Below are 288,358 nucleotides of genomic sequence, written 5' to 3'. Positions count from 1 at the left end.
GGTGTTGAGCCGGCATCAAAATCATTCATTTATAGTGGAACCTCGTTAGAGCGGTCCCGTTAATCCACAAATCTCACAATTCCGGACTAAAACTATTTCGAACGTCAACGTGAATACAAAGTGACACCGCTCCGAAACTATTGCAGAGAGTGTTGTTTTACCCCGCATTCAAAATGTCATATAAACAATCAGACTGGAAAAGTTAGTGTTAATATGTCATATAAACAATCAGGCTGGAAAGGTTAGTGGCTTATAACCTAACCCTCCAACTCGCCGGGTAACAAGCAGGTCACATACTGTAATCACTCAATCACTATTGTGGGGCGGTAGGGTAACCTAGTGGTTAAAGCGTTCGCTCGTCACGCCGAAGACCCGGGTTCGATTCCCTACATGGGTACAATGTGTGAAGCCCATTTCTGGTGTCCGTGTCCCCACCGTGATATTGCTGGAATATTGCTAAAAGCGGCGTAAAACCATTCTCACTCACCATTCTATAGCGGACTCTCACAAGTTTATGTATTGGGTCCCATTTCACAAAGCGAACTTAACGTGAAGACTAAAGTAAATCTATGCAAGAGTAATGGAGTAATCATCATCGTATTGCTAAAATCGCTTTGTGAACGCGTTCCTGAAACCTCTTCTGTTCCGGAATAAACGTAGAGTGTTTACTAATAAGTATACTTTCCTTACGATAAACAACTGTTTAATTAAGTTTTTGCTTATTTGTTTGTTGTTTAACGCCGCACTCAGCAATATTCCAGCTATATGAAGGCGGTCTGTAAATAATCGAGTCTGGACCAGACAATCCAGTGATTGATATCATGAGCAATTGAGATGTGATGACATCAACAAAGTCAGCGAGCCTGACTCAATCCCATTGATCGCCTCTTACAAGCATGAGTTGCTGAAGACCCATTCTTACCTGGGTCTTTTATCCAGTACTCTTATCAGACTGAGGTGACATCGCTTACTGGGTCCAGTGATTGTTAACTAACCAAGAACGGATTCGAATCCTTTCAGTTAACGTTATGGTCTCTTCTGGGGCCCGTCCCAACGAGATATTAGAGTTCAGACGATGGTTACTCCCATACATTGACATAGACCATAGATAATCGTAGCGCTGAGATTGCTTATAGTAACGGGAGCCAATGGTTCCGTTGCACAAAGCGGTCTTAGCCTTAAGGTGATCGTAAATCCCACCCCTTAACACAGATTTACAGCGCTAAAGTTGTTTTGGGAAACGGCACACACGGCCCCAATCCAGCTCTGGATACAATCAAAACTATTGGCCCAAATATTTTTCTTCTAAAAACACATCGCACCCCCGAATGTCAAATTGTGGGGACCCGTGAAGATCCAAGGTAGAAGAGGTCATCATCAACCCACGCTTGCCGTAAAAAGACTATACTTGTCGTAAGAGGCGACTAACGGATCGGGTGGTCAGGCTCGCTGACTTGGTTGATGCATGTCCTCGATCCCAGTCGATGCTCATGATATTAATCACTGGATTGTCTGGTCCAGACTCGATTATTTACAGACCGCCGTCATTTAGCTGGAATATTGCGGCATTGCGGCGTTATACAACAAACAAAACAAACAAAAAATCAAATGGTCGGCCACATAGCATTAAGACGGTGGTATCCCAATACTTTAACACGGACTTACGACAGTCGTTGTGTTAAGATCGCTTCGCGGAACGGGACCCTGTGGGTACGCATATTTCAAATATGTGGCATTGAAAAGTAGTAAAAGGAGTATGTTGCGGTGTATGTAGTACAGTGGGACGCTACATAGGAATGTATCGGGGTCAACTAAGTAAAATATGGTGTCATTACGGCGTGAATTAAAACCACTTTCCACACACTGCAGACAGATTTGCACGACTGGATGTCATGTTTTATTCAATTTCGTTGCGTGGAATTATTAATTCGGCTCTTAAAATAATTGTCACATTAACGTGAATTGATCTTATGCGTCTAACAATTTTATTGAAAGAATTATTCAATATTTAGTGTGAGCTAGCTGGAAGTAATTAGACTAATTCAAAACCAAAGTGAGTGTTTTACAAATGAAATGATTTTGTAATTAAGTAACTCCTTAGAACAACTGAGCAATTTGCTCGAATGCATCACGGCTCTTTAGTCCTTTCAGCGCTCTGGGAGATTTATGGGCAACTTAAGAACGTCGCATATTCGAGAGGTGTTATTGATTCCACGCCGACAAGTTTTGCATAAAACAATACCGTAACTGGTTGGTCAATTTAATTAAGTGAGTTACGTCCCTTGGGGGAGGATTTAGAAAGACCCCCTCTGTTTAATAAAATGAGAAAGGCTGTTAAGAAATTGGTGATTAAATTCATAGGTTTTAGAGAAGGGTAGAATAATGGATGCGTGATTCAGATAAATGCTATTTGGTTAAAGGAGTAATTTTTCTTTAGGTTCGGAAATCCTTGACAATGACCTAATAATTACCTTTTGAATGATAATATTATAAATAATATAATATCCTATTTGTAGTTTTAATGATGTTCTCGCAAAGAAATTCAAAATATATGTTCATGTGTATGTCCTTTAAGGAGTTTTGATATATGTTTATTTGTTTACTTGTTGCTAAACGCCACACTCAGGTATATTACACCTATATGATGGCTGCCTGTACATAGTCGAATCTGGACCACACAAACCAGTGATTCATATTATGAGCACGAAGCCGTACTAACCGATCCATTTAACCGCCCCGTGAGAGTTGTAAGTCGATGGGAAACAATTCGAGTAAGGAATCCAGTCGAGGAGAAACAAACAAGGATATGTCAAATTAGGATTATGTTTCTGTCTGGATTGTCTGGCCTGGGTTCCATTATAAACAGGCTGTGTACCAGGTCCATATTTTTCACAGAAAATGGATCACACGGCCATTACATACCAAGTTCAAACTGTTTTATTCAATTTGTATACAGCGTTTCCAGTATATTACAAGGTCGATGTCAATGTATTAACTGTGTAGTTGCTGTTCACGTCGACTTGCCGTCATTGCCTCCGTGTAAAGTTTGATGTATTTTTTCAACCACACAAAACAAGTAGATAGAAATAAACCAGTCAAGAATTTAATTTCATATGCCGAAGTAATTATATACATTTTCATCTTTTCAAAGTTTCGCGTTCACGTTTTCAGCACGATTTTTGCTGAAAACGTGACAACTTTGTCTCTCACATCTAACCCAGAGAAAATGTGTCATTTTACAAACAGCTTCAATCCAAAACCCGAAATCCTGTACACCTGAAAAATAAAAAAGAGCACGTGCGACAAACGCTTTGAGTAAACACCCCCACACGAGGGGTAACGTCACGTGACAATGATTCACGTAAGCATACTCCCATCGTCATGTTTGACCTCCACGAGTACCCATTATCCCCAGTACTAGGTCGGAAAATTAGCTGAAAATATGTGATAGTGATGATGATTCGCAAGCAGAATGGAACGTGTCCCTCGTGTACTCGGTCATGGCTTGAGGTCCATTGACTCGCCATTGCCAGCGTCCATTATCCCCGCCGAATCTTTGACGACCCCTTCATAAAACAGGGTTTATTGCAGGATCTGGGTCCAGGTGGATTTGTGTGAGAGAAAGCAACCACGGGTCACCAATGATAATGTTAAGTAGTGTTAATAACACACGCAGGCACTCCCCATCCCTCCCCTTTGAAGAGGGCCAATCACAGTGAGTCAATCTTTCACTGAATTCCCCCTGTTAGCTTGACAAAGGTATGGTATATTTCTAAAGCACGACAACTTTGCACAACGTTTGATACGAATAAAGCTACTTCCGCGCAGTTTCATAAAGTTGTTTTCAACCTTTCGGCGCCAGCGTGCCGTATAAACGCTCACGCAGAACTCTTTCACGTTGGAGGAAGCTTTTCATCTCCTGTGTGACGTTGTCAGGGAGCAGTCATTATTCCGCCAGGAATCCGCTTTTAAGCTTGCAGCACTCTGTTTGGCCATTTCTCAGTCTGGACGGTTGGGGCACTCAAATGCTCTTAAGAATAGTACGTTTTGATCAGGTTCTGATGAGGTGTGAGAAACACGACACAATCAAAGGGCGGCGCCACGTATGTCACAGATTCACCCTTTGGTCGACTGATTCATAGTCTCAGATTTGTAAATTACTTGGAATACACACTGAGGTATTGATGGCGACATGGAGTGAAGTTGCACGCAAAACCGATCACCTCATTTATGCATTTTTATGGCATGGATGTGTTTGTGTTCAACATATGCGACATTGACGTGTGTATGGCGAGTGTTCGTGCGGCACAAAGGATGAAAAGAGCGGGTAAAAGGCTACGTTTGTCGTCGAATTTATATACGCTTAGATGAAGCAATATCCTTTTTGAATAACAGTTTTCGTGTTTTGTGTTGGTGAAGAATTCTATGGCTTAGAGCGTCGGACTTAGTTTGAAAGAATGATTGTTAAATCAGGAGACCAGAAACAGGCTATACTGTGAAGGAGTGCTGAATGTATGGCCCCCGTGATCAGTCGTACAAAGCAACGTCAGTCTGTGAGGAGTGCAAATCTCCATGTAAACCCGTCCACCTTAAAGGGGGCAATTGTGGTTTTGAAAAAAATATCACGTCATGTGTCAATCAGGAATTGCTGAATCATGCTGTTAGCATGTGTATTCATTTGTTATCCTTCTTTTATTTATTCTGTTTTCCATCCCAGGCTATGATGCTTTAAAGAACAAGCGTGGCCCAGTCGTCTGAAGCGGCGCATTTCGTTATGCAGAGTTGCGCCCCTTGCGTGCCAGACCTGATCATGGTTACGATTTGTTTGTTTGTTTGTTTGTTTTGTTTGTTGTTTAACGCCGCACTCAGCAATATTCCTCTTATAAGACGGCGATCTGTTGAATATTCGTGTCTGGACCTGACAATCCAGTGATTGACACCATGAGCATCGATCCACGCAATTTGGATCGATGACATGTATCAACTAAGTCAGCGAGCCTGACCACAAGATCCCGTTAGTGGCCTCTTACGACAAGCATAGTCGCCTTTTACGGCAAGTATGGGTTGCTGAAGACCTGTTACGAACCTCAAAGGTCGGTAGCCTTGTGATTTAAGCGTTCTCTTCAGAGTACTTATGCAAAACGTGTGAAGCCTTTTTCTGGTGTCCATGGTTTCCTAATCATTACAGATGCTTCATTTGGTGACTGGGTTAATTGTGTGTCATTGTACCCCGACGGCATGGCTCCTGCTCATAATATCAATCACTGGTATGTCAACACACAAAACATCGTATAATTGGAAAATGGTACGGATAACAGTCGACCATTTTCGTTATCATCAGATTGTCCAACATTTCTCCATGAGAACCCTTGAGGATGCAGAGAGAGAGAGAGAGAGAGAGAGAGAGAGAGAGAGAGAGAGAGAGAGAGAGAGAGAGAGAGAGAGAGAGAGAGAGAGAGAGAGAGAGAGAGAGAGAGAGAGTGTATTGGACAATCCACAATAACTCTTTCAGATTATTCAAACAAGTAACTGCTACGACAGTTTCCGAATGTCGAAACGCTATATCTGGATGTGGAATGTCGCTGTAACTCTCTGACAAAAATATCCAATCGACCAAATGCATTTTAGTCCAAGCATAAACCCCCACTTACCCGAAATACACAGAAATAACGAACCTTCGTAATCGCAATCAATAAGACTGCATAAACGGGGCTCTCTTTGCATGCCATTCATCGGGCACTTCCAAAACCATGCATTAAAGCGTCTAGGGGCAGGAGCGAGATTGCTGATTCAGAAGCGTGTATCATTACTTTCGATTCAGACGCATTGGTTAAGCCCGGACCCCGAATTACAGACCCTTGGCAGACTACGGGTTTAACTTCCTATATATCACCCCCAAATAACTTATATGGCCCAGAAGATGTGTATGGAAGATAGGTACTGCCATCCTCGTTGTTAATAGCTTCACGGTGACAAATAGTTGCTTTCAAAATCTAAGCGTCATGTTTGACATAGTGTTTGGTTTAATCTCGCTCTCAGTTTTTCAGCTATATCACGGGATGTGGGAGTAAAACCCGAAGCGATGCAAGTGTTAGACGTTTAGCCGTTTGGTTAAACCATGAACACGTTTTGGTGCTAATAAACGTAGAAACATAATTAGGGGGAATCTTTCGAACCCAGGTCCATCAGTTTTGGGCACGCCAAAGGGACGCAACTCTGCATGGCCCCATGGCAATGGCAACTATTCAATGAATTATGCTTCTTATGTTATGTTAGACTAAATGTGAAGGCGATTCGGTGTCCTATCGTTGTTTAAGAGTTGGCTCCTTTTGTCGAAAATCCGGCTTTGAATCCAGGAATTGGAAGGGTCAATATATGAAGCAATAATGCTTGAATGTCAAGGGCGTGAACTATTCTCAATCTATGAAAAACATCGACGAAAATATTTTTATAAATGTCGGTCCCGTCACTTTCTATCGACGTTTTCAAAACAATCATTTTGACGCCCCATGAGTGTTTGGGAACACCTGGTGTCATCAGTGTTGTTCGTGATCCTTACACATAATTTTCACCACTTTTTGCCCTTTACGACCAATGGAATCTGTTTCGGTGGATAATCGAGACTGGTTATTCTCTGGCCTTGACATTAAATGTGTAGAAGATGGATTCAGCTAAATATCTTTGAAGATCACATCACAAACTCGTTTTGAAATTTTATCAAATTGGACCAGACAATCTAGTGATTGGAATTATGAACAACATTCCACGCTGTCGGTGTACGTCCACATGCTAGTAAACAAGTCACCGAGCGTGACCACGCGACCAGTATAGATTGCAGTATAGACCAACTCTAATCCGGAATCCCCACAGAGCCGTTTGTTTGTGTATTGGTTGTTTAACGCCGCACCAAGCACTATTCCAGCTATATGACGGCGGTCTGTAAATAATCGAGTCTGGGCCAGACAACCCAGTGACGCAAGTTTGATCGATGACATGCATCAACCAAGTCAGCGTGCCTGACCACCCGACCCCGTTAGTCACCTTTTACGGCAAGCATTGGTTGCTGAAGACCTATTCTGCCCCGCATCTTCACGGGTCTCACGGGCCTGAAAACGATAATAATTAGAATGGTAACTCAAAGATACCATCTTGAACGGAAGCCAAACGCATGTTCAGCACATATTAACCCCAAATCCATGATCCTCCCCAAAGTAAAGCGAATCTTGGACCTTTGCACCAGGCACAAACAACTTAAGAAACATGGCCTCGGCAATCATCCATACTTTTTAGCCGCAGCGATTTTCCAAAGAATAATGGAGAGTGCTTGAAATTTCGAAGCCGGGGTCTTTAATTTTATTTGTCTACGGTAGTCTGTACTTTGTGTCCAGCACAAGATACATCAGATGTTTGCAAAACATAATTAGATTGGTCCAGGGCGAATGCGGACCATTACCGATAAGGAGTGTGTACATCAAAGACGGTTCCCGGTCCCTTAGAAGGGCACAATCTCTTGATAGGCACTGCCGTGTTTGCATTGAGTTCGAATTACAGATTCACGCGTTATGGCTGAATAATTAGACGGTTTTAAGCTTCTTTGCGGCTAAGGAAAGAAATGAGTTGGTAAGATTTCTGTATAATCATCGTGTGGCTATTTCTTGATATCCTGCTTCGCCTTCCATATAATCCTTGTATCGCCCCTTCTGTCGGCTTTGAGCGAATATCCAAGGTACAGTTATGACCAACAAAGGATACATACTTGATAACAATAAATGAATCTGATATAAATTTATTAAGTGATGGCCGCTAACGCGGGCTAGGTATACATTAAGGTCTGAGAATGCGGATGCGCAGTCATTTGATAACACTGATCAAAATGTGATTAGGAGTGTTTAAAATTACAGTGGATTTGGAACGTGATGAAAATGGGTGGTTTTGGGTGGTATCGAGGGCGGGTGGGGGTGGGGGTGAAAGCTGTGGGGTTGCTGAGAAGGCGGAAGGGGTGTGTGAAAAGGCGGAATGCGTGTCGAAACAGTGTGTGGTTATAACAGAACGTGACAGAATGAAATTGTTCGAGCGTCGTTAAAAGACGCGAGACGTTATGCGAGACAACGACGTGAAGAGGGACTGGAATGCTTTTAGCGAAAAAAGGTAACTCCGCACTCGTTTAATGCAAACACCCGAGTAATGCGGGCATCGTGGACATATATACAAAGGGACATAACTCCACACCGATGACCCTTAATACGATATTTGTAAACGGGTACCCGTGAAGATACGGGGTAGAATAGGTCTCCAGCAACCCATGCTTGCCGTAAAGGTGGTCAAGCTCGCACACTATGAATAAAAACATAGCCTCCAGTTGCACCTCCAGTTGTTTGAACGAAACAATGAAGACGTTTTTACAGTAGATGACGATTTAGTGTGCCAAGATTCGACCGATTCAAATTATTTTCGAGTGTATTACATAGTTATATGCTTCTATGAACGTGTGAGTGAGTTAGATAAGGTATAACGCATGAGGAACAATGAGGAACAATGAGGAACAGTGAGGAACAATGTTACTATCTGAAGAAATTAACCAAATGAGGTGACCAGTCGGATGATGCACTACGTGATCCCTGATAACACCAGGGCCCGAGTTCATGAAGCGATCCTAGCGCTAAGATGATCGTAACTCTCATTCTTTAACAAAGGCTTACAATAGTCTTAGCACTAAGATCGGTTTGTGCAAGTTGGTCCAGGGCCCGGGTTCACGAAGCGTAGAGCTACGACTGTCGTAACCCTTATTCCTTGACATGGACTGACGACAGTCGTACAGCTACGATCAATTTGTTAAACGGGGCCCAGACGTAAAAGCCGTCACGTCACTCGTCGAAATGCACTTTATATTGGAAATGTATGTTTAATTTGCAAGAATGCTAATTACTGAATTTGACATATACATCTTTTTTTCGTTTAGAAGAATGTAAATATTTGTTTACGCTAAAATTGAGGATTCTTAAGTCCGAATATCGTCAATGTTTTCAATAATCTCACAAGTTACTCACGGTGTTTTTAAATGGAGGCGTTTATGATAACAAGGATGATATTCCAGCGGACCTTACATTCATCATCGTTCCGATTCAGAGATGGTGTTTCAGATGGCAGACGGTGATTGTCGGCCCTGACACATAGACACATACACTGTGTCTTTCTCGGGAACGTGAAATCATTCTTGCAGTCTGAATCAATTTACTGGACGCAAATGAAGATATACACTTCATCTGTTGTGACAAAAACAAATGGTAAACAGAGACAGGGCCTCGGTCGAATCTCCTTCGCGCGGCGGTCGCCATTTTGACAAGTGCGTACGTGCTCCATTCATCAACGTCGGAAGGAGGCGTCGCTTAATGCAGTCCGCGCTGTTGGGAGCACGGGGGTGACAAGGGGGAGTACAGGGACCCTGCCTCTTGACAACTCCTCGATTAGGGGTGAAATAACATCGTATTACATTTACAATTGATTCTTCCCGTACTCTCGTTTCAGAGTCTCGTCCACGCGAGATTAATGTGCACGTTTATGTTGCGAGATCCTATACCACAATGCTTGTATATGGCTTATCACTGTGTAATTGTCCTTCGGTGTATCTTTTGTCTAAATTACCGGTTTCGATTTCAGTCACGGCGTTACGTGTTTTTCATCCCACAACTGTTATAGATGTGATAAAACGTAGTTTCACGCGAGTTTTATTAAATGTAAACATATCCGAAATGCAATTTGTACCGCCACCTGTTTGTAAAGTAAAAATTCACGAAGATCGGGACCATAACAGTATCAGAAACGTTTAATAGCGAAATAATCGAATTGGATTTACTTTTATCGTCCTCAATTTGTTAGTGGAGGCTTTGTTACGACAATCGTTAGGCAGGACCTGTCCCCTTTGTGTTAACGACAATGGAGACGAGGATGTGGCATCACGTTTTAAAGATGGCGGCATCTTTGTACGCGTCTCTTGTTACAGCGCATCGTCACATAAATCCCGCTCGAAACGGGTGAAATTACACTCCATAAAGGATATAGCTAATTTTATGAAGTTCCTCCGACTTTATTTACCAGCTAATGTTCAATTATCGAGTGGCTTACTCGACAATAAAAGAATCCTACTGAAATAGTTGACATGTTACGCATCTGATGCAGTAACGCAATCCCTATCATGCTACGTGACGTCATGACAGCAAGGTAACATCTATCAATGGTCATTGTTAGCAGATTTTATTTCAAATGTTTACAAACACCTTTTCCGGCATATTCGCCAAGGAAGAAAAGTTTTGGGGTGAATGTCGTTTTACGCCGCATTCAACCATATCTGGATAGGGAACACACGTTATACCCACGTGGGGAAACGTAACGTGGCCTCGACGTGACGAGCTAATGGTTTAACCACTAGGCTACCTCACAGACCAAACATATGTTCAAGTACTGTTCATAAAACACACATGTCAGAATGGACTCCAATTACAAAGATGGGACCCGTGAAGATCCGGGGTAGAATAGGTCTTCAGCAACCCATCCTTTCCGTAAAAGGCGACAATGCTTGTCGTAAGAAGCAACAAACGGGATCGGTGGTCAGGCTCGCTGACTTGGTTGATGCATGTCATCGTATCCCATTGCGTGGATCGATGCTCATGATATCAATCACTGGATCGTCTGGTCCAGACTTGATTATTTACAGACCGCCGTCATATATGTGGAATATTGCTGAGTGCGGCGTTAAACAAACAAACAAAGCAACAAACAAAACAAAACAAAGATGGGATGAAGTAATGTTACTGTATCCCGCATCCTTTCATTATGTATTTCTATATTAGTTTTTGTTTATACTTTTTGTCTTTACTGGTGGCTGCGGATCGACCCGTTAGAAAAGATTGCCAGTGTGGGATATAGGATGTACAGCTCACTTCCACATCCTCCGTTAACCCGTTTCCAGCAAATGATGAACCTTAAAATATATATATGTCTATATCTCTTCCGTATTCACATACCTTGAAAATACGTATACTTCCACATCCCCCGTTGCGCCGTTTCCAACAAATGATGAACCTTAAAATATATATATGTCTATATCTCTTCCGTATTCACATACCTTGAAAATACGTATTCTTTACTTAAACGAAAGCGAACTTAGAATAAGGATTCAGATCGAACACAAAAGCCGGTTCGGGTTTTTGAAAACAAGATAAAAGGATACGTTAACAGTGATGTATGTGACTCTATTCAATCAGTGTGGTCGGGAGCTTGAGTATCAATAGTCCTATTTCGATATTTTCGCCCTTTAAGCCCCATGGTCATCAGGACAAATTCGTACTCTTGGGTTTTACACCATACATCCACCTTGGCTTTCCTGTCACATTTACTTGACACAGCTGATGGAACGGAAATACTCAAGACGTTGACCAAGACGACAAACAAACATTTACTTTTTTTATGCAAGTTGTGCGAGTGGCGGTGCTACCGATGGGGCGGGGCATACTTAGGTTTTAACGAACACCGGGTGTCATCACTAAGTTTTAGCTACACATTCCGCGATATAGTTTTCAGCGCTGTTATGGCATTTGGTCCCAGTGGAATCTGTTTCGGCGGATAACCGAGACTGGTTGTTTTCTGGCGTTAATGTATTAGATTCTAGTCACTAATCGCAGGTGATACATGAACACTTCAATGTTGTCTTTCGATTGAATTTTGTTCACGTGACCGGGAAACACATGCATACTAATGTAGACGAAAAGGTTTATTTTTTTTTATCTAGGGCGGGTCGGGATACGAATACAACATAGTCATAATTTTAAAACATGTTTTTTTCTAACAAAACAGCAAAATACATAAATGTATAAAGACGCTTAAAAGGTGGTTGGGGCGGTCGGGTAGCCTAGTGGTTAAAGCGTTCGCTCGTCACGCCGAAGACCCGGGTTCGATTCCCGACATGGGTACAATGTGTGAAGCCCATTTCTGGTGTGCCCCGCCGTGGTATTGCTGGAATATTGCTAAAAGCGACGTAAAACATACTCACTCACTCACTAAAAGGTGGCTGATGCATGTCATCGATCCCAATAGCGTGGATCGATGCTCATGATATTAATCACTAGATTGTCTGGGCCAGACTCTATTATTTACAGACCGCCGTCATATAGCTGGAATATTGCTGAGTGCGGCGTTAAACAACAAACCAACCAACCAACCATCATTACGTTGAAATGTTATTTTATAACATGCACAGTTACATGGATACGTAAGTATATTGAATTTTATAAGTTGTATATATATTATATAAAATAGTTCTATTGACATTCAGCATTCAAAGAATGACAAAACACGTTTTAAGGAAAATACATAACGAATAATCCAAGCTTCTGCAATGGTCACCTTTAACGTCAGGGGGCGGTCGGGTAGCCTAGTGGTTAAAGCGTTCGCTCGTCACGCCGAAGACCCGGGTTCGATTCCCGACATGGGTGCAATGTGTGAAGCCCATTTCTGGTGTCCCCCGCCGTGATATTGCTGGAATATTGCTAAAAGCGGTGTAAAACCATACTCACTCACTCACTCACTCACTCACTTTAACGTCAGACACTTCAACACCTTCACCCGTCAACGTCTTTTCTAAAAGGCAAAGGTCCTGTAATTTTTAAGATTTATACAATTTTGACTAAGAGAATACGTTCACGTGAAAGCACATTGTCATTTTGTTGATTTGTGTTAGCATGGCATGAAAACACTACTGCTATGAATATATGAACCCCCACACAAGTAAAACTGTCAAAGTGTAATTTGTGTGTTCTGATGGCCGCGGAGTTTACATGTACATTTCGTAAATAAAGAATCTTGATCAAACATGTGACAATGAGAATTTATAATGTGATAGAAAATGATAATCTGGAACGGTGTTGAGCCGGCATCAAAATCATTCATTTATAGTGGAACCTCGTTAGAGCGGTCCCGTTAATCCACAAATCTCACAATTCCGGACTAAAACTATTTAGAACGTCAACGTGACTACAAAGTAACACCGCTCCGAAACTATTGTTGATTTCACTGGAAATGTGTTAATCCGCACAATTTCAGTGGGAGGAACGTCCGGTATAACGAGGTTTCACAGAGCTTTATGTGCAATATGCGTGTGAAAAATGTGGAAAGGCATAAAGCATTATCACCGTTAGTGTGATCTCTCCGTGGTTGAAATGTTTCTTGACCAGATACCGCGTATTCTTGTTCCTTTCACAGAACCTGTCATTACAAGGTACAACAAGAAGTTGAATACGGGTTGAAAAGCCTGGATCTAAAACATGTTTTGCTTTTAGACTTAAAAGGTCTTCCGCTTTTGACGGATCATATTTACTTACAAAAAGCAATACGAACTGACATCAGAGACAAACAGGACCCTTATCCTAAAGACATTGAAATCCACTTCTAATTTTGCTGGTATTAGTGTAAAGAGAATTTATAACCAAACTAAGCCTTTCTTTGAATACAAAGATACAATTGATGGTGGAAAACGGAAATCTTGTGTTTTCCGAGCAGGTGCGTGTTTGCAGGTTTTGTTGAGAGCCACTGCATAAGCGCTTCGCTCAGCGTCCCTCTTCCTTTAATTCCTCTAATTGAAGACTGTGGGTTTAGAGATTAAGCGATGGCCAATCTTGATGAACGTCACCTGTCCAGCACCGTGTCTAGGTAGGGATAAGACCGAGACCCTATTATTACCTTTTCGCTGGGACAGAAGACAACCCGCAAGCATTAACCCTAATGACGTCAACGAGAAATGGGCGGGTACCTTTAATGGGACAGCTCGAAGCGCGCGTGTCTCCATGACAACACGCCCGTGCTTTCTCGCGGTAGACGTTAAGATAATTGCGTGTTGGGGCTCACGTTAACAGCTGGCGAAGTCAAATCTGTTTAATTTTTGCTTTTCTAGCGTTTTTCCCTGGCTGAAATTAACACCTTAGCGAAACGGTCTCCTTTGCGTCGCTAAGTTTTGGGTTTAAACCGGTGTTTCTAATAAAGTTAAAGCGGAATGAGGTTGACGCAATTGCAACGCACTTTACATCATCTGTTAATCTTTCAGATGAAAGGACCGCCCGCGTCATGACTGTGCGTAAGTCAGCGCTGAGGAGGTCAAATTGTTTCCGTAATTGTTGATGAAATAGGTAGCAAGAATATCATTAACGCCATTACTCATAGCCCAGTGACGTTACGTTGACGTCAAAGCTTAAAAGCACGTGCCAAACATATGCAGATACAAACAGAGATATTAAGCGAAATTCGAGAAATGTTTGGCATATGTTTGAATAGGGATGTAACAATTCCCCCGAGGCATTTCTGGAAATTACAAGGACAGAGAGTGACGGCCTTGGTTCAAAGCTATCGCGAATGATTGACGTTGAATTTGATGCATCTCCTCAAAACAAAGTTATAGATCAAAGTTCAGATGAAGTAACGGTATACCCAGAGGTGAATCAAGGCAGAATCACATAATTCTCTAAAATATAGGCGAGTTTTTGCAATGTTTCTTCCAATCCTCGATCCCAGACAGGATAATGATAGCACAAGAGAGCATCCTTGACGCTGATGGGCGAGCGAAACAGCTGTGAATCGCAACAGCAATCTGGTCGAGAAAAGCGCTATGACCACAACGCCCCTTAAAAGAAGCAAACCTTGTCTTATTCAATTTACAGAGCTGAGAGAAAGTCCAGACTTAAAATTATCGAGGTATAACTCCAAGTACCAGTCCGTCTTGACGGGAGATGGAAAGAAGACCTCATGCATTGCCTATGATTCGATCGTAATTACAGATGTGTTCCAACCAAACCACGGCAGAGCCACGAACTAATGTGTGTGCTTCGAAGCGGTGTAGTATGGAATATGTCACTGCTCAGACACGGGCAACAATCAGCCGTGCACCGCTCAATTTCCTTGTCCTTTGTCAAAGATAGTCGAACGTCTATGCTAAAAGAAAGCCCTCTTCGGTCAAAAAAGTGAGAAAATTTGCCCGTGATTTTTGCGGAGCGCGATTTGAGATTTGAATTTATAATACGATAACGAAAGATAACGGCCAGATTTCTTTCAATAATCTGTTTACTTCGTGCAATACACAAAATAACTTTCACTTATTAATGCAAATCGTCAAACTTTCGAAGGTTCTGAAATTTGTTTCTGAAGAATATTGGCCGCATTTACATATGGCGTTATTGTGACAGTCGGCAGTTTCGCTCAAATCTCCCCAGTTGCATTTTAAGCAGACTCGCATGACACAGTTAAGTTTTGTAAACTAATAAAATATCGTTCTTGACTGAATATGTTTGAGAACATTCGGAACCACATTAAATGTTGTACTACTTAGTTGATAAAGTTTCTTTGAAATGTAGATGAAAGAAGATGCAAATTTATTGATACTGATTAAGGAATTTATATAACCTCAGATATATATTATTGTATTGACCTTTAACTATTGGGTTTGAGGTTCTCAAAATTAGTCGTCCGGAGGAATGGGGCTTCCCGACCAACGCGGTTTCACTGTATATTGAACATGATTCGAACTTTCAAATTCGTCAGTTCACAGAAAGAAAATTGGAACGACATGAATCTGGCGAATCTTCAGAAATGTTTTTCCTATATCTTATCAACTATTACAAATAAACCAAGCAGACAAAAACCTTACACAAAAACAAATACCAGCAATGTTTGAATAAAACAACAAATAAACCAAGTAGACAAAACTCTTAGACAAAAACAAATACCAGCAATGTTTGAATAAAACAACAAATAAACCAAGTAGACAAAACTCTTAGACAAAAACAAATACCAGCAATGTTTGAATAAAACAACAAATAAATCAAGTAGACAAAAACCTTACACAGAAACAAATACCAGCAATGTTTGAAAAAAATCTGTTTGGATATAACTAAATCGAAAAGAAAAAAACTAAAGCAACCTATTCTGGCGTCCATCTTGACCAGGGCGCCGCTCCATTCAGCGATGTTAGCGCTACAACGATTGTAACTTGTGCATCCCCTAATATAGACTTACGATTGTCGTAGCCCTGGTTCCGACTATTGTTTTGACAGCTTTGTGGTCGTCGCCTGTAGATAGTTGAGTCTGGGCCAGACAGACCAGTGATTGATATTGTGAGCAACAATCCACATCGGTGAGGTGTGAAACTGAGTGACAATTCTCTCTGAGAATAATGATGACTGACCATGTAAATTTAACATCAACGATATACAGTATTTGTATGTCCGCGGGATCAACCAAGTCATCGAGTGGGACCACCCGATTCATTAAGTTGTCTCTTAGGACAAGCATAAGCTGCTGGAACTAATTCTAACCTCGAATACCCACGGACAACCAACATCTGTTTTCGGTGTACATGTATACGACTGTCGTAACCAACATCGTTTAACATAGGCTTACGTCAGTCGTAGAGCTAAGATCACTTTGTGAAATCGGGCCCTGGACAGTCAAAATCTGTTTTCGGGGTTTACGACTGTCGTAACCAACATCGTTTAACATAGGCTTACGTCAGTCGTAGAGCTAAGATCACTTTGTGAAATCGGGCCCTGGACAGTCAAAATCTGTTTTCGGGGTTTACGACTGTCGTAACCAACATCGTTTAACATAGGCTTACGTCAGTCTTAGAGCTAAGATCACTTTGTGAAATCGGGCCCTGGACAGTCAAAATCTGTTTTCGGGGTTTACGACTGTCGTAACCAACATCGTTTGACATAGGCTTAAGTCAGTCTTAGAGATTAGATCACTTTGTGAAATCGGGCCCTGGACAGTCAAAATCTGTTTTCGGGGTTTACGCCTGCTGTAACCAACATCGTTTAACATAGGCTTACGTCAGTCTTAGAGCTTAGATCACTTTGTGAAATCGGGCCCTGGACAGTCAAAATCTGTTTTCGGGGTTTACGACTGCCGTAACCAACATCGTTTAACATAGGCTTACGTCAGTCTTAGAGCTTAGATCACTTTGTGAAATCGGTCCCTGGACAGTTATAATCTGTTTTCGGGGAACATTTTTTTTGTATTTCATCAGTGCTGGAGTAGCGTAATGTCGATGTGTTAATAACGATTTTAAACGTTTAGATGGGTGACGGCAGCCGTTGTGGATTATCTAACTCGGTAATAAACATATGTTTTACGTTACTTGCATCTTTATTCCGTCATATTAAAGCGAACTAGGGTTCATTAAATAAGACGAGTCCACATACGCTTCAACCTTGTTTTTGACACTTCTAACAAAATAGTTAAAAGTGTGTTAGACGCAGGCACCTGCGGAGACTTGGATCCACTCAGAAGGCGTGTTGATGACGTCCAATTAGCAAGTTTAAAGAGATGCACCTTCCATAAACTAAGTCCTTGATTAACCTCAGCGGTTCTACACACTGTCATAAATTAGACGATGTTGAAGCCAAGAGCTTGCTACTTTTGGCAATTATCTCCTTCAGGAACAAACGAGGCGAAATATGGCGAAGAGGTGTCAGCAATGCTGGAAAAATGGGTTGGCCATTTCGGGGATGTTTGCGAGGATGAAGTGTCATGAAGGAGGGAGGGGGTCCTTTCCCTTGCGTTATGGGGGTGGAAGAATGGGGCGGGAGGGTGGAGAAGCTTGAGGAGGGGGGTGGTTTTGAGGGTGGGTTATGTCTATGAAACATAGAATTATTGACTTTCAGTTTTAAATTGTTCGCTAGTTTCACAATGTCTTCATATGGAGTATCACTTCTAGTATATTTTTATTTGTTGCTTGTTAATTTTGACGTGTTACTAACGTGTTCGTAAATATCGTGCCATTTCACCTGTTATAAAATAAATGTGATTAAGTCTTACATTAGGATCATTAACGAAGTCGTATTCTACTAGATACAAAATTATATTTTACCGTCATCATATTTTTCTTGTGAAATATACTTTTACACATTTAATTTCATGAATGAATTGTTTGTAAACCGAATAAAATGAATATAAGTGCTTAATATTCTATATGCAAATATCACCTGATGTGAGATGGGGAAATTGACAACAATGGGTTTAACAGACGAAAGAGACCCTGTGCTCCAAATCTTTTGTTAACTGTCGATTTACCATCGGAACGTTAACAGTATAACAACAACAGTTTACCTAGTGAAATCCGAGGTTTATTTAGTCAACAAAGATCAACAATGTCTAAATTCGGGCCACGGAGCGCATTGAAAAACTAGTACAGGGTGATCGCACGTCATAGTCCAGATACTCCACGAGGTAGAAACCACAAACTGATTGTGTTCCTATTATATCGCGTCTCTTATCCAAATCGCCCAAGGTATGTCGGGAGACGGAACAACACATGAGACCTGGCTCAGTTTGTTATTCAATCTAATGAACCAGCTTGCTGAAATGTCACGCCTATTCTTGTAGTTACTGTCCATATTGCGGAAACTTGGTGAAAACGATAACCATTGATGCGAAAGAGAGACAACCTCTACAGTTTCTTCATAATGCCGCTAGATGGCACTGTGCCGCGGGGTATGATGGGATCGAGTACCAGACGCAAAGTACTTCCGCTCTGGTTCACAAGCCTCTGTCCTGGACTGTAGCGGCATGGGTGAGAACCTACCCTGTTATGGCACATTTGAGCTGTGATTGTGAATTCCCCGCCCCTTCTTAGACGCGAAAGGATTTCCGGAGACTCACCGGTCATTATCACACTCATCCCCACCCCCCTCGTTACGACGGTTCCCACAATTGCTGTCACCCCTGGCGTCATGTCATAGCTCTGGTCAATCATAATTATGGGGGTTAATCTGTGTGTCATTGAAACCAGCGGTTAACTTACACAAGCAGCTCAACGCCATCTACTTGCGCAGGGGATCTGTTACGAGACTGGGACGACGTTGCTTGCTCGACATGGCCAAAAGCAGTACAATCAGAATAAAAAGGATGAATCGCGACATCCTGACGCAGCTAAACTTTATTAACCGGACGCAGTCCTGAACTGCGCTTTTCTAAATATAGATGTTTGTGACATCCATTTATAGTTAAAGGGGTGAAGTTAAGAAGGGTTTAAGTTAAAAAGGGTTCAAGATTATCGAACTTGTATAGCAACGTACATGAACACGTGTGTGTGTGTCTGTGTGTGTTTGTATGTGCGTGCGTGCGCATTTGTGTATGTGGCTGCTTTTACTGGTCCTAGTCCAGAATTTGACCGCCTCCGTGGTCTAGTGGTAGAGCGTCCGCCCGGAGAGCGGAAGGTCCGGGGTTCGATACCCGGCCGCGTCATACCAAAAGACGTTAAAAGATGGTACTTGTTGTTACCCTGTCTGGCGCACGACATTAAGGGGCTAAAACAAGGACTGGTCCGCTTCGAGTCTGTATACTGTGTCTGAGTGGGGTATCCATGTTAAACTGTGGCATGGTATCTCAGTGAGATAGCACTATAAATCGGCATCAGTCCGGACTAGTACAAGCAGCCACACAAACACATACACGTACATGCACGTCGCTATATAAGTGCAATAATTTTGGACGCGACATTAAACCAAATTTCACCTCACCTTCACCAGAATTTGGTTTCATAGTGCTAGCCTACTGCGGTACCTTGCACCAGTTCACATGGACACCCTACTAAGACACAGTACACTGACTCCTAGCTGACCAATCCTCGTTTCACCCCCTTAATGCCGAGCGCCAGACAGGCAAACAACAAATACCAATTTTTAACGTCTTTTGGTTTCAAAACTACCGACCTTCCGCTCTGCGGGCAGACGCTCTAGGTAAGACTGCCCGTATCCCTCTAAAAATATATATACAAATAAAAGGATTGAGGGGCAATGCATACATATACAACTTTTGGAGGGGGTGGGGGGATACGGGCGGAAGTCTTGCCAGGCTCTATCCACCAGACCACGGAGGCGGTCATATAATTAATGAAAAAATACTGCCGAGTTGTAGGGTATATCACTGTTTATCACATATACCAAGACATTTTGTTTTAAGTAGTAAGCATGACCTATTTATATCTCATCCTCGAGTATTCTGTGTATTCCCATTCTATTATCAATACCCATGACCTTTCGCTACCATGTCAATCTTCGTTTTGAGCCTTATTCCAATGGGACACAGTGGTCCAATCAAATAACACATCCGCATAGGGGAAACGTAGTGTTTGCAAATGACATGGGGGATGGCATGGCTAAACAACCTCACCCAGATTTACTTGATGTGTAAAATGTTGTTTTCTAGGCACATGTGAACTTATGCACTTGAAAATTGGATTTGACCACAAAATTACAAACGTCATCAAAACGTTAATAGGCGAGACGAGGAAACTCTTCCAGTGAGTGAATATGGGTTTACACCGATTTTAAAAATATTCCATCAATATCACGGCGGGGGGACACCAGAAATTGGCTTCACACATAGTACCCATGTCGGGAATGGAACCCGGGTCTTTGGCGTGACGAGCGAACGCTTTAATCACTAGGCTACCTGACTGCCCCGGAAACTCTTCCAAATTAAACCAAAACACAACTATGACACCCGTATCAAATACATCACCATCGAATAACCATTTCTGGTTTGTTTCACTTTGTACTTGCTTCTACCCGGTAGTTTACTCCAAATATGAAACTGTTCACAAAAACAAGGAAAGTGAAAACTATTTTTAGTTATACTTAAGAAAAGGCGAACACTAAATGTTTTCATTCTTTTTCAAGAATGGTGATGCTAATTGCAAGGTCAACGCGGTCAACTAACTTATATGTAATACTAATGATAAGATATGCTTATAAATATCCCCGGCCACGTCATACCAAAAGACGTTAAAAGATGGTACTTGTTGTTACCCTGTCTGGAGCTCGGCATCAAGGGTCTAAAACAAGGACTGGTCGGCTCGGAGTCAGTATACTGTGTCTGAGTGGGGTATTCATGTTAAACTGCGGCATGGTATCTCAGTGAGCTAGCACTATAAATCGGCATCAGTCCGGACTAGTACAAGCAGCCACACACACACACACACACACACACACACACACGCGTGCAATAATCTTGGACGCGACGTTAAACCCAATTTCACCTCACCTCACATGCTTATAAATGTTTATGTGCTGACGTGTTGTTTAGAATAATTCTAAATCTGACAAAGTAAAGTTATTGAATAAAACAGTTCTAATATCGGAAACCTTGTCCCTTCACAAGACGAGAGCTATGCATGAGAACACCAAGTGTGAAATTAGTATTTGCTTGAAGCGCTCAGTCAATCGTCAAGACCATGTCCGTCCGAACTTTCCTGTTGTGGTCATTTTCAGGATGGGTATGTCCCCAGTATCAGACAGGGGTTCGATGCCCGGCCTCGCCATACCAAAAGACGTTAAAAGATGGTACTTGTTGTTACGTTGTGTGGTGCTCGGGCATTAAGGGATAAGACTGGTCGGCTCGGAGTCAGGTTGCTGTGTCTGAGTGGGGTACTCATGTTAAACTGCGGGAGTGTGGTGTGTCAGTGGGCTAGCACTATAAAAATAGCCTTAGTCCGGACTAGCGCGCGTTCATATACACACACGCACACACACTTACATTCACACACACGTACATGCACACACACACACACGCACGCACGCACGCACGCACACACGCACTCACGCCCGCCCGCACGCACGCACGCACGCACGCACGCACAAACACTTCGCTGTATATAAGTGCATTAGTCTTCAACGCGATGTAAAACCTTATTTCACTTCGCAACCAATTCCTTAAACCCCAGTTCCACTCGCATCCAATTCGTTAAACCCCATTTCACCTCGCATCCAATTGAGGGATTCAGCTGTGTGATCTGTCTGAATCGTTGTTGACAGGGTCAGGAGGCGGCATATTTATAGATGATTTGCTGTTATCCATTATAGCAATTACTTATACTTTATGGGGCAGTCTGGTTATTGTCGAATGTGACTGAGCTCATTGCACGCTACTAATCACCGATCGTAGCCAGAATATCGTCGGGGTTCCGGGATAGAATAAGTCCAAGCAATGCTTGTGTGAATTGACGATAGATCAGGTGGTCAGGCTCGATAACGTGGCTGATAGCGTACATCGACGGCGTACATGTGTGCTCATAATATCAATCACTGGTTTGGATTATTTACAGGCCGCCGTCAAAACGCTGGGATATTGTGGCGGTAAACAACAAACATCCGTGGGTCTAGCTTCCGTGCTTTTTTCTTTTGAGGGAATATCCTTAGATCAAAATGATGCGTGATTTACATGTACATCCCGTGAGCATCCCCGCACATACATGCTCGTTGGAGTCATGCATTCCACTGAACATATTGTGTGTTCCTTTTATAGTAAAATGCCGTCATTGCAAATAGATTTATTTTAGATGTTTTTGTTGTTGTTGTTAAACGTCGCAATATTTCAGCTAAATGATGACAGTCTGTAAATAATCGACTCTGGACCAGATAATCCAGTGATTGGCACCCAGCATCGATTTACGGAATTGGGATACGGTGACATGCATCAACCAAGTCAGAGAGCCTGACCCATTAGTCGCCTTTTAAGATACACATTGGTTGCTGAAGACCAAATCTACCCCGGATATCATCGTGCCTTGCGATACGACACTTAAAATAAAATTAATGTGTCTCACTAATTTGAAGTCCACAATTTTCTGCAAGTCCCGAAAATTCATTAAAATGCATATTCACCATTTTGGCCACTCGAACTCCCAATTGGATTCTTGAGGTGAGTCAGGTCTGTTTGATGATTCGGGACAGGGATTGTACAGTCGTTATTCGCCCTGTAGCCTACTGATGCTTACCTAAAACCTATGGTCGCTGGTTCGAATCTTCCACGTGCCTTGACAATGTGTCTGGACTTGTCAGCACCATATCCGAACTCGTGATATCCAAAGGGTAAAGACATTCGTTACAATGGCCCTTCGACCTGAAGCGTACTGTTGGGGCGGTGAGGTAGCCTTGAGGTTAAAACTTCGCTTGTCACGCAAAAGGCCCGGGTTCGATTCCTTACATGGGTACAGAAGGTGAAACCCATTTCTGGTGTCCCCCGACATGGATTATGTCTAAAAGCGGCGTATGCAGGATGTCGGATACGAGTACCAAATATTACATATCTATTTTCATGCGTTAAGTAAGTTCATCACTTCCAAAGGAAACGCCTATTTCTTATCACGCTATAAAGAAAAATGGCTCCATTTATCAGTGACAGATGTATCGTTTGTCAAGATAGGACTTACTAGAATTATGAATTTGAAGGTATATGGTAGACTGACATTTAGTTTCAGAAATAAAATTATCTTTTTTAAAAATTCATATTTACAAAATATAAGAAAACAAATGGAACCCAGAACAATCCTTAATTGATGCAATCTAGACTTGAGTTTGTCTCCTTTTTTTATTTCGATACCCCGCCGCGTCATACCAAAAGACGTTAAAAAATGGTACTTGTTGGTACCCTGACTGGCGCTCGACATTAAGGTGACAAAACAAGGACTGGTCGGCTCGGAGTCCATATACTGTGTCAGAAATGTCTCAGAAATGAAAATATTTTTACAGAAACAAAGTTGTTATTCTTTTCTTAAAAAAAGGAATAAAAAGGAGCCAACAGACTTTCTTCATGTTCAATCTGTCGTAATGTAGACTTATTTGGTACATTACTTTCAGGCAGTGTATGACAGACTAACACCCGCTTAAAAGTGCACTGATCTTGAACGCGGCGTTAAACCCCATTTCGCCTCATCCTCTGTAACCCTTGATCATAGGTGTGGGTTCAGTTTTGATGTTTCCATTTTTAACCACTTCATCATCATTTTCCACGTCATAGCAGACAAACCTCCAAATGCGCCTAATGGAGAACTATCTTTTGAGTCGTTCCTTAATGAAAACAAATTGATTTTGAAAGCACCTAATTGGCTCATCCCGACGCGAGTCTGACCCGCGACACAATAACGACTAAGCAGCTATGTGCTTCTTATTAAAGCCAGGCTGCAAACAATTAAGACGACATGTTTTACAACCCTCCCTGCGTGGAAGATGGCGCGCCCGGGGGTCGGGGGATGGGTAGGGGGCACATTACGTGTCGCCCGACAGATGGAAGATATCTTCCACAAACCGGCAAATAATTGACAAAATTTTTCAGAGGCACGAATTCTCTCGGCAGACGCGTTACATTTTTTCTGTCATGCTGATCTTTAAAATCCATGCCACGAACTTTTGAAAGCACGGACGATCAACAGATGTACCAATCAGATTCGTGTTTACAAAAGGTTTCAGAGCACGCGCATAACAGCTTTGCATTTGACGGACCTGTTAATCCATGGCTTCGGCGACAGGAGCGATGGCTTGTTCGCTATTCATGACACTTTACCAGCCCTCTTAACGCCGCGCATTAAACTCTTCACCATTATTCTACAGCACGGAATAGCAAATCTTCTATTACAACGATTTGCACTACAAATGTGGCACATTCTCTCTCAAGTAACCTCTGATGCGCTTTAGTCCTTTAAAAGTCACCATATTAAGCTCGGATATTTGCAATTTGCATTAAGAAGCAATAAACTGAGATACGATCTTCCTAGCTCGGACATAGGGATCCCATCTCTAGATTTGTCCCTGTCACAAAATTCATGCTAATCAATTGACGGTGCTCATTTTTCGTTTCGTTTGATTACAGTTCCTAATTCTCGATGCTATCTGAGGTGTCTTCTCCGAGGTCCGCTTAAAACCGTAGTGCAAAGAAAGCGGTTCAATTCCATTAGAAGGACTGCAATTGACTTTCTTTGACGCAGGGGTAATCTTGGAGATGGCATAAGACAGTTAAAGCTACCACTAATGGTATTGGCTATAAAACTGGATAGCTGTATCTAAAAACTGTCTAGTTTGCGACAAAAAACAATGACGGAAATTGATTTTAGGAGTAGGGAAAAAATCTGGAAAATAATTACAATGTCAAAAGACTGAAGTAATCGACAAGGCGTGTGTCAATCATGTAAGAGGGTGAACCAGAATCTGGTACTCTGTTTATCTACATATATCTCATACTGAGCTTCGGTATTTATTACGTCCATGAAACGTGTTTTATTTACTGTACATAAGGCGTTTAACATCTGTCCTGTGGCTACCGGGTATTGCTAATTAACGTCTATCGTGATCAGTATGTTGTGATTTACAGAGATTGTATCATTTGCTATAAATAAATGTAGATTGTTGTGATGAAGACGCCTTGTTACCTCGTTAAAAAAGTGTTTGATAAATCTAACAGACGATTCTTATTAACTGCAAGGGCGTTAAAGGTCCAGGTACGAATTGTCTAGTCATCTTATAAGCAACAGAACTGTAGATTAGATAACGAAGTTTCCTTCTCACATATAATTTTTGTTTGTGTGTGTTCCGATGATGATGATGATGATGATGATGATGATGATGACGACTGCAGTGGCGATTTGTAACCGTTTCGCTTTAATGGTGATATAAGGGGCACGGGTTGCCCAGTCGTCTAAGGCGCCGCGTTTCGCTGTGCAGAGTTGCGTCCCTTGGGCATGCCATCAACCTATGATTGTGGGTTCGAATCCCGGTTCGACCCAATTATGTTTTTTAGTTTTGTCAGCACCATACCCGTGCTCGTGGGTTTCACCAAAGTGGTAAACGTCTAAAACCTGCATCACTTGGGGCTTTCCTCCCACATTAAGCTGATAGGCCGCGATATGACTGGAATAATATTAAAAGCGGCGTTAAACCCAACTCACTCACTCACTCACTCACTCACTAATGGTGATATAGCTTCCGTTGATACCATCATATACATATAGATCATTAGGAGAGTGTGTTTTAGAATAGTAAATGTCATATGTTAGGAATGCATATGTCTTTTCCCTAAAATATGATATTTACTGTATTGATCTACACAAGCGTGATGATGTAGACCGCCTCAGTGGCCTAGTGGATAGAGTGTCTGCTCAAGAGCGGATGGTCGATGGTTCGATCCCCTTGACGTGTCATACAAAAAGACGTACAAAGATGGTAATTATTGTTTCCCTTCCAGGAGCTCGGTATTAAGTTGATAAAACAAGGACGGGTTGGCTCGGAGTCAGTACACTGTGTCTGAGTGGGGTATTAATGTTTAACAGCGGTAAGGCATCCCAGCGGGCTAGCACTAAATAAAAGGCATTAATCCGGACTAGTAAACGCAGTCACACACACACATACGTACGCACGCACGCGCGCTCTTAATCTCTTAAAATATACAATTTTGATAGAAACAAACACCACCATTTAAATTGAAAAGGAGACTTAGTAATTCTCAGAGCTTGTGGGAAATCTAGACTTGCTTCCGTTTGAGGCTCAAGCATTACAGTAATGGCTGACCGGAACAGCAAATAATATTGGTCAGGAACTGTGAGACAGACTACTAGTCCCTCAACGGTACATAGTTCTATGGGTAGCCCAGTGACTCCAGTGTTCGCGAGTAACGCCGAGAGGCCCGGGTTCGGTTGTCCATGCCATATGGGTACAAAGTGTGGAGCCTATTGTTCTCGTCCAGTTTAAGATACACTGAAGTAGCCGCGTATGAATACACTGCCTGAGTAAACCAGCCCAGGTAGTATAGTGCCAAATGACTTGCGGCCATGTGCTTGTTTACAAAAACACACCCACATCGGGGCACCTTTCATCAAACATTTTTCCAACGTATTGCAGTAGCTTATTGAGACAATTGTCAAGATGTATGGATCTTAACAAAAGTAGTTCCTACCAGGTGGACTCATTTGCATATATATCCTTTCGCGATCCCAAGTTTATTGTGTTGCTTTGTGTCATCGATAGCACGTTCCATTAGAGAATCAAACAATTTATGATAATTTCTTTTCTTTAATTCCAGACAAAAACATAAAAAACGGCGAAACACCCACTTCACTTCACGGTATAAAGCCATATGTTGTGGATATTATTTTTCACTGTATATTTTTTGTCGGCATTTGGTTATGTGCCATTTCTTCAAAATAAAATAAAAAAGAAGCTTCGTTTCTGCCGATAATTCCACAAGAACACACCATATGTGAGTTCCGACCAGGTTGAGGTAAAACTTCAAGACTTTGAAATATCCCACTCATCCTGAACGGCGCTCTCACTTCACGACCGCTACCAACTGTAAAGGTATGTTTGGACAAGGCACGTGCTCAGCGCATTCTGTTGACAAACTGATTAACATTTAGCGCCTTTCTGTTGTGACGGGTAATTTGAAAATTATCATGACGATAAATTACAAGAAAGGTAGACAATGTATGGAGAACAACAGATTAAACGGTGCAAAAGTAATGAAATTAGCCTGTATTATGTGGGTACAAGCAATAATAACATATATGTGTTTATAGGGGGATTTGCATATTCTACCTCCTCACCTGCGTGTAAAGTGATACTGTTTTCCTATTTTTCGAAATTCAGATTTGCAGTTTTTTCTACCGTGTGTCGTTGTTTTCTGTCCTGGAGCAAGTTTTCGGATCACACGCGAACTTGGCGCGGTGTTTATTTTTTTTAAGCTTCATGTTGTGGCAAAATGGCCTAATCGGTGGTAATTTAATGTTTGTTATAATAGCCTTCTGACAGCTTAGACATAAGAAAAATGAAGGCAAAGTTTTCATTACAAATTAGTCCATCCTTCCCCCTTCTGTTGGATCCGCTTGACAGGGCACATTGATACGTAAGGGTGATGAAGCGTGCGTTTTGGCGAGGTAACAGAATGTGTCCGAGAACGGTTCTGTTGCGCTTGCAGTTGGATGCTTGGGGGATGTTGGGAACAGATAATCATTATGCAGTGACTCACGGTTTGGGGTCTTTAGTTCTTTATCAACAAGACTGCCACATTAAGAATGTTATACATTTAAAAGAAACGCTACTTAATTGTCAATTGTCACTTGATAGAAAAGAGGTGTTATTTGTCGTTTGAAAATGTGAGGTGAAATGGAATTTAACGTCGCGTCCAACATTGTTGCACTATATAGCGACGTGCTGTGTGTAATTGCTTGTAATAGTCCGGATTAATGCCGAGTTTATAGTGCTAGCCCACTGAGATACCATTCTGCAGTTTAACATGAATACCCCACTCGGACACAGTATACTGACTCCGAGCCGACCAGTCCTTGTTTTAGCCCCTTAATGCCGAGCGCCAGACAGGGTAACAACAAGTACCATCTTTTAACGTCTTTTGGTATGATGCGGCCGGGGTTCGAACCCCCGCTCTCCCGGCAGACGCTCTACCACTAGACCACGGAGGTGGTCTGTCACGCCCAACATCCCAATTATTAAGAAACGTGTTTGAATGATACTGAAAACACTTCTCTTCACATATTACAGACCGAAGAATTTTGATTAAATAAATTCTTAATAATGATAGTTCAACTGTCTTCAACAGACGTTTACTACCCAAGAAATAATTTTACCTTAACGTTAGCAAAGCGCTTTTTAAGTTTATGATCATCCTAAATTAGCCATTAAGCCTTTTCTCTTGAGTAAGGCATATTACATCAGAAGCCCCGCCGTGATAATGCTAGAATATGGTTAAAAGCGGCGTAAAACTCACTCACTCACAGCTTTGAACCTATTATACCGGAGACCACGTCTACCGCGGGTGATATTGTTCGCAGAGAGTCACACACAAGGGTACATTTCTTCTTCGCATACCGCATGATGGGGTCCTTTGTCAGTACCAGAAAATTCAAATTGTACAGAAACTTACAGAAAACTTGCGTATCAATATGACAGACAAATGTTTTCAACATACTGTAAACAGTGTAGCAAAACAACCAAGGCTTGATAGTTATAACATAAACAAGTAAAAGGGTTCACACAACGAGTATGTTTACAAATAAACCACATCAGTCTTAGTGACGCTACACGGAAGTAACAGCAGAAAACATCCACAGATGGAAACATACTTCGTTTACATAACATCAGCATGTGATAATCTTCCTCTTCGTGTAAAGTATGGTTAACATGACAGTATAAACATGGTCTCTCAGAATATCCAGTTTTCCTTTTCCACCGACAAACAAACATTATTACGTCTAAATTTAGCAAATACATACATGTATGTATAATAATGACATTTTGAAGACAAGTCAGTGTTACAATTCCAATCGTGAATGGAACCTATCCATGACGTGCTGGAGAACTATATTTATATCTATAGCACTCATGACATGCCATTTTACAGAAATAAATGTATTTCTTTAAAGAATGATAAGGCCATTTTTATATGACAAACAACGGGCCAAAAGAGAAGAGGAAGCTGTTGAATGTCTTTCAGAGTGGGTTAATCACTGCCTCATGTTGTGATTGGTAGAAATACAAACTAAAAAAAGAGGAAACAGAGTTTAAATAAACCCCTCCTGTCCCAGCTAGCTGTCATCCGGAGTCTGGCTGCCCTACATGACATGTTTGTAGTTGTTCCCGCTTACATGGCCTCAAATAACATAAACATGCCATGTAAGCATCACTACATCAACAGTTTGATCAACGAACTTAGTAGATGTGACATATCCGATAATGTCACCTATACGGCCAGTGTATCAAAGGAGCGCTGACCTACATCAATTCCCCTGGGCTGTTTGATGACTTTGTTATTGTTTTCACCCATGAGTACCCGTATGATATCCCAGAAATATCGACTAGTTCCCGACCTGTGTTGCGCCAACAGTAAGCGCATGTATCGCTTTTAGTGATAGTATAAGGGCGTAGCATCGGTAATGGTGACGACGTTTTGATAAGTCAATTGCTTGGTATCGTGCGATTTTAGTTTACACTATTTTGACTTGTAACACAAACTATATATTTCACGTGAGCATTGCTTATTCTATCGTGTGTATATGTTGTACTCAAAGTGTAAAATTACCAAAATTAACATTTTGGCAATTTATTAAACGCCTAAATATTCACTTATTTTACAAATTGACTGAAAATCTGTCCATTTATTATATAATGATAACGAATTTAAAACATGTTCAAGTCTTAGAACGGCATTTAGAGTGAGTGAGTAAGTAAGTGAGTTGGGTTTAACGCCGCTTTTAACAGTATTCCAGTCATATCACGGCGTGTCAGCTTAATGTGGGAGGAAAGCCCGAAGTGACGCAGGTCTCAGACGTTTACCACTTCGGTGAAACCCACGAGCACGGGTATGGTGCTGACAAACCTAGAAACATAATCGGGGCGAACCGGGATTCAAACCCACAACCATAGGTTTCTGGCGTGCCCAAGGGAGGCAACTCTGCACAGCGAATCGCGGCGCCTTAGACGACTGGGCCACCCGTGCCCTCTCATTTAGAAGTCATACGCGTAAGGAGGAGAATGTATTGATGTCAGCTTCTTAATTATGAGGAACACAACGTTTTAGAGTATATGCTTACTCCTTCATCAGGTGAATGAATGCCATGAGGCAGAGAACATATATATTTACATGTAAGGACAAAAACAAGTGTAAGAAAACAACGGTGGACACTTAACAAGGGAAGCCAACAGATAATTGGTGCTGATAGGTGATTAGCAATGGAGAAATGGAAGCCAACACTTACCAGTTAATTAGCGTTGACAGGTGATAGCGATTGATAACTAGGAGCCAGGACTTGTGTGATCACTGATTGGTGATAGGCAATGAGCAAACGGGAGGCAGGGCGTATTTAGCACTGATGGGTGTTAGCATTGGAAATGGACAAATGGACAAATGAAAGCCAGATGATAATTAGCACAGACAATAATCAAAGTAAGAGGTTCATGGCAGACAGGTTACGTGATCACGGTTCATGGCTGGCTGGTGTCTGCTGATGTCAATGGCTTCTTGTAGTTTTCTTAACGCCTGATGTTGGTGGTGGGCACGACTTTGTGGCTTCCCACATGATGTTATAGTTTTGGTTCTTGAGGATGTGCATGGAAATAGCGGATTTTAGGTCTAGTTTGTTGAAAGAGGTCTGATGTTCAATGAGTCTAGTGCTAGGAGGTCTGAGGGTTTTTCCAATGTATTGGTGGTCACAGTTGCAGAGGATCTGGTATCTACCTCCTCTGGGGTTGGGATTTGCGCTGCTGGTGCCTCTGCAATTGGCTCGCAGATGGGTCTTGATGGTTTTGCCGGTAGAAAAGGAGACATCTATGTTGGCATTGTTCTCGATGAGGCGGGAAATCTGATGACTGACAGGGCTTTGGTAGGGTATGGTGATTCTGAAGGGCGATGGGGTAGATTGCGGTCTGGGTTTCGGAGTTCTTAAGGGTTTTGCGGATTGCTTTGGAGACTAGGTGGGCAGGGTAACCGTTGAGGGAAGTGGAGGTTTTCTTGCGATGGTCCAGTTCACTGCTGAGGGGATCAGGATGGCAAATGCATTTGGCAAGTCGGGTGAGGCGGGCGACGATGGCTTGTTTTATCTGGGAATGGTGGCAGGTGTTGTAGTGGATGTACCGGTCTGTGTGTGTAGGCTTGCTGTAAACTGATGTTCTTAGTCCATCATCTGCGGTTTGGAACGTTCTAGGAAGGGGAGGGTGTTAAATGGTTTCGGTCTCCATGGTGAACTGGATTCTCTGATGCTGGGCGCTGAGATGTTTTAGGAGCTCCGTTGGGCCGTTCCGGTGGCCAGTGGTGGGGAATGTGTCGTTCAAACATGTTGGTGGTTAATTTCATCACCCAGTGACTGAAAATAATAGGATAAAAGGAAACTGAAAACCAAAGTACATGTTTATGTTCTTTGGCTTCTAATCTTAACGTAATTAGTCAAGTGTGATGTCTTAAGCCCTTTTACACTTCTAAATAATTTTGAGACAGTCTGTTACATAAATAGACAGATTTTTCAGTAAATTTGTAAAATGACTGGACTATTAAGTCATTTTATAAATGGCCTGAGTGAACCACATTTTACATATTGACTGTCATATACACGCCTACAAACGAAAAGGCTTGTGCAAACTTAATGTTGTCTGTCTCGCATCGAAGAACTTCCCAACGAAAACGAATGATTCAGTCAATGCGACAGCAAATGAATGGCAACAAAGTGCAAACTTATATGTACAATATTAGGCAGCTACCTTGTTCGAGGAATGTGTACGTGATTATCCACATATAGGGACAAAATCCTATACAGTCTACAGCTGTACAAATACACTTGTTTGATGCCATGTGTCTTTGTAACAATCTAATATTTAAACATATATAATTGCGTTTCTGGATATTAAAACTGTGTTCGTCTCTCTAGGTTTGATCACTAAGTTTGTTTCATATGTTTCACACAGGTGTGGATAGGACACGTGACAACTATTTTTATGATGTTCACGGAAAAAATCAATTGAGTTAGATAACAATGAGCAATCAAACAACGTATTATCGGCTAATCCTTTGAACAAAATATGTTTGTACCTAGGCACTTCACGCCCAGGTATGGATTGGGGCCTGCTTTAGACACATGTAAACCCTTGCATTTGACAAATCCACTGTGCAAGATAACAGAGAATAATCAATCAACGTATTTTCGGTTAATCCATTGGTGAATGTTTTGGTAACTCAACTGATCGTTCATTTCATGCTGGGCTGCCATGTGCATACTACACAAGACACATTTCACCTCACTTCAAACCTGGATTTAGATTGAATAATGACTCGAGACACAAGAAATGCTATATGGAACCTTTTCCAGGTAATCTGAGTGGTACTACCACTGATTATGATTGTATTGGCAAAATCAAACCAAGGGAATTTGGCCAAGAAGTTTAACCTGAGCTTCAGTTATTTCGATGATCTGATATCGTTCAGTAATGGTCAAGTAGCCAATTTCCTCCGACTGATTTACCCACCGGAGCCAGAAATAAAAAGACCAGCGAACGGCCTCATCTGTTTCATGGTAAGATCTGTGCATAAATATTCAGAAAAAACAGACTTCCCACAAGACTGCAGGTAAAGACATAACTATCATACATATAATAGTCAACTTTCCCTTCATGTCGAGAAATATTCAAGTAGCTCATAGCATCAATGTAGGCTTCAGTAAAACTTCCAAAACGTTTTATTGTTGACATCTCCAAATATGACGCATCTGTCCTTATTTGTTCTTGTACCATATGTTCCTGTGTTTTGTTAGTTGTGCAGGCTTGACTTGCCTTTGCATGTGTTGTGACGGGTGCCACCGGTGGGATCGATAGTGATTGATATTCGATAGTGATTCATAAACACAAACATTACACACACACACACACACACACACACACACACACACACACACACACATCCACACACCCATCCACACACACACACACACACACACACACACACACACACACACACACAAACACACCCATCCACACACACACACACACACACACACACACACACACACAAACACACCCATCCACACACACACACACACACACACACACCCCTATCACTCACTACACATATTCACACACACCGCAGACACAAACCCTGCACATGCCACACACACACGTACACACGCGCACACTGAATTAATTATAAACTTTTCAAATACTTCTTACATGTCCTCAAACCTTTAGAGTAGTTGCTACGGACATTACTATTCTCCATCAAATAATACAAATATTAGTACTGTGGATCTGTTGGCACCCGATACGCATAAAGTCGCTCTATCGGAAAACAAAATTTAGTACAAAGATATATGTACATATAAACGTTATGAAAACATGCTGTCAAGAACCCCAAAAATATGGGACACAAGTTCAATCGCCAAAACGCAGCATGAGTACTGGCGTCGACAGAGATCTCCCCCCTGGGGGTAAAGGGATGAACTCGGAGGGGGAGGGGATGGGGGGTAGAACTCGAGTCCCACAACAAGAAGCTGATGAGGTTTAATACAAAATCGAATTACGTGGCTATTTCACCCCAGCTTCTCTCGCATTTCGCCTCTTCACAGCAAGAGATTAATGCGCCTGTGCGGTTTCACCACGGGTCACGTGCGCGCAAAGAAATAGACCGTGTTCCCCGCGGGTTACAGTAAATAGAGGCATAGGGGATGAGAATACCCGTCTTAGTTTTCCCCATTCTTCCGATGTGTTTAATTTGCCGCCCCGGGCAGAGAATGATGAATGCGACAAGCTCACAGTCCTCGGGTCTCATCCGTCCTAGGGTAGCGAGGTGATCCCTACTGGCCCCTGACGTTGTATTTCTCTCTTATTTCACAACTTGGATCCTCTCGGATAATACCGAAGCATCTCATTAAACTTTGAAAATCACTTTAGCTACTAACGATATGTTAATATGTGTGAAAGGGTGGCCCACTACAAGGCAGGGTGAAACAGAAGCCGATAGTCTCGTAACGCCCGTGTACTTCGTTGTCTTTTGAAACCTATAAATTGAATTTCTGCTTCAGTGTGTTAAGGGATATAAAGAACGGACACTGACGTTGGAATTTTGAAAATTGTTAAATATGGGAGAGCGCAGGTTGTTTTTATTTTCGAGAAATTGGGATCGGTTTTTTTGTGTGTTTTTGTGTGTTTTGTAGCAGAGTGATATATAATCCAGAAACAAAGAACATTTAGATATCTTTCGAATAAGGTGTTAAAGAATGTTTCTTGCTTTTTTTCGGGCGTAATAATGGTACCATTTGCGAAAACGTTTGGATAATGAAATGTTGAAGTGGGTCAATTCAATGTAATTTGTCAGAAGTGGAGCCGTGTATATTTGAAGTATGTCAATCTGTTTTTTGCTTTAAAAGAGGATTGAGAAAAACAACGTTTGTTACGAAAGCGTGAGTCTTACCATGCCGTTTCAATCTTAACGTAAAACGTCATCAAAGTACTGCAAATCCTCGCTATATACATGTTAAGGTTCACTAAACGTTTTTTACACAAATATCTATCACATATGTAAATATGTAATAATCATTGTTTATTATTGAAGGAAAAGACGTTTGAAAACATTTTGAAATTAACCGCTTTTTTATTCAAACATATATATTTATATCAAAATCGTCTCTTATTTGATACAAGTATGTAGAAAGAGATATTTGCCAGGCTGATATGTGGACGGCGCGCGGAAATGATGACTGACGATAATAGGGTTATTTTGTTCAAATAAGTTAGCATTCCACTCCTAGTCAAATCTCGATGGCACTTTAATTTGACATGAGATGATATCTATCAGGTCAAAGATCATCACAATCTGGTACTGACGTTATTATCGAGCGAGAACGCAGGGTATCGGTAGTGTTACCTTAATAAATCTCACCTCCGAAAGGCAGTGTCGGAATTGGGTGTCACGTTACCCTGTCTGACCCCTCCGTGTTGCGGTAACAAGATGGCAGTGTAAATGTTAATTAACGCCACACAGGCGTCGCTCCTGGTAAGAATGGCTGACAGTTAGTTTCGTTTCAAGACCTCAATTTTGATAACATTTCCTGTCGGCGTATCTCTCTATCATGTCGTGGCTACTGAGACGGGGCGTGTCATGTTTCACATGCGGTGTCCCCCAACGTTGTGAATTATAACCCATTTTGGATTACAAGAGCGAAAAGTTTACCGTCAAATCACAGGTAATTTAGCTTAGCGCCAGATCGCTCGGCAGGTAGGGTTTTTGATTATTTGATCGCCTACCCACCCCACTCAATCCAACGTGGACAGGTCTCCTGATTTAATCAGTGACCTTTGACAGTGGGAATTTCTGACTGTGAGATCATTTCCTGTAGTCGACATTCCCACAGGGGAGAGAGAGAGACAGATAGAGAGAGAGAGATAGAGAGAGAGAGAGAGGGAGAGAGAGAGAACGTGTGTGTGCAAGAAGGGGGTAGAAGGTAGAACTAGAGAGTAACAAAGGGTAGAAAGAGAGAGAGAGAGAGAGAGAGAGAGAGAGAGGGGGGGGGAGAGAGAGGATGATGTAACGAAGGGGGTAGAAGGTGGAACGAGGGAGTTACAAAGGGTGGTACGATAAAGTGCGAGAAATGAGAGTGAGAAACGAGAGAAAGCGAGCGGAGCATCTTCCCTATAGTCAGTTATCTCCCTTGTCTCGGGAAGATGCGAGTGAAGAGGAGAAAGAGGAGACTAAAGTATCCTTGTGAAAGAAAGGTGATAAAGAAAGGAAGAGATAAAGAAAATGAGAAATAAGGACCACGAGTGAATAACAGAAAGAGAGAGGAGGATGTAAGAGAACGAGATGATATGCAATGGTCGGCGGTGAGGACATCAGAGAACGCAACCTGTCTTAGATTCTAAGTCTTATAAACTTGTCCAGTCTTACAGCAGACTTGACTAACATCTGAAATGAACATATCGTACAGAAAAAACAGTTGTTCAGTTATCTTAATAAAAATATAATAAAAAGGGAGCCCAGTGATTCTGTTCATTTTCAGATACTGCAGTAATCTAGACTTGCCAAACAGTATAGACTTGCATGGGCTGTAGTTGATATATTTGTATCAGTAGACCTGCGTGTCAAAATCAGTTTCCAACAACAATGCGTTCTATTATATTCACAACAGTGTACTCACCATACTTACAGGAAATTCGCTATTTCGTTACATCCCCATCCTCATCATTTGTCAACAAAATACAGTCAACAGATAAAACGAAATTCGGATTAAAGGCCCGTTGAGCCACTTGAGACGGCTGGGGCGACCTAGCAGCTGACACGTACAACCGTGCATGTTGAGGAAAGACGTGTTTGCATGGTGACTTATGTTTTCATGGTATTTCACGAACAAAATACTTGACTTATCTCACATAGCCAGTGATCGATGTTTTGGCCATCGATAAAGGTTAAAGGTCACCACACAGTGTCGTTTATACACATAAACAAATGGATTTTTATCACCAATGCCTTATAGGTATCTCAAAGATAAAAAACCCACATTGTTTCACAAAACAGTATCATTTGTCCTCATGTTTTACCCCCAATCATAAATTGTTTGTTGAACATTCTGTATGTCCTGAAAAAATAATGTGTTGTGGGTGATTTTTTTCGGAGGCCCTTGTCCCATTTCACCTAGAGACCTAGAATAGATCCCGTCACTAACAAATCGCCCATCGTAGCCTTGGCATTTTATCAAAAAAAGAAAAGAAATCATTGTTGCAAGGTGTTTTTCCTTTCTTTTCTTTTTGAATAAAACGTACCTTGAATTAAAGCTGATCAAATGGCCGTTTTCCACCATATGTGCACATGTTATTTGAAGTTGTGGCGTGTTAGTATTGGTACAACGGAGCTTCTTTAATCTGGAAACCCTGTTTTGGGGGCTTACAACTGTAAGGGACGGTTGCGTGTGCCCAAACAACGTCATTCCCCAACAATGGTCAACATGATTGTGTTTAATCCGAACATTTTTTACTAGTAACGATACCGTACGGATTAATGGGGTTGCACTGTACATACATTTACATTGTACTTTATTTGTGTACGAGGACCGCCTCCGTAAAGGACTGGTCGGCTCGGAATCTGTATGCTGTATCCGAGTGAGGTATTCATGTTAAACTGCGGCATGGTATCTCAATGGGCTTGCACTATAAAATCGGCATTAGTCTGGTCTAGTACAAGCACCACACACACACGTGCACGTACGTCGCTGTATAAATACAATAATCTTGGACGCGACGTAAAACCCCATTTCACCACCACCGTGTGTACGAATAATACTCACACCGAGTTAGGCTTCTGTGAATGGTTTGTGGACATGTTAAATGCATATTAGGCTATCAACAAGACCATGGCTAAACTAATTTCAACCCCTTGTGACTCTCATACTGCTATTGCCGGCCCCCGGAACACCCTGTCCAACCCCCGGAACACCCTTTACAGCCCCTACCTTATTCCCCCTTCTCAACTACCACTTACCCCTTCACGACCACCCTCCCGACCCTCCCCTGAGCGTTAACACCCTCTCCATCCCTCCCCCTCCAACCCCTTCCTTCCTCTCACAGCCTCTTCCCTTTGACGACGAACACAAGACATCTCTCCACAAGCGTACCTACGGCTCCACAACAACGACAAGATGAAACCCCGTATTGTGGCTCGCTTGATATACCGCTTGTACTGTCAAAGGAATTCTTTGGAGAGAATGACATTATTTATATAAGGATGCATGGATTTAAAAGAACATATCCTATATTTTTAAAAAGTATTAGTACCTGAATATATTTGGACGTTAAAATAAAATAATCGTTTATTCAAAACATTGTATAACTAACAGGCATGATGTTCGGATGTTCTTTTGTGTTCATATGTTTTAAGAGATTTATTGACAACGGCATTATATGTGTTGTTTTTGTCGCGATACGTGGCTTATGTCTGTTATGAAAATACTTGTTTAAGAGAGTTAACGTTTTACGTCGCATCAGCGTTATTTATGCCATATAGTGACAGGATTTAATTTTAATATCTACATTACTTCACACAAAACATCAAAATTATATTTAAAAGGGAATTTGTCTAAGATTTGTAAACCTAGTTTTTTTTGTGTGTAACATTTTCCATAGCAATTTAGATTTCGTTCTCATTGTTTGAGGTGTTGGCTGAATAACCTTACCAGGCTCTCACTAAACAGAGAATAGTAGAAGTTCAGCTGATGACATTAGGATTTATGCAAATGCACCTTCTTACCTCATTATCATGTATGTGATGAATGATACATTAGGTTTGGTTATTTTCCTCGAGGCATTCTTGAAAGAAAACTATTTCTAAATCACAGTTATCACAAGGCCCCAACTTGTGCACCACAAAGTCTGCATAATTCAAGATGTGAGAAAAATGTTCAAAAATTGCTGTGGATGTGATCAGGTCTGTTCCAAGTAGGAGAACACGACTTTGCTCTTTTCAAAACCTCCTCACGTAGAGGTAACACTGAAACATTTCAAAAGGCTGGTTCTAAATTCAGAGAGAACTTAAGCACATTTTTATCACAAGGTGATTTGTTTAAGGAAATGTACACAAGAAAAACGTCAGGTAAACATTTCATCTTTGTCTTTCTCATAGCTCGAGAAATCTACTCTACGTTACTCGTTTAAGTCTTACCCCTTTACGTCTTTCCGTCATAAACGTTTACTTTACAAGTGTAAGATGAAAAGAGCTAGTTGTCAGCTGTATACTTATTTTCCATAATAATATAACAATATTTAACAAAAATTACATTACGTTTAAAATGATTATCTTTTATTTTTTGTATCTTTCCTGTCGACCAACATATTCCTCTGCCTCACCATTTCCTACCTGTAATTGCCGCGTTTATTGCTACAGCTGTTTTATAAGACACATATAATCATATTTAGCTTCTCTACCATGGGGTGAATATCATCCCATGGTTCTGTATAAGGAAACAAAAGCTTTTCCTTTAAACATTTTACGTCGCCCATTTTAGTACAAGTATTAAAATGCTTACCCGACGCAAGTAAAATTTACGTCTTTATTGTCGTTTGTTTATTTCTAATTCGTTTTTTTGTTGCAATTATAAGAGTTTTATTTGTCTTTTATTCAATTTTATTTTGACAAGCGCGTATTTTATTTTTACATGGAAAAGGTTCACATTCATATATTTTTTCTTAATATATTTTCAATCAGAATACATAATGTTGTTATGAAATATTAAGGTATTTGTTCCCATCACGCTTATCCCCAAACTGATACACAGTGTGTCAGAGGTAAACTTTAATACACATTTCAAATTGAACATTTCCACAAATCCCTTTCCCAAATCCCCCCTCAGCATCCTTTCATTTCACAAAACTGGACAGGTGTGAATGGCTATCAATTTTATCGCGAGAAGCTAATTTAACCTCGTGTCCGACAGGGTATATTGTGGAAATTTAAATTGATTGGATCTGTGATTCCTAATTTCATTCATATCTTAGTCCGACAGGATATTTTTATGTGTAATACACACCCGCTACCCGCTCATTAAAGGGGCAGTTCCCGACGACACACAGCGAGGGGTAAAGGAACTACAAGATGAGGTATGGATGCATGCTTTTTGTTGTCACTAGAGGGCACAAAATGCGCGTGTCAGCCCAGGACCGCGACTTGAATTCGCGTAGCATCACTGATGGTAATTACACCCCACTCCCCCGTCAAGGCAGCTGTCTGCTTCAATGTTTTATGTATCTCAGACCGAGAATTTCGCTCCCAAATTAACACTTTTCTAAGTTACTAACTGACATCGTGATTTAGCGACGGGGTTAAATGCTCTGAAACCAGTGTTTTCAATAAATTAGAAAATTGAGCTCATGTGCATTAGGGTAAAGCTTGATCGGTTCATTTACCCAGCAACATTTATCAGTTCCACAGAGAGAAACGATTACCGCGGGCCCATGACTAACGTTACAAGATAGGCCCGGTCAAAGGGGAGGTAACCCCGCTAATGAAAAACTCGTGGGCTAAATAAGCTAATTTGCCGTAGCGTTTGATACAGATTTAAATTTCCGCAACAAAGGAGTTGAAAGCTGACAACATGAATTTGATACTGTGCTTACTTTCATGTTGTCCTGTCTTTAAATCAGAGAGGGTGACAATTAAAATGGGCAAATTCTCTATGATAACACTATTAGCTTGCAGTGTTTAGCTCGATGTAACCTTTTGAAAAGAAACAACATCACAAGTTGTCGGGGGAATACGATCGTGGACGTGGATTTCGGTTACCTGAACAGTTGGTAAATACGTCCCTAGGCTGACAGTGAACGATAGTCTTAGGAATATACTACGCTGCTCTGTATGACCTCGGGGTAGGAGAGTACAGAGGAAAAAACAAACCATCGACGAACAAAAAACAAAATTACAAGAAAACACACCACCATGACATAATCATATATAAATCAAATTCTTTCATATGAATACATCGGAGAAGCATAATTATGAATAGAAGCAACAAACCCATTACCAGAAATCATAAGAAATCTCTGTTGAAGGCAGATCCCAGTGGAGATTCCGACCAGATCATTAGCACGTGTTTCTGGAAACACTGAATGCTATAGAATACGCAAAGAAATAATGAACAATATAAAAAATGAGACACAAAATAGTAATAGATGAACGAATAAGATAAGCTTAGAGCAATAAATTGTCCAAAATTACAATACACACAAGGAACGGAAATATATGTTATGAGCTATGCAGTCTTCAAATGCAAAAATCAGAAATTAAAACCTGGAAACTATTTTTCACTTGTTATTGATAGCAACCAATATGTATTGTCCTTCCACATACACTTGTTTAAATAAAACGTAAGTATGCACCGTGATGATATTATACACACAACGCCCATTTGAAAACCACAATTTCAAAGCGCCTGTTTGGTCGGTTATTTCCATTATTAAGCCATAATTTGCGGAGCCGAGTAAATACGACCGTTGTTGTCTATAATATAAGTAATCTGTACACGAATAGGCTTGTGGAGTTTTTGAGGAGCGCATGATACATAATATATCACCTCATATGGTTTGGGTTTTCATTCTTAAATGTTTAATGACAACCGTGATACGCCGCTTAAAAGATTGCATTGCCAAATTACCTAAAATGCGGGTATTTAGGACGTGATTGAAGTCTCAAGCTTGACTAAAAAAAGTTTGCAATTTTCTGATCACCTTCTCTGCAAGTGATCCTGTTAACGGCAAATTCTAGGGTTAGTTTCGTAGCCTGGGGCCCCTGTCACATAGTGAAATGAACACACTATCGTTAAAGAAATTACAAAATTCACGAACAAAGAAAAACCGTTATTAAATCTGATAATTTTCCCGCTTCTTCATCTGGACTGTTTCATCCACTGAAGATAGACCGAAGACGAAGACGAAACCAGTGGTTATCGCTCCTCTTGTTCGTGTCACGTGACACCTCGTGCCAGCATGATTTGCACGTGTTGTTGCCAAATGGTGATCCCAAGAGAAATTGGAAAATCGTCTTGAAATATTTCCTTCTCGGTTTGAAGAAGCATAATTTGGCAACACGTGTAATCCTATATCAGAGACGTTATATGTTATTCGACGTCTCTCCTCCAATATGCCGCGTAATTTGAGAAAATATTATCAATCATTATTTTAGATTTAAGCGTTGCGTCTCATACCCCTATTGTAATAAATACGTGGTTTGGGTTTTCCGCATTTCTTGTGTTTCACCCATTAAAGAACAAAGAACTCAAATTGATATAAATTGCTGGAATAGCCACAACTCCTAGAAGAATACATTTCCAAATGGCGATCTCCATGATTAAACAAAGTATACCTTTAGCTAGTTCAACTTAGCCCAGAGTCATTAAGTGATCGATATGTAGATTCTTCGTCATATTTGTTTCTAAAATGCCTATTTTTATAAAATTGAAAGCGGGAAAGCGCCACTTGGATGCAAGAAGTTACCAAACCTATATATTGTATTACTATCATTTGAATATAGACAAGCATAAGGGGAGTTTTGTTTATTATGCAAATTGGTAAAGCCACTTCAATTTACCGTTAAACAAAATAACAACAACAACGAACCGCTTCGTGTGTTCACGAGAAACTAGTTTTTGCTTGCATTTAATCACCACGTAGACCCCGACATTCACAAAGAAACGTCATTTTAGAACTGAGTTTTGAAATTAATAAAAAATGTACCGTCAGAACATATAAATTATTTGTTTGACGCAAATATGAATTTTAGGTTGCAAAAATGAAATATTCCGGATCGGTGTGTATGGTTTTAAGCAGCTTTAGCACCATTCCAGCAATATCACGGCGAGGGAAACAAGGACTGCCCACGCTGTACCCATGTCAGGAATCGAACCCTGGCCTTAGGCGTGAAGAGCGGACGCTTTGACTACTAGGTTACCCCAACACCCTAACCCTTAATGCAATGATACCCGTATCAACTCCATCGCCTTCGAAGAACCATTTCTTGTTTGTGTCATTATAAGCCACAAACAAACACAGGTGTATGCTTTTATGTTCGCCAGGTTACATTTTTAGTGAATGGTACTTAGTATTACAAGTCATATTTTGTACCGGCAAATATCAGCACATTGGTCGATTTTAATTGCTTTTATTTAAGTTTTAATGTCCAAAAATATTTGTCAAGTCCTGAAGGTTTCTTTTGTCGTTTAATGCAATTCTGTATTGAATCTTAAACTTTACAGTTTATCAGTAGCCAAGAATCACGATAGAGACATAATTACATGATTAGTGTAAACTACTAATACCAGCTTACAATAAACATTTTCGTCAGACAGACAGATTGTTTATTTAAGTGTCATCCTACAAAAATATTTACATATATATACCTGAAACTCCTGTTAAGGGTTACGAGAGACTTAAAATATATCACAGTATGGATAGCCTAAATATATTAGTGTAAAATTAGTATATAAAATATACTACCGGTCACTAGCCATATGAAATATTTTTTCTTCGTCGGAAAGGTAAAAGGCAGGTTTTGGCTGTAAAGTATACATAGTATTTAAAAAGTAAAATAATTTATCAGTATTACATAACACTAGGAAGTTGGGATAGTTAAAACTGACCTTTTCGTTTAAACTTCCACGCAAATCACCATCTCTATAGAGAAATATGCCAATGTGACTTATCTACTTAGCATTATGAATGCGAAAACAATTCCATAAGCTAAAGTTTAAAGATGCTATACTTAAGTTTAAAGGGATCCAATGGTATCGTTTGATGTACGTGTTCCGTGATCCGGCGTATAATGGACACATACGTACCGGGTGTAGCCTGTCTCACAGGCCTTGAACCATATTATTTCCCCCTCCGATCAGTCTTTACGTAATGCAAGAGCCCTAAATGAAGTAAGTCTAGATTTTCGAAAGCTTCAGGTTCTGAATCTCCCATTTCACTGGAGCTCCTTTTCAATTTAAATGCAGTTGTTTGTGTGTATCAAAATGATATATTTTCTGAGACAGAGTTAATCACAAAATGAAACTCGCCAGCCTAGAGTAATACAGCTAGAATGTTAATCGGTATAAGCTTGGCTAGATTCTTCATCCTTTGCAATAAAAACACTTCCAACGATAGTTCAGATTGTCATTTCACAGCCGGTGATTCTTCATCAGGATTCGGTAAGAAGATGTGTTGAATACTTGAATCAACTGTATAATCAACAATCGATACCTCCACCACCGTTGCCCTCATCATTGACATGATGACAAGCTTGTCATTCTGTCTGAATTGCAACAGGCCATGTCATCGAGACACCGCCAACTAGGTGCACATGCCTGGCCACTCGATACACTTCAGTCGGCCCTTGAGACAAGCATTGAATACTGGAGACGTATTCATCCCCGGGATAGACAATGGGGCTCTGTCAGTAGTGTTCCATAAGAAACGGTTACAGAGAAAGGTCGCTACTCCGGACCCCGTTTATCTAGTATTTGTAAATCTGGACGATTTATTACTACTACTTCTACTACTACTACTACTACTACTACTACTACTACTACTACTACTACTACTACTACTTCTACTATTTCTACTACTACTACTACTGCTACTGCTACTGCTACTACTACAACCACCACCACAACTACTACTACTACTACTACTACTAAAACCACCACAACTACTACTACTACTACAACAACCACTACCACCACTACTACAACTACTACTACTACAACCACCACCACTACTACTACTACTACTACAACCACCACCACTACTACTACTACTACTGCTTCTTCTACTACTACTGCTGCTGCCACTACTGCTACTACTGCTTCTTCAACCACCACCACCACCACTACTACTACTACTACTACTACTACTGCTGCCACTACTACTACTACTACTACTACTACTACTACTACTACTACTACTACTACTACTACTACTGCTACTTCAACCACCACCACCACCACCACCATTGTGAATTCTCATTGCGCTACGTTATAGTGGCCCTACAAATGGAACAGGGAGCACTCGATTTTCATTCTCAGCTCCATGGGCAGTATACAACCCAAGCTGGCTGCGAGGCGCTTGAAGCTCAACTGTCACAAGTAGGAATGACACAGTACAGGTTTCATTGAAGAATACTAAACATGAGTAAATTTAGACATGCCTTGCAACCAGTTCCCTTATAAAGATGAAGTTGCCAATTTATTTGCATTAATTAATTGTTAGTCCAGACTAGATCATTTGAGGGCTCTTTCACGTAAACTGAATATTGCTGAGTTCAACGTTAAACAAGGAAGAAACAAACACAATAAAACACGTACAACGACAGCAGTACACAGCTCTCTGCACAGTCACGGTCAGTAGGAACAAGGAGTGATGTACAACATTAACAAAACTATACTGACAACTTCAGAGATTCTTTTAAAAACAAGGGAATTTTGACAAAGTATACTCAACGCTAAAAAAAACCATACCATACGCGAATACCATACACGTTAGTTAATATATGAAGAATTACTCATATCCAAGAGATATTAGATTGGCTCGATGCATAAACGAACATATCATTATGTTGGTTGAACCAAAGCACATACGCACATGAATGCATCACATGTGACGTCATAGATCCATGACTCAAGATGCACCATTTGTCTCGTGCAGGATTTGCGCGTAAAGCTTGAAAATCACGTGCAGCACATCGTGATAAGAATAACGACACTGTGGTGACACTTGACTGATCGTTAGTTTTGTCACTAAGTGGTACACATTAGAACCATCTCTTCTTAACGTACATACATCTCTACATGTTTCTACGGTTCGCGTTTCTTTTAGCGCTGAAAGTATATTTTGATCACCATAAGATATGTACTATTTCGTTGTAACTCGAAATAATGAAAGCTCGAAAAAAAGATTTAGTCAGGAGAATGTATCATTTTCAGATCATGTCATGTCGTTAAAGGTTCACGAAATTATATTTGAGAACTGTGGGCTCTGTGAAATAACAATGTGTTGTAACAATCCCCACCATAGCTAATTAGTGGTTCCCACCTAAACATGTGACATTAAACATCACTCAAAAACTGGAGATCATCGTTTGATTTTTCTCACGTTTGCTCGGCTCTCTGGTGTGAAGAATGTTTTTTTAAGTCCGCTTTTCGCACATGATATATATGAGAATTTACTCCCCTGATAGATTCTCCAACAAAGTCAGCTGTTCATTTGTAAAATAAAGGCTTTATTTTTAAACTTTATCATTTCATCTACAGTAAACTATGGTTATTACGAACTCAAATGGACCACTAATTTAAGTTCGTTATAACCGTAGTTCGTTGTAAGCATACATACAACATCTATACAGCAAATGGCGGGGACCAAAATTAAGTTCGTAATATCCGTCAATTCGTTATAAGTGTGTTCGTTATAAACGTATTTTACTGTAATTGTTGTTAACTGCAAGGCAAAAGAAAGTATACACCGATGTTGGATGGTGGCTGAAGAAATAAAAACAAAAACTAGTTATTCGATGGTGATGTACTTGATATCGCATGCATCAGATCAGTGAGTAGCCAAAACCAGGTCAGATTCGTAACGTCAAATCCATGTTTCAAGTAAATACTTTCTTTTGTCCGGATGTTTATTTCAAAACATGAAAGTCAAGTTGCCGGTTAAATCTTCGCTGCCGTTTCGCGTTCAAAGGGAAGTAAGTCAAATGGAATCGCTTTTTCTACAAGAAGCAATTCTTTAAACCGGGTTTTGAATAGCCAAAAAAATATCTTTATTGTTTTGTAATAGTCAATTAAATAAATAGGTCGTCCTAACAGCTAGAAATAGTAATTCATGACGTGACACTTTACTTACACATATGACATTGCAGATGTCAGTGGCGAGGTCATATTTATGTTTCAAGGATGCAAGAGTTGCTTCCCTTTAATAGATTATGCTGATTTTACGGACGCTTTATTGAATATAATTTATTTATTCACTGTACAGGTTACACAGAACCAAATGTTTTCAGTCATCCAATCACAGCCTGCAGATGTTTCTTGATCTGCACTGAAGGCTCCCTACGAAAACCGCACTGTCAAAACCAGTTCTGATTTAGTGTAGTAGAACCTTTAACTACATGTATTTTGGTTTCCGCGAGCGTTAGATAGTTGCAAAATGATGTAAGAGGATTGTGGGTTATGAAGATAAAAAAACATTTGTCAAGGAAACCACTTGCCACAAAACCCACACCTACTGACGGGATCGGGTGGTCAGGCTAAATGATTTGGTCGATGCATGTCATCGTATCCCAGATGCTCAAGATATCAATCACTGGACTGTCTGGTCAAGACTTGATTATTTACAGACCACCGTCACATTTCTGGGTAGGGGATTAAACAACAAACTAACTCACCTACAATACCATTGCAAGCCTCGGTGTCTTGTCTTCCTTGTTGAAGATATAGTTCTGATCTAGGACTAACGACTGCAATGACTGGTTGTTCGGAACGCTCTTTCGTCCAATATAGATATTTAATCACAGGAAAACCTGGTGATATTCACTAAATTCATGTCATCGTCTTAATCTACAATTTTAATTAACTTAAAGTTATATTATATTTTTACGTTTAGCATTTTTATACGTATTTACATGTATGTAAATAGTCTGTCACACTGACCCTGAAACAAATATATCCCACACTGCCCATAAAGGTCCAAAATATTTGGAAAAGTCCAGATTACTGCATTTTCAGGATTAATGAAATGTTCAGCAGGCGGCCATACTTTGTATAAATTATAATATTTTTGAAAATGAAATGGGTTCCTTTTTAATATATTTGTATTACTATAACTGTTTTTATCTGTAAAATATGTTCATTTCAGAGACTAGATGTTATTCTAGCATGTACACAATATATTTCATCAGCAGTGCCTCATAAGCATATTAAGGCTTGATGGCAGGAAACTTTGAAGGTAATGTTCTATTTTTGTTGTTTGTCACGTGACACTCAAATATAGTAATTCTATCTGTTTGTCTTTGGATCGGGCGATCAGTCTCAGATTGTTAAGTGATTGCATGTCACGTGCTTGCAAATGCTGGCTTGCCCAGGCAGGACTCGATCTTTATCGGCCACCATGATATACGTGGAGGTGGAATATTGCTGACCGCGGCGATACCAACAACGCCAAATTCACATGGAATAGGAAACAGCTCAGTAAACTGTAATACACTGCAGGGCAAAAGAAACCATACATCTCAAAACTGGTTGGGCCTCAAAATGACAAAGGTTATCAAAACTCTACCAGGCTGAAAACATTCCCCGAAACACTGACAACTTCAGGTTCTTAGCATCTTCTCGAGGCAAGAGAGTTAACTAACTATAAAAGTCCAGTTTCCACCCTTGCCGAACTAAGCCGGTATCATGGCTGGACTAACGAGTGTATGCACAGTCCAATCACAATTACGCAACGAAATCGAAATCCTGTTCGTTAACAGTCATTCAATTTTCGGTCGATTGCAGGATTTGCAAAGCACGTGCACCGCCAATTCGTTGTCAACAGATTTCCAAATATTTTCATTTTTTAATCAAGGTGCTCACGTGATTTGATGCACTTCGCGATTTATCCCCCTTTTATCACAATATAGATCTTGATTATCGATCAGATCGTCTTGACTGGGGGCTTCCATATTGTTTGAAGCAAATGCAGGTGATACCAGAGGTGGAATCTGATTGGTCCACGGGAGAGGCATAGAAGGGACATAACTCGTAATAGCCACTGTTGGCGCTACAATCGAGCCCAGGAATTCCAGCCTAGTTCGGCAATGGTGGAAACTGGAATTGTAAATTCAGTCAACTCTCGGGAAGACGGGTTCCAAACACGACTATATGCCCTTATCAAGTACATCACCAATCGAATAATCATTCCTTGTTTGTTTCAGTTTTAGACACCATCAAACATGGTGTATACTTTCTTTTGACCAACAGTTTATTTCCCCTCTCACACTCTTATGAGACCATGGTTATTCCGTAGCAGTATGGGCCTAAAGTACCCAAATCTCTTAGATTCGTAAAACCAGATGTATGTCATCTTCCAAGGGAGATAACTGGCTATAAACGTCTCGTTTTCCACCTTTGCCGAACTAATATTGGAGTTATATTATAGCTGGACTAACGATTGCATCGTGTAACGAAATCGACATCCTGTTCGTCAACTGTCGTGCAGATTTCGGTCGATAGCAGGATTTGTAAAGCATTTGTACTCCGAACTCGACGTCAACAGATTTCCAAATTTCAACGTTTTCTCAATCTTTTCATGTTTCTGATGTGCCCACGTGATTTGATTCACTTCCTGAGGTAGAACCCGTTTTATCATAATATTGATCTTGATATCGATCTGATCGTCTTGACCGGGCGCCGCCATTTTGTTTGAAGCAAATGCAAGTGATACGAGAGACGGAATCTGACTGGTCAATAGGAGGTAAATAGAAGGGAGATAACTCGCAATAGCCACTAGTGGCGCTACGATCGAGTCCAGAAATTCCAGCCAGGTTAAACAAGGGTGGAAACTGGACTTTTAAAGTCAGTTAACTCCCTTGCCTCAGGAACATGGACGTGATCGGTGCTTATGCTGTCAAACACATTTTAATCTTGCCCAAACAACATGAATTAGCAAAGATGGCTGTTGCACTCTGATGCACACTGCAGAGAACATGCAAATTGAATGAATAAATAATGATCACATCTGAAACTAACGACACGGCGAGAGAGCGTCTTTCAGAGACATTAGCACATCACTCGATGCTTATACTAGTTCCGCTCATACATTATATTGTACAGCTCATGTTACCAAGATCATGTTGCCGGCTGATTACGTGAATGTATGTCGATAAGTATGGAAGGATTGTGTACGTCGCGCCTAGCAATAATCCAGCAATATAACGGTGGTGGGCACCACAAATAGGCTTCACATATTGTACCAATGTGGGGAATCGAAACCGGGTCTTCGACGTGACGAGCGAACGCTTTAACCACAAGGCTGCTCAAAATCTCGCGACGTTATGAAAAGATGGGATATGATTCGATGGCCATCAAGTCGCTCAATCTTCGGATGGTCAAGGTCATAAAGTCACCAGAAAACGCCCTTTGACTGGTTTCATGATAAAACAAATTGCCTGTACTGTCGCAATTGGGCTTCATTCAATTAATGTTACTGGTTACTATAAACACAGGTAACGTACGATGAACAAGGAAATTGTCAAAAAGGTGAGATGAGGTGAAATGGGGTTTAACGTCGCGTCCAAGATTATTGCACTTATATAGCGACGTGCATGTACGTGTGCATGTTTGTGTGGCTGCTTGTACTAGTCCGGACTGATGCCGATTTATAGTGCTAGCTCACTGAGATACCATGCCGCAGTTTAACATGAATAACCCACTCAGACACAGTATACTGACTCCAAGCCGACCAGTCCTTGTTTAAGCCCGTTAATGCCGAGCGCCAGATAGGGTAGCAACAAGTACCATCTTTTAACGTCTTTTGGTATGACGCAGCTAGGGGATCGAACCCCGGACCTTCCGTTCTCCGTGCGGACGCTCTACCACCAGACCACGGAGGCGGTCTTGTCAAAAAGAAATCAATGTCTTTTTCTAATGAAGACAAAATATGCATTAAACATTTACAGTAAAACAACTTGGTAAATATCATAGATTCGACATAACTCGAGAATGAAACTGAAAATATCTCGACATAATATTAACTATGCTAAACATGAATAAAACACGTTATTTCAATTTTCAACTTCAGTTGATAATTCATGAAACAGATTTTAAGATCATAGAAAATCAGATGCCCTTTTGTACGGAAGAAACAGGTCTGGTAGGTTCGTTGCTTCACAACCAGTATCCATTGCGATTTCAAGTGCACGCATTTACCTGGGCTCCTTACCTTACCTGGGATCATGACATTTATATACTCTGCAAAAAAGAAACGCAAAACTGATTTTAGATGTATATTTTACATATCATATAAATAATCAACATATGGTAATCGTTTGTTCAAAATTGGAAGACATAATTGTCTTTGACCCAGGTTTCATATGGCGTACATGGAACACTAGATTTGCAAGGTTAAGGTCAGCTGTTGGCCACCATTAGAGTCCAAAACTGACAGGCATCTTCGTCAGTAGCAATCAGATCACGAATTGTGGCCAGGGGAATGTTCCCCCAAACTGCCTGCAGTGCTTGTGCCAGCTGTCGGAGTTTCTGTGGTTGTTGCTGACGTGCTCGCAGTCGTTGATCTAGTGCATCTCCTCAATGTTTGATTGGGTTTAAGGCTGGAGACCCCGAGGGTCATGGCAGGACCTGGATGTAGTGATTCCTGGCAAAATGCTGTTGTCAGTCTTGCTGTGTGTGGTTGGGCGTTCGCTTGTTGCATAATGGGAAGGACCAAAGGTCCCCCAGTGACCTAATGGTATAGCACGTTGTCCGCCTGCTTCGACTACGTCTGCAGCCGACTAGATTGAACGGACGAGCCAAATATACTCCTTGAAGATGCCTATATGATTCGGGCTTCTTTGTGGCGTTAAAAATATAAACAATAACCAAACAGCCAAAACACAGTAGGGTTCAGATTTATTACTGCTAGTAAAACAAAAACAACAAATGCGACGATACTATTACCATACTCCATTGTACTATCAAAAAAGACGAATTCCGACGATATCATGAGCATATGTCTATGAATCACTATCAACTATAGGTGAAACCAGGTGTTCGCGAAAAAGGTAAGCGTGTCCTACCCAACCGGTGGCATACAATGTGTCTGACGTTATACGCTGTGTCTGACGTTATACAAGGTGTCTGGGGTTTTACAATGTGTCGAATGTTGAACGTGGACGTATACAATATATCAGACGTCATACAATGCGTCTAACGTTATACGCTGTGTGACGTTATACAAGGTGTCTGGTGTTTTACAATGTGTCAGACGTTATGAACGTGTGACGTATACAATATATCAGACGTCATACAATGCGCCTAACGTTATACGCTGTGTGACGTTGTACAAGGTGTCTGGAGTTTTACAATGTGTCAGACGTTATGAACGTGTGACGTATACAATATATCAGATGTCATACAATGCATCTGACGTTATACGCTGTGTCTGACGTTATACAAGGTGTCTGGGGTTTTACAATGTGTCAGATGTTATGAACGTGTGACGTATACAATATATCAGATGTCGTACAATGCGTCTGAAGATATACGCTGTGTCTGACGTTATACAAGGTGTCTGGGGTTTTACGGTGTCCCCGATGTTATTCAACTTGTCTGATCCTGTACATCACAGCAACAGACGTATGTAAATCATTCAGGCTGTTATTGATTCGTATTACAAGGTGAACGGAAACGCACTGCATTTCTAGGTTTCGACATGTATTAATAATATAAGCTAACAGCTAATACTGTGAAATGGAATAATTGTGATGTTCATTGTTATGGGTTTGAGAAAATTACCTGGGAGCATGGGGGTGAGTAATCGTTGGAACGATGTTACCAAAATTTTAAAAGAAACTTTATCTTTGTCTCACATGTGTATAATGATATGCGCACAAATCCATAAATAATAATTATTATGAAAAACGTTCTTAATACATTCCTAAATGTAAATCATTACACTAAACATGTTTATGTTATTGGGCACCAATCATAACAGGGAGCCACGTTCTGACCTAGACTGGTGTATCTGCCCTAGAGCGCTTGCGCTGCTCGCCTGTAGTCGCTAGGGGGCGAAGGTCAGGGTACCAAGCAAGTTCTAGCCGACCCCGTACAGCATTTCGCTGCAGTGAAACGTTGCCCCATTTCCATGAATCGGGTCTGTCTGTCGAGAGGGACGGAGACAGGCCTACAGCATATCGCTATGCGGGAGACATTGACCCGGTTTCCGCGTTGTGAGATATTTGGACTTTGGGACAGTATGAATAATTGACTTGTCAGGCTACACAAGTAAACATATTACCATTAGGGAGGCAACTCTCATAACAAAGGCTCTCACAACGTTGTGGGTTTCAATTTTCACAATATCGGCATGTCTCCAGTATAAAATAATATTACAACATTGTAGTTATTACTTTAAAAAGATATATTATGAAACAAAACAACCTTTACCACTGTAGATATACTTGTATAAATGTAAACAGTATCATGTATACCTCTATGGTTGTGTCAACTTACTACCCCATGTTCCTCGACAACAAAAACAAATGTTTCAGGAAGTTATTGTTGTGAAAATATATTACTAGCTTTGTTTCCATAACATGTTTGTTTTCTACTTTTATATTACATCAATATTTAAACTAAATGTGCCATATTCTCATTCCTGATTCTGAAGGTACCACATGCAAATTACAATTTGTTTTATCTTCTGGGCTACATTTGTGCCCTTAATGACAGTATAGGAACGTGCATCGATAGGCAGGTAGGCTACAAACTCTCTTAGCGCTGTGTTGATCGTCTGGATGAATGTTATCTTGTATAATTTCTGTGAGTGTGATGAATAAGTTCAGTAAGGGAGAGCTTTTTAGATAAAAGAAATGTTCCTTATCATCGTGTGCGTCAACTAAGGTATGATGTGCGGACTATTTTTGCGATTAATAGGAATCAGTAGTAATACAAATAAAACAGTAATGTAGTATTATATACTGAACCGCAAAAGAAACGTCATCCCATGTAACATTGCATGAAAAGCTGTCATTTTAATATCGGGGTAATTAAAGTTTCTAAAATTACCTTGTGCGGAAAAAAATAAATTTGATTAAAAAAAACAAATACAAGTGGAATACAATAAAACCGACCGCCCAAACGCATCACGGCAACGGCCATGGTAACCCGATGCACGTGAGTTCCATGCAAATTGAAATGCACATGCGTTCCCCTATTTCTTGCCCTATAAAAATCCACCCAGATCGGATAACATTCATTCCTTATTGAATTGATACCACATGCCAAGATTGACTAGAAATCAGCGACATCAAGCCCTTGGATAATTGCAAGCTGGACAAACCGACCGAGTAACCAATGCATTTCAAGTCCACGTGAGGACCAAATACAGGCTCCAGCAACGGTACCAGACCAGCAACACTACAGATGACCGACGTAGTGGAAGATCAAGGGTCACCACCCGACGTCAGGATCGTTAGACTGTGCGACAGCATCTTCAAGGTGGATTTGTTACTGCTGCGGAAACTGCTCAACAGACCATGGGGACACACCAGCGACACATCAGTGCGGACACGGTGCGTCGACGACTGACGAGCAGACACCTCTACCGTCACAGGCCACACCGAAGACCCATTTTGACACCACGTCATCACCGGGACCGTCTTCAGTGGGCAACACAGCACCACCATTGGCGCCACCAGCAGTGGAGAAAAGTCTTCTCACACGAGAGCCTTTACTGATCGAACAGGTCATCTGCGATGTGGTAGTTATCTTTCTGAAACCATTCGAAATAAGAACAACGATTTGATCGGATATCGCATTTCCATCCAAGGGACACAACTCGTGCGCTACACTAGGTGGCACCACGATCGAGCCTAGGGTATTATCACAATTTATTTTAATGTTCAGGAGCTCCATCATGACTTTCAACATAAACAGATGTTCATTTTTTAAGTGAAAATAACGAACTGAATTCTTTGGACTCTTTAATGTACGCTGCTAGAAAAAGCCTGCTATGTTTGTTCCTCCATTGCTTGATATGATACTTTACAGGGACTTTTCATGTACCACCTGAGAACAATTATCAGAGACGCATGCTATTGATCAGAAATCCCAGAAAAACCCACATGTATATTTCAACGTCACTAGTGGCTTACCAAGAAGATCAGTACAAGGCGAAAAATGAGTTATGTCAATATACAAGCGAAACACGTTAAAACACAGATAACTGTCAAGGCTGCATTGGTGTATTACATGTTTTCCGGGTCCGTGACGCCAAACCTGGATGGTACACACATAATTCCTGAAGCAAATACATATTGCATGTACATGAAACCAGTGTAAATTGAGAGACAAAAAAAAGTATACTGAGTTTGTATTTTATGTAATTGCAAATTGAAAGAAAAGTTGTTAGATATGATTGTCATTTAACCATCACCCATTCCTGCAGCAGTTTGTAAAAATAATCTGTGACTGGGTAACTTTGTGTAAAACAAATTGTGTTTGTTTGTTTGTTGTTTAACGCCGCACTCAGCAATATTCCACCTGTATGACGGCGGACTGTAAATAATCGAGTCTGGACCAGACAATCCAGTGATTGATATCATGAGCATCGATCCACGCTATTGGGATCGATGACATGTATCAACCAAGTCAGCGAGCCTGACCACCCGATCCCGTTAGTCGCCTTTTACAACAAGCATAGTCGCCTTTTAAGGCAAGCATGGGTTGCGGAAGACCTATTCTACCCCGGAATCTTCACGGATCAAAACAAATTGTGAATTGGTTCAAAGAAGGCTTGGTTAAGAAATAAATCTATATCCACATGAACCCTTCCATGTTTGATATGTACATTTGTGCCGAAAACAGCAAATATATTTATTTTCAAAGATAAGATGTCTAACAAACCCATCAGCAGTTGTGTATAATGCAATTTTAAAACTATTTTTAATAGTTTTAAATGAAATAAAATTTAAAAACATAAAACTACGTAGAAGTATTCTTTGAGTGCTGACTCAGCGCTGTACAGTTCATTTTCTGGTTATAATATCTAACTTAAGATCTTTTTAATTAAAACTGAACATCAAATACATGATACAATCATCTGAAAGCTATAGTATCTATGGCTCCTCTAGTGATTATTCGACCAGTGAAGATCCGGGTAGAATAGGTCTTCAGCAACCCATACTTGCCATCAAAGGCGACTATGCTTGTCGTGAGAGGTGACTAACGGGATCGGGTTGACAGGCTCGCTGACTTGGTTGATGCATGTCATCGATCCCAATAGCGTAGATCAATGTTCATGATGTCAATCCCTGTACTGACTGGTCCAGACCCCATTATGTACAGACTGCCTTCATATTGCTGGAATATTGCTGAGTGCGGCATTAAACAACAAACAATACAAGTGCGGTCATCATGTTACGTGTTGATTCCCATAAAAGACAGATTGGTACGTACAGAACAAAATGGTGAAATCAGTAAATAACCACAAAAGATCAATGAATAATTAACACATTATATTGAAACACACATGATTAGGTTTACAATCACAAAATGAATTTATAATGTGCTGACCACGTGGCTGCGACCCAGTTGGCCCCAGTATATAAGTCGGTGCACACACGAATGTCCAGAATTTGTCGCAGTCGAATGTCTTGCATAAGGCACGTGTTCCGTTCTTGACTGAGTGAGTGAGCGAGTGAGTTGGGTTTAACGCCGCTTTTAACAGTATTCCAGTTACATCGCTGCGTGTCAGCCTAATGTGGGAGGAAAGCCCGAAGTGATGCAGGTCTCAGACGTTTACCACTTTGGTAAAACCCACGAGCACGGGTATAGTGCTGACAAACCTAGAAACATAATCGGAGCGAACCTGGATTCGAACCCACAATCATAGGTTTCTGGCGTGCCCAAGGGACGCAACTCTGCACAGTGAATCGCGGCGCCTTAGACGACTGGGCCACCCGTGCCCCCGTTCTTGACTGAAGGGCAAAGTGTTGGAATCAGACAGAAAAGCCGGCGCTTCCAGATAAGTCGCAAATCAGATGGTAAAAGGCGTCTTGCTCTTAGGTGTATTCAGCATTCTAGAAACTGCCTTCCTCACAACATAGCTTTCGCCAAGGCGCCCTTTGCTTTAAAGATATTATGCAATGATAAAATGGTTTTGGCACAGGTTATTTCTACCTAGTAGACCTTCACAGTGGGTGTCAACAAAAAGTACAATTTTCAAAATGGAGGACTAAAAGAGAAAAGTACACATTCACTGCACGAGCAGTTTGACACACTAGAAGGGTTTTCGTCTTGAGTATGATAGACATGAAAGAATTGTCTGTAAAAGATAAGAGTGTACTTACCCTCGAATAAAGACCACATGTATATAGGCTGTTTCATCTCTTAGTTCATCCAAGACTCTTTAACCTGAGACCGCCTCCGTGGTCTAATGGTACAGCGTCCGCCCGGAGAGCGGAAGGTCCGGGGTTCGATCCCCTAGCCGCGTCATACCAAAAGACGTTAAAAGATGGTTCTTGCTGTTACCCTATCTGGCGCTCGGCATTAAGGGACTAAAACAAGGACTTGTCGGCTCGGAGTCAGTATACTGTGTCTGAGTGGGGTATTCATGTTAAACTGCGGCATGGTATCTCAGTGTGCTAGCACTATAAATCGGCATCAGTCCGGACTAGTACAAGCAGCCACACACACACACACACACACACACACACGTGCATGCATGTCGCAATATAAGTGCAATAATCTTGGACGCGACGTTAAACCCCATTTCACCTCACCTCACCATTAACCTGAAGAGTATGACTAGGTTGATGATAATTTGGCCAACGCGTATGCTATCTATTGTCTACTTATTCTAATCAATAGATGGACATTTGGATGGATTGATGGCTAGATATATATTGTAAAGCCGGATCTATTGTTAAGATCATTCCACTATTTTACTGCCAATATTTATCATGCAATTATTCCGCCAATGCATTGTAATCTAATTTAAATGTACATTCCTCTGGCATACTATCAAGCTGAAAATAAATGTGTATCATAATGTATGCTTTAAATACTTTAGGGTTTATTCTTGTCAATATATATATATATATATATATATATATATATATATATATATATATATATATATATATATATATATATATATATATTCTGATAACAAAGGAATATTCTTTAGTAAAATTTTTGAAGAAAGCATGATTCACACAGTGAAAACTTGATGATCTTGACATTTTGAAATCTTGCCATTTCCTAAATCTTCCTTGCGTTTATAATTTGTTGCCGTGTGACGCCATCTATATTTATTCGGCACGAATTTATGTAGTAAACGGGCAGCATTAAACCTGATCATATGAAGACTAAACCCAAAGCCACATTGCATTTGAAATGGTGCTTAGATGCTTCACAGCTGAAAAGGGTGGTAATGGACTTGAACCAAGATTTTCTTGAAAGATAAAGAGAAGCTGAAATAGAATATGTAGGAATTTCGGTAAAAGAGGCGATACGTGTTAAAATAATAAAACCTACATACCAGTATATCACTCTGTTCACGTCAAGACATTTCCTTCAGGGATCAATATGTGTGCCAGGAGGTAGTAGGCACCATGCACGAGGACTAAAGACGGAGAAGATGAAGACGGAGAAGATGACACCAAAATACATTTGCTGCATCGCAGCTGTGATTCTTGTACTGATTGCTAAGGAAACATCTAACTTTAGTTTCGAGGAAGCAATGATGGGGTTGGTGCAAAAAGGAACGAAGAAGTATTCTTCAAGTCCACTCCACTGCATCAACGAATGCCTCCGCAGAGCTTGCTGTACTGCAGTTGGGTACTCTCTTACCAAGGGCCTGAAACCCTATAGCTGCTTGTTTAAGTGCCACAATAGTACACAGATGACTGATCCGGGGATGTGTGAGTCCAGGCTTGTCCTTACACATAAGGTTCCCACGGTACGTTCTGTATTTTCTTTTTAAGATAACTATCATAACGATATTTTTTTTTATATGTATGCTGAGCCTGCTACATATACCACCTCATCATGTAACAAGTGAAAAGTTAACAATGCCTGCTAGGGATCAAAATAAGCCGTATTTTATTTTATTTTAGGTTAACGGATCTGCTGATCATGGCAAAACACTGTGGCTAGGAATAAGAAAGACATCCGACCGACCCTTTGTCTATAAGAAATACGAAACAAATAAACCAATATTTTTTTATACATAAGATTCCGACGGTACGTTCTGTATTTTTAAGATAACGAGCATAACGTCATTGTGTTTTATCTATAAGCTACAGTTTGCGAAAAAGACCACCTCATAATGTAACAAGTTAAAACAATGCCTGCAGAGGGTCTATAGGGGCGACATATTATTATTTTTTTAGATCAAGGGTTCTGCTGATCACGGCAAAAAATGTGCCTAGGAAAAAGAAAGACACCCAACCGAAACTTCGGTACTTTAAAAAGTACCGGGGTTGGGACGGGAGGCCCAGTCGTCTAAGGCGCCGCGATTCGCTGTGCAGAGTTGCGTCCCTTAGGCACGCTAGAAACCTATGATTGTGGGTTCGAATCCCGGTTCCACCTGATTATGTTTCTAAGTTTGTCAGCACTATACCCGTGCACGTGGGATTCACCTAAGTGGTAAACGTCTGAGACTTGCATCACTTCGGGCTTTCCTCCCACATTAAGCTGACACGCCGCGATATAACTGGAATACTGTTTAAAGTGGCGTTAAACCCAACTCACTCACCCACTCAACCCGAAGGCAAAGAAACTCCCATAACCTAAATAAACTTCTCCTTCACCTCAACCAGACGCCGACATGACACGCAACATTCCCAATGATGTATGCATGAACAGATTTAAATCTGAAACTAAAATGAACAGCTTTCACGTAAATCTGAAATATAGATGAATATACACCACTTCCAAATCCCCAAAACGATTCCGGGGTAGAATAGGTCTTCAGCAACCCATGCTTGTCGTAAAAGGCGACTAACGGGTTCGGGTGGTCAGGCACGCTGACTTTGTTGATGCATGTCATCGATCCCAATTGCGTCGATCGATGCTCATGATATCAATCACTGGATTGTCTGGTCCAGACTCGATTATTTACAGACCGCCGTCATATAGTTGGAATATTGCTGAGTGCGGCGTTAAACAACCAACCAACCAACCAACCCAAAATGACCGAATACGAGATATTATGTTAAAAGCGGCGTTAAACTAACTGTTTTTGCCAATAGCCTTAATACTTCCATTGACAGCCTTGCTGCTGTCATTGATCGCCTTGCTGCTCTCATTGATATCATTGCTGCTTCCTCGTATAGCCTTTGGGTTTCCGGGGATGGAATTGTTTCTTAATTTGAAATCCTTTCTGCTTTAAAACCTTCTTCCACTGATTTGGAGCCTTGCTGCTTCCTTGTACAAAACATATTCTAGACAACGCATTTTTCCGAATAAATTTTTGTGGTTTTTATTTTCCAAATATTTTCTGGAACGAGTTATGTTTTAGATTACTTATATGAGTCTAAATATCGGATATATAAAAGTATTGAGAAAGTTCCGTTGTGTTCACTAGTGAGTGAGTGAGTATGGTTTTACGCCGCTTTTAGCAATATTCCAGCAATATCACGGCGGGGGACACCAGAAATGGGCTTCACACATTGTACCCATGTCGGGAATCGAACCCGGGTCTTCGGCGTGACGAGCGAACGCTTTAACCACTAGGCTAGCCGACCGCCCCCGTTGTGTTTACTAGGCAGCTTACAGTGGCCTCCGTGGTCTAGAGCTTTTCTGAGGATTCATTTGTTTTATTTACATAGATTCTTGCTGGAGCCTGTCAAGATCACAAGTGCAAATGGAAGGAACTGTGTGTGGCCAAGCCAAAAGGTGGATATAAGTGCATCAGAGGTGTGTACGTTCATATTTACCCAGACGGAGTCATCAATATTCCGACAATGCCCATTTTGAAAATCAGTACGCAAATTTTGTGGAACAGGGATTGTTAGCTGGTAAACAATTTACAATTTGAGTTAGCAAGCAAACAAAGTGATGTTTGAATTTGAGTCAAATTTACTGAAACTGCCAGCTTGCCCGAGCCAAGTTCCCTTTTGAGTGTCCCAAACTTTCCCATCTTTGGAAGCAGTATGTTAATAACGTGCAGAATTGTATGTATGGGTCACAGCTGAATATCATTAATTTTGTTTTACAATGATAGTGTAAGTGAAAAACAATCAAAAAGTTGTTAATCAAGAAACATAATTATACAAATGACTTAATAACTTATTGTTGACGTTAACACTCGATGACATTTTTTATCATTCCATACATCCGACATGGGTACAATGTGTGAAGCCCATTTCTGGTGTCCCCCGCAGTGATATTGCTGGAATATTGCTAAAAGCGGCGTAAAACCAAACTCACTCACTCACTCATTCCATACATCAAAATTGATTTGCTCGTGTAGCCCTTTCCTGTTCCTATTCCAAAATGAACTTTAACATTGAAGATGTAGGAGTAGAGATACCAGGTGCGAGGACCCTTCACCACTCCCACAACAAAATGACTTGAGACATGGTACCAAAAGCTAAATTGTGTTACTATAAATGCTTTCCTCGGAACACATGGTTAGGTATGTGTCAAGTGTTGCTTTTATTGATGTTTTGATCTTGTTCGTTTGTTTGTTTGTTTGTTTGTTTGTTGGTTGGTTAGCGCCCCACTCAGCAGTATTCCAGCTATATCATGGAGAACCGTAACAAATCGAGTCTGGACCAGACAAACCAGTCAATATTGAGCAACGTCCCACAACCGTCGTTGTAAGATGACGTGACACACCCCAATTCACCGTCTTCTATTACGACCAGCATAGGTTGCTGGCCACGTGTTCTAAGCCAGAATTCTCAAGGGGCAAGGATTTGTTGTATTAAGGACGTAATATTGTATTTAGAGTTACTGTACATTTTATCGCATACATTTATACATAGGGGATATTGGGGCGGTGGGGTAGTTGTTAAAGCGTTCGGTCGTCACGCTGACGGTCCGGGTTCGATTCCCCAGATAGTCTATGTGTAAGGCTTACTTCTGGTGTCCATCGCCGTAATATTATATATTGCAGGAATATTGCTAAAAGGGGCGTAAAATCATACCACTCACATAAGGGACATATCTTCAACCTTTGTGAGTTTAACCATACGAATTGAAACGAACGTTTGCATCGTCAATCACAATTTCATTATTATATTTTCAACAGGCAGAGGTTAGTGAGAACCAGGGAGACGGTGGAAGAGGGGTTTCGACCCTCCCCAGTCGCCAGATGTACTAAACCGAAATATAACGGATATGCTGTCAGCTGAGAAGTATTTGGGTTCTGTACTGTGACATCAGTTTGTACATGAAGCAAAAATAAATATCTAGATCCTGTTCAATTCGTTTATAATATTTATTTTGTAAAAAGTGTATGTCAGTAATATTTAATATATTGTTTACACTGCGTTCCTCCATAACCCGTGTATCATATACGGTCGCTTTATTGTGCAGTCATTATTTGTAACAAACGAATCAAGCCACGCCATTGTTCCAGCGAGATGGAAACAAGGGAATCCTCTGACCTATAAGCATTCAGATTACATCTGGGGGCACGGATGGCCCAGTCGTCTGGGGCGCCGCGATTCGCTGTGCAGAGTTGCGTCCCTTGGGCACGCCAGAAACCTATGATTGTGTTAAAAGCGGCCTTAAACCCAACTCACTCACTCACTCAGATTACATCTCACAAAGAAAGAACAATATGTCTCGTGCAATATGTGCTTCAGGGTTGCCTCTATCACCCTCACTGAACATTGCTTATGTATCAGGCAAAGATAGGGTTCGCACGAAATTCTCATTTTATTGCTTGAATTAATTTAAGCTTAAGTCACCACTTCACCGCATTTCGGCCGTCTGTGTTTAGAAACAGAATACTTTCTTTAACAGGGTCCAAACTAGACTTATTTTAGTGTAAGCAAATCTAATTTAACGAGGATCGGCTATTTGCAACAAATACTGGTATTTTTTACTATAACTTTTTATTGGTAATATATATATATATATCACCAAAACATTTTCGACTTTCATTCAAGAAATATCTATGATGAAATTTGAACATTAAAACGAATCGATATTATTACTTTCATGTGTTTTTACATGTTCTTTCGTATTATGCGATGGTTATTCATTTTTTCATACTTTCACGCGAGACGACCTATCATTATAATGAAACTAATTGTGCGAGCGCGGTTTGCTTTCGTCACAAACAATCTACCACTAAAATAATGAAGTGCGAAAGATTCGGATTTTCAAGCAAGACAATAAATATCACGTTCATAGAATAATTTACTGCATAGATGGTAAGTTAACAAAAGTTACTCAGAAACAAGGGGTTATTGTCTGTATTCCAAAGGGGGACAAGCCTGGGCGGTCCATGGCCAACAGGAGGCCCATATCACTACTGAATCATTGAATTATGGTTTAAAATCAGATGAACTCTGTCACTCAGAAACAAGGAGTTATTGTCTGTATTCCAAAGAGGGACAAGCCTTGGCGGTTCATGGGCAACTGGATGCCCATATCACTACTGAATCATTGAATTGTGGTTTAAAATCAGGTGAACTCTCAGCCTGTTACTCAGAAACAAGTGGTTATTGTCTGTATTCCAAAGGGGGACAAGCCTTGGCGGTTCATGGGCAACTGGAGGCCCATATCACTACTGAATCATTGAATTGCGTTTTAAAATCAGGTGAACTCTCAGACTGTTCCTCAGAAACAAGTGGTTGTTGTCTGTATTCCAAAAAGGGACAAGCCTTGGCGGTTCATGGGCAACTGGAGGCCCATATCACTACTGAATCATTGAATTGTGGTTTAAAATCAGGTGAACTCTCAGACTGTTACTCGGAAACAAGGGGTTATTGTCTGTTTTCCAAAGAGGGACAAGCCTTGGCGGTCCATGGGCAACTGGAGGCCCATATCACTACTGAATCATTGAATTGTGGTTTAAAATCAGGTGACCTCTGTTACTCAAAAACAAGGGGTTATTGTCTGTATTCCAAAGGGGGACAAGCCTGGGCGGTCCATGGCCAACAGGAGGCCCATATCACTACTGAATCATTGAACTGTGGTTTAAAATCAGGTGAACTCTCAGACTGTCACTCAGCAACAAGGAGTTATTGTCTGTATTCCAAAGAGGGACAAGTCTGGGCGGTTCATGGCCAACTGGAGGCCCATATGACTACTGAATCACTATCAATATGTTGAATGCATGTTTATGCATGGCAAACAGAACCAAAGTTACCAGTAATCGTTAATGAAGATTAGAATGGCTGTATGAGAGGTCGCTACATTGGTGAAAATATTCGCTTGGTCTACGATGCCATCTCATATACAGACATAAATCAAACAATCCTTGTATGCTTCATCTTATAGACTGAGAGAAGGCATTTGATTCCACTGTTTGGTCATTTTTAGAAAAGCTTAAGCTTTATCCTTGTGAAGATTTGGTGAAATCCTGTATTTTACAATGATATAAAACGTCCATCAATCGTCTGTTTTCATCTTGGTTTAACATCAGACACCATTGTCATCATATATAGTTATTCTCTGTGCAGAAATACCAGTCAATATGATCCGTTCTAACAACGACAATATCCTTGGTGGACGGTAGTGGGGATCTTCTTAGCCAGTAGCTGACGAGATGGAATAGCTGTTTGATGGTAGTCAGTCCTCCTTTGTATCATGTAGTAATTCTTTCGATAGCTTTGCCAAGATATCTATTCTTAAGATTAGTGAGTGAGTGAGATGGGTTTAACGCCGCTTTTAACAGTATTCCAGTTATATCGCGGCGTGTCAGCTTAATGTAGGAGGAAAGCCCGAAGTGATGCAGGTCTCAGACGTGTACCACTTCGGTGAAACCCACGAGCACGGGTATGGTGCTGACAAACCTAGAAACATAATCGGGGCGAACCGGGATTCGAACCCACAATCATAGGTTTTTGGCGTGCCCAAGGGACGCAACTCTGCACAGCGAATTGCGGCGCCTTAGACGACTGGGCCACCCGTGACCCCAGTCTTAAGATTAACTATAATAAAACTCAAGCTATCTCACTAGGCTCCAAGAGAGATCTTAAGCAAAAGTTCAAAGCTGATTCGTCTATCAGTTGGAAACGAGAAGATTTTAGAACTCTAGGAATAAGATTTTGTACAAATACGGAAAACATCAGTTTTATTTGAGCCAAAACAACAGAAGGATGAAACGGATAGTTACACCAATAGGAAAGGTGATAAACATCAAATCCTTGTTCCAAAATTCAAATATTCATTATCACTGCCCTGATCCCCCAAATGAATTTCCTGTTTCTTTAAATGACTAAGTAACGAGGACGAAAGTCTGTCAACTGTCCAGCAAGGGGGCGTACGTATGGTGAATATATTTCCATACGTAACATCTCTAAAGGACACGTGGATGAGAATACAAGATGGAAGGATCCATTTAAATCCATTGCAATCTTGGAACAATATCTGGAATAATGTCTTCTGAATAACACAGGACGTGAAACTGCGTTGGTTTCAATACCAAATTACCTACTGAATGTGTGAGTACAACTAATGCTGTTCTGTATTCAGTTAATTAGGTTTAAAATGACCGGGTAAGAATAGGTCTTCAGCTACCAATGCTCGTCGTAAAAAGCAACTATGGTTGTCGTAAGAGGCGACTAACGGGATCGGACGGTCAGGCTCGTTGACTTGTTTGATACATGTCATCGTATCCCAATTGGGTAGACTGATGCGCGTGGTGTCAATCACTGGATTGTCTGGTTTAGACTCGATTATTTACATACCCCCCTCATATAGCTGGATTCATCAACATATTCTTGTGAGATGTCATTTATGTCCATGTCTTTCACCACGTACATTTTTCCACCACGTACACAAATAGCTGCATTCACAGACTACAAATCAGAAACACATTGTTAAGAAAAGATTTTACTGCCTCTTCATTGACTTTTCCCAGGCATTTGACACTCAAAGACATGTTTGTTTGTTGGTTAACGCATGACGCAGCAATATTCCAGCTGTACGAAAGCGGTCCGTAAATAATCGACTCTGGGCCAGTCAATCCAGTGATTGGCATCATGTGCACCGATCTACGCAACTAGGATACGATGACAAGCATCAACGAAGTCAGCGAGCCTGACCACCCGATCCCTTGTGTCGCCTCTTACGACAAGCACAGCCCCCTGTTACGGCAGGCATGGGTTGCTGAAGACCTATCCTGACCCAGATCGTCACGGGTGCTGATTCCTGATTACTCCCTGCGTTCACTATGTGAAGTTGGTATAAAGGGTAAATCTATAATCATGTATCTGCTTTTGTTAGAACCTCTAGACGTGTTTACATGTAACGTCGATGTGTTTTAAATCCAGAAATATATATGTTCTCTTAAAGGGCAAAAAATGTGATAAAAACATGATTGCGATTTAGTTGCGAAGATAAAGTTTCCTGGATACATTTTGTCAAAAATTCATAATATTCGTAGAAAGTATTTGAATGTCCGTATGAAAGTGCTGAAATCACACGCACCGTTATCGGCTTTCAAAATAAACCCATTTGGGGACATGGCCTAAAGTTACCAACGCAGCGTTGACAACTCTTTTCGTGGCTAATATGTTTGCCGCATTTATATATCATATGATTCGTAGCTGCTATACATAAACTGTTTCTGTCATGTTTGTTAATCCTACAAAAATAACAATATTGTATACATTGTTCAATGTGCGAAACAACGACTTTTGATCTTGACATTGTAAGCAATTAAAATAACAATAAGTAGCGTTTTATTTCTAACATCCTGTTTGGGTAATAAAACATCAGCTGCCCTCGGCCCTATTCCGCACAATAAATTGCATCATCAGCGTTGTTACATAGGTGACATAAGTTGTGGACATGGTAATCAAATGGAGGACCAGACAGTAAAAAGAAGTAATGTATTCAAATATACGAGGCAGAAGCAGGCAGACTGGGCGTCGGACCGATCGTCATGATCGTTGAAATTGCGCAGCCCGTCAAACACCGGGAACCCGTTTTAACCTCAGTGGCGGAATTTTTCGTTTGTTTGGCTGTTTCGCTTGTTGCTTTTTATCGCTTGTTTTACGCTATTTCCGTTTTCAAATTTAATTTTGGTCAAGCATTTGTGATTAAGTAAGCCCTAAAGTATTAAAACTGCCAAATCTCTATGTTAACTTTACTTGCCCTTTAAGGAAAAAGAGGGTAGTTAAGCTGTGACTGTGACATCTTCAATGAATGATCTGTGCTCCCTATTATTTTGGCTGGTGATGTCTCAGCAATGTCTGACGTCTGTTGACAACTGCAAAGCAAGATAACTGTACTAGCAAGTTTGTTTCTTTTTGTAAACATACTGGTATGAAAGTAAATCTGCCCTTTACAAAACAATGAGACATTAATGGATATATGGCCCATCCCTACTATATGTTCACGTGTTTTATCACTGGAACACTTGACTTGCCTTTGTATGTGTTTCTGACGGATGGCACTGGTGGGGCAGGATACGTTCACCGTGGAGTGAATACCTGGTATTATCACTATTGATAGTGATGCATAAAAACATACTCACGCTAAAGTCGGAATCGTACAAGAATTTAGTAGATATCTTACGATTATGGAATACATTTTGTCGCTATTGATCAATAAATATTATGATTGTCTGATTACTTGTATCTGACTTTGGATGGAAGTAGGAGAGACCAAAAAACAAGAAGTTTACAGATCCAGCGCATCCAACGAACTGGTAATGTTTTTTATGTACAACCTGAGAAAAAATTCCAACATTTCAGAAACAGATTACACTCTCCAAAAAAGGAAACGCACAGGCAGATTTTAAGTAAATTTATTGTACCTAATAAAGCCGATATATTTAATTCAATATCATAGATACAAATATTAAACTTTGAAACTCGATAGTCACATGTTGTCATTGTACAAAGGCATTGACAACTGTTCATTGTCATGTCACAAATTAAAAGGCCACAAGGTTGCACTGAACGCAGTATCTCGTTTGACTGCAGCAATCACGGCTCTGCATCTCCTCGGCATTGACTGGATATTTGTACGAATTCTGTTCTACGGAATTCTGCGCCATTCTGCTTGTAACGCGTTGGCCAGTTGTGGGAATGTCTGTGGCGTGTTCTGACGCTGACGTACACGTTGATCGGGTTCATCCCAGAGGTGTTCGATTTGGTAGAGAGCTGGAGATCTCGACGACCAGGGCAAGTCGTTGATGTTGGCATTATGAAGGTAGTCTACCGTGACACAAGAAGTGTGCGTTGGGGCGTTGTCCTATTGAAACAGCTCCCTCTGGCGGTCAGTGATTGGAAGAATTTGATTCATGTAACGATTTGCTGTCAAATTTCCGTGAACCACAACCAAGTCAAATCTCATGACCCCCACACCATGACACTACCGCCACAGAATTTGTCGAATTCAGGTACACAATGTGGGGCAAAACGCTCATTTCGACGACGACAAACATGTTGTCATCCATCTCGCCGTTGAAGAAGAAATCGTCATTCATCGCTGAACCACATTCGTCTCCAGTTTCTCAAATTCCAAGGCTGCAAGGTATGGCACCAATGCAAGCGTCGGTGTCGATGGAACTGTTGCAAAACAGAGACGATAACTGGTCTTCTGTGTCGGAATCCCGCCTCGCGAAGATGCTTCCTGACAGTTTGGTCCGATAACCTCCTCCCTTCGAACTTCGAAAAATGTTGACAATTCAATGACAACTTATTGGCTAATGCTTGGCTTTTATAGCCACTACAACGAATGCCATAACTTCCACGTGCATTTTGCTTTACTGTTTTCCTCCATGACAATTTTTAACAAGTGTGAAAACAATGCCGCTTAAGACATTGCAAATCGACAATGGCTGCGTTGTCGAACATCAGGCCACTAACTTTTTCCAATAACATATATCCAATTTATATACCAAATTTTGTGTGTAGTCAGGTTAATAAAATCTACATACAACCTCTGCAGAGTTTTTTTAAGAGTGTATATTTTTCAGAGATATGCAAGACAACACCCCATGCATATTTCAGCGTCTTTAATGACTTACCTAGAAGCTCAAGTAGTGGAATACGAAACACGAAACCTTACCACCACAGTCTAGCGTCGAGGCTGTATTGGTTTTATTACATATTTATCGTATCTGTGACGTCAAAGCTGTTTATTACAGAAACATTTTCTGAACAAATACATATTAGTATGTATGGTCACGTAGCTTATATGTTACCAGTATATTCTGTTACGTGTTGATTCCCAAGTTGACACGCGAAGTTTAACCTAGAAGTCGGTACACGTGCACGGTAAATTGTGAAATCAGTAAATAACCACACAAAATCAATTAACAGTGAGTGAGTGAGTGAGTGAGTGAGTGAGTGAGTGAGTGAGTGAGTTGGATTTAACGTCGTTCTTAACATTATTCCAGTTATATCACGGCGTGTCAGCTGAATGTGGGAGAAAAGCCCAAAGTGATGAAGGTCTCAGGCGTTTACCACTTGTGAAACCTACAAGTACGGGTGTGGTACGGACAAAGTTTTAAGCCTGACTAACTTTCAACTACGGGCCATAACAAAGTGAACTAGGCAATGTAGTGCATTGTTTGAGCAAGTGTATTTGGTCTATTGTGGTCGTTTGGACATTAGTGACAGTCAGTTGAACGTTATGAGGGTGCAAATGGACCCAGAAATTGACTTTAGAAGAAAGTACACCACCAAGATACTCATGACAAGTGTATGGGGATAATAGGTGATATTCCAATGTTAACCGTTGGGTAGCTATGTTTAAGGGAGAACAAGCCTTGACGAAGACCCCTGGTCTGGACGTCCCTCAACTTCCATCAATGAAGATTCAATCAAGGAGATAGAAAAACGTATACTGTCGTATTACTATTGCTGAACTTGAAGAAGACACAGGTCTAAGCCTCGGATCCATTGAAACTATTGAAACATTTACAGATGAATAAGATATCTGTTGTTTCTAAATTCTGATCTTAAGGGAAAAACTGACATTGGCAGAGAAAGAAATAGATGATGAAACATGGGTCTACGACTGATCCCGAGTCAAAACGACCATCCATGGAATGGCACCACTCCACTTCTCCATCTTCCCTAGGCAAGAGAGTTAACTGGCTTTAAAAGTCCAGTTTCCACCCTTGCCGAACGAGGCTGGAATTCCTGGGCTCGATCGTAGCGCCACCAGTGGTTATTACGAGTTATGTCCCTTCTAAGCCTCTCCTATGGACCAATCAGATTCCACCTCTCGTATCACTTGAAAATGGCTGCGCCCAGTCAGGACGATCTGATCGATAATCAAAATCTATATTGTGATAAAACGGGTCTTATATCGCGAAATACATCAAATCACGTTAGCACGTTGATGAATGATAAAAACATGAAACGATTTGGAAAAAATCTGTTGACAACGTCTTGGCGGTGCACATGCTTTGCAAATCCTGCAATCGACCGAAATCTGCACGACAGTTAACCAACCGGATTGCGATTTCGTTTCGCGATTTTGATTAGATTATGCATAGACTCGTTAGTCTAGACAAAATGTAACAAAAATATAAACACAGGTCTCCCAACAACTAATGAAACGATCGCGTATATTCTATACCCGGCTGGAGGTAATATCCAATCAGCTTGCAGAACCAGCCGGCCGTGATAATTAAGCCACGCCTCCTCGTTTCCGCTTTTCAGATTCGTTTGAGTTGTGACAAATAAAGACCTCTAAATACGTACTTTTGGTTAAGCGCAGCAGCGTTAACTTTACGTTTTCAAAACAAAATTCTCGGCCATTGTATACTGAACCAAATTAAAAACTTCACAATCCTAAAATTTTAACATTTTGACCAGTTATCATTGTGGGCCCTTATTGTGTATTTAAACAGTAATGGCCACGAATTGACTTCAGATAACACCCATTTTTGTGCAGGTGAGTCGATCAAAATCATGTGCACAGCACTATAGTGGCAAAAGTGTTTTTTTCACGTGCAACTGGTCACGTGGCCATAATACCGCACGTGTTTTCAGCCATACTCGTTAGTAGTCATTAACAAAAAAAGAAAATACCCCAAGAAAACAAAAGTCTTTACGGCCATTTGTTATGCCACGCCTTTCAAATGTGCAACGTGAACGTGCCATCGGCAAGTTGCAGACGGGAACGCCCGTAGCTGAAGTCGCAAGGACGATGGGTTGTAGTCGACGGACTGTTTTAGATTTACAGACGCGTCTACAGCAAACGGGTACCACCGCTGATCACCCTCGGCCAGGTCGACCACGCGTGACGTCACATGCAGAGGATAGTCAGATTGTCTTAAGTCACCTCCGTAACCGATTTTTGACGGCTGCATCAACCAGAAATGAACTGCTTAGGGGTAGACTGAGTGCGCAAACTGTTCGAAACCGTCTGAGAACTGCTCACCTTCAAGCACGACGGCCATACTGCGGGCCGCTAAGGTGGTCGTACACCCCATGCTTAAACATTGACTTACAACAGTTGTAGGACTAAACTCGCTTTGTAGAACGGGTATAGTGCTGACAGACCCAGGAACATAAAAGGGGCGAACAGGGATTCAAACCAACGCTCACAGATTCCTTGCGTGCCCAAGGGACACAACCCTTCCTTCAAGTTGAGGTTAGTTTGAATGTGTAATAAATAAATTGCAACCCGCCTCACATTTTTGAAAAAATAGAGTGGGGCTGGCTTTTACATTTAACAAAAGGGATGGGTGTGTTGAGTCCCTTGGGCACGCCAGAAACCTATGATTGTGGATTCGAATCCAGGTTCGCCCTGATTATGTTTCTAGGTTTGTCAACACCACACCCGTGCTCGTGGGTTTCACCGAAGTGGTAAACGTCTGAGACCTGCATCACTTCGGGCTTTCCCCCCACATTAAGCTGACACGCCGCGATATAACTGGAAAACTGTTAAAAGCGGCGTTAAACCCAACTCACTCACTCACTGTTTAACTGTCCGTCTATATAGTGGATCGCGCTAAGCTTGCATCGCGTACCAACAGTGGAACCAGTTTAGGGGGGCGGAGGTGTTGTCACCCGCAGAACCCAACAACCATTTCACTTTGATAGATTAAATTGAAAACACTTGTGGATTACTACACGCCGTCGAATTGTGTCATACGTGGTACGTGTCTTTCGAGAATATGCTTCTCGGATATGATACCAATACACGTGACCAATGAGCGTCAATGTTTACGTATGGCACAAGGAAGCACGTCATGTCCTATAAATAGTAACTTATTTTGTTGTTGTTTTGGAAAATGCAATATTCATACGCGAAACCTTTAATCATGAAATGCAATACTTCTCTATAACGGCAGTATATTGTTTACCGACCTTAAGGTTCAATCAGTTATTATTGTTGATCGTGTAGAAAGTAGCACTGCAATCCTGCCAAGACAAAGTATTGGACTATATTCTTCACATTGTACAAGGTGCGTAATAAGGACCACGAAAGAAAGATGGCTGCTGGGTTTTCCTGATCTACGATTGGGGTTTTGAAATCATTATATGTGACCATTCGTACACAAGTTGTCACTGAATTTGAAACAAAAAACTGTCTGTAAGAGAAAATGAGCGAGGCTATAGTGATAGTAGTGAAGCTGCTGGGACAATCTGACGATGTGCAGCCCGAGCCGTTTTACATTAGCCAAGGAATTTCATGGCGAGATCTTCGAGCGATGGTGAGACAACAATATTGAAAATTAACTTCGAAATGTGCCTGTAAACCTCCGTGATTTTGTTTGGTTTAACTTTTATTTGATAAGTTATAAGTTAAGCATTGATGTTTTGTTTGAATTAGCTGTAGGTGCTAAAGAATAAGTGCTTAGATTTGAAGTAAAAGGGTTTGTTTACATCTTGTGGTGCAATGGTAGCCGACATTTTGTTGTGTTGTCATTCGTTGTAGATCGACGTGTTCCGAATTTCAGTTGAGATATGTGACGTGTTGTTATGTTCAAGAAATGGTTAAGTAAATTACGAAGTATTTATCAATATTTGGTGGTTGGATTAATGCAAAAACACCATTTCACGAAGACTGGTATGACCTACAAAGGAGGTCAAAGGTTTATCACATATCGCCGTGGTCGAACCGTCAGCTGATTTTGAAAGTTAATCAGATTGACGATCGCGCTTATAACAGCTATTTAAGAATAGTTGATTTATTATTTAAATATTGAAGTTGTTATGAACAGTCATTACATGTTAATACATGGTCATGATGATATATGTGTCTGTGAAAAAAATGTCAGACATGGATACGTCTGTTTGAATTGATGTGTCTGTAGGGTAGTAAATTTTAGATCATGATTATGTAAATTAAGTAACAATTACATTGTTGAATCTACACATAGGTACAGGGTTGACCACCATACAAACACTCTATGGGAATGGAACAGGATATGATTACTCAGACAAGAAGGAAATTCAGTCACAGCTTTTCACTTATCATGCTTATCAAGCATATCATCCTTATTCATTTATTGGCAAAGTTCCAACAAGTTTAAACCGACCTAACATGACTAGTTTTCTATTTGCTGTCCATATTTCTCATCACCCTGTATACATTGACTTTATTAGGATAAAAGTGGGGGATAGTCATAAAAGTAATGCACATGTTTGGGGAGGGTTATGTACAATAATAAAATATAAAGTTCTTTGCATTTTGTCACTTTGATGAGGTTCATGAAAACATATTCAACAAGGACATGGGGAGGGTCATTAAAAAAATATTAGTGGAAGGTCATTATTTTCTTTGTATTAGCGCATTGAAAAACTCTGAAAACAAGCCCAGGCTGGTTTACTTGAAATATTGTGGATGATTATGTCGATGAGCCCACAAAGAAATGTCACTTGTCCTTCCTGAACTTTTACTTCATTCAGACAAGAGGACTTGTGTTAATTTTAAATCCCTGTGAAAGGTAGTGTTAAACACGTCCAAGGTATTCAAGGTTACATGATATGTCTTGTTACCATCATTATTCATGCGAGTGCAGAGTACAGTCCCTGTCTGTTAGTTTCCTTAATATATGTATTGTTATATATCAATAAATATTGTCAGATTGAGGATTTGTGTCAATTAACGTAGGTCATGCTTTCTAAATTCTTCCTCCAAGAGTCATGTGTATAAGAATTTGTTGGTATGTTGTGTTTGGGGAACTGACTACTTTGACATCTGTGATGAATCACACATCAGGTTATATGACCCCAGGTACTTCTAGCCTTCTATCACTATAGTCAGATGTTGAGGTTACAGGCGGTCAGTGCAAGGTTTGTTTGTTGTTTAATCATGTTAATGCTGCACTCAGCAATAATCCAGCTATATGATGGCGGTCTGTAAATTATCAAGTCTGGACCAGACAATCCAGTAATTATCATCATGAGCATCGATCTACGCAATTTGGATCAATGATATGCATCAACCAAGTCAGCGAGGCTGACCAACCGATCCTGTAAGTCGCCTCTTAAGACAAACATAGTCTCCTTTTATGGCAAGTATGGGTTGCTGAAGACCTTTTCTACCCTGGATCTTTCGGGGTCCAATACAAGGTTTAGTGTCCAGTCCAGTACATGTTGACACAGTGGACATGTTACCACACACATACAAAGCATGTGAACTGTCACTCAGTTGATCTTCACGGGTCCTATACGAGGTTTAGTATCCAGTCCAGTACATGTTGACACGGTGGACATGTTACCACACATATACAAAGCATGTGAAATGTCACTCAGAGTTGATTGTGCATGTTAAGATGCTCAATCAGTTTCACTATACTTGATTCTTGGCTGTATCATTCCAAAAGACTTTAAAAGATGGTACTTGTTGTTACCTTGCCTGATGAATCCCAATAACACAATAATAATGATGTAAAAGAATTTTGATGGCAATGATCGGAAGGGTGTGTATCTGATTATATCAGGAATAATACTTTCCAATTCCGTGTTATTTTATTTGCTGCTTTAGTGTATAGCTGATTGTTGTTGCCAGATATTTTTTACGTTTAGACCAGTTTGACTGTGGAAAATTCCTGCAGGGTGTTATTTCGATCACGAAAATGTTTTGTTGACACATAATAGTCAGACTATAGCATCTATGGCTTGAACTGGTCAAAGTATTTCATTTATCATATATGTGTCAACTGAGGTGTCATTCAAAGCTTTAGTAGCAGTAATCTGATTGTGGTGGTTGTAAATAACGGTGAGTTTGTGCGGTCTACCGATCTGTTCGCTCACAATTACATCGAAAATTAATGTAAATAATATGCGATGAAATTTTGAATAAAATTATTAAAATGGAGTACAAACACAAGTACTGATACCCTATTAACTCTTTTTATAACCAGATAGAGCTAGCTTTCTTTTGCTTCGTTTTGTGGCAGTTGATGAGCGAATAAAAATGTTGCTGTACCCAAAATTAGAAAATATCTCCCGGGTCCCTGTCTAACGAGACGATAGAGATATATCTTTCTTTGAGTTAACCATTCACACGACCTCATCCCCTCAATATTTTCAAATCGTATTTACACGATGCAAGAGTAGTGTACAATTAAAACATGGAGAATAGGTGACATTTTGACTATCCAGACGGGCCATCTAGGTTACGTTATCTAAGACAAAATTGTTATGGATGAGCAACTTCTTTATTACAATTGGGCAACGTTTCGGTGTAGATTCTAACAAGATTCTTATCAAGCAAATGATCATCCATAACAATTTTGTCTTAGTTACCATTCCAACTTCTAAAGAAGTTACGTTGTGTTAATCTGTACAGTTAGTTAAGTTAGTAATGGTGTGAAAGGGTTTTATACACAGCCATGATAGCTGTAACCATATGACAGTCAAGGTTAGAATAAGACTTCAGCAAACCAAGCTTGTCATAAGAAGCGACTAGACTATGATCACGAGACTGGGCGGTCAGATTCGCTGACTTCGTCAGGCCTCAAAGTTGCGCCTAAACCATGTAAACTGGTCCCCAAAGCGACCTAAATTTCAATTTGATTACTGTCTAAAATTCAGTGGTAGCCAAATGACTACCTTTAAAAATATCTTTCGGCGACTAAATTTTACTGCTACTCATATGTAGACACAAAAATAAACATGTCTGCTACTAATTGTACTCGCAAATAATTCCTCTTAATGTAATTAGTATTTTATTTTAGTTGATAATTTATTGGATAAGCAAAATAACAAAACTCAAGTACAGTTTCCACTAATATACAATTCCAAGACAAGTGCTATGACTTGTACTTATTGTTATTTGTAGTTATTTGATAAAAGATCATTTCTAATGTTTTTGGCTCCCCACCCTATTGGCTTGACGTCTTTATTTTACCACAGGCTACCGGGAAATAAATACTTGTAGCCATATGGGTACTTGGTAAACATTTAATCTTTGAGGCCTATCATATCCCACTTGGTTAGATAAACATTCATGATGTCAATCACTGGATTGTCTGGTCCAGACGTGGTTATTGATATAGTGAACTAACTGGAGTATTTCTGAGTGCGGTGTTAAACAACAAACAAACATGACAGTGGTGTTACAAGTTACACATAACTCTAAGTATTTTATCCTTTGTTTTAAGTGCCATTTCAGAGCAACTAACAGTTTTAGTCCACTAGTCCTTACAATGATTACATATATCAAAACCCTAAAAAAATGGCAAATTTCTACTAGTCCTTATGATACCTTAATCAGTTAATTATTGGCCAGTTTGGCAAGGACTACGGGACTAGTGCCAATTTGTAACTGTGCCATTTTATGTTTATACGTTAATGAATATGATGCAGCATTTACTTTCATGTTACTGGGTTTTGGTATTATGATTTATCAACTGAAATATACAGATACCGACTAAGGGACCAGTCATTTATTACAGGGTTGGGTGGGTCAGAAGTTTTGATGCAGTGATCAGCTGGTAATGTACTGAAAATAATGGCACCACCCTAATGCTTGTCATAGTTTTGAATGACCCTCTCCATGTCCTTGTACATTTTTTTCATAACCCTCCCTGAAAAAAACAAATGCAAAGCACATTATGTTTTACTATAAAGTGACCATTTTTCATGACCCTCCCCAAATATGTATATTTTTTCAGGACCCCTACCCCGAGAGTCTGTCATATTTTTTTGGTGAGCCTTCCCTGATTCCCTCTCCCCCGGGGAAGATAACTTTCACCTTGAAAACTTGGCTTATTACCAATAATATGCATGGTTTACAATCCACAATGTGAGCATGGTGAGAGGGCTGGGACTTTATTGAGTGTTGTACATAATACGAGCATCCTGATCACGTCCCATCCTTTCACCTTCATGTTCACCATGAACTTGATGAACAGACAAATCAAATTGATCCAAGTTCTAACCAAGGCATGAAGAAAGTAACAGCATTATTTGTGGGAAATATATAGCCAACTTATTTCAGAAGAACAATAAATGTGAGTGAGTTGTGTTTAACGCCGCCTTTAGCAGTATTTTAGTTATATCACAGCATGTCAACTTAATGTGGGAGGAAAGCCAGAAGAGATGCAGGTCTGAGATGTTTACCACGAGCACGGGTATGGTGCTGACAAACCTAGAAACATAATCGGGGCGAACCGGGATTCAAAGCAACAATCATAGGTTTCTGACGTGCCCAGGGGACGCAACTCTGCACAGCGAATCGTGGCGCCATTGACGACTGGGCCACCAGTGCCCCCCCCCCGCCCCCCCCAATATATATGATATATATGAATGAGGTGGTACAGCCAAGAATGAAGTACAGTAAACTACGGTTATAACGAACTCAAAGGGACTACTAATTTTAGTTTGTTATAACCGTAATTCGTTATAAGCATATATACAGCATAACTACAGCATATAGTTGGGACTAAAAAGTTAGTTCGTTATATCCGTTAGTTCGTTATAAGCGTGTTCGTTATAACCGTAGTTTACTGTAGCTGGTTGACATTTTATTTGTGGTCTTTGAATGTTTGTTTAAATGTATTGAAGCATCTTTGAATGATCCTACTGTTAGACTTTCTATCTCACCATGCTCATCTTATCCATGTCAACAAAAGTGTGTGTGAGCACTTTGCAAGTTCGTTTAATGAGTAGAAACCAAGATTTTTGTGGGTGACGTGGTATTATCAGTAAATTAGAAGTTAATTCTTTCCACGACATGTATCACAATATCATTTTTTCATGCTTGATATATCAGGTGATGTCAAATAATGATTTTTAACGTTATTTTCTTGCCAAGGCCTTCGCAGCATCCAGGACCGCAAGATGGCTGCATATTTATTGACTGAGTAAACATCATGTTGTACATGTTGTACCAGCATCTTGTTTTACTTTCTTACAAAACTTTGCATGTCTACCAGGCACATACTGAACTTTTAACATTTTTTTACGTTTCCTTGGCAACACGTTGGACTTCATCTTCCCGAGGCAAGAGAGTTAACTGACTTTAGAAGTCCAGTTTCCACCCTTGTCGAACTAGACTGGAATTCTAACTCCATAATACCAGCTTAGTTTGGCAAGGGTGGAAACTGGACTTTTGTAGTCAGTTAACTCTCTTGCCCCAGGAAGATGGTTTGACTTAGAAAACAGTAAGGGTAGGGTTCGATTCCGGATGAAATTTTCTGCATCTATCAGACACATGCTGAATTGTTGCCTTTTGCTATTTATGAATTTTAGGAATTTATATTACTGGGCTTCTTTTTTTATAGAAATTTGTATTGTTTATGTTTCCATGACAATAAGTTGGATTTAAGTTTTAATATAGGGCGGGTTCACTTATGGAGTTTAACAAATAAACTATTAAATATTTCCTTGCCAAACATTGCATGTCTATATATAAAGCACGTACCGAACTGGTGCCATTTGATATTAAGGAGTTTTTAGAAATGTTTATTTTAGAATTTCCATTGCAGCTATTTTTAACATGGGCTAAGAGAAATGTTGGGTCAGTTAACTGGTTTGGGACCATAACGTGTTAAAATGGGCGGGGGATATAGATGACTTTGTCGACTATACGCTTGTTTAAGATTTGCAAATGCAACAGTTGTAAAAGGTTTCAGGTTTCTACTCTTATGTTGAGGTTGTGGGCTCTCATTTTGTTTAAACAGGGATGTTGAATATTCATAAAAATCATGATGAATGTCTATGATGATGATGATGATGATGATGATGCATCTGTTGATCTAGACGTTTGTAACAATAGATAACAAACGAGCAGGAGGATGTCCTGTCACGAACCATGCATGCACTATTCTGGTAAATCTATTTTGGTTTTAGTGATTGTGTCAGGTATCATCATGATCATAGGCAAAACAAGGAAGAAGTAACTGAAACCGAAATAGGATTATTTAATATGACTAGTTCTCGGGCAGTACTCTTTGACGATGCAATGGCAAAGACACATTCCATTGTGCCTCCTTTCAAACACAACAAATGGAAAATTTTGACACTTGACATGTTTGGTGGCATAATTTTTAAGTTTAGCTAGCACAGCTGTGTACAGAAAGTGTTACTTCCCTAAGCTTATAGGATTAAGATTCACCCTGTGTGTCACCAAAGTGGTCAATGTCTGTCTGAAGTCTAATTTACATTAAGATTTCTTCCTACTTTGTGGGACCCACCATTTGGTATTCAAGGGGGTAGTTGGGGGTGAGGGAGGAAGGGCGGGGAGTTTGTTTGGATACTAGATATTCATTCAGCTGCATATTGCAAAACCACATATATTTTTTTACTTAAAACTATGAGACTAAGTATTTTTTTTTATATAAAAATCAAGCAACAATGTATTATTTGTGGCTGGCATTTTTTCAACAGTCTAAACAACATGAACAATGTAATGCTAATACCATGGTATAATTAATTATGATCAAAGCAGTTTTAGGCAGAGCTACAGTTACACCAAAAAATATCACCTGTCCCCAAGTTGAGTTGCTTGTGCACATATACTCACGAAAAGTACTGTGAGTCATCCCTCAATGTGGGGGGATGGGTGGCCCAATCGTCTAAGGCACTGCAAATCGCAGTGCAGAGTTGCGTCCCTTGTGCACGCCAGAAGCCTATGTTGGTGAGTTGAATTCGAAAAATGGTAAATATCTGAGACCTGCATCACTTTAGGCTTTCCTCCCACATTAAGCTGACGCACTATTATATTACTGGATTACTGTTCGATGCAGCGTTAATCCCAAATCACTCTTCACCCAATGTTTCCTATGTTACTTTCAGTTTGCACTCAGCATTCTTCCAGATACCGTAAATCGTGAAATTAATGCGTCTCCAAAAGAATGCGACCACTGGCCCCTAGTCAATAATTTGACTAAATATGAATGTGACACCCCCCTCCTCTGAAGCATCAGTGGATTTATATCTAAAGAAAATGTGCTCTGTCAGGTTTACAGGAGAATCCTCACCCTCATCCAACCTTACATTAATCCAATCACACACCGAATAGCACCGCTCATTAGCACTGGTTAGAATACTTCCGCTAAAACAATACATGCGCGCTGGCTTGTGTCGGCCTTTGACGCAGTCGCAAAGACACTGTGTTGTGTGGGTGGCGTCTGTCTGGACTTGCAGGTGTGATCACTGATGACCTATATGTGTAGAACTCTTGTCTTGACCACAGCAGTGACAATTCACAGGATGTAATTAGTGTTTGAATGGCACTTGTTACAAGTGCTGCTCAATAAACAGTGATGTGGAATACCTAGTTGTTTGTTTTCAGCTTATGTCTGAGTTGGTATTTCTGCTATCCAAAATGTCTTATTGTTGATATAAATGCGTTGTTTAATAATGTGAGCAAAGACCATTCGCATTTTTTGCATTTAATTTACACTCGCGTTAGTTTCAAGATTTACAGTATATGACGGCGGTCTGTAAATAATCAAGTCTGGACCAGACAATCCAGTAATTGATGCATCTATCCTTGCAATTGGAATACAATGACATCTGTCAACCTAGTCAGCGAGCCTGACCACCCGATCCTGTCTTACAACAAGCATAATCGCCATTTACGGCAAGCAAGGGTTGCTGAAGATGGAATTTGATGGAATGCAGTGTCACACCTCCATGAACTAAACTCTCATAGATAATATATAAGAAATACAATTGGTCTTGCTTTTTGTTGTAGAGACGTGTATATCGCTGTTGCGAGTTATGTGTGATGACACATTTGGGGCAGCACATAAACAGCTACAAATTGAATGTGACCTGAATTTAAACAGAATTATTAAAAACAAATGTCTACTCATTGGTGTGAAATGCCCAATAGACTGCACCCAAGGGCTTTCACATATATTGAATTCTGAAAGAAAACTATGAAATACCCATTGTGAATGGTAACTTGTGAGTAAAGTCATCTGGTGCCTTGTAACGTCAACTCATTTACTCACATGTAATGGTTCTATTTCCAGTTACTGGCTCTGTATGACGACCAGCCCGATGAGCTAGATGTCCGCTACCAGGATGAAGATGGGGATCTGGTTAGTGATTTTAGTACTTAACAGTTCACGGCACTCCATGTTTTTTGTTCTTAACAGTTCGTGAGACTGCATGAGCTAACCCATACGAACATGCTAGGTTGAATATGATAATGGCAGCCATTTTGAAAATGTCATTTTTCCTCTACTTTTCTTTGAGTACTATTATTTGAAATTGGATAGTGATTTTGTTGGAGATAAATGGTTGTTGAGCACTTTCATGATTTCTACATCATTACCTTATTTGTAATAAAATATTTGAGATAAATTTGAGATTGCCGCCACAGTCAGAGGGTCTTCTACAGAGGTAGAGCTCCCGATAACTTTTTGAGCAATTGAGTTTTTGCTCCAGGGTTTCGATTTTAATCATGTTAATTGGGTTATTACATTTTTCATTGGGTAACCAATAGTTTTACACTTATCTATTCATCACTCTATTTGTTTTTTCCCAAAATTAGTAAACATGTTAAGATTTTAAAAAAAATTAAGTAATGTTTTAGATGTATATAACTTTTCTAAATATATAGGCTTTACTCGGAAAGTAAAATAGCTCATAATTTTGTTTCGGAAATTAGCTCCTTTGTACGCATGCTGAAAAAGCTTCAATAGGTATTTACATGTGCTGTTTTTGTATATTTGAGTTCTTCATTTAATGCATGAGTTTCTGTATGCAAATTAATTGAAAGTATTTGCGTTTCGAATATTTTGGGGGAGTATTTTACGCAAATACACTGCTAGTACTAGTAGCTATGAGAGAGGGGAAGGTCGTATGTTTTATCCCAAGCCACGCCACACTGGAAGACGAAGGAGATAGACCAAGGACTGGTCAGCTCAGAGTTAGTATAATATGTCTAAGTGGGGTATCCATGTTAAGTCAGTGGGCTTTCACTGTAAGACTGGCAGAAGGCAAGATAAGTACCCGCAGCCGCACACAAACGTGCATGCACATAGCCGTACAAGTTAAATAATCTTGAATGTCTCTTAAGCTTTATTTCTCATCACCTCAGGTTCCTGATAAAATAATGTATGAACTGCTATGATCATTTTAACATTTGACTTTACATAACACTTGAAGTTTTGTGTTTGCTGCAGATTCAACACTTTCAGTATCGTTTATGTTTTGTAGTTTTGTCATGTTTGTGAAGCTCGATGTTTTGTATGTTAATATTATTATTTTATATCAAGGCAGCAATACTGATTTTTCAAGTATTTTGTCAGTCTGAGTTGATGCCTCCAATGTTAAGTTTTGTCCATCCTTTGATTTCAGTGCATTGTGAGCAGCAATGACGAGTTACAGGAAGCTTTCAGAGTAAGTGATGAAATCTGCTGAAGCGTTGTTAAACATTGTTTAACATTGTTAAAAATAACTTTCTGAAGCATTGGTAAGAATTGTTGTGTGTGAGCTTTCCCAGTATTGTACTATTATTTAACAGTCTGTGCCAAAACCTTTTGAGTCCACTAGCCTGAACTGAGCTCTTTGCATCATTTTCAGTGAATTTTAGTGTTATCATATGGCATTTATTACCTAATCTTACAGACTGAACAGAATGTTACTAGACGCTGGCATCAGACTAATTTAATACTACAGTGTTCAGTTGATGAACAGGCCTTTGTTTAATTCAAGTTGGTTTACCAAATATTTGACCCAAATTTCAATAGTTGGTTGGTTGGTTTGTTGTTTAACGCCACACTCAGCAATATTCCAGCTATATGACGTTGGTCTGTTAGTAATTGAGCCTGGACCAGACAATCCAGGGATTAATATCATGAGCATCAATTCACGCAACTTGAATCTATGACAACCAAGTCAGCGACCCTGACCACCTCGCCACTTACGACAAGCATAGTTGCTTCAAATTTCAATAGACATGATATACATGATATAGGTGGTTGAAAAAATATATGATACAATTTCATGTCCAAATTATCATGTGAACTTACAGTTTAGTGTTAGCCGCTGCAGTTGTATACGCACACAATTATTTGGAATAGAAGTCCTAAACATCAACATGTACCTATCAGCTTTTCATTATCAACAATTTGTCAAATGTGTGTGATTTTTTTTAATTTCAGTGAGTTTACATCATTTGGTTTTGTAAACTAATAACAAAATGAAAGGCCCAAGTGAGAATGCTGGCAGGCTAGAGCCCTTCAGATGCCTGCTATATTTAGAAAAGTTTGAAAACAGTGATCTGGGGGAAAATAATTTTCTCAGTTTTAAAATAAGGGTAAAAGTAGATTATTAGTAAATTTTCTCACTAATTTTCGTACCCTGCAATGTCCCTTTGTTCGACCAACATCTCACCTCGGCCAGTTACAGGGGTCTTGGGGAGAAATCAAGTAAGATAAAGAAATTAACATTGATCATGTTGATAATCTGTACATATCATGCACAATGTGAACACTGCAAGATGGGCATAATAAGTTGGTGTCTATCTGTTGCCAGTACTCATCAACTACAGCCAACGTACTGCAGCTGAACGTGAAGGCCATGGACCAGGACAATGATTATGATCCAGCAGAGGTCCATATGATCCATGTGAACCCCCACTCACTGTTCACGGATGCAGAGAAGGAAGAACACAACCTGTTATCCCCCGGCACGGGGGGGGTTCTTCAGCAGGCCTGCGTCAGACCGCAGCCGAGGGTTGAAACACTGAGGGATGCTGACAAGATCGAGATTCAGATAACACAGCACACCGACTGGTGAGGCTCTATGTTTGTTTGTTGTTTAACACAGCACCCAGCATTATTCCAGCTATATGACGGCGGTCTGTAGATAAATCGAGTCTAGACCAGACAATCCAGTGATTGACATCATGAGCAATTAGGATACAATGACATACATCAACCAAATCATCTAGACTGACCACCCGATCCCGTTAGTCACCTCTTACGACAATCGTGGTTGCTTTTTATGGCATGCATGGGTTGCTGAAGACCTATTCTGCCCCGGAACTTCACGGGTCTCAGGTTATATGTACATTTGACTTGTGTGTGTTATTTGAGCTATGAATGGCAGAGAATTGGTTCAGACATAGAGATATAGAATTGACAGAAACAAAAATATTTATCTTAAGCAATGTTCTGTTGTAAAGTACAAGTTCAGATTCCGATATTCTGCAGTCGGCAGCAAATGTCATTGAAATATTTCCAAATTGAAATTTAAAATTTCCCAAGTCATGTTAATATACTCACCACCAAAAGAACCATGTAGCATAGAAACATATAGAGAAGTATCTACGAGAAGAAGAGATGTTTCCTATGTGTACCAATTAATGACAAAACTAACAGTCAAGTGTTACCACAAGTATTGTTATCACGATATTCTGTATGTGATTTCCAAACTTTACGCACTAATCATGCACAAGGCCAATGGTGCATCTCTAGTATGGATCTATGACGTCACATGTGATGCGTTCATGGGCATTGTTTCACACAACATACCAGTATGTTCGTTTATGCAGCAAGCCAATCTAACATCTCTTGAATATTGGTAAATCTTCATATATTATCCAACAGTTACATTATGTTTACATGGTTTATATGCAATTCATAAGCACATGAATATTTTTCTTCTGAAAACTGATTCAGCCGGAGTTGCTTCTCTTGTAGTTGCTAAGGTCCACTAAAGTCCAGTCAGAGCTCCCGATAAGCTGCGGCTGCGTATCTGCGTAAAATACGCATCCGAAATGCAGAAATACGCAGTAAAATAAATCCAAGCGTATCAAATACGCAACGAACATTAGTACATTACAGATACGCTACAAAAATAAAACTTGTGCGTATCATCAAAATATTGTGAAGTAACCCTGCGTTTCGATTAGCAAATCAGCAACTTATTTTGAAATTATAAACGGGCATTCTGTCAACCTTGCCAAACTCCACGATGACAGTTACGTCATGATCATTTGCCATCACACTTTCTTGTGGAAGTATCGTGGTATTTTTGAGTCCTATAAACAATGATAAAGCTCTTGAACCCACACGAAACCAGTTTGCAGGGACTTGATGAATAGTGTTTTTAAATATATAACTTAAACTACCCACATGTGTAAAAACTAGTGGGTAACAGAAATTTGAATACCCAGATAGAATTGCTGATACCCAATGATTTTAAAATGCATGGGTAAAATACCCACAACACCAAAACCTTATCTGGAGCTCTGTCCAGTGTATGTTAACGGTTTGGTTGTCCACAAGGAGTCATGCATGTGTTGTGTCTTTTTCTGCAGTCAACCTGAAGTAGCCTCTGAGCTGGCCGAGACTGGCGAGGTGACACCTAAACATGTGTTTGATGAAGAGACTGGACTCATCCACAACCAGGTGAGTACGAGAGACAGGTGTCGTGGTTTGACAGTGTTTTGTCTTTTAATAATGACAAGTTTAGAATATTGTTGATAAGTATGGAATATGACCTGCATCTGTGTGCATTGTTCCCTAGCAGTGATCAGTGTTCACTCTACTGTCAGTGTTGAAGTGACACACTATCAGCCAGGTGATGGGGTTTAATCACTGTGTCCTCAATGTAGGAGAGAGAGAGAGAGAGAGAGAGACAGACAGACAGACAGACAGACACGTCAATGTTCTTCGCTAGACAAGTCCAATAATCTTCAATGCGTTGGTGATCCCCATTTCACTTCTCCTCACAAATAATAGTAAGGTATTTATAAAATGCTGAAATGCATATCACTACGGGACATGCTCAAGGTGCTAAAATTCCAGTAGACACTGATCAGCACTGCTCACATGTTGTCCTCAGATCCTGCCAGAGCCCATCAAGCCTGCTTACCATGAACCTGTGGTACGGAAGAAGGCTTGTTACTATGAGATCCAGGGCAGTGACCTGGCCTCAAACGAGATGGACAAGCTGGTCAAGCATGTTGCAGACAAACTTGGGGGAAGTCAGGACCAGGAGTCTGGAGAACTCTCCTCTGCCAAGTCTGAGGAAGGAGAGGCCATGCCATACCAGGCATTTGTACATTTCATGGAGAAGGTGAGTGTTGATCTTGTTTAGTAATCACTGGTGTTGGAGATCACCTTTGTCCTTTATCAATGATTTATTTGAGCAAATAACTGGATGATTGATTAATCCTTTTTATCCTTTCTGTTTATTTTATCACCCAGAATGATAAATATACTGTGACATTGTTAAGAGCTTTTTCGTATTATTTGTACAAATTATCAAGAAAGCGAGTTTGATTGTGGAACAGGTTTCCCTTCCTCAAAGCGATCCTAGCACTGTTGTATGTCTATGTTAAAGTATAGAAGTCGTGATCGTCTTGGTGCTACAATCGCTTTGTGAATGGGGCCCTGATCTTGATGGTTTACAATCTCAACATTGATTGTGATTATTATTCTAAAGTAATTATCTAATATAGTTATACCAAGGTTCCGTCCGTCCGTCTGTCCGTCTGTCCGTCTGTAATATAATCTGTGTCATATGGAGGGGTGTTGTCAAAAGAAAAAAATTGTTTGTATTAATTTTCCATTTTTTTATGAATTTTTCAAACCCTAACCCTATCCATTATTTAATTTGAAACTACTGACACACGAGGCGGGTCGGGGATATTAGTGAACCAGGCTCACTTTTGCCCTTGTTTATACGGAAGTCACTACTTTCTGCTATGTAACTTGCAAACACAAACCAGGTGAGGCTTAGTGTCGTGTGATTGGCTCCAAACAAAGCTATTGAGATGAATGTGTCCAAGGTGTTTGTCATATAAGAATGAAGATATAATTCACTGGAACTAGTTCAAACTGAAACCAGTTCACAAATGTCACTGAATATGGGAACATTTGACAGAATGGATGAGGAGTTGCTTGAGTATACATGGTAAATGTTTTAACCATTGATTACAAGGAGTGATTGATTTCTAAGCCTCACAAAGAAGGAATTGGGTAATAATAAAATGTTTTGATGTGGAGATAACGTCATAGATGTATGTCCACAAAAGTCATTTGTGCTAATACTTTTGCTAAGACAAGTCAGAAAAATGAGCAGGGTTGTGTGAACTTTATTTGTTTGGGCGAACATAAAGTATTGGAGTGTTGAATCAAATGTGCCGGTTGGTCAGTCTGGTCTCCCTGTATGACTAGTTTCACTATCAAGTCGTGCTCCGTATGTATGATGTGATTGTTGATCAGTTGAAATTTGAAATAAGCTGGAAGCTGCTAGTGTCCTTGAATCGACTGTACTGATGAGCGTTTCCCTTTCAGCTGAAGCAGGAGCTTCGGAATGAGATTGTGCATGACGTCACCAAGAAGACAGTCAAGCAGGTTCTCCGTGGCTTGGACTCAGCCTGGCCATATGGTGCCCGAGACCGCAAGGAGAGTCGCAGCTCACATCGTATGTACATTTTCCTTCAAATAATTGTTCAGTTGCAAGTTATTTGTTTTGGGAGATGAAAGGGGTAGTGTTTCTGACAATTTTGGGACTCCTGGGGATTTCTGGGTAGCACTGGTCCCAGTGGTGGCACATCCTGTGTTAAAGACACAAATCAGGCAAAGTTAAACATATTGGTCATGGAGAGTAGGTGAATTGGTGACTGGGTGCAGGCTTCTCTCCCTAGCGTCAGCCCGGAGGGCAAAGGTCCGGGGTGCGGGCCCTGGCCGTGTGATACCAAAAGACATGAAATGATGGTACTTGTTGTTACCCTGTCTGGTACTTGGCATTAAGGGGCTAAAACAAGGACTGGTTGGCTCAGAGTCAGTATACTGTGTCTGAGTGGGGTATTCATGTTAAACTGCGGCATGGTATCTCAGTGGGCTAGCACTATAAATCGGCATCAGTCAGGACTAGTACAAGCAGCCACACACACACACACACTACACTAACACTAACACTAACACTAACACTAACACTAAACCCAATTTCACCTCACCTTCGCCAGGGCTGAAACACAGGTATCTCTTGAGGCAAGTGACTTTGTTTGAAGTATGCCTCTGTCCAACCCAGCAGTGAAAGGGTACCCAGTAGAATGAAATGGGAAGGTGACTGTTAACCTTCTCGCACCTCATAGGCTGCTGTATACTCCCCCGGTAGCTGAGAATGACATTCGAGAGCTCACTCATTTCCCGTGTCCCCCACCGTGATATTACTTGAATATTGCTAAAAGCGGTATAAAACCATACTCACTCACTCTCATGAGAGCACACTGAATCCTTTTTGAGGGTAATATTGGTGTCTGGTCTAGATTTGGTTATTCACAGGCTGTCATGATCATAGTGACCTATCTTGACTATTGCTGGTGTGGTGTTGCTCGTCTACTTTGGTGTGTTGTTTAGACTTTGCCTTTTGTTTACTTTGTGGTGTTTCTAATGACACTAATATTTACTTTACAGCTTTGTATTTACACGAGAAGATTCTGTGTGACAAGTGTCAGAAAACCATCATTGGACCAAGATATAAGTGCGGGTAAGTCAAGCTATGGCCCTAGAGTAGACAAAGCAGGAACACTTTCACATTCACAAGGATATGTATGTACTTTACATGTGCTGCACTGGAGTGATTCTAGAAAGATTTGTAGATTGGAATATATTTTTCCATAAAACCATTAGGACCTAAAGTTTAAATCAAGCAGGTGTTTCTGAAACTTTCCAAACTGTATTGCCAGTGTTTCTTCATATTTCCTTCACCTATGAACATGATGGAGATCCGGGTTAGAATTGGGTCTTTACCATCCAATGCGTGTCGTTAGAGACGACTAACGGGATCGGATGGTCAGGCTGGCTGACTTGGTTGATGCATGTTGTCATATCCCAGTTGCTTGGATCGAAGCTCATGATGTCAATCACTGGATTGTCTTGTCCAGATTTGATTATTTGCAGACTGCCGTCGTGTAGCTTGAATATTGCTGCGTTCAACGTTACACAACAAACAAACATGGTATATCCATGGTAATGAAACAAATATTTCATTGACAGCAACTGCCCTAACTTCGACCTGTGTGAGGATTGTGAGGGCAAGCCGGGCATCCACGACCATGACCATGTGTTCCTCAAGCTGCGACGCCCGTGTCTGGATGCTGGACTGAAGGAGGGCCGCAAGGTGCCGCTGCTGAAACACCTGCTGTACGCAGACAACACAGAGAGACACACCGAGGAGCATGACCGACTCCGAGCCTGGAAGTAGGTGCCCATCATGTCATGATAGGAAACAAGGAAGCAATCGTTTTGTTGTATAAGGAAATAGATCTCTTGCATTTATTGACAACAAAACCCTTTTCTCATGTTATTGACTTTCAACTCACTTTCTGTGTCTTATATAGTTATCGTAATAAAGACATTTGTTGTATTATAAAATGTTCTTCTGTAGGGATGTTGTAGGGGTGCATTTTGTAATGAAAACCTGACAAAATCAACTGTAGATCTGCACATGATATATATTTGATCACTTTGGTGACATAATAACTAAAGCTGTGGATATATTTATTTTGGGGGTCAGTGATTTGCTGTGTAGAGTTTTGTCCCTTGGGCATGCCAGAAACCTATGATTGTGGGTTTGAATCCCGGTTCACCTCAATTATGTTTCTAGGTTTGTCAGTACCATACCTGTGCTCGTGGGTTTTATCAAAGTGGTAAACGTCCAACGCCTGCATCACTTAGGGCTTTCTTCTCCCATTAAGCTGACATGCTGTGATATAACTGGAACACTGTTAAAAGTGGTGTTAAACCCAACTCACTCACACACTCATCATGCTCATTATATATATCATGTTATATCCCTTTACATATATCATGTTCAAAAGATACCACCATTCATTAAGCAGTGTATATTACCTTAAACAGAATAATGTTATGTTTCTACATGATTATCACATGTTGACTTGAATACTTTGGTTGTGTTATCACATGCTGGCTTGAATACTTTGGTTGTGTTATCACATGCTGGCTTGAATGCCTCAGTTGTGTTATCACATGCTGGCTTGAATGCTTCAGCTCTGTTATCAATGCCTCAGTTGTGTTATCACATGCTGGCTTGAATGCCTCAGTTCTGTTATCACATGCTGGCTTGAATGCTTCAGCTCTGTTATCAATGCCTTTGGTTGTGTTATTACATGCTGGCTTGAATGCCTCAGTTCTGTTATCACATGCTGGCTTGAATGCTTCAGCTGTGTTATCACATTCTGGCTTGAATACTTTGGTTGTGTTATCACATGATGGCTTGAATGCCTCAGTTCTGTTATCACATGCTGGCTTGAATGCTTCAGCTCTGTTATCAATGCCTTTGGTTGTGTTATCACATGCTGGCTTGAATGCGTCAGTTGTGTTATCACATGCTGGCTTGAATGCGTCAGTTGTGTTATCACATGCTGGCTTGAATGCGTCAGTTGTGTTATCACATGATGGCTTGAATGCCTCAGTTGTGTTATCACATGCTGGCTTGAATGTGTCAGTTGTGTTATCACATGCTGGCTTGACTGCCTCAGTTGTGTTATCACATGCTGGCTTGAATGCATCAGTTGTGTTATCACATGCTGACTTGAATGCGTCAGTTGTGTTATCACATGCTGACTTGAATGCGTCAGTTGTGTTATCACATGCTGGCTTGAATGCATCAGTTGTGTTATCACATGCTGACTTGAATGCCTCAGTTGTGTTATCACATGCTGGCTTGAATGCATCAGTTGTGTTATCACATGTTGGCTTGAATGTGTCAGTTGTGTTATCACATGCTGGCTTGAATGCTTCAGCTCTCTTATCAATGCCTCAGTTTTGTTATCACATGCTGGCTTGAATGCCTCAGATCTGTTATCACATGCTGGCTTGAATGCGTCAGTTGTGTTGTCACATGCTGATTTGAATGCGTCAGTTGTGTTATCACATGATGGCTTGAATGCCTCAGTTGTGTTATCACATGCTGGCTTGAATGCCTCAGTTCTGTTATCACATGCTGGCTTGAATGTGTCAGTTGTGTTATCACATGCTGTTTTGATTCCTCAGTGCGGTTATCACAAACTGTTTTCAATGTATGCAACTCCTTTTTTTCAGAGTGGCTGAGAAGTTGGCTCGACGCCAGGAGAAGATGAAAAAGCGTGAGGAGAAGGTGCAGGAGAAGCAGAAGAGGAAGGAGGACAAGCTGAAGCGCAAGCTGGAGAAGCTGGATGTACCCGCCATGAAGGACCATCCCCAGAAGAAGGAGAAGGTTGAGTCCAAAGCACTCCCCCTGCCACAGTTCAAGTATCCCTATCAGTAAGTCCAACCACTCCATTTGCCATACTCCAACTCCCTTCATTACTATGGTCTGAGACCACAAACTCCCTGCCACAGTTCAAGTACCTGTCAGTATGTTCAACCACTGCCTCTGCCAGAGAGCAAGTACCCCAATCGGTAAGGGAGAGACAATCCTCTCCCCGCCACAATTATTGACCTCAATCACCTTGCCACAGATCAAGTACCCCAATCAGTAAGGGAGAGACAACCCTCTCCCCTGCCACAATTATTGACCTCAATCACCTTGCCACAGATCAAGTACCCCAATCAGTAAGGGAGAGACAATCCTCTCTCCTGCCACAATTATTGACCTCAATCACCTTGCCACAGATCAAGTACCCCAATCAGTAAGGGGGAGACAACCCTCTCCCCTGCCACAATTATTGACCTCAATCACCTTGCCACAGATCAAGTACCCCAATCAGTAAGGGAGAGACAACCCTCTCCCCTGCCACAATTATTGACCTCAATCACCTTGCCACAGATCAAGTACCCCAATCAGTAAGGGAGAGACAACCCTCTCCCCTGCCACAATTATTGACCTCAATCACCTTGCCACAGATCAAGTACCCCAATCAGTAAGGGAGAGACAACCCTCTCTCCTGCCACAATTATTGACCTCAATCACCTTGCCACAGATCAAGTACCCCAATCAGTAAGGGAGAGACAACCCTCTCCCCTGCCACAATTATTGACCTCAATCACCTTGCCACAGATCAAGTACCCCAATCTGTAAGGGAGAGACAACCCTCTCTCCTGCCACAATTATTGACCTCAATCACCTTGCCACAGATCAAGTACCCCAATCAGTAAGGGAGAGACAATCCTTTCCCTGCCACAGTTATGTTCCCCACTCACCTTGCCACAGATCAAGTATCTAGTAAGTGTGATGAAGCCCACTCCCCCAGCCATGGAGTTCAATTGGAGATGAGTCTGTGCTTTGTCTACTATATACTGCATTTTAAGGAACATATTTCCTGCATTCTGGGAACCTGAGTTAGCGCTCTGCGCTGTTTTTTGAAAGTGATGTTGTTCCTTTATTGCAGGGTTCTGGGAGCTGAGTTTGTGCGAGACATCACGATCCCTGACTACACGCGTGTCCAGCCTGGAACTCGTATGCAGAAGACATGGAGGATGAAGAACACCGGCAGCCACCAGTGGTCAGCTTCCACCCAGGTAAGTGCCACCACACACAGGTGCCGCCCTCACCATCTTGACCAGGGGTCATGTGTCTTGTACAAAATTCCAGAGCTCGATAAGGACCAACTCGTCCCAACTTGTGTTGATTATGCGGCATGCTGTTCTTGAATATTTTTAAGCGGTCTGCAGTCAGTGCCCAAGACATTTGAGCCCTCTGTTTCAAACTTGTCTCTTGGCATCATTTTCTATCCATTTTGGTGTTAACATATTGACCTCATGGGGATTCCAGGTTGGAATTGGCCCCAGCAACCTATGGGGGTTGTAAGAGGCGACTTAATGGATCGGGTGGTCAGCCTCGCTGTCTTGGTTTATGCGTGTCATCTGTGAACCCCAACAGTGTTGATCGTTACTCACAATATCAATCACTGGATTGTCTGGTCTTGATTCGATTATTTACAGGCTGCCTTCATATAGCTGGAATATGGCTGTGTGCAGCACATACAGACACACACACACACATTAACATATTGATTATTATTAGCTGTAATTTCTGGCTTAAACAACACTCTCTTTTTTTTTATTATTAAAAACAACACTTTACTAGACTCTGTTTCGGTGGTTGCATACTGGTAAGATTGTTACGAAGTGATTCACTTGGCATGGTTACATTTTCAGGCTTACACAAAATCTGCCTATACCTTGCTTTATTTTCTAATTAAATGTCATTAAGATAAATTTGGTTGAAATGAATGCTCAGCGGTGAACAATGGTAAATCTCAGCACACAAAGCGTGTTAAGTGGGGTGCAGATGAAGTCCTTGTTCTTCATGATGTACAGGAAATGATGTGTTTGTTGCAGCTGCGACTGATGTGGGGCACCATCCCTGCCCCCAAGACTGAAGTGTCTGTCCCCGCCCTGCCCCCCAGCCAGGAGGGCAACATCACCGTGGAGCTGATCGCCCCGGAGGACCCAGGTCAGTTACAACTTCACTGCCAGTACACCATGCTTGTTGTGAAAGTCAGTGAGATGGGGGTGAGGTAGTCATCATGGCTGATGGAAGGGTGGTTTTATGAAGTCAAAATTAACTGACTGATCTGTATGTGAGGGGTGTATTTTATGCTCACTCTCTAAAGAATATGCAGATGATATGCTCTACCTCTCTCAAACCTAGAGGGATAGTGGGTTAGCCTAGTGGTTAAAACGCTCTGGTTCAATCCCCCATATGGGTACAATGTTTCAAGCCTCTCTCTGGCTCCCCTGCCATGATATTGCTGGAATATTGCTAAAAGCGTTGTAAAACCATTCTCACTCTTGCTGAAACCAAGGCTTCACTTGTTAGTTAAATATGAATTCTGGGGTAGAATAGGTCTTCCGCAACCCATACTTGCCGTAAAAGGCGACTATGCTTGTCGTAAAAGGCGACTAACAGGATCGGGTGGTCAGGCTCGCTGACTTGGTTGTTACATGTCATCGATCCCAATTGTGTGGATCGATGCTCATGATGTCAATCACTGGATTGTTTGGTCCAGATTCGATTATTTTTCAGACCGCGTCATATAACTGGAATATTGCTGAGTGCGGCGTTAAACAACAAACAAACAAACAAGTTAAATATGAAAACTACACTGCAAGGCAGGTGTATATATTCATGGGTGAGGATTGTATACAAACTGCTGAAGTCCTTGATGTTTACCCCTTGAGTTGATCCAGCCCTGTGTAGAATAAAGAATTAGTTTGAAGTGACAGATGATGGTGGTGTGGATAAGTAAAATACAGTAAGGGAAGTTGATTAAGATTGATTGATGATTGCAGGAAGATACCAGAGTCACTGGAAGCTGTTTGACCGAGGGGTGAACTTTGGCCACAGAGTGTGGTGCTCCATTGCTGTGGAGCCCAAAGAAGTCCTGGAGCCGACACGTCCGGACCAGCTGAAGATGGTGGAGTCCACAGAGGGACAGGCAGAAGCACAGACAACTGTAGCCTGCAAGGAAGAAGAGGAGGACCCAGAGGAGAAGTTTGAGGAGGTATTGTCCTTGAGACATTGTGAGTGCATGATGAGTGACTAGACATTCTACCTGCCATTGTACACCCGTGAAGATTCCGGGGTAGAATAGGTCTTCAGCAACCCATGCTTGCCGTAAAAGGTGACTATGGTTGTCGTAAAAGGCGACTAACGGGATCGGGTGGTCAGGCTCGCTGACTTGGTTGATACATGTCATCGACCCCAAATGTGTGGATCGATGTTCATGCTGTCAATCACTGGATTGTCTGGTCCAGACTCGATTATTTACAGACCTCCGCCATATAACTGGAATATTGCTGAGTGCGGCGTTAAACAACAAACAAACAAACAAACATGCCATTGTAATTGATAACTTCAGATGGTAATTAGTGCACAACCTGTTGTGTGTCAAGTTTACTGAGTGAGAGTAGCATGAACATCGCTTTGTGGATCGGGTCTCTGTGGGTGGTCTGGCTGGACCATCTTGTGATGCATTCGTATTAGTGGAAGAAATTATTTGATCTGGAAAAGGGCATCAGATTGTTTGTATACTGATCCTACTATTGTTTTTTTCTCTGCAGCCCCAGGTTGATGATCCAGCTGAAGAAATTTTCCTTGAGGCTGTGGAAGAGAAACAGACAACCCCTTTCATCATGGCCTCCAAGCTTGTCCCTGCCACTGTTATCCAAGAAGTCAAGGAAGAGGCAGTGGTTGAGGTCAAGGTCGAAGAGAATGAGGTTAAAGTTGAAGAGAGTGAGGCCAAGGTCACAGAGAGTGTGGCTACACAGGTGGAAACTCAGGTGTTGGAGGCGGTGAGCAAAGCTGGCTTGTCCAAATTTGGTGAAGCTACTGCAGTAGAGGGGGTGGTTGACCTGCTTTCCTTTGAGTTCCTTGATCTGTCGGATAGGAAGACCTCCAAGGCCTCACAGACTGCGACCCCCAACAACACTCCTCTTGGTGAGTATTGTACATGACGTAGGAGGGAGTTTGGTTTATTGCTGTGACAGTTTAATGTGAAGGAAAGTCAAAGGGATGACACTGATTGATCATGGAACGTCATTTTGTTTTTTTTAAATCAAGACTAGCTGATCCAGGTATTATGGCCAAGGGGCAGAACCCACAATTAAAACTTGGCGATTGCAAATGATAATTTTTCTGCCATTATTGTCATACCAAGCAGCAACAAACAGTCCTCGACTTTATCCACAAGCTTGGAGCATCAGTCCAGTATATTTTCATTCTGTTAGTTTTAGTTTTGTTTTGATACCTATGACGTACAAGTGGCACATCGCTCACGATAATTGATGATGTGGGGTATGTATTTCAGATGTGAGTCCTCCCAAGTCTCCAGCTCCAGAGCCCTTTATTCCCGCAACAGTGTCCAACAGCAGCAGCGTGGAGCTGGTGGGCAGCGAGGCCGAGAATAACCTGCCCCACCTCACTGAGTATGTCCAGCAGAGGATGGCCAGCCTGGAGCTGAAACCAGGTACATGTCTCCATGTGATACACATCTCAGTGTCTCAGTAAGACTGAAGGCAGATTAGCTTGATTTGCAACTGTTGCTTAAAGCCACAGTCATCAGTTGTGATTTGGACTGCACAATCCAGTGACTGATTTTATGAGCAACGTGATACAATCACACATAATCAACTATGTCTCTGAGTCTTACCTCCCTATCCATTGAGTGCCTCTTACATCAACCATACGTCAAGATGGAGGTCTCAAGATTTCACTAGAGATTGTTTCCTAGCTATACATGTTAACAGCTTTTGTCCCACGATATGAAGGCTATTGAAGATACTACATGGATGATTGTTATATTGAAAAGTAAATAACTGAGAACCTTTTTTGTCTCAGATACATTTGATGAAGCTGACATCGAGTCTCTGAGCAGCCTGTCTCTGTCTGACGATGACTCTGATGACTACTGCATTGTCCCCCTGCCCGACTGCTTCAACACTGAGATGCCTCTCACACGCTCGGCGGCTGGACCACTGGATGACAACCAGAACGAGATTGGGGTTCCAGGTGAGACACGAGAATCTGATCTCATTGTACAAGAACCACTTCCCATTCAGTATGTTTTTTTGTTCAAGCATCTTTAACTATCACTCAACATGGATCCTTTTATAAGAATCTGTTGTTCCTATTCTGTATCATAGTACTCATATTGATAGTGGCCTTTAACATGCTTACTTTCTATAGTTATCAGTATACACCGATAACATATTTAGAAAATAGCCTACAAGTTACAGATTCTCTTTTCTTGGTGAATTTGTTTTGTAATAACATTGGAAAGGGTCTTTCAAAATTGCATCTTGAAATCTCCATAATTCTGAGTTGTTTATGTCACACATGTCACATAGAACCTTCAGTGATATGAAGAATTGATGACATCTTTTATTATTTGCTTAGGGAAGTTTGCAAACACTTGAAACATCAAAGCTTGGTTTTTGTAGCCAAACAGTGTGAACATCTTGCAGAAAATATTCTCAGTGAAAAAAGATTTCCCCCAATATCCATGCCTGAATTTAATGGGTAATATTGCGGTACTATAAAGGCACGGGATGCTGAAAGTAGGAAGAAAAAATGTTTAGTAGCTTGTCATTGGGATGTGAAATGACAGCTAATCGGATTGCAGTTTCAACAAGGTTATTATGGAGGACAGAACCTTGGATATAATCTATATGCTTATCAGCACTTCCTATAATCAGAAGACCTGTCAAGATTAAGCTCTGTATGTGATTTTCAAGTCAATAAATCTATCACCTGTAATATCATGAATATGTTTTTACCAAAAATTATGGTTAAAAGAAATAGTGTTAAACATGTTAAATAGGAAATATATTTTCAACTGATGATTTAGAGACATTGTTTACAGACATTAGTTCAGGTAAATTGTTGTAGTGTTAATATTGATAATGGAACAGGCTGACACTTCCTTCTGTCATCCAGATGAGAATCTGTCGGAGGAAAGGAGTGTTACTCCTCAGCCCTCGCTGGACGAAATCCTCACCACGTCCAATGTAGTCTCAACACCAGCTCTGGACCCTGAGCCAGCAGCCCAGAGACATGAGGTCATGGCCCCGCCACAGGAAGTAGAAGGGGAACAACTCCAGCTGGATGAGACTGAGACAAAGCAGAAGCAGTTTGAGGAGGAGGAGGAGGAGGAGGGAGCAGCTTCCGCAGCTGTGCCGATGCAGACAGCCAGGGTCGTGGATGAGAATCAGAACTCAGAAGAGGATAGGGAGGGAACATCTCCTGTTCAGTCTACGTAAGTTATTTGAAGCTGTCATAAAATCTTGTGTTGATCTGGTTTCAGTGTCCAAGAGTCCATGTTTCAGACTGCTGACAGATGGTTGTACTATGTATATGAATATCGTTTTGAATTGGTAATGATTATAAGAGTGTCCTTTCTGTCATGAATATGTCCTATGATGAATTGGATTGATATCTTTTGCCAAATCCCTTAAAACATTTTTTTATATTATACTGATTTACAATTGGAACCTGGTTAATGTTAAGTTTTTCTTTGTTTGTTTGTTTGTTTGTTGTTTGATGCTGCACTCAGCAGTATTCGAGCTTTGTGAGGGCATCCTGTAAAACCAGTGGACCAGATAAACCAGAAACATGTTATCACACGGGTGGCCCAGTCGTCTAAGGCGCCACGATTCGCTGTACAGAGTTGTGTCCCTTGGGCACGCCAGAAACCTATGATTGTGGGTTCGAATCCCCGTTCGCCCTGATCATGTTTCTAGATTTGTCAGCACCATACCCATACTGGTAGTTTTCACCAAAGTGTTAAATGTCTGAGACCTGCATCATTTGGGGCTTTCCTCCTACATTAAGCTGACACGCCGTGATGTAACTGGAATACTGTTAAAAGTGGCGTTAAACCCAACTCACTCACTATCACACAAGTTCCCAAGCCTCACCACCCAAACGATTAAGTCGTTACTCGGGACCAATTCTAACCAGGAGTCTCCTCAGAAGTTACTCTTAAGAAAACTGTAAAGATGGTGAAGATTTGTAGTGTATGATGAAATGCTTGATACTACAGTTACATAGTGTGTTGATTATCAGAGTTGAAATGTACAGTTCATTCTGTCTGTTACAGTCCATCAGAATTTGTGAACCAGCTGTTCCACACAGCTATCGTCGCGGCAACTAAGGCTGGCGCCAAAGCCTACAGCACCACCAAGGATGTGTTCAACTCTATGCAGGCCAAACAGGTATGTGAGGTCTGTGGTGTAGGTTGAGTACCCCATGTCTGTGCAGGGTTGTTCGTCATTGTTGTGATAGAGTTCTTTGATTGTGGGTTCAAATCCCAGATCCCCCTGTACATGGTTGTTGGTTTGTCACCACCTATCCATGATTGTGGGTTTCATCAAAGTAGCAAAAGTCCCAAGGTCTGCAACATTTAGTTGTCTCTTTCCAGATTAGACTTGTGCATCAACTGAATTGTTCAGTGATGTTTGTGCTGTAAAAGCAGCAAAGCAGTTTGCTAGAAAACTACATGTTGATATTAATAATTTTGCTTTTTATAATAGGTATGTGTCTAAAAATTAACTAGTAACTGAAGTTATTTTGAAATTTTGAATTGCACCGTTCTGTATCGGAAAACAAAGATTACCTGGTACCAGTGATAGAAATGAATTCAAGGGCTTCAATAGAGGCACCAGCATTTTAAAAATTTGAAATTTCTATTGCACCCTTATATATGACAATACCATTTCAATCTGCTGACCTTGAAATGAAAAATCAGAAGAAGAAAAATATCAGAATGACAGGGGTTAATTTTATACTGCCGACAGTAAAGATCTCTTCAAGAGAAATAATAATCCAAGGGATTTTCATGTCTAAAAGAGCATTTTGTTCATGATAAATCGTCAGTACAAGTAAAATAATTACAATATTATTTATATTTTTTATCAGATACCAATCTAAATCGAACTTTAACATGATAAGAATCCAGTACAATGCATATATTAGAAACATAATTTTTCACTTTTAAAGTCTGTTAAAAAAAAGAAAGAATTTGAACACCCGACCTTATGAATTTATATGTCTAAGTGCATTTAATTACTCCCAAAAAAAACAACAAAACAAAAACAACAACAAAAAAAGCCAGCAAGCAAACAAACAAGAAACAGACTTAACTATACTTCTGCCTACCATGTATACAAACTCCTTCCTCTTACAGTGGAAACCTAATGAGAATGGTTGGACACCTCCCAAGAACACCTGGACACCCCATGAGAGTACTTGGACACCCCCAGAGGACAATTATGTCCCCCCTCAGAGCACTTGGACTGGTCCAAACCCCCAAGAGCCTAAGCCTGTGACCAGTAGTGACCCCATGGTCCGTCTGATGGAGATGGGCTTCTGCAACCGTGAGCTGAACAAGGGTCTGCTGGAACGTTTCAATGGAGATCTGGAGCCTGTCATTCAGGAGCTCCTGCAGCAGGCGGACAGTGATTGGTCAGCTGCCCGACATGGATCAGCCAATCAGTGACCTGCGTTACCAGACGGGAGAGAAAGACTGAGCGAATGATCATGTCGAAAGGAGAGCGATAGTTTCTATTTGAACAGCGTCTGGTTTGTTGTGTGGAGTGTGATGGAATTTCGACTGGTTGGAACAGAAACATGGAATGATGTACATAGTTGGAGTGAAGATGTAGAATAGGATATTAGCGTATATTCACTTGTACAGCGATCACACGAACAAGCAAATTTTTTATCATACATAAACACTGATGTCATTCACATGCTTCTAGAATTTGGTTTTGTTTATCTCCAGTTCTCCCCAGCACAGACTGGAAAATCTTGTTCATGGGATTACACTGAGAGTTGATCTTGTATTTATTTAGCTTTGAAATTGAATTTAAATTACGGGATGTACTGTCAATGTTCTATCTCGGATTCTTTGTTTAGATAGGCTCTTTAAGATATGTTATGATTTCATGTTATTGATATGATGAGTGAAATATTTAATACAATTATTGCTTTTCCAAGTAGTTTCTTTGTTTTATATTATATGCATTAATGATTGGTTGGACACGAAATTTGGGCTCAATACACAAGGATTACATTTGAATAATGATTAAATTACCCTAGTCTGTAGATCTGTAAGCATTGACATATCATTATAAGTCTAATGTGATACATGGTTTATTTGCAATGTTTGGTGTGTTCTGTGTCTGGTTGTATACTTAAGGTCAAGGTGTATTGTAACGTATGTAAAACTGTGATACAATAGCTAAAAGATGGGTACTTGGATACAAGCATTAAACTGAGATGCCGTATTTAATACTGTGTGTGTACGTCTAGTCCAGTTGATTCTGTTTCTACGCTTGTTTCTCAACTACAAAATTCCGTTGATTCTTTTAGAGGAAAGTGCTCAGTTCAGTTTTCGAACGCAGGGCTCGAGATCTCTCTGTAGCATTATTGATCTGGCCACATCAAATTAATAATTCGTTCATTGGAATCACTATTACAATTTCGATAACTATGTTTCACATTTTGAATATGAAATGTTTAGATTGTTTGCAGAATTATTTAAGAATTGTTACTAAGAATGAAACAACAGTATGCCAAAGAAAAGCACACGTGCTTATCTGAGTTGGACAAATATTACAGCTGGAAAGTGGAAATGTCTTTTAACATGTTCACTTAGTTCGTGGCATTTATCATATCACTTGCTCACTAATGCATCCTTGTTTAGATATACCCTGAACCCAAAATGCAGATGCTTAAGGCAGTCATCATCAATCCCATTTGGGTCAAGCTACTGGTAGTGAAGACTCATACCTAGTGAAGACTTGTGCCTATTGAAGACTCGTGCCTAGTTAAACTAGTTATCTCTGAACGGTTTTATCATGTTTAAGCTTGTATCTGTATGCTCCTGCAGTGGTGATTAGCTTGTATATATTCCTAACACTGATGAAGAGCACCCTGTACAATCAACCATCTGTGTGTGGAAGCTTTGATGTTGTATGCTTGAGATCGATGAGAGAAAGAGGAAATCTTCATGCTTGTCTGAAGTCTTTCAATGACAAATTTGTCTAATAAAATCAAATAAAACATTTTGAAAAAATAAAATAAAGTTATGACAGTTATATTCCAGTAAAGAAATATGAATGCATCACTAAAAAGAATATTTCACACAGGTTTTGAAAAGTTGGTTGACAATTTATGATTATTCTAAATATTTATGAATGTATTTTGTTTTAATTAATTTGTTAGCCATGTTTTTCTTGAGGTATATTTGGACATGTGGGGACTTTTCTGAACTTATGTAAGAAAATCTGTGTTTGTTAATCTGCAATTTACTTAGCTGTAATCGCAGACCTCAGCAACAAAGTGCTATTGTAGATAACTTGAAGGTTTATCATTGTACTCAGTGGTATATGCAAATGTTTCATCCTAGGGGATAGTCTTGTTTATTTATTATGCATGAGTTTCTTGTCATTCTACAGTGAGTTTCCATGTTGGGAAAAGCTATGTCAGACATTTTTGAAAAGGTGATTCTTTTATCTTGCTTTTTGTTGATCTAATAAGTATTCACAAACATCTGCCATCGTTTTGGTTTTGGCAAACTTTCGAGAAGCTGAAGAGGACATTATTATAAATGTACCTTTGTTTTCTTTGATTCAGAAGTTGTAACACAAACATGCCATCATTTTCGTTTTTCTTATGGCATATGTTGAAATTATTCAGCTCAACAGCTTACAATATTGAGTACTGCATTCAGTTCTATTGGCTGTCTCCATTGATAAAAGCTTGCCAGCATGTTTTCACCAATCTATACCTCATTTGCATATAATTTGTCTATACCTGTGTAGGGTATATTTTGTTTTGTCGACTTGCCTCCCTTGTAAACATGTACAGGAATATTAACCCATGTATGCTTGTTTCTCCTGGTAAATTGAAGCTTCTTTATTTAGTTTATAGAAACTCAGCATTATGAAGTTCATCTACCTATTAAATTTAAACAGTTTTGTTTGACCTGGAGGTGTATGGAGACAGGTAGCTAATGTCTGTGTTTAACCCCTATTCATAAGGTGATAAAAATAGTTGTTTCCCAGACACTTGAAGTATTTCAAAAATGATTCTTCACGAAAGCATTAATGTTTGTTTATGGTTTGAAATGAATCACACCATATTTTGTCTTTTTCCAAATGACCAAATATCTGGTCTGAGGGAGTTGGTGATGAAACCCGTCCTCCATTACTGATTATTGATGATAATTTCCTGAGGACTACATGATTATGCAATTTCCAGGCAAACAAACCTGTTTTGAATTTATAATTTTGGTATCGGTGCCATGGTGGTATGACTAAAGACGTATAGTTTGAACTTTCTTGTTGTTATTATTATGTATGCTATTTCATTCAATAGTTTCCTAAATAAGATGTTTGTTTCAGGATGATTTGTAAATTGTTCATGTTACGATGCTGGTAGACAAAACCCAGATCTGTAAGACGAAAAATGATTAGATTTTGTAATTCATCTTCGTATCTGAGTGGAGAAATGACTCATCAACTATAGGTAACATAGCTCTAGAAATTTCGCTGTGAATGTTGATATTATGTTTCTGTGAAATTTGACTTGTTTTTTGTGTCTTTGTTTGGATTTGAAGACTTCTCTCACAGTAATAAAATGTCATGTTCAATTTGACTTGCATCTGTCTTCACTTTGGAAGGTGTAACTATTGATAAAAATATGGATGATGATATCAGGCTAAAAAAATGGGTTCTCAGGCAATGACTTTTAAAAACATGGAGGGGGGGGGGGCAGGGGGAGATTGTCTACACCATACTACAATTGCTTTCAAAAGGGGGAAGGTTGGGACCCCCTCTCCCACCTATGGATCCGCCTATCGTACGCCAGAGACCCAGTAGTCCGGCAGAGAGGACAAAATCCAAGAATTGGGGGATAAAGTTTTTTTTATTGCTGGATTTGTTTAAGTACACATTCTAGGTTATGAAATTGACTGATGACACTCTGTCATCTTTGGGCATTTTAAAATATTGAAGATGGCCGCTAAAACATGAAAATATCTCTTCCGTGCTAATTGTATGGAATATGGGACTACTTTTGGTGCATATCACTATTGTTTTGCCATCAACATATTAGAATATGTTATTCTTAATGAAATAGTTTCATTTGGAAATGTAATTAATCAAAATAATAGGCAATATTGTCTATGAAAAACCCCAAATCAGTATATATCGTTATATATACATTTGTTATTATATTATTCAGTGTCAACTGGGATGCTTGTGGATTTTCTAACGATTGTTAATGTGCTATAGTTACAAAATAAGATTAATTCCCACTGCATTTTGAAATCAAATTATAAAAAACAATAAAGATAAATAAAAATAATAGTAACCTCAAAAGAGGTGCAAATAAAGCAAAACCTATTATGTCTGTTATACACATGATTATGTTAAATTGTGTTAAATACTTTTAAGAAATTCATGCCAAAACAAACTGGGCCAAAAAAGATTGGGCCAACTTTTTTGGAAAAAAAGAATGGAACAATTAATGACTGGTCCCTTTCAATGGCTGCCTCAAAGCTTGAACTTGACATCTCAGCATGCACTGCAAACACGAAAACGACGTTTTTTTCCGTATATGGTCATTGGACGGAAAAACAACTAAAAATTCATTAAAACTGATTAATTGGTTAGCGTCTAGAAAGTGTCCGGAAAAGCGTCGAGTTTTTCAAGCGTAAAATGGACGGAAAAACGATGCTTTTTGCTCCGCCTTGTACAACTGTTAACGGCCAATCAGATGGCGCTGGTCCCCCGACGCACGTGATACCCAAGGCTTCTTTTCGGAAGCATTAGGTTTCGTATTTCTGGCATGCCTTGCTCTAGTATCTGTCGCGCGCAGTGCAGCGAGATTTGCTGATAAGTCAGTTTTAGGATATGTAACATGGTAATGGAATTCAGACACGCGCCAAGAAGTCAAACCAAACCATGCTACCAAGTTTATTGAGATAACATATCCCTCCGCTATGCACAGTTACCTCTATCGGATAATGGGTTGTGTTTCATTTGGTTATAACAGTAACTAATTTTGTAATGAGAAATTTACACGATATACGGCTTTTCCATAGGACGAGAGGTGGGTCACATGACGTTTATCAGGTGACTTTATTCTTGAAATTACGTAAACACTGACTACTTCCACATTCCTGGGGAAAACCCTGGGAATTCCCAAGTACGAATTCATACAGAAGCGTTGTTTTTCATCATTTAGACCCTTTAATTTTGAACGTAGCGTCTTAGCATACTCTGGGATAAGTCATGAGTTTGGTTGCATGCCCGTTCAAGGATACCCATCCTAGAGAAAAAAAACACACCAAAAATCCAAACTATCGTAGTGACAATCTATAGCAATCTATGAGTTTACCTTAGTATCTATTTGACACATCTTTACAATCACCTTTCAATGATCGGCCAATTGATCAGTGATGACAAAGGCTTGAAATCGCCACAGGTTAATTAACAACTTCGGAAATATCTCCCCGTCACGTTTATCGTGTCGGCCATTTTGTACTTGATGTAAATGTATTACAACGCTCTGTCATTGTGATTGACTTACTGAGGTAGTTCTTAACGGACCTTCTCATCTAATGAGGATATTTTTTGGAATACATTTCTTGTAAACAAACTAAAACAGATGTTCCTCGCTTTGGGGGGAACTATTTTATTCCGGAATGTTGTATATGATCTGTTATTATATGTGTTTAACAAATACGGTTTTGGGCGTTAATAAAATACACTGACGCAAGTATATTCTAATCAAATCAATTGGATAATTGAATATGCTTTATTTTACATATTACATAACATCACTACACAAAATTTGGACAGTTGCAGTAACACACTACGGTGATCGCATTAAACACCACTTTGAACAGTATTTTAGTTATATCACAGTGTATCAGACTGATGTGGGATAAAAATCCGAAGTGGTTCAGGCCATCCAACGGGTGTTCGCGAAAGGTGAGCGTATTCTGCCATACAGGTGGCACCCGTCACAAACACATGCAAGGACAAGTCAGTTGTTCACCTGAACAAAGCACGGAAACACACAATGATGCCCGTCCTCACTATTACCGAGCATGTAAATTATATTGTCCGTCAAAAACATGGACGAGTATAAGCAATATGTTCCTTCGGGTAATACATGTCATACATTTGACAAAATGTATTGGCTCGGAGCATTATTGTTCATCACAGCGTATAGACTCGGCATGCAGATGAACTCATCAGCGCATTTTTACACTTTATCTTTTAACTGGCATGTTAAACTTCTATTTCATAACTCAGTTTTATTTGCACGGATCACTATGGAATCTTGGAAGGGACATTGTCGCGTTGTCGTATTGCCGCATTGACGCCTTTACAAAAACAAGCAAAATGTGTCGAAATTAACCAAAGCGCGACAATTCGACAACGCGATGTTTTGGCCATTTGTCGCATTGTCGCGTTGTCGCATTGTCACTCTTTGAATAATCTTTTTCTATATTTTACAAAAGGGCGACAATGCCGTAACGCGACATTTTTCAATGTCAAAATATGTCTCGTTGTGGCATTGTCGCCCCATCACAAATATGTATAAAAGGCGTAATGTTCAGTTAATGTTACAGTTAGGAAGCGGTTACCAAGTTATATCTGTCGTAGAAGTTCAACTTGATACATGTACGTCTTGAATTGAAAACACAAGTCCGTCCGCGAGTCCATAACGTTTTATGGTGAGCTCTTCTCTAAAAGTGTTTGTGTTCAACTCCCAGTTTCAAACACGTTGTACCTCATCAACAATCCACATTCCTCTAGTGCAGTGATAGTCCGGAAGATCTTACTCTTGACCGTATCAGACAACTGACGAGTGCACGCCTGACCTGTGACCTCATTACACCCCCCATGAGGTGTTTGCAGAAGGGAGAGGGGCAGGAAATGTGTGCTCCAGCCCAGCGCGGAGCTCGCGACACACTGTATACTGCATGTTGTATACAGTAAATTGCAGTTGATATACTGTAAACTGCATGTGATACTGATTTGCGGAAAAGCTGCAACTTTCAAGATTCAAGATTCAATTTGCATTTATTGCATATACAACAGACCGCCGTCATATATCACTGGAATGCTGCTGAGAGCGGCGTTAAAACAACTTGTTTTCATAATGGAGCGCTGCAGTCATTTAAAATGGAACCGTATACATGTGTTGTACCAACTCAATCACTCTGTTTCGAATATTCAGCAGCAAAAATATATGATAACCAGCTGTGAGGAGAGATATAAGATTTTTATAAGCAGTCAAATATGGATGATAAAGGACCCCTCACTGATTAGGTTCTTGTTTACTTAAGAGCAGAGTTGGCCATGTTAGATGATATAACGGTGTCCTCCCAGATCGCCTAATTCTCCCCACAAGGTAACAAAATACAATTAGGTGATGTGGGTATGCCATGCCTGGATGAGATTTATAATTAGGTAATGTGGGTAGTTGGAACAGTCCACTTTACATGAATGAAGGGATGACAAGACAGCCAGAGATACATAGTTTTACATATTTTAATCAACAATATATTATAACAAGTAGCCTCTATAAAAAACTATGTGTCTCTGTGTCTCTTGTTGAATTAGCATTAGATAAGGTTGAGAAATAATTTGGAAAGTGTGTCGTCTCCTACCCCAGCTGGCGCCATCACAAATCGTCAATCACCCACTGACCCATAGCCCCGAGAGCTGAATGTCCTGCTATTTTTCACAAATTAAACTACCAGCGGCGGTATTGATTTAAACATATTTTATTTCGGAAAACCAAATGGATTAGGCACAAGTGACACACTTACGAGGCCTTCTCCTATTACATTGTAGCTCCAGTGTCTGCTTCAACCAACTCACTAACCGTGTTGTTGATGATGAGGAAGAAACCTAAACTGATTGTATGTATGTGAAAAAAACCTTGAGTCAATATTCATTTTTGAAAGTTCAGAATAATCAATTATCCTTAAAAAGAATGCCCTGCTTGTTGACTTTATAATGTTTCGACAGGCATTTTGCCAGTTATCTTGCTTATCTAAGAATCAAATTATGTTTTAAATGATACCAGTTCATTTAGAATACCATATTCTAATTAGTTGGAAGCAAAATATTAGTGATTTGCTCCAAAAGGGGTATCATATTCCATACTGTTAGCACGGAAGCGATATTTTCATGTTTTGGCGGCCATCTTGTCGGCCATCTTGAATATTTCAAAATGCCCAAAGATGACAGAGTGTCATCAGTCAGTTTCATGATCTAGAGTACATCATTAAACAAATCCAGCAATAAAAAAAACTTTATCCCCTAATTCTGGGTTGGGGGAAAATATTCATTTCTCTGCCGGACTACAGCACCCGTTGACTTGTCCAGCTTGGGGTAGCTGTCCAGGCGGAATGGCTGGAAATAGCAAAGGCAACCACACGCAAGTTAATCAACAGTATGCCAACATGGTGGACACACAAGGTATCGAGCTACAAGCCCAAATTAAATTTTACAGACGTTTATCATCATTACACCTTCACTATCATTTCATCAGTTCCCTTATTTTTTGTCGGCAGTATATATTAGATGGATGCGGATATTAATCTTCACCGATCAGAAACAATCACCAGTGCAAGATAGTTCATTGCCGCTGCCTGCCTATTCTGTATGGTATGCTGACCTTTTGCATCTGCAAGATGCCAATTATAACAGTGAGTGCTAGTTGTTTTGTCATCTCACTGTCTTTGTCTTTCCAGCTAAACCATGACCATCAACAGATGAAAGATCATGCATGGCTTGCAATGCCCTCCTCCAAACATAGACTTGGTTGTTTGCTTCTCACAGAATAGCCACTTTCTGACATTGTCTGCCTTCTTGTCAGCCAGTCATTAGCAGTGTGGAATCAGTAAACAAATTCCTCACATAGCCTTGCTAATTCTTCATGATTTACCAAGCTCTGCTGAGCTGATTTGGTGAACTTCACTGTTCCGAAGCGAAGTCAGTGTTTTTTTCTTCTTTCATTTTGCTGACAGTGAACCGTTTGAATCACATCCGGTGAGTGCATGGAGTGATAGTAGAGATTTGCAAATGCAAATGCAAATGGAACAGAATGAAAGGGCATGCATCATGTTCATGTGCTTGTCTTTAAGGCCTGTCCGAAACCAAAGCACTTGACACTCCAGATCAGCAAAAGGAAAAGTACATAGTAGATATATACTAAGCATAGCAGCATCCGTATCTGTTGACCATTTGCGTTGATACAGCCGAGTCCGCGGCGGGGCTTTAAAGACTCCAGAGGATTGTAAACAGCCTGGGGATGTTGTTCCAAATGTCAACCAAAGATTGGTCCAAATGAGCGTGCGTTACCGGCTCGTTCTGGTCCTGCCGTAGGTGTCGACCCATGACAAACCAGACATGTTCTATGAGGGAGAGCTCTGATGTTATGCTGCCTCAGAAAGTCTGTTACAATACGTGCAATGTGGCGTTACGTCCCTGCATTTTCACAAAGGGTATGACATGGTCGCAAACGATGTCGTCCCTGCAGTATCGATCATTTGAATTATCATTAACAATAATGAATTGTGTTCTCCAATGAGTTGTGATGCCACCCCACACCATTACACTTCCACTCCAAACTGACGAAGTCGAGTAACGCAAGCATCGCTAAGAAAGTTCTCCTGGATGCCTGTAGACCCTGCACGACCATCAGAGCTGTCCAGATGAAAACTGAACAGTGTACTGCCTCAGTCTTGTATCCTGAACCTCCACCAAGCTAGGCGAACATTTAAATGTCCGGTAATTTCGTTTTGCGGCAGCATATCCACGGTGCGTAGTCGTGGATTTGCAACAAGCCTGGCATTGCGTAAGCGTCATTTATGCTTAAACAGAAGTGTTATTATGAGCACCTGATTGCTACACAATCGCTGTGTGCCGTTCACATTCACAAACCACACCTGTGTGTATCATGCTCCCAAAACACGAAAACACCGAAATTGTGCACCGTGCATGAACATGCACATGCACATTGTGAATCACCACCTAAAGGTCGCGATGTCTTCATGAATATCTTTTGAAAGTTGCATTATTTCATTTCATAAAAAAATATGCTATTTAGTGAACTTTATATGAAGTGAAGATATTTTCCGTTAGTAATGATACAGCGCAAGTGCAGATATCTAAATGTTACACCATTCCAAATATTCATAATTCAAATTGAACTATCGCCTACTAACCCTAAACATTTGCATTACTAAATGCCTATTGAAATGTTCAGAAATATACATTGGCAATAATGATATTTGTTATAAAAATCTTATACGTTAAAATTCAAGAAAATACATCACCCCCTATTTTGTCCATGTGAGTGTATGGCCAGCCGTTACGGCGCTTGGATTGCCTGTTTCAAGTTGCATCCCTTAGTCATGTCCGGATCCAAAATTCACCCAGGTGATCTGTAGTTTTGTCAGCACCATAGACGTACTCGTGGGTTTCACCAAAGTGACAAATCCCCTCAACTTGCATCTCGATGGGCTTTCCGCCCACATTACACCGACGTTACAGAAATACTGTTCAAGGCGGCGTTATATTCTGTTTGTTTGTTGCTTATCGCCGCAATATATTCCAGCATTATGTAAATAATCGAGTCTGGACCAGTCAATCCAGTTATGACATCATGATCCTCGCAATTGGGATACAATGATATGAATCAACCAAATCAGCGAGCTTGACCACCGCAAGTCGCCTCTTACGACAAGCATGGGTTCCTGTTCCGACCCTCATCTTCACAGGTTGTCCGGTAGGTTAATGTTCGAACCATGCCCCTCCGTAGCCCTCAAGTGAGTGAGGGGGCACGGGTGGCCCAGTCGCCTAAGGCGCCGCGATTCGCTGTGCAGAGTTGCGTCCCTTAGGCATGCCAGAAACCTATGATTGTGGGTTCGAATCCCGGTTCGCCCCGATTATGTTTCTAGGTTTGTCAGCACCATACCCGTGCTCGTGGGTTTCACCGAAGTGGTAAACGTCTAAGACCTGCATCACTTGGGGCTTTCCTCCCACATTAAGCTGACACGCCGTGATATGACTGGAATAATGTTAGAAGCGGCGTTAAATCAGACTCACTCACTCACTCATTCACTCAAGTGAGTGAGTTAAAAAATAACGTCACATCGGGAGTATTCCAGCAAAATCGTGCCGAGTCTCTATCTAGCCATGATGGTATCACTCTCTTGATCGCTTTCAGTAACATATGGATTGTTTTCAGCAGTTGTGAGTGAGTGAGTACGGTTTTACGCCGCTTTTAGCAATATTCCAGCAACATCACGGCGGGGGACACCAGGAATGGGCTTCACACATTCTACCCATGTCGGGAATCAAACCCGGGTCTTCAGCGTGACGAGCGAACGCTGTAACCACCAGGCTACCCGACCGCTCCTCTGCAGTTGTGAATAATCGTTGGATGCAGATGTGTCTCACTAGCAATGGTAATATAATTCTCGTCAGCACTACAGTATAATGTTCACACATATCACATTGTTAAAAAGATAGGTATATATGTGAGTGAGTGAGTGAGTATGGTTTTACGCCGCTTTTAGCAATATTCCAGCAATATCAGGGCGGGGGACACCATAAATGGGCTTCACAAGCTACACATTAGATAACTAATTTCCAAGAAGCTCGGTGTCAAGGAATTATTACATTCCTTGTAAACTCTGTATAGTGAATTGCAGTACTTTATATTCCTTTATTTCTTAGAGACAATGTTCTGTCTTAAAGAAGCACTGACATTGCTGTTTCTGACAGAGCTTCTTTAAGGCGGATAACAAAATATTACTTGTGGACCAATACAAGAAATTCAATGAAAAATTGTTTAGTAAAACATCAGGCCAAATTATTTAACCGGTATTTTCTCACTTATTTTCTTCTAGAATTCAAAGTATTTTAATCTATTTCATCATCTGTTAATCTTTTTTATCTACAGGACTGGAGAATTAGTTAAAGTAAACAACTTGCATCTTTTTTAATCGATATATTACAACTGATAGATTACAAAAGATGTTACGGATTCCAGATGGCACTTGCGATAAACGATAATAACCAAGGTAACTGACAGCGAATATCGAAAAGCTATTTCCTAAGTATCGCGACCCGTGAAGATCCCCGGAAGAGTAGGTCTTCAGCAACCCATGCTTGCCGTAAAAGGCGACTATGCTTGTCGTAAGAGGCGACTAACGGGATCGGGTGGTCAGGCTCGCTGACTTGGTTGATGCATGTCATCGATACAATTGCGCGGATCGATGCTCATGATATCACTCACTGGATTGTCTGGCCCAGACTCGATTATTTGCAGACCGCCGTCATATGGCTGTAATATTGCTGAGTGCGGCGTTAAACAACAAACCAACCAACCAACCAACCTAAATATCGCCTAATATCAATTTTCACATGCATCGACCATCTTTTACTGGTTGCTTTTAAAGCATGAGCAATTTAATTTAACACTCAACATAAAAAATGCGTTCATTCTCAATTTCCATAGCAGTGTTGACAATGATAATTTTGTATATTGAGGATCATTGATCGCTCTGTGTAAATCTCCATTCATGGTTACATAATAAAGAATCATGGTTTAGAGTTCATGCAGTCCATTTGTGTAATGAATATCCAGTCAAAATTTGTCCATATTTACAGATTTATGACATTCCAAGCTGAGGCTAGATTATATCTACTCCAGTATAATAAAAGGGCAAGGGAATGAACATTTCTATCTTAATAATAACTTGACTTAACTTTATTCAGTACTTTATACAATACAAACAAGATGTGGAAAAATAATAAAATGTACATGCTGAATAAACAACAATACGATGTAGATGTATGTTACAGGGATTGACAAAGGAATTGTATCAAACATTTAATGAAATTGATATTGTCGGTGGACATAAGACTTACAAACGTTTCAGTTATTGGTGGATTTATGAGATGGTGACCGAAACGTTCTCTTTTCGGTTGGGAATATTTGTCCACAACACATGTAATTCACCCTCATCATAATCAGAGCTTCTGGCATGGCAGAATAAACAGTCGCGTTCGGTATATGGAGTCGTTGTATCGCGCCTGCTTTCAACAGCAGGTCTGGGGTTATTCCATCGAAACATCGAAGATATTTTCCTTCACAAGTTAAACAGGTTTCTTCATTCAGTTAAGATTTAAACTGAGAAATATAATTACAAGTAGATGAAGCGTCGGGGAGTGATGCCAATATTGAACGAAGCAGTCATAAAATCTCTGTTTGAAGATTACCATAAATGATGCGATGCAAACAATGTTTTGAGTAACCAAAAAATCCAAAAACCATCTGGAAATAAAATATTCTCATGTGAGATGCCCAAGTATTTTTACCATTATCATCAAGAATCAAGATTTTTTATCATTTAATATATGCTTGGGGAAGTCTATGCTGTGGTAACTGGATCAGTCCACACCAGTACGTCTTCAGCAACCCGTGCATGCCCATTCGCCACCACTGGCCCCTTTCCGTAACCTGCAAGATGACTCGTCCCCCTATCGATGAATGTCATGTGCCAAAATACGATAAAACAATCGGAATGCGCATATAATTTCGTCAAAGAATCCCACAGAAATACATTTTTATTTTACATATATCTTGCATCTAAAAATATACCCAAGACACAGTTAAATGTATTCAACTATACTGTATAATATCCGCATGTCCCGATGTAGCTTTAAATTGCATGTGAAATATATATAATATATGGGGAAATATAACTGAACCATTACGCAACGAGTTGACAATTGTTTTAGGTATGCCCGTTTACGTTTGTGCTAAGGCTGAACACGGTCGCAAAAATGGCCATGAGAGGGACACGAGTCGCTATTTGGCTTCTACCGGAATAACACGAGTTGGTCACGAATGGTGCTTGCCGTAACAGGTGACTATGCTTGCCGTAAAAGGCGACTAACGGGATCGGGTGGTCAGGCTCGCTGACTTGGTTGATGTATGTCATCGATCCCCACTGCGTGGATCGATGCTCGTGGTATCGATCACTGGATTGTCTGGTCCAGACTCGATTATTTACAGACCGCCGTTATGTAGCTGAAATATTGTTGAGTGCAGCGTTAAACCACAAACAAACAAACCAACTTAACTGCTCTTGATGTATAATAATATTGTAAGGATACTCTGCCACATTCTCCAAGGACCATATTGTTATTAGTATACCTGTTTACTCTCAGAAATGATTTACAGAATCACGTGTGCACACTGTCAATGATGTTACAAGATGCAGATCCCAATATCTCGGATCCATGGCACTGAATAGGTGTGATAATAGCATCAAAATGTTTAAAATATCATTATGATTAATATAATAATGATAGGGATTCCTTAGAGAGGCACCAGCGTGAGAGAAGGGTCAAGCTGCGAAGCAAAATTTGTATTTAGTACCGGCAGGAGAAACATTTCTTGAAGCTAGGCAGGCCCAGAGTTATGAAGAGACTGGTAGACAAGAGAGAGGCTATAATATCTTTAAATACGTCCAAAATGTTCCTGGTAGTTGTTATTTAAGAATACTGCTTTTCTCGCTTGTGCTGCCAGACACGTTTCTGCCTGTGTACGTGACAATTTAGGTGAAAAAATCAATACCATGACATATGTACATGTTGACGACTTCCGTTTATTCTCCATTTCGAAGCTATTTTTGTCATTTCTGCGGAGGAGACCTCCGTTTCCAGTACCATAATTTTAGTTCTGTTTAGATTTACTTTTATTCCAGGTTCTGCACAAAACGTCCCAAAACATTAATGTTTTTTCGAAGCTGCAAAGCAGTGTCAGATACAGACATCATCAGCAAAAAATAATGAAAACACATCAGACGAATGAGGAGATATAACAACACCTCTCCCACCTTCCTCCTCCAGCACTGCCGCCAGCTGGTTGATGAAAATTATGAGGATTTGGGGACAGATTGTGTGCCAATGTCACATAGGAAGTTTGGTGAAAAGCCAGAATCAGTTCTCACTCAAACACACTGATGAATACATGTTCACAAGAAATTTAAAGGTTACACACAACCAAATGTTTTCCCATAGACTTCAATAGTAACGTTATATCTTTTTTAAAAATAACTAGGCATTCAACAGCTATTACATTTACATATGTGCACAGTTTTGGCCTTAAAGCTGCAATAAAAACACAAATTTGGTCTAGGTTAGTCAGCTCCTTTTCCGAGTACAGGAAGCTGAACACACCAACCCCAGTTCCGCACCAAATGTCACCTACTTGAAAATATCTGTGCTCACATAAAGCACAAGTCATCTTGTTAAAAAAATCAGCACCAAATATTGAAAAGTATGGGCAGTTTTAATTACTGGATGGATGTGCATTTAAAAGACATAAAAATCTTACACAATATCATCCAATCACAGCCTGCATATGTCTCTTGATCTGCACTGAAGGCTTTCACAACCAGTTCTGATTTAGTGTAGTAGAACCTGAAGACTTTACCTTTAACACCATGGGTTCGTAGGCTTTTAAACAATGACTCATGATTTATGCAGTCAAAAGCTTTGGAGAGAATGATACCTTCCATTTTTCTTTGATAAATATGAGTTAATCACAGCTTGCAACGCAAATATATGGTCCGTGGTGGAGTAACTTTGTCTAAATACAGCTTGTGATTCTGTTATTATATTGGTATAAAGGTTGTAGTCTGTTATTTATAGAGAGTGAGTGAGTGACTGAGGTTTTACGCCGCTTTTAGCAATAGTCCAGCAATATCACGGCGGGGGACACCAGAAATGGGCTTCACACATTCTACCCATGTCGGGATTCGAACCCGGGTCTTCGGCGTGACGAGCGAACGCTTTAACCACTAGGCTACCCGACCGCCCCCTGTTATTTATGACCATGTTTGGTTGTATGAAATAGTCACATATCCGACGAATATAGCAGCTCGTAATGAGATCATCTTTCACGAACACTGACACACCACCGTATCGATCCATTTGTTTTTCTTAAGGTCGACAAAAATGATTGAAAACTGGACAATAAGTCATCAAAGTCTTTGGGATGTCTTACACATCTAATAATGTCATATTTTGAACAAGAAACCTTTAAGATCTCTAAAGTTAGAAATAATATAAATACTGAAAACCTATGATTACAAACATCGATCAGAATGTTCAAGTAGCCATAACCTTTTGCTGTTTATTCCATTGTCATCGAAATCCTTAGCGAAATCATAGATATGTAAAGTCGTTTCTCCTCCATAAAACTCCAAAGACGTCTTCCTATTGTTCTGCATTTGGGTTAAATCTCACAAATGGGGATGTTATTATATTCCCGGGATTATATATATTCAATTTCCGGTCATATTGTAACATGCGAATGTCCCTGGCGAGAGATTTATTTTGCATTTGAAGACAATGTAGACAATGAAGTGTGCGGAATGATGTAAAATCAAATTACAAACGGATCGAACTTGCAACCTTTGTATCACTCACAAGGCTTCAGAGTTGATGAATCACTCTGCTGTTCACAATCCATTAAGGATATGTACGCAGGAAAGATATTTTTCGCCCGTTTTCTAAAGTTCATGGAAGGTAGGTTTGAATTTTAAAATTGTTGATAATTGATGATGAGGCAGAACAATTGACTACCCGTGTCCCTGATGAAATCAATATTTTCACGTTTGGTAATAAATACTTACTTCTTTTTTGCAAAAAGTGCTACCTGTGCTACGGGTTAGGCAGGACATGCTTTACCTTTTCGCGAAGACATGGTGTCACATCACTAATTTTTAGTGGTCCATTCAGATAATTTCCACACTTTTTTGCCCTTTACGCCAATTGGAATCTGTTTCGGCAGAAATTCTAGGCTGGTTATTCTCTCGCATGGACAATTTATATTCAAAGCTTACATGCAGCAGCGTACATGCCATATATCGTATTCAGGCATAATGAATGTTCGGTATACTCCACAAATCACTTTTTTCAATCGTTCACACACACACACACACACACACACACACTGTAAAATCAGAAAGGGCTAAAGCAATCTTTAAAAATCTTTACTCGCTGATCCCTATTTCATACTTGAAACCCACACCACTGAAATTACAATATGAAGTTGTAAATATCTGCACATTTGTTCCTGCATTTCGAGTGAGATCTTGTACACTTTCTCCTGTAAACTGTCCCCATGTAAGATCTTTCATCCCCATGTAGGATCTTTCATCCCTATGTAGGATCTTTCATCTCTATGTAGAATCTTTCATCCCCGTGTAGGATCTTTCATCCCTATGCAGGATCTTTCATCCCCATGTAGGATCTTTCATCTCTATGTAGAATCTTTCATCCCTCTGTAGGATCTTTCATCCCTCTGTAGGATCTTTCATCCCTTTGTAGGATCTTTCATCCCTATGTAGGATCTTTCATCTCTATGTAGGATCTTTCATCCCCGTGTAGGATCTTTCATCCCTATGCAGGATCTTTCACCCCCATGTAGGATCTTTCATCCCTATGTAGGATCTTTCATCTCAATGTAGGATCTTTCATCCCTCTGTAGGATCTTTCATCCCTTTGTAGGATCTTTCATCCCTATGTAGGATCTTTCATCTCTATTGTAGGATCTTTCATCCCCGTGTAGGATCTTTCATCCCTATGCAGGATCTTTCATCCCGTTGTAGGATCTTTCATCCCTATGTAGGATCTTTCATCTCAATGTAGGATCTTTCATCCCTATGCAGGATCTTTCATCCCCGTGAAGGATCTTTCATCCCTATGCAGGATCTTTCATCAATCAAACCAAACATGCATTGTATATCTACCAGGACAAGGAAACCCGTACATCATTGAGTAGACACTTGCCTTGAATAGACGCCAGGTGTAAAACGGCCGTTGAAAAAATAGATGTGCCCTCGTCATCCATAAAATGGTTGGTGAAAATATTTTGGACTAGTTTGGGGGATCGTGTAAAAATGCTGCATGTATTTGGGGGGATATGAAATAATGTTACAAAAAATTGGGGTCGGCAAATATGATACATTCCTCGACCAATCCCCCAGCCCCATCATAACTGACCAGTCCCGTAACACGTTACACACGTTTTCTTATGTTACGAATTTGACTCAGAAAGCCTAATCTGTATTATTTTAGTTCTTGTTTTGTCAGCTCGATTATTTTTCACGCACTGTTTATAACTTCTGCATAATGGTTATAGATAAATAATACAATTTAACAATGAAATATAAAACTGTAGGAGAGGCAGATCCTGGACAAAGATACAACCATTCATTGTGCAAAAACACTGCGACTGACGCAGGTTAACATGTGAGGTCCCGGAAATCGATAGTATGAACGTAATATTTCTCACTATCAACATAAGGGAGTGCAGATGTGGGTGGCGATATGGGTGTGTGTGAAGTTGTTTCTGTTATAAATGAAACAGCTTAATTCTAATTGAATATACCTTGTGGACTCTCCAGGCTATCACGCCCAGAGTGAGTGGGTGTTCATGAAGTGCGTAGTTGGACCTGAAAATTGGACTCTGCTTTCAACGGAGGCTACCCCACACGGTTCACTCCCAAAACGTCTACATGCCAAAACGTCTACATGCCAAAACGTCTACATGACACAACTTCTACATGACAAACGTCAAAACGTCTACATGACACAACTTCTACAGGACAAAACTTCTACATGCCAAAACGTCTACATGACAAAACGTCTACATGACACAACTTCTACATGACAAAACGTCTACATGACAAAACTTCTACATGACACAACTTCTACATGACAAAACGTCTACATGACAAAACTTCTACATGCCAAAACGTCTACATGCCAAAACGTCTACATGACAAAACGTCTACATGACAAAACTTCTACATGACAAAACGTCTACATGACAAAACGTCTACATGACAAAACGTCTACATGACAGAACTTCTACATGACAGAACTTCTACATGCCAAAACGTCTACATGACAAAACGTCTACATGACAAAACTTCTACATGCCAAAACTTCTACATGCCAAAACGTCTACATGACAAAACGTCTACAGAGAGTTGTTATGGCTGATTGAGTTTACCTGTAGCTTCTTTACGATGTTGTTTTAGAAAGACAAGGAAGGGTACTTTGGGAAGATTAAATAGTTACAGATGTACCTAATGAAAACAACTTATTTGGAGATAAAGAAGATTATAATAAAAGACTCGCCACTTACAATGGAATTAACTGGTTTAGAAAATCACAATTATACACTGTTTAAGATCAAAAGGTTTCATGTGTATGTAGGAAAAGCAACTTACAAGTTGTCGGGCTGAGAGTAGTTTGAACCTTAAATTGGGTTTACTCAATTTATTGTGGATTAACACTATAGTATATAACTAGAGTCCATCATGATGACAAGGTCCCGAGTGCGAAATAGCCAGAGGCTGAAGCGCTCGTTAAATCTCCCAACTATTGATTGATTGATGACAAGGTTTGTTCATCTTGCAAATCAGGCTGAAACCATTGATCACGTGTTACTAGAATGTCAAGACCATGCCCCAGCCCGGGCTAGGTTAAAACAAGAATTGCAGTTAGATCCGCTATCTGTCATAGATCTCCTAAAGCCAAGAGATGCAATAGCGAAGGCCAAACTAACTCTACTTTTGAGAGATGGACAGCTACTCGAACGTATATAAACAGAGCAGCCAAGAATAGAAATGAAATCATATCAATATAAGAAAATAGAAATCATATCAATACAAAAACAGAATTTATGTGAACACCAAACTCACAATAGATAGGTGTACCCTACTCACACACATGAGTCCCAAAGAGGGACGGGTCAGCCGAAATTGCCTAGGCAGAAGGCGACCTCTTAAACACTTAATGCAACAACAACGATGACAATTTATCACTATGGTTGGTGTCAGGAAAGTGGAGTATGTCAGGGTACTGTGCAGGTACCGCCAAACCCAGCAGGAAGCGAGTTTACAGAGAGGCTGAAAATCGCCTGAGACGTCTTAAGGACATGTTGACTCAAGGACCGAAACCCCCTTACGAGTTCCTTGATGCTGTTGGTCATCTTCTTAAACTTGGTTAAGAGACTTGAAATATAGTTATTTTAGTGCTGTATGTGACAGAGTGAGGTCAGTTGTGACATTAAATTAATGTGTGTACTATTTATTTATACCAGTGCGTACATTAAATTAGTAAGTAGTCTAGTGCAAAACGTGGGTGTACTATTTATTTATACCAGTGCTATATGAGTAAATTGTCTTCATTGTCTTCAAATTGTTTTGTTTTGTTGTATGTTGTACACTTGGACTGTTCCAATCAATGCCCAACAGGTAATAGCCAGGAGATTAGTGGTGCAGTGGACCATAAACTTTGTTGTTTTAAGCTGTAGAAGTTTTGGCATGTAGAAGTTTTGGGAGGACACCCCCCACACACGCAATCACAATTGGATTACAACTTGGAAGTCACCTGAAAGGTAGACACAATTTTATGGATAACAACTTCTTTAATACTAAGCAGTATACAATGAAGTTGTTATCCATAAAATTGTGTCTACCTTGTCTTCCGTCGTCTTCTAAGTAATGCCTGTCAAACAGTTTGAACTAAACTAATTAATTACATATTTTGAAAACCGATATTTGTTTCATTTTCCTCCCCAAATGTATTGAATTAAGTTCAACAAAACTATCAACAGAAGTGGTTTTACAAGAAACAAAATTTTAACAATAATTCATTTATCTAAAATAGATTTGTCTGCTGATTGCCGGAAAGCAATTGTTTAATATTAATGTTTGGAAAGAGAGAAATGTCCATTGAATGTTACCTGTATGTTTACATTTCACCTCGTAAATGTTCAACAAATAACGGCCGGCTCTGAGAGTCTGCCAGGAGAGCGTAAGGTCGGTGGTTCGATCCCCGGTCGAGTCATACCAAAAGATGATAAAAATGGTACTTGTTGTGTTACTCTGCCTGTCGCGGGATAGAACAAGGACTGGTCGGTCGCTTTAGCCCGGGCTAGTACACTCAGACATGCACGCACGCACACGCCGTTATATATAGTGCAATAATCATTTCATCTCAAATCAACAAACAACGAATGTCCAACAAGCAATACACGTATGTAATCACCCACACACCAAACACCCCACACAGAAGTGACAAAACAAAGGTAACATACAGAATACACAAATAAAAGAAATTCACAATAAAAAAGAAAGAAATAGATAATAAACGTTTATAGACAACCAATAAAACCAGAATCCGTAATGAGCCTCCACGTGCTCGAATGCCGTTGTCTAAACAGGACATAGGAAGGCATCACATCTAGTTCCGATCGATATCGCTAACGCTTATTGTGGGATGGAGACATAACGTTATAAGGGGCGCTATCTGTTGTCACATCACGAGCTGTGTCAGTCCGCGAACACACTCGCCAGTTGCGGAGGTATACACAGCTTTGGACAGGTAAGACCTACTTCCATGTTTGCATTGATCTTACATCATTTAATGGATAGATTTATCGATTACTACATTACGATAAGGGTTTACATAAAAAAACTTTCAAAACGAGACGAACATATATTGTACGCCTTTCTCATACTCTTATTGTTATTATAATCATGGACATGCGTATTGTTTTGAAAAGTGTTCATAAACAGTGTCTTGACAGTGGATTATTTTATTGAATACACTTTAAAATCATTTTAAGTAAGTTCTTGATGGTATCTTTTTGATCAATGTAGCAAGAGTGCTCCACACTCGTTGACCAACTTTCCTGCGGAGGTATATTAAATGTTCAAGTAGTGGAATACAAGGACGTTTCTTGACGGGCGAATCACAATAGGCGTTCGATACCGAAATTGCAATTGTATAACGTTAAATCCGATTGCATAAAATATTTCCCAAGCATGTAACATTGATGAATATTGATGCAGACCACTCCACTCGGTCGGAGAGAATGGTCTTAAATACAGTTGATTGAAGCGGTTTGGTTATGAATATTAACTATTCGTTGTTCGTTGAGTATCAACTTTCACAGTATATAAAGCCGTTGGTAGTTAGAATTGCCATGTGATTAACGTAGAATGGATTCTTAATTATTAAACCATTACGATGACGTCCCGTTAGTGTTGTTGCAGTTGATAGAAACTGACCCGACTTTAGGACGTATGCACAATTAGAGAAATAATAGATTAATACTACATAAGTTGGCTTAATCACTCGAATATGGTATTTCCGGAAGTAATAATCAACAGAATCATGTGTTTTTCCATAACTTGTTAAAGATTTATAATGCAATTAATTCACTGAAACATTCAGAGATAGAAAGAGTTTCAAACAAAATCATTTAAATAATCGGCAAAACCCTTTCCATGGCCACAAGAATACGACTGTAAGTGCTGATGAATCACTCTCAATCAGTTATGATACCAGGTGTTCGCGAAAAGGTGAGCGTATCCCGCCAAACCGGTGGCACTCGCCACAAACACATGCCAAGGCAAGTCAATTGTTCACTTAAAAAAAACACGGGAACATATGGTACAAGTCAAAATAGGGAATTGCACCGAACATCAGTATTGATACTTATGTCGTTATGTCCTCTACATGTTTGCCATAAAACGTTTCGAAAGTTTTACCGAGGTATTGAGTGTTGTAAGCTTGATCATACACTTGTAGAGCCAGAGTCGTATGACGCTTTTTGAAATCTTAGAAAGAACATGCTCAATTGTATCTAAAGGTTTGTGAAAGAGCTGCTGGAATATTGCTCTCATAAGGGGAATGTTGACTATTGGAAAATTAAGTAAGACCGCTTGTCAACATCTTGTGGAGAGTGTTGTGTCACACTGAATCTTTTTGCTCTAGATATGAAACAGACGAGGCGGTCTCACTGGTCTCCTTTATTTCTAGTTCCGGTGGGTAAATCAGTGGAAGGGAATTGGCTATTTGAAGGTTTTTGAATGATATCAGATCATCGATATACCCGAAGCTTAAGTTAAACTTGTGGGGCGGTCGGGTAGCCTAGTGGTTAAAGCGTTCGCTCGTCACGCCGAAGACCCGGGTTCGAATCCCGACATGGGTACAATGTGTGAAGCCCATTTCTGGTGTCCCCCGCCGTGATATTGCTGGAATATTGCTCAAAGCGGCGTAAAACCATACTCACTCACTCACTCACTAAACTTCTTAGCAACATTTTCTTGTTTTGACTTTGCCAATCCGAGCATATCATTTTGAAAATATTTTATTTTACTCTATTGGATAAGTTCTTGATATAACAAAGTTGCATAGCCCTTGTAGCAAGACGTAGCGACGTGGTTTTACTTCTCTAGGAACATTGCACTTTCATAATCTGTACATTTATACGTTGGCTTCAATTGCACACAATGTTAACCAATATTATCAAATCAGCAGAACCGAAACTGATATCCACAGAACAAGTGTTACCAAAACAGTTGCCCGAAGAACGACTAAACATATGCAAATTTAGCGTAAAGAACATGCATGTGTACTTAAAGCCATTACTCATATCTCTCACTTAGATACGACTGCAATCAATTACAGTAAACTACGTTTATAACGAACATGCATGTAACGAACTGACGGATATAACGAACTCATTTTTAGTCTCGACCATCTGTTGTATGTTTGCTTATAACGAACTACGGTTATTACGAACTACAATTAGTGGTCCCCTCGTGTTCGCTATAACCGTAGACTACTGTACATTAACACCAGCGAGTTAGTTAAACGTGGCACGTTGGCCATAATATCAAACACTAGTTTTTCTGTCCCAGACTCGATTATCTACAGACCGACGTTATATAGTTGGAATATTTCTGGGTGCGCGCTGAACAACAAACAAACAAACATAGAAAGAAAGAAACGTAGAGACAGTGTCATTACTGAAGGCGGGGACGGTTGAGCTGTATCCCCGCGTAACACAAATAACAGATACCATGTAACAGAACACTTTTTAAAGTTCGACGGAATTTCTTCTTTAAGAGTGAAAGATACACAACGATGACGATAATGTTCTCTGGTAGATCACATGACCGGAGGTTGCTTCAGGTTCAGCCGTTCCTGGCAGGGGATGACGTCACCATATTGACCACCAGGCGATGGTGCAGTCATGGTCATTTATTTAAACATGGGATAAGACTAATAACCTTTAAGGTATTTATGCATCTCACTTGTCCATGTGTGTCAGGTTCACATCTGCACTCAGTGTCCACTGGGAGATTACAGGAAATGGGATTAGGCAAATCCTTGACGCCTGGTACACTGTCTTGAAATTCCTGTGATCGATGCTACAAGTTCATCTGAAGACGCTGTCGGGGTACTGGCCTCCGTGATCTAGCGTTAGAACGTCCGTCCGGGGAGCCTTAGGTCGGTGGTTCGAACCCACCCACTCCCTCCAATCCCGCGTTATTGTGTTGATATTTGTCAGTCTCAATAAATATATTATCATGGTTACATCTGACCATTTACATAATTTTGTACAGCAGTAAAGAAAATATTTCCCCATTTACCATATTTTCTATACAGTCGGATTTTACCGTTTCGAACTGGCCAGAATTGTAGTGATACTGGCGTTTTATCTGTAAACCTACTAAAACTGTAAAACCTACTGATGATAAACAGGTGCTCGTGTTTTTCGTTGTATTTATAAGTATCAGGTGTGACCTAAATTTTCGCAGATTTCGCAACGATGAAACGATAAATTATGAAGAGTGATACATCCACAGATCGATACATTAACTGATGTAGAATTATCAAGACCATTCGCCTGATTGATCGCAGATTACTAATAGGAAATCCTTCTGACCAATAACGGAAAAAGCGGGCACTGATAATACCGATACATTGTTAGTAGAGTTGTTGTCTCCAACGGTTCACGAAAGTGCCGTTGTCCAAGTGGAAGCCTATTCGCGGAGCTCTCTGTCGCTACCACTAGCCACAGCTTGCTACTGTTTTAAGCGGACTGCAACCAGGCATGGAGTTGAACTCGCAACAACAGCCCGACATATTTACAAACAAGGAATGTTGTTGTTGTTGGTTTGTTGTTAAACGCCGCACTCAGCAATATTCCGGCTATATGACGGCGGTGAGTGAGTGAGTTGCGTTTAACACCGCTTTTTAACAGTATTCCAGTTATATCGCGGCGTGTCAGCCTAATGTGGGAGGAAAGCCCGAAGTGATACAGGTCTCAGACGTTTACCAGTTCGGCGAAACCCACGAGCAAGGGTATGGTGCTGACAAACCTAGAAACATAATCGGGGCGAACTGGGATTCGAATCCATAATCATAGGTTTCTGGCGTGCCCAAGGGACGCAACTCTGCATTGCGTATCGCAGCGACTTAGACGACTGGGCCACCCGTGCCCCTTTGTCTGTTGGTAGTTGACTTCCATCGTTCTTTAAGTTCATGAACAGTGGATTGTCTGTAAGTCATTATCGGATATCTGACCCGGTTAACTAGGTCCTGGTATTGTCAGGTTTTTTCTTGTGGAGGGAGAGCAGGTGGAGCAAAATATGTTTCCTCAATTAACACACTTAGTTCGAATCTTGAGCATCTACTTACTTTTTAAATAATTTGTACCAACTGACTTTTTGAGACGATATTCTCATTGAAGTCTTTAATCTGAGACAGGCTGCATTTAATATTTGATTTACTAACGCTTTTATCATTTCCGTTGTGAGACCGTCCTTTATGGTTATCAGGGAGACTATATATAGACTCCCCGTGGTAATGTAGTTTTATTAGCGTGTATTGATTTTTTTATATAAATAACGATATTGGTCTTTCAAGTTGTTTTTCGTGGAAGGACATTTTTTTCCCCAGACATCTTACTGTCACTCGTCCTCTATTTGGGGGCACGGGTGATCCAGTCGTCTCAGGCGCCGCAATTCGCTGTGCAGGGTGGGCGTCCCTTCGACACGCCAGAAACCTATGATCGTGTGTTCGAATCCCGGTTCGTCCCGACTATGTTACTAGATTTGTCAGTACCATACCCGTGCACGTGGATTTCACCGAAGTGGTAAACGTCTCATACCTGCATCACTTTCGGCTTTCCTCCCACATTCAGCTGACACGCCGCGATATAACTGGGAAAGCGGCGTTAAACCCAACTCATTCACTCACTCGTCCTGTATTTAGTACATGATAAGGGGCCGTGGGGTGGGCTGGTGTTTAATGCGTTCGCTCGTCACGTCGTAGACCAGAGTTCGATTCCAAAGATGAGTATAATGTTTGAAGCCCATTTCCGGTGCCATCCGTCGTGATATTACTGGAACATTGTGCCAAACTTGATCACCTTAACATGACCCCGTGAAATCCGGGATAGAAAAGGTCTTCAGCAAACCATGCTTTTTGTAAGAGGCGACTAACGGGATCAGGTGGTCAGGATTGCTGACGTGGTTGATGCATGTCACCGTAACACAGTTTGATCTTTTTGGACCAATTCTATCCCGGAATGTTTAATGGGGTAACGATTACCAAATGAGCTTAATCCCGTTTTAAAAAAGTATGTCAATGCCATGCGTTGTCAGTATAATGTCGTGCAACTCGTAGATGTGTTACTTACAACCAACGGATCGTGACCAGGGCGAACCCGGGATAGGCACTTACGATCTGCGGATCCAAATTCTCCAAGAAACGCAACTCCTTACTGGCTGTGAAACTCGCGCATCGATGTTTTAGGAGTGATTATGGCTGCTTTGGAGTTTATTTTCTCATTTATTCTTATCATATTTATAGCTCCAAAGGATTCCAAATTTAATATAAAATGTCGATATTTCAGCTGACTCTGTTTACATGAGCGATGAAACACAGGAAAGGGCAAAATACCAATAGGGTAAGCAGCTTAGCAATTGTATCTGAAAAATAACTTGCAGCAAAAACAGCTCTTAATCTCATGAGACTGTTTTAAACGACGTCAAGAAGTATTTGGTTTCTTTTCATTTCATTCTCAAAACAACTTGTTTTTGTTATGCAAAACGAATCTTTGTCAGTCACGGAACGCACGTGCGCCCGGACTGTGCGAGCAGACGACAGTTTCAAACAGTTGCGAGTCTGTTAGTCAAGTGCGGTGAATAACGAACATGTCGAACTCGTCGATTCGTTGGAAAAAATATAACAGCTGAGTGAGTTATTCCTTGCATGACGCAGCAAGAAAACAGATTTGTATCATGGAGGTGAGTATACAAACGGCGATCTTAGCGCCAGTCAGGAGGGAATGAGGTGATAACGTCAAGTTATGATTACAGTTCGTTTTTTTTGTTTTGTTTGTTGTTTAACGCCGCACTCAGCAATATTCCAGCTATATGACGGCGGTCTGTAAATAATCGAGTCTAGACCACACAATCCAGTGATTGACATCATAAGCATCGATCGACACAATTGGGATATGATGACATGTATAAACCAAGTCAGCGAGCCTGACCACCTGATCCAGTTAGTCGCCTCTTTCGACAAGCATAGTCGCCTTTCAAGCATGTATGTATACAGTACATGACGTCACCCATTCGATTATTAAAATTCGAGTCAACTGAATCAACAAATGCTACCACATTTCTTGCAACCAGGGTTGACTAGATTCAACTTGAGTGAACCAGTATTAATCAAGGATAACTTAGGGCAATATTCAAGATATAACGCATAAAATGCAACCTTAGATATGATATAAAATGGCGGCCAGGAGTAGGAGAAACACAACCCGCAAGTGTAACACATGAGAGGTTAACAAGTATTGCAATGCTTGACAAAGCTGCCATTCAATTTGATGTATGTAAAACGACAAAAAAGAACAAAATAAGGCGTTAAACATAAAAACAGAGATGGAAAATAATTATCAAAGTTTATTGATTCTAAAGTATTTATATCAACAATGACTCTTTCTCTCTTTCAATGACTAGTTAATTATATTAATTAAAATGCATTTGTTCATGATTGAATCAATATATAAAACAAATTATATACAATTAGCTCTAACAATGACGTTACTTGGGGGCTTCTGACCAAATTACCGCAACTTAGGGGTAAAGTAGGCACGGGCAACCTAGGTCAACCAAAGTATGACGTAAATAAGTTAACACTTGCTACACTAACATCGGTCAACCAAGGTTAACGTGGTTCATAACTTGTTCAATACAGATTCACCTGGGTCATCCAGGGTTTTGGAATCGATGCACTGATTTTCCCATTCATTGCTGTTGGGTGAGTGAGTGAGTGAGTTGGATTTTAACGCCGCTTTTAACAGTATTACAGTTATATCAAGGCGTGTCAGGTTAATGTGGAAGGAAAGCCCGAAGTGATGCAGGTCTCAGACGTTTACCACTTCGGTGAAACCCACGAGCACGGGTATGGTGCTGACAAACCTAGAAACTTAATCGGGGCGAACCGGGATTCGAACCCACAATCATAGGTTTCTGGTGTGCCCAAGGGACGCAACTCTGCACAGCGAATCGCGGCGCCTTAGACGACTGGGCCACTCGTGTCCCCTCGTTGCTGTGGAAGTACAACTGCTGGAGAATGAGACACATTCAACAAACGTTGCATTTGGAATTACACTTTCTTCGTAAAGTACAAATTCTATTAACTTTCTAAGAACCTAATCGCCAGCACACAAAGTCAGCGATCTAACCCACTCAGCCACCAAGGCTTCCACAAAAATGGAAGTGCATGCTTGCGATTAGGTGCCACGCTCTGTGAGTGTGGGTTCGAATCCCGGATGGGACTAAAACCGTGAAAAGTACTAGAATTTGTACTTTACTGAGAAAGTGTAATCCCAAATATAACCTTTGCCACATGTGACCACTTTCGAAATGGCATGGTATACTCAGTGACAGATTCAGTCGTTTCTCGACACTGTGAGCGAGCGAATAAGTATTTACGTCAGGTGGCTTTAAACAGGTATAATAGTTACGGGGTGTTGATTGGTTGTGAGGTTTCTTATAATTTGAGTCCTTGATGTACAGGACGTCAGTATCCCGGATCCGCTGACATTCACCGCCAGCATATCCGGGCTCTTGCGTTTCGCTGATTTAGTAAAAAGCTGGCATCATACCCGGATATAGTAATTTAGTAAAGTTCTGACATAACAAATTAGATACCGCCTCCATGGTCTAGCGGACAGCGGAAAGTCGGTGGTTCGATCCCCGGCTCCGTCATACCACGAGACGTTAAAAGATGGTACTTGTTGTTACCCCGCAAGGCGCTCGGCAGTAATGTGTTAAAACAAGGAGTGTTGGGTCGGAGTCAGTATACTTTGTCTGAGTGCGGTATCTGTGTTAAACTGCGGCATGGTATGTCAGTGGGCTAGCACTATAAAACCAGCATTTGTGCGAGGAAGACTCCGAAGTAGTACAAGCAGCTACACACAAGCACCATTGCTTGTCTCGAAATATGTCCAATAATCTTGAACGCGACGTTAAACCTCATTTGACTCATCTCGCTCGGTCTACGATTTTCAAAATTTGACTAACACGCCATATGCTGTTCAAATCAACTTCCTCACTTTTCAGTTAACGGATTTTAGCTCCCCTTGTCAAGCACATGTGGCGATACCTCTAATCACTGATACAATGTGAAATATGTTCTTTATATGTTTACTTCGCTTAACAAGTTCAACAAACATAATTGTTCCAAAAGCCGTTCGGAATGCCAGTCACGGAGAGGCAACCTTAAAAATATTTTCTGGCCTTCATTATGCGTCTGTCTCTCCAGGCTGTTGTCTTTTTGCCCATGTCGACCGTGGTACTATTGCCCGGATGGTCAGAGCTCCGAATACCGTTTGAGTCGCACCTGCACTGCGCCCAATCGGCCGCAGGCCCTCGGCGATGACGTCATTGCGGTAACGAAGCTGCCAGGAGCCCAGTCATTAAAGGCAAGGCCATCATTAAATGGTTTCTGGTGAATAACAGTTGTGGTGGAGTTTACTTTGATTATCTGACATAATTGGTGTCAAGACACACGTGGATATGATTGTGACTACCGTTTGGAATAGAAGGATTGTATTAAAAGTGTACTTGTCTGTTCGCCCTCAGGAATAAGGTAAAAGTACAATATGATGGTATATTACCGTTTTCGCGAACACCTGGTGTCATCACTGATTTTCAGTGATTCATTTATATAATTTTCAACGCTATTACGGATATCTGTTTCGGGGGATAATCGAGACTGGTTATTCTCTGGCGTTGACCTTTTATTTTTATTCTAAAGAGTGGGCGTTAGTTAATAGCACTCTGACAATATCAGCTGAAGGTGGTAGATTGGTCTTGAACCGGACTGTACCACGTTTCACACTCGATTGATGGCACTTATGTTCATGATATGTATTCAGAGTTTTAAAGTGCCGTCCTTTTCGGCAGTTTGATGCAGGGCTTTCATCTATCTTACAAACTTTCGTTTAGCCGTGGTCACGCGTAATCGTCACCCGAGGAGCCACCTGTCAAACCAATGTCTGGCTACTGTCGGCTTCTGGTTCCTGGCAAGTCTATCGCGGAATCAACTCTGTAAAAGTCACACTCCGACCGTACAACGCCGCAAGCGCACAATCATTTTGCTTATACTGAACCCATTCAGCTCAAGTAGAGGTATGAAAGAAAGCAATCATCGCTTTTTACGATCACGTTAGTGGACTAGAATTCCGGTCTCCATACCTAGCCAATAATAAATGAATTGTTATTGCAACACGGGACTGAAAACAATTGCTATTTTATTATTCTTATTATTATTCTTATTCTCATTATTCTCCGGAATGACACGATTCGGTCACAAATGGACGGAAACAAACTGTCTGTTTGGATGGGAGGAAACATAAGGGATTATCGTATATTCTCCTTCTTTACTGTTAGCCTTCGATCAGAAGAATCCAGCCTTTTAGCGCGGAGAGTAATGGAAGCAACATTGTAACGGGAAGAGGAAACGAAAAACACCAGCAGCCAAACTGATATTGAACGCTATCTTAGACTAATAATATCCCTGCGTCATACACCTTCCTGTATGGAATAATGGAGTGTTAACATACATATGGACGGCAATTACTAATAGTGAAGAACCAATGGCAGGTCGAACGACATTCCACACATAAGTACATCACCTCTGATGTGCATCCACAGGAGGTTACAAAAATGTCTGTAGTTATAAGGCCAAGGGACCATAGCAACAAAAACAGTCTTTGTGGACATGGTTAATAATTAATGTTCGTCTAGTCTCGCCAGAGGAATGGTATCATATTGGACACAGTATGTGTCTGCATTGTGTAGTTTCCTTGAAGGTACAAATGTCACAAAAGTCAGTAAAAACAAAATTAATCACAATAACTTCCGAGACACACTTGTCCTAGGGTAAAGGTTCGATGAGGTTCCAGCGGGAGAGGACGCGTTACCGTAGTTGACATCTCCTTTCACCAGGGTGTGTGGGGGTGTGGGGTGTGGGGTGTGGGTGGGGATGTGGGGGGTGAGGGTGGGGTGTGTGTGGTTAGGGGGTGGTATTGGATTGGGGAGGTGTAGGGGGATCTGGATGGGCGGGTGGTGCATAGGAACGCCCCCCTCTGTTTAATCATACAAGAAGGTATCACATCGGATTCGTATTGGCGATCGTGTGAACATAATGCAAGGCGTTTCAACATGATAATTAAATCATTTGTTGATGTGTTTTCAACAAATATAAAACGACTACCAAAGGCAAATGGCTTTCATGTTTATTTGCAAACACCCATCGCCTGTATTGTGATTTTTAATACGCCCTTTCTATTAAAATAGTCCCTGCATACATATCATGCTGAGTATATTGACCAAGTACAATGATGGCATATACCAGTTATCTGCTGATATACTTCTCGCCGTTCAATATCTACAGAACTCCCTGTAACCCAGGTATGTGTAGTATATATTGTCACTGCCGAGCTAACACAAGCTATGCTCGGTATTTCGTGGTGTTTCGTTCCAGGTACCATCCAATCCTGACTTTACATAAAAATTCTTTCAACTCTTAAGATTTTCGGGCAATATTGACAATGATTGTATAGGTGACCAACACACATCTGTGACCTGAAAGGGCGGTGCGCGGTAAGCTTCTCTAGAAGTGATCAACTTGTGATCAACAGCCATACAGATTTCAATGTACAATATAACATTGACCTTTGACGCACCATTATAAATAAAGAAAGAAAGCACTGCATCTCAGTAACTGCGATTGGTTTTCGGTCGTGTGTGTTACAAACAATGAAGCTTGCACTCAAATTCATAAAAGTACTTGGACGAGTTTAAGCAAACTTTGCTGAATCTTATTATCATGATTATTGTTATTAATGATAATTTCAGCGCATATTCTACAGTCCGCTGTGGCCATAGCCTCGACCATGTTTTCGAAACACGGATGTTGCTTTTGTAAAATGTTCTCTGATTGGACTGTAGATATGTGCTATAATCCTATCGTATTTTAGCACAGAAAAGTAGGCTTGAAATGGCAAGGGTGGACTTTGCTTTAGGTTGATTGACACGCTTGCCTCGGGAAGACGCTTTACCCACTCGTCACGGCACTTCTGACCTTGGGCTGACAACTGTGCCACTCTCTATTTGATCACTAACATTGTCGCATGTGCATATTGAGTTAATGGTTTGTCTTTACTGTTACAGAGTCAGACTGCCAGGGATCATCAAGAGCCGACATCTCCCTGACCCCCGTCAAAGTTACCAATTCTGAAAACAGACGGAACGAGTTAATGGACTGTAATACCTTCCGCGACTATTCAAAGGCCTAGATGCCTAGAACTTCAGGATTATTCTCCGAATTTCAGACCTAATTTCCTAAACTGCTTTGGGTATTGCTTTTAAAAAGCTTTATCATTAAGACAGATGAAGGATTTCAACGGATAACCGAGATCAAAGCATTTCTCAGGAGAATATATGGTTCAGTATGAGCTATGAACATTTATTTTTACCTTCAATTGGATGACACTATATTTGTACACGTGGTTAATATTATCTGCTTGGCGCACCTGGAGATCAAGTTTTGAAACAGACTCCTCGTTATAAATCTGGTTAGGAAGATATTCAACAAACTTGGTGGAAATGTGTTCAAGTGTTTCCCTGTCTGTGGACATACCGCTTCACTGGATTTGATTGTTGAACATGCGTAATTGATTGGTGCGAGTCCATCTTCACACCTTCTCTAGAGTTACAACGTCTTTTTGGTCTGGTAGCGTATCCAGAAGGACTTGTAAACAGCTGAAACACAACTCAAAAACACTGAAAAAGTCACCATGGACAACCAAAGCTTTGGGAATCTGAACATCAGTGAAACAAGGACTAATGAAAACTACACCTCTAGCATGTACGAGTTTTATACGGTGAGTATCAATGCATCTTCATATTTCAGATCCACCTCGCTCGAATACGTATCTAATAATCTGTTCACGTTATGTCGATGTCGGTTAACTCGACTAATTTGTTGGGCTGAGCATGAGAAGGGCCCCTTATGTTGTAAAACTGACTGGCTTCGTTTTGTGGGACGAAGCCCAGGTACAATTTGTTTAGATATAACTTCGACTGAACAACTGCACCACCCTTGACATCTCGAAGTCTGGCTCGAATCTATTTGCCCTGCCCGGGTCCTCGAACGCCAAAATAAGCTAAACTCTTTGATAACCCTAAATTACCTTGTTAGTAAAAGTCAGGGGAAATTATTAATCAGAACCCTGAAAAAAGCAACAACTACAATAATAACAATCATCATAATCATCATCATAATAGTAATGAAATTATTTATATCATTGAATTTTCTCTCCCCTTTGACAGTAATGTGATTGACAAGATTGAGGAAAAACATGGCAAATATGCGGACCTCGCTTTCGAAATATCACGCTTGCATCCCATGTACCCAGTTGTCGGACTCCCCATTGTTCTCGGTGCCTTAGGTTTGGTACCTCCCAATCTGTTGACTGACACTGGGAGAGTACCCGGGTTTGCTGCCAGGAATACAGCCCTTCTGACAATCTGGGTAATGCAGAAGGCTGTAGTGTTGGGGAGTCTTCACATTCTCCGAAAAGTTTTGGGTGGGTTTTACTAGGCAGCGCTTCCCGGGAGAAGTCCCATTATTCGCTGTCTGGGCTGCGTGTAGAGTGGGCAAGGGCCCTGAGCTGATGATAAGCCTAACCAGCCTTACTGTGCCAGGATCACCCAAACCCTCTTTGCTGCATTTTTTATTTTAATCTGTCATTAATAATAATAATGATAATAATAATAATAATAATAATAATAATAATAATAATACAAAATAAAATAAATAAAAATGAAATGTTGCCTACTAAACATAATTTTAAAAAGTCAATAGTTTCCAGTAGTTTCCATGTTTGCACTGTCGCCTCACTTAACCTATTACACTGTCTACGAGTTATTTACGACTGTCGTTAGTTTGAACTCGCTGAACGGCTCTATGTCAGTGTCTGTTCAATCCATGTCGTGAAAGTAGCAGACAAGATTATCTAAGATATTTCTGTTCTATTAAATCTATCATACTAACGTCATTAATGCACGTGATTGGTCAATTACGTGACTCCCAGGCTTGTTTGTGTTTGCTTCACGAAACAGAAGACCGATCGGAAATCAAGACAGCATTAATAAAAAAATCCGTTTACGTCAACCCCAAGTTAAAAAAGGAAACGGTTGGCACTCTATCTGCTTTTCTTCCATGTTGAATTATTCATTGTCTTCATTGTTATTTTGTTTAACCGAATAGTCCTGGGACATTTCTTTGACTTTTTGAGGATTAAACGTCGTACGTGTTCTCGATGCAGAATGAGACTTTCAACCATTTGCAACTGACGCTCAATCTCCCAGCAGTAGTGATTGATTGATTAAATACCTTTGTTGGGTATCAAGTACCGAATGTGAAAATAGTTGTTTGCAGACAACTGAATTTCCCGTTATGAAAACACCGCACAACGCCTATCGATTTGATGCACCAGAAGCAAACTTGAGGTTAATAGATAATTCTATAGATGGAACGTCGAAAACTAAACATGGCCAGTTGACAGTAGAAGTAAGTTCGTCAAACACGGAGCTCACATTTGATGTCGTATTACTGGCGTTAATAGGCTGTCTCTATTTCTTTCTGAGTTTCCCATCAGTTAGCGTGTATGAAGAACATATATGCAATAAATAATATTTATTTTGCAATTAAAAGTTAATGTCAACATAAATTATACTTATGATAAATTATACACATTTGGGGTGAGGCAATTCCAACCAATCAGGGGCGGTCGGGTAGCCTAGTGGTTAAAGCGTTCGCTTGTCACGCCGAAGACCCGAATTCGATTCCCGACATGGGTACAATCTGTGAAGCCCATTTCTGGTGTCCCCCGCCGTGATATTGCTGAAATATTGCTAAAAGCGGCGTAAAACCATACTCACTCACTCACTCCAACCAATCAAATGTCAGCAAACATATGTGATAGGCTGGTTTGCCTCGTTTTCGGAAAGCCAGTATAGGTTTGGTTAGGTCAGGTGAAATGGATACGAATCCCGGCTCCTGGTACTGATAAGGGACGCAACTCTGCGTGGTGAATTGTCAGTGTCAGTGGGACAAGCATAATATGAACCTGTAACATGTATGCTGGCCTTGCTGAAGATGACGTATAGATGATGTGGTGTAGAATCCACTTCCCATAAACAAAATAAGAAAAGCAAAAGCGTTTGATAGCGGGACTTGTATTGCATCATTTTAGTCAACGCCGAGTAGCGTCCCTGAGACCTACATTACTTCGGGCTTTCCCCCCACATTAGGCTGACACGCCGTGATGTAACTGGAATACTGTTCAAAGTGGCGTTCAACCAAACTCATTCACTAGTTTATGCAAATAGTGTCGAAAATTCGAATTAGAAGTGCTCGAATGATTCAGGTGGCAATATATATGAATGATTAAAAAGAGATCAACTTTAAAATGTACCATCATTTATCGTTCATCAAATACAGCGACATTAATAAATCGCTTAAAATAATAAGAACGAGGGTTTCGGTGTATTTCGTAGAACGTCTGGTGTGTTTCCTGTATCGTATATAACTTTGTCCACAATGTGAATACAAATACACCCACACCTTGGCCAATTAGTAACAAAGCTCGATATTTCACCCTACACAGTGACAACTGGTATTCGTGTTGAGGCGCTTTAACTAACCATAAATTAGCATTGTCAGGTTCATTAATGACCGCATTGCATGTCATGTCAGTGTTGTCCAAAGGATATTTACTCTGGGACACTTGAATGACCCTTGGTCAAACGTCAGAGGAGTTATGGCTATCTTTAGAGGAGTGAGTAATTACATGATGATGAAGTTCTGGAAGGATGGTTTAGGTATGCGTACCAAAGAGAGCCTGGCCCACGGACCACGATGGCACGTTTACGTGCATAACTTACATCTTTCGTGACCAACTCGAGTGTGGCAAATTTGACTTTGTCATTTCAATATTTGAAACGATAATTCTAGAGACTAATTATTTCATAACTGAATCTGTTCTTTCATGGAAAGCATTAACAAAACGTGCACACATTTTATAGGAATTAATTACAATTCAATCATGAAGGATTGCCATATCCACCATGTCCAAGAGATGTATAGACATATACTAACAACATAGTGACATCGTGTTAATGGTCAAATCCCTTTGAGCTTCCCAAGTAGCTTATGCTTGTCGGAAGGGGCGCCTTAATGGATGGTCGGTCAGTCTCAGTAACTTGTTTGATGCTACCATCGTACCTCGACCGCGTGGATCGTTGATTACAATATCAGTTCCTGGTTTGTCCGGTGATGTCTCTATTATGTACGAGCAGCCGTCATATAAAGTTGAATATTGCTTTGTGCGCTGTTAAACAACAAGCAAGTTTCAACATTCAAGCTCGTTTAAACATAAGGTGTTAAGACGTAAGGAAGAATTACAATCTGTCAACTGATGTCAAGACATGTGTCTGAGTACAAACTATGTGTCAGATATAAGATAAATAACTTTGGTATACTTGGTATTTACGACCGACTCCGTGGTCTAGTGGTAGAGCGTCCGCCCGGAGAGCGGAAGGTCCGGGGTTCGATCCCCAGCCGCGTCATACCATAAGACGTTAAAAAGATGGTACTTGTAGTTACCCTGTCTGGCACTCGGCATTAAGAGGCTAAAACAAGGACTGGTCGGCTCGGAGTCAGTATACTGTGTCTGAGTGGGGTATTCATGTAAACTACGGTATGGTATCTCAGTGTGCTAGCACTATAAATCGGCATCAGTCCGGACTAGTACAAGCAGCCACACAAACACACACACGTACATGCACATCGCTATGTAAGTGCAGTAATCTTGAACGCGACGTTAAACACAACTTCACCTCACCTCACTTGGTATTTAACTGATTACACTGTGTGGGAGTAACATACTAGTCTCTTACAGGTTATATACTAAAATATATTTACGTCAACCATATACGTAATTTTAAACCAATTATATTCATTGCATCAAGTTTTTATTAACAACTTCTGTAATATTTAATGCTGCTCTTGTTACGATAGCTGTACGAGAGTTTCTTTACCAATTTCGAAATAATTCGTTTGAATCTTATATATATGCAGGTATGATTTGTGGGACAGCAACCATCATATGGTTTTGAATGTTTATTGAGGAATCGATTTTTTTCCAGCAACTGGTATTTGTTTTGTTCCGTTATGTGTTGTTACTGTTATAAAGGTATGTGATAAGGATCTGACATAGCACTGTGGTGTGTGTAGGGGTATGTTAGAGAACCAGATAATAACCCAAATAAATAAATAGCAATTAAATCCTTTAAATATATTACCACTGCCCTAATTGTGATATAATTTATAAACCATCTACACACATCCAACCATTAATATGCTAATAATAGTTAAAACATCATTGTTAAAGCACTACGTATGGAAGTAGATTGTCTCTACGGTGCCAGCTTGTGTACATTCAATGTATACCCAAGAACAATGTCCGACAAAGTGATATTTATAGTTAGTTAATAAAGCTATCATTTGGTACACAAACTCAGCTTAGCTGACATAGGCTTTAGTTGTGTACGTTTTGACATGATCCACGAACACCGTGAGAAATATGAATGACCTGAGCAAGTTCAACCATGTCTATGGTGACATGACCACTTTACAAATTCTAATATTTCAGCACAATATTTATTTGATTAATCTGTATGAATTTTTATTCATGTCTTTACTAGAGCATTAGCTTTCTTTGTCTGTTAAGATTAAATTTGTAAATATGGCAAATGGACGATAACACCCGCCACACAAAATCACATTACGTACGTGAATCATTTGTTGCTTTTTAAATCGGTGATCAGTTAATTATTTTATTACATCTTTCAACTCTTGGTATATTATGCAAAGGGATATTATAATGAATGTCGTTTTGGAAATCCAGGTCTAGTTACACTCAAATGAACTGATTGCAGTCCATTTCCTGAATGTAAACAAACGCATTTGTACATTTGAATCTATCACAGGGCATAGCCAAACAAGTAAAAACATCAACTTTTATAAGTAAACACATTTCTTTTATCCGGCTACGGTGTGGAACTGACAATCTACATTTTTCCATGTGTTTTAAAAAAACGCATATTGCCAAAATTAATTTTTTAACTCCGGATTATATTCATCCAAGTACCAATATCCTGACGCGCCTTCTGATTGGCTTGCTCCGTTTCGATGAATGGCGGCCTACGTGACGGGGACGAGCCTTGTTGTAGGTTACGGAAACATGCGATTAATGACTTAAACCTGAATCACAAGAACTCATAAATATATACAGCGTATTCACATGCGTAACTTATGCATGAATCACAAGAACTAATTACCAAATACAGCGTGTTCCATACATTACCTATGCATGATTAACAGTAAGTCATAAATAGATACAATGTGTTCGCATGCATAACTCATACCGTAATCATAGTAACTTATAAATAACTTCGGTGATGCGCTGTATCACGTGAGAGTCCTCTCGAACTAGTATACATTAAAGGAATCTGTTCCGGGGAAGAATATAGGTCTCCAGCAACCATGCTTGTCGTAAGAGGCGACTCTGTGGATAAGGTAAAAATGCTTGGTGACTATAGCATGCTTTCTATACCAATTGCGTGGATCGATGCTGATAAACCGTGCTTGCCGTAAAAGGCGACTAACGGGATCGGGTGGTCAGGCTCGCTGACTTGGTTGATGCAAGTCATCGATCCCAATTGCGTAGATCGATGCTCCTGATGTCAATCACTGGATTGTCAGATACAGACTCGATTATTTACAGACCAACGTCATATGCCTGGAACATTGTAGAGTGACGCGTTAAACAAAAAAAAACCAAACAAACAAAATATAGTAAAATATATTATTTTGGTGTAATTGTTTTGGGGGACTGATAAAGACATACTGTATATATTGTTAACCCGTACTCCGTCTACAGCTACAGAAGGACAGATAGATTCGTATTAACCCCATGGGTACTGGTAATAATATTCCGAAACAAAATTTGATTTTAACTTCTATACAGCTTATGTACTAGTATGTCTTATATGTATTATACTCCACTACAAAATAATGCTATATACAGCCCATAAACCCACATATCTTCACGTATCTTTCCGAAGCAAGCTGTCCACTAGCCTATATCAAAATCTTGGATATACACATAGGCTAGTGAACACTTTCCTCGGGAACATGACCTTCAAACATCGCTGCCATATCTTCCTTCTTCTGTATCCCTAACAAAAGCATAATGAATGTGGCATAACCTGCATTGACTCCATTCTCATAAAGACTGGTTCACGGCAGTCTTTGCTCTGAATCCCTTTTATTCGCAACGTTTAGTGGACGGTACGCACGACATTTCCTTTTAATGCCCTATATTAATCTCTTTACAGAACTATCGACACTATTTTGGAATTTGTTTTTCTGTCTGAAACAGAACTCGGGTTTGCCTGATGTTCACCTTTCGGAACTACAGCACCCATATAGTCCAATCTAATCCCCCGAATAAAAACTACGTTACATAGTATCTAGCCAACCAAACCAGCATTCAATCAGTCACCGAACAAAACGCTGTACCTGTCAAATAGTCCCACGGAAAGTGGCAATGAATGTCCATGAAACGTTGGTTGTTAATTGAGATTTTCCCAGACGATGTCCACATTATCGTTTCCATTGGGAGGAAGAGATTAAATGGGCAAACCTTAATGGATACTTCTCCTTGTGTAAACGATAACTGCGCCAATAATCAGTCTGGCGTGGAGATAAAATCTCTTACGGGAGATAGTAACTGTTTCGTAATTTCCTGACATACAATTTAGCTAGGGACAGATACATCGTAGGAACGTTTAGCGTGTGTGTAATCCCTCAGCATTAAAAATTGAGGAGACCGTATTTTCAGTTGTGTTTTTTTTATCCGGGACTCGTGGGAACGGAGGATTATTACGTGTTGTTTTTACGACTTGGATCTACCCAGTAAATACGCTGCTATCTACATACGTAAAACGTGTCGAGCGTCGAGCATGAGTAGATGTCGTAATCCGACACGGACATTGTTGTTGGATAATTTAAACAAGACCTTTACGACCAAATGTAGACATGAAACTTAGTATCCTGGCTTACATGTAGGAAACACTACATGTTTGGTATATATCACACTCTAATCAGAGAGTCGCAGTTAACTGTGGTCCTAACCACTCTTTCGTGTTATCGACACGTGAAGATCCGGGCTAGAATAGGACTTTAGCAACCCATGCTTGCCGTAAAAGGCGACCATACTTGTCGTAAAAGGCGACTAATGGGCTCTGGTGGTCAGACTCGCTGACTTGGTTGATGCATGTCATCGATCCCAATTGCGTGGATAGATGCTCTTGATGTCAATCACTGGATTGTCTGGACCAGACTCAATTATTTACAGACCATCGTCATATAGCTGGAATATTGCTGAGTGCGGCGTAAAACAACAAAGAAACAAAACAAACAAACTTTCTTGTTATCAATTTCTATACCTAAACATTTTCTATGACCTTTTGGTCAGTGACGTCTACTGGATATTTCCTGGTGAGATAGTTTTACAACATTTAGATAAAGTGCATATCATTAAGTAATGAATCAAATATGGATAAGATGTTAATATATATTGAAATTAAATGTGCAAAATCAGATTCACAGGCACTTGAATAACACATATACCACTAGGACTTTCAACGAACATGTATTAACAAAAGATGTACAACTTAACCAACCTCGCTTAATGGTGACTATGGCAACGACAACAGTCTCAGTAGCATAGTTCGTAGATCGAAGGCCTACAAAGAAAGAGCTTGCCGGTTCGTACCCCGACAAATATTAAAACTATATATTGATACGTGTCGATTCCTAATTAAAATAATATGTTAACCTAGATATCTGTACGTAAAAGAATTTTGTTAGAAACCAACAAACAAACAACAAATGGTTAATAATCAACAATTGTGTTGTAACTCAATACAAATTACTGCACAGCAATTATAATATGTATCATACAATGCATCTTTCTATGGACTTTTAAAGTTAAAAAATGTTTTAGTGCTTCGTATGTTTTGTACTAGTATTCTTTGTAAGCTTAACGACAAACCTGAAATAATATAAATAATGCATGTAGTACTATAAATGAATTCAATTTACTACGTGCCTTAGACGAATGTATGTAGGTGATCTTCGCAGGGACTGTTGAACGTCAGGCAGGGCGGCATTGGGGACTTAAACTAGGATGTTGTTTTAAAATCCCAAAGAAACAAAACATTGTTAGGCACAATCATTTTAAAATAGTTGCGAATCCATAAATCATTCCACTGACATTGATAACATGTGGCTAGATTGGCAAAAACACGACACATCAACTCGCCATGAAATAATTTCCAATTCAGATCTAAAGCATATGAATGTTGAATTTGATTCAACATTAAGTATTCTTTAAGTTATTTTAATAGCCCTTTAAGATTAAGCATTAAAATATAAAATTCAAAATAATGCAAAAACAATCCTTGAAACAAGACCGGCTTTAATTAACTGACTAAAAGTATGAAGTCTTGTGAGATTTTAGACATATTAAAATCACACGAGTCAAGAATATTACGAAGACAGTCTCTCCGTTCTTAAAGTTCACAGTATTAACGTGCATTGGTATACTTTTATGGAGAAATGTGGAGGAAATGTCCAAATGAATCACGAATAAGTGACAAATATTATGACTGATGCAATATTTATACTTGTGGTAAACTTATGTCCCCGTGGTTTTCAGGCGAACACTTGACTTCCTTTGAGGTTTTGAAATCTTCACTGAGTCCTTAAATATTGTAACCCTGATCAAACAATCTTTTAGCAAGAGTCGTATGACGGTTTAAAAAAAAATCTTACTAGAAAGAGCATGCTCGCGTGTACCTCAAGACTTGTGAAATAAAGACACAAATGACTGGAGCTGCTTGGACATTACTCGACAACTATGATACACAAACATACTGATACACAAATATTCTCTGGCATTTATTAATGATCCAAAATCGACATTTACCGACGAAGCAGAGGACGTACACCTATAAATTTGTAAAACACTTCATAAATAAAAATAAATGGTGAAATTGGTAAATGTCTAGTAACTGGTATTATTTCAGTTGCCATGAGTACGTTGCAGCAGTAGACGAGAGCTGGTAATCAATGACTATGAGATGCTCTTCGTGTTTTGTACTCCCCACAACCCTCCACGCTCCCGCTAACAAACAATAACTCGTCTCTCTATATAACAGTCCTCCAACACAAGAGTATTCAGTGCAACTACACTTTAGGCCAGGACAAATTAAATTCTGAATCCCCTCATGCAAACGTCAAAGATAATTTGGTTGTGATTACCATATTTAGTATGTAATTTCCTACCTTGTCTAAAATGAGCTCCCCATGAACGAGGGTGAAAGTAGTTCATGGCCCCCGAGCAGGAAATACCAAGTTGTCTAACGTCACAAATATCTCCTTGATGCTGGGACAGATTTGGGAATTTTGTGTAAATATCAAAGTACACTGTACAAGAGTTTAGAGTCCTACACAAACACACAAACCAAGCTAGGCGCGTTCCTTGTCCCATACTTTGGACGTGTTTAGGTACATATACATATTTAGGATTGTATTTAACAGCTGAATGTGTTTAGTGAGTGAGTGAGTGAATTTGGTTTTACGCCGCTTTTAGCAATATTCCAGCAATATCACGGCGATGGACACCAGAAATGGGCTTCACACATTGTACCCATGTCGGGAATCGAACCCGGGACCTCGGCGTGACGAGCGAACGCTTTAACCACTAGGCTACCCGACCGCCCCTGAATGTGTTTAGGGCCTATGCATCACATTCTGTTGAATACCCAAAATACAGTCAGAAAATGGAATGGAAGAAAGCAAGACATCATCAAAAGTAGTTTTCTTTCTGGTTGTGTATGATAGTACCCTGTGTATTCAAGGTTCTTAGAAATTGGAACAGGGGCCGTGATCACACCGAGCAAGAAACATGTTTCTTTACATTAAGAAAGCTCTAGCCGGAACGATGACATTGTAACAGCATTGGAGAACCTTTTGGACAACCAAACTAAGCACTTCTTTGAAACTGGGATAAACCCGTCAACATCGTTGGCAAATGTTTTATCAATTTGGAAGAATATTGTGGTAAAATATAAATCATTTTTTATCTTTAGATGAAGTCTTTCTATGTCAGACTCAGAACATAATAATCAACTCTCGTATTATACATCTCATCGATATTTAACTTCATGTCCAATGATATACGTTTTGTCGTAAACATGTTTAGTTGTTGTGTTTAGGTGGTGTTTAGGCTGTGGGACGATGGCTCATTTCATGTTTTGGGGTCCGAAAACTGTTTAGATATTACACACCAAATGTGTATTTCGTTTAGTATATAAACATATTCCTTAGCATGTTTAGATCTAAACTTGTCTTGTATGTGTTTCCACTCCACACACAATTTTATAGTGTATGTCGAGGAAAAGACATGAACTAGATCAACGATTCTGCCTCCGTAATATTCTTTGAAAAAAACCCGACGAACAAAGAATCCATTTGGCGTGGCCTGTAAGCTTAATTTTGTAAATTGATAATCACACAACCTGTTTTTATTTAAGGAAAGGTGTATCTCCTTAAACACCTTCATCCAGCACTCTTGAGGAACACACCCTTTGAATAGGTACAGAATTCTTGTGCAGCCAAGAAAAATCAAACACACTGTCCAGTCACACTGTACGTATTTGACCTGAAACAATACTCCTCTCCAATGCCCTTTGTACACCCGGATCCAGTGACATTCGTGTATGTACCTTCACACTAACAGGTCCTCCAAAACAGACTCGTACACACGCGTACATGCAACCTGTGCACTGAAGGATATTATACTTCGAAAAGTCATTTAGAAATTCATTTTAGAACAGTTCTTGTGTTCTAAAGAGCCATATTCTAATGGTAATAGTGACGTTGAATTCAGTATTGTCATCTCGCCATTGTCTCGGGAGCGTTCACGTCATCCTTGACCTTTATTGGTGTCAACAAAATCGTTAGATGTTCTGGAGCCTACTAATCTAGATAATACTTCAAAATTAAGCCTCTTTACTTCTTACTACTTCAAGCTCTTCGAAAGATCTTTACAAGAAGGTGTAACGGAACGTGAAGATAGAGCAAAGCGTTCAGAGCTATATTTACAAGAAATCATTAAAGAATTAGACGTAGCCTATTATCTGAGATCGTTAAAACGGAACAGGGACTTGAATGACTTGGCTACAGATATTCGCTCATTTTCAGAAGAACGAAATGATAAACATTAGTGTTTGTCCAGTCCTTTGTGACATTACAATGCCACAGATTGATGAAAGCTAGCCTTCCTGGTATTCTGCAACCTTTGCAAACCACTTCGTCATAGTTTGGCGTCTTACATACATTTGTACCTTTGCCACAGATCTGGCCCAACTATCAACAAATTACAAGTATACAGTTATTATTGATGCCTTACCCTCACATCATGTTCATCATCACGATAACGCCAACTCCGGACAGAAAACATCCCTTTCGTCACATAACGAATGTTGTCAGATGCACCAGCAACACGTATTGGTTATGTAGTACCAGATCCCTTGATGTTTAACGCCATCCTTAGGATTATGTATGTCTAAGGTCTGGCCGGTCTTATATGACGATGAGCTGACACCAACGTGACTACCAGGCGTTGATAAACTGATTCTTTCATACAGGCCAGACTGGTGTCTGCCGTCTGTGAAAATATCATATCGAGATTGATATATTGTTAATGTAATAATTGTAAATCTGATAGTTGTAGCGATGCCATTAGTTTCCGAGCTGTCAAGAAAGGCGTGACGATAGCACTATTTGTTAATGTATAACGTAGAAGACGTTATACAACCGTCGATTACTTGTTCTGATGATTGGTCCAAAATCGCGACCTTCTTTTACAAATTCCTAAAATAAAAAAATAATGGTAAGTAGTTCTTCCTGCTTGTGGACGTTATTTCAGTTATTGTCCCGCATTTAGTCACAGGTGGCCCAGCAGGTCTTTGGGTGCCAGGAACATAGGATCGTGATCGAAATCCGGATTCGTCTTAATTTGGTTTCAAGGTTTGTCAGCACCATTCCCATTCTCGTAGACATCACTTCGACCTTACATCCACATCAAACTGACGCTCTGTGATATAAATGAAGATCAGTTCAAACCCAACTAGCTCACTCTCCGAGTAAGATATAGTTTCTCCTGCGGTAATTTTGTAGTTAAATATGACACACAACAAACAAAAACAAAACAGAGGAAAGGTTGCGGCGATTCCGACGAGGAAATAACTCCAAAGCAGGACAAAGTCATGACATTTTGAAGAATCATATCATTTTAAAGTTCACGTCCATTTTGCAATCTTCATTGCTGTCTACGTAAAGATATTAAAACTATACTGTCTAGAAGCTGGCTATTTATGTCGCTGTCATGTTCGTAGATAAAAGCGACGCAGTGATTTCCATAATCATAAAATCTTATAATCATAGACAACACATAGGTATGGTTGTATAAATGTTATATATGAAATAATAAAAACAATCGTTACGACCAGAACACCTTTGATGAGTGATGTAGGCGTTCACATCACAAAGACAACAGTTATTAATAAATAACGCATTCAACGTGTTATGCACATAGGGGTATTAAATATGATGGTCGAGGCAAGGTACTAATTACCTATTATTACCTACATAATCCACGTCACTAGTTTAGGACCCTGGGGAGATTCCAGGTAACAATAGGTCCCCCACAACCTGTGTTAATTGTAAGAGGCGATTTGAAGATCGGGTGGTCAGACTCGGTGACTTGGTTTGATCATGTGGCATCTACCAACGGCGTGGTTCGTTGTTCATTATATCAATCACTGGATATGCTTGTGCCGACGTGAATATTTACAAGTTGTCATAATAGTAGCTTAGCTTGGCGTTAGACAACAAACAAACATACAAATAGTGACTAGGACTTCTGAAAACGATGTTACAGTTAGAATAAAACAACAGAGGAAATCTATAAAGGAAGACTTGAAATTTCGAAATATCTACAGCATATAAATCGCGCAACGTTATGGCTGGAATAGACCATATTCAACAAGGAAAAATATCACACCAGGAAAATAGGGACCGAGTGGGTGCTGGGATACAGACAGACAGACAGACAGACTATTTTATTTTCATCTCACTCCAGGTACAGATAAAAACAACATATACTACAATACATAACTGAGCCACCCCTTACGGGATTATGAGAGACGCAATTATATAATTTTGAGTACGACATACATTGCACAATGTAATCATCCATATTATCAACCCATTATAGATACATTTGTGCTGTGACGTGTTAAAGTAAGACTTTTGACGTCAACTTGCCTCCGTAAAAATCGCCATGTGTGCGGACTGTACAAACACATCTTATTTTTCATTCATTAGTTTGTAGTGCAACAAAAATTCCTTCAAAGCATTCCTTCAATTAAACTGACATTATATCTAAAAACTGCCATCTTTCAGTGATCGAATTAGACATCGGCACGCAGGCCCAAGGCCGACAGATATGTTGTCGGGGTGATAGTTTTACATTTCGTCTAAATCTGAAATACATCATACACGAGAACAGTATCCATTGCTGTGATTTTATTGGCTGCCTGAGGTCATGTGCTTGATTTTGACCAATCACGATCCTCATATTAGATTACGTCAAAAGCGTCATTAGAAATGCCTATCCAATAAAGTCGCACGTTGCAACTCCCGGTGAGGTTACTGTAATATTATTCATATTCAGAGCTTTCTATCGATACCACTGCAATCATTACATAAACAGTTACAAGTTTGAAAATGGGACTGACAGAAAGCGAGACCAAACGTATAATGCGATTTATCTCTGTGATACATATGGATTGAAACTTGTGAATTGCATTTTTGTGGTCCTGAGATACTGTAGTTTTAGAATATAATAAAAAGTCAAATTGCGATTTTTCACCCATAAGGTCCCTTATCTCATGATTGGTTACTTATGTTAAACTACAAATGTCGAAGTAGTAGCGAATAGTCCCTGCTACGATGCTAAGTCCAATACCCCAGTATATCCGTGAAGATCCGGGATAGAATAGGTTTTCTGCTTGTCGTAAGAGGCGACTAACGGGCTCGGGTGGTCAGACTCGCTGACTTGGTTGATACATGTCATCGATCCCAATTGCGTGGATAGATGCGCAGGGTGACAATCACTGGGTTGCCTGGTCCAGACTCGATTATTGACAGACCGCCTACATAAAGCTTGAATATTGCTGAGTGCGGCGTTAAACAACAAACAAACAATAACCCAGATGGTATACCACTAAACTATTTGACAAGGATATTGTGACATTTAATAATTTGACAAAACCCAGAGGATAACAACTTTTAAAATCAGAGCTGAGTAGAAAATGACAAAAGCCAATGTTGATTTTCATTTTCGAACAGTGTTCATTTATGTGTGTATTGGGTTTCGATAAAGGATGCACCATGCCACACCAAACTAACCATTTGTTCATCAGAATCGTTGCCTTCTTTTGATAAGCTCAACTGGTCGGGGGCGGTCGGTTATCCTAGTGGTTAAAGCGTTCGCTCGTCACGACGAAGACCCGGGTTCGATTCCCGACATGGGTACAGATAATGAAGCCCATTTCTGGTGTCCCCCGCCGTGATATTGCTGGAATATTGCTAATAGCGGCGTAAAACCATACTCACTCACTTACTCAACTGGTCGTTGCGCACAGTGACACAGGGACCGTCGCCATTCACGCTCTCTGAGATATGTCCTAACAGTTTGCACTCTCGGCGAAATCTTGAACCAATATTGATTGAGTTTGACTAAATTTGGTTTGCGTTTATGTCCTGTTGAAAGACAGGCTAAGGACTGGGGTCCGACGTATTAATCAAGAAAATCGCGGGCAAAAGAATGTCATATTTGATAGGCAAGGTCGAACCATATCTGTTCTCTAATATTATAATATTTATTTGGCAAACTCTGTCTGTTGAAATCGTCGTCTCAAAGCCATACTGCAATGTCATGACCGTAGTTGGCGATGTTAATTTGTCCTGACCTCTGATAACACCAGGTGGGGTATTGCAAAATGTGAAGTGTTCGTGGGCTCATTGTGTGGTCTGATATGAAAGCTCCCAATAGACAACTGCGAGAACGTTACACTACATAACCGTGCGGGTTTCAAATGCTATTCCGTGGCACATCATGAGCCTGGTAAAACGAGAGAGACAACAATGATTGTATGATTTACATATTTCATTCCAGGATTAACTCTTTCGGCGCCAGCTGCCATCTCACTGTTGTCAGATGGCAAAGTTCTTGACGTGGGCTTTGACCTTTGTTTAAGTTTGGATTTGCTCAAGGCGAATCCAATTCTCAAGTAAAAGGCATCAAGTGATCATCCCATTGAAGTGGAAGCCATTTATTCCGAAATCATGTACGCACAAAACATTATTTTACCCCTTATATATTCGTAGAACTTTGTATATGTACCATGCAAGTGCTGGCCTGGTTCCAGTGATGTGGAATTTTAAAGTTTTTATCTTTTGCTTTGCCAAGGCAAGAAGTAACTGTTGAGGTTGTTAGTCTCAACGTGGCCTTTGACTATTGTTTACGTTGAATTGGTAAATTGTGTGAAGCCCTTATTCTGGTATATTGCTGAAGGAAACGTAAGGCCATGCTCACACACTCACAATTTACGTACGTTCCGAACAGTAATATGTGTCAGATATCGACATTGTTTATTGCCCTGCTGGATTGAATCGAAAGACGTTAACGTGTCTTGTGCCGCTGGGGCGGTCGGGTAGCCGTAGTTAAAGCGTTCGCTCGTCACGCCGAAGACCCGGGTTCGATTCCCGACATGGGTACAATGTGTGAAGCCCATTTCTGGTGTCCCCCGCCGTGATATTGCTGGAATATTGCTAAAAGCGGCGTAAAACCATACTCAGTCAGCAGTCTTGTGCCGCTACACGATAGTAATCCTGAAAACGGAACCTCTAAAGTAAACACAAACTAGAAATGGGAAGACACGGCCATCGCTAGCCCTGTATAGTTAGTGTCTATTTTGATTACTAATAATACAGACAGACATGCCCTAGGCCTGATTATGATTAAAAAAGCATCAGGATTACACACCTGGAGTATAATACACTTTTACAGCGATTATAGTTGTTTTCCTTTTTATCTTTAGTACTTGTCAAAATAATTTACTCAACAATTTAACTATATAGATAATGTCAGTGGACACCAGTCCTACAAAAGGTTTCAGTTGTTATTGGATAAATGAGATGATTAGCGAAAAGTTCTCCACTAGTTAATATTAATAGTAGTGAAACCGACTTCACGCGGCCGCATAAAAGTTCAATTTGTTCTCATCGTTTTGAAAAGATAAATTGACCTTTCATAAAATATTCTTATCAAAACCTTTCTTGTTCTTCTGTCACTTTCTTTGACAATGATGAGATGGCAACTTTAGAAAACATGAAGACATACTTTTCAATTCAGGTACCACCACAAATAACACGGTATGGCTTCCCACACTTCATGCCGCTTTGTCAATAATAGCCTTTCAAATGAGGAAACATTATTGAAGAAATTATTGATTTTCATTAAGTAACGAACGAAATTCTGAAAGTTTGTAAAAAAAATAAAACAATACGCCACGAAGAAGGGTTTCCCCCCTTGATCGGATGAATGGCACTTCCGGTCCCGGTCACGCACGGAACTAAACGGAAGTGATGAGGTTCGTGAAATGTCGCTTCGTTCGTACTTCATCTGATAACATATCTGTATGTATCAGCCTAGCGGATGGCTGTAATTTGTCATTTAAGAAGTTTTGCTCACGATCTGTAAGAAAATGACGTCATTTATGACTGTTCAATTTTTCAATTTTCGAAAGCCATATTTGACACAAACACAAACTTTAATACGTTTCTTGTCCTTGGACATGTTTTGAATAGGTCTAAACATTTACGATTTAAACCCATCACAAACGTGTTTTGATTTAAACATGACTTGTATGCGTTTACATTCTACACACTTGTTTTACCGTGTGATTATGAATACAATGACCACAGTCTCCGAAGATTATGTTTCGCGTTTCAGGATATGAAAGTGAGTCAAATATGAAATAGCCTCTCTGGAACCTCTTCAGCACAGCACTTGGTGGCCCCGAAATTAAAGTCAAATTGTACAAATTGACTAGTATGATGCTGTGTTATAAGTTTTCCTATTCTGTTCATGCATGTTTAGCGCGTTCTCTAACGCGATTTCTGAACGCTCATAAAAAATAATGATAACGTTTAAGTGTCCTAACATTCTTCAGATCAATACCAATTCTACGCATGGGTTCTTCTATTAGATAAAAAATAGCATTGTTCTGCATTTGAGAATATATAGTATTTCATAAAACAGCTAGAAAGATTGTTAAGTCCTTGATTCTGTGATGTTTTATTGATTAAATAATGAGCACATTTATTTACAATGCGCCAGAATCAATGCCCGAAAGCGTGCTCAAAGCCCTACATCATTACCCCGGTCAGTGGATCAGTGTGCACTCCATTGTTTTCATTCTCAACTCCCTGGGGTGTATACAACCCAAGCTGCACATGAAGCGCCAGACGGTAACCATAAGGTTACTATCTCATCCTGCCGGGTACCCATTCATTGCTGGGTGAGCACAGGCATATTTCGAAAACATTCACTAGCCTAAGGAGATACCACATGTCCTACATGTGCTCCGCGTGGGGCAGGACCGAAGCCCTAGAAACTTTACAGTCAGGATACCAAATACGGCCACCAACCCAACTACTCTCCGCAACCGACGTTGCTCAGCTTCCCCTGATTTGTGACCTGTGACCTCTGCTATAGTGTTGATATTTGTTTTTTTCCACCGCTGAGTTTGAAATATATAGACATGAATATTAACCTTACCTTTCCGTTTTTCTGCATCTTAAAATGGTATCCAATGTCCCATCTTAAAATCACGGAATTATACTTCTCAACTTTTGCTAAGGAGACTGAGATATGTCATGCTGTTACAAAACTTAAAAGCAGCTTAAGGGTATATGCTATATAAATTACTTATTATTTGTAATGATGTTGAAAATGAGTCAGTTCCAAGGCAATATTTAATGCTGTTTGTATGACAACTTCTCCCAGCGATTACTCACATCCGGTCCCAGCTGGACACAAAATATTCCTATCAAAAGTTGAGAAGTATATCCTCTACAAATTGGACAATGATGAAATAAACGACAAAATCTAGTGTCACATATTGCACCAAAATGAAGACAGTTTTCTCTTTTGATATGGATGTGAGGTGAAATGGGGTTTAACGTCCTTTTGATATCGAAATTGAGTTGATAGAAATCCAAGACAAACTATGAAACTAGTTATCAGTTAAACTCCGACAGAAGACACGTGGAGACATTTGATATAGCGTTGTCTGGCACACAGGTTCCAGAATCATATTTCTACAAGCGATCATCGCTTTACTCCGCCCATATGCCAAAATCGGCCTCTGGGTCTTCTGTGATCAAACTATTCTCGCGTGAACTCGGGCGAAACGTGATGACCGTGTGATCTCCAGTTTCCCGATGGCCTCCCCTTAATAACTCTCCCCAAAATGGAAATTTTATCTTCGACCTGAACAACCAATTTGTCGACGATCTTTTGACATTTTCTCACATTAGTGTTTATTGTAGGACATGTTACTTATCTCAACAGTCGCCTTTAATGCAAACAGAGTTTTGTAGTGTTAATAATTATATATCGGATGCCTCGTGATTCTGAGGAATAGGAACGATGTCTGGTTAAAAGTATATTATTAGTTAAGGGTATAATTGTGGTCTAATCATTATGATTGTGCTGGTGATTAACAATAACTTTCACTAATGGTTGTCACATTTATCCTCATGCTAAACAGTGGCCATGATATTTCCTAGAATAAATTGACGTCGGACCAGAATAAACTGACGTCGGACAATTCGGTGAGTAATACGTGCAGGACGTTAATGTATAGGTTATCACATAACACTTCAATTATTTTGTCTACTTTTGTGCTAGAACAAAGATACTTTAACAGGTTGTTCTACCAGACACTGCACTAATATAAGTGTTACTTAGACGTTGCCCCTTGAGGAATAAGCTGTGTTGAAAGGTGCCATAAGTAGTCTATTTCAATAGATAATACAAAACATCGTTTTTGGCATTTAAGTTGTTTCCTGCGAAATAGGGCGATGAATCCGCGAATGAACTCGTCCTTTGTGTCGATGTTATTAAAAAAAAAATTGGACACGGTTGGTCACAGAGCCTACTAAGAATGAACATCAGAAATCAGACATGGCCGCCAGTATGACGTTTAATCGGACGGTGTCAGGGTTACACGTATGACAGGTCCAAATAGTAGGAGATTAGGAAGTTATGCAACAAAGTTTGTTTTATTGGTCCTTGGAAGACATACTTTAATCTGAGTTCAGAGCTTAACTCTTTTATGCAAAGCCACAAGTACTAATGCTGTGCCTGTTCTTTCTTATTCATTTGATGTTATTGACCGGACGAAACAAGAAATTCATGGCTTTGATAGCCTCACAAGAAGAATCATGTCGGACCATAGATCCCACCACTCTCGCTCTTCCCTCAGTCTCTTATATTTCTCAATCAAATCGGGAGGGCGTGGTCTGATTAACATGGAGGCTCTTGATGATAAAATTTGTGTGTGCCCTTTACCCACATTTATTTGTCTAATGATCCTCTTGTGAAGATGTCAAGACTCATTATGAATGCAAGGCACTCCACAGTTTTCTTTAACAAGCCAAGGTTGTTGGACATAATCTTAATGTTAATATTGATTTTGTTAATGGCGATGTACTGCTGGACGGTACAGCAATGAGTGCCAACCCAGCAATGTGCCATATCATATCGGTTCTTCAAGGAGAGGCTTTCTCTGCCTATCAACAACCCCTGCATCGAGTTTGAAAAAGAACAGTAACCCCGCCTGAGTCATTCGTTTGGATAAGTCACCTGGCCTAAAAAGTGAAGGCTTAATGTTTGCTCCTCAGGACCAGTCGCTTCCCACTCGAAACTATCAATGCATGATCTCACATCAAAATGGAAATATGAAATGTAGATTATGAGATTGTGAACTTAATGAGATTGTCCAACACCTTGTCAGTGGATGCCTAGCGTTGGCACAAACACAGTATCTTAACCGACATGATTGCATGGCTCGATCCTTATATTACCATCTTCGCCATGCTTGTGGTTTTGATACACAGGTCCATCCATGGTACGATCCAGAATATGTAGAGGGCGTCATGAAAATGATAATTGTAAAATTCTTTGGAATAGGTCCATTTACAGCCTCAGACGTATCCAGGTCAACAAACCTGATCTTGTCCTTTTTGATAAATTCAATGAAATCCTCTTTTGACACTAATGAGGTTGACAGATTCAACAAAAACATGGCAAATATGCGGACCTCGATTACGAAATATCACGTTTGCATCAAAAGAACGACGTTGTCCGACTCCCCATTGTTCTCGGTGCGTTAGGTTTGGTACCTCCCAATCTGTTGACTGACATTGGGAGAGCCCACAGGTTTCCTGCCGAGAACACAGCTCTTCTTGCAATCTGGGTAATACAGAAAACTGCAGCATTGTGGAGTCATATTCTGCGAAAAGTTCTTGGTGGATTCGACTAGGCAGCGCTTTCTGGGAGAAGTCCCAGTCGCTGTCTGGGCTGCGTGTAGAGGGGGCTGATGATGAGCCTATCAATCCTGACTGTGTCGGCATCATATGACCCCCACCTCATACCCCCATTTATTGCATTTTAATTTTAATCTGTAAGAAATAAAAAAACAACTTTCTTCGATGCTGAATATCCTGCTGAAAGAGCATTATTGCCCCGGTCAAAGGATCAGTGCGCTCCCTGGGGATAATTTGATATATTTCGGTAACAGGATAAGCTATATAATTGCAGAGTTATAAAAGGCCATTTTGTGCCACATCTTCCTCTATCAACTCTCAGACATTGTTGCAGTGTTGCTCGGTTGCATTTACCCATTTTAGGAAGAAACATAACTTCAATAATTAAATCACACACACACTGATAACTAGTTTCATAGTTTGTCTTGGATTTCTATCAACTCAATTTCGATATCAAAGGGCCGCCTCCGTGGCCTAGTGTAGAGCATCCGCCCGCGTCATACCAAAAGACATTAAAAAACGGTATTTGTTGTTACCTTGTCTGGTCGTCTCGGAGTGAGTATTCATGTTAAACTGCGGCATGGTAACTCAGTGTGCTAGCACTGTAAATTGACATCAGTCCAGACTAGTAGAAGAGGACACACACACACACACACACACACACACACACACACACACACACACACACACACATGTGGATACATCACCGATGACCTTCGTACCATGCTGGGGCTCGAACTCGTTCTGTGGGAGCTCAGTTATTCGACCTGATTTTGAAGTGATATCGTGTGATGGTGCAAATACTTTTGAAGATTTATACTGTATTATTTTACAACATATTTGAAAAAGTTCATTCTGATGGAATAACTATTGTGTCCACTTACATATACGTTTTAGATTGAAGTGTCATCGATTCCGAGGACACGCGTAGACTGATGGTACTTTTCGGCAGAGTTATTATCCCCTTTATAACCTTAACTCGAACAGCTGATATTGCTAATGCTTTGGTGCTCACGCTTATTCAATACATTGTAGTGTTTCAGTGCCTTTATTCCTTTCACCGTCAAAGTTCTGTCTCGTATCATCACAAAACTTCTCTCAGACAGCTACGCTACTGTGATAGTCGTACCATCTATCGTTGGAAACACATGCACATGGAAAACCATTAATTTTTAGTTTAAGTTTCAGTTTGGACATTTTTGTCAATAAATGTCAGACAGGGTATACTTAATTCCACGTTAATCTCAGCCACGCATAAATATGAACCTACGTGACCACACTTTGACATTTTAGATGGCAATAAAGACGCACGTTTGCTTGCATGACCTTGATTTATGGAACAAGGGCAGTTAACTCTGCGCTTATGTCCTTCACCGCAAATGCCCGGAAGCAGAGACTTGGTGTGATAGATTTAGCCACGTGTCTCACGAGTCCATTAGGAGTAAAGTCGGCAAAGAAACTAATTTATTTATTATGAAAAGGAAACGAAATTTGATTATGCGTTCACTGCGGGGTTTTTTTACGAAATATCTTTTCGCGATACTTCTTTCCCGCATTTAAGTTAGCTTTAAGTCTGACTAATATTAACTAATACAGCTGTCTTTTAACATTTTATTGTATTTTTGAATGTGTACATTACAACTTGATATACCATAAAAATCGTATGTGCCCACGCGTACCAGTGTGTGATTTACGTCATCCGGACCACATTAGAATCTTAGTGTGACGTAAGGTCGGAATGACGTCAAACTAAAACGACGTCATTACTGAAAATTGTTGACGTCATTCGACATTTGGGGTATTATAAGACCGCTTTCGTGGTCAACGCATTTTCTAAAGGTGCTAAAACGGAGTAAGATATAATTGGTAATAAAGACATTAACTCGGGAAATACACTAATTATGACACTCGTTTCGTAAAACCGGTATGACAAATATGCTCTTATCGTCATCTCCCCTGGTTAGATACTCGAGTCTTTGACATAGGACCCGAATTGAGCTCCCTTAGAAAATGACGTCAACCATCTTTGTTTTTAGTGTGACGTCATTCCTACCTTACGTCAAACTAAGATTCCATTGACGTCAACAATATATATATCCATCCCAGGTCCCGTTCCACAAAGCGATCGTAGCGGTAAGACGGTCGTAACTCCCATACTTTCACATAAACTTACGACAGTCTTAGCGCTAAGATCGCATTATGGAACGGGGCCCTAAGCTCATCTACCAATCCTTACCCGAGTTGGGAACCGCGCTTTCGTATCCGTAGTCACACTGTCAACGGAAGACTGTTATGCAATTTAGAATGGTGGGCTGGAAGGTATTTCCAGGATGACACCTGCACATTTCCTTTTTAAACAACTCCTCTTTTATCATTTTCGAGCCTTAGTCGTGCGAAGATGGCCTTATCATGGGTTCATAATCCACATTCGCCCAAATTATCACTTTCAGGTTGTCAGCTACCACCTATACTCGTGGGCTGCATCAACGTGGTATGCTGTGGGGTTTGTTTGTTTGTTTGTTTGTTGTTTTACGCCGCACTCAGCAATATTCCAGATATACATCTGTAAATAATCGAGTCTGGACCAGACAATCCAGTGATTAATATCATGAGCATCGATCCACGGAATTGGGATCGATGACATGCATCAACCAAGTCAGCGAGCCTGACCACCCGATCCCGTTAGTTCCCTTTTACGACAAGCATAGTCGCCTTTTACGACAAGTATGGGTTGCTGAAGACCTATTCTACCCCGGATCCTCACGGATTGTATGCGGTGGGGTAGCCTAGGGGTTAAAGTGTTCGTAGCTTTGTGGTTAAAGTGTCCGCTCGTCACACCGAAGTCCTGGATTCGATTCCCAACATGGGCACGATGTGTGAAGCCCATTTCTGGTGTCCCCCGCCGTGCTAGTGCCGGAATATTGCTTAAAGCGGCGTAAAACAACACTCACTCTCATCAACGTGGTAAACGTCTACGACGTAAACGTTTCCTTCCAGTGACAGTACTGAAACACTGATCCCAGCGGCGTTAAACCCATCATACTCACTCCATTATAATAGTGAAAATATCGACATGCGAAAAGAAACTGAAACTTAATATCAATAATAATTCAGTATGAATTTTGAAAAATAATCTCATGAATTATGTTGAAATCCTTCAAAACAGCCAGCTTTTTAGAACAATCGTTTACCTATCGTACTTATGTAAACTTGAAAAGAACACACAGAACGTTGATGGTTTCACGGTGAAAGTTACAATCAGCATCTCATGAACAGGTCGGCAAGTCTGTGACATGAACAAAAGCATCTGAGTCAATGCCTCCATAACTTTCAGCGTGCAAGATTCAAGTTCACGTTAAAAATCACGATCAAATATATGTGATCAAGGAATTATAACATTACGACGTTGAAGGCTAAGTGACAGTTTCTAAAGTAACTGGGTTTAACACAGATTTGACATTTTTTAACGCATTCTTTGACAGAGTTATAATGAAGAAGAGTCCCCGTTTTGTCTCATCTAATCGCTGCGTGTCAGGGACGTCACTTGTAAGGGATTGAAATGACGTAAACCGCGTTACGCCTTTAATCAATTACGTGGCAACGTTGAAAGTATTGTGTGAACAATATAGATGATCTCTCCCGAACCTCCCTCATCCCTTACCCCACTCCTCATCTTTAACCCCACCTTTCACGAATCTCAGTTACTACCATGCGCCCCCATATTTATTTGTTCCCTTCTACTGTAACCCACAATCCCTTTACATCTCAATTAGAACTACACAGGGGTGGTCGGGTAGCCCTGTGGTTAAAGCGTTCGCTCGTCACGCCAAAGACCCTGGTTCGAATCCCGACATGGGTACAATGTGTGAAGCCCATGTCTGGTGTCCCCCGCCGTGATATTGCTGGAATATTGCTAAAAGCAGCGTAAAACCAAACTCAATCACTCACTCACTCACTCACTACACAACTGCCGATACCCTCAACTCCTACTACCCGAACCCACAGTTCCTCAAGATCTCATTTATATCACCCCACAAACCGCCCCTCCGTCATTTCTCAACAACTACCGTCTACCCCAAAACCACTCTTAACCCCTCTACCGTACACCAACAATCCCTATATACATAATTTTCTCCAACCACATATACCCTTAACCCTTTCTACCCTAACCACATGTCTCAATAACTAACACCCACAACCCACCCCTCCCTCAATCCTTAATAACTACTCTTTACAACCCCACCACCAGTTACTATCCCACAATCTTTAACCTTAGCCCTGGCGCTCCAACTCCAAGCTCCTTTTATATCTCAAATACCACCCTTTCTCTTAAGCCACGCTTTCTTGCTACCGAGACCTGGGTGTGGAGCGTTGTGGCAGATAAAGGGTTAACATTGCGACAGATTACTTCATTATATTCCCATCCCTCCGTGCTGCAGAAAAGATGTCAATCCTCTATCACGTCTCTTGCAATTTGGTCTCAATTAAATGCGTAAGAGGGTGCAACAAGGGCTAATCCGAGAGGCAAGCGGCTGCTAATACTGTAACTCGGAGACTCTTCTCATCATTAATGCCCGTGTTATATAGCGGCATGTTGTCAACACCGAGTCCCACTTGTGTCCGCTTCCTCTGTCTCTGGCCACTTTCATGTGGTGCTGCATTGGAGACTAGACCATTGTAGTCTAATAGTCCTTACTTTTGGTACAACGTTTAGATTTACGTGAGACACGGACGGTTTAGTCTTGTAAGGTGCCGGAATTCAATGTGCATCCCTTGGTTATATCAGGATCTGTTTAATGTGGTTTGAACACCATCGCTTTTGATTATGATCCTTGGTTTGTCAGCGCCATTATGGTGAACGACCGACATCACTTAGGACTTTTTTTCACACATCATGCTGACACACGGTGATATAACTGACATAGTGTTAACGACGTTAAACCGCTTTGCATATCTCATTCTCCTCCTCCCCCCCCCCCCCCCCCCCCCACCCCCCACCCACACTCGTTCACTCACTCCATCATCAGATCAATCGTCAAGCACAAAACACCAAAACAGACATAGAGCCAGCTGTAGGGTTAATCCCATTGATGCTAGTCATTACCCATTATCTGACTGAAAATGGACCTTATGTAGACAGCACGGGAATCCTCAGATGCAGATGTGTTTTTCAGGCTTTGAAAGGACAAATTCTGTCTGGAATATTATCAACGAGCAAATCGTGTCGTTATCTAATCAGGCAACACCACGCCGAAGCTCCTTAAATCAGGTTGTATTGACTTCTAAGAAAGCAGGCCCATTTCCATGTTCCGTGCGTGAACGTTACCAATATTGCATGTGGACGTCACGTGTTGTGCACGATCATGTCAGTCATGTATACACTTCCTTGCATTGTTCCTTACTACTTCTGACTCCAGGCTACAGTGATGTCAGTTTTGCAATGTTAGCACAGATAGAATCTCATTGCTCCAGGCGACCTGTGAAGATCGGGGATAGAATAGGTCTTCATGAACCCTTGCTTGCCGTAAAAGGCACCTATGCTTTTCGTAAGAGGTGACTAACGGGATCGGGTGGTCAGGCTCGCTGACTTGGTTGATGCATGTCATCGTATCCAAACTGCGTGCATCGATGCTCATGATATTGATCACTGGATTGCCTGGTCCAGACTCGATTATTTACAGACCGCTGTCATATAGCTGGAATATTGCTGAGTGCAGCTTTTGAAATAAACCAATAAAACATTTCTAACCCGGATCTTCACGGGGGTAACACTGAACGAACCCGCTTCCATAAGACAACATGGAATATTGAGACACATATAGACACATTTACAGGCACGACTATGGTAATACAAACTCGTAAGAAGTACGACATTACAACATTAACTGAATTTGTTTCAGTTTCCTGCAACGTTATTGTTACATGCCACAGATGGGACCGCCTCCGTGGTCTAGTGGTAGAGCGTCCGCCTGGAGAGCTGAAGGTCCGGGGTTCGATCCCGGGCCACGTCACACCAAAAGACGTTTAAAGATGGTTCTTGTTGTTACCCTGTCTGGCGCTCGACATAAAGGAGCCTAACCGAGGATTGTTCGGCTCGGAATCAGTATACTGTGTCTGACTTGGGTATCTATGTTAAACTGCGTCATGGTACCTCAGTGGGCTAGCACTCTGAATCGGCATCAGTCCGGACTAGTATAAGCAGCCACACACACAGGTGCAGTAATATTGGACGCGACCTTCAACCCCATTTCATCTCACCTCACAGTGATGGCGTGAGTTTGTCAACTAAATAAATCCAAAGTAGTGTAAAAACATAGCACCAACACTGACTGAAACAAAACAAGGTGTCAAGTGTAGATATATGTGACCATTTACCATGATATTAAGCAATGTCTATACATGTACTAGGCCTTTGTAGTGTTTCGCGTGATACAAAAATAGAACACCTTCCTTCTCCGTGTCAACATAAACCACGAAAACTACTTCATTAAAACCACAACATAACAACGTAAATATCTACATTGGCATCCATTATGATCGGTATCTATTAATGGAAGTCGCTAAAGAGCTTTACTAACCTAGAAACTTCAATAAGAGGTAAGAACATGGGTGGTCATGTTCAAAGAGGATGAGGAAGATGTAATCGATAATGTTATGCATAAATCTATGGTACGCTGGAAAAAACAGTTTGCGACATCAGTGTCCTCAAGAATAAAGGTAATCGGTAGAGCTCACTATGGCGTCATCGGCTGTGCAAGGACAAACTCCATGGCCCCATTCTGAACCATGTAAGAGACAAAACACGGCGATCAATCTTATATGAACTTCCTGCTCATATGACCTTAACGGGACCATAGATCCCCATCACGTTGCTTAAGGGTGTATACAATTTTGATGGATTTTACAGTACTAACTAAATTCGGAAGACTTGGATGTGGATTTTCCTATGATGTGAAAGTAGATTCATTCATTTCATGTTCCGCTTATTTTTTAATATAAGGTGTTTTAAATTTCTTGTTTTGCGAAGGTTTTCGAAATTTTGTAAGAAATTGAGTAATGTAAATAACTCAAAGCAGATAAATATGTAATCCCTACATTTAACACTGAAACAACTATATATTCTATTTCATGTAGTTTTTTAAATTTTACCCGACTGGAAGACACTTTGCACATTTACGAGAAAAATGTGTTTTTATATAAAATGGTAAAATTGCCAAGAAATAAAAATATAAAAACAAAACATTTGATCTAAAACGGAAAGTATGTGGACGCTCGTGTCTGGGATTTTATATTTGTATTGAGGCAAGATACAAAAAATCCGGCTACAGCTGCAAAACCAGATTTATTTTACACAAAACAATGAGCCTAATTTTTTTCTTCTAAAAATCATCTTGCAACACTGTAATTTATGTGGCTACCAATTTCATTTTTTCCAAAGTATAAAGCATAATTATTGTCAAGCATATTCGGGGACAATTTATTTTTTTCGGTAAAATCCCAGGCCTCCCCCAGAATATAAAATGGTCGGTCCATAAGTCATTTGGTTCACACCGCTTTGAAGATTATTTGGTTTTATAGCTAAAATGGATAGAATTATCATTAACCCTCAGCATGTTATCAGAAATGAGCGGGCAACTGTAACTTGATAATGTCTTCACATTGCTTGACGACGGGCCATTACCACGTTGTCAGGTGACGTCATATTGATGTTCGATAGTGACGTCATCTGATTTGTTCTATGACGTTTCCATAGTTGTAAAAGTGGGTCAGTGACATTCGTTTCGTGCTGATTGCAGTAAATGTTTCAAAACCGATATTGATGTTTATTGTTATTTGATAACAAAATTCTATTCATTTTAACTACCATAACGGTGACGTTATTTTACAGGGCAAAATCATTTGCAGAAGCCCTCGCTCTGCTCCTTCGTCGGGCAGTTAATTGAAATATCAGAAATATCGGGAAATGATTTTGCTTCTAACAGAGCAGTTTATCAAACTTTGTAATCAGTAAGTATGTTATGATAAAGAAGCCAGTGAGAACTATAATCAATATATGTTTAAAGAAAGAAATATCATTTAGAAGAAAATTTAAAAACCGCATTTAAACGTAACCGAAACGCATTTGGACATCGTCTAAGGTTCTATCTCCAGGAATCGGACTTTCTACAACTAATGTTGCGAACTAATTTAAAAGAAAAGAAACAAAAACACACATTTACACATAACTTAACGTCTTTGGGACATCACCCAGAGCATATGGCGTCTATTGCCAGGAACCGCGTCTTCCCTTCCCTGCTACTAATTCTTCTCCTTCATTAAAAATAACTACCCTATATATGTTATATCATCCTTTATACGTTCTTGTAATGAACTCACATTATATACTTGGTGTTTCCAAATCAGTATCAGCAGAACCATTCCAAACCAAGTGTTCATCCTATCAAAGAAGATGATGTTTAATCAGCTCATCCTCTAAGGAATAAAAGCCCGGACTGACCCAGACAATCACAATGGATCATAATCACTAATGATCAATACTGGGTTTATATATATATAAGTCAAGGATTTAGCTGATGTTTGTTGTTATTGAGTGCTGTGTATATGGAGTTCTATGTAGGTCGTGTCTAGTTGTGAAGCCTCTAAGTGGCTTTAAGAACGTTGTCAAAATGGGAAACTAGGTGATGCGTTCACCTATTACTAGTCTATTGACATGGACTCAGTATTTAGACATTAAAGCAGTCTCGTGACACGCTGTAATCATCGATACATGACACTGGAGGGTAATGAATGTAAGTCATTTGCAGTTGTATAATTTAAAGAAAACTGTGAAATGTTACCTTGGCATTTGTTCAGAATTTATCCGTGTATGTAGTATGAATTTGTTGAAGTTGAAGTTTGTCAATTTGGCTGAGATTGGGTACTGTATTCATTGTCCCTGTTAATAATTCTGTTTGAAATCGTAATATAATGCTGTTTCTTGTTGTAATTCCAGATTATTAGGGTTGCGTTGTTATCAATGTAAGGCTTGACTGGTGTCGGTTCATCCTGTCCCGACGGCGTAAATATTTGCTCATACTGTCAACCACTGGTTTCTATGGTCATGTCCGTCCCGTGAAGATACGGGTTAGAATTGGTCTTCAGGAATCAATGTTTGTCGTATGAGGCGACTGACGGGGTCGGGTGGTCAAGCTCGCTGATTTGGTTGATGCATGTCATCGTATCCCAATTGTGTACCTCGATGCTCGTGATGTCATTCAATGTCTGGTCAGACTTGATTTTTTACAGACTGCAGCGACATAGGGGGAATGTTGCTGGGTGCGGCGTTAAACAACAAGCAACCAAAGAAACAAATTATATCAAGCCGCTGTGGTGGTATGGAAATCGCTAATTTGGAAAAACTTGAACTGAAATTTTAACATTTCGGTTCCAAATGAATTCCCGGCCATCAAATACGCAATCTGAAAACATGATGTTTAAAAACAACAACTCTATCTTCAATACACATTAACACTGGGAATTATAAGTTAGAAAAGGCTATCTTCGTGGCATTTTTACCTTAATTGAAATTAATATCTGTAAAATTTCAGACTCACAAGACGTCATAAATAAGAATCTAGATCTATTATTTGTCAACCAATTAAAGCTGATCTGAATCTGGCCGAGGCTGTTAACAAGTAACAGTTATATAGCTAGCGTTACAAAGTGTTCGTTTGATTGTGAACCTGCAACGTCTACCAAATGAAAACTTCAAAAGGTTGACCTAGTGAAGATTTCATTGAACATAAAACCATTATATTTTATTAATCTGAACGCCGTGGCAATTAACTTAGTGTATGGAGCATGCATACTCGAGGCATGTTTCATATCCAGGAGTCTGGATCTTAATCGATCCAGATTATATTGTAACCGACGATATTGGAACCCAAAACATCCAGAGAAGTGCTTGCAATGTCTACGTGGTTTATTTCGCAACATGGCGGCAGGTGTCTAATGTATTTCCGTGGGTAATATGGTCAGGGCATAGTATCAATTAGATCCCAGATATATTATAATCTGTTACAATGCAAAAGGTTAAACAGTCTGCTATGTCGCCATTTTTCATCCCAGCACTCACCATGTGCCATGTCTGTATCCGATTGTGACAGATGTGTCAAAAAGCCACGCTGCGCATGAACTAGCGTTATAAAAAAAGAACGTCTGGCTACGTTCATGGGTGAAACTTTTAAGACATACCAAAAAGTCGGTGACAGGAACAATCTCACGAATTTCAAATTCGGATTTCAACATTGTTTTGTCATTTGTTTATTGGCGTTTTTTGAGTTGTGTTTACGCTGCGTTTACTTAGATCCGATATGTCACGGCAGGGGAAACCAGAAATGGCTTCACTAATGTTCATGTATGTGGGGATTCGAACCCGGGTCTTTGGCATGACGTGTGAACGGACCAACCACTAGGCTACCTCACCGCCACGTACTTGAGTAGTAACCCACGAGGTCACCGTCAGCATCTGATCGCAAAGTAACGCATGCTATCTTTGAATATTGATTACTAGTGAATGTCTTCTTTGCGAAAATATACTTCATAATTGAGATAATTTAGGATTTTACAATTGTCCATGACCCGATGTCAGTACATCCATGGTAAATCAATCAATAGTTGACTCTGATGTCACGGGTAACTATAGATACTTTCGAGAGACGTAATTAACTGAAGCCAAAAGATATAAATAAACCACCATTCTAAGTAGTAAAATAAAAACAGTTCGTTTTTGTCCAAAGTATTCATTGGATAAAGACAACTTGGATCATTCAGGCGTTTACCAGATAATAATTATACTGAACCGAGGACGGAACCGAACACGAGGCCGAATATGGCCAGTATATCTGATTTGTGGTAAAATAAATACAAAACGCCACCGCCAGGGAATAGCCAGTCTCGATATTCTACCGGAGCCGATTTCTTTGGGCGTAATAGACAAAATAGTGATTGAAATTAGAATAGGTCTTCAAAAGCCCGTGCTTGTCGTAAGAGGTGACTAACGTGATCGGGTGGTCAGGCTCACTGGTTGATGCATGTCATCGTATCTCAATACGTAGATCGATGCACATGATGTCAGTGACTGTATTGTCTACTCCAGACTCGATTATTTACAAACCGCCGTCATATAGCTGGAATATTGCTGAGAACGGGGTAAATAACAAACCAACAGAAATACATAAACCACATCATCACACGATGTAGAATTTGCAGTAAAAGTGCTAGTGAACTACGAGTGAATGTGTTTATCGTTGCGATAGGGATACATTCTATTCAGCTTTAGTACACAAAGACCCTTTCTAAGCATCTGAACGACCTACATTTAAGTTGACGACACACATAGCAGTTCTTAAACCACCGACTCAGCCACTGACCTGACACATGTGAAAACAATAAGGAGTCACTTCTACAGCCTCCATCTCTACTGGAGGTTACTCGATATTAGCGAGGAGTGCATTTGCAGCTGACAGAGTGTGTATTATAGACTGTCTGTGAGAAAGCTCCCGATCTGAAAACGCGTTTTTTGTATTCTCACACTGAAATGTAATATTGCGCTAAGTGAAACCATTTCCACATTTCGCGATGTGTTAATGCACATGTTCATGACGATTATTTCAGCAGTGTCACGATGATATGCGCTGAAGGTTAGTGTGAAAGTTGAGATACCGTATGGTCTCAAGAGGAAATTGGTTTAGGAATTGTTGCGAAAGATGTAATTATTGGAGTCGTGAAATGAGTGCTGAAAATTATTGTGAACATTACACAAGGTTGAGATGACAAGTGATGAATGCCAAGCCAGATGAGTGGTTGAATGTGTTGTGGAATGGCTGAGTGAGTGGGTGCGAGAGCCGTCCTCATAGTCTAGTTGCTTTTTGTGGATCTGTATAACAGAAAGAGGCGGGTTTGCCCGACATAGTACACGGTCAATTCAAGACAAAGGATGTTTCAAATAGTAAGTGAGCAATTTCGATTTGAAGCAGCCTCGACCAGTATTTTAACAAGCATGAAATACTCATATCCCCCGCCAATATGACATGTTCACTGGACCTTCTTGTAAATGGCCTAATTGCAGCACTATGATAGAAAACGTAACTGTATTTGTAACGAGTTGTGTTATGACTTAAACAATAATCAGAGAAATAAGGGAGTTCTTACTTTACTTAGAGAGTATTGACAGCAGGCGTCACCATGAGGTGTACTGAGAGGTACAGCACCAATCATCCGATGATCACAATAGTAGACTCTAGTCTGGAATGCTACAGCACAACAAGAAGTCCAGTGTAGCTCCAAGACAGTGAGTTGGAGAGTGAATTAGTTGAGTCTTTTTCCGCACATTAAACAAATCTTCAAGTTTCAGTTTTTTACTCAGATCACAGTTGAAATCCCCAGTAACTAGGACATGTTCACATTCATCCTGCCTGGCGAGATCCCGAAGTTTCTGCAAAGGTGAATGCGACAACCTTGTCCATGACACTTTTGGAGGAACATACACACAAGCAATGCAGAACTTGGTAACAAGAAAGGAAATGCATTCAATACTGTGAGATGACATTACATCACATAGCTGGACACTGTTCTTGAAACTTGTTGAAACATGCACAGCAATACCATGTGTAGTGTCACCTGGACAGACTTGATATCCTTGCAGGTCTCTTTCGCTGAAATCATTGATCTGTGTTTCTGTGAAACACAAAACATGAACCACTCGAACAAACTTACCCATCTTCACATCTTCGAAATGAGCATTGAGGGTTCGAACATTCAAGTGAGCCACCATGAATGTTCTCTACAGGGTGTGTCCAGGCGTAGAGACTTTCATTCTGCAATCTAACCATCTCATATAATGCTTTTTTGTTTACTACAATTTATGTGCCAAGTTTGGCGAAGAAATATTGTACGGTTTTCAAGATCTGCTCCGGAAACGAGCACTACCTCCATTTTCAGTCTAAGTCAAAATCGTTGCCAGGGAAACTCGAAACATATTTTTGCCAAACAATCAAAAGGCACCAGTTCACCTCTAGACCTATCTGTGTGCCAAGTTTGGTGAAGATATCTCTCATGTTTTTTGTGTTCTGCTCTGGAAACGAAATGTCACGGACGGACGGACGTTCGGAATGAAGGACGGACGGAAGGCACCCATTCCTACACCGCCTTCTACTTCGTGGCAGGGGATATGAACTGTTTATATAATAATATCCCGACAGACCTCGGACTGACTCCTCCACCGTTGTCGTAATGTTCATGTACGCCAAGGCGATCACTCCCTGTTTTTTGTTTCTACCTCAGATTCTGGATGGCCAGTCGGACATAGTTATTGTAGCCACTACGTAATGGAGAAATCACCAGAATCTGTTTTCTCGGGAAGGAATCAACGATCACCGAAGTTTATTTCTACTTCCATAAACAACGGTTTCGAGTGATTCCTCTGACTTGAACCATAGTTTGGTCGCTATATAATTTCTCTATTATTTTGCACAATGACCTACAGTTACGTCAGTTTTTAAACGTTCGGAATGGTCTATGAAACCTCAGCTCAGAATCGGGGCGGTCGGGTAGCCTAGTGGTTGAAGCGTTCGTTCGTCACGCCGAAGACCTGGGTTCGAATCCCAACATGGGTACGATGTGTGAAGCCCATTTCTGGTGCCCCCCGCCGTGATATTGCTGGAATATTGCTAAAAGCGGCGTACAACAATACTCTCTCAGAATCTACTGCAACAAGAATAGCGTGACGTCATCATGATGGTTTTACTGTAAAAAGTGCCCCGTGTCGGTTCGAACCCCAAATTCGACCTGATTGTTATTCTTGGTTTGTCAGCACCACACCTGTGCTTGCAGGTTTCACCAAAGTGGAAAATGTCTAAGTCCTGGGCACTGTTTCACAAAAGGAGCTTAGCACTATGCAAGTATGGAAGTGAAAGAGTGAGTGAGTGAGTTGGGTTTAACGCCGCTTTTAACACTATTCCAGTTATATCACGACGTGACAGCTTAATGTGGGAGGAAAGCCCGAAGTGATGCAGGTCTCAGACGTTTACCACTTCGGTGAAACCCACGAGCACGGGTCTGGTGCTGACAAACGTAAAATCATAATCGGGGCGAACCGGGATTCGAACCCACAATCATAGGTTTCTGGCATGCCTAAGGGACGCAACTCTGCACAGCGAATCGAGGCGCTTTAGACGACTGGGCCACCCGTGCCCCCAAGTATGGAAGTGACCATCGTCTTAGAGCTTAGATCGCTTTGTGGAACTGGCCCAGTACCAATTCCAAATCCAACTTTCTTACTGATAACTCGACAAAAAGGACGTGATTTATTCGGATCGAACATCATGCAGTGATATTAAGGTTAATCAGTCTTAATTCCCTTGACAACAGCAGACGAAAACCACACATACCGATATCATCATTAACGCCAAAGCCATTAGTCTTATCCCCATGCACACATCTCATAATAAAGGAAACAAACAGTTCCATGTGCAGCACTATAAGGCCACGCTGAATAACGTAAGTTGTCATGGGGAATTGTTTCGTAGACTCTCAACATCCTGTAAAAATATAGTATTTGTCTGAGTCGTTTGAGTCAATCAGATCTCCCTTCATACGCTAGATTGTTCTGAGATTGATGAAATCTCCCGAGTGCATGAACAGACAAGAACGCTGTCCGGGAACGATGTGCCAATCCCAGGAATTCTTTCGTTCATTGAAACGCAAAGATGCTAATAACTGTCAATTGGAATCCGGAAATAAATATATCAGTATGTCCGTTATGCCATTGCTCAAGACCCAACAATTGCTCTATTATGTAGTAACGACAAATCTCGATGAAGAAAATATTCAGACAATGTATACTGACACATTAAAGTGCCCACGTTTTCTTCCTTTCTAAGCTTCCTGTGAGAAAAGGGGGCACGGATGGCCCATTTGTCAAAGACGCCGCTATTCTCTTTGCAGAGGTGCGTCCCTTAGGTCAGGTTCACACAGTGCCGATTTCGGTTCCCGTTTGAGATCAGACATTGCTACGACACGAAAAGTGAAAAAGTCGGATTACTATCCTCAATGATCTGGATTGTCCTATCATTGTCTGAACGCAGTCGTATACGTCCGTAGCAGTGTCCTACGGACCAGGAAAGGTCTAGAGAGGTCGGCCAAGCACTCCCGACAGTATGGTGCGTCCCGTGACATTCGGGAAACTCAGCCGATTTTGTCTAGTCGGATTACAATCGTGACTATGTCGTGAAAGATTCTGCTGTATCGGATCAAAATCGTCACAATGTCCTGTCATTGCCGTTTCCTGTCGATTGATTCCAGATTGCGTCCAGATCTTGCCGAATGCGAACCATCCACTGTCCGGTTACTGTCGGATCTCTGTCGGATCGCATTTGGGAGAATCGGGACGCTGTCGGGACAGATGCGGTCGTTTTTTACCATGCGGAAGATACAAATCGGATTAGATTCGGATTGAGAACGGGAGAATCGGGACGAATTCGGCTGGAAACGGCTCAATCAGGACGCTTCCTTAACCATATCTGATTCTTTGTGAATTTCCCGTCACGAATCACAAGATCTTGATCAGATTTTTGACAAATTTTAATCGGGAATGGTCCTATCAAGGACGGCAGTACAAATCCTGAATGTGTGCTTGAGCCCTAAAGCGTGCCAGAAACCTACGAGTACGATTCGCCCTCATAATGCCAAAGTCCTGCATCATTTGGGATTGGGGCGGTGGGGTAGGTCCGAGTGCGTTTCCCCAACTCACTCACCCATGTCGGACTTTCCTCCCACTTAAGATTGACAAGCCGTGATATAAATGAAGAAAAGCCCTGTTCAATGCACCGTTAAGGCAAACAATTAGCTCACTTGTTTGTTCCATGCATTTCCGAGATGAAACAAGAATGATACTCTTTGAAAGTGGCCCAATACTTGATACTGAGCACTCGGTTGTCAGAAATAGTTATGTCAACAGTAGCCCAGTGGTCTAAAGCGTGGCCACAGTGCAGCGTTGGTCCATAATATGCTCGGATCCGCTGGTCCCTGGTTCAAATCCCAGATTCAGACTGATTATGAACCATACCCATGTTCGAGTGTTTCATCAAACAAACAAAACAAGATTAAAGATATTAAACATACAACGTGACATATAAATGCGTCACAGTGAACACGTCAGTAGTACACAATCTTGAGTAAACGTATATAGCAGTACAAACAATTAATTTCATAAAGTAAACAGTGCATATACCCTGTAGTGTTATAACACTGGACCTACACCGTTCGTGAAATATCCTCTCGATGGCTAGCTGGAATCTAATACGTCATGCTACGAATAAAAAATTCCATAATTGAAATAATTTCATCCCTTAATGGAGGTCTGAATCCAAAAACCTAAGTGTAGTCAATTACATTCATTGAGATTATTTATTCAACAGAAAATGAAAACTTTACATTATATGTTTTGTCTTTGAGATAAAAGAACCTAACACCTTTGTATCAATTACCTTTGCATGAAAAACAAACGAAAATATTGGACTTTTATGTATTGTTGCAGGTCTATTATTTAATAGTATGAGCATGTGCGGAATGGTAAAATATTTAAAATAATGTAAAAGAATAAGACTCATTTTACGATGTCCTTAAAATTACACATTATTCATAACAACCTTAATAATTAATAGCTGAAGATTCATGGCCTTTCACGGGGAGCCAGACACTCGACAATGTGATACGGAGATTCTACTGTAAATTGGAAAAAACATAAATTCGATTTGACGAATAACATCGTCAACAGAGGGCAGAGGTTTGTATCAGATTGCCCACATCTGATATTCAGGATCTGTATTATCTTGATCGCTATTCGTTGACGTAAATTACTGTCTGACTTTGTTATGTATAATTCATTTAACAAACAAAGCTTCTGAACATTGTGTAACATGAAAACTATTATGAATAAAGGAAATGCGATAGGCCTGGTGACATTCTAAACTGAAAGCAGACAAACAATGTGAATTCACCTGGCAGTTGCATTGTTTAGAATGTATTATTGTCATAGTGGGATTGCCTCATACAAAACCTCCTGAAAGAATTAAGGTGTTAATTATTGGTTTACCTGTTCATCAGAACAGGATGTGGGTCCTGTTTCAAATAATTAACGAAGTTTACTCCTGCCTGTGGTGGCAACGTCGCTGTGGTTGCAATATAATTGCTAATATACACGGAACCTAAACTAACGAGACGTCGGAAACCGGCAATTTGATAAATAATTGTTTACTCCCACACTAAAATGTACTAAAAATGTGTTGTAAAAGAATTGTTCGCCTCGTCTTTTCTGGAACAAAGAAAGCGACAACACCTTTTGCATAATCAACATAAATCTCTGTAAAAGAGTCCATTGTACGACTCCGACGATATCATAAGCTTGTGTTTTTGAAGAAAACTAGCAAATAGTGATGATACCAGGTATTCGCAGAAAGGTCAGCGTATCCTGCCCACCGGTGGCACCCGTCACAAACACATGCAAGGAAATTTTGAAGCAGTGACCGCCAAATATTCTATCACTGTCAAACATGTCTGAAATTGTTATGGTGAGTGAGCGAGTGAGCGAGTGAGTGAGTTGGGGTATAACGCCGCTTTGAACAGTATAAATTCCTTCAGATTTTGGAGTAAATAAGTAAGTTGTTAGATTACAAACTTCAGTTACGTCATATTACGAGAAGGGCGTAGACGTCACTGCTTTGATTAAATCAAACCTAAGTTTATGGTGCTGATCAACCAGTCGGGGTCGAAACTTGGATTCGAACACATGACCAGCGGCTTCTTTAAGCTGAGTGGCGCCTTAGACCACTGGGCCACCCGTGCCTATGAATAGGTAAGGGGAAATAGACTATATGTGAAGGTCAGGTATGCAAGGTCGACATGTACATCATTTTGGGTATCGCCTTTGAGCATAAAACGTCAACGTCAGAGAAAAATCAGTCCCGATTTTGTATCTGGTAAAAAAAAATCGACTTGACGTAAAATGCAAAATAGCCGTGAAAACTAAGACTGAATCACTGACAATCAGTGATGGCACCAGGTGTTAGCGAAAAGGGTAAGTATGTCCTGCTCTACCTGTAATACCCACCACGCCGACATGAGAACCTACGTCTCTCAACATAGGGCGTACCAGGGAAGGAAACGTTCGTGCTCCTTAAACCTTTTTTTTTAAAGGACGATGAGATTGTTGCATGTTCTACAAAAGAACTATTTCGTTTTTCTTTTGTAATTTACATACGATTACAGGTAGGTACATAATACGCCAATCCTTCAAATCCTTCATGACGCCAACGCCTTGAACGTGTAATTTGCACAGATGACTCGCTCGAAGCCATTTTCCATTTGTGATAACACGAAATACTTCATTTTCTATGTTTCGCCTTGATAGACAAATATCAACAAAATATCACGTTCACTAACGATGCAACATATTTGGGTTTAGGAGTGTTTCCACAAGGTACAAAATATAAACACCATGCAAATATTGTGTGTGTGCGTATGTGCGCGCGCGCGCGTGTGTGCATGGAGTTTCATTCAGGATGCTGACCCCATTCTTCTATAATGATTCAATAAGCATAGGCAACTGTACTATTCTGTCATCATCCCTGCTGGCTGAGGTTTCGCGACCACTCCTATGACACGCCATAACAAGGTCATCAAACGTAGCAGCGTCTCCATTTGCCACCTGTAGGCACTGAGCAAGGAGCGCACGGCAATTAGAGCACTGCAGAGACTATCCGGCATCTTGGTAGATACCGGAAGCACTTGCAGACAGTAGGCCAGTGCCGGAAGCGGTGACCTCATAACGTAGGGCACGCTGGACGGGCTGTGTCTGAAGCCTTTCCTTTGTTCTGGAAGCCTGCTCAACTTAAAACCTGACCATGTTATGGCTGGCTTCGGGCTTCATCGACCCATACAAAAGGGCACTCCTTGGTCTGTGATGTCGCAAGGCTTCATGGAGTGACTCGGCGTTTCGTCCTTGTGACATACTGACCGTATTAGAACAAGGACTCCTTCAGTGAAAAGTTGATTTTGTGTTTTTCTGAGAAAAACTTTTGAAAGACAACCAATCCATGTTCCTTTTGACCATTCTGTTGTTCTTTGAGGAGTGAGCGGTTGCGCCATCAGCTGTCGTAGGAGGACGCAGCAGTGGGTGTACACTACACACGTCAGGAAGTGAAAAGACACGATGATAATAGGACCGAATGTCATGTTGACACGTGATGACAGATATAGTTTATTCAAGCACCACAAGTTAAACACAAGGTAGACACAATTTTATGGATAACAACTTCTTTAATACTGTTAAAAACGACGTTTCGGTATGGATCCTTATACCTGACTCCAGTCTTGCTTGACAACGGTATAAGGATCTATACCGAAACGTCGCTTTTCACAGTATTAAAGATGTTGTTATCCATAAAATTGTGTCTACCTTATAATCCGTCAACTTCTAAGTAATGTCTATCAAACCAGTTAAACACACAAAACTCAAACATTTCAAAGCACAATAAAAGATGTTTAACATCCAGCCATATATTGGCTTACGAGACACTATCTATTTATTACATTATGTACGGTATAATAATATTTACAATTATATAATGGTTATAAAATGCCGTAGGACAATAACGATTGCAAACATCATATGAATAATTGTTGTCAAAAAACCTGTTTCTTATGGTAGAAGCAATACATTTGATGCGCTCAGGATTTTTTTCAAATACTTTAATGAATAGATATTTACGCTCTGTGACACGTGAGGTGTCTGAGGGGAGGTTGGGAGGGGAGGCACCCCCTATACGCTTCTCCCACGCCATACACCAACACCCCGTTCAGCCCCACCCCTCCTATAACAGCCACCGGTGAATCGTAACACATTCTTCCTGATTCCAATAGACCTTTTACTTCGTTTGTTGTTCAACGCTGCACTCAGTAATATTTTGGCTACATGACGGTGGTCTGTAAATAATCAAGTCTGGACCAGACAATCCAGTGATTGACACCATGAGCACAGTTTAACGCAATATGGATACGACTACATCAACCAAGTCAGTGAGCCCGACCACCCAATCCCGTTTGTCCCCTCTTAAGACAAGCCTGTGTTGATGAAGACCAATTCTAACCCAGGTGTTTACGGGGTCAAACTGACCATCTATCTTGTAGTCATTGGTACATCAATTACTTGAACGTTTAATACCTACCCTTCAATCACCTTTACGTATATATGTATCCATTAGTTACACACTGAACTACCCATCAATCATTCGTCTGCATTGATTATGCATGGAGCTTCCCATCAATCATTCATACACATACAACTTCATCCACTAATGCATTTTGATGCCCATTAATAACCAATACGCGTATACAATCAATCAAATCCTCCTGAATGAATCCTTACAAGCATTGATCACACAGCGTGTGTAGCAATAGTTGATTGATCATGGTCACATCATCAAGGCCTCAGTAATGCTTTCAAAAGCTTTATGGTAGACACGTGTAGGACATTTCAAAATTTGACGCACCAGTGACTGATGGAATGCCTATTTTGACTTGAAACATATGTTGTCGTTTTTTTTTCAGGTGAATCATTGACTTGCCTTTGCATGTGTTTGTGGCGGATGCCAACGGTGAGGCATGATATCATCACTATTTGATAGTGATTCATCATATGCTTATGATATAGTCGGAATCGTACAATTGACCCTGCTTTTAGCAGAGCTTTCTGGTGATTGATCAAAAAAGTTCAGCCGCTTTTATCTGTTTTGTGATCAGTTGTATACAATACAATACATGCTTGTAAATAATAGCTCCTGAATTCGGTTCTAAACACGTATCACGATAATAAACATAACCTCGTTGTATACACATCAACAATAGTTAAACAGCTCTCACACTTTGCCGAGGTGGTTGCCGAGCTCTCGGTTAGGACTCGGGAAGAGACTACATATATACGAATATCATACGAGTACGCTACGAGTGTGTTACGAGCCCCATAGGAGTCCAATATGAGTCCAATAGGAGTGTCTTATAGGAGTTTATTAAGAGTTGCATATGAGCACAGCGATCTCGATACGAGCTGTACGAGTTTGGTACGTGTTTGGTACGAGTTTGGTACGACTTTGATACGAGGTGACTACGAGCTGCTTAATATTTCAGCGGGAATTTGTCACATGATTTAACATGGAGGCTCGTATAGCTCGTATCAGACTCGGTCAACTCGGCAATAAATTTTGCAGACGATCTTCATACGAGTTCTGTACGGGCACCACGAGGTCGCCACGAGGGTACCACGAGTAGGACGAGTGTGTTACGAGTTTGATAACGAGTTTGTTAGGTGTTGGCTGGCGGCCCGAGGGTTTTGAGCAGTTCCAAAACTCTCGTAGATCAGTACGAGGTATCCCGAGTTACCCCGAGTTTAGTACGACCTCGCTACGAGCTCCATACGAGTAACCCCGAGTCAGCTCGGGCCCATACTCGGGACGCAACTCGGTGAGAGACCCTAAGTTGATAATTGAAAAGTCACTCGTCTGTGGTAGCCGTTGCATGCTGAATGAACGCTGAGTGTGTTTATGCGTGGATACAAATCTGACCGTAGCGTTGAAGGATTACCACAAATCCTGGAACGACAATCTAGGATAACTTGACTGAAATACTCCGGTAACTACTTTACCTAGTACTGTCCCCTGAGGCCAATATAGAGGAGCTTCCCATGGACAGGCGCAATGTAAAACCTTTCTACTGGCGCTTGGAAATGAGTTCAAGCTGCTAGGAGTGGTTTGGCAATTTTCGCTGCGGAGACAAACAGATTTATATGAGTAACTCCTACGAGATTGGTTCTCCAAACGCACGTACATAAATGGTCGCCTGGTGGTATTCGACGCCGGAATTCAGCGTGCAGAGTTGCGCCTCTTAGGCTGCTCACAAACCTTTGATCGTTGGTTCGAGTCCCAGATGTTCATAAGGAATTTGTTGTCTTTGAAACACTAACTAATTATCAATTTATAATCCGACGAAGGAACAAAAAGTTGATGTGACCTCTGGCAGTGTTAAATAACTTAAAAGAACCACATATTTCATGGACTAAATTCATGTCTATATGGCACCATGACGTCGTGAATAATGGTAAAATTGCTGATGCAGCATAAACATATCTAGTCGTTCAGTATGCTTGACAGGAAACGCTTTTATCGGTACGGTAACTCAAAGTGGCAATTGTGGAACGTGACAAGCATGTGGTGTGACGTCAGACACCATATCATGATATGTGTACATGTACATACCGGCCAGAAGATTTGTATGGATTTCTATGACAGTCATTTCCAACCAGTTAGCTCATTGTGTTTACAAGCAATGCTAAGTATTATTCTGTTGCATTTTATTTCAAAATCATTACCATTTTGCCCATGCCCAACCCAGGCCGTCACTAATTCCTAATTTGAGTTGTGTCGATAATACTATCTCGTGCACCCTGTCATTCAATCGGCAAACCTCGCCCCTTTCTGTAACCGCAAAGAAGACACGGTTGTGTATGTCGGGATGGGGCACATTGTTCCCATAGGGTAAACAGTCCTCAGCCTAAACACGCTCGCGGATTGACATTTTTGGCGCGTTAACTGTTCATCTAATGTTTAATTTTTCCTTAGTCTTATATATGCGTAGTTACATATTTAGAAGCTTTATCAAACATGCTATTAACAGAAACACGGTGGTACCTGCACCAGGGTGATCCCATCATACTTACACAAACGCCCCCTTTTGTCACATAAGATACAATGTAGTGACCTCTCGCCGTTCATCATCACCTACCATGACCAGATTACTAGTTTTCTGCGTCATGTTCGTCTGAAAAGGCGTCCATGGCTGTCGACTGCAAGCTGGGATGATTACATCACGTGACGGTCATGTGCTAGCGAGGTCGACGGGTCAACGTAAGTCCAAGGCTTAGGGGTCCATTTTCAGCAGAAGTGGATGATCGTGTTAAGAATGCCTGTTATGTGATTATGTGTACAGTTGAATAAACGAACGACACCTTGGCGTTTCGTTGCCCTGGTACTACTTAAAGGATCTAACATATTCCATCAAACAAGGAACTAGAATTTACCAATCTGACCAAAAACCAATCACCAGCTATCTAAACGTGTACTGTTGGCCTGAAGGGAATTCGTTAACCGATAATATTTTACTCGGTCGGGTAGACGACCTAATAAGGATTCAGCATGCAAATGATGACTCTTAAATACATCCTGAAAGCCTTTCAATGCGTTTTGCAATCCAAAGCCACAATCTGGAAATGGTCATCAACTCTATTGCCTGTGGCCACGCTTCCCGACTCGTTTAAAAGCTTGTCTTGTTTATAGGTTAAGTACCTTTTGAGAAGTCTGAGGAGACAGTTGTGGGGACATACGTAAATTGGAGCGGAAAATAGAGGCAAATGTCCTCGTATTTCATGAAAATGAGACGAGGGTACCGTTAATGCAAAAGACAAGAAGAAGCATTTAATTCATTTTTCCTGTCTGTACAAACACCCTGTGGGCATTGTGGGGAAAGTACTGTTCCTTGGACATAGGTTCCCATTGAGGAATCTACACGCTGTCTGTTATGCATCGCTTTAAATAACATAACACCCACAGATGGACAGAGCTATATGCATTAGTGATACACAAGCAGACTGACTTCTTTTAAGCATGAATTATACAAAGCAATGACCTTCTGGTGCCCAAAATAACAGTAAACTGCCCCCCTCAATCACGTCGTTCCCCACCCTTCCATAACCCATGCTTGCCGAAAGCGACAAGGTAATTTAAGATCGTGTCATCTTTCCCTTGATTGCTGTTCACGTCTTTAACCACGGGCCAGACGAACTAATACGTGGAATCATTAAATAAACAACGTCGTCGTTATATAATGAGTCACGACATTGCTGACGGCAGCAAAACACTCAGTGACATGGAACAACTGACGTTAAACTGGCTAAAGGTAGAAATCAACTAGTGGGTGTTGATTCCAATGCCACCGAGGCTGTGTCTGAGTTCAAATTTGACCCGGAAGTTGTATATCCAGCGGATGTCAGACATAGGAGGACTGCAATGCATGCGTATTATCTCCGACAATGAATGTCTGCAACTGGGATTCTGCTATATGTCATCATCAGTGGCGATGACATTCTCTTTATATCGCTGAGAAGTTGCAATTTTGGATGATGATATTTAATGAAACCCAATTTTTCATAATAAGCAGCTGATGTTTGATGTCCATATGTTCGCCAGACATGACGGTACCCTGTTTATTTCAAGTCAGGTTTTGGGTTTCGATCCTGATTGCTTTCACAAAAGGACGTACGTTTACATGTCATAAATCCAGTGAGATTGCTTCCAGACAGTTTCATTGCCTACGCAAATTTAGTGTTTATATATAGTTCAAGAGCAAACCGATGTTAGTGCATTATTGACACGTTTGTAAATCGATCATATATTATTAAAAAGTGGATATAAGAACTTTTCTATGAATGCTAAAAATCATTTGGGCTATGAATATGTGAGCATTCAACTTTGAATGATACTAAATGATCAGTTTAACCTTCAACACAATTATTTTCAATATCGTTTTGCATATGTTTAATCAAATATCTTCAAAGTCGATACTTGAAAGGAATATGAATAGCTGTTTGCTATTTTCAAGATTTATGTAAACTTCTGTTCGCTGATTGGTACAACAAATTTGATATTTGATCAAATTCTTCCTGAATATCGCCAATAAATAAACCGACCACTTCTCCTCTTGTATCACTATACGCCATATGTGAGAGGGTGAGTGAGTTGGGTTTAACGCCGCTTTTAACAGTATTACAGTTATATCAAGGCGTGTCAGCTTAATGTGGGAGGAAAGCCCGAAGTGATGCAGGTCTCAGACGTTTACCACTTCGGTGAAACCCACGAGCACGGGTATGGTGCTGACAAACCTAGAAACATTATCCGGGCGAACCGGGATTCGAACCCACACCGCAACTCTGCACAGCGAATAACGGCACCTTAGACGACTGGGCCACCCGTGCCCCCCTATACGCCATAATAATGGTCAAGGGCAACAACCTAAGTGTCTGTCCTTGTATCATGAATTTCAAACTTAATTTCATAGTTCTTTTAATCTTACGTTTCTTTATAGTCCATTTCACTGTTCTACTGTTATAATTAAAAAGTCAATTTGGATCGACTGTGCCTTCCAAATACATTCCGGTTTTTGGGGAAGTATAATAGAAACAGGTTAGACGTGCATTGAGAAATCGTACTGACATGAATGTAATATATACTGGCACATTTTGTAAGATGCTCTTCCTTGTTAAATTGTAATTTAGTAGCAGTATTATTTTATTTCTTTATGAATTGTGCAAAAACAGTGTAGTGGTTTTATTTTGAGCAGGATATGATGATATGTTTACAGTTTATGGTCTCAACGCGGTAAAACATTAACGTTTCCAATTCCAGAAATACTCTTTGGTTCTTTCTGTCAAAGGTGCATTACAGTTGCAATTTTCGAGGGAAGACCAAAGTATGGTCAAATAATGATTATGTCTGCAACGATTGTTTGTCAATGAAACTGCATTTCCATTTTAGTATTAATACGTTTCATTGTCCAGCTGAGCCAATTATGCTTGGTAGTGCTAGAAATGTGGGATCTAGCGCCTCTATTTCCCTCATTAGAGAATTAATTTGCACCGTATTGCCCCCAAAGGAGCATCTGCTTTACCCTAACAGAATTGCGCTTCCTCCTTTTGTGTTGAATGCTTGACTAACAGTGTCAGTGTTTTATCGTCACCTCAAAGAGTCAATTGTGGAGAGATTGTAACGAGAGGAATGCGAGCTTGTAGTTTTATATGACAACTACACTTGTTTCATACGAAATGGCTGGATTATTGCTGTGGACGTAAAACAGTATGCACTCACTGACGCACACTAATGTTTTATATGTTCCCCATATGTACGTGCTCAAAGTGTTCAGTAGAAATATACAGTTATCATCTTAAAACGCTCACGAGCTTCATTTCGATTTTATAACTTCAATCTTTGAAGACAGGTTGAAACAATTGCTCATTTGTTCTGCCAAAACATGATGTTATAAAATATACTGACGCAAAATGAAAGCGCATAATCAAGTTTAACTCGAAGGACGTGGAAACGATTAAATCAGTAAATAATTACTCGCATGACAAAGAATGATGACTGTGACAAGATGGCATTGTTGTGTTTGATTATCTCATGCCAAATACACTGAACTTAATTTCATTTTCGTCACCTTTCTGTCAATTATTACAAGTTTCGAATATGAGTTTTCAAAGTGTTTCAACATAAAACTTTGATTAGTGATAAAACATTTTTCTCAAACCTTTACTATGAAAACAGTTATTAATTTATGATTGTCATCGTTCTGAGATAAAGATGCATGTTGCCCGACTGGCTATAACTGATCCATGGGGACTGGTAGGACTTCTTTTTAAAATTACCATTTTGTTGCAGGCGCCGCAGCTGGTGTTGGTGTCGATGCTTCTCGCTTTCATCGTGATTGGCAACTCGTGCGTCCTGGCTGCCATACAGCTGTCCAAAAATGGTCGAAAAACACGGATGAACTTCTTCATAATGCATTTGGCCATTGCAGGTAAAAAAAGAAGCTTTCATATTCTCTGATACTTTGCATCTTGGAACGTTTGCCATTCGGAAAACGCTTCAAAATAATAATTATAGAAAAAATGGACACATTCTTAAACACATTTATAGTGCTAAACATGATCAGCATGTGTTAATTACTGATGCACATGGTTTATATAAACATGGTGTCATCACTATTGGGTAGTGAGTGAGTGAGTATGGTTTTACGCCGCTTTTTAGCAATATTCCAGCAATATCACGGCGGGGGACACCAGAAATGGGCTTCACATATTGTACCCATGTCGGGAATCGAACCCGGGTCTTCGGCATGACGAGCGAACGCTTTAACCACTAGGCTACCCGAACGCCCTATTGGGTAGTGACTCACCAACACATGCTTAAGATCGAAACATATATTATAATAGCTTTCATATTTCAGGATTTCATATGATTAGGGAGAGGGTTTTGTCACTCTGTTTACTGTGTATTGTTTACGGCTGCTTTCCTCCACTATAGAAATGGATGACGTGGGGAATCGAACACTGAACCCAGTGTAACAAGAAACGCATCTTACACTGGGCTACCCAACAGCCCCCTTACGTTGACTTAAAGTATCATTGCATGCTGATGATACTGTACTTTTGGCAGAAAGTACAACCCAACGTCAGCGCAAAAATGTTAAGTTTGAATCCCACTGTGATATTTGGAATATATATGCAAGGAGAAATGTTATTTAAGTCGGCAATAAATAGAGATAGTGAAAAAGGTATGGTTAGTGGATATGTTATTGGGAATTACAGTACATAAGAATAGAAGAATGATTGGCCCTTTAACATAATATCATGCTGCCGACTTTAGCATGGAACCTTCAATGACACTACTGACACGAGGCAGAAATTTTCAATTACCTCTTGACTGTCTATTTTTCTACTTTTTATATATTAATCCAATCTATTCTACGAGTGTTGCTGTGAGAAACAGATGTAATAGGGTACATATGAATTAACCACACCAACGTATGTAGTGTACGACGAATTAGATAGAGAACCACTGAGCATTAAACTTGATAAACGTGCCTTATCATACGGTGTCCACTTCGTATTACCTGACCCTAATAATTAGATTGTATCATTTACGCTGAAATATATGCTAGATCGCAACAAACTTGGTAATTTTACCCCTCCTTAAAATATATTAAATACATCTCATGTAGTTGTGGCCTTCTTAATATCTTTGAGAACCCTAGTGAGTGTAATAGAAATTGGATTATAAAAACAGTAGAAAAAAGAACACTTTTTTTCACCCATGAAGGAGTGATTTACAAACTGCACATAAAGCCCACTATTATAGACCCTTTAAAGATTCTCCGTACTTTGAGACATATTTATATCTTACAGATCATTGTTCTTTGCCTTTATTGTATCTTAGAACTGGTAATCACAAGCCACCAATAGAAACAAACCAATGGAAAAATACACCACGAGAACAAAAGATATGTACATTGTGTGACTCCCAAGTAGTTGGTGACGAGTTCCACTTTTGATTCAGATATAATTCACGTTTAACCGTAGGCGCTAAATGCATTCATGACTAATACTCAAAATATAATCAAATATCGTAAACTGTTTACAAAGTGTATCTACTTAAAAAGAAAACTGTCAAAGTTAAAACTGCCTATTGTTTTTTTGTTTTTCATGTTATTGTATAATTCATGTACCATAGATGATTCTTATCGAGTAATAACAGGATTGACTAAGAAACTCTTTCAAACGTGGCGCTTCTGGGCGGTTGATAATTGATCAGTCATCACAACTTATCCGCCTTAGAATCTGTAATAGCTTGCCAAATCGGTGACACTTTCGCAATTGCTTTTTCATATACATATGATCTGACCAAGCCATCTTATAGGTCATTTTCTCTTGACCAGTGTCTCGATTCCAATCACAATGGGCAGTGAAGGCCAATGAAAGCATTAGCTGGCTAGTTGCTCTGACATGGATGGAAATGCACTTGGTAATTACTGTAATTAAGTCCCTTTTCCTTACACAAGTTAGTTGTGTCCTTAGGGAGATATCTGAATTATTATGCAGACGCTATTACCATACGTAGTTCTGTGACATTTTGATGGGCAGCCGTCCCAATCCGGCTCATTAGGCAAAGGATCGCAATACGATAATAAGCACACCCATTAGCAACAGTCTGTGTCACTATATTCACCAGAGTCTGTTTGGGCTCAACCGCCTCCATGGTCTAGTGGTAGAGCGTCCGCCCGGAGAGCGGAAGGTCCGGGGTTCGATCCCCAGCCGCGTCATACCATAAGACGTTAAAAAGATGGTACTTGTTGTTACCCTGTCTGGAGCTCGGCATCAAGGGTCTAAAACAAGGACTGGTCTGCTCGGAGTCAGTATACTGTGTCTGAGTGGGGTATTCATGTTAAACTGCGGCATGGTATCTCAGTGAGCTAGCACTATAAATCGGCATCAATCCGGACTAGTACAAGCAGCCACACACACACACGTGCACGTCGCTATATAAGTGCAATAATCTTGGACGCGACGTTAAACCCCATTTCACCTCACCTCACCTGTTTGGGCTCTTTGGTTTTGTTAAAACAAGAGGGTTGTTATTTATTTCTTATTCTTAATTCCTGGTTCTATTGACTTTCGAACTTCTTTTTTATGAGGAAACACAACGTATATGCTCACTCCTTCATCAGGTGAATGAATGCCATGAGGCAGAGAGGATATATATGTACATGCAATTACAACAAAGTAATAAGGTAATAAAAGGTTGAATTGCTAATCGTTCATCGAATTTATGCATGCTTTTCGTAACATCTACTGTGACCCATTTATTTATTATGTATTAAATTATTTTTTGTCCTCTTACTCATTAACCCTTGGCAATATCTGAATACTGTACAACCTGGTAATAATGTCATCTTTGAACACAAGAAAATATGCATGATAAACAAGTCATGTCAATCGAACTAAGCTAATGAACAATATATTGTAATGAATATCAAACTTATTTGGTTGGGATTTTAGAAAAGTTGGTGTTTTTTAAAGTTTCCCCTAAAACGAACAAAAGAGGATTAGCTGTGAAAAGAACCGAGATCAATACAGTAAACCAAGAGACTGGTTTCCAAAAGATGAACGATAATGACACGTATTGGTGAATATTACCCCCCAAAAACATTTCTGTTGCAGACAGGGAATTGGGACCTTTGTTCACATTTTTGTTAACAAGGTTGGCATTACGAAAGGGTCATCTGATTGTGCAGATATACTGTGTATGAATCTCCAGGAGTCCCTCGTCAAGTCACAAAGACATCATTTGAACCGTCTTATTATGCGTTCCTCCAGTAAATATACGAATGGTCACATTGCTTCTCTAAACCTACGTGGCCTTATCCTGTATTACTTGAAGACCTTTGAAGCAAACTCAACACCAGCGAAGCAATTGCTTGTTATTCCAAAAGCCTTAAACTGTTCGTGGCACGGATTCCAGGGTATTCAAGCTCCCACTGAAACAAATTGCGGACATTGTCGGGAGATCCATGAGTGTAAATTTGTTGTGTGGAAGCGCACTTGTGCCAAATTGGTTTGAGGAATCCGTCCAGTTTCCAAACCTGCTTTATGCCTTCACATCCTGCTGGAGCCAAATCGATTTCCTCAGTAGTTTAGTGAATTTCACTAACGTCATCTCAAACAACGGGAAACGCCCCTTCTTCACTTCGTTCAACAGAGAAATATCATTTTGTTTGTTATTTATGCCTTTAAATGGTTTTACCAATCAGGTCACATTGATAGAACGAAATTGTGAATACTTGTTTGGGTGCAAAAGGGTCTCTAAACAAACTCATTTCCACCACCTCATATTTGCGAATGTCGAAACGGAAACACTTTGATTTTAAATGACTATTAGATTGAAGTATGTATTTCTAACAAATCGAATGATAATAACAAAAAAGGGAATATGGAATACAAAGAGTTAACTTTACTGCAGGAAAAGGCGAAAGAATTCTAATTTCAATTCCAATTCTATTTTTCGTTCATTGTTTGCAAATCTAAAACAATACAAGGTTAACAACACACACACACACTCACACAGAGAGAGAGAGAGAGAGAGAGAGAGAGAGAGAGAGAGAGAGAGAGAGAGAGAGAGAGAGAGAGTCTGCTACCAAGTGTTTTCAAGGTCCATTTCAAGGCAGGCTCGTTGTTTCGTTGCCAGATAGTTAAGACGTTTCTCATGTAACGTGCCAATGTATTCCCAAAAACAGTTTTCCGAAAGTTGGAGAACAATTATAAAATCAACGTGATTGTCACTCTCGCTAATAATCCAACGTGAGAACCAGGAAGCTGATGTAGAGTGCGCTCACTGCGCGTATGACAGTGCAACCAAAACTTTAAATTCCATTAAATTTTTTATAATAAAACCGACAAAATAGCAAAAAATGTTCCTCTTCGAATCGCGTTTCATGTTTCATGAATGATAAAATATTTATGACCTATCGCTTCAAATTTCGTCATTTGTAATTATTGTAAGTTTTTATCAAAATTATATTGTGTTATCTGTGAAAAAAATGATTATACAGGCGGTCATCCAACAGACCAACCGCCTCGTTATGGCGTGATAACATAAATGTCGTTCTTGAACCATTGCCTCGTTGGACAGTGACCACAAGGACGTACTTATCCAGGCAATATCACGGAGGACGCCAAAAAGGGGCTTCACACATTGTTTTAGCCATGTTGGGAATTGAACCCGAGCCTCTGGCGTGACGAGCAAACGCTTTAACCACTAGGCTACTTCATCACATCCATCGATAATGTATCAAATGATAGAGATAATCTTGTTAAGATGATAGATATGTGTCGACTGCTCTAATTAGATGAAGACAAAGGCAGTTTTAACAGATGCTACATCAAGTGTGTTCTGTTATCATTGCAGTGTGTCCCTTCTGATATACAGAAGCGCCAGTGGCGTGCCAATTGTCTTTATTAAGTTAGTAACTAACTAATTCCCATGAATCTAGAAAGCAATTACAAGATCTAACACAGTGTGTTATGGTAATATGGAAATGAATAATGATCCCGGGGCCCTCTTTCTTGAAGAAATCAAAGCGCTACGACTGTTATATTCGACTTACGGCATATATTATATATGAATATAATATATGTTTACTATGGGATTTCCGACACTTGAGCGCTTGGTGTCATCACTGATTTTCAGTGATCCATTCATATACTTTTTACCGCTATGTTACCTTTTCTGTCCAACAGTATCTGTTTCGTCGGATAATCGATATTCCCTGGCGTTTTTTTATATATATTTTGTGCAACGGGATCCTGTACTGCTTTGTGCACCTCACATTATTACTCTTTACTGATTAAAATAAGAAAATGCAGGAGTGAGTGAGTGAGTTAGGTTTAAAACCGCTTTTAACAATATTCCAGTCATATCACGGCGTGTCAGCTTAATGTGGGAGGAAAGCCCGAAGTGATGCAGGTCTCAGACGTTTACCACTTCGGTGAAACCCACGAGCACGGGTATGGTGCTGACAAACCTAGAAACATAATCGGGGCGAACCGGGATTCGAACCCACAATCATAGGTTTCTGGCATGCCCAAGGGACGCAACTCTGCACAGCGAATAACGGCGCCTTAGACGACTGGGCCACCCGTGCCCCCAGAAAATGCAGGAAAGAGGGTTTGGGCGATCCTGGCACATTCAGGATTGTTAGGCTCATCATCAGCTCAGGCCCCTTGCCCCCTCTACCCACAGTCCAGACAACGAACGGGATTTCTCCCAGGAAGCGCTGCCTAGTCAAACCCACCCGGAACTTTTCGGAGAATGTGAAGACTCCCCAACATTGCAGCCTTCTGCATTACCCAGATTGTCAGAAGGGCTGTTTTCCTGGTAGCAAACCCGGGTACTCTCCCAATGTCAGTCAACAGATTGGGAGGTACCAAACCTAAGGCACCGAGAACAATGGGGAGTCGGACAACTTGGTACTTGGGATGCAAAGGTTCAATCGTTTCATCATTTAATCACGCCAACATATCTCATTAATACAGTTATCTTGGCTAGTTCATCTAGGCATCTCCATGAAGCGCCTTACACCCATTACTCTAATGCTCATGTCCAGTTATGTTCATTTGCAATAATACCTGTCAGAAGCATGACCATCAAGTATTGGCCAGGATCACTTCAGGGTTAGCCTCCTCACCTCTACCATTAGACGCGTAGCAGTAATCCTACCGTAATTAACATCAATATGTCGGCTGATTACTTGTATGGCAATGACAGGGCGATTAGCCGCTTCCTGTGGTGTATCATAGCTTTTCAAGCTCTCATTATGTTCTGGATTATCATTGCTAACCCTCTGATCGATCAACATCATTCTGTATGAAAGAAGTCATTCCAGTAGTAATACCATCGTATAATTGTAACACACCTATAGGGTTAAAATGACTTTGGGGAATCAGATGTAAAATCATGTGTTTGTGTAGTTATATAGGCCGTTTATGTACGGTTCCCGTAAGGCAAGCGTGTCTTTATCGGTCACATTAAACGTTGGTTTAGGTTGCAGATTGATTCTATAGGGTAGGTTCTTGTTTATTCCATAATGTCCCTTTTCATATTGGTGGGATTCGAACACGAAGGCGTTAATGGTTTTAACTGAGACAAAAGGGACCGGTCATTTGTAATATGGCAGGAAGGGTCAGAACGAATCAGGGTGGGTCACCACAAGTATGACAGTCTCTAGGGGAGAGGGGCGGTCGGGGAGCCTAGTGGTTAAAGCGTTAGCTCGTCACGCCTAAAGTCCGGGTTCGATTCCCGACATGGGTACAATGTGTGAAGCCCATTTCTGGTGTCCCCCGTCGTGATATTGCTGGAATATTGCTAAAAGCGGCGTAAAACCGAATTCTCTCACTCACTCTAGGGGAAAGATACAAAAATGATACATGGGGAGGGCATAAAAAATGAAAGGTTTGCCAGTTATGAAGTGCTTTTGCATTCTCATGTTCGGGGAGGGTAATGAAAACAAATGTGCAAGGACATGGGGAGGGTCATAAAAAAACATATGAGACGCATAAGTGGAGGGTCGTTATTTTCAGCACATTAGTGTACCAAAACCCTCCACCTAACCACCTTCTGTAATAGATGGGGGGTAGGGGACCCAAGTCGTCTAAGGCGCCGCGATTCATTGTGCAGAGTTGCGTCCCTTGGGCATGCCAGAAACCTATGATTGTGGGTTTGAATCCCGGTTCGCCCCGATTATGTTTCTAGGTTTATCAGCACCATCCACGTGCTCGTGGGTTTCACCGAAGTGGTAAACGTCTGAGACCTGCATCACTTCGGGCTTGATATAACCGGAATACTGTTTAAAGCGGCTTTAAACCAACTCACTCACTCACTCACTCACTCACTCACTCACTCACTCTGTAAGCACGTTTGTGTACTCATCCATGCACGCGTACGTTGTCTACGAAGACACGCAATCAACCAAGTCACCGAGCTTGACCACGCGGTCCATTGAGTCCCATCTTACGCTCAGCATGGGTTGCTAGGGACAATTCTAATTCTAAGACAAAAAGCGCTCCTTGAAGTAAAATATAATTTAACAACATATTTTTACGGAATAATGAAGGTCGACTTCGCCACTTCCAATATCTACGAATACCTTATCTCATCCAAAAAGGTTCTTCAATCATTGGTGAAAAAAAAAACACCACCCACCGGTTACCCTCTTCAAAGGATTTCACGTTGACATATGATTTCAAATTTCAAAGACATATAAGTCATCAAAGAACTACCATCAGGCAAGGGTATGACGCTGTGCTGTTAATACCACGCATGACGCATCATGAATGATGCTACCGTCCTCCATCATACGCCGCTTGATGAAGACGAATATCGGTTAACACAAAAAGTGGAACTTGCCGGTCAATCTGAGCGGTTAATCTACAATGAAAGGGAGGTCCCGTGCAATTTAACCCTTCTCTTGTGCCGGGAATTGCCATAGGACGATGGTATTTATGTCACATTTTTCCTGTAATGGCCTCCCTGCGTTGATCGTCCCCGGAAGCTTGCTTAAGACATGTAGATTAGAGGGAGATAATCACAATGACGGGCAGCCATTTTGAAATTGACCAGTGCGAGTGTTGTGAATGTCAGCGTTCTGCCCATTAAAGGTGCATTGTACAAGGCCAGGGCTCCTTGGGTTAAGGACAGTTTTTTCTTTATTGTGAAGGTTTGTTTGTTTATTTGTTGTTAAACGCCGCACTCAGCAATATACCAGTTATATGACGGCGGTCTTTAAATAATCGAGTCTGGACCACACAATCCAGTGATTGACATCACGAGCATCAATCCACGCAGTTGAGATACGATGACATGCATCCACCAAGTCGGCAAGCCTGACCACCCGATCCCCTTAGTCACCTCTTACGACAGGCATAGTCGCCTCTTACGACAAGCATGGTTTGTTAAAGACCTATTCTAACCCCGATCTTCACGGGTCTTTATTGTCAAGGAACTGCCGCATCAGAAATATCTTCTGTAAAATGACATCTAAAATAACTGATCAAAGTAAGAATGCTGGGTATCGACAAGGCATCATGATTTTCCTGTCCAATGTTCGGAAGAAATTACTAAGAAAATACGTAATAAGCACATCGCGAACTTATTAAAGTGGTTAAATATTATGTTTCAAGTGGTATTTACAACAAACAAAAGCGACAGAACCCTTTCAATACTCATAAGAAATCTCCAACAAAAGCACGGTTGATTGTACGATTGCGACTACATCGTGAGCATGTGTTTAGGAATCACTATAGAAAATAGTGATGATACCAGATGTTCACGAAAAGGTGAGCGTATCCTTCCCCGCCAGTGTCACCAGTCACAAATACATGCAAAGCCAAGTAAAGTCTCATCTGAAACAAATCGGGAACATTTAGTACAAATCAAAACAAGGAATTTCATCGGACATCAAGTCACCCAGGTAATCCTTAATTCCCAATTTCAAGTAGGCATGTATATTATTAACCACAGTCCTTTGGATGTGTGCAGATCACATCGCTAAGAACAAGCGCACCCGTGGGGATTCCGGGTAAAAATGTAAGCCCCCAGCAACCTATATATGACGTAAGAGGCGACTAAATGGATCGCGTGGTCAGGCTCGGTGACATGGTGAATTTCATGTTCTTGGAGGGGCGGTCGGGTAGCCTAGTGGTTAAAGCGTTCGCTCGTCACGCCGAAGATCCGGGTTCGATTCCCGACATGGGTACAATGTGTGAAGCCCATTTCTGGTGTCCCCCGCCGTGATATTGCTGGAATATTGCTAAAAGCGGCGTAAAACCATACTCACTCACTCACTCACTCACTCATGTCCTTGGATCTCATTCGCGACGATTATTTACAGACCGCCGTCATATAGCTGACATATCGCCGTCATATAGCTGACATATCGCTGAGTGCAGCGTTTAAAAACTAACAAAACAGATGCCAAACGAGTTCTTTGTGATGTCATAAACAATGAATGTTCTCATTTCAATTATTGGCGATGATGCATTGATATGACGTCACGTTGCTAGGACCGTTTCGCCAGCATTCCAACCAGTCGGTGTCAATAAACCAATCGGTGTGAAGCCAAAACTCTATTTCTCCGTCAAACGTTCCAAGAAATAATTTCAAAGATATTCGTAATACGTACTGATTTTCATTTTGTTTGAATCGTCCTAAATGCGTTTATCTCTGACACCACCTGTTGAATTCCACGCGTCTGGTTTATATTTGGTTTCCATAAGCATAAAACATCCTAGTTGACAAAATTCAAGCTCGTTTTCACATAACGGGTATTCATAGAGTGGTAATAACAGGACAGCTCTCCCTGTTCGAGCTAAATTCGGACCAGGATGTGTTGGTTTCCTAATCAAAGACTTATTCAAGAACGTTTACAGTATTAAGTGGCTAGGTACGTCATTCTCTGGCGTTCTACATTTTCAGTTGATTGATACGGTAGATGACACATACATGGTACTTGCTATTTATTCCACACATGTTTGTATCTTTGAGATGTCCTTTTAAAGGTCATTGCTCGGTTGCGCAAAGGTCAGGACCCCATGACCAAATCTGATTTCGTTTACTGTTTTTTGTGGAAATGTTTTCATAAATTTAAAGCAATGTACACATTAGTGTGCCCACTTGGACATCAGTTCGGTGTGGCACGAAAAGCCGAATGCTTCAACTACACAACTTGACTCCAACTCAAACCATCATTGCTTTTGCGAATGGCCATCGTCAACACATCTTCCTCCACCATTCGCAAATATGTCCGGTTCGGTAGCCTAGTGGTTAAAGCGTTCGCACGCCACGCCGAAGACCCGGGTTCGATTCCCGACATGGGTACAATGTGTGAAGCCCATTTCTGGTGTCCCCCGTCGTGATATTACTGGAATATTGCTAAAAGCGGCGTAAAACCTCACTCACTCACTCACGTCCATTCCCCCATGTGTACAATTCGTGAAGTTTGGGTGTCCTCCGCCATGATATTGCCGGAATATTATTAAAGGTGGCGCTAAACAATACTCACTCACTCCTTCGCGATTACATGGGAACCATGTAATAGTGATATGTGTCCATATGAGGGTTCCTATTTAAATTGTAAATAAAGCTGTGTATAACTGACGCAAGTCTGTGAGGGAAGGACATTTAGAGAGCCAAAAAACCCAAAACATAAGTGATAAAAAAATAATCCGAAAATAATTTCGCTCTTGGTGTTGGGATACTGCCACATGTCACAGCCCTTTTATACGCCCGGTATACTTGCACGTCAGCGTAGCTCCGTTGTAGAGCCAACGGTTATACACCGAGGAATAACCACATCATCAATGACAGACGCCACTCAACAATTCGACAAGTTCGGGTATTTTTGTGTTTTATTCACCACAAATAAAACGTATGCCTGCTGATTTTATATCAAGAGATAAAAGGTTATCAACGGTCCTTTTTAATTTTTACTTTCACAGTTTTTAATTCAGTGAAATGAAAATGAAAACTGTCTTGGATAGTTTCACAAGCGTTACCAGATCTTATTGAAAAACAGATCTGGTTTTGAAGTGCTTTTGCGAAAACAGTTGGCAACATCAATCTTTTTTTCTAAATATTCCCGTAGTTTGGCCGTTTCAATACTCTCGAACCCCCAGGCGTCTTGTCAACATACAATCACCGCGCATCTTAGCCTGTCATGCGTTCTAGGAACCAATCAAACATTGTGACACCTCAAAGCCCTCAGCCAATCAACAACCTTGTACTTTAACGTTCACTTGATTACAACTGACAATGAACCGTGTGTACTTTGAACGTGTTAGTGGGCGTTTGTAGTATTCGAAGCTTTGAAGATTAGATATCTTAAGTTTAAAAAAAAGTTTTTCACAGATAGTATGGGAGATTAAAGACGGCATGCTTCTGGGTTAAAACTTCATAAATCTCTTGTAAAAATATACAACGATGAAACGGGAATGCCTTCCAGAAAATATCCCGTTGTATTCATGATCGATACAAATGGCGAGGAGAATTATTTGATATCCATAGGAAAGTGAAAGAAGGACTCAATGAAAAGTTTAAGAGGAAGGCTCCAGATTCACGAACCTATACACTAATTATCTTGTGACATATCGCTATCAGTACTGCCAAGAATAGACCCGTATAGATCCGGGGAGGAATAGGTCTTCAGCAAACCATGCTTGCCGTAAAAGGTGACTATCGGGATCGGGTGGTCAGGCTAGCTGACTTGGTTGGTGCATGTCATCTCTCCTAGGTACGTGGATCGATACTCATGATATTAATCACTGGATTGTCTGGTCCAGACTCGATTATTTACAGACCGCCGTCATATAGCTGGAATATTGCTGAGTGCGACGTTAAACAACAAACCAACCAACCAACTGCCAAGAATAGCATCTCTTTGGTGCCAGTGAAGTCTACAGACCTGCAACAATGAACAGAGTACATCGAATGAACTTTTGGTGTTTAAGTTCAAATCAATTTGATTCATTTCGCATAACTGTCAATAATGATTATATTGATATTCTTAATCATATTTAGTATTAATTCACTTGTGCCAGCTCCATTTGGATTCCAGGTATAATTGTTTTCTCAGTTACTTATGCTTGTCATAAGAGACGGCTGAAGATCGGGTGGTCAGGCTAGGTAACCGGGGGGATTGTATGGCATCGTACGTCGGAGCGTTGCTAAGACATCACTCATTGGTTTGTCCGTCTCAGACAAACCAGGCAATCAACTGATGGAACAGAAAATTCAGTGACACGATAGCGCATTACTGATTTTGTTGAAATTAAAATCGATATGTGTATTTTGAATTACGTCTGCCGTGTACGAGTGGAGAGATTCTGCTGCATACGAGTGAAGAAAAACGTGTAAGAAATATGTTCGTTTTGTAACACAGCAGGGGACATTTTTAATATCTCAACCCAAACATTTCTTTTGTAGCTGACTCAGCATAATCGATAAACGCTTCTGAGCATATGGTGAACCCCGGGTTCAGTCCACCAGCAGAAACATCGACCACAGTTCCAGGAAATATAAAACGTCACCGTCTGAGATAAAACAGTCTCACGACAATGTGAAAAATCGTGGTTGCTTACATGGAGACACGATCTATAATCCATATTAATATCCTGTGACGTCATTGGATCCAGAAGGGTCGGGGTGGTATGGAATACTGTAAGGGACATTCTCGCGATCTCGCATTCTCGCGATCTCGACCTTTGGAAACAAGGTAAATATGCCCAAAACACGAGAATGCGAGATCGCGAGATTTTGGCTAAAAGATTAGCGAGATTTTGGCGAGAATGCGAGATCGCGAGAATGTCCTTTACAGTTTTCCAAAGGGAGGGGTTGAACACCTCTCCTTTTTCAGAACCTTACCGTGCATGTTACGAAGCCACTTTAGCCTTTGTGGCTTGTGTATAATGTTCACATCCCCTTTTTTAAAAAAAATCCTGAATCCGACTCTGGACGTCATTAATATTTAATGACGTCTTCAGTTTTTTACCACAGAGCACAGAGGTCACTTAGTTGAATACTGCTTGGCAATCAATAAACAACAGCTCCACTTACGGATTGTGATTCGTTGTCCATTATTCCGAAGACTTGAGAGTAACATTGTTTAACGGCTGCAATTTCGATTTTTTAAAACTATCAAATAATGGGAAGCGGGGTGTTTCATTAAAACATGATATGTAACGTATTGTACGAGCCAATTAAAGTCCCAACGCAGGAAGCATTTATCATATGGATAATTCTTATTATTGTACATTTGATTAAGTCTTTCATCGTCTCTCATAATTTTATATGAGTTTTGTACTATTTTTACGAATATATACATGTAACAATTTTATTTATATTTTCTAAAGATTTTCAGATGTGTAAAGAAAATATCAGCTGTTTATCCTGCTGTCTACCTCAATGACATTTTGGCGCAATGCAAGAGCTATAAAATGATATGGGCTTGACACGACGTTGCCACTTGAACCTATGCTAGCATATGGTAATTTAGGAATGTATCTCAGCAGGAGGTGGGCGGTTTGTTGGCCCAGCGCGTCCGTTTCGTCAATAATTAGGCTAACCTCGCCATGATATGGCTTGGATGCTGCTGAAAGGGCGCTTAGTCATACTCACGTTCTGACACTTAGGAAACCGGAATCGACAGTAAACAACGAAACAAGCAGTACCTCGGAACATATTGTAAATGCAGTCACAAATATTTGTGTACACAAGCTTACCATCTATCACATAAGTATGTTTACATGCACATTATTAAACTGTCCAGAATAAACAAAAGTATTTCAATGCAATTATTCATGTTTTGAATATAAGTTATATTGTATTGTATTGAATAATATATATTGTCTTCGGTATGACATTTAAGTGTGTGAGTGAGTATGGTTATAATGTGTGATGTCTGGTGTCTCCAATCGTGATATTGCTGGAATATTGCTAAAAAGCGGCGTAAAACTATACTCACTTACATCATGTAAAGAAAACAAGCAGTTACACAGTAGGGAGATTAATTCCATCAATTGTGACTAATCAATAAATGATGTTTTCAGCTTTCCCCGCTTTTATAAACCGCCTCCTTGGTCTAGTGGATAGAGTCTGCCCGGAGAGCGAAAGATCTCTTCGTCGCGCAATGCGATTTACCTGGCGCTCGGCATTAAGGGGACATGAAACTAGGACTGGTCGGGTCAGAGTCAGTTTGCTGTGTCTGAGTGGGATATCCATGTTAAACGGCGGCATGGTATATGCGTAGGCTGGCACTGTCAAACAAGCGTTAGGTCTGACTAGTACAAGCAGATACATTTTGTTACCCTGCCTGGCGGTCGGCATTAATGGAATAAACGAGGACTGGTCGGCTCGTAGTATACTGTGTCTGAGTGGGGTATTCATATGAAACTGCGGCATGGTATTTCGGTGAGCTAACACTATAAAACCGGCATTCTTTAGTACACACACGCACGCACGCACGCACGCACGCACGCACGCACGCACGCACGCACGCACGCACGCACGCACGCACACGTCGCTGTATAATTTTGTGTAATTAATATTCTTTAAAAAACTAGTACGACGAGGAGGATCTGCACGGATTTTCGTCAGAGCAATAAGTATAAGTATTCGTACAGAACAGGAAACTGTCAAAGTTATTGATGCAACATGATACCTTAGGCCTCTCTAGTGCCTTGTGAATGACAGGTATGTCTACGGGAAGCTTAGATCATCTCGAAAACAGATGGAATCTCCCAGGCACTTCAGTTGATACTGGCTGTGTTGATTGATCACAGGGATATCTTATCGTATTGATACTGTGAGATCTCGCCCAGATGATAGGAACGAATTGGTGTCAAGTTGATACACATGTCCGTCCTCTTTAGGAGTGTTAACAATCCACTGTTACTTTAACGTTCTTTGAACATGCGTCCCTAAACGTGCGTTATTAATTATTCAGTTGACATCCGATATTTTATTCCAGTCTGATAAAGACCCTTGACCAATTTGCTACCATCGTTTCATTCTGAGGCCGATTCGATTGGCCTGGGGCTTAACCGTGTCACTGGATTGTCTGGTCAAGACTCGATGGTTTACAGGTCGCCGTCGTATGGCAGAAGTACAAACATGACATGGCGTCAACCAACAAACAAACACTAACTTTTTCATGCAAATTGTGAGTGGCGCTGCTACCGGTGGAGCAAGACATGTAAATTATAAAAGAAAAACAAAATAGTTCTTTAGCAGAACATGCAACAATCTCATCATCCTTTAGAAAAAGTTTAAGAAGCATGAACTTTTCATTCCTATGCTTCTGAGAGACGTAGGTTCCCCCTTTGGCTTGTCGAGTCCTACCGGTAGCTAGGGCAGGGAATGGTTACCCTTTTTGCGACCACCTGGTGTCATCACTGATATTCAGTGATCCATTCATATAGTTTCCACCGCTGTTTTGCCTTTTACTCCCAATGAAATCTGTTTCGGCGGCTAATCGAGACTGGTTATTCTCTAGCGTTGAGATTTATATTACAAATGTCAACCATTTGTTACAGCCATTGACAATAGTGGTTTGAGACCTGTTATTCTTTTCGCTATCAAATCATAACTAATATACGCTTCTCGTACCACCACCTACCAACTGTTACACTTTGACCATGATGATTCTCTCTTGTAGATCTATTGGTGGGACTGATCTGTGTAATGACCGACCTCCTGTCCAAGATCACCATAGCATGGTACGCTGGAAACGTCATGTGCAAGGTTATTCAGTATCTGCAGGTGAGTCGTTGCATGCCTTGTGACGTTCGTCATAAGAATATCACCTTTCTAAACTTACTTTTAAGGGATGCTAATTATCACTTTATGGAACTCCACCCTCGACCTTCACGGAAGGCCAGAACGTGCTCTTAAGCATTGTCAACGCCTTGTGTGTCACGGTGATTTAGGGGCGGTCGGGTAGCCTAGTGGTTAAAACGTACGCTCGTCACGCCGAAGCCTCGGGTTCGATTCCCGACAAGTGTACAATGTGTGAAGCCCATTTCTGGTGTCCCCCGCCGTGATATTGCTGAAATATCGCTAAAATTGGTGTAAAACCTTACTCGCTCTCGCAGGGTGATGTACAGTGTTGTTAGTAACTGTGGGCGAGAACACTTCCACGAAGGCATGTCGTGTTTGAGATGTAGGTAAGGAAAGTTTTAATGCATACGTACCCTCAACAGACGTGGATACCTCATGCAGTGACCTCTGCAGCATGCATTGACTTCTACCGCATTTTGTAACCTCTGTCACACGCGGTGACCTCTGCCGTATATAATGATCGTATAAAATAAGCAATCCGTAGGTACGCGTGTTGTCAATACCCAAATGTTTGTTTGTTGTTTAGCGCCGCACTCAGCAATATTCCAGCTATGTGACGGCGGTCTGTAAAACAATCGAGTCTGGACCAGACAGTCCAGTGATTGACATCATGAGCATCGATCCACGCAATTGGGATCGATGACATGTATCAACCAAGTCAGCAAGCCTGACCACCAAATCCCGTTAGTCGCCTTTTACGACAAGCATAGTCGCCTTTTACGGCAAGCATAGTCACCTTTTACGGCAAGTATGGGTTTCTGAAGACCTGTTCTACCCCGGAATCCTCACGGGTGGTCATCTCATGGTCATCTCATGGTCATCTCATGGTGAGCGTTATCAGGCCAGGCGACTCTCACGCTCTTTTTCATACGATGTAGCTTTGCACATGTTGCTGTTTCATTTTGGTCGACAATCACATGCTTGTCAAACCGTTCTCCTTGACGGAACATGTTTCTTGTTTTATTGTAAAACACCATGGTCATCAATACTTCTGTTTATTTTGGCGGCCTGTAAATAATTGTATGTGGACCAGAAAATCCCATGATTGATATTATGAGCAACGATAGACGCCGTCGGGGTACGGTGACAGGCACGCAATCCACCAAGTCACCGAACCTCATCACCCGATCCATTATGTCTCCTCGTACGACCAGTATCGGTTGTTAGGGACCTATTTTAACCCGGAATGTCCACGGAGAATCTATGTTTTTTGACCAAGGTAGCCCAGTGGTCTACGTTGCCCCCAACTCTTTTGCCAGGATAAATTCGGTTCGAATCCCATGATCACATCAGCACCTCGTACCCATGGGTTTCACCAAAAGAGTAAATATATGTTATTAGTCCAGTAGAAATTGCATTGGACCCAGACAATCTGATAACAAACAAAATTTGGGTTATGCTCACAAGAAGGGTTTTGTTGGTCACCATAAACAATCCAAAGAAAATCAAGGTCGGGGAAATGTATTGTAATTGCATGCTTTTCGGGGTGGGGTCTGATGTGTTTTCACACAAATTTCAGCATGAATGCATTGGTCATGGTTACATAGTACATGTTAAAATATGTATTTATCTTCATTCTAGTTTGTATTTTAGTTCTAAAAACGCCTACTTTAAAAAAAACCAAAACCTTTTTCATTATTTATCATTTTGTCGATTCGGACATCTTGAATTCAAAATTGTCTCCTTTTATTGATTCTACCATATACAATTTTGTTATGAAACTTAAAGTTTATAATTTCAAGTATTATCTTTCACATATCACTAACGTACTCTTGACACTGCATAAGTTCAATACAGGTACTTTTAATATGGCTAATACTAATAATAATGTTTGGAAGATTTTTGGTTCAGTATAGTATATTTACTTGGTGGAAATAGAGCCGAAATCTGTTAACCTTTCTTGACATCGATTTGACCCCGGTATAACCTGCTGTCTGACCATTTGATCAAATAAAAACACACCGATACGTCATATAACAGACACAGTCCCCGAGTGCTGGTGCACCAACTCACTGTTAATGTTGCTAATTAATTTCATGTGTGATTGATAGCTGTCCGATATCATGTTCATTAAAAGCTACTTGATACGTGTCATTTAAAAACTACTGTTATCCGTTCCTTGTCCCCATGGAGATTTCGGCTAAGCAAACGTCCCCGTCAACTTATGCTAGTCGTAAGAGGCAACTTAATGGATTGGCTGGTCAGGTTCAGTGACTTGGTGGATTGCCTGCCTGTCATCCTAGCCCGACGGAGTGGATCGTTGATCACACTCGAGTTTTGTCAGCGATTATTTTTCCATAGCCTGGAGTGTGGCATTAAACAACAAACTCTCACGCACACCGTTTCTCGGTACAATCATCTTCCTTTCGGATGATACCAATATACAATATAATCAGGGGACGAAATTAAATTAGCTTATTAAGTTAACGAGAAATAACCTATTCTAAATTAACCCAGTAACAAAACTTCTATCATATGCTCTCTTACAGATATATATATATATATATATATATATATATATATATATATATATATATATATATATATATGTATATATGTATATATGTATATATATATATATATATATATATATATATATATATATATATATATATATATATATATGCTAGCCTTCAAACGAGGAGATATGAGACTTATGCTACAAAAGGTCCAACCAGACACCGAGGTTGATTGATAGACAGATTAAAGAAAATCTGTAGTGGAGTATACTGGATTGACCTGATAATAGGATTCACGCTGTACTCTTGTTCTTATGATATGCTTATTTTGTATATACATTGAAAATGTGCTATACAAAGAATATTTGATATACAAAGGTGTGAAAAAATATGGTCTTCGTTTCTGAAGTAGATTGGGCGGTTGGGTAACCTAGTGGTTAAAGCGTTCGCTCGTCACGCCGAAGACCCGGGTTCGATTCCCGACATGGGTACAATGTGTGAGGCCCATTTCTGGTGTCCCCAGTAGATAAATGTCTACATGCAGACTATATTACCTTTAATTGACATGATATCACTGATTGACTGTTTCCATACAGTTTGGTCAGATTTGGCTAACAAAAGAAAATGCTCTCGGGCCTCGGCGCGACACTTTATATCCTTGGCATGAGTCATTTCTTTTGCCAATAAAAATATATTTTTCAAATTTCTCGCGTCATAAAAAGCATTATCCTTTGCCCATGAAATATAAAGTTTGACCATTGACATTGTAGTAAAGGACCGAGTTCAGTGTGTGCCAGTTGTGTTTGTAGGTATCCTTGGTGGGAGAAAATACAACCTACAGTTATACCGCCCTTCCATCTATGAACAAGAAACATTTCAGTCCCATTAGGATTACGGTATATGAGCGAGAATCCATAATAAAAAAAATCATCGTCCATTGGAATCTGTTTTGGCGGATAATCAAGCTCGAAGTGATGCAGGTTGCAGACGTGTACCACGAGTGCGGTATGGAGCTTTCACACCATGAAACATAATCGGGGCGAATCGACGATGATAGGTTTCCGGCACATCTAAGGCCCACAGCGAATTGCGACGCCTTGGACGACTAGGGCCTGTGTCACCTATGAACTTATTGACAACGTTATTGACTTCTTTTATGTTGAGGTACCGCTTTGTCCGACTCGGAGACAGTACTCTGAGTCTGAGCAGTGTATACAGTTAAACTGCGGCATGGTATGACATTGCAGAGTGATAGCACTATAAAGCCAGTGTAAGTCTTGACAAGTGCAAGCAGATTAACAGGCACGCACGCACACATGTGCATGCTCTTCGGTATAAAACTAGCATAAGTCTTGACTTGTACAAGCAAGTTCACGCACGTGCATGCTCGACGCTATTCACAGCAGATTCACAGGCACGCACGCACGCTCGTGTTTGTTCGTCTCTATAAAACCAGCATAAGTTTGGACCAGTGCAAGAAGATTCAAAGGCACGCACGCACGCACGCACGCACATGTTTGTTCGGCTCTATGAAACCAACATAAGTCTGGTCTAATGCAAGAAGATTCAAAAGCACGCATGCGCGCTCGTGTTTGTTCGTCTTATGAAACCATCATAAGTCTGGACTGATGCAAGAAGATTCAAAGGCACGCACGCACGTGTTTGTTCGTCTTTATGAAAACATTATAAGTCTGGACTAATGCAAGAAGATTCAAAGGCACGTACGCACGCACGCACGTACTTCTTCGTCTCTATGAAACCAACATAATTCTGGAATAGTGCAAGAAGATTCAAAGACTAGCACGCACACGTGTTTGTTCGTCTCTTTGAAACCAGCGTAAGTCTGGATTGGTGCCAGAAGATTAAAAGGCTTCCTGGCATGTGTATGTTCGTCGCTATAAAAGTGAAGTGTTATCGAATGGCACGTAGACCCAATTTCACCTCACCTCAGCATAAAAGCCAGCACGATTGACAAGAATGGTATATATTCAGAATTTGATGCCATATTACCCTACGCTTTAAGTTTGTTACCCCTTATCACTTATAAAACATTGCCATATGTTTGGATCTCCTGATGTTATCTAGGTATGGTGGCCATTCCTCTGTACAGTAAATCAAGTAATAAGTAGCCATCGGTACGTCGTGGGGTCAACAGTGTTCTGGCTGCATCAGTAGTGCACAGCGTATGCCGCTGAGTGATTAAATGTCTCCTTCAGAAGTAGAGGTTGCGGCCTGGTTCCCTGAGTATGCTGCGCTGGCGCTAAACTGAGTGTAGCATAAGCGGGGAACCAGGCTGTAGAGATTGGTGCTCCCGACAACTTATAATCTTGGAAATACTTGTCAACATATTGGCTTAAACCACTAGGTTGTGTTATCGCCATTGTTTCTGCAGGTTGCTTTTAGTCGTAACTATCTTGAATGTGCACATGCAAAGGTTAAGACGATAAGAATTAAATGAAAGTTGAGTAAGCTTTGATTCAGGGTTTTGCATTATTGTGTAAAGGACATCTTAAACGTGTTTGTATCCCTAGAGGTATAAGTTGGTAGCAGTTAGTTGATTCGCTGATCTAAAAGCTTTCATCTACGATTCTGTCTTGTGACTTGTGTCTTGTGACTTTGTTATAATTAAATAATCGTAAAGTGAGTGTTGTTTTACACCGCAAATATTTTCATTTTTTAAAACTTCTTTTGTTAGATATATATCAGTGACATTAGTCACTGTAATGTTAGGACCGGTGAGAGAATAAATAACCAATCAGTTAGAGTGACTAATTTGAAGACTGACATATATCTAACAAAAGGAGCGTACCTACTTACAATGACAATGACAATGACAAATGACAATAACAAATGACAATGACAAATTGTTTATTTTTGTCTCATCGGAGATACAGGTTGTAGGCATATACATTATTATAAAGGTACACTATAAAGTATCTCTGCCACCCACGATGTGGGTTATAAGAGACCATACATAATGCATAGTAAAACAAATTGAGTTAAAACATATAAAAAGCAGTATAAATATATATAGTGTTATGGGTAGCGAGATTTTGTTCGAACAGCCATTTTGTAGCACATACTACCTGGTGTTGAAATAATATTATAATAATTTAGAATATATACAAGCTCAATATTATTATTTAAGTTGCCATTTGTGGGATTAATGTGCGCTGGTTCCTCGGCCCACTGGCACAAAGCGATCTAAGCGCTAAGATGATCGTTAACTCCCATACTTTAACATATGCTTACAATAGTCGTAGCATTAAGATCGCTTTGTGCAAATGGGCCAGGTCATCTTGACCATGATATCGATTATGGGGAATTGATGTAACCGTTTTCTGAACTTTCTTAACATTAATAAATGATCGTTATTTGCTGAAAACCCGCCACAATATCTTTACACCCATTCCCGGAAACAAACTTGAAGTATCAGACTACTTTCTGTTAGATGATTGAATATTGACAAACCTTGAAGCTACGTCACATGACTTAAGGAATGTCTATATCCCATCATTTAATAGAAAGCAGTACACCCTGAGAATAGGGGCGGTCGGGTAGCCTAGTGGTTAAAGCGTTCGCTCGTCACGCTGAAGATCCGGGTTCGATTCCCGAGATGGGTACAATGTGTGAGGCCCATTTGTGGTGTCCCCCCGCCGTGATATTGCTGGAATATTGCTAAAAGCGGCGTAAAACCAAACTCACTCACTCACTCACCCTGAGAATAGATATGTGATATGTTCAAACGTGTAGCACAGCGCCTAAACAACCAACCCATGACACCACCGACGCTTTAGTACATAGGCGGACATAATATTGACTGTGAAATAATTATCTACTGCACTGTACCGAGAACGAACTAAATTATAAGGAATGTATCAGATAGGCATTACACTATAGTTTGGCTATTTCGGTCAAGTCACCGTTGTGCCGTGCTCTCATTACACGACGATACAATGTAAACAACTTTGACTTGATGGCCTTGTACTAATAAAGTTCCTGACTAAATTAGGGAAAACCTTAGGCAATTTCTTTTACTGCTTATTATTTCCCCAATGTCTGCTTAACGTTCATGTGTCCAATTCACAAGACAAAGACGAACACGTCACTCCTGTCGTCCCGAGCTCCCAATCTCACGGTTCAGACAGCGCTTCTCAAAGGCTCACTTGAGAGATATTGTCCTTCTAATTGTGGTTGTATTCTCCCTACAGCGATAGGTTTACAATCCAAGCTTGGGGCCGATGGCGGTATTCTGTATTAACTTGACCCCTGATGTTGAGTTTTGTTCAACGTTATTAGAAATCATGGACAATGGACGCAATGAGCTTTACTATGTTATGAAAATTGTGTTAGTGCGGGTGCTACCGGTTCAGTAGGACAGCTTACACATTTCCCAAACAACAGGTATCACTGACTTTCAGTGATCGATTCATACTATTTGCACCAGTATTTTGCCTTTTACGGCCAATGGAATCTGTCTCGGCAAATAATCGAGACTGATTATTCTCTGGCGTCGATGTTTTATATGATATTGTATTCAAATTGAAAGCGAATATAAAATAAAAGATGACTGTGAGATGCTGGAAGGAATGTGTTCAGACTAGGTAAGCCATAACTGCTTGGTGTGCAAAAGCAGAGCTCGAACAAAGTCACCCATTCTCCACATCCTGGGATTCAGCGTGAGACATGATAAGAGACCTGGGTCTCTGAGAACTCACACCGACAGCGGCACCATTCACTGAGACGAATTCCAGAGCATCTGTTGAATAACGTTGGCTTAAACGACATTGTTTCTTCCAATGATACAGTTTAAAACCAGTATTCCACAGTTAAAAATGGCACCGTAATTGTCAGCTCCACGCCAGACTCAACCTGATCACATCCAAACCGTAGATAAAGGGCCTTAATGGCAGATGTTTCCCCAAATCACCTCTTCCCCAAAACATTAACTTTTGCTCCTGGCTTATGGACTGGGCCCTGTTTCACAAAGCGATCATAGCGCTAAGGTGATCATATCATAACTCCCATATTTTAACATAGACCTACGACCGTCGTAGTGCTAAGACCGCTTTGTGAAACGAGGTCGTGGGTGCCAGTTGTACAAAGCGATCTTAGCGCTAAGGTGATCGTAACTCCCATTCCTTAACACAGACTAACGACTGTCGTAACGCTAAGGTTGTTTTGTTACAACGCCATCCTGGTCAATAGAATCGATATTTCGTCACACACGACGCCTTTATAACAAGATATATGACATAACAACAATCATGTATATAGTATTACCAACAGCAACAACTCATAGAAAGACTAAGAAAATATACCAGACTGAAAACAGTCCAATAATCTATGATCCAAATAAAGCAGATGATAGTTCTACATGATATTTAACCGAAAACATTTCTTACAAATGTGCCATCAGAGCCTGGAACGACCCATTTAAAGGTAATGCCAAACATTATGTCAAATCTCGAATATCATCTGCCTATTGGCATTTCAAACACAAGTTCCTAATATTTGTCTCTTTTCTTTCGGTCTTTTTGCTTTTTATTTTTCCACGGCGTGTACTTTATTCATATAACAACAGGGAAATGAGAGCCCATAGCAATGCACTGCTGACGTCTCTTATTTGATACAAGGACAACAGACTTCTAGATGAAGAAAATAACTTTGCTGATATTAAACTGTGTCATGTTTTTGTTCTGCATCGAGACACTGTTCAGAGCTTCGTTCGACGAAGTCATAGCGCTGAGATTTTTGTGTCTCCTAGAACTTAACTTAGCCCTGATATAGTCGCAGTGCTAACATCGCTTCAAATAATATGAAACAAGCAGCAATGCAGACAGTTCACAGGACAAAGCAGGCCTATAAATATGGAATACGTTGAAAACGACATTGCGATAGTTTTTAGAGTTAAACAATATATAATTTAAATGAAAAGAGCGTTACTTTTGACTTGCAACGGTATAATTTACCATAACTTACAGATTAACCTATTTCTGAATAATACATGTATTCATAAAATCATTTTTTGAAGAAAGATATACCGGAGCTTCATGATCATGTGAATACGACACTGTCTTAAATGTGTGCCCATCTTTATAGTGGGGAACGGGGGTGTGGCTGGCGGAATTCTCCTATACACCCCAATACGTTGTGCTATTGGCGTGACAGAAACCTGATTTTGAGTTCGAATCCCTTAATTCGCCCTCATTATTTTTCCCGATTTGTCTGCACCATACCTGTACGCGCATTTGCGTTTTTCTGGTAGTAAACATCTAAGACCTGCATGACTTCAGGCTTACCATCCATAACAAGCTGACACACCGAGATATAACTGAAATAACGTTCAAAGCGGCATCAAACCAAATGGCAAGTATGGATGTCGCCATTACCCATTCCAACAGACGGGTCCCAACCGTGGAGACCGCCTCTGTGGTCTAGAGGAAGGTACGGGGTTCGACCCCCGGCCGCGTTATAGCAAAAGACGTTAAAAGATGGTACTTGTTGTTGCCCTGTCTAGCGCTCGGCATTGAGGGGCTAAAACAAGGACTGGTCGGCTCGGAGTCAGTAAACTGTGTCTGAGTTGGGTATTCATGTTAAACTGCGGCATGGTATCTGAGTGGGCTAGCACTATAAATCGTCATCAGTCCGGACTAGTACAAGCAGCCACACGCACGCACGCACGCACGCACGCGCACGCACGCACGCACACGCACACACGCATGCACCCACGCACGCACACGCACGCGCACACACGCGCACACAAACACACACACACACACACACACACACGCCCAATGGAATCAGTTTCGGCAGATAATGGAAACTGGTTGTTCTTGTGCGTTGATGTTCTCTTTTTGAACATGGTCATGATGAAGATACAATTGCTTACATACCCTTTACAGGATTTTTTTTGCTTTATTTGTTTTTAACGCCGCACTCGGCAATATTCCAGCTATATGACGGCGGTGTGTAAAATAATCGCGTCTGGACCAGACAATCCAGTGATTGACATCAAGAACATCGATCCACGCAATTGGGATCGATGACATTTATCAACCAAGTCAGCGAACGTGACCACCCGATCCCGTTAGTCACCTTTTACGAAAAGTATGGGTTGTTGAAGACCTCTTCTACCCCAGAATTTTCACGGGTCCCTTTACGGGAAAATATACAGTCCTATATATCAGACTTTTCATATTCAGTATCACCACTTTTTGATAGTGGTTCATAACATAAACACATGCAAATGATCTAGCCGAAATCATACAATAGACTCAGCTTTTAGAAGACATATCTTCTGATTATGGATGATGTTTCGCTTTTATTGTAACATTGCGAATTCATCTGAGAGCAAGAATACTGAATATTTCAGACTCTGGAATTACTTGAATCGGTAGCAAATTTGTTTTATTATAACCTGCAACTCCGTTGATTACATGGCGCTATTCACGCCATGATGAGAATACAGATGAGTCGACTTGTCTGATACGGCCTTGGTACATCTGTCATGACTTTCAATTGCAAAATACACGTGTTAAAGAAATCTTTATTCCCCTTCTGGTTCGCAGGCATTGGAATTATGCCATGGTGTCTTCTTTTCCACTAAGTAAACGTCCGTCCAGTGATGATCTGGGGGATTGCAATGTGACGTATTCATGATCCCCATGGAACTTGGTGATCCATCATTTGTTCAATGTCGACAGAGAGTGATGATTTCCACTTGAATTAGATGTTTAAAAGATGAACAGCCATCTACGTTGTTGGCTTCCAGACTCGGAGGCTGTATCGGTGAATGATATGACTTTGATTGATACAAACGGGAGGGGTTATCCGTTGAGCGGACGCTTCAAGTTGTCTGTCGGTTATCATGGAGTCATTTCCAGTACTTCACGGGGTTGTGTACTCTCCTCTATCGCCCATAGTAGCTTGATGTGTTATAGCGATGCGGGTCTGTTTATTGTCAGGTAAAGAAACACGGTTGCTCATAACTCACGGGAGAACAATAAGTAATCCCCGCCTGACTTTGAAGCAATATGTAGAGTAGATAACCATGCGATAGTCTCCCAGACCCAAGGGAATAAATCAACAATGAATCCAGTTCAAGCCCAGCCTGACTAGCACGACAATCTGCTCCCAGAAATTAAGCATTATGGGTTTCATTTGGATTTGACCTTTTGTTATTTTATTTTACAGATATTCATTTTTAAATTTATTTTGGGGACCAAGTGTTAGTCTAACCACACGGCTATGACACGTGTGGCACGAGAAATATTGCCGCTTTTGCGAAGTAATCTGAACACTCAGGGGCGGTGGGTAGCCTCGTTGGGTCGTCACGCCGAAGACCCTGTTTCGATTCCCGAAATGGGTACAATGTGTGAAGCCCATTTCCGATGTCCCCCGTCTTGATTTTGCTGGAATAATGCTAAAAGCGGCGTACAACCACACGCTCTCACCCAGAACGCTCACTGGTCTAAGAACTCATTTGTTCCTTCAAAAGTTGCAAATGTGACAAAGGCAAAGTGGCAAGTTTTCAGATTACTGAATATATTCAGTCATCTTTATATCATAACCAATATTCCAAAGGTTTCAGTCAACTTGAAATTTCCAATTGGCCAACATGGGCCATTATCACATCTCTTCCACCGTGAAGATCCGGGTTAGAATTGATCTTCAGCAACCCATCCTTATCTAAAGAGGCCACTAACGGAATTGGGTGGTCAGACTCGCTGACTTGGTTGATGCATGTCATCGTATCCCAATTGTGTAAATCAATGCTCATGGTGTGAATCACAGGATTGTCTGGTCCAGACTCGATTATTTAAAGACCGCCGTCATATAGCTGGAATATTGCTGAGTGAGGCGTTAAACACCAAACTAACAAGCGAGAGATCTCTTCCATCGAAATACGTATCAACTGTCTGTATTTGCATCAGTTGTAGTAACATTGTACATTGTACTAACCATGTTTATTATTATCACATTTCCTGTGATATAAGGAAAACTGTTTTATGCACATAGCATTGAAATTAACATTCTGAAGTTGAATACTCGATTTGACCATTTTGGCATAACCAATGAATTATGTTATCCAACAGTGATGCCTCTCGGTATGGTTGCACCTGTCATATATGATCGTGACTATGTTTAAATACGAATACGTATTTCAGGCTGTAGTGACGTATGCATCTACGTACGTGTTGGTGTCGCTGAGTATTGACCGTTACGACGCCGTTGCTCGACCCATGAACTTCTCAAGAAGTGGTGAGTAGAAACAAGTTCATACAAATACCGTTACTTTACCGGTGAGTGAATGTTGTTTATGCTACTATTTCACACAGACCACGAATCCCACGAATTGATAAATTTTAGGATTCGTAGTTGAATCGTAATCAGTTCGTGAAATTCTTAACTGATTTGCATATATTCGTAGTTAGTTCTTACAATTCTTGAGCTATCGGGAATTCGTGGCAAAGGTTTTGAGCTGTTTTGGCCACGAACTCCCGATTCAAAAATATCATAGTTAATTCGTAACAAATTCGTAATGCATTCTTAGGCATCGTAACTGAATCGTAATCGATTCGTAGGCATTCGTAGATATTCTTAACTCATTCGGGGATTCGTGAATTCGTGGCTTTACGACGAATCGGCTACGAATCTGTCACGAATCCCACGAATACACGCCGAAGCAGGTACGAAGCTCATGATCCAATCGCGAATCAGCTACGATTGCCGGCAAATTGGGTAATAAGGAAATTAACATTGATTTCAGGTCATTAGCTGCTTCCAGCTATCAGCAGCAGGTGTTGATACTCCAGTTCCAGGGCCAATAATACAGCTGCTCTACATTGGACATCCATTTTGAAGGGCCTTTTTATAGATATCTTGAGGGAAAAACCCAAAATTGTCAAGAATAGTCACGAATTCATTTTTATTCGTACCTGATTCGTATATGCATTCGGCGTATTCTTGACTGATTCGTAACTGATTCCTAACTTTAGTGCAGTATTCGTAACAGCTTCTTGTAAATTGAGTGAGTCCCACGAATATCCGAAAATCTATCGTACCTGTATCGTAACTAGATCGTAGAGCGTCACGCATTGAACCAGAATATTTGCTAAATTCCACGAATCCTCACGAATCCTAAAATTCACAAATCGTGGCGATTCGTGGGATTTGTGCTCTGTTAGGAATAGTAGCATAACGTCGCAGTCAGTGATAGTCAAGCTGAACTACTGGGACCTGCACATAATCAAGACTAAACCGTGCAAACAGTAATTGGACGTAGGAACCAGACCATCTGGGCATGATAACCCGTAGACCACCATCAGTATCCAGTTTCCATTCCTCTGTTGTGGGGGCACGGGTGGCCCAGTCGCTATGCAGAGTTGCGTCCCTTGCGCACGCCAGAAACCTATGATAGTGGGTTCGAATCCCGGTTCACCCCGATTATGTTTCTAGGTTTGTCAGCACCATACCCGTGCTCGTGGGTTTCACCGAAGTGATAAACGTCTGAGACCTGTATCACCTCGGGCTTTCCTCCCACATTAAGTTGACACGCCTTGATATAACTGGAATACTGTTAAAATCGGCGTTAAACCCAACTCACTCACTCACTCATTCCTCTTTTGACCAACATACACATGTAGGTATATATGGCCCGCCTCAAGCCCGGGATCCATCGGAGTTTTGTATGAAATTTTTTAAAAAACAACAATGCCACGCGTTGTCACTGACCACTCCAAGGGGCGGTACGGTAGCCTAGTGGTTAAAGCGTTCGCTCGTCGCGCGGAAGACCCGGGTTCGATTCCCCACATCGGTACAATGTATGAAGCCCATTTCCGGCGCCGTGATTTTGCTAGGATATTGCTAAAACTGGCGTAAAACCATACTCACTCACTCACTCACTCACTCACTCACTCCAATGTAGACCTTAGTGGACTCTAGGGGTCATTAAAAAGATCCAAGTGAATCCTAACGCCAAAGGATTTAATCTGACCAGTCAACAAGCCATGGCTTAAGGTCAATTAAAATGAAAGATAATATTCAATTTGCTGAAAGTTCACATATCAATAATGAATGTCACTGTGTGAGTTATTCATATATATGACAAAAGTAACGGAAGTACGCGACGAACTAAAAGGGTATTGAAATTGAAAATGGGATTTAAAACCCGGAAACTCTCAGGACTAATCAGAATGGATGAATCCGTTGTTGTGGTGATAATTAATTTTTTTAATTATAACATTTTGCATACCTGGTATTGAACAAGACATGAATGGGGTATTCTATATGTCTTATATTCTTTATACAATACCTGATAAAGAGGGCTCGGTAGTCGTCGGCATCCGAAAGCGGTGAGATGAATTGAATTTAACGTTCAAGATTTGTGTGTGTGTGTGTGTGTGTGTGTGTGTGTGTGTGTGTGTGTGTGTGTGTGTGTGTGTGTGTGTGTGTGTGTGTGTGTGTGTGTACTAAAGAATGACGGTTTTATGGTGTTAGCTCACTGAAATACCATGCCGCACTTTCATATGAATACCCCACTCAGACACAGTATACTACGAGCCGACCAGTCCTCATTTTATTCCATTAATGCCGACCGCCAGGAAGGGTAACATAATGTATCATCTTTGAACGTTTTTTGGTATGACGCGGAAGGGGTTCGAACCCACGACCTTCCGCTCCCCAGGCTTACGCTCTCTCCACGAGCCCATGCATTTGTAGATGCCGTTAATGTATTTTTATACGACACCATTTCGTGTTACAGCTTATTGTTCACATATTCGAACTATATCCGGCATGCGAGAACAGAAATGTACCCTTGTGTTAGAATTAAACCCAGGTCTTGACGTGACGAGCGAACGCTTTATCTACTATGCCACACATGATACATGGCTGGCTGATTGGGTATGTTTTTTCGCCGCTTTTAGCAATATTACAGCTATATCACAGCGGGGGACTCAGAAATGGGCTTCACGCCATGTACCCATGTGGGTAATCAAACACGGGTCCTCGGTGTGACGAGCGAACGCTTTAACCAAAGCATCCATGATAATGGATTCACTCCCATGTTCTACACGACAGGGATGATGAATTTGTTATTAAAGGTCACAGTCAGAAATATTATGTGACTTTATGTAAATAATTAAGTCTAGACCAGACAGTCCAGTCTATGACGTCAACATCGTCCTACGCTGTCGAGGTAAGATGACACACAATCATCCAAGTCGGCGAGCCTGACCACCCGATCCATTTTGTACGGTAAAAACATTATTTGGTTGTTAGGAACCTGTTGTTTACTGGCTTGCCCAGAGATTCCAGGGATACAAGTTTAGATAGAGCAATCATTTTTACAGCACTAAAAAATCCTTGATGATTGTTCTTTTAGTTGGAGCTCGCTTGAAGCGTGTTCTCTTTGATAGCCTTTCGACAAGCTATTTCCCCTTCCAGTTAAAGCTGTTGCTTGCCAGAGACCTGACCTTTTCAAATTCGAAACTCAAGTACAGCTTAATATTTGAAAAAAATACAATGAAGGCTCGTCAAGCGGCGTTACTGACTTGTTTTGTTGTTGCTGTGGTTAATTTTATTCCGCAAGACCACATTCTAAATATCGTTTATAGTCGCCTTTTCATCGACGACCAACCCTGAATTCTTATAAATATAAATGTGGTTAAAGCGTTCGCTCGTCACGCCGAGGATCCGGGTTCGATTCCCGACATGGGTACAATGTGTAATGCCCATTTCTGGTTTCCCCCGCCGTGATATTGCTGGAATATTGCTTAAAGGGGTAAAATCAAACTCACTCACTCGGTCGCAAAGGGAGAAATAGCAGTGAAAAATATAAGGAATGGACCCCTGAAATGGATGAATGGACCCCTGAAAATCAGTAAGGACGCCTGATTCTACTGTTATGTTAGTGCGCTCGAAAAACGAATTCGTCATAATTCCATATAAATTTATTTTTTTCAAAACTTCTGGCATTTTCTTTTGGGTAAAATTGTTGTTTATTATTCATAACAAAAAAGATTGCATATTTGCACTGAAACATTCATTATTTGAATAGTTGAGTTTCCTGAGATGTACAAGAATTGACCGTTATAGCCTTCACATTAACTAATGTGAAGGTAACTAATCAATACATATTTCTCGGCCCTGTGAGCGTAATACGAATTTCTTTCCGCCAACTTCAAGAACCATTGTTACTTTGGCTTCAAATGATCCTCTTACCGATGGCATCAGTACAGCGGAAGATGCAAGAGATGGAATTGTTTTATATTTACTTTAGAGTTTAGGCCATTGGGGCCAAAGCAGCCTCACGTTATAACCATTTCCAAAGACCTGCTCTGAAATGCTATTGATTACTGTGAGGTGCTCACTGTAGACGCGGCTGATGCATTATTTGACGTGTTGTATTCGTAATGTGTCAAAGGGTTGTTGTTACTTGATAGAATATGAAAAAAATCAGCTTGCATTAAACTCGTACATAGCCTAATGAATATCTGCTCAAGTGGAGATTATTGTTCTTGGTCGACAAGGTCATCAGAAAAAATCCAGAGAAATGATTCCTGATGGGCTTCAGCTATAATTGGATCCAAATAATGACGTTACAACGCTCTATTAATATGGCGCTATTTCGGAAATAGCAAACATTTGTTTTCTGCTATTGCAACACCAAGGTTCCAGTTATTCTGATATTATTGATATAATAGTTAGGTGAGGTGAAATTGGTTTTAACGTCGCGTCCAAGATTATTGCACTTATATAGCGACGTGCATGCGGGTGTATGTGTGTTTGTGTGGCTGCTTGTACTAGTCCGGACTGATGCCGAGTGCTAGCTCACTGAGATACCATGCCGCAGTTTAACATGAATACCCAACTCAGACACAGTATACTGACTCCGAGCCGACCAGTCCTTGTTTTAGCCCCTTAATGCCGAGCGCCAGACAGGCTTACAACAAGTACCATCTTTTAACGTCTTGGTATGACGCGGCCGTGGATCAAACCCCGGACCTTCCGCTCTCCGGGCGGACACTCTACCACTGGACCACGGAGGCAGTCACAAAATAGTTGACAGAATGTTGACTTGTGACGTGAGAGATGACTATGTTCACTATGACGGACATTCTTGAGGGTGCAAACCCTTTTTGGTTACTCGAAGGCCGATCCCTGTTCAGTTGTACACTTAATGCCATGAAATGTATACCAGATGCCAATATTACAATGTTGAAATGCATTTTCCCCGGAATAACTGCGATTATAGTCCTTGTTTGTAAGCACCATGTCCGTGAGGGTCAAGGTGCGTAGTCTGTCACGTGAGACAGCGTAGTACTAGTGAAAACCTGGGCCCAAGCTCACACAGCACTCCGTGGTCTAGTGGACAGGGAGCCCGCCCGGAGCGTACATTTAGAGATAGTCGATAGTTCGATCCCAGGCCGTGGCATATCAACAGTCGATGAAATGTCGTGCTTATTGTTACCCTGCCTGTCGCTCGGCTTTATGGGGATCACACAAGGGCTGGTCGACTTGAGTGAGTGAGTGAGTGAGTTGGGTTTTACGCCGCTTTCAACAGCTGGTCGACTTGGAGTAAATATACTGTGTCTGAGCAGGGTATTCTTTTTAAACAGCGGCTTTGTATCTCAGTGGGCTAAAATAACTCCGGCATTAGCCCAGACTAACGGCCACACACGCACGCACGCATGTGGACTTCACTATAAAACAAGCATTACTCCGGACTTTTACAAGCATTAACGCATGTGCTCACGCGTACGCAAAGGCACACACACGTGCATTGCCGTTGTTGCATACGTGCAATAATCTTGAACGCGTCGTTAAACCCCATTTGACTTCGTATAACCAAACTCACGAGATTCACTCTTACTGAATACTATCTGTTCTGTTTACCACATCAATGTAATACATGCCATAACTGCACATAAATAACAGGAGATGGCGTTGGGCAATCAAGTGGTTAAAGTGCTTGCTTATCACGTTCGATTCCCCAATGGATACTAGTGTGTTACGGTCCGTGAAGATCTGGGATAGAATAGGTCTTCAGCAACCGATGCTTGCCGTAAAAGGCGACTATGCTTGTTGTAAGAGGCGACTAACAGGATCGGGTGGTCAGGCTCGCTGACTTTGTTGATGCATGTCATCTGTCCCAATTGTGTGGATCGATGCTCATGTTATCAATCACTGGATTGTCTGGTTACTTACAGACCGCCGTCATATAGCTGGAATATTGCTGAGTGCAGCGTTAAACAACAAAGAAACAAATAGTGTGTTACGTGAAGACGTCGCCGTGATGTGAGTGGAGGGCCTTAGGCCGTACATCTGTAAGAGGGCCTTGAGCCATACCCATTTAGCTGTAGAATTACGACAGTAAATCTGTCTCACAGTCCCTGAACCATCATTTTACCTTCCACCCAGCCCTTTCCGTATTACAATAGCCTCATATGAAGCAAGTCTAGATTTTCCTCAGGTCCAGTATATCTCATCTCACTGGGGATCAGTTTTCTATAAACGGAGTTTTATTTTTCTATCAAACTTATTAATTTTCAGAGACTAAGCATTAGTCTATTACGACAGGTACGGTGTCACTTAATAAAACTGCATATCACTTGTACATTTCAGCCTATCAAGCACGCATGTTAGTTTCCATGGCATGGTTATTGAGTCTTCTGTTCGCTCTCCCAACAATATTCATCTACTATGAAGAAGTCAAGGAACACAAAAAGCAATGCTGGCTGGATTTCCCGCTCTTCTGGCATTGGCAGGTAATAATAATAATAATAATAATTATCATGATGATAATAATAATGATAATAATAATAATAATAATAATCTGTCAGTGTGTGATTTTGCATCAAATGGACCACCCATGGTACAACCTGGAATATATAGAGGGCGTCATGTAAAATAATATATACAAAATTCTTTGGAACATGCCCATTTACAGCCTCAGACCTATCCAGGCCAACAAACCTGACCTTGTCCTTTCTTATAAATCCAATAAAATCATTTATATCATTGAATTTTCTGTCCCTTTTGACACTAATGTGATTGACAACATTCAGGATATGCAAACCTCGCTTTCGAAATGTCACGCTTGCATCCCAAGTACCAAGTTGTCCGACTCCCTATTGTTCTCGGTGCCTTAGGTTTGGTACCTCCCAATCTGTTGACTGACATTGGGAGAGTACCCGGGTTTGCTACCAGGAATAAGCCCTTCTGATAATCTGGGTAATGCAGAAGGCTACAGTGTTGGAGAGTCTTCACATTCTCCGAAAAGTTCTGGGTGGGTTTGACTAGGCAGCGCTTCCTGGGGGAAGTCCCATTCGCTGTCTGGGCTGCGTGTAGAGGGGCAAGGGGCCTGAGCTGATGATGAGCCTAACCATCCTATCTGTGCCAGGATCACCCAAACCCTCTTTGCTGCATTGTTTATTTTAATCTGTAAATAATAATAATAATAATAATAATAATAATAATAATAATTAAAGCTGCAAGCAGCAATGGCGGGCTCCAAGAAACACTGTGCCCAAACGTCCATGTTCGAATCCTCAAAGGGTTTCCTTGAACCAAATCCATCAAATGTAGGCACCACTTGCAGGGTATCGTCGCAAGGAAAATGGCGTGTGCCAGGGTGTCCAGGTCTGTTCTAAACCCATTTCCGACCTCGAACATGTTCGAATCCATAAAAGGTTGGCTTGTACCAACTCTGTCAAAAGATAGTCACCGGAAATCGCCGCTACGAAATTGGCGTGTTCCAGGGGTGTCCCAAATATAAATCAAATATTACCACCATGCGGTGTTACTTTTAGCATACAACCAATAACAATAAATGAGATGCATATGGCACACTAACTTCATGTAAACTTGCAATAGTTTCTGAGGAGAACCTGACAAGATATGATCTTTAAAGCAAAATTTCGTTGAAAAAAATGACCAAAATCAAAATTCAATACGGCCGTAACTAAAAAAGAATTCAAAAATCGGCTCCTAAAGTTTGATGTGTTATGTATGGAGATAATTATCAAAAAGTTTGAAAGCATTTCATGCAGTGGACTCTTTGCGTTTAAAGACAGGTACCCAAAAAAACACTATGGAAACCTTGAATCCATAATGGCTGCCAAACCACGTGACCAATGACCAAAGTCAAAGAACAAAAAATGTCAAGCAGCTCAAGCAGCAGATACATGCAAGGTTTCAAAGTAATCAGATACGCGGTTGCTGAGCAATAGGGCGAAACATATCTTCAAAATATTCTGTTCTTTTAGTTATCTGCCCTTGGCTTTTGGGCCTACGGCCTTGGGTTTTTGGAGGGCACTAGTACCCAATGGTACACATACACACACAAAATGTGAACAAAATCGAGCCAGTGGTTATTTTTCTAGCTCTGGTACAAAAATCAGCGGAATAATAATAATATTAAATCAAACGCTAACACTCTGGGACTCTTCAGCCTTTCGGCTTGGTGACTCTTTTAACAGGCCGTAACTTCTTTGTCAGTTGGGCTCCAGTCAAACGGATTAGCGTTCTGCGTTCGTCCGGGCCCCGGGTTCCTGTCGCATTGCTGAGATAGAGTGCTAAACCTGTTCCCTACCTCGTTCATATATTCGAATCCTCAAAGGGTTTACCTGTGAGACATCACCACTACAAAAATGTATCTGGGTGTCCCAGGATGTTTCAACCAATTTCCAACTTCGACCATGTTCGAATCCTCAATTGGTTTGTTTGTGCCAATGCCATCAAATGTAAGGAACCACTTGCATGACATCGCCACATGTGTCCCAGTGTGTTCTTAACCCATGTTTGACTTCGACCATGTTCGAATCCCAAAATGGTTTGCTTGTACCAACGCCATCAAATGTAAGGAACGCTTTGTGAGACATCACCACACGTGTCCCAGTGTGATCTTAACCCATGTTTGACTTCGACCATGTTCGAATCCGCATATGGTTTGCTTGTACCAACGCCATCAAATGTAATAAACCGCTTGTGAGACATCACCACACGTGTCCCAGTGTGTTCTTAACCCATGTTTGACTTCGACCATGTTCGAATCCGCATATGGTTTGCTTGTACCAACGCCATCAAATGTAATAAACCGCTTGTGAGACATCATCACACGTGTCCCAGTGTGTTCCTAACCCATGTTTGACCTCGACCATGTTCGAATCCCCAAATGGTTTGGTTGTACCAACGCCATCAAATGTAATGAACTGCTTGTGACACATCACCATATGTGTCCCAGTGTGTTCTTAAACCATGTTTGACTTCGACCATGTTCGAATCCGCATATAGTTTGCTTGTACCAACTCCGTCAAAAGATAGTCACGGTTTGCAGGACATTACCGCTACCAAATTTACGTGTGCCACAGTTTCCCAGAGTGTACTAAACCAATTTCCGACCTCGGCCATATCCTAATCCGCAAATGGTTTGCTTTAAACGACGCTGTCAAAAATAAGGTACCGTAGCAATTGGCAATTGAGAAATGAAGAATCAAGTCTGAAGCGAGTCTGACCACCCGATCCGATTAGTCGCCTCCTGTGACAAGCATAGTTGCCTCTTGAGAAAAGCATCGGTTGAAAAAGGCCAATTCTAACTCTGGTCGTCAAGGGTAGTACACATAATATTGAACAAGGCTGTGGAGAACGCGAGGGTATCTGCTAGGCCAGTGAATGGGGGTTTATAGTAGATTTATGAGGCGCTTCCTTCAGTATTTGTACTCAAGTCTGATTTTTTTACTTAAATCGAATAATACCACACCAAGCAGTGGTGCTTTCAGTGTGCAACCCAGGACAAAATGAGCTGCATATAGTCTCAAAGTTTTATGCAAACTTTCAATAGTTTCTGTTAAGAACCTTACAAGCTATGATCTTAAAAGTAAAATTTCGGTGAAAAAAATGATCAAAATCAAAATCCAATATGGCCGCAACTACAAAAGATATCGAAAAATGGCTATGCTAATTTGTTGTGTTCTGTATGGAGACAATTCTCAGAAAGTTTGAAATCATTTCATGCAGTGGATTCAGAGGAGATAGTATTTGAAGACAGGTGCCCAAAAAACCCTGGCAAATCCTTGAATCCAATATGGCTGCCAAACCACGTGATCAATGACCAAAGTCAAAGAACAAAAATTATCAAGCAACAAAAGCAGTAGATACATGCAAGGTTTGAAAGTAAACGGACAAACGGTTGTGGAGCAACAGGGCAAAGTATATCGTCAAAAAATACTTGTTTTTCAGTTAGTTGCCCTTGGCCTTTGGGCCTACAGCCTTGGCTGTTTGGCGGGCACTAGTACCCAATGGTCTACAAACACACACAAAATTTGAACAAAATCGAGCTAGTGGTTATTTTGCTAGGGCAGGTACAAAAATCGGCGGAATAATAAATAATAATAATAATAAATAATAATAATAATAATGATAATTAAAGCTGCAAGCAGCAATGGCGGGCTCCAAGAAACACTGTGCCCAAACGTCCATGTTCGAATCCTCAAAGGGTTTCCTTGAACCAAATCCGTCAAATGTAGGCACCACTTGCAGGGTATCGTCGCAAGGAAAATGGCGTGTGCCAGGGTGTCCAGGTCTGTTCTGAAACCATTTCCGACCTCGAACATGTTCGAATCCATAAAAGGTTGGCTTGTGCCAACTCTGTCAAAAGATAGTCACCGGAAATCGCCGCTACGAAATTGGCGTGTTCCAGGGGTGTCCCAAATATAAATCAAATATTACCACCAAGCGGTGTTACTTTTAGCATACAACCAATGACAATAAATGAGATGCATATGGCACACTAACTTCATGTAAACTTGCAATAGTTTCTGTGGAGAACCTTACAAGATATGATCTCTAAAGCAAAATTTCGTTGAAAAAAATGATCAAAATCAAAATTCAATACGGCCGTAACTAAAAAAGAATTCCAAAATCGGCTACTAAAGCTAGATGTGTTATGTATGGAGATAATTATCAAAAAGTTTGAAAGCATTTCATGCAGTGGACGCGGAGTTCTTTGCGTTTAAAGACAGGTACCCAAAAAAACACTGTGGAAACCTTGAATCCATAATGGCTGCCAAACCACGTGACCAATGACCAAAGTCAAAGAACAAAAAATGTCAAGCAGCTCAAGCATCAGATACATGCAAGGTTTCAAAGTAATCGGATAAGCGGTTGCTGAGCAATAGGGCGAAACATATCTTCAAAATATTCTGTTCTTTTAGTTATCTGCCCTTGGCTTTTGGGCCTATGGCCTTGGATTTTTGGAGGGCACTAGTACCCAACGGTCCACATACACACACCAAATGTGAACAAAATCGAGCAAGTGGTTATTTTTCTAGCTCTGGTACAAAAATCAGCGGAATAATAATAGTATTAAATCAAACGCTAACACTGGGACTCTTCAGCCTTTCGGCTTGGTGACACTTTAACAGGCCGTAACTTCTTTGTCAGTTGGGCTCCTGTCAAACGGCTTAGCGTTCTGCGTTCGTCCGGGCCCCGGGTTCCTGTCGCATTGCTGAGATAAAGTGCTAAACCTGTTCCCCACCTCGTTCATATTTTCGAATCCTCAAAGGGTTACCTGTACCAACGCCGTCAAATGTAAAGAACCTCTTGTGAGACATCACCACTACTAAATTGACCTGGGTGTCCCAGGATGTTTTAACCAATTTCCAACTTCGACCATGTTCGAATCCTCAAATGGTTTGTTTGTACCAATGCCATCAAATGTAAGGAACCACTTGCATGACATCGCCACATGTGTCCCAGTGTGTTCTTAACCCATGTTTGACTTCGACCATGTTCGAATCCGCATATGGTTTGCTTGTACCAATGCCGTCAAATGTAATAAACCGCTTGTGAGACATCACCACACGTGTCCCAGTGTGTTCTTAACCCATGTTTGACTTCGACCATGTTCGAATCCGCATATGGTTTGCTTGTACCAACGCCATCAAATGTAATGAACCGCTTGTGAGACATCACGACACGTGTCCCAGTGTGTTCTTAACCCATGTTTGACCTTGACCATGTTCGAATCCCCAAATGGTTTGGTTGTACCAACGCCGTCAAATGTAATGAACCGCTTGTGAGACATCACCACATGTGTCCCAGTGTGTTCTTAACCCATGTTTGATTTCGACCATGTTCGAATCCGCATATAGTTTGCTTGTACCAACTCCGTCAAAAGATAGTCACGGTTTGCAGGACATTGCCGCTACCAAATTTACGAGTGCCACAGTTTCCCAGAGTGTACTAAACCAATTTCCGACCTCGACCATATCCTAATCCGCAAATGGTTTGCTTTAAACAACGCTGTCAAAAATAAGGTACCGTAGCAATTGGCAATTGAGAAATGAAGAATCAAGTCTGAAGCGAGTCAGACCACCCGATTCGATTAGTCGCCTCCTGTGACAAGCATAGTTGCCTCTTGAGACAAGCATAGGTTGAAAAAGGCCAATTCGTCAAGGGTCGTCAAGGGTAGTACACATAATATTGAACAAGGCTGTGGAGAACGCGAGGGTATCTGCTAGGCCAGTGAATGGGGGTTTATAGTAGATTTATGAGGCGCTTCCTTCAGTATTTGTACTCAAGTCTGATTTTTTTACTTAAATCGAATAATACCACACCAAGCAGTGGTGCTTTCAGTATGCAACCCAGGACCAAATGAGCTGCATATAGTCTCAAAGTTTCATGCAAACTTTCAATAGTTTCTGTCAAGAACCTTACAAGCTATGATCTTAAAAGTAAAATTTCGGTGAAAAAAATGATCAAAATCAAAATCAAATATGGCCGCAACTACAAAAGATATCGAAAAATGGCTATGCTAATTTGTTGTGTTCTGTATGGAGACAATTCTCAGAAAGTTTGAAATCATTTCATGCAGTGGATTCAGAGGAGATAGTATTTGAAGACAGGTGCCCAAAAAACCCTGGCAAAACCTTGAATCCAATATGGCTGCCAAACCACGTGATCAATGACCAAAGTCAAAGAACAAAAATTATCAAGCAACTGAAGCAGTAGATACATGCAAGGTTTGAAAGTAAACGGACAAACGGTTGTGGAGCAACAGGGCAAAATATATCGTCAAAAAATACTTGTTTTTCAGTTATCTGCCCTTGGCCTTTGGGCCTACGGCCTTGGCTTTCTGGCGGGCACTAGTACCCAATGGTCTCCAAACACACACAAAATTTGAACAAAATCGAGGTAGTGGTTATTTTGCTAGGGCAGGTACAAAAATCGGCGGAATAATAAATAATAATAATAATAAATAATAATAATAATAATAATAATAATTAAAGCTGCAAGCAGCAATGGCGGGCTCCAAGAAACACTGTGCCCAAACGTCCATGTTCGAATCCTCAAAGGGTTTCCTTGAACCAAATCCATCAAATGTAGGCACCACTTGCAGGGTATCGTCGCAAGGAAAATGGCGTGTTCCAGGGTGTCCAGGTCTGTTCTAAAACCATTTCCGACCTCGAACATGTTCGAATCCATAAAAGGTTGGCTTGTGCCAACTCTGTCAAAAGATAGTCACCAGAAATGGCCGCTAAGAAATTGGCGTGTTCCAGGGGTGTCCCAAATATAAATCAAATATTACCACCAAGCGGTGTTACTTTTAGCATACAACCAATAACAATAAATGAGATGCATATGGCACACTAACTTCATGTAAACTTGCAATAGTTTCTATGGAGAACCTTACAAGATATGATCTTTAAAGCAAAATTTCGTTGAAAAAGAATTATCAAAATCAAAATTCAATACGGCCGTAACTAAAAAAGAATTCCAAAATCGGCTACTAAAGTTTGATGTGTTATGTATGGAGATAATTATCAAAAAGTTTGAAAGCATTTCATGCAGTGGACTCGGAGTTCTTTGCGTTTAAAGACAGGTACCCAAAAAAACACTGCGGAAACCTTGAATCCATAATGGCTGCCAAACCACGTGACCAATGACCAAAGTCAAAGAACAAAAAATGTCAAGCAGCTCAAGCAGCAGATACATGCAAGGTTTCAAAGTAATCGGATAAGCGGTTGCTGAGCAATAGGGCGAAACATATCTTCAAAATATTCTGTTCTTTTAGTTATCTGCCCTTGGCTTTTGGGCCTACGGCCTTGGGTTTTTGGCGGGCACTAGTACCCAAAGGTCCACATACACACACAAAATGTGAACAAAATCGAGCAAGAGGTTATTTTTCTAGCTCTGGTACAAAAATCAGCGGAATAATAATAATATTAAATCAAACGCTAACACTGGGACTCTTCAGCCTTTCGGCTTGGTGACACTTTAACAGGCCGTAACTTCTTTGTCAGTTGGGCTCCAGTCAAACGGATTAGCGTTCTGCGTTCGTCCGGGCCCCGGGTTCCTGTCGCATTGCTGAGATAAAGTGCTAAACCTGTTCCCCACCTCGTTCATATATTCGAATCCTCAAAGGGTTTACCTGTACCAGCGACGTCAAATGTAAAGAACCTCTTGTGAGACATCACCACTACTAAATTGACCTGGGTGTCCCAGGATGTTTTAACCAATTTCCAACTTCGACCATGTTCGAATCCTCAAATGGTTTGTTTGTACCAATGCCATCAAATGTAAGGAACCACTTGCATGACATCGCCACATGTGTCCCAGTGTGTTCTTAACCCATGTTTGACTTCGACCATGTTCGAATCCGCATATGGTTTGCTTGTACCAACGCCATCAAATGTAATGAACCGTTTGTGAGACATCACCACACGTGTCCCAGTGTGATCTTAACCCAATGTTTGACTTCGACCATGTTCGAATCCCAAAATGGTTTGCTTGTACCAACGCCATCAAATGTAATAAACCGCTTGTGAAACATCACCACACGTGTCCCAGTGTGTTCTTAACCCATGTTTGACTTCGACCATGTTCGAATCCCAAAATGGTTTGGTTGTACCAACGCCGTCAAATGTAATGAACCACTTGTGAGACATCACCACATGTGTCCCAGTGTGTTCTTAACCCATGTTTGACTTCGACCATGTTCGAATCCACATATAGTTTGCTTGTACCAACTCCGTCAAAAGATTGTCACGGTTTGCAGGACATTACCGCTACCAAATTTACGTGTGCCACAGTTTCCAAGAGTGTACTAAACCAATTTCCGACCTCGACCATATGCTAATCCGCAAATGGTTTGCTTTAAACAACGCCGTCAAAAATAAGGTACCCTAGCAATTGGCAATTGAGAAATGAACAATCAAGCGAGTATGACCACCTGATCCGATTAGTCGCCTCCTGTGACAAGCATAGTTGCCTCTTGAGACAAGCATAGGTTGAAAAAGGCCAATTCTAACTCTGGTCGTCAAGGGTAGTACACATAATATTGAACAAGGCTGTGGAGAACGCGAGGGTATCTGCAAAGCCAGTGAATGGGGGTTTATAGTAGATTTATGAGGCGCTTCCTTCAGTATTTGTACTCAAGTCTGATTTTTTTACTTAAATCGAATAATACCACACCAAGCAGTGGTGCTTTCAGTATGCAACCAAGGACAAAATGAGCTGCATATAGTCTCAAAGTTTCATGCAAACTTTCAATAGTTTCTGTCAAGAACCGTACAAGCTATGATCTTAAAAGTAAAATTTCGGTGAGAAAAATGATCAAAATCAAAATCCAATATGGCCGCAACTACAAAAGATATCGAAAAATGGCTATGCTAATTTGTTGTGTTCTGTATGGAGACAATTCTCAGAAAGTTTGAAATCATTTCATGCAGTGGATTCAGAGGAGATAGTATTTGAAGACAGGTGCCCAAAAAACCCTGGCAAAACCTTGAATCCAATATGGCTGCCAAACCACGTGATCAATGACCAAAGTCAAAGAACAAAAATTGTCAAGCAACTGAAGCAGTAGATACATGCAAGGTTTGAAAGTAAACGGACAAACGGTTGTGGAGCAACAGGGTAAAATATATCGTCAAAAAATACTTGTTTTTCAGTTATCTGCCCTTGGCCTTTGGGCCTACGGCCTTGGCTTTTTGGCGGGCACTAGTACCCAATGGTCTACAAACACACACAAAATTTGAACAAAATCGAGCTAGTGGTTATTTTGCTAGGGCAGGTACAAAAATCGGCGGAATAATAAATAATAATAATAATAAATAATAATAATAATAATAATAATAATAATAAATCGAACGATTACAATAGGGCTCTACAGCCTTTCGGCTTGGAGCCCTAATAATAATAAATCGAACGATTACAATAGGGCTCTACAGCCTTTCGGCTTGGAGCCCTAATAATAATAATAAATCGAACGATTACAATAGGGCTCTACAGCCTTTCGGCTTGGAGCCCTAATAATAATAATTAGAAGGGTAACAGAAGGTTAACATTTCATATCATCCCATCGGGAGAGACCACGTCTTCTGTGTGTAACATTCCTCATATGCTGTTTATATGCACATTTTATAGGGATACTGATAAAAAAAATTTGATTTTTCAAATTCGATGTTTAGATATCAATTAATGGATTTGACATCAAATGCATTCAATAAATAGTCACTTTTATGTGTTACCGTTAAAGCGGGATATTTTATTGTGTGATATATTGACATCTCTCCAAGTAATCAGTCACATTCATTATATAAAAATAATAGCACTATCCCTATTGAACCTTGAATAGTATATATTGATCACAACTAACGCTGTCATCAGTCTTCGTTAGGGATAATGTTTTAATTTCCCCGTCATCCCCCGATCTGACAGCGTGTATCTTTCTGCTGATCACGTTGTTGGGGATGATGATGCCACTTGAGATGCAAATAATATATGGACAGCAGACCTGCCACGCGTAATTAATGTATGTTTAGATGTAGCAACTTTAAATTGTGTCCGAGCAGCCATAATATGTTCTAGTCACGATTTGGCTGAAGTTCTGCTAATGTGAATTTGAACTCCAACACATGCTATCATGCACCACAAGTTTACATTCCAAACACGGTAGCGGGAAAGTAGTTGCAAATTCATTGCATACACAAGTCTTCACTTCACACAAAATGTCCAACCATAGATTACTTTGTACAAAGTGTTGCGGGAATAAGTGATGATTAAATAGACATAATCAAATTTAACAACAGTTCTTTTTATTTCCAATTAAAGTAAACTACGGTTAAAACGAACTCGAAGGGACCACAAGCTTTAGTTTGTTATAATCGTAGTTTGTTATAAGCATATATACAGCATAACTATAGCAAATAGTCGGGACAAAAAAATCAGTTCGTTATATCCGTCAGTTCGTTATAAGCGTGTTCGTTATAAACGTACTTTACTGTACATGAAAAACAAACTCCGTATACCGCCTTTAACCCCTCACTGTACACGATGCTGTGAATTGCACACATCATGTCATGTTAAAAATGTCCGCTGGCGTGTAATGAGGGTATTTCACTTTCATTGTTACTATTTGTTCATCTGGGAAAACAACCTGAGGCTTGTATCATATTATATACGTGTATACCCAAATCCTCTAACCGTACTAATATTTGTTCCAGTTATTTGTAACGCTGGTTGCCATAGTAACCTTCATCCTACCTGCTCTGATCATCGCCGCATGCTACGTTGCCATCATCTTCATCATCTGGACCAAAGGTCAAGACAGCGTCGACGTTCCAGAACAGAGGAACCTCACGGATAAAGACTGTATGTGTTGCGCGATATTGTTTGTTTGTTTGTTGTTTAACGCCGCACTCAGCAATATTCCCGCAATATGAAGGCAGTCTGTAAATAATCAAATCTGGACTAGACAACCCATTGGTTGACATCATGAGCATCGATCAAAGCAATTGGGATATGATAACATGTATCAACCAAGTCAGCGAGCCTGACCACCCGATCCCGTTAGTCGCCTCTTACGACAAGCATGGGTTGCTGAAGACCTATTCTACCCCGGATCTTCACGGGTCACTTAATTTATAACTAAGGTGCTGCTCAGTGGTTTGCCAACGAAACAAAAACCCAAATGTAAGATCGTACAAGCGTTACATTATCATTGATATCATTGATAATTATGTAAATATATATTGCCAATGCAAGCGAAGAACCAGTCTAGATTATCCACCGAAACAGATTCCATTTGGCGTTAAGGGCAACACTGCTGTGAAAATTATATAAATGTACCACTGAAAATCGGGACACCAGTGTTCGCGAAAAGGGTAAGCATATCCTGCCCTACCCGCCATTCACACAATCTGCATAAAAAAACAAGTATGTATTGCCTGAGGCTGCACAACAGTTCTCCTGTCATGCGTTTTGAAATATAGTATATGGATTACCGATTGTTATTGATATTGATATCAATGTTTCCATATTGGTGTATGGGAGGCTCGTTGATCTATGCGCAATCCGTGGGTCTTGGTCTGAATCCCGTACAGCAACGATTGTGATTATTGGTCAGCTTCATGTATGTTTGGTGCACTAAAGTCGACCTGCGTCACTGTGCGTGTTGCCCCTTATTAAGCTGACACATTGTGATACATCAGATGCACTGTTCAGCGGTGTTAAACCCAACTCACTCACTCCGCTTCCAGATGAAAGTGTCAGGAGCGAACGCCCCCGTGTGACTCTGCAGTGCAACAGGATGAATGCCGGCCGAGGCGTCATCCCACAGGCTAAGATCAGGACTATCAAGATGACGCTCATCATTGTCATAGGTGGGTCATACTTTCTACCGTTTACTATACAATGTATGCTGAGTATAAGAGTGCTCATTGTAGAATGTGGATGACTTGTTCATATATATGCTCTCAATACGCACTCCCTCACTTCTTGCAAAGATTGAAAATGTAATACACACTCACTAAATCTTTGTAAACATTGAAAATGTTATACACACTCACTTACTCTTTGTTGTTAGAATTGAAATTGTAATACACACTCACTAATTCTTTGTTAGCATTGAAAATGTAATATACACTCACTAACTCTTTGTTAACATTGAAAATGTTATACACACTAGCTAACTCTTTGTTGTTAGAATTGAAAATGTAATACACACTCACTAACTCATTGTTAGCATTGAAAAGGCAACATACATCCACTTACTCTTTGTTAACATTGAAAATGTAACACACACTCACTAACTCTTTGTTAACATTGAAAATGTAATATACACTCACTAACTCTTTGTTAGCATTGAAAATGTAATACACACTCACTAACTCTTTGTTAACATTGAAAAGGCAACATACATTCACTTACTCTTTGTTAACATTGAAAATGTAATATACACTCACTGACTCTTTGTTAACATTGAAAAGGCAACATACATTCACTTACTCTTTGTTAACATTGAAAATGTAATATACACTCACTAACTCTTTGTTAGCATTGAAAATGTAATACACACTCACTAACTCTTTGTTAACATTGAAAAGGCAGCATACATTCACTTACTCTTTGTTAACATTGAAAATGTAATATACACTCACTAACTCTTTGTTAACATTGAAAATATAATATACACTCACTAACTCTTTGTTAGCATTGAAAATGTAACACACACTCACTAACTCTTTGTTAACATTGAAAATGTAACACACACTCACTTACTCTTTGTTAACATTGAAAATGTAATAAACACTCACTAACTCTTTGCTAACATTGAAAATGTAACACACACTCACTAACTCTTTGTTAACATTGAAAATGTAATATACACTCACTTACTCTTTGTTAACATTGAAAATGTAATATACACTCACTGACTCTTGTTGTTAGAAGGGGCGGTCGGGTAGCCTAGTGGTTTAAGCGCTCGCTCGTCACGCCGAAGACCCGGGTGCGAATGCCGACATGGGTAAAATGTGTGAAGCCCATTTCTGGTGTCCCCCGCCGTGATATTGCTGGGATATTGCTAAAAGCGGCGAAAAAAACATACTCACTCACTCACTTTGTTTGTTAGAATTGGAAATGTAATACACACTCATTAACTCTTTGTTAACATTGAAAGTGTAACACACACTCACTAACTCTTTGTTGTTAGAATTGAAAATGTAATACGCACTCTCTCACTTTTTGTTAACAATCGAAATGTAATACACACTCACTCACGCTTCGTTAGCATCAAAAATGTAATATACATCCACTAACACTTTGTTAACATTAAAAATGTAACACACACTCACTAACTCTTTGTTAACATTGGAAATGTAAAATACACTCACTAACCCTTTGTTAGCATTGACCATGTAAGACACACTCGCTTACTCATTGCCTCACTCACTGTTTCAGTGGACCGCCTCCGTGGTCGAGTGGTAGAGCGTCCGCCCGGAGAGCGGAAGGTCCAGGGTTCGATCCCCGGCCGCGTCATACCAAAGACGTTAAAAGATGGTACTTGTTGTTGCCCTGTCTGGCGCTCGGCATTATAGGGCTATAGCAAGGACTGGTCGGCTCGGAGTCAGTATACTGTGTCTGAGTGGGGTATTCATGTTAACCTGCGGCATGGTATCTCAGCACTTGAGCTAGCACTATAAATCGGCATCAATCCGGACTAGTACAAGCACACACACAAACACACACACACACACACACACACACACACACACACATACACACACACACACACGTGCATGCCCGTCGCTATATCAGTGGAATAATCTTGGACGCGACGTTAAACCCAATTTCACCTCACTGTTTCAGTGTTTATTCTGTGCTGGAGTCCCTACTTCGTTTACAACATCCTGGAGTTGTATGGCCACATCCCGTCCAACGACGCCCTCAGTACATTCATACAGAGTGCAGCCCCTTTAAACAGCGCCGCCAACCCCATCATATACGGCATATTCAGTACTAGGATATGCAGAAACCTCAGGTGAGACCGCAGTTCAAGACAAGTCTGTCAGTCGTAATAGTTAAGCATTAGAGGTGAAAGATTCAAACTAATTTATTTTCTCAAACCCACCCACGGTGATGCAAGAATACTGTATATAATCAACACAAGATAAATAGACATAGAACAATTTTAGAAATTATATTCATATATTGCATGTTGAAATTAACATCATGATGGTGGGGTTTAGAACTCATGCATCAGTATATTGGTAAATTTTACAATGTTTTCTCAAGCGTTTAGTCTTGTTGTTGGAAAACAGTTTTGTAAACATTTGGGTATTATAATATAATACTATTCAGTTATGTCTATAGATATATTAAGAGCAAAGAATTCACATTTAAATAAATACTCGTAGATGTATTTTTGTTATATAATAGGTATTTTTCAAAGGAGAGATCAGGTTATAAACTTAGATATTTGTAAAATATCGTTAGGACCATATATGATATTTCATCACAATTCTAGGAGAAACTGGTCCAATGAAAAATTTTGAATATGGTTAGTGAGCCAGTTAGTCGTGACTGAGTAAGAATTGTCCAACACATAAATCACAAGAGTTTAATATATGAATTATATATTCTAACTATTTGTTATGATTTCCATCAATGTTTTAATCATAATAAAACATAATAACAAAGTATGTTGCTATTTATTCCAGAAGTTTATAATTCTCTTACATACGTTTTTTGTAAGTTCTGAATGATTTTTCATATTCACATATGTCGAAGCCATATAGGAATACTGGTATAACCAATACATCGAATGCTGAAAACAAACAGCCAGGTGGAAGATTTCTATTTCTTTTCTCATTTTCTCGCAAACCTTTGATTTCACTCAGTAGACGCTGGATTATGTGGAGCTTAATTCCCATGTAATTGTAATCACCAACAAATTCAAGTTCATTTTCTCCATACACAAAATGAAGCCCCAGACCCAAATACACAATTTGATACTTATCACTTTTGACAGCTAATTTCCGTTTAATACAGTAATTATACATAGTGTTGAAGGAACGGTATTATCATCAACTTGTGAGCGGCAGCAGTTACATTTTGCTTCATCTAGGAATGTCTCAAGATCATTTAGATAAATTGAGTAATGAAATAGGGATAAATGTTGCCCTTGTCGTACACCAGCATACCTCGAAAGGGATCTGATATCTTACCATGAACCATAACACATGATCTTATCTGTGAATACATGTTGTTTACGAGTGTTCAAAAATCTACCTTAATATAATTTTGAGGCAGTTTTCCATAGTGTTCACCGAGTCTCCATAGATTATCAAAGGCTTTGTGAAGTTAATAACAATGCAGTATAGTTTTCCTCAGTTTTATCATTAAGTGCATTAGCGTATTAATAATAGAAAATATCATCGATGGTTGATGCTTATTTTCTAAAGTCTACTTTATCAAGTCTATGATCAAGTATGGATCAAGGGCATCACCATTCATTGGTTCAGCTATGACTTCTGGCCATGATTCTGGAATTATACCTGTCGATAAAACAAGATTAAAGGACAATGTCATGCCAATAAACTATCAGATTCTATCAAATAGTCATTGTCAGTACAATCAATACCTGATGCTTTGTTGCGTTTAAGTAGTTGTATAGCCAACTGCAATTCTTCAACCTTGATGTCGTTATTGGAAACATCATTATTAAAAGAACTATAATGAGCACGAAGGTCGGCTTCATTGTCGGTAACATGATTATCAGATTAGGGTTTCTACAAATATAAATAACATCACGATCAATTTCTTTATCGTGAGCTTGGGGATCAAGAATTTTCGGAAATCCCCTAATTTTAGTTCATCCTAGATACGCTTGTCAACACTTTTGTAAATTAGTAGGTTTATGTTCGGGGATTGAAATCACCAATTACAATTACCTTTTCGGATAGGGAAAACACGTCAATTAATGATCACTCTAATTTGAAAAAAACGTTTCCCAAGAAACGTATTTAGAACCTTCTGGGGCAAATAGTCCACACCAAGGTAAATCAACTCTTTTGCAATCCTAAGCCATGAAATATATTGAGAAAGGAAAACCATTAGCATAATTCGTCTTTCCCAACCGACCCAATACCATCTGAACCTATGGAGATTGCTTATCAGGGTTAACAATGAAAAGTGTGATTTTATACTTAAAATACCTCAACTACATCTTATACAATAAACGTAAACACATTTCTATCACATACGAACAATAGACATATGATTACGCTATATACACAACATAGAATAAGTTAAAGAACAACCGATGTTTTCACATAACTATAGTAACCTGGAGTTGTGATATATATGGAGATTACATTTTCTCTCTAGATGAGAACCACTTGGTAGTCGGGGCCGGTCTGACGGCAGTTCCCAATGCTTATCTTAGCGACTGGTTTTACGCCGCTTTTATTCATTTATTTTATTATTTATTTTATTTATATTCCAGCAACACCAAGAAGGTAACACTGGACATGGGCTTCACATACTGTATCTCTGTGGGGAATGTTATCTTAAATCAATCAATGCTTTATTCAGTATGAAGGCCAAAGCCCCATGCAGAAATAACAATTTACGAGTTTGATAGTGGCAATATACATAATTTTAAACATTGTTTTACAAATACTTTCTTCTTTCATACGCATGATAAATAAACAAGCATAGTGATTTTAGTTGTTCTGTATCGTTTGTGGCAATTATCTTTTTAAATGTATGTATAACATCGACAGTAGCACATACAAGTAAACAATTATATCCATCCTCCATACCTCGATCACATTAAGGACAGTTTCTCATACGTATATCGATTTCCTTTGCCACCTACCTTCATTATTTCTCAACCGTAACAGTCCCCCTTCACAAAACTATTTCAAAGTTTATTATTCGCTAATTGCATAAGGATACTTTTCTTACTTTTATGTTAACTGCAAATGGTATATCCTGAACTGTTATTCATAGTAGATATCTAGTTTTGATGAAACATATTAATAGCACAATCCTTCAACTAACTTAAGGAATATTTTTTATCTCCAACTGTTTGTGACAGCCAAACAAAACCCAAACCATGAAACCATAGTACATATCTAATATTTGACTTTTTTTACGCTTTATACCCGACATCAAGTACATAAAGTAACATTGTGTACGCTTTATAACCGACATCAAGTACATAAAGTAACATTGTGTACGCTTTATAACCGACATCAAGTACAAAAAGGTAACATTGTGTACGCTTTATACCCGACATCAAGTACATAAAGTAACATTGTGTATGCTTTATACCCGACATCAAGTACATAAAGTAACATTGTGTACGCTTTATACCCGGCATCAAGTACATAAAGTAACATTGTGTACGCTTTATACCCGACATCAAGTACATAAAGTAACATTGTGTATGCTTTATACCCGACATCAAGTACATAAAGTAACATTGTGTACGCTTTATAACCGACATCAAGTACATAAAGTAACATTGTGTACGCTTTATAACCGACATCAAGTACAAAAAGGTAACATTGTGTACGCTTTATACCCGACATCAAGTACATAAAGTAACATCGTGTATGCTTTATACCCGACATCAAGTACATAAAGTAACATTGTGTACGCTTTATACCCGACATCAAGTACATAAAGTAACATTGTGTACGCTTTATACCCGACATCAAGTACATAAAGTAACATTGTGTATGCTTTATACCCGACATCAAGTACATAAAGTAACATTGTGTATGCTTTATACCCGACATCAAGTACATAAAGTAACATTGTGTACGCTTTATACCCGACATCAAGTACATAAAGTAACATTGTATACGCTTTTGTGGGGAGGCGGTCTTGATGCATTGATGATATTTTAAACCAGTTTCAAACTCAACGAACAAATGAGTTTATATACATTGGGCGCACGGGTGGCCCAGTCGTCTAAGGCGCCGCGATTCACTGTGCAGAGTTGCGTCCCTTGGACACGCCAGAAACCTATGATTGTGGGTTCGAATCCCGGTTCACCCCGATTATGTTTCTAGGTTTGTCAGCACCATACACGTGCACGTGGGTTTCACCGAAGTGGTAAACGTCTGAGACCTGCATCACTTCGGGCTTTCCTCCCACATTACGCTGATACGCCGTGATATAACTGTAATACTATTAAAAGCGGCGTAAAACCCAACTCACTCACTCACTCACTTATATACATTGGGTATCGGCCAAATTCACCATTAACAAAAGCATTAGGTGTTTGTGGTCCAATTTGTAAGAAGTTGTGGTCCTATTTGTAAGATTTTCTCTTCACTCTCAAATCCATTGATTCTCCAAATTTCTAAAACTTCTCCTCTATAATACCATACGTCTTTAGCTGATACGTTTCCTCCTATTCTGAAAAACAACAACATTGGATTTGTGCAAGTTAACAGTCATTTCCCACTCATCTGCATATGAATCTAGAATATTTATTTGACGCTGTAAACCATAGTATCAGACACCATTATTACATCGTCAGCTACTACATCTGGAAAGTGTTGAATCCCATGAGTTCCATAACATCTGTAGCTAATTCATTAATAGATAATGAGAAGAACATAGGGCTCATCATACATCCTTGTCTTAAAGCTACATTATCTGTGAACTCTGTATTTCATCTAACACATGATATAACAGATCGGTATACACTTTGTTAAGCCCTTACTTACTTACTTTTATTGGAGATTAAACGTGCGCTTTCCGACTGCAAGCGTATGTCGCACACGGGGTTTGGTAAGCCCTCAGCATTTTATCATTTATACCATAGGAAGACAATAGATTCCATAGCTTTGCTTGATTAACATAATCAAAAGACTTTTTAAAATCATTAAAAGCTACTTACCGTTTCTGCTCTTCACAGAGACAGTTTTTAATGATTGCGCATAAGGAAAAAATATGATCCATAGTCGAATAACCTTGGCAAAAACCTGCTTGCTTTTTCGAAACCTTAATCATAACACCTGCCTATTTTGTAAGTGTGTCATTTAATACACACGTATAAATCTTTCCTTCCGAACTTAGTCACGATATTCTTCTGTAATTATCGGGATAATGTGTGTCACCTTTTTTTATGCAACGGGATAATGATTGCCTTAGCCCGGAAAACATCCACTGTTAAATATCTTGTTGAACAAAGAAAGTAGGAAGGGAATTATAAATGGTTCCGAAGACTTAATCATTTCAATGAGCACATTTTCAGTTCCAGGTGATTTTCCGTTTTTTTAAATTGCGTAGTAGCGTTATGTATTTCTTCGCTGGCTCTCACGTTTCCAATATCTACAGGTACTCTTTTATTTATTTCTCAACTTAATATTGCAATCTGCTTGTAGTTCTCTTGCAATTTTTTAAATGTATCAAACTACCTATAGCTTCCCTCTTAGTTTTGTAACAATCCGGTCCATAAAAATCAAACTTTTTGGGATTAATAACAACATTCTTTTCTAACATTCCGCTCATACAACTAACAAACATTTCTCAGGCTTCGTTAACATCTCTATCTATAACATTTAGAAGGTCTGTTTTAGAGCAATCATATTGGTTATAAAAGTGTCAGCATGCGACGTATTCCCTCCATACATGTACTCGACAGGACACGGTATATGTTTACTGGTTAAGAGCCGACTAAAATGAGGTCAAAATGTGTATTATGCCAACCCGAAGGTACGGGACGCTCATGCTATCAACAACTGATTTGCCTGGTCTTGTTTTAGAGGCGCTTGATGTGGCTGGACTATTACAGACTGCGGCGTAAAACAACACTTCCCGTATCACCTCAGATGATAGTACTGTGAATTCACTTGATTTTTGTATTCAATGTTGGGGGCACAGGTGACCCAGTCGCCATTTGCTGTGCCGAGTTGCGTCCCTTGGGCGCGTAAAACGTTTATGATGGCGGGCTCGATTCCCGGTTCGCCCCTATAATGTTTCTAGGTTTGTCAGCATCATACCCGTGCTCATGGGTTTTTCCGATGTGGTAAACGTCTAAGACCTGCATCACTTGGGGCTTGCCTCCCGCATTAAGCTGACAATGCGTGATATAACTGGAATACTGTTAAATGCGGCGATAAACCACTAACTTATATTCATTGTATGACGTCGTTTCGACGTACTTTATTAAATTTTGTCAGACACGCACAAAAACGCTTCGCTTATGCAAGTACCCATGCAGAATGTTGCTGTTGTGACAGCATGCGATCAAACGCTTGGCTTTAAGACTAACTCATTGATCACCATTGAGCGTATTGATTCGCTTTGAACTCACAGTGTCAGTGTAATTGCATGCAAATCAGTTGTACAGCATTTAATTTCAGAGCTTTTTTACATTTACAGAGGTTGTCGCGGCGGATCTATCAACAGTCACTCCCAAAGCCGGTAAAGATAGTTCTACATGCCCTGCTTCAGCATCTCAGTATCAGTACTGTTAGGATCTGTTGCAGCATCTCCGTCTCCGCCCCACAACCACTCCTTCCCAATAACCGCACCCCACTCCACCCCGACCCATCCCATCCTATGTGAAAATAGAAACACACCAATCAAACGGCTATAGTTTTCTTTGGATAATTATGTTATGGATTACTACATCTTTATAGATACGAATTCAACAATATGTCTGGACATTTGTTAAAAATGTTCACCGTTTACGATACTTTCAGTTGAATGAATTTATTCATAACAAATTATATTTTAAGATATTTTTCATTGAAATATGCAAGGTCATCTGTGTCCGTTTAACATGTATCTTTAAAGAAGCACGGATATTTGACGGAACAAATTAATTTAAATTCTATCTAGAAAATGTAAAATAAATGAGTTAAAACTATGTTACCTATAGTCCAGTCTTTTTAATAGAAGAAAAGAAGAGAAAGCATTCACATTTAATTAAAATGTAAAAAGAAGGAATATTATTTATCTATAATATTATAGAGTTGTTCAGCATATAATACGAAAGCACCGAACAAGGGGTCATGGAAGATAATTTTATTTAGTAAATAGCTTTGTTGTGGAGGGGGCACGGGTGGCCCAGTCGTCTAAGGCGCCGCGATTCGCTGTGCAGAGTTGCGTCCCCTGGACACGCCAGAAACCTATGGTTGTGGGTTCGAATCCCGGTTCACCCCAGTTATGTTTCTAGGTTTGTCAGCACCATACCCGTGCTCGTGGGTTTCACAGAAGTGGTAAAAGTCTAAGACCTGCATCACTTCGGGCTTTCCTCCCACATTAAGCTGACACGCTGTGATATAACTAAAATAATGTTAAAAGCGGCGTTAACCCAACTCACTCACTCACTTTGTTGTGGAAAGTACATTTACTGATTACACAGTTATTGTTATCGTCCACTCAGAGGGAACCTATTTTGTCTTTGAATGGTATATGGAGCGTATTGATCCCTGGGAGGAGTATGTACTTATAATAACCAAACACAATTCTTCCTTCAACATTTTGGACAGAATGCCTGTAAAATAACTTACCCTTTGAATCCTCACCCTTTGTATCTTACATCAGGAAATTTTACAGATTTCACATTTTAAGGATATTCATTAAAGTAAGAGTCTGTCAAACATTAATGTGAAACAGCCATATGTTTTTCACTCTGATCTTAATTTGTAATTGATCAAAACGTAGTACAAATACTCAAGATAGGTCCAACCTTGGTTTCCTAACTTATCAGCCGTATGACCAAAGTCTTAATACTTACGTTAACTTGACTTCCAAAGGATTAATCATTAATTCAAGAATTTCCGTCACTGCCCGGTTTCATGTTTTCTTGGATGTGTTTCTTTCAGAACTGTCGCCCAACGCACGTCGATCAATCCCGCCGAGCGCCGCCGGTACAGTAGCATATACGACACCACCCGTTTCGCTTCAGCGTCATATTGCGATGAATGTGTTGTCAAGACATGGGATCTTTGTTATCATGATGAATATATTCTCAGATACTACCGATAGTTTAATTTGGCAGAAATACCAAATTGAATAAATATTGTTCGAAGTCATAATTTTTAAAATATTTTCTAACGCCATGGAACAAGATATTTCGGTAAATGTAATTGCTTTAAAACTGCATTCAGACAAGGAGTACTTATTTGAACTTGTCTAAAAAGTGTACATGACAAATTCATTACTTTCTGATGATGATATGTAACCATGGTAACAACTTCCTATCCCAAGCCTCAGACATCACGATGTGCATTGTCACTTGATCCCCTTTGGTGCGCACAAACTAAGCTAATGCGGTCTGCCCCTAGCTGTTGTATTGCCAACATGTATTGCCATTCCAGTGTCTGACATGGTCTCATTGTCATTCAGGTGTCTGACAGATTCTTATTCCAAAGCAAATTTAAAAGTCTTTTGTGGACAACCTTATCAAAATATGCAACGCAATATTCAATATTGTCGATGGTACCAACAACTTGAAAATATCATTAATAAACTTATTCTGACAATAGTCTTTCAAACACCATCAATTTGTCGTCATGTATGTCCTTATGCTCTTGTTACAGCATCCTCGGTAGTCCAGAGTATTATATCTCCATTTTTATTAGGATAAATACCCTGGAGCCATACGTCGGCAAGCTTTTCGAAAGTGATATGAAGTTTTCCATCTATCTGTTCACAGGATTGATTGGACGACATGACTCAAAACGAGGCTATGGCAGCGAATTGGTCAAGGGAATGTATTATACTAGAATGGAGATATAATACACAAGATAATATATTGCAGGTCGCAACTGATTACAACTAACGCCCAGCAAAATCCATGATACAATAATATTCATCACTTATTGGAATCTCTGTTAGAATTATTGCACCGACATAGACATAATTTTACGAAATAATCTTGTCATGTTCCCACGAAAGGTATGATGCAATCAATTGCGACCATTGTATAAATAATGAAATTTGCGTAGAAAAAGGTAGTGACAGCAAGAGCGCTTGGTACACCATGTCTTCTATCGTTCATACACGTAGAAATATATGTTTCGTGATTTGAAACATCTGCAACCCCTTTACCTCTTCCACCCTTTCCCAGTCAGTGCACTGGCCATCCTCTGCATCAGTAGAATTGCCTGATTGTCATACATCAGTAGCATCTCCTGATTGGCATACATCAGCAACATCTCCTGATTGGCATACATCAGTAGCATCTCCACATTGGCATACATCAGCAGCATCTCCTGATTGGTATACAGCAGTAGCATCTCTTCATTGGCATACATCAGTAGCATCTCCTGATTGGCATACATCAGCAGCATCTCCTGATTGGCATACATCAGTAGCATCTCCACATTGGCATACATCAGTAGCATCTCCACATTGGCATACATCAGTAGCATCTCCTGATTGGCATACATCAGCAGCATCTCCTGATTGGCATACATCAGTAGCACCTCCACATTGGCATACATCAGTAGCATCTCCTGATTGGCATACATCTGCAGCATCTTCTGATTGGCATACATCAGTAGCATCTCGCCATTGACATACATCAGTAGCATCTCCTCATTGGCATACAGCAGTAGCATCTCCTGATTGTATTGCCCGTGATAAAACTGCGCCTATGGTAAATATAAGCATATGCTTTCTGCTCATATATTTGCTTGATGTCGTGAATTGAACTGTGGATGATGCGTACACTGGCATTTGTTTCAGGTGACCATACAAAAGTAAAACCCTAACTGGTTTAGTGCGAAAACATTTGAAAAAAGCAAGTGTAGCCATTTTTTTCTGTATTCGAGGACGTTTTGACATTCTGACATCATACAGAAGACAGAAAATGATGTCAAAACAAAAAAACAACAAGATATGAAAAATATAAACGTTCAAAAATCTTCGTGAAGTCAAAAAGAGCTTATACGTCATTGTTATTGATCACACAAGTAGAGATTGCTAGAGAGCATCATTCGTTCCCCGACATATACTGTCATATGCAGAGGAAGGAAGTGTTAGCAATTGGAGGAGATGATTACTGTTAAGTGCAAATTAGTTGTGATTAGAGTAGTTATCTTTGGAAAGCACAATAACAGAAACATTGTCTTTAATTGGTCATTACAAGAAAAGCCAAGGCACAAAAACACATAACTCTGCCTGTCAGGCAGATAATATAAAAACCGATCATATAAAATATTATTGATTATGAGTCCTATAGTGATAACACAACAAATGTCATTATTAAACATGCTTTGGCAGCAAGTATCAATGTTTCTGGTCAAATTGTTGCCTGGGTTAAATAAAACAAACTTTTGAACTAGTAAACACAAATACACTGTATATAGATAACACAAGAAATGTCATTATTAAACATGCTTTGGCAGCAAGTATCAATGTTTCTGGTCAAAATGTTGCCTGGGTTTGATAAAACAAACTTTTGAAATAGTAAACACAAATACATTGTATATAGATAACACAACAAATGTCATTATTAAACATGTTTGGCAGCAAGTATCAATGTTTCTGGTCAAAATGTTGCCTGGATTAGATAAAACAAATTTTTGAAATAGTAAACACAAATGCATCGTAAATGCAATGAATCCACTGTAAATAAACTACAGTCCAAATGTAAAAGTATTTTCGCGGATTCATTAGGGATTCCCATTTACCCAACAGCAAGTTAAGAATATAGAGGTTGGTCAAGTCGTCTATAAATATTGAGAATTATATAACATATTGTTAAAACAAAGCTCACAGGTCACATTTCTCAAAACTTCGTTTAAGTATTCACAAACTAAAAATTGAAACTGGTAGATATACAAAAACACAAACCCCATTGGATCAAAGTGAAACATGTGATGTCTTAGAAGATGAGTTACATTATGCACTATCAAACAAGAAACAGAATCACAAATAATCCCCAATCATGATAAAGAATTTGGTACACTCTGTTAAAAGGAACAATTCATCATATCTTTCAAACTGTTATCCAGAGAGAATTTCCAAGATCTGTTATCATATCTACAATGATAAACTTGTACAAAATTCCTTGTATGTACAACATAACTACTGTTTTGCTCATTTTCAAAACTGTCAAAACGTTAAACCATGCAGAACCGCCACCCGCCGTATAAAACGATATGAATCATACATTACATACAGTGAACTATTTGAAACAATACTGTGCTCATCCATGCACAGCAAGCACGATCCATGTGATTATGAAGACAACTTATTACAAAATTCTCATATCAAACCCGTTGTTTCAGATGTGTTTAGCGAAAGGAGATATATTTCACCTAAACATTTTTAGCTCTTTTAAAAACAAAATGAACAAATTGCATGGATTAACTACATTAAGAAACATGAATAAGCGACAGAATGTGACAGGCGATTGGTTAAAACATGTCCGGATTAGGTCACTCTCACTTCATTTTGAAAAACTCCAATTTTTTAGAGAAACCAAAATGGCGCTCCAGATCAGTCAAAATTATACGAACCCTTATTGTTCCCAGTAGAGACCGAAACACGCATGCTACAACAGAAAAAGTTTCATAGAGCCATAATTTCCAGTGATGATCAAGTATATATTTATTTACACATGTGTGTGAACATCGTATAAACAACATGTCGACAGCAACGTCCTCCTAATCTTCACGAAGGCTTACAACCAGTTTCAGAGTCAGACGTAATACTGTATGTTTAAGACATTGGATTTCTGTTCATTTCAGGAGAATACCTGTTTTCAACTGCCTTGCCAAAGCCTTCTGTAGATGTAAAACACCAAAGAAGAGTCCGGTGACTCGGGTGATGGGTCATCCCACTTCCTTGACCGACCAGACATGTTGTACGACGGATAACCAGTCATCCAAACGCTGCACCGAAGCCAAGGGTCCCTGCCTCACACACAGGCGGCCCTCAGGGCTTCCCATTGTCAGGAAGACCTTAACACCTAAGGAGACTTTGTTACTGAAGAACGTCACAGAAATCAAAATGAAGTCTTTGAAATCTAAGACATGAAATATGTAGTGGTTATAACTGAAGTCAGTACCACTTGAACAAGACATTGTGCAATGAAGTGGTCCAACACGATGCTAAGGACATGTCGGAGAAACATTGTAAGTGCGATTGGACCTTTGTATATGGATTCTTAAACTTGTAAACACGTTATCTGGTGTATTGACAGCCCCTTGGCCTTTTGTAGCTAACATTAACGTGTTGAACAGTTTGTTCAAGAGTTTATGTAGGATGGTGTTGGGTGATGTTGAGAAGGTGGAACACGTGTTCTCAGCTTATAAGCCTACTGCTTTCATCTGTTACAATACTACTTTATGTATGATATCATCTTGCTTGGAACTGTCAGGTGCTGCGATGGACGTTATTTAACAAGACAAGCATCGGTGATTGTGAATACACTTAGCTTCGATTGCACGTGGATGTTGTGCATTCCCGCATAGATGACCATGAACTTCAGCCAGACATTTGGGATGTAATTAAGAAGGCAGAAACGTGGAAGTCAGATGTCATAGAAGACACGGAATCTTTGATCTGTGAACCTTTCATCTGCCTTTGATTTCATACAAAAGAAACAACTCAAAGTGGAAACTCTTATTTAATACACGATTTGCCTTTTGGTTATGAAACAGTGAGTTTATTACGGGTTGCAATGTGAAACTGGTTTGTTATAAAGACGCAATGTGAAGTTCTTAGAAGGAACATTTGTTTGTGTGTAGTTTTATCAGCAATGGCCTAATAATAATGTTGGACACATTTTTAGAGGTGACGCCATGAAGCAAGTTTTACTGTTTCAGCTGTAAATTGCTCAAGTTGCAAAAATGGAATCACACAAAGAGTGTGTGGCCATACGATATATATTAGTATTCCAGCGTATAACTAGCGAAGCTTACACTTTGGATATTCCATCGGATCACATTGGACTAGATGACCCAAGTGTGTATTGTTGAATGTTGTTCCAGTAAATACTGGAGATGTGATAGTATTCCCGCACACTATACTTCATACTATTCTTCACACTGGCACACTGAAAGGATATTTGTGAATCAAACTGTTTCTGTATAAATGTCTATGTTTTGATGTGGGTAACCAATGCGTCACAGTTCTCTGTGGGGAGTTGTGTCCCTTCACAGGACCAGGATCAGATTGTTGTAGATTGGAGTTCAAAAGGTAGTTTTCCTTATCAAAACCAAGAACTAACAATCAAAGACCATGGTTAATTTGGGGAACCAGATCCCGGGTCAAAATAGGTCCTCAGTACTCCCCACCTAGCGCCATCTGATGCTTATGGGTCCTTGTTTATCCCTTGTCTGACCTAGATTAGTTATGAAAAGTATACACGCACCTGTCCAAACATCAAAGCGACTCTTATTGACAAGCGTAAAAGTTATTATGTGAATATAATTTGTTGTGATGAAATATGATTAACTAAACACTTCGAATTAAAACATTGAAGGTCGGGCTTTTGCTTTATTTTGATAATGTGGATACGTGTGGACAGGGCTTGAAGTCTAAGGAGGCAGGGTGGCCTAATAATGAACGATAGGATAGCGTCCAATTTGTGTCCGCATGGGGCACGGGTGGCCCAGTCGTCTAAGGCGCCGCGATTCGCTGTGCAGATCTGCATCCCTTGGGCTCTCCAGAAACCTATGATTGGGGTTCGAATCCCGGTTCGCCCCGATTACGTTTCTAGGTTTGTCAGCACCTTACCCGTGCTTGTGGGTTTCACCGAATTGGTAAACGTCTGATACCTGCATCACTTCGGGCTTTCCTCCCACATTAGCTGGCACGCCGTGATATAACTAAAATAATGTTAAAGCGGCGTTAAACCCAACTCACTCACTTAGTGTCCGCTCTTCTGCAGTTCGAAACTCAGATGCACCCTCATTATAATATTTGTTTGTCAGTTCAATAAGCGGTGTTATAAGCGTCAACATCATGAATCAGTCTCGCTTGTCACCCTGAACTTCATCCCACATGAAGCTGAAACGCCGTGAACTGTTTATGCAAACTAACTGCAATGGTACGCACATTCATTATAGACTTCCAATGTTAAATTTAGACTGCACCAGATCATACCGGTTGACACGATAGAAGCTTAGAAAATGGTTTCTATGCAAAAATGAGTAGATACACTCCTCAGGGGTCTTTAACAGATGATTGTATAAGATGTCATTCCTCTCGGGGAGTTCTCATCGGCTACATGTATATAAACTGTGGGGGGTGGGGGACGGGGTGGGGGTATACCGAGTGTCTTTTTATGTAATTGAAAATTGAAATAACTCATCCCTGTAACAGTTTGGTAAATATACTCTGTGATGGTAATTTGTGTAAAATCAAACGGGTCCAATGAAGATGGGGTTATGAAATGAATTCTACCCCTACCATGTGTGAAAAATTGTGTCGAGAAAACAACTTATTGATGCTCATAGATAAGATATCTGAGATACCCATTAGTAGTTGTGTATATATGCCAAAATGTTATGTTTTATTTGTAAAAGTTTCAGCTCCAAATATAGTTTTAAAAAAACCCACGAAGAAGTATTCATTGAATGTTGACTAAGGGATAGTACAGGTGGTTTTTTCCTCCGGTATTAAATGTCCTCACATTGAAGGCATTTATTTCAGGTTTACATAACACAGCGGAAGGATTTTAATAATGCAATAGCGACTGCTTATGTCACACATTTTGCGATTGATGATGTACCGATATGCATGGCTTGGTATGTCTGTGTTTGTCAAACCGTATTGACGTTATCTGTTTTAAAGGTTTGTCATTTATTTTATTTCATCTAAGTTTACAAACGTGTAGTCATGTGCGAGGATATGTTTGGTATTGTGAAGATTATTGTTTTAAAGACGAAATACATTACGATCTCCAAACGAAGGACTCAATATATTTTCTTTATACTCATGGCTTGAACAGTGTTCAATTCAATGATAAATGGAACTGTACAGCAATTCACGTAAACCACGTACTGATTTCGTGGCAATTAGAGAATCCTCATTCCGGTGTCAATCTGTGTGTGGTAAATGTTTGAATTTCTTTGGAATGTAAATTTCGAGTTTGCTCAATGCATATCAATGAAGTCAAAATTCATACCCGTATGTCTGCCGCATGAAAGGAAAAACATTAAAGATAATGAAATTGACAAATAAAACATGTTCACTGCGCGGGACTTTGCCACCGATGGGTTAGGATACGTTCACATTAACACGAAGAGCTGGCATCAATGGTATTGATCGTGATTCATAAAACATGCCAATGATGTCGGAATTTTAAAATGGACTGTGCTTTTAGCTGAGATTTCTTATGTTTATGTAATTGTTTTTCTCGCTTGTATTAACATTTAATCACTGGTGTGTCTTGTCCAGGTGCGACACTCATGAATCAGTACCAATGACACCAGATGTTTGCAAACGTTTGAGCAAATCTGAAGGTGGAGTATGACCACCAATGTCATTATGCTGCTGTCGCTACGCTTACTCTAAGACAAGTGTAGTCGTAACACTCTTGGATAAGAGATGTCGTAACTCTTACTCTGAGAAAGGAGTAGCGATAACACTTTGAGGTTAGAGTAGTCGTAAGACATGCTCTTGGATAGGAGCGGTCATAACTCTCTTAGGAGTAGTCGTAAAACTTGCTAGGAGTGGTCCTAACACTCTGAGATAGGAGTAGTCCTAACTCACTGAGATAGGGGTGGTCCTGACTCACTGAGATAGGAGTAGTCCTGATTCACTGAGATAGGGGTGGTCCTGACTCACTGAGATAGGAGTAGTCCTGACTCACTGAGATAGGAGTGGTCCTAACACTCTGAGATAGGAGTAGTCCTGACTCACTAAGATGGGTGTGGTCCTGACTCACTGAGATGGGAGTGGTCCTGACTCACTGAGATGGGAGTGGTCCTGACTCACTGAGATGGGAGTAGTCCTGACTCACTGAGATGGGAGTGGTCCTGACTCACTGAGATGGGTGTGGTCCTGACTCACTGAGATGGGAGTGGTCCTGACTCACTGAGATGGGAGTGGTCCTGACTCACTGAGATAGGGGTGGTCCTGACTCACTGAGATAGGAGTAGTCCTGACTCACTGAGATGGGAGTGGTCCTGACTCACTGAGATAGGAGTGGTCCTGACTCACTGAACTAGGAGTAGTCCTGACTCACTGAGATAGGAGTAGCCGTAACACTAACTCTAAGATAGGAGTAGTCATAACACTTTGGGATAAGAGTAGTGGAAACATTTTGATCGTTTTCAGAGCTAAGGTCGGGTAGAGTCACGACGTCTTGTAAACCTGTCTCTGTATAAGTGTTGTAGTATAATAAGTAATTCAGTGATTTGTACAGGAACATACCTAAAAGAATGCACTATTTTGTTAATATTTGTATGAAACTTTACGTGTCAATAAATTATTGTCAAAGTTTTTTTGATTTTTCGTATCTCGCTATTTCATCCAATCTGACATGAATCCTATCGTGTCAGCTCCCAATCACCAGTGCTGAAGATTTATGTGACGTCTCAGTATGCTACACTGAAGAAACAACCTTGCTATACTTGCTGTCTGACACATAATAAGAGTTTTCATCTTTGTTAATCTACTGTTATCCAGGGACTTCAAGTGCTGTCAGAGCTTGATACTGTTCAGGGGCGGCCGGGTAGCCCAGTGGTTAAAGCGTTCGCTCGTCACGCTGAAGACCCGGGTTCGATTCCCGACATGGGTACAATGTGTGAAGCCCATTTCTGGTGTCCCCCGCCATGATGTTGCTGGAATATTGCTAAAAGCGGCGTAAAATCGTACTCACTCACTCACTGATACTGTTCAATTCATCAATTCAAAGTTGCTTTGTTTGGACAAGCATTAGTTCCTGAGGATCAATACAAACTCCGAAGCCTCTTAAATCGGGTGGTAAGGTTCGGTGACTTGGGTAATAGTGTGCCAGCATGCCCCACCGGTGTGGGTTATTATTATGTTCATTATATCAACCACTGGTCTGTCTGGTCAAGCCTCGATTATGTACAGGCAGCCGTGCTATGGCTTAAACAACAACAAAGGTTTTAGCGTCGGAGACACGCTTGCACAAGATGTCATGCAGATTTTCCCACGAAGCAATAGATCCTTTGTCTGATGTCACCTATAATACGGAGAGGTTTGTGTTTAAGTGGTGTAAGACTTCACTCACTCACTCACTCACTCACTCTATTGTCCAATTGTGTTAATCACCATTGCAAGAGTAAAATGGATGAACGTCAATGTTTCGTATTTGATAGGCATAAAATATGAATAAAGGAAAAGCAGACTAATTGAAATGAAGAGTAACATTAGTTTATTTGAAGTCCATAGTATTACAAAAAATGGCTTCAAACCCTTTAACATCACGTATGATTGTTCTGCTATCAACGTGGATTAAAACCAAGAAATTGTTCCAATATGGAACATTTAAGCGAAACAGCTGGGTCTGATTTCATATATGTGCTGCCTGCCTTCAGGAGAAGAAACTTCTGTTGCCTAGTCTTGAACGATGTCCACGTACGAAGTGATGAGTCCTCGCTCCAGGGACTCCCGTCTCTGGCAAAGTTGTTCCAGTACTGAATGACGTCATCAGAGAGACTCATCTGTTCGTGCGGCACAGTGTAATTCCCCAGACCGAACGTACCGAACACCGTCGGCAGTTCGACTCCGTGACAGACATAATCATTACAGATGTTGCCGTCACCCCATATGTTGTACGGGAACTTCTGGTCGAAGACGTAGCTATAAACCACTGCATCCCTTGACATACGTTTTGCAACGGATTGACCAACACATCTGAACAGGTAGTCAGTGCCTATTTCAGCTAGGACGTAACGTTTGTCATCATCTCCGTCTACATCATAGACTAGACTTAGAAGCTCCAGCGACAGGATAGGACTGATCTTGTGAAGAAGATCTAGAAGCTCACGTGTGGATAGAGGAGATTGACTCATACTGTATACATACCCCATAGCTTCATCTTGGACAGTTCCGATGATGGTGTCCATCTTCTTATGAAGACCTCGTGAGAAGATATTGTACAGGTGGTCCATCACCAGACCTTTATCAATGACAGGCCCCCAGAATTCGAAGGGCAATAGGAAGGGAGCATCGGGAAGTTCCACCTCCTGCTGTAGTTTAAGGATGTCATCAGCATCAGCCTCCCTATAGCAGGTGAGGTTACCCACAGTACACCCAATCAAGGTGGCGAGTTGAGCTTCTTGGCTTTCCCCTTGAGCTGCAGTTCTGAAGGGCAGGGTGAAGGGACAACTCTGGAGGATGACGCGATTAAAGTACTGACTGGCGGAGGGGACGCTCATCAGAAGAGCAATAGACTGGGCCCCAGCACTCTGGCCGAAGACGGTCATCTGTGGAGACATTTTGTACTTTTAAAATTACTTTCACATTTTCAAAAAATCGTACAACATCCAAGGTTTGTCAACATCATCGATTAACATATGACATCCACATTTTGGCTAAACAGGCAGAGACAATTGCATTGGGATACAGTTTTCATTCGTTGTCCGAGACTGAGATTTTACAACTTCAACTATAAAACAAAACACACTAAGTTAGCCAACGACAAACCGTGTTCAAGAAATTCCCATCGACACGATTAATTTACCTTTAAGAAATGCAAGTTTTTTTACATAAAAATATATTTTCATAATAGAAATACATGAGAAAGATACGAGGGCATGGATGGCTCAACCTCGCTGTTTGAATGGCCCCCCTCAGCCAACAGGATTCGGTGGACCTATTATCATCCTATCATCAGCTGCATTCTTGTGGGATAAATATCTACAACCAGCGTGACTGCCTCCGTGGTCAAGCGGACTGAGCGCCTGCATGAAGAGCGGAAGGTAGGCGGTTCGATTCTCTGACCGTATCATATCAAAAGACGTTAAAAGATGGTATTTCACCCTTCCTGGCGCTCGGCCTTATGGGGGATAAAACAAGGATTGATCACTCATTGGGTGATACCCTACTCAAGCAGTCAATCATTGGGGATACACTACTCTAGCAGTCAATCAATGGGTGATACCCTATTCCAGCAGTCGATCATTGGGTAATACACTTATATAACAGTCAGTCATTGGGTGATACCCTAGTCTAGCAGTAAATCATTGGTTAGAATAACGACTTAATTAGAAGCGTTTCTATCGACAGTCCGATGAAACATCAGAGCGAGCATAGATCTTTATCACTAACATACATTCCTACGGAGTGATTTACCTCCGTTCTGTCTCCCCCAAAGTACTGAATGTTCGCATGGATCCATTGAAGAGCCTTGATCTGGTCTTTCAGTCCTAGATTTCTTGAGCCAAGAAAACCGAAGGCAGCTGCAACCATTTAGACTTTGTTTTCACAAAAGAAAGAGCGGCGTTAAATGATTAATTACATTCAGATGATGACTTCGCACACAGTTATGCATTCATCTAACAATCAGAAATATTTAATGGATATGACGGCTGTCTATAAATGGTCGAGTCTTGACCAGACATTTCAGTGATTAACGTCAGTTGTAATTGATCAAACCTTTCGTGCAAATGGAAATTCACTTCTAATTGAACCAATCATTTCAGATGTGCATCCCGTGCATCCCCGATTCGCCTTGATAATGATTCTTGGTTTGTAAGCACCATATCTGTGAACCGCCTCCGTGGTCTAGTGGTAGAGCGTCCGCCCGGAGAGCGGAAGGTCCGGGTTCGATCAACGGCCGCGTCATACCAAAAGACGTTAAAAGATGGTACTTGTTGTTACCCTGTCTGGCGCTCGGCATTAAGGGGCTAAAACAAGGACTGGTCGGCTTAGAGTTAGTATACTGTGTCTGAGTGGGATATTCATGTTAAACTGCGGCATGGTATCTCAGTGAGCTAGCACTATAAATCGGCATCAGTCCGGACTAGTACAAGCAGCCACACAAACACACACGTACATGCACGTCGCTATATGAATGCAATAATCTTGGACGCGACGTTAAACCCCATTTTACCTCACCTCACCTTACCATATCGGTGACTCATCACTGTGTACTTCCACTTAGGGATGCCGGGTTAGAATTTCTCCCCAGGAACCAATGCTGGTCGTGACAAGGCGACCAAATAGATTTGGTGGCCAGGGTTTCATGTTACCCGTTTACCCATACGGCGTGGAATGTAGCTTACAATATCAATCACAGGATTGTTTGGTCCAGACCCGATTATTTACATGACACCTTCAAATAGCTGAAATATTGCGGCGTTTAACAGCAATATATATTATTCAAACATGGTATTTGATTGTAAGTGCTTATGTCACAAAGTTTAACAATTTATTGATAAATTGAGTTTGTTTGATCATATTGAACTAGTAATTGCGGCGTTAAACAACAAACTAACGTGCTACCGATCTGTACCGGCTGGGAATAGTGCATCTTATGATGTTAAAGCTACTCACCCAATCTGTAATTGATAGTTACAAGAATACATCCGCCCTTCTGGACAAAGGCCTCGCCGTCAAATAGCGGAGACCCCCCACTGTACGATGTGTAGTCGCCTCCATGCACAAACACCATGACACACCTGCCGGTTGGATGGCCCGTTGGCGTGAAGATGTTCAGAAACAAACAGTCCTCCGAGACCTTAGGGTGACATTGATTCAGTGTGTGTAGAGATTCATATATTTGAAGAATATTTCAGAAACCTATGATATAAAATGTTGAAAAATAATCATGGTGCTATTATGTTTGAAAAACTAGGGAACTATCAGAGATGCAATTATTCAAAAGACAATTACGGCATAATATATTTGGAACCACTTAAAATGAATACGTTGAGTTGAATGACTTGATTGTATTCAATAAATCTGTAGCGTTGACGACAGTAGGCAAGTAGGTAATGTATTCGCCCGTCTCGCCTAATACAGTTTTAAAACTGATATACGTCAAATACGTTGAGTAAGAACAAACATAAAGTTGGTTTCTAAAGAGCCAATGAGTGAGTGAGTATGGTTTTACGCCACTTTTAGCAATATTCCAGCAATAACACGGTTGGGGACACCAGACATTGTACCCATATTGGGAATTGAACCCGGGACTTCGGCGTGACGAGCGAACGCTTTAACCACTAGGCTACCCCACCGCTTGGTTTATAATGACTTCATTCTTAATTACTATGACAACCAATTGTGTTGAACCTCTCCCCATTCAATACCGGGTGTTTGGTTCCGTTCGGAGATATCATAACAAAGGACACGCTAAAGGACAAAATGGCTACCGTCAAAGTCATGTTCGAGTAGATCATGGTAACATCGTGATAACTATACAAAATCAACATCCCTCGATGACCAGCTGGTTCTCACAGAAAATGTGAATCAGGAGGTGTGCAGACGGGCTGCGATGTCTCAGGGCTGGTCTGCGTCAACATGGAGGCGTGCAATGTGTGTCACATGTTAGGAACAGGCAGAATCGCGAGAGATCTCGCAGGCCGGTTTATGGATTAACGGACTTATATACGTATCTTGGGAATACAAAAAATATTCGTTCTTCAAATACAGGAAAGGGCATATACCTCATCCTGACAAAGCAGGAGTGGAATTTCAGGACAGTTCTGGTAGCACATGGGGCCACGTGATGTTGCAAGATATGGGTTCGGCCATGGGATCACAGGCTGCGGTTCTTCAAACCTATAAGAACAGGATTGCAATAGAAATGGTGAAACTCTTGCTCGAGACTGTTTGATCAGGATCACAACATTCAAGGCCTGGTAAAGCTTTCAAAAGGTTTTATGGTAGACGGGTGGAGGACATTTCCAAATTCCACGAGTCAGTGACAAAAACGATGTCTGACATTGTGTAATTCCCTATGTTGATTTGTACCATATGTCCCCGTGTTATTTCATGCCTTTGCGTGTGTTTGTGATGGGCACTACCCGTGGGGTAGGAAATGGTCACTTTTTGCGAACACATGGTATCACCATGCACTATTTGAAAGTGAATCGTAAACACATGATTATGATATGGTCGAAATCTAGCTTACAAGGGACCACAACTGTTTTATGACTATGCAAAGGATTTTGTGGTTTCGTCTATAATTTACACGACAGGATCGGCCATAAGTGACACGTTTCAGGGACTGTAAAAGATAAGGCTTCTCGAGGAATGGCGGAGTAGATATCGTCAATACGGTTCTGCATACAAAAGACCAACTCTAAGGAAAATATGTATAAAGTGCAAAACAAGGTTCACCGAATCCTTTGCGCATGTGTTCGAATCCAAGATTTTCCCTGATTATGGCTACCATTTTTTTTTTCTTATTTTTTTTTCAAATGATTTTTATTCAATTTCCATGTGCATGTTAACAAATATATAATTATGAGTATAGATCTGTCAGCACTTTACTAGTGTTCGTGACTCATATTGAAAAACGTCTCTGACCTTCCACATTAAGCTGACAAGCCATGATACAACTGAAATGTTGTAAAATGGCACCAAACCCAGCTCACTAACTACCCTATGATCCTGCGAAACAATCCTTTTCAGAGTACATTCAAGGTTTTCAAAAGACTCAGGAAAACCCTGCGCATCTGTGGCAATCCTAAATATATTTTGATGATTCAAATTTGACGCGACATAAGCTTATCAGCCTGCGCTTTTTCTTCAAAATCGCCAAGAGGATGTAGCATATATGTTTTTGATAATAATGTGTTTCAATTAATGAATTAATCAATTATGAATGGTCATAATTTTGACAATAACCTGCATTTCTAAACATTTCAAGGACAAGGCTGAAATATAAACATTTTTGATTGAAGTTATTTTTAATCTTTATCTTGTAAACTAAATGTTAAACTCATAACGCATAACTCTCTAAACAATATTTGCTGAGTCATGGTGACATGGTTAAATTAAAAAAACAGCCACAGGCACATGTTCTAGTGGACATTAGCCATTACAGTAAAATACGTTTATAACGAACACGCTTATCACGAACTAGCGGATATTACAAACTTAAGTTTTGGTCCCGGACATTTGCTGTATAGATGTTGTACATTTTCTCATAACGAACTACGGTTATAACGAACTAAAATTAGTGGTCTATTTGAGTTCGTTATAACCGTAGTTTACTTACTAACCAACGGTAGTCTGTTCACCTTTACTGTGAATTTGTCACATCCCGTTATTCAGAACTCCGGACATGATCGCTTTAAACGACATTTGTAAAACTGGGAGATTTCGCCAGCGGCGGTATTATGTGGGTCAACGACATTTCACGCTGCATCGTTAATCCTTACGTTTGGATTAACATTTACAATGGTCAAGGTATGATAAGGGTCGATTTTGTCCCGCGCGATAGGTATTGGTAAAAATGATGTACTATTTGTCAATTTTGATTGTTATATCACCAAACAGCAGGTTTCGAACTAGGACATAAGGGTTGGTTCCCGGAACGTAGGCCGTTGGTCCCTCACTGATGTGGAAAATAGGCTTTTTCGTTCAAATACTGCTAGTTATTTTGAATTTTACATTTTATGTATGTGAAACATTTTAAAGAAATAATGATGTTTTATCTTTACCTGATTACAAATGGTTTGGTAGAAACAGAAATAATTTAGATAAAAGAGCGAAAAGAGGTTCTGGTGGTGTTGGGGCGTTCATTCATAATCGATTGTTCTCAAAATATGGTGTTATTGCTATATGAAACACACAACGAGACGCTGTGGTTGACATTAACACCACGTGCACGCATGGGTAGCACGCTGCGTCTCTGTATCTCATACCTTCCGCCGGAGAAATCGACATGGTCACATGACCCTGAAATGTATTTCAATAGATTGTCATCACAGATGCACGATTTCCTAAACATTGGTAAGCTTGTCATTATTGGTGATTTTAACGCACGATGCGGTTTAGAGTCTGATTATATTGAAGGCGTGGATATGGTTTCACGTAGAGATATAATTGACGAGACATTTAGTCACCATGGCAATCTACTTATTGATGTTCTTGTTGATTGCAACTTATGTTTGGTTAATGGAAGAGTTGGTGTTAATAACTTTACATCTATTTCAACCAAAGGGAGCGCTGTTTTTGAATATGTTTTTGTACCCCATGAACAGTTGTGTCATGTTGTTCATTTCAAAGTTCATAAAATGTCAGATATTGTAAATATGATTGTTGTTGTTGTTGGTTTGTTGTTTAACGCCGCACTCAGCAATATTCCAACTATATGACGGCGGTCTGTAAATAATCGAGTCTGGACCAGACAATCCAGTGATTGATATCATAAGCATCGATCCACGCAATTGGGATCGATGACATGCATCAACCAAGTCAGCGAGCCTGACCACCCAATCCGGTTAGTCGCCTTTTACGACAAGCATAGTTATCTTTTACGACAAGCATGGGTTGCTGAAGACCTATTCTACTCCGGAATCTTAACGGGTCTGTAAATATGACCCAACAACATGGGAGTGAAAGGATCCAAGATCATTCTTTATTAGAAACAACTATACGTTTTTATACTGATACTACTGATGATTTTGTAGAAAATAAAGAGTATATAAGTATATAAGAGTTTTAAGTTTTTACCCGAATCATTCCTGAATGACGAACGGTCACTTCAACTTGTCTTAGAAGCTATTGACAAGTTTGAAAATGATATTTATGAGGAAAATGCTGCCAATGCTGCATATAGTGAATTCCATAGTCTTTTTATTGATGAAATGTTAACTAAACTAAAAAAGGTAAAAACAAAATGTAATACAAATAACAAAAAGAGCAGATCTAAACCTTATAGGAACAATGAACCTCAAGACAAGTGGGAATTGGTTTGTAAGCGTGAAAGGGAGAGGTTGAAAAAGTGAAACTGTTTTAACTAAACGACATTTACGTGCTGTTTACAGAGAGTCCAGGAAAGACTTTGACAAAATGAACCGAAGGACAAAACGTGAATATTCTCTTGTAGAGAAAAGTGGACTTGATACGTTATATAAAGAGCATAAAGGGAAAGATGTTAGTTCTGGCAAATGACAGAAAGCAAATAATTCCCTGTGAAGTAATAGATGAAAACGGCACTTCCTTTTATAATAACAATGTTGTTCTTGATAAGTGGAGATCTAGAGGTGCTTATCACCGCTTATATAGCTTCCCACAAGATTCAGAAAGTGAAGTCTTTACTTTTATGAAAGATCATTACCCTGTGACAAACAGAAATATAGATATGTCTGCCTTAAATAAACGTACCGGTCGACAGGTTGGAAGTAGAAAAGGCTGTTTTTCATGCTAAACGTGGTAAGGCGTGTGACCTTGATGGTATGCCCTCTGAGGTTCTAAGACACTCTGCCTGTATTTATTTACTGTATAAAATTATCAAATATTGTTTTAATAACGAAGAAGTGCCCTCCAAGTGGAATGAAGGTATTGTTAACCCCATACCTAAATCTGGTATGAGTGATCCCCGTAACCCACTTGTAACCCTCATATGAACTCAAGGCAAAATTTATGCAGATATTCTTAACACTCGTTTGATCAATTTGTTGGAGAAAAATGACATTTTAGTCGATGAACAGAATGGTTTCTGTTCTAACATAGATTGTATTGATCATCTTTACGTTTTATCGTCTTTAAGTCAGACAAAAAAAAGCCCCAAAAATTCAACTTTTATTTGCTTTGTTGATCTTTAAAAAAAGCATTCGACACTGTGAATCGATAATTTCTGTGGTTTAAATTGTTCCATGTGGCAAAATATTAGATGCCATCCAATCTCTCTATCGCAATGTTAACCGTGTTGCCAAATTCAATCAATATTTTACTGATGCTTCCCATTGGTGTCTGGTGTAAAAGAGGGAGGGAAGTTATCCCAGCGTTATTTGCTGTTTATATAAACGACTTAGCCAATTGTATTAATAATCTTAACTGTGGTGTTCAACTTGATGATGTGATGATATCAAGTCTGATGTATGCAGATGATATAGCGCTTATAGCGCTTGACGAAACGTCGTTGCAGCTGACAATGTTGAATGTTTTAGATGTGTGGCGCAAACATTGGAAATTAACTGTAAATGTAAGTAAAACAAACAGTGACGAAATCTAATTTTGTTTTCACATGTAACGGTAATACCGGTGAATATCTTAAGTGTTATAGACAGTAGTTGAGGGCCCCACTACAGGACCGCTCCTGGCTTCTGATTGGTCGGTTGGGTCAACCGATGACATCACTTTCGGTTTGGTTTGCGCAGGGCATTGTGGGCCATGCGTGCGCATCCAAGATGGAGGCACATCCGTTTCCGGGGAGGAGGGGGAAACCCAAAGAAGCGCTCGTACAATGTGAAAAAGATAAATAATTGAAAGAAGCGCGTGTAAAATCTTGGATGTACAGTTGTTTTTCTAAAAATAGAAGAGGCGGTGGTGGTGGTGGTGGGTGGGTGGGTGGTGGTGGTGGTGGGTTCTTTGTTTGGGTTTGAGGGTCGTCAAAGCAAAGGATGAAAGCGTTCTTTCGGGAGAGATGGGTGGCCCTGAAAAGACCGTTTTCGGAGAAGAAGTCGATCACTTCTTCTCCCACCAAAGGGGTGTGCTGCAAAGGCACGGGTGGGCTGTTATCTTTCTCCTGACAGGACACTTACTTGTGTGGGTTAAACGCCGCACGTACGTGTCCTTCAGGACAGTATTGCAATACAGACACTAAAATGTCCCATCCCGTGCCCTTGTGCCAACGCCGTGGTTTAGCTTTGTTCCGATGTTGAAGTTTACCCCTTGGAATAGAAGCTGGGCGCTATGCTAAACCACCAACCCTACTTTGTGATATAATTTGTAGCGCTTTCTTATATACTGAACAAAATTAAAAACTTCACAATCCTAAAATTTTAACATTTTGACCAGTTATCATTGTGGGCCCTTATTGTGTATTTAAACAGTAATGGCCACGTATTGTCTTCAGATAACACCAGTTTTTGTGCAGGTGAATCGATCAAAATCATGTGCATAGCACTATAGTGGCAAAAGTGCAACGTGCAACTGGTCACGTGGCCATAATACCGCAGGTGTTTTCAGCCATACTTGTTAGCAGTCATTAACAAAAAAAGAAAAACACAAGTAAACAAAAGTCATTTGTCTTGCCACGCCTTTCAAATGTGCAACGTGAACGTGCCATCGGCATGTTGCAGACGGGAACGCCCGTAGCTGAAGTCGCAAGGACGATGGGTTGCATTGTAGTCGACGGACTGTTTTAGACTTACAGACGCGTCTACAGTAAACGGGTACCACCGCTGATCGCCTTCGGCCAGGTCGACCACGTGTGACGTCACATGTAGAGGATCGTCAGATTGTCTTACGTCACCTCCGTAACCAATTTTTGACGGCTACATCAACCAGAAATTAACTGTTTAGGGGTAGACTGAGTGCGCAAACTGTTCGAAACCGTCTGAGAACTGCTCACCTTCAAGCCCGACGGCCATACTGCGGGCCGATTCTGACTTAATTACCCAGACGTCAACGTCAATTGTGAGCACAGCGACACTTACGATGGACTCGAGAGGAATTGGAATCAAGTCGTCTTCAGTGATGAATCTCGATTTAATCTTCGATTTGCTGATGGTAGGGCGAGGGTGTGGAGGCGCCGTCATGAACGTTACGCCCAGTGTTGTGTACATGAAGTTGACAGATTTCGAGGCGGAAGTGTCATGGTGTGGGGTGCTTTCTATGGCAATGCACGTTCCAGGCTTCTTGTCATCCGTGGCAACCTCAACGCTGCTGCTTACCGCGACCAGGTACTGGCACCAGAACTTCTGCCTTTTATGGCAGCACATGGACCTGAATAGATCTTCCAAAACTAAAATGCCAGACCCCACACAGCAATTTTGACAAGGAATTTCCTTCAGAATGCGGGAGTCAACGTCATGGACTGGCCGTCCATCCAATCGAACACGTCTGGGATGCTCTTGGCAGAAGTCTGCGCACTCTCCAGAACCAACCACAGAATTTGCAAGATCTTGGCACCATTTTGCAGCAACAATGGCGTCGTCTTCCCAATCACGTGTTGACAAGCATCACAAGGTCCATGCGGAGGCGTTGTGTGGCAGTTGTCAACACACATGGTGGCCATACGCGCTACTGAACTTTTGTGTCATCAGATTCTCGTGCTTGGGACTTATGATTTAAAATGTTATTACCGAATACCGTAGGTGCTTGGAACAAATTATGGTTACCACCGTTAATTAAAATCCTTCTGTGGACATTAATAATTAAAAATTACCTTCTCTGATACATTTATCCGTTGTATATCATATATGGTATTACTTTTAAAAATGTGAAGTTTTTAATTTAACTGAGTATATGTTGTCCTTTTTATAGAGATTTAAGATATGAATTATTTTATGAAGCTTCAAATTATCCCAGATTTTTTATACCCTATGGCTTGATGATGGGCATAAGTTATGTTTTATATCGAAATCGGACGACTTACAGTATTGTTTATCTAAGACCCTTTTAGTAATGTATAATTAACAATTATTATCTTTTATAAGAATTTTCTTTGACAATACTTATATAGTGCTGAAATTGTTACAGCTTCATACCTTTTTATGAATTATACGTTTTAATCGTGTCTCATAAGCCCTATGGCTGGGCGTTACATATTTTACTAATGTATTGAGTTTGTATATAATTAATCTGTAACATTGTAACGCGTAACACGCAAATAAACTACTTCTCTCTCTGTGTCTCTCTGTGTATAATCTAAGAAATAAAGAAAACTTTTATAGATCATAATGCATGTTATCAGAAAGAGATATCGGGTGATCAGAGGCTCGCTGACTTGGCTGATACATGTCATCGTAACAAACGATCAATCATCCAGAATGGGGCCATTCCGGAATATAGAGGTTTCACTGCATATGCAGTAAGGAACACCTTAAGCTTAATCCACATACCTCGCAGCCGTGGCATACTTGATGCCAAGGAATTCGTTACAGCCAGGTCTGACGTTGCCGACGATGATGCCGAGCCCGGGTATATTGACGGTAGTTGTTGCTGATGCTGTCTGTCCAAAAACCGACGTCAGTACGACGAGCCGTACAAGGAATGTCATCATCCCTGTGTGTGTAATGTTCTGTTGATTTTTTTTCTTATATGACCTCAAAACCAATTTAAGACGCCATCTGTGACCATGTCGATGCGGGGATCCACTGCATATTTGTTTTCGAAATTAACAACACACCCATTGTCTCACCTGGAGACATGCTCATCAATTGATGGAGAGAGTATAGTGGGTCATCCTTTGTTCATGTGTTCACATGCAGCACGTGTGTTTAGTACAGGCAATAATAGTGAGTGAGTGAGTGAGTGAGTTAATATTTAACGTCAAATCGGCAGTATTTCAGCCATATCATGACGAGAACGTATACATTAATAATACATATATTTAGATGAAATAAAAACCTATCAACGATGGACAGTACAACAACTAGAATGTCACAGATTCGATTTAAAACTAGTTTAGAATATTAAAAAGCAGTAAGTATTTGTGAACAACACAATATAAAAATTGGCTAGAGATTGTCAGTCACTGAATGGTGATCACCATACTAGGGACCATGGGGACTTACAGTACCTTTGCTTCCTGAATGGACCCCGGCAGGATTTATATCATCCTCTCACAGTCACTGGCGATAGTTTACCAGGTAAGCCTAAGATTAAAATGACGAAAATACTACGTTTTAAAGTCTGGCAGGCATAAAAATAATGAAGTGGAACTTAATACGCTCTTAGGGGGCAATAATTTTACACTTCTTCAAACCCCCCACCCCCACCCCTTCCAGGGTACAGCCACTAACAATCTAAGTTACAAATTAGCACTAACAATATATAAAATAACACATTATGTACATCACAATTCATGAATTGATTCTATTTCCTTTAAAAAATACAATATTAAATTTGAATTTACATGACGAAAAAGGCCATTGACTGTTTTCACACTATAATATTTATCCCTTTTGACGGAAAAATCAATACAGTCAAGCAAAACATTCTTTCGTCACATGGGATACAAAAGGATAAGACGTGGTGGAACAGATTCGTTGAGTGCAGCTTTGGCTAGGTTACCAACAAAGACGACGTCATATTGGCCAGTGGCAAGGTCATTAAATAACTCAAGAATTTCAATTAAAAATGGATGTTTACATGACAGATTTGTAATAGCCTTAAGGCGCGCAAGTGAATCTGAAAAAGAGAGAATCTGCTGTGAATACTGAACTTTTATCTGGTAATCGTGAAGATATTGCTCTGGATCCAACGACAGTGGCACTGGATCCATCTGTAAATAAAGATACATAAGTATTATATGTTTTTCGTAATTGATTGTATTCTTGTTTTTAACTTAGTGGATTTGTATCAGATTTCTTAAGTCTAGTTAATGTGAGGTCTACATTTGGCCTTACCGTTTACCAAGGAGGCGATGATGAGCTTTTGGTTTTGACACAGAGGTCCACCAATGGTACGACCCAGAATATGTAGAGGGCGTCATGGACAATGATAAATACAAAATTCTTTGGAATAGGCCCATTTACAGCCTCAGACGTACCCAGGCCAACAAACCTGATTTTGAATTGTCTCCATTGACACAATGTGATGCGCAAAGAACGGTAGCATCTTCGCCATTACTGATGACCTTATGTGCATGTATTTACATATGATTCTCCTTTCGAGAATGTTCAACCATTCTGCTGTGGTTTAGTCTTCTTTAATGGGGTCATGACACGGTTAGACCATGAACACACAATGCCATTTAGAAAGTGGTCACATGTAACAAATATTATATTTGGATGACACTTTCAAAGTAAAGTACAGATTCTCGTTCTTTTCTTTGGTTGAGTCCCGTCCGGGATTCGAACCCACACTGCCAGAGTGAGGCATCTAATCGCCAGCGATCTAACCCACTCAGCCACCGAGACTTTCAAAAATGGAAGTGCGAAAACTGAGGGGTACACAAAGTACGTGATCTTGAGTACCGCTTGTCGGACTTTCATTTTCATAAGGTGTACCTCAAAAGTTGTGAAATGTAAACAATAAAGGCTGGAATAGTGCTCGACATAAAGGGAAAGTTGACTACTGGAAATTTGAAGTCACCCCTCTTGCCTTACAGTCTTGGGAAGAGTCATTCCGAATCTTCACGAATATATCTCAATGTGAGACTTGAGGTGGTCTCACCTATTTGTATTTCTAGTTCAGATGGGTTAATTAGTGGAAGGGAATATGTGATTTCAGCGTCATGGGACGATATCAGATCATCGATATATTTGAAGTTTAAGTTACACATTTTTGACAAATTACCTTGTTTTGACCTAACATAAATTCCGATTCATACGCATAAAGAAACCGATCAGCAAGAAGGGGGGCACAATTGGTGCCAATAGAGATAACTACTTCTTGGTTGAATGTCTTAACCCCACATTCTACACATATGTTGTAAATGAGCGATTCCCTTGTGTGGGAACATGCTGTCTTTGTCTAGTTAAGTGGAGTCTGGTTCTGGTTTGACCAAACGTTTCAAAGCGATATGAAGAACTATACTATGCTCCTGGGACTGTGAGCTCTTACTGTTTGCAGACCCATCCATCAGCAAAAGTTTGATTTCTTTCAATGACACAGAGTAAACCTTGCTCTTACTTTGTACATTGCCAATGGTTCCTGAAAGAAAAGCAACAAATCTTCCAAATATATCGTATTATTTGTCCTTTGGACACTTGTGTGACCATGACTCCAAACAATTGCCTTGGCAGTTTGTTGGTTCGAAATACTGCCAATGTCTTTTATTTTGGCATTATATCAAAGTGGCACTGCTGTACACAACAGTCGAATCCAATGATATTCTCCGGACATTTCATAAGGTCGACTGCATTTAAGGTTATTAGATGGGTGGTATATTTTCCCTCATATCCTAGCTTTCATGGTAAGGACGGAGTGATTTTCAGAAGTGAATGTTGCTAGATACAATTGGAAACATTTATGTTGATGCCCGGTCTTTGCTGGCTGGCTCATGTCTCTCCAATTCAATCCACAAAGGGTACATTCAATGCCATATATACTAAGTGACAATAGAAAAGCAAATATCATGTTGCAACTTCCAATCTTTTTATGTCCACGAGACAGACTATCCAGAGCATGCCATTCTGAGCAGATGCCGAGAACAACATGCGCGTTTTCAATGTGGAAATTGGACTGTTAGGTGTTGAAGGTACCCACAAACGCGAAACCTGACAACAAACATCCGTCAGTTTTTCAATTGACACGGAATGCACCATGTCCGGATTAGGCATATTGTCGAGTATTGGGCATGATTGATTGAGTGAGTGAGTGAGTTGGGTTTAACGCCGCTTTTAACAGTATTCCAGTTATATCACGGTGCCAGCTTAATGTGGGAGGAAAGCCCCAAGTGATGCAAGTCTCAGACGTTTACCACTTCGGTGAAACCCACGAGTCACGGGTATGGTGCTGACAAACCTAGAAACTTAATCGGGGCGAACTGGGATTCGAACCCACAATCATAGGTTTCTGGCGTGTCCAAGGGACGCAACTCTGCACAGCGAATCGCGGCGCCTTAGACGACTGGGCCACCCGTGCCCCCTTGGGCATGATTGAAGCTGGTATGACGGCAAGGTAGTAGAGTAGCGAGAGATCTACAGGTTCACCCTACTAAGGCCTACCGTCTTACTGACAAAGAGTGCACAGGACTGACCAAGGAGTGGGCGGCCACGTGTAACGTCGTTACGTCAGGAGGGCTTATCGCGTCAACGCCATCTACAATGTACCAGCGTTAGCTACTGCCAGACAGACAGTTGGAACCCAGAACATAGGATTTGTAAAGCATGTTTTAGGTGTAAAGTGAGATCTGAATTCAAGTTTTGCAGTTATTTGTATCACAAGAGAACATATTGCATGGAAACGAGTTCGAAAAGAAAAATTTCCCTGAACTTCACTGAAATCATAAGAAATGGTAATTCTGTATTGCATAAAGCAGGAAGTAATAGCGAAATGGGTGGTCCTGTCTCACATGTAAATTAGTCCTTAGATTCATGGCTTCACATAAGTTTGTAATTGTAATTTGGTTCATGCATATGTTGCGTGTCCTGGAATCAAATATAATGAATTACTGACAATTTGACACTTTTTAGTCATGACTTGTTTTATAATGTCTTTGGCGATGTTGCTATATTGATTTATATCCCCTAATTTTCGCTCATAATAACAAAAGCTCGATTTGTATTACAGAATTTGAAACTTTTTTTATTAATTGATGCATTTACCCTGTAAATAATGTGTTTGAAAGGATAAAAAACAGTGTTCGTTTATTTAATTTGACAAGGCGCACCTTTTAGAAATCAATAATTCATAAATAAAATCCCTGCAAAAATACCTAGATTATTTCTCTTAAATTTGTCGCAGTATTATACATGATTTATTTTTTTAATAAAAGATGAGAAGAACGCCCTGTTTAATATGAAATTATCAGGACAAATCATAGAAAGCTCGGCTTACATAATTATTGTAAACAGACAAATAGCCTTTGAACCGACATATGTATGTCATACGTACTTCTTCGTACGGATATGTACTTTCGAATGATATGAATTATTCGACATCGAGATTTCAAACAAGGGCTCTTACTTGACTTTACGTGGCACATTCCAGTGCTTACATATTACGAGTATGTAAAACGTAGCACCGTTCGCAAGGCATTGCAGATCCCTTTTTAGTCAACTGAATTTACCACCGAAAGAAAACCACTAAGCCTAAAACAAAAGGTACAAGACATTTATTGAAAGAATAAGAATAACAAAAAGTAAAGAAACTGGGTTGGGGAAACATTACCCAGTGTAATCTTCAATATGTAATATAACAGGCACTTTCACTCAACAAAAGTTTAAATCTGAAATACGTATTGCTGAATGTTCAGGTCAAAAGATGTTCAAGTCATTCTCATAGTATATTAGTCTACAATGCATAAAGATTTATCCCGAAACAAAAATATATAGTCCATCTACCGTCTTGTTAAATGACACCATATTAGGATATGACTCGCATGTGGTGATTCAAGACATGAATTCTTTTTCTGCTTGGGAAATATAAAATAATCCTTCCTCGTTATGTGCAAACAGATATAAGACTAATCACATTTCAGCCCTGTTTAAACTCATACCTTCAGTTTACCAACATGGGTTCATCGGAAACATTGTCAGTCGGGATAGTTAATGAATTTGAACAACCAACCTGCATTTTCCACAACCCACCAAACCACCCCAGACCGTGTCTCCTGCGGGTACATGTTTTGCTATTAGAATCAGATTTACACTTGCCACGTATCACTCTGAGAAGAGCACCAGGAACTGGTGGTTCATCCATTGTTTACCCCAAACCTGCACCCCTACCTAACCAGGCTGAACGTTGGCAGTGGTGCAGGAAAAGAGTGAGATGGCAACATGCAAGATGGAGGGCCGTTGTGTTCAGCTTGGAGTTCCGCTGTGTAGTCAGACGTGGAAACGGTCGTGCATTTGTCTACAGGTTAAACACAACCAAATGTTTTCCCATAGACTTCTACAGTAACGTTATATTTTTTTTTAAATAACTAAGCAGTCAACAGCTATTACCTGTACGTGTGTGCACAGTTTGGCTCAGAGCAGCCAGCTCCTTTTCCGAGTAGAGGAAGCTAAACACACCACCCCGAGTTTCGCACCAAATGTCACCTACTTGAAAATAGCTGTGATCACATTCAGCATAAGTCATCATGTTGAAAACGACAGTACTAAATATAGAAAAACATGGTCAGTTTTAATACCTGGATGGATGTACATTTAAAAGACATAAAAATCTTACAGAATATCCTCCAATCACAGCCTGCAGATATCTCTCGATCTGCACTGAAGGCTCCTACGAAAACCGCACTGTCCAAACTGGTTCTGATTTGGTGTAGTAGAACCTGTAGAGGTCTGAACGAACGCCATGCCCCAAAGTGTTTGCGGAGATGGATCGATTTGGTGGAAGCGTCATGGTGGAATCATGGCTCTTGTGAATGTGGCTGGTGCACTGAATAGGGTCCGACATTGAGAAGACATCACGTCGTCCCGATCATTAACGCCAATGGTGGATTTTCCAACAAGACAACACCTGACCTCATATATCATGTGTTTGCTAGGCCTTCTTACGACAACATAAAGAAGTTAACATGGCCTGTTCGATCACCCGATTTGTCCCCAATTGAGCTTCTGTGGGATGGTTTGGATCTCCGTGTATGCCCGCCATCTCCATGTATCCACTAGCGAGAAGAAGCCACAGAAGTGTTCAATATGTTTAGCCTGTGTTATACTTCAAGAGTCACAGCCATACATATCTGATCAATCTATAGAGACATCCCCATTCATCGTCAATTAGGTCAACTGTTGTGGACAAGTCTTCCTCCACCAATAGCATAGGCATAATAGTCTCATCTGACTGGTCAGGTGATTGATCCTGAATGGCCTGGTATCCTTGGTCACTCTTTGGTGCTTTGTTCAGACTCAGCGAGTAGCTCTTGGACATTTCCCTCAATTGCAATATCGAAGTCCCTCTTCTTGTGCTCTCACACTGCATGATCTGTGTACTAAGATGACATTTAGTGCTGCAACAATAAGGAAATAGCCTCTTACTGCTCTTGCCAGAGCCTTTGCCCTCAGACGAGATCCCTGGATGAGATCCCTAAGAGAGTGTTTGCCTCAGGCCTGGCCATCTGTATATCCCTATTTGGATTTCATTTCATGAATTTAATACAATTTGGTTACACTGTGTGGACAAAAAATGAACGTTGTAACACTATTTAGATAATGTATACGTTTTTGACACCGCGACGTCAGCACAGTGCGGCACCGATCGGTATGGCACTATGAGGGTTAAGCGCTCACTCGTCACGAAGAAGGCCTGGGTTCGAATAGCGGCGCAAAACAATACTCACTACTGTGAATCAATAAACAAGTTCAAAGACATTACAGGTGTACCATCATCAACAACTCGTTGTGTGTCACGGACCCATGCAATATGTGCGTGAAAATGATCGGACAAGTCCTATTATGTTTGCTCCTTATTCCGGAAATTACCCACACGTGACTGAACAAACACATGTTGATGTTGAACTGTTTTGATTAATATCATCCCCAAAGGGATTGGAGTTACACTATACTTGACTGACCAAGTCGACGCTACTTACACTGCATTGCTCATTGTTTCAGGAGTGTCTGAATGACCCAATAACGGTTACAACGCTCTTGTGTTCCGGTGTCATTTTGTAGTGACTTATAATCTTAATGTCAAGCAATTATTCGGGTTTTCGTGCTGGCTGGTGTATTATTCCAGTCATTTCACGACGCCCTGTTTGCACTGAACATTGTTGTTCCGCAGATCATTGATCTTTTCCAATACAGGGAGCCATGACGACGGGTTAGGTGTCATGGCAAACTCTCAGAATTAAAATGATGGGCGTTTTTGAATCCATAAGCAAAGGGACACAACTCTGAACATCAGGGAAAAGGTGTGAGGTGAGGTGAAATTGGGTTTAACGTCGCGTCCAAGATTATTGCACTTATATAGCCACGTGCATGCACGTGTATGTGTGTGTGTGGCTGCTTGTACTAGTCCGGACTGATGCCGATTTATAGTGCTAGCTCACTGAGATACCATGCCGCAGTTTAAAATGAATACCCCACTCAGACACAGTATACTGACTCCGAGCCGACCAGTCCTTGTTTTAGCCCCTTAATGCCGAGCGCCAGACAGGGTAACAACAAGTACAATCTTTTAACGTCTTTTTGTATGACGCTGCCCGGGATCGAACCCTGGACCTTCCGCTCTCCGGGCGGACGCTCTACCACAAGACCACGGAGGCGGTCCTATCAGAGAAAAGAATAATATATTACCGTGAACACCTCTAATGTTTCCGACATTATGGGAGGGAAGATAGGGAATAATGTCATTGATGTAATGGTATGTGTTTCTGATTGTTTTGGTACGCCACATGATGTCACTGATTGGTGAATGAAATCAGTTCCGCTCGTATTTAAAGTCATGATTTGTAGTTCGTCACCCTACATGTTATATATAGGCGTCATGATTGACTTATATGCTTGACAGATCACAAATATACAAAACACAATAATACACTGAGGGGCAAAAGAAACTATACCTCTCAATTGATCTTATATATTTGATTTTCATTTGAAAATATCTTAAGTTAGCGATATCATATCCAAAACATGAACTGTACCAGTTGTTGTCAGCACTCTATACTTCTACATTGTTTTATTTTTTTCAAATATAATTTCATTTAAAACTTTTGAAAAACACAAAAAATCTCACAATACACAACTGCTGATCATATCTATGAAAATCAATATATTTGTTTTTTTCGGCTTCAATTTACATTTTACACTCTTGCCCTAGTTCATTCGTACACTTTTTGTCGTTGCGTCACTTTCAGCTATTTGCATACCGTGTACAAAATGTTACAAAAGCGCCCGAAGCTTAACTTAAAATGACCCTTAAGAGCTAGTTTCGAGATAGAGGGGTCTCTTAGGACACGTTGGGCAGGATATCGCTGACGGGACAGACGAAAAAGTGAATACAAAGTATTATTACACATGTGTTTTCGTTATGTTAATAAAGCGTAATACCATCATAAGATCATTCAAAACAGGACTGCATGTTTATTGTCTGTTCATCTATATATATTTTTTAAAAAAACTCAATGAAATTTGAAAACATTTAAAACATTGTCCTGGTAGGATGTTCATGGCCTGTAGTTAAATCTATGCCTGAACTGTTGTCAAGAATTGTTGTTTGTATGTATGACATCAACTGATTTCATCACATATTATATTTCTAACTGAAAATATCTTAAAGTAGAGATATTATATTAAAATGAACTGTAAAGATTCTTAGCCAACACTCAAATAATACTTCTACATGGTTTTATGCTTTGAAATATAATTTGATTTCAAACTTTGAAAAAAATTATAACCACATAATACACAAACGCCGATGGGTATCGTATATTTAAAAATCAATAAAATTGTCATCTTCCCGGGGACTGGGCTGTTGTAGGCAGTTAGCACCCTTGCCTCGGGAAGAGGTAAGCTTGCTTTTTTCGGCACAAATTTACATTTCAAACTTGGTAGGTGTCATGTGGTTGCCAATTCATTTCTGACTCCAGTCACAGATTTCGTTTTACAAGCTGTTGCAGGAATGAGTGATGGTTAAATAGACATGATAAACTTTGACAACAGTTCTTTAAAGTTTCGGGGCGGTCAGGTAGCCTAGTGGTTAAAGCGTTCGCTCGTTACGCCGAAGATCCGGGTTCGATTCCCGACATGGGTACAATGTGTGGAGCCCATTTCCGTTGTCCCCCGCCGTGGTATTGCTGGAATATTGCTAAAAGCGGCGTAAAACCATACTCACCCACTCACTCTTTCAAGTTTCAGTTACATAAGAAACAAACTCGATATACTTTGTTTTGCCCCTCAGTTTATAACAACATATAACAATGTAAAGCGACATCCCATCTTTATACGACCGTGTACCTTTTAGAAATATCTCATCATAATACATGTCTGTGATACCAGCTAACCTGTTGGAACAGAAACGGGAACAACAACACTATATATTCCTCAAGATGGTCGCAGGCACTGCGTTATAACTTAGGATGGGAAAAAGCAAGAACCATTGTCATGGAGCGGTTACATGTTATAACACAATTGCGGTTTGTGTATTTTAATATGAGTAGGTTACTTCAGAAACAAAACACATTAAACAAATAAATAAATGATAGGATTTTTATAAAAAAATGGAAAAATAATAAGCAATGCTCATTTATTTGCAAGCGTTTGTCTTGAGATATAACAGACTCGGAACAATTGTTAAGTAACTGTTATTGCCACACATAATGTTGAGATCTGATTGGTTCACGTGATTGTGATAAAATACTGAGTATCCTGCCTGGGAGGGAAACAGATATTTGAGCATGAAGAATAAATCCCTCTCTCATATCATGAAACCGTTAAAAACAACGAACATGCCTCGACTAACCGCAGAGCAGAGGGAGAGAGCCATCGGTATGTTGCAAATGGGAGCGACGCAGTGCCAGTGCACCATCGCCAGACTTGTCACACGTCACAGGCAAACTGTCAGTACTGCAGACAGGCCGAGGAGTGGAAGACCCATGGTCACGACCCCACAGGAAGACCGGTATTTACGGGTGCTTCACCTAAGCCCAGGGCCCACTTGCACAAAGCGATCTTAGCACTAAGACTATTGTTAGCCTATGCTAAAGTATGGGAGTTACGATCATCTTAGCGCTAAGATCGCTTTGTGCAAGTGGGCCCAGATTCCTAACTGTGACGTCATCATCCGCAAACAGCCTTGGATATCCAGTCAGCAGAAGGACCGTTGCTAGACGACTCCGCCTGTATGGTCTCCGTGCCTATCGACCTTTCAAGGGTTCAAGGGTTTCTACACCGACGTCACAGACTGAGATGGGCCAGGACTGTACGGCTGTGGCAGCAGAGAAATTGGCGAAGAGTGCTCTTCAGCGACGAGAGTACGTGCCAGCCCTTTTTAAAGTCTGATGAGCGGGTTCGAATCTACCGAAGACGTGGTGAACGGACAGCACGTTGTTGCGTCCAAAAATTGGACCCTTATGGAGGTGGAGGTGTCATGGTCTGGGGTGGCGTCTGCGGGGACCAGAAGACAGATCTGGTCATCATCGACGGAAATTTCACTGCACTTCGTTACAATGATGAGGTTTTGCGGTTCTGCATTTCTTTCAAGGACACCCACGGACGCTGTTTCAGCAGGACAACGCCACCCCTCACACAGCTCGAGTCACTAGCGACTTTCTGAACGCCAACAACGTGACCGTATTACAGTGGCCAGCCAGATCACCCATACAGCATCTCTGGGACCGACTTGGACGCCGGATTCGGAAACGTCAGCAGCCGCCATTGTTAGGGCCTGCATCGTTGCAGGAGAGGATCACATCCGATACTGAGCCATGTGTGTAGCGCGGGACTTTCAAAGAGATCGACGTCGATTCTGCGGATGTGATCGAATACTGGACAGTGCACCCAGCATGATAAACTTTTAGTACATGGTATTTGATCTTGTCAGTTTCAAATACCGTTTTTGAATAATTGTTTTTTTTTAATAATAAAATATCAACTGTCACTAAATGTTGCTCTGTTTTGTTTTAGACCAGAAAATAACAAAGTATCTGCAACAGCCAAGACATCTTATCAATCAGATAAGACCCATGTTGACATACGATGCGGCACATCAGCTCGTGAGACTTATCCTATCCAGGTTGGACTATGCTAACAGTCTGCTTATCAATATCAAACATGATCTATGTAACAAATTGCAACGTGTGCAGAATGCTGCTGCCAGATTGATATGTAGGCGAAATAAGCGTGCACATGTCACTTCTTTATTAAAATCATTACACTGGCTTCCAATAAGATCTAGGATTGAATACAAAGTCGTGTGCATTGCATACCAGTGCTACTATAGTACAGCACCTTCCTATCTGAGTGAACTTCTTACCCTACACCAGCCAGCACGAGATGTCAGATCAGCACATAAACTCCAGCTTAGTGTCCCTATGGCCTCACTCAAAGCATTCGGCTACAGAACTTTTGCTCACACTGCATCTGTGCTCTGGAATTCCCTTCCGGTGGAAATAAGGCAATCTCAAACTCTGGACACTTTCAAGACAAAACTGATGACTTATCTCTTTAGATGTGTCTATGATCCTGTGTGAGGCGCTGTGAGCGACTACGTAGACGGAAATGGCGCCCAAAAAATGGACTTTATTATTATCTAACAAATGTTATATTTGGGATAACACTTTCTTAGTGAAGTTGACCAGGATTCTGTTTGCCTATCAGCTGCAATTTATTGCTGACTGTGCAAGTTCGATACTTTTGGTAACCATTCAGACTTCCCTTCTGCGGGGGAGTGAATTAACTGTACTTTTTCGAACGTCTTTATTACTGCATTCCAAATGTGCCGTCTTTCAGTTCTAGAGATACATCTTCAGAGTCATTGTAGCTGGCTCATTTCGAAACAAACATGAAATGTGTCGAAATACAAGAACGTTAACTCTTTGCGCCCTGCTTGCAGCTTTGCGTGAGATTTTACATACGCTTCAAATGCATTGGTGAAGATTGTATGAAAACTCAATACATTCGAATGGTTGAGGATGTTTGATGTGAATGTTGTGCAGTTGGCCCGTAAAAATCATATCTGTACTAAACAGAAACCAATGCTTGATAGCATAAACGGAAAGCTAACCAACAGTGAAATAGGCCACTGTCATGGTGCTTAACTAATCATTACGCCTCCTTTGCTTGAGTAACACATCACTCACAGAGCCGACCGGTAATTGGTGAGTTGAGGTGAAATGGGGTGTAGCGTCGCGTCCAAGATATTTGCTCATTGCACTTATATAGCGACGTGCATGCACGTGAGTGTGTGTGTGTGTGTGTGTGTGTGTGGCTGCTTGTACTAGGCCGCCGGACTGATGCCGATTTATAGTGCCTACTGAGATGAGATACCATACCCCACTCAGGTACAGTATACTGACTCCGAGCCGACCAATCCTTGCTTTAGCCCCTTAATACCAGACAGGGTAACAAGTACCATCTTTTAATGTATTTTGGTATGACGCGGCCGGGGATCGAACCCCGGATTACTACGGAAGCTTTTAAGGGCCATTTGTTTTTTTGTTTTTTTTCTTGAATTTCTAAATACTAAGTTGAAATTTAAAGATAGTAAGTTGAAATTTCAAGATAGTAAGTTGAAATTTTAAGATACTAACTTTCCAAATGTTAAAAGAGATCCTTTGAAAGAAACTTTTAAAATCATATTTGTCTAACAAAGTACCTATATGCACCTAAAAAGCCATATGTGATTTCATTGTAATGTGAAAAGCAACAAACAACTGCTCTGACCCCCACAACCATCGCGAATGCATATTGAAGTCCCAGACGAGAGCTGGTAAAAAAGTTGACCATAACGAGGGAACTAGTCAATGTAGTACATTGTTTGAGTACTTCATGGCTAGTGTATTTGTGTATGAGGGTCCAAATGGATACAGAATGGAAAAGAACGAGTACCGAGCAGTCATCATGTTTTTCACTTTAGAGAAAAGTACTCCCCAAGAAATTCAAGACAGCATGTTACAAGTGTATGGGGATAAGTGTCCCAGCTATTCCACTGTTAAACGTTGGGCAGATATGTTTAAGGCTTGGAGAACAAGCATTGATGATGAACTCCCAGGTTTGGACGTCGCTCAACTTCCATCAATGAAGATTCAATCAAGGAGATAGAAGAACTTATACTGTCAGATAGACGTATTACCATTGCTGAACTTAGAGGTCTAAGCCATGGGTCCAGTGAAACTATTATTCATGAACATTTACAGATGAATAAGACATCTGCCGTTTGGGTTCCAAAGTTCCTTGACTCTGATCTTAAGGGGAAAAAAGAACTGACATTGCCATAGAAAATTTAGAACCCAGTGAGGATGATTTCGTCAAATTCATAAAGAGGTTAGTAACGGGCGATGAGACACAGGTCTACCTCTGTGATCCCGAATCAAGACGTCAATCTATGGAATGGCACCCTTCCACTTCTCCGGCACCAAAGAAATTCTAGTCTTCAAAGTCAGTGAAGACAATTATGGCCTCTGTATTCTGCGATACAAGGGGTGTGATCCTTGTTGATTACTTAGAAAGTCAAAAGACGATTACCGGTGCCTACTATGCTGATTTGCTTCATCACCTGAGAGATTCTATCAAAGAAAAGCGCGAGGAATGCTGACAGCTGGAGTTCTACTACTTCATGACAATGTCTATTCTCAGACCTTTCGACTTGCAAAGGCTGCTGTGCGACAATGTGGGTTCGAAGAGCTTTCTAACCCTCCATACTCGCCAGACCTGAAACCAAGTGATTTCCACCTGTTTCCTAAATTGAAAGAACACCTTCGTGGAAAGCGCTATGACAACAACGATGACCTCAAAGCTGCCGTGAATGGGTTTGTGAGGGTGGCTTCAGAAAACTTCTTCCTGACTGGAATTGAAAAGCTTCACTATCGACATGAGAAGTGTATTGAAAAGCAGTAAAATAATGTTGAAAATTAAAATTAAAAACACTTTCACAATTGTTTTGTGTTTGTTAGGATAGCACTTTTTAACTAGCCCTCGTGCGAACACTGGTTTGGTGCTGACACACCAAGGATCATAATCAAGGCGAATCTGGCTTCGAATTCATAGTATGAAAAAGACAACATAAGCAAACCTACTTCCAGTATAAGTGGAAATAACCAAAGTTGCCGCTGAAGTCATGGTCCATTGGCATCAAACACCGGTCTGTAATTATTTACAACCAACACACGTGGCATATTGTCTCTCAGGGGAGTCGCTATTTGACCGGTCGCGTTATAATTAGTTTACTTTTAGTTTAACCTTCAGTTGAACGTGCGACATGAGTTTAAATCGGAGAGTAACTCAGTATCAAAACAACAACTAACCTTGAAACTGCGCGCAATATAGATAGCATTTCGCTTTAATAATTATCATGAATGAGTATTTATCAAAACGCCGCTTTGCACAGTATTCAGTTATATCGCGGCGTGTCAGCTTGATTTAAGGGAAAACCCGAAGAGATGCAGGTCTTAGACGTTTAGCGCTTTGGTAAAACCCATAAGAACGGCTATGGTGCTGACAAACCTTGAAACATAAGCTTGGGCAGGCCTTACAAGAAGAATGACGAAGAATACCACGCGATATCCAGTACCCAAGATGCATCGATGCTCTCGGCGAATTCAACAATGTTACGTTGTTACGTATTATTTCTGAATATCATTGGGGATTCATTTAAATATTGTTCTTTGTATATCATTAGTTATTTGATCCTGTGCCAAGCCAGTGAACCTTTGAAGTGTTGACAGTTAGAACAGGATTCGAACACGGGAAAAACTGGTTGTAGACCTAAGAGTGAGCGAGTGAGTGTGGGTTTACGCCACTGTTATCAATACTCCAGCAATATAACGACGGGGACACCATAAATGGGCGTCACATAATGTACCCATGAGGGGAATGTCGAGCAAACGCTGTATACCACTAGGCTACCCCACTGCCCTATAGAACTAAGATATAGGAGAATTTATTGCTGTGTGAAAACATCCTATTTGTAACAGATGACAAGCACTTGATCATAACTAATGGCGTCATAACATATGTATATGTTGTATTCTATGTTAAACGGGGCGCTGGGGTGGCCTAGTGGGGAAAGCGTTCGCTCCTCATGGCGGATGCCTGGGTTCTATTCCCCACATGGGTACAATGTGTATTTGTGATGTCCATTTCCCCCGCCGTCATATTGCTGGAATATTGCTAAAAGCGGCGTAAAACCATACTCACTCAATCTCTGTGAAACCTGCAAAATGTTGGTTTAATAATTATAAAGTGAGTATTATTTGCAGTAAGAACGATTGTTAGCTCCACCGATTCAGTCGTCTTGTTCTGACGAGGATACATAGTCGTTTGGTCCGCAATCCGCTCTAAGCAATCGCAAATTTAACACCACTGCCTAAACATACATACATACGTTTCTAAACTTATTTTGAGTGAAGTTGATCTGTTTATGAAAGATTTATATAAAACTATTGTATTGTTGAACCCTAGCGGCAGTAGTAAATACGGAAATAGTATTTTAATTTTGAAAAGCGAAAGTTTGCACTCTAAGTAAAACCTTGATCGTATATATCCACACGTTATTAGGTAGGACATGCTCCGAAATGGTTCTGGTGCATATTTAACTGTGACATGTGTAATACTGTTTCACAATGTCCAACATTTTATTCCTAAACCTCTTTAAATGAATTATTCTATCAACACCACCATGGTCTTGTCTGCTCCAAAATAACAAAATATCGCTTTCGCCGATGCAGTTATTAATTTATTGGTGCGTGATAGGGGTAGACAGGGATTCGAGACCATGATTAACTCAACTCTGCACAGCACATGCGGCGCCTTAGACGACGTGGTCACCCGTGCCCTCGACAACAATTAGAGACTCGCTGATAATCCATTTCATCCTGCTGTGGGATGACAGGATGACGTTTGTTGTTGGCAGACATTATTTGGGTAAATGGTCAAAAGGCCAAAAGTTCATCACGTATACAATAACATTATACAAGTTACAGCGCATCCTTGACATGGAACTTTCAGAATATGTAGAACGGGTCTGCAAACATGAATTTCATTGTAGATTTATATTGGCTTCTTAGTTCTCGTGAGAAATATGCGGTATAATTACACGGATAATTTAAAAAGCATGTTCGCATTTTCGGTTTGGAGTTGATCATGCAGCTTTTCTCGAAATGGTCCATTTCTAAAATACTGTTACATGTAATCATTTCTTAAACTTGCCTTTACTAGACATATAAATAGTACGTGATAGTCGTCTTTATTTGGGTGGTTACATTATGGACAGTATGTATTTTCAATTGCCGGTGCTCTAATAGTAAAGTATGTGCATCCCATCAAACAGCATGAATGAAGATGCAATTGGCAAATGTTTATACCTCGATATAAATATTTTAATGACATGTCAAGCTCTTTCACCTTGCATGGCAAGTTTCTCACAGGCCTTAGTGGATATCTGTCTACACGAAAATATAATACGTAAATATTTGTAATGCGATACAACCTCAACATTCTTTCAATTGAGAAACCATTTCTCACATATTTATAATTATCCTACCTCAATTTTTTTATAGACTATTATTTTGGTGTTACCCGTATTTAATTTTAATCCCCGTTTCAGGGTTTGATGCGTGTCATCGTATTCCAATTGCGTGGATCGATGCTCATGATGTCAATCACTGGATTGTCTGGTCCAGACTCGATTATTTACAGGCCGCCGCCATATAGCTGGAGTATTGCTAAGTGCGGCGTTAAACAACAAACCAAAACTATAGGTATTCGTGTTTATCACCTGCTTTGTGAAGAAGTACATACACACAAACCAACGTTCCACGAACCTGGAAACTTGCCACTGTCTAGAAAACGATTAAACAAACTATTACCGTAGGGCAGTATTAATATACAAGCTTCTTTAAATACTTCGCCGGGTATCACCAGGGGATTTACCATTTTTCAAATCATTTTTGTGCAAACAATTTCATCGTCGGTGATGCTGCTACCAAAAAATCACCTGCATTGCTACAGGCGCAACAGTCCTCAGGTTCATGACTGTTTAAGAAAAAACTTAACTTGTTCTCCGAATGCATTATTTTTTTCGACAGTGTAACAGTGTTATAAAATACTTGTACCAATCATCAACAGAAATATTTCGCGACACATTTTCTTTACAATAGCAATATTTCTTGACAGATTTCCAAAAATACCTACAATCCTTAACTTCTTCAACGATTTCATTGATTTCTTTCTCCTCGTATACTTGTTTCGTTGCTCCTCATAAATCTTTTGACTTCCTTCTTTGCCTGTATAAACTTTGAGTGAGTGAGTATGGTTTTACGCCGTTTTTAGCAATATTCCAGCAATATCACGGCGGGGGAAACCAGACATGGGCTTCACACATTGTACCCGGGTCTTCGACGTGACAAACGAACGCTATAACCACTAGGCTACCCGACCGCCCCATAATCATTAGAAATCACTTCCAAAAGTCTGTTTTACGATCATGAGCATGGGTTTCTAAATCACTATCAAATAGTGCATATCGCGAAATGGATAGCGTATCCTGCTCCACCTGTGGCACCCATCACAAACATTTAAAAGCAAGGACTATATGTACACCATAAAACGTGTTGAAAGCTTTAATAAAACCTGAAATGTTGTAACCCTGATGAGAAACCTTTTAGCAAGAGTCGTATGGCGCTCTTTGGAATCTTCGAAGAAAGAGCATGCTCGATTGTTCCTCAAGAGTTTTGAAACTTAGACACCAAAGATCCTCGGCCCCTACCAGAATATTAAATGGTCAGCTTCTTAAGAAGAGAGAAAATACCAGTTGATCTACACGCTAGTATCAAATGTACGCTGTAGATAGATAAATGCACACGTAGATAAGATATATCGACTTATTTCGTACCAGATGTGCCTAAGGTCAAACATGCTGCATCGTAGTAATTGCCATACGTTAGCTACAGCAATGCTAAACCACAGATGGCCTATCAACTAATCAACTATCAGTATATAAGCCGAGATCTAAATCATAAACAAACACGAGCAAGATGGATCTCCTTGCAGCACTCCTCTCGCTCGCGTCCTTGGCGCGGTTGGCGGCGGCGACGACAGTAACTGTTAACGTCCCTGCTCTTGGCGACATCGTCGGTATTGCCCGGACTGACACCAACGCGTTCCTCGGCATTAAGTATGCCAGCGCTCTAAGGTAAATCCAGGGGTTTGCATTCTTGTAAGGGGGTCGCCGTTTTACGGAAAGGAAGCGTATGTATTAGGGTTAACTGATGCTTTACAAAAGTCGGTCTTGTGGCTGTTATATATATCTAATGATAACTCATAAATTGCACGACACAAAATGAGTTCAACTTCGGCGTCTCAATCTCAGAATATGGTTGCACGTGAATGCAAATTTTCAAATAATATTTCTGCATTTGAGACACAAAGGTTGTCATTTATAAAATGACATTGAAATTGCCAGCGTGTCTATGCCACACATCAAGGTTTTAAGTGATTCGGGTGGTCTATACCTTGCTCGTGGGATTCACCAAAGTGGTAAAGGTTTAGGGCTTGGGTCCCCTTGGACGTTTCATCCTCATTAAGCTGACAGACTGTGATCTTTCGGGAGCCTCATGGTTGCCACTTTGTTAGCAAATATGTATATGTATATCGATCGAATATTTTAAATATTGAAATCGAATTTTCTTGTTATTTATACTATATGTTTATTTTCTCGAAATTGTCGCGTTTTTTCTCGTTATTTCGATTATATTTTCAAAATTTCAATTATTTTCTCTTTACTTTGAATTTTCTGGTAATTTCGATTATTTTCTCGTTATTTCAAGTTTATTTCAAAAACTCGAAATTTCGAGAAAATAATTGAAATAACGAGATAATAATCAAAGGTACGAGAACAAACTCGAAATTTCGAGAAAATAATTGAAATAGCGAGAAATTTCGATTTTAAAATAGATTTAGAGCTACCAAATTAGCAAAATTAGGTTTTCGTATGATATACCTGAAATACAGTTTGAGGCGGCGAAGTTTAGTCCATGTTTATACGCACAAAGTATGATAAACCTATATGGTTCCCACACCTGAAGTTTAGTCCATGTTTATAAGCACAAAATATGATGAACATATATGGTTCCTACACCTGCATAAGCTGTGAGGGGGTTATGCCGCTTAAGCGATATACCAGGAATGCCATGACGTGGGAATCGGAAATGGGTTTCACACAATGTGCCCATTTGGGAATTGAACGCAAGCCATCGGCTTGCTGAATGAACACGTTTACCATTAGGCTAGCAAACCGCCGTGTGGCATCTTGATACCACAATAATTCTTCGATATGGTTTGCAAGGTTCGAGGATCCCCAGCCTGTTAGTCACTGGCCAAATCCCTACGACGCGACGACTGTGGGTGCAGCGTGCTACCAGAGCTGTCCCAACATCCCCGACCTGGCGTGCCAGGAAGACGTATGTGCCATAGTCCATTCATTCACTGTTGTCTTTTTCAGCCATTTTGTTTCACACTGCATACCGTGTACAGCATATCACAAAAGTGCCCGAAGTTTACCTTAAAATGAACCTTAAGAGCTGGTTTCGAGATAGAGGGATCCCTAAGGAAACGTCGGACAGGGTATCGCTGACGGGACAGACAGATTATTGAATACAAAGTATTATTGCACATGTGTTTTCAGACCCGCGAAGATCCGGGGTAGAATAGGTCTTCAGCAACCCATACTTGCCGTAAAGGGCGACTTTGCTTGTCGTAAGATGTTACCAACTGGATCGGGTGGTCAGGCTCGATGACTTGGTTGATGCATGTCATCAAATCACAATTGCGTGGATCGATGCTCATAATATCAATCACTGGATTGTCTAGTCCAGGCTCGATTATTTACAGACCGCCGTCATATAGCTGGAATATTGCTGAGTGCGGCGTTAAACAACAAACAAACAAGTCATTATGTTAAAACAGCTCAATATCAACAAAAGGTTTTTCAAAACAGGAGTGATTGCTTACTTTCTGAGCATCTGTTTATATTTGAAAACACCCTCAATGAAAAATGAAAACATTAGTAATATTGTGGGCCTATTAATATGTTCATGGCCTGTTGTCAAATCTATGCCTGAACTGTTGTTAGGAATTGTTGTTTGCATGTATGACATTAACTGAGTGGCATAAAGCGCTATACCTTTCAGTTGATTTTACCATACTTTATATTTCCAATTGAAATTATATCAAGTTAGTTATATACATCCAAAGATGAACTGCACTGACCCTTAGTCATCACTCAAACATACTTGTACATGGTTTTAGTATTTTTAAATATAGTTTGATTTAAAACTTTTAAAATTTTAAAACAAAAATTCCGCATTATACGCAATTGCTAATGGGTATCTTTTCTTTTTTCGGCACAGATTTACATTTCAAATATGGTTGGGGTCTTGTGCTTGTCTTCCTCAGTCTTCATTGAACCAATTCATTTCAACACAAAATTACCTGAATAAGCCACAGATTACTTTTTACAAACTGTTGCAGGAATGAATGATGGTTAAATAGACATAATCAAATTTAACAACAGTTCTTTCAAGTTTCAATGTCATAAAAAAGTATACTATCTTTTGTCCCTCAGTTATTTTACTTGATCGTTGAATTCATTTGACATTGTATCCAGCATTGCAATATCACACGTTGGTTCATAAACTAGTATTAAAGTCAATCGCCATGCGTAATACCTGTTCCCACATCAGACCAAAGAGACAACATATTTAGAAAAATTGTTATTTGTCACTTAAACACCTTTACTAAGACATCTTTGTGTATTTCTCCAGATTTCTGAGGACTGTTTGTTTCTGAACATCTACACGCCAAGTGGAAATCCTCCCGGAACTTGCGTCATGTTCTTCGTGCACGGTGGCAATTTCGCGTCATATAGCGGAGGATCTGAACTGTATGATGGCGATGTATTTGTCAACGAGGGCGGATGTATCTTGGTGACCATGAACTACAGATTGGGTGAGTAAGGGCATTGACAAGGTCTTCACTCAGTGCATCTGTATGTACGAAAGTCCGTGCTATAACCAGGAACTGACCGTGGGGCATCTTAAATTTAACCTTTAACCTTTGTCAATACTTGATATCATTTGACCCGTGAAGATCCGGGGTAGAATTGGTCTTGAGCAATCCATGCTTGCCGTAAAAGGCGACTACGCTTGTCGACTACCGGGATCGGGTGGTCAGGCTCGATGATTTGGTTGATGCATGTCACCGTATCCCAAATTCATGGATTGATGTTCATGTCAATCACTGGATCGTCTGGTCAAGATTCGATTATTTACAGACCGCCGTCACATAGCTGGAATATTGCTGAGTGCGGCGTTAACCGACAAAATAAAATGAAAGGCCCGAAAAGATCAGTTTGATATATCCGCAATTCACATCAACAATGTTATCACTACTAGGGGATTAAGTGAGTGAGTGAGTGGGTTTGTTTTAACGCCAGTTTGAACAGTACTTGAGTTATATCACGGCGCGACAGCTTCATGATGGACGAAGAGTCCAAGGCTTTGCAGGTTTACCAGGTGAAACCCAAGAGCACATGTTTGGTTCTCACAAACGTGGAATCATTATCAGGGCGAATTGTGAAACTGACACCACGATGTTGTTTCCAGCAGCGAGTCGTGACGCCATGGACGCCATTTTTCAGCTATAGCTACATAACCAGAATTTAAGAAAATTAAAACTGTGAGACTTTTAAAATGAAAAACACCATTTAACAATGTAATTTTTGTGGCAGGCAATTTCTATTGTTTCAACAGTTTGAAGAATAATTTATATATTTTTCAAAACTTTCAGGAACAATTATATTTTTCGACAAAATCCCAGCACCCATCGACCCTACCCATCCCACCACCCCTACCACGAATATCAAACGATCGGTCTATAATCCCAGCCTGTTAACATATTTCAGCCGCGTTTGGTTTCCTTGGATCCCGGAACCTTGGGGTGAAGGACCAGATCGCGGCCCTGGAATGGATTCACACCTACATCCAGTACTTCGGGGGAGACAACACACAGGTCAGTCCTAGAAACATATCAGGGCAAATCTGTAATTCAAACCCACGATCTTGGCACACTGATGCTATAGCGCGCAGTTCTAAATTAAGTGATTAACATCAACTCTTTCTGGAAACAATACATTGTTCGAGAAAATGATTGATATATGCTCCAAAATGCAACCAAAAACATCATCAGGCTTCACATGCCCAAACTCGAATCAATTTATGGTTCCGTTTTAGACTGTTGAAAACAAGTTTGTATGTATTAAAATAATATTTAGGGTCATAATTTATATTTTAAAATGTCTGGTTTTGCAGATATAGCGTAAAATCCAATATATTATATCATCTGAGAGGTATAGTTTCTTATCCCTTACATGAGTATTTGATGTTAATATTCATCTACTTCACCAGATCACGGCTTTCGGCCAGAGTGCTGGGGCCCAGTCTACTGCTCTTCTGATGAGCGTCCCCTCCGCCAGTCAGTACTTTAATAGCGCCATCCTCCAGAGTTGTCCCTTCACCCTGCCCTTCAGAACTGCAGCTCAAGGGGAAAGCCAAGAAGCTCAACTCGCCACCTTGATGGGGTGTACTGTGGGTAACCTCACCTGCTATAGGGAGGCTGATGCTGATGACATCTTGACTTTCCAAGGCCAGGTCACTCTGCCTGGGGCAACATTCCTCCTAGCCTTCCAGTTCTGGGGCCCCGTCATCGACGGCACTTTGGTGAAGGACCACCTATACAACATCTTTGAAAGGGGTCTTCACAAGAAGATGAACACCATCATCGGAACTGTCCAAGATGAAGGCGTGGGGTACATATTCTCCATATACAATAACCCTATAAATTCCGCAGAGCTTGAGAGCCTTCTGGCAACGGTAAACCCATCACTTTCTTTGGGCTTGTTAGGTCTTTTCTATGATATCAATGCGAACGCTGACAAACGTTTCGTCTTGTCTGAAATGACCACGGATTACGTGTTCAACTGTGTGAGTCGGGCCGTGTCAGACATTGTTGCTGATGACTCCAGATCATTCAACTACGTCTTTGACCAACTGTTCCCATACGATATCTGGGGGCCAGGAAATGTCTGCAACAACTATGTCTGCCACGGAATAGAGATACCGTCGGTTTTTGGAACTTATGATCTGGGAAACTATACTCTGCCACCCGACCAGGAGGAACTCTCTGATGACATCATAAAGTACTGGACCAACTTTGCTAAATACGGAAAGCCTTTCAGAAGGAACATGGGTCTAGTGAAATGGCAAAGATATTCGTTTTGGAGACAAAGGTTTCTGATTCTTGATGCTGCCAACACGCGTCAAACCACAAACATAGCAAATTCGGCCCGTTGTCTCTTGTTTGAGTTGTTTGTGGGCTACAATCCTTACTCAACATGAATCCGTGAGAGCGTAAGGAGTTGATTTGGGATTACTAAATAAAACATCATTTGTTCGCCGGAATTTCGGTCCGATGCCTCATGTTTAAGTTGTTTGTTGACTTCAGTCCTTAACCTTAAAACTATTCGATTTATCCATATATACTGATCACTGTCAATAGCATGTTAACGTTTACTGATTTTACCTTAAATAAAACCTAATTAGCATCCTCTTCATATTTTTTTATATTTTGGCCATTTCAGTGAGTGAGTGATAGAGTGAGTATGGTTTAACGCCGCTTTTAGTAATATTCAAGCAATATCACGGCGGGGGACACCATAAATGTTGGCTTCCCACATTTACCCCTGTCGGGAATCGAACCCGGGTCTTCGAAGTGACGAGCGAACGCTTTAACCACTTTGCTACCTGCCCGCCCCGTTTGGCCATTTCACCTGAATGATTCGAACTGGTGGTGTGAATGTGACATCAGTGAACATACACACCATTATGTAGCTCGTTGGGCTCGTACGGGTTCGGAGGTAGATTTGTGAACATTGAGCAGCGCAAACACCATCAGGCTTTGATGTCATACCTCTTCACAGACTCTTCACAGCAAATATTCCGCATGGTTGTTTGGTTTGTTGTTTAACGCCGCAACCAGCAATATTCCAGCTATATGACGGCGGTCTGTAAATAATCGAGTCAGGACCAGACAATCCAGTGATTAATATCATGAGCAACGATTCACGCAATTGGGATCGATGACATACTTCAACCAAGTCAGTGAGCCTGACCAACCGATCCCGTTAGTCACCTCTTACGACAAGTGCCAGAAGGGTTGCTCTTCTAGGCTTCAAGTGATGCGAACTTGTCAATTCGTCGGTCCTTTAAGACAACAGTTAAACGATGTTGAAAGGGGAATTAATTGTTTTGTCATTGAAAACAATTTAAATAATTGAAATTAAGTCTTGTAAGTGTTACAGTCAAAATAGTGAGTGAGTATGATTTTACGCCGCTTTTAGCAATATTCCAGCAATATCACGGCAGTAGACACCAGAAAGGAGCTTCACACATTTTACCCATGTTGGGAATCGAAACCGGGTCTTCTCTTGACGAGCGAACGCTTTGACCACCAAGCTACCCAATCGTCGACCGCCGATATATAGCTGGAATATTGCTGAGTGCGGCGTTAAACAACAAACCAACTAACAACCCAATCGTCCCCAGTCAATATAGAAAAGAGTGTTCGCTGTGTCTCCTTGGTAAGCACTAGAATGTAAGACCACCTGACATCGCGACCTCAATAGGATCCTAAAATCGGGGCACGGGGGGCCCAGTCGTCAAAGGCGCCGTAATTCTAACGTCTAAGACCTGCATCACTTCGGGCTTTCGTCCCACATCAAGCCGACATGCCCTGATATAACTGGACTACTGTTCAAAGCGTCGTTAAACGCAACTTGAGCACTTAGTCTTAAGATAAAGATTATATCAAAAGTTTAGTTGAGTTTTCAAAAGTGAACAGACAAATTGATCCCCCTTACCCGGCCTACAATTTCAAACGTATAGACGTGGGTGCTTATATTCTTTCCTTTAACCTTCCTTGAAATGTTATTCACATTGTGTACATGTGTCACCTGAACCACATCAGTCACAGACTTTCGACAGACTGAATCGGATTCCCGCAAAATAATCTGAAATATTTTTCAACTGCTGATAAGATAGATTTACTTGAATTGCGGGTGTCCTCGCTGATATTCAGTGGTCCATTCATATAATTTTCACAGCTATTTTTGGCCTTTAGGCCTAAATAGAATCTGTTTCGGCGGATAATCTAGACTGGTTATTCTCTTGCATTGACGATATATATTTCAAAATGAAATAAGGGATTCCAAGGGTGCCATTGACGACAAATTAATTGGTGTAGAACATGTTTTACTGCTATTAATTATAAAACATGTATTTGTACCAAAATACATCATCTTGTTGTCTAGTGTTAATGATCTACCTGTAAATGGAAAAAAACCATAATAGTTGTACTACTCAATTGTGTATAACGTGGGGCGTGGCAATCGGTGGCCTTGTTAAATTATGTCCCCGGGAAACTGTAGTAGCAATTGCACTCAATATACGATATCAAACACACTATTGACATGTAGTTTATCCAGATGTACTGCTCACTGTAATTGTATGTTATTTTAAATATTACCTTACGACCATACTAAAAAAATATGTTCAACTACTAAAACAAATTTATAGACTATTATTATCATAGTTAATATTTTCAGGTTTATTTTGTTTGTTTACAGTTTATGTTTAATAAAACTTGCAGGTATATACTTTTCATATTTTAAGTTACAGTTAAAACTCTTCTCGGTTTTTGTTGAGTGAGTGAGTATGGTTTTACGCCGCTTTTAGCAATATTCCAGCAATATCAAGGCGGGGGACACCAGAAATGGGCTTCACACATTGTACCCATGTCGGGAATCGAACCCGGGTCTTCGGCGTGACGAGCGAACGCTTTAATCACTAGGCTACCTGACCGCCCCCGGATTTTGTTGAGGATTTAAAACCTCGAACGCGGGAAAAGTCTAAAGGGACGAGGCCTTTTCCCGAGATAGACGTTTTTTTGCCACCAAAACCGAGGAAGAATATTTCAACTGAATTATGAACCATCTAAATGCAAGAAATACCACAACAAACTAGAGTGAGTGAGTTGGATGTAACGCGGTTTTGAGCAGTATTCCAGTTACAAAACAGCGTGTCTGCCTAATGTGGGAGGAAAGCCCAACGTGATGCAGGCCTCCGATGTTTACCAGTAGTCGCGGTATATAACAAATACGATGACTGCTGGGAGAGAAAGACAACGTCAGGAGTCAGATTGAATACTCTTTCATCACCTGTCCCGCTCGTCACGACGAAGACGCGGGTTCGATTCCCGACATGGGTACAATGTGTGAAGCCCATTTCTGGTGTCCCCCGCCGTGATATTGCTGGAATATTACTAAAGGCTGCGTAAAAGCAAACAAACTCACTCACACCTGCCCCGGTACGGTGGCCAAGAGAGAGAACATTGCCTGTCCATACTAAACATGATATGTGAGGTTGTAGGTTGATTCGCGTCATGGAAGTTTCATGTGTAAAATATTGTAACTTATAAGCAGTCAAAAATGCAACTATAGATACATATTAAAAGAATGTTTATACAATTCAAGCAGACCTAACAGTTCAAATGCAAAACCTCCAAGAAGGTTTTACACTTCAAATGTAAACCCCCCAAGCAGGTCTTACCATTCAAATGTAAAACCCCAAACAGGTCTTACAATTCAAATGTAAAACCTCCAAGCAGGTCTTATCATTCAAATATAAAACGCCAAACAGGTCTTTAATTCAAATGTAAAACCTCCAAGCAGGTCTTATTATTCAAATGTAAAACCCCAAACAGGTCTTACAATTCAAATGTAAAACCTCCAAGCAGGTCTTATTATTCAAACGTAAAACCCCAAACAGGTCTTACAATTCAAATGTAAAACCTCCAAGCAGGTCTTATTATTCAAATGTGAAACCTCCAAGCAGGTCTTTTAATTCAAATGTGAAACCCCAAACAGGTATTTTAATTCAAATGTAAAACCTCCAAGCAGGTCTTATTATTCAAATGTAAAATCCCAAACAGGTCTTACAATTCAAGGGTGAACACAAATGCGAGCCGTTGGCGTTACAAACTGACACACGTATTATTGTAAGTTACCTTTGCCCAGACGCAACGGTGGTTACTATCGGAATAAGATCTATTTCACCTGTCGTCTGAAACTGAAATGTGTTAACACATATGGAGGTCATATTTACTTCATAATACAACAATATAGTTATCGGTTGAAGTAGTTTCACTATTCCAACACATTGAAAAGATTTTGATCAACTAGTTAACACTGTGTGTGAATATAACTTGGGAAAAGATTCACCAGTTGGGATGTCAGGGACTATTTGATAACCGGGCGGTTGTGCAATCTACACGAGACGCATTTGCAACTTGCAAACATCGTATAGCAAGCATAGTAATAGGAAACTAGTCTGTCTTACAGACCCTGATACAAATATATATCAAATACAGCCCATGCAAGTCTATAATGTTTGGCAAGTCTAGATTAGTTTGTATATATAACCTACGTGAATTTAATTTCAATCAGCTGATGGACCGGAGCCTCTGCACATGACAATAATCCCGTGACTCCGGAAAGTTGAAAACCTCAATGCATAGTAGGGACACTCATCATGTACGTGTCAGCTGTGGACTCTGGTATGACTACTAGTATATTTTATGTGATTGCACGCACGCTGGTTCATCAAATTCAAAACCAGACGTTATTTTGGACTAGGCAACACACAATTCAACTTGATGGGTAACAAAGCTTTGAAGAAAACAGATAGCTCTCCACATCATGTGAAGTTGTACATATAACAAAAAGCAGAATAGTGAAATACATAACCGAATGATTTTCTCTGTAGTGACAAAACGTCACAGTAGCTTGAACTTACTCCACCATGCTTCGATCCTCTGATTAGCCGTTGACTTCCCATACAAAAAAGTAGCTTGAAGGCGGGCTCTGCTGTCGCCAAACGATTCCCTGAGACACTCTTGCATTATTTCTACGTTAACATTTTCTGTGCCTCTATCTGCCCGTATAACGTAAGGAATCCCTCTCAATGACATAATTATACTGACAAAGTTTGTACATATTCCGTAAGGGTTTTTGTTTGACGGTGAAACTTTCCTTGAAAACCCATCGATGCAACCATGTACACTGAAACTGTATGGTTTCAATTTATCCCACCCGTCAATGTGCCAGAGATAGTTGGGACCTTTCACACTATAATCTCGTCGTCTCAGTCTCCTCTGACTCCTTGACAATACACCATCAAAATCCAATATCTTCAATACTGAACGGACAGTTTCCCTGTCAGTGACAATCCCATGTACCTGGTGCAATCGTCTATGCATAGATCGGTAACCCAGAGTGAAAGCACTGCCTCGGAGTTCTTGTTCAATGGCGCCAATTACAGTATCTACATCATCTTTAAACTTTCTTCGAGTCAGCTGTAGATGTCGCAGAATTCTCTCTAAGTGTCTAACGCTCACATTTATGTCATGAAGGACACATAAAAACATGCTAATCTCTTTGTAAGAGAAGCCTAAATGAAAATAACGTTCAATTAGTTCATCTCTGTCTGTGGATTCTGAGCCAAAAGGCATGTAGTTTTCAGGAATAATCATCTTAATGTTTGTGGAGCAGGTACAAAATGGCCGTCACTCCAAAACGAGGTTATCATTGTCACGTGACTTTCCACCGCGGTGGAAAATATGGAGAAAGGAAACTTGAAAAACTCAAGAAAACTATTTCTACCGCGGTGGAAATAGTTTTCACCGCGGTGGAAATAGTTTTCTGTATTTTCATTTTAGTTTTTGACATTTTCGCTTTGGTTTTTGACATTTTCGCTTCACTTTTCAGCGATTCAATATCTTCTTTATACATGATTTATCACATATTTGTATGACAAATCGTGTTAATTTGCAAAAGGTTACGATATAACAGTATGTGAAATATCAAAATATTGAAAAAGAGACTCCATGTCCCTTATGGGCCACCGTACAAATGTCTATTCGATTCATATAAATCATCAGGATGCACGGGTGGCCCAGTCGTCTAAGGCGCCACAATGCGCTGTGCAGAGTTGCGTCCCTTCGGCACGCCAAAAATATATGATCGTGGGTTCAAATCCTGATTTGCCCCGATTGTTTCTAGGTTTGCTTGCACTATACCATTTCTTGTGGGTTTCACCAAAGTAGTAAACGTCTGCATTACTTCGGGCTTTCCACCCACATTAAGCTGACATGCCCTGATATAACTGGAATATTCCTCAAAACGGCGCTATATATATAACTCCCTCACTCACTATAAATCATTCTTTCTGATTGTGTCACCCTCTCTGTGAGAAGATTAAAAAAGAGAGCTCTTCGTATCAGAAGATATTTATTATTTATCATTAGCCAATACATTTGTCTAGCCAAAACAGTACGGAGCCCTAAGACATAAGACTGAAGAGGATGCACTGTTCCTCCTGTTGCCCACAACAGACGCAATCGTTTTCACGGACAGAGACACTTTCTCCTGTTGTATACTACTGAAAACAATTTATGGATCGGGTATTTTATGGATTAAGATGCGTTACTCATATTGCATAATCAAATAAAACTTGATAATATTGATAACGCGCTCATTTATTACATCGAGGGACACCAGGAATGACCATTAGATATTTAGAGGAATCGACGATGGCGTGTAAGGGGGCGGTAGGGTAGCCAAGTGGTTAAACGTTCGCACATCACGCCGAAGGTCCGGGTTCGAATCCCCACGTAGGTGATGTTAATTTCTAATGTCCTCCCGCCCTGATATTGCTGGAACTTTGCTAACTCATTTACTCACTCACCCACCCTTTCACTCACTCACTCACTCACTCACTCACTCACTCATTCCCTCACCCGTAGCATGTGACGTCAATAGCAGACAACCCACACTTACTAATCCAAATTCGGGGCACGGATGGCCCAGTCGTCTAAGGCGCCGCGATTCGCTGTGCAGAGTTGCGTCCCTTCGGCACGCCAGAAACCTATGATTGTGGGTTCGAATCCCGGTTCGCCTCGATTATGTTTCTAGGTTTGTCAGCACCATACCCGTGCTCGTGAGTTTCACCGAAGTGATAAACGTCTGAGACCTGCATCACTTTGGGCTT

At 40.5% G+C, this 288,358-nt stretch overlaps 4 protein-coding genes across 4 annotated transcripts; 3 read left to right on the top strand and 1 right to left on the bottom strand.

Moving 5' to 3' along the window:
* Positions 1 to 72,056: 72,056 nt before the first annotated feature.
* LOC139465733 (next to BRCA1 gene 1 protein-like) lies at positions 72,057 to 103,206 on the top strand. The gene is made up of 19 exons (XM_071247563.1): positions 72,057 to 72,380; positions 81,105 to 81,173; positions 82,438 to 82,479; positions 83,617 to 83,876; positions 85,406 to 85,496; positions 85,933 to 86,166; positions 87,390 to 87,519; positions 88,515 to 88,587; positions 89,097 to 89,300; positions 91,164 to 91,364; positions 92,432 to 92,561; positions 93,384 to 93,498; positions 94,338 to 94,549; positions 95,109 to 95,484; positions 95,855 to 96,013; positions 96,385 to 96,555; positions 97,483 to 97,801; positions 98,645 to 98,759; positions 99,731 to 103,206. The coding sequence occupies exons 1-19, from the start codon at positions 72,270 to 72,272 to the stop codon at positions 100,040 to 100,042; spliced, it is 3,324 nt and encodes a 1,107-aa protein (XP_071103664.1). The 5' UTR covers positions 72,057 to 72,269; the 3' UTR covers positions 100,043 to 103,206.
* A 29,276-nt stretch (positions 103,207 to 132,482) lies between these two features.
* LOC139465214 (cardioacceleratory peptide receptor-like) lies at positions 132,483 to 240,917 on the top strand. Its single transcript, XM_071246880.1, has 9 exons — positions 132,483 to 132,951; positions 180,530 to 180,668; positions 196,410 to 196,513; positions 208,221 to 208,314; positions 214,681 to 214,823; positions 225,564 to 225,711; positions 226,599 to 226,721; positions 228,706 to 228,877; positions 240,573 to 240,917. The coding sequence occupies exons 1-9, from the start codon at positions 132,865 to 132,867 to the stop codon at positions 240,859 to 240,861; spliced, it is 1,299 nt and encodes a 432-aa protein (XP_071102981.1). The 5' UTR covers positions 132,483 to 132,864; the 3' UTR covers positions 240,862 to 240,917.
* A 5,331-nt stretch (positions 240,918 to 246,248) lies between these two features.
* Positions 246,249 to 257,929, bottom strand: LOC139466023 (cAMP-regulated D2 protein-like). The gene is made up of 5 exons (XM_071248037.1): positions 257,772 to 257,929; positions 250,416 to 250,530; positions 249,304 to 249,487; positions 248,101 to 248,207; positions 246,249 to 247,232 (listed from the first exon to the last, which is right to left on the bottom strand). Exons 1-5 carry the CDS (start codon positions 257,927 to 257,929, stop codon positions 246,249 to 246,251), a joined length of 1,548 nt encoding a protein of 515 aa, XP_071104138.1.
* An 18,246-nt stretch (positions 257,930 to 276,175) lies between these two features.
* On the top strand, positions 276,176 to 281,593 carry LOC139466022 (cAMP-regulated D2 protein-like). Its single transcript, XM_071248036.1, has 5 exons — positions 276,176 to 276,333; positions 277,486 to 277,600; positions 278,963 to 279,146; positions 280,102 to 280,208; positions 280,604 to 281,593. Exons 1-5 carry the CDS (start codon positions 276,176 to 276,178, stop codon positions 281,591 to 281,593), a joined length of 1,554 nt encoding a protein of 517 aa, XP_071104137.1.
* The last annotated feature ends 6,765 nt before the right edge of the window (positions 281,594 to 288,358 follow it).

Source organism: Haliotis cracherodii, unplaced genomic scaffold (genome assembly GCF_022045235.1).
Source record: "Haliotis cracherodii isolate W230 unplaced genomic scaffold, xgHalCrac1.p SCAF_18, whole genome shotgun sequence".
In the NCBI taxonomy this organism is placed as follows: domain Eukaryota; kingdom Metazoa; phylum Mollusca; class Gastropoda; order Lepetellida; family Haliotidae; genus Haliotis; species Haliotis cracherodii.
This window is presented reverse-complemented; position numbering and strand designations above follow the sequence as displayed.

What these genes read in the sequence shown, in the direction of transcription:
- LOC139465733 (XM_071247563.1), top strand. Translation starts at nt 72,270, where the DNA reads ATGAGCGAGGCTATAGTGATAGTAGTGAAGCTGCTGGGACAATCTGAC. An exon ending in AGTTACAGGAAGCTTTCAGA is followed by an intron (nt 82,480 to 83,616) that starts GTAAGTGATGAA and finishes ATCTGTTGCCAG; the next exon opens with TACTCATCAACTACAGCCAA. An exon ending in GGAGAGTCGCAGCTCACATC is followed by an intron (nt 87,520 to 88,514) that starts GTATGTACATTT and finishes TTTACTTTACAG; the next exon opens with CTTTGTATTTACACGAGAAG.
- LOC139465214 (XM_071246880.1), top strand. Translation starts at nt 132,865, where the DNA reads ATGGACAACCAAAGCTTTGGGAATCTGAACATCAGTGAAACAAGGACT. An exon ending in CATGAACTTCTCAAGAAGTG is followed by an intron (nt 208,315 to 214,680) that starts GTGAGTAGAAAC and finishes TGTACATTTCAG; the next exon opens with CCTATCAAGCACGCATGTTA. An exon ending in AGGATATGCAGAAACCTCAG is followed by an intron (nt 228,878 to 240,572) that starts GTGAGACCGCAG and finishes TGTTCATTTCAG; the next exon opens with GAGAATACCTGTTTTCAACT.
- LOC139466023 (XM_071248037.1), bottom strand. Translation starts at nt 257,929, where the DNA reads ATGACATTCCTTGTACGGCTCGTCGTACTGACGTCGGTTTTTGGACAG. An exon ending in TCCTGCTTTGTCAGGATGAG is followed by an intron (nt 249,488 to 250,415) that starts GTATATGCCCTT and finishes TGTCACCCTAAG; the next exon opens with GTCTCGGAGGACTGTTTGTT. An exon ending in AACTATCAATTACAGATTGG is followed by an intron (nt 248,208 to 249,303) that starts GTGAGTAGCTTT and finishes AAATGGTTGCAG; the next exon opens with CTGCCTTCGGTTTTCTTGGC.
- LOC139466022 (XM_071248036.1), top strand. Translation starts at nt 276,176, where the DNA reads ATGGATCTCCTTGCAGCACTCCTCTCGCTCGCGTCCTTGGCGCGGTTG. An exon ending in ACCTGGCGTGCCAGGAAGAC is followed by an intron (nt 277,601 to 278,962) that starts GTATGTGCCATA and finishes GTATTTCTCCAG; the next exon opens with ATTTCTGAGGACTGTTTGTT. An exon ending in TCGGGGGAGACAACACACAG is followed by an intron (nt 280,209 to 280,603) that starts GTCAGTCCTAGA and finishes CTACTTCACCAG; the next exon opens with ATCACGGCTTTCGGCCAGAG.